The sequence below is a fragment of the Eschrichtius robustus genome, chromosome 1, assembly GCF_028021215.1.
Source record: "Eschrichtius robustus isolate mEscRob2 chromosome 1, mEscRob2.pri, whole genome shotgun sequence".
Lineage (NCBI taxonomy): Eukaryota > Metazoa > Chordata > Mammalia > Artiodactyla > Eschrichtiidae > Eschrichtius > Eschrichtius robustus.
Genome location: NC_090824.1, coordinates 135,438,378 through 135,654,449, shown reverse-complemented (window position 1 = coordinate 135,654,449; position 216,072 = coordinate 135,438,378). Strand labels below are relative to the sequence as shown.

Genomic DNA, 216,072 nt, shown 5'->3' with positions numbered 1-216,072 from the left:
GTTCACCATTGTCAATCTCCCATGTCACAATGTGCAGGTAAAGGAAAAAATGCGACTGGTTCTTGGGAGACTGCACTATTTAGCATCATACCTTGAGGAAGATGGGACTCCTGCCCTTACGGTCTTCCCATCTCTAGAGACAACCAGACACATATGGAAACTCTCACAAATCAGACACCTGCAGGTAGGTGGGTCAGGAGATATGGCCAGGTAGAAAAGCCTTCTTAGAGTGACTGAGCTCTTTGGTAGTTTTGAGATCTCACCACTCAACTCAAGCCAGGTCCTAGCTTTTGTAAAAGAAGGTGCTGTATTAGATGATCCTACTGCAGGCCCTTCAACTCTGAGGGTCTAGTTCTTTGCTGGATGATGCGAATGCCTATAGAGGAACCATCAGACCCTCCTCTGGTTGGGTCAGCTCCCACTTGAAATCCCCAGTTTTAGCTTGTTTTCAAAGTCTCCTCTTTCAAGGTGCAGCCACCTCCCTATTCCCTCAGTTCCCTTCCCACTTGGCCCCCAACTTGGTAAGCAGCAAGTCTCCCCTATTATCCCCAGGCTATCCCATAGGCCTTTAAGGTTTCTGTGCTGTTACATGTGGGGCAGACAGGATGACTCAGAGTGGAGGAATGAACTAATCAAGCTACCAGAGCTCCCAACTGAGGTCTTAGGTTTGTCTCCAGTCTTGGTTACTAGCAAGACTACTACCCCCAGACCATCATTAGCTAACCAAGGACAGGCGCTAAAAGCTCCACCAGTTTGGGAACTATATTTCCTCTTGGGAGATATTCACCCTATAGTTAACCATCACACAAACAGTTGTGAATATCAAGTGTTTTGGACTGCACTGCTCTTAACTGACCACAGAGAAGACTGGGTCTTTTCCACAAATAGAAATCTAGCACTCTCAGAAACCTGTTGCAGTGTTTAGCCTTCCTTCACCCCTCACCATAGCTTTCACAAAATCCTTCGTTTTGCTTAAGCTAAATCTGGCGTTCTGCAGTCTTAAATGCTCTCATTTTTTTCTGGCTAAGGCCGACATGGACATAACTAACTAAACCGGAAACCTAGAGTGTTGGATGGAGATGGGGAGCAGTGATCCCTTTTCAACAACTTAGGGTAATATGTTCCTGATACGGTTTTTAGGACTAAGATGAAGGTGAAAGTAGGAAAGCAAGACAGTGAGTTGTGTAGAGAAGGTAGTCAAAAAAGGCACAGCGCCCTCTTCCCCACTCTAGGCTCACTTCTTTCTACCCCCTCCCCCTGCATCAGCACCTGGTTACTTCTCTAAGCTAATATAGTTATCTTAGCCTCAAGACTGGCCAGATGCACAGCTGAGTCTAGGTCACCCACTTTATCCTGTGAAGTCTGTTTTGCCTCCTTGACCTTTAATGAATACCTATTCTGTGGCCAGCAGCCAGTGGACGTATGGAGTATGATGTTCAGAGCAGATGCTAGGCTGGAGATATCAGTTGGGGACTTAGTTTAGATAGAAGCTAGGAGCCTTGGAAGTGGGTGAGAACAAAGACGAATGAAGAGAGCAAGAAGAGAGGAGAGACCCTTGGGAGCCACCAATATTTAGGGGAGGATGGAGGAAGAAAAACCTGGGAAAGACTGATTAATAGGCAGAGGTAACCAAGGTCAAGACTAGGCTGTGTTCTCACAGACTGGTGAGAGGTGGGGAGTAGCTGGGATGAATGAACAGGATTAATAAATGGAGGTTCACTAGTGATGTTGGGGCAGGGGCTGACAAGGAGGAGGCATGAGTGGGAGGTGAAGGAATAGAGACTGCAGTGCTTGGGGTTCACTTCAACCAAAGCAAGGCCCACCTTTATCTCTTAACGTGTTAGACCTCTGAATAAGATTTCATTTGAACAAAGGAACCTGCTGCCTTAAAAAAAAATCATCAAACAACTGATATGCAGAAGAAAACACTTTGAAAGCATAAAGCTGGGTAAACTGGGAACATATTGTTACATTTGTTTTCTAGATTTGGGCTGAAGTGACCTAGAGGGGTAAATAATGCTAGGTGAGAGCAAAACATTTCAAGGCAGTGAATAGCAGTCTTAAAACCCAATGAAAACATTCCAAGCCTCCAGTCACCTAGAAATCAGAAATATGGCATATGTACAACATATAAACCAGTTGGTTGCCAGAGAAATGGAGTTTCTAATTTACACAGTGGAATTTTGGGGTTCTTTAAGCCTGTCCTGGTCTCCTCTCAAACTGGAACACCAGGGACTTTGCATTTGAAAGACCAGGAGAAGAGGGAGTGTCGACAAGATAAAGGAAGAAAGGGTCCTACAACATTTGAGTGCTAGGCATACTTTATTTTTAATCTCACAACAACCCACTGCAGTAGGTATTCTTTTTTTTTTTTTTTTGGTATTCTTATTCTTAGTTTACAGATAAGGGAATTGAAAAGATAAATGACTTGCCAAAGACATCCAGCTAGGAAGTGGCTAAACTGGGATTCTGACCAATAGCTTGAGCTTTTCCCCTTGAACGTATAAGGCACTTTGGGTTGGAAGTGGGAAGCAAGCCTCAGATGCCCCTCACCTGGATATTCCCAAACTGGCAATGGTCTCCTTTAGCTGGCAGAGTTTCTGTCATCAGGGCACTGGCACTGACATCTTTTTGGCAGAGCCACTGAAGTGCAGGCCCGAAATATCTCTCAATCACCACCTACCATAAGCACCCTAAAGAACTGTGAGGGTGTGTGTGTGTGATGCCTAGGAGGCAGGGTGTCAGAAGGTGTGATAGTTTTGAGTATATGTGGTTGTGAGTTGAGGATGCATGTATGTGACTGGGAGACAAATTGCTTCTTTGAGGATAATTTTTTTGGAAAGGGCAGAAATCATTTAAAACTATCTGGGGACAAACTGCTCTCGGAGTCAGGGAGGGAAGGCGTGTGGAGCAAGAGGGGAGGCTGTTTTTCTCCAGAAGTCCCAACTTGGATCATGGATCTTAATGTGTATAGAGACAGCATGTGGTGGAATGGACAAAGCTCAGGCAGACTCGCCTTGGCAACTTGGCTTGGGCAAGTCACTCTACTACTCTGAGCCTCAGTTTGCTCAACTGCAAATACGAAAATCCCTAACTCACACAAAAGAGGACTCCTGGGAATCAGAACCTGGCTTCCCCATGTGACTTCTCCAAGGAAGGCCTTCACCCAGATCTATTCACTCTTTTGTCCTCACTGATAGGGTAGGGGAGAGGTGGGGTGGATGCAACCTTCAGTGAAGCTGGAAGGCCAATGTCTCCAAATCAAATTCTTAATTTCCCAGAGTCTGGGAGTGGCTGTGCTACGCAGGCATCAATGTACTGAGTCAGAAGCAATCACTGGACGCCTTCTGAGGGGCTTTCTTGCCTGACCGCTGGGGGCACTGGGGACTCAGAGGTGAATTAGATGGAGTTGCTTCCCTCGAGGAGCTCAGCCTAGGGAGCATTCAAGAGGGGATTTCCATCAGCGTGGTGCACTTAGGAGGGTCAGAAGTGTCAGCGAAGTCTGGTTCTCTGAGCAGGAGTAACTGTTCTGGTTGTAAATGCTCCATAAGTAACTTCCTTCAGCGTATACCCCCTGCAGTCCAGGCTTACAGTCAGATGCTTGGGCCTTTGGCCTCCACAGAAGTTCAGAGCCTCACTAGGTGTATTAAAGCGCATTTTTATCATCACATGTGATCCTCATAACGGTAAGGACTGCCATGTTAACATGTACAGGACAGGAGGCTGAACCACAGGTAATAAGACTAAGTGCAAACCATAGGACTCAACTTCCAGACTAATGTTCTTTCTGCTCTACCCACTCTGCCTCATCTTACATTCACACAGTATCTGTTATGCCTTCATTTAGGGCAGAGCCTCTTGGGAAATAGAGCACAAATCTGAGATAGGGCTCCAGACATCAGAAGGCGTCTGTTCTGATAAGGAAAAACTTGGTCTTCCCTCTAGGGAGCCCCCAGTCTGAGAATGAACCTCAACTTCCATGGCCCTGCTAGGTGCTGGGCCTCCCACTGAACACACACTCTTCACCTCCTGGTCTTTCCCCCTTTACACCCTTCAGTGATTCCATCAACCAACCTGCCACCCAAATTCTAGTCCCTACTTCACCTGAGATGACCTACTTCCCTTCCCAAATCAGTATTTCTTCCCACCTGTCCTCTCTCCTTAGTAGCAAGCTTCCCTCCCCATCAGAGTCCCCCCCACCCCCGTGGACTCTGAGGGAGGGAAGGGTCCTTACAGCCTGTCTTTCTACCCCAGTTTTCACCCCTATTTCACAGGAGAGAAACAGGCCCATAGGGAGGAGGGGACTTGCCTAAGGATATAGTACTAAGTCACTGGCCACACTAAATCTGGAAGCCAGCTTACCAAACCACTAGCCTCAAGGCTCTTCTACCTCTTCATACACCAGGCCACTGACTCCTCCTTTCCCTCCATTACCCACACTGAATCAGTCACCCAGTCCTCTGGAGTCTTTCTCAAACACATCTCTCTGTTTTTATTCTTGCTTATCCATTGCCACTGCCCTAGTCAAGTCTTCATTACATCTCACCTGAACTGTTAGGACAGCCTAACTGGCAGCAGGCTCCCATTCTGCCCACAGGCCTTTAAGGCCCTTCACATTCTGCACACCCCACCTCATCCACACTAGCTTCCTTTACTGGATACCTCAATCAACAGATCTTTCCCACGCACTCGTCTTGTATTCTGGCCCCAGGCTCAGCTCTGTTGAGCACAGACATGTGGGGTAGCCTCCCCCACCCCTCCAAAACACTACAAATGATTCAGGGAAGCATCTGAGTCAGAGTTTTGACTTGAGGGCTGCTGAAGGTAGGGAGGGGTTTCTGGATTGGGGGGCTGGGAGAAAGAGAAGAAACCTCTTGGCTCCCTCCATCTACCCCTCCCACCAGAAGATGTACCTCTGTAGTCTCCAAACCCACTATTACAACAGCCATTCTGCCTCACCTTGCTGCCTGTAGGCACCCCTCATTCAACCCACCCTCAGAATCCATCCAGCTGCTGGGATGTTGAGCATCTTAAACCATAGTTCTGGGCCTGTGGTCCTGTGACCGGCCATGCTGCTTGCACATTCTGCAGTGCAAGTCTAAGAATGTTAACAAGGTAGTAAAGTCTTCTGCTCTTTGACTGCATCTTTCCAACCCTGAGTTTCATTACTACAGCCACACTTACAATGGTTCTTAATGTTTCTTTGCATTTACCTCTTTGTGTCCTTTGCTGAGAATAACTTGCCCCTCCATTTCTACCTGAGTGCCACCTTCTCCATGAAGACTTCACCCAGTTTTCCTCAGCTAGAAAGAATCTCCCTGCTCTGAGCTTCTGTGGATGTCTAATTACATATACATTTTCCACCTTGCCTTAGCTCTTTCTGTAGCATCTCCTCAGCTAGGTCTGATGCCCTTGGAGGGTACATAGTGAGCATCTCATTCAGTCTCTGTAATCCCACCCAAGCAGCAGGTGCGGTATGAATGTGTCTGCCTCACCCCAGTAGGTGCTTAGGCAAATGCCTGTTGCCCCAACACAGGACTTCCAGCTTATACCGCTCATTTTTAGGCAGGCACTTAACAGAATGGGTCGGACACAGGTTACACAGACAGGGGCGTCGGGACATTCCAGCCAGTCACTAGGGTATCCTTACCCGCCTCCCTCTGCCCAGCTCCAAATGGGGTGTGTGTATGAAGGAAGTGGGGGCCAGGTAGCCCCGCTAGCTCCTCCTCCGGGTCCACCCAGCGGATCTTTGAGTCCCAAGAGGTCTCCTAGTCCAAGGGCCTCAAGAAACTCGAAGCGGCGGTGCGGCAGAGATAGGAACCTCTGCCAGAGATGCGCCTCCCACTCACGACTAGTTTAATTAATTTGTTTATATTTTTTGGAGGGAGGGGGCGTTCAATGAAGGGGAAGAGGTGGAGCGAGGGGAGGAGGCGGGCCCAGTATGACTGACGCGAGCACCGGGGAGCCAATGGCCCGTGGGGGGCGTTCCCCCCCATTCAGTACTCCTCGCCTGGCTCGGAAGGTATGTTAAACAGCTGCTTTTAATTTGGTCTCCCCAATCTCGAGGGTTTGGGGGGCTTGTTTGCCGGCCGGTCGCTTTGGCCAGTCCGCCATGGTGTAGGCGCTGCGGGCCCTGGGACGGAACTAGGGGAGGCTCGGAGTCCGGCGGCCGAGGGAGCCGAGCGAGGGGCAGGCCAGGAAGGAGAGCTCTTGGCGCCGCCCGCTCACCAGTGTGCGTTTCCAAGCCGGGCCGGATCCGTGGGGAGGGGGTCGGCCCGGCCCGGGGTCGCCAGTGCGCTGGCCGTGCTGCCTAGTTTATTTCACCGAGCAGTCGGTTTCGGTAGGTTTGGGCGACGGACTGGGTAAGGGGCCGGCAGGAGGAGATCCCCCTCGCTCCTGCAATGCCTTAAAAAATTATTGTAGAGAAGAAAAAAGGGGAGATTCCATACACCAACTGGAACCGGGCCCGGGCTGCGGCGCGCGGGCTCGGCAGGGGGCGGCGGCCTGAGCCAAGCCGGCCCGGCTCACTGAGCCCGCGGCGCCGGGAGTTGGTCGAGAGCTGGAGTTAGCGACCGAGACCGGGCCCGCGGCTTTCCCCGCTAACCACGCCGGGCGAGGGCGGCAGCGGCCCGAGGGTTTTGTTTCTGTCCGCAAACTTGTCGGAGGGGGCGGTGGGCGCGCTCCGAAGAGGCGCGGGCGCCTAGGGCCCGCGGTTGTTATGGACTCTGGGGGCGGGGGCAACGCCGGACTTGCGGGAGGGGCGGCCGGGGGCGGGGGAGGCCACCGGAAAGAGCACCAGCGCCTCGGCACTAGACCCACGCGCCGGCCTGGGCTCTCCGAACTCCCGGGCCGTGGCAGTAGAGCCAGCATTCGGCGCTGGAACCCGGCCTGGGGGTGTGGAAAACCTCCACGAACTCGGCGGCCGCGACCCGCGGCCCCAGCTGATCCCCTTGCAAACATGGAGCTGCCTCCTTCCCCGCCCACCCCAAGGCAGCGACGGTGGCTCCCTTCCCCTCCCCCGGCCGTGCTGTTTGCCCGCGGATGGGGCGGGGGTGGGGGTACGGGCGTGTGAGCGCGCCCACGAGGGGGTGGCCTGAAAGGGGCAGTGAAGGTCGGAAACTGGGAAAACAGTCTCCACGCTCGGAATCGGGAAAAGGAAATGCATCAGCCGGCGGGAGGGGCGCGGGGGGCGCGCCTGTCAGCCGGGATGGCGACCGTGGGCTGGGAGGCGGGGCGCCGGCGCGAACCGCCGAGGCCGGGCGGGGCGACGCCGGGAGAAGAGGCGCAGGGGCCCGGGCTCATGGAGCGCCGGGATACCACTGCCTCCACTCCCTGGCCTAGCCTGTTTACTATCTACTCCAGCGACGGCTTGTGCAACCGGCCCGGAGAGGAGCTAAGGGGCGGGGCCTTTCCCTCTCTCTTCCACCCATCTCGGGCTCCTCCAGAGGGCCCGCCTTCTCTTGTCTTCCACTGGCTGGGCGAAGCTCCCTTTTTTCCTTCTCGGTTGTTGATTGGATGACATTCTCCCGAGCTCCGCCTATCGGAGGCCGGGCTGGAGTTTAAGTTGCTAAGATTTTTTTCCGTGAAGGGCGGAGGGAGGATTCCTGCGGCATACGTGAGGCGCAAGGGTCCCGCCCCTACTTCTGATTGGTGGGGTGGATAGTCCCGCCTCCTCCGGCGCAGAGAGCTTGGAGGGGGAAGTCCACCCCTGTTCCCCGCCCCCTCCCCTAGCGTGTGTGCGCGCTCAGCACATGTGTGAGGCCCGCCTAGCTCCTTCGAACAGTCCTCCCGCCCGGAAGTCCCGGGCTTGGAGCCCTTGGCAAGGGGGGCGGGGAGAGCCAAGAGGCACACAATGATTTCTCCAAGTCTCGAGATCTGGTAGCCTTTGCGATGAAGTTAGGGGTTGCCGGTGTACGGTGGCTTTGGGGGACTTAGCTCTCGGGGTTCTGCAAGGGTTGGGAGGAGGGTGTGGGGTCTATCCTTCCTCGCCAAGTACTAAAGTTCTGACCCCGCGGCCTGGCTTTTCCCGCGGCTCTCGACTTCCTGGAAATCGCCCTAGACTTAAGCTTGAGAACGCTGCGGACGTTGGCAGAGTGTTTTCTTCCCAGCACAAGGCAGCCGCTGTCCTTACTTGGCTTTATCAAAAACTCTGAGCAACTTAGGATTGGCCTGGATGCCTTAGGCAAGACCCAGGGCAGCTCATCCCCTGTTGACAGAAAAGTCGAGGGCGGCCCAATTATGCTTGGGTTCCAAGTGGTTCTTGATGTCCAGGTGGGAGCGCCGTGTGGCACCCAGTCCAGGGAGCGGAGGACGGCCCAGATTTAAAATAGCCCTCGGTCAGTTCTGCATAATTACCTCTTCTTCGTAACCTCCTAGAGGTTTGGCCTGGGGGTCTCGTTTGTTTCGTTGGTGTGACTTATTTTTTGAGCTCCGTCCTGGGGCAGGGCTTAGCTCCCGGCGAGGCTGCTCCCATCTGTCGGCTATTCATGGAGTTCACAGTTCGCTGCCTTGTCCTTGCGGCTTGGAGTCAGGCCCACCTGTTGCCAGCGCTCATTTCTTGTGGTCTCCGGCAGACTGCAGAGGGAGGACAAGGTAGGACCTAGGAGTGAGTTACCTGGGGCCTGCCTCTTGGATACTGACTCAGCTCTCTTGGGGGAGTAGCCTTTTTGCGGAAGAGAGCGGGAAAACTCTAGTCCCGCCCCCTCCCCTCCTGGCGCTCCGTGAGCGCCCCCCAAAGCAAGGCCAGCGTCAGTTCGCCCTATTTAGTGAATAAATAAAAGCCACCTAGGTATCGCAAGCACTTTGTCTCTCTGTTCAAGGCCATATTACCTACACAGAGAGGGCCTAGGGACTGTCATTAACACTCGTTGGCCAAGGAGGAGGGAACAGTTCTTATTATTGTCCCCAACTCTGGAATTTTTATCATTTCCCTTAAGTGTGGCGTAGGATTCATTTATGCCGTGGCCTGTTTGGTCTCCTTCCTCAGTTCTTCGAGTCTGATGCCTCCAGTTCTACTCTGGAGATCGCTAGTGCCTTACGCTTCACGCTCCGCCTTCCGGAGGCTTGCCAGGGCGTTGGCTCTTAGGGCCCTGCCCTCATTTTGGTTATCTCCGCCCTCTTAGGACTGCATATTCAGGTTTAGGGAGTGTCTGCGATAGAAGTATGCAGCCACCGCTAGCTGCGGGCTGAACAACCCCTGGGACTATTCCTCGACTTTGGTCTCCAGCCCTTAATTCTGTATTCTATACTTACTGAAAGGAGCTGTCGGCTGCTCCGTATATTTGTGTTTACAAGGAGGCAGTGTGCGGAAATGTAAATTGTAGAGAACTGTATGGGAATGATGAGGTTCTCTTTATCATTTTTCGTAAGGGGGTCCTGCAGGGTGGCAATGCTGCTGCCTCTCCCTTTCAAATCCCAGGGCATCGAATTCCCGCTGCTGAGCTCCGCACCACCTCCTGTTTCAGGCCCTGGAACTCTCTGCGCTTCAGTCTCTAGTGTAAACATTCCACAAAAGGACTGCTAAGGTTCAGCCTCCTCGCGCAGGGCGGAGTCAGCTTCTTCCTAGACGGGCATCCTAGCCAATAGAGGCTCCTACCGGCGTCGAGATACCCAATCCGATGGTTGGGGGCGGGGCCTGGCCCGGCAGTGCGGTAGGAGGAGACTATCTCACGGACATTTTTACCCCACATCGGTTACTTACCTTCCTGGGGCAGCCAGAGAGATAGGGGTAGCCTTCCAATGCAATGACCGGCGAGGGCGGGAGCGGAGTTATTGGGCCTGTAGCTGAGACGGCAAGGGGCGGGACATGTGGAGTCCTCCAATGAGACGTGAAGAGCTTCCCTGCTTCCTCCAATAGTGTTGCGGCTTGGGGGTGGGATTCAGCAATTCGTCTCCAATAGGCGGGGTTGAGTTAGGGAAGCTCCCCGCCAATAGGGGCGTGGAGAAGGTGAGCGGCTTTCCCCCCCCTCCTCCCCTCCCAGCCGGGGGGGAAGGGGCGGGCAGTCGGCAGCCAGGGCGCAGCGATTGGCTAAACCTTTGACAGGCGGATAGTACGGCCTGTGCGGAGCGAAGTTGAGTCTTCCCTCTGCGGGGCGGGCCGGGTGAGTGGGCGGGATTTCCCGGGTAACAGAGAAGCGGCCGCGGCGGTAGAGGCGGCGGAGACGGTTTCTCCATCTTCCCCCCCTCCCCTTCCCCCCTTGGAGTTTCCCTCCCTCCCTCCCTCCCTCCTTCCCAGTCTGGGCACTGGGGCCTGTGACCGCTTCGTTAGCGGAGAGGAGGCTGCCAGTCCGCTTTGGCGGGCCTGTGCCCCGCGCGTTTCTCGGGGCCTCCCTGCTGAGCCTGAGGCTCATGCTGAGAGGGACACGCAGTGAGAGCGGCCGAAGCAGCTTTGCGGTGAGAGCACGCCGGGCCGGGGTCGGGGCAGGGAGCCTGGTGGCGGGTAACGCCGGACTCGAGGGTGTGTATTTTTTTGGGGGACTGACCTCCTCGGCTTCCCGTAGAGCAGGCGGGCGGGAGGCGTGTGGATGTGTGAGGGGGGTGGGGGGCGGAGCGGGGTAGCTCTCGGTGCGGGAGGGGGAGGAGAGCGTAGTCCCGGTGCGCGCGGAGGGGGCGGGCTCTCGCGCCGCCGCTCAGGGGCGGGGCCGGCGCGCGCGTGCGATTGTGGAGAAAGGGGCGGGGCTGGGCTCTGTGCGAAGTGCTGTTTGCGGTCGACCACCTCTCCTGTCTTCCCGGGTTGGGCGGGGCCTCGGCTGGGCGGCCTTGCACTGGCCTGCTGGGGTGAGGGGACGGCCTGGGGGGTCTCCCGCTTGTGGCTTCGGGGCGCGGCAGGGAGGGGGCGTGAAGTCCGCCTTCCTCCGCTTTCCCGGGATCCGGTTGGCCGGAGGGGCAGTATGGAGCGGCTATGCCGCTCCCCCTGGCCGTCCTCCCCCTTCCGCGGGTTTCCGCCTCCTTGGCAAGTGAGGCGGGGCTCGGGAAAGCCCGCTGTCCGGTCTGGCTGGGAGTCGCGGCGCCTAGATCTGCCCCGCCCTACGTCTCTTTTGGGTGGGAGGGGCCCCCAGACTGCAAACTGTGGAGATGTCAGGGCTTTTCTCTTGTGGCTCAGCCATGCCTTTTGCCTGGGGCACGAGGGTCAGGTGTCAGAGCTGTTGTCTCTGCTTTGCTTGGTGCAGCATGGATGGCACCATGCAGCCTGGAGAGTGGGATCGTGGTCCCCGCCCCTCCGCTCTCGGTTGTAATTATTGGGGCGAGGTGCTCAAGGTCCTTTCGTTGCAGTCTGCGGTCGAGTGCTGCTCGTGCTGAGACCGTGCTTCCGCAGCGGTGATGGTGAGGGGAGGGGCAGAGACTCATCAGAGACTAGAAATGTGGCCGGGGACAACCTTTCCTGGAGTTCCCTTGATGTTGGGTTACCGTGGCTGTACGGGGCGGGGTTTCCTCTGAGCCAATGGGATGGTGGGTAGTTAGACTTCACCACTATTTCGGTGCCTTAGAACTTCAAACCCAGTTAGCCAAGAAAAGGATGTGGAAACTCCTCTTCCCAAGGCTGAAATTTAGAAAAGGAAGGGTTGAATTTACATTATATTTTAAAAAAAAAGATCTTTTATAAAAGACGGTGATTTTTTTAAAAAAACTCAGACTTTGAATGAAATACTCCAATTTCTTCAGCTTCTGCATTTTTGAATGCTTTAATTGTACTGGTGGTTCTGTTATTTAATTTCTCAAACAAATAAGTTGCAATTTAGGTAGCTTCAGGTGTTCTTGAAAAGTCTGGTTGTTTTATGTAATGCTGTTAGAACATCTAGACCACTTTCTATTTATATTCTATAAAACACAGTTCTTGCCCTATTTTTTTTTTACAGAGAGTAGGGTGAAATCGAGGACTAGTGTAGCCTTGTGTATGTGACTTACATAGTGTTGCCCTCCAACCTGTACTGGGAAATTGCCTTAGGACATTTCAAGTTTAATGAACCAGTTTAATTGAGGGTTTTGCTCTGAGTGGAGACATTATCTTTTCTTAAGAGACATTACTTGTGTTTTCGATATTTTTCATGAGAAATTAAGCAAGGAAAAAATATGTTTATTTATGCACTAATATCTGAGCAAGCCCTCTGGCTAATTAGCTGAACTGAAGTTAAAGTCTAGATTTGTGCTTTGCTCAGTTGGGACTGAGAGCTTGGTGCCGTGTGCTATACTCATGTGAAGAGATTAAGTCTCACCTTCTTAGCTAAAGAAGTAGCAATGGCAACAGTAGCTTTTTAGTTTGGTTAATGGCGACTGTGGTAGAACTGGTGTGGAGACAGAAAACCTGGGTGTTTTTCCTGATGCTATAAACTGACAAGGTTTGTGAAAATAGTGGAGAATTTACCGTTGAGGAAAGTTTGGTCAACACATAGTTGTTCCTACCATTTGCAATGCTGTGTGCTGGGAAACATAAAAGGTCTAATTCATACCCTTAAAGAATATGTTGGGACTTCCCTGGTGGTGCAGTGGTTAAGAATCTGCCTGCCAATGCAGGGAACACGGGTTTGATCCCTGGTCCGGGAAGACCCTACATGCTGTGGAGCAACTAAGCCCGTGCGCCACAACTACTGAAGCCCACGTGCCACAACTACTGAAACCCGCGAGCCACAACTACTGAGCCCGTGTGCCACAACTGCTGAAGCCTGCGTGTCTAGAGCCCGTGCTCCGCAACAAGAGAAGTCACCGCAATGAGAAGCCTGTGCACCACAACTAGAGAAAGCCTGCATGCAGCAACAAAGACCCAACGCAACCAAAAATAAATAAATAAATAAATTTATTTATTTAAAAAAAAAAAAAGAAGAATATGGTGTCTGTTGGCGAACCAGGGTCAGAAGTCCCACATAGGCTTTAAGAATTCAAGTAAGAGCCTGGATATGCTGTATTAGGAAAGTTTTCATAAATGCTCTTTCTCTCTCCAAATATCAGTATCATATACTATAGTTTTGTCAGAGTCAGAGACCCTAGAGAGATTTGCATTTTGTAATTAGGAAGGTTTCACCTAAAGAGTAAAAAAATTTTCTTTTTTAAGGAAGGTGGTGTGTAGTAATTTGATAAAATTCCTGGCAAAGCATAGTCCTGTTTACATCTTAAGTGCAAACAGACAAGATACTGGAGAGCTATGCGAGGCAGATGTTAATGGCTGTGAATTTTAGTTGGAATTAAAAGATTATGTCCATGGCATTCAGTAATCTAGTGCAGTGCTTTCAAAGGCTTTCTTACTCTTCTGGATAACTCCATCAACCAAAAGTTTGTTAAGCTTTATTTTCTGTAGATTCTTATATAGATGATGTTAAATGCTTTTTCAAACTACACCCTCTGTCTCCTTGAATGATAATAAGAGAACTTACATTTATGGAGCCCTTTACTACCCCCCAGGCACTGAGTTAAGTGTTATGCATTTATTAATCTGTTTAATCTTCACTACAACCCTGTGTAGTGGGTACTATGAAATCTGTGTTTTAAAGATGAGGAAACAGTGGGAAAGAGAAGTTAGACATATGCTAAGTGGCTAATCCAGAATTCGAACCCAGACATTCTGGTTCCAGAGTCCACGCTCTTAACGCTATACTTCAGCTGCCTCTTGTCTAAGGATAGTAAATGGAGAAGGAGCAGTGTGGGGTTTTTTTTTCTTTTTTCCACTTTTGGTAAAACATATATAACGTAAAATTTATGATTTTATCTATTTTTAAATGTACAATTCAGTGACATTAAGTACATACACATTGTTGTGCAGTCATCACCATCATCCACATTTTGTTTATCTATTCATGTGTCGATAGACGTTTGGGTCGTTTCCACTTCTTGGCTATTGTGAGTAATGCGGCTGTGAATATGGGTGTATAAAATATATCTTCAAGTACTTGCTTTGAATTCTTTTGGGTGTATACCCAGAAGTGGAATTGCTAGGTCATATGGTAATTTTATGTTTAATTTTTGGAGGAAGCAGCAATGTGCTTTTTTTTTTTTTTTTTTTAAATATTTATTTATTTGGTTGCATTGGGTCTTAGTTGTGGCACGCAGGATCTTTGTTGCCGCATGAGGGATCTTAAGTTGTGGCATGCAAACTCTTAGTTGCGGCATGTGGGATCTAGTTCCCTGACCAGGGATCAAACCCAGGCCCCCTGCATTGGGAGTGTGGAGTCTCAGCCACTGGACCACCAGGGAAGTCCCCAGCAATGTGCTTTTGAAAGCACATTGGGGAAGAAGATTGGGATTCAGATTCTAAAGGTAAATTGAGTCAACATGCATTCTTTTTTCTTTCTTTTTTTAAATTTATTTATTTGGCTGTGTTGGGTCTTAGTTGCAGCACATGGGATCTTTCATTGTGGTGCGCAGGTTTCTCTCTAGTTGTGGTGCGCAGGCTCCAGAGCACGTGGGCTCAGTAGTTGCAGCACATGGGCTTATTTGCCCAGCGACATGTGGGATCTTAGTTCCCTGACCAGGGATTGAATCCGCATCTCCTGCATTGAAAGGCAGATTCTTAACCACTTGACCACCAGTGAAGTCCCTCAGCATGCATTCTTTTTTTTTTAAATTTATTTAATTAATTTATTTATTTTTGGCTGCATTGGGTCTTCGTTGCTGTGCGCGGGCTTTCTCTAGTTGCGGCGAGCGGGGGCTACTCTTCGTTGCGGTGCGCGGGCTTCTCATTGCGGTGTCTTCTCTTTGTTGCGGAGCACAGGCTCTTGGCGCGTGGGCTTCAGTAGTTGTGGCTCGCGGGCTCTAGAGCACAGGCTCAGTAGTTGTGGCGCATGGACTTAGTTGTTCTACGGCATGTGGGATCTTCCCCAACCAGGGCTTGAACCCATGTCCCCTGCATTGACAGGCGGATTCCTAACCATTGCGCCACCAGGGAAGCCCTCAACATGCATTCTTGACCACCTTTTTTTTTTTAATTGAAGTATAGTTGATGTACAATATTATGTAAGTTTCAGGTGTACAACAGAGTGATTCACAATTTTAAAGGTTATTGAGCATCTAAAATAGCTCTGGACTGACACAGGAAGAGTCTCTGTTCCCAAGAAGTTTACATTCTTAGAAGGAAAGGTAAATACACATATAATATGATTTTACTACATATCAGTGTAGGTTGAATGCATAAGAGTCAAGTACAAAGAGCTGTAAGGAATTCAGAGGGGAGCCCACCTTTTGGTGGGAAGAGGAAGAGGGGGCACTGAATGAGAAACAGGAGGGAGGAGTCTGAAATCATAGATCTAGTTTAAGGGAGTTGTTAGATTCAAAATACCCCCAGAGAGTGCTTTGGAATGTTAGAAGGGGTGGCATTGTATTGAAAATGGCACATGAATTGTCTGTCTTCCAGAGTTTGTGCATCCTGTTCTCTTCAGTTTGCAGATGTGATTGCTTCTACTGCTTTGGAAGGTAGTTAAGAATTACAGTGAAGAAATTATGGACTTGGCATAACTTGTTGCTGTTACTCTGTCAAGCTGAAGATATATTATTAATATGGTCAACTATTGTTTCCTAATACTTCTTTTCTCTCACATGCCTTCCTGTTTCTGCTACTTTAATAAGTGAGTAGTAGAGGTAATATTTTAGCATTTTAATCTTTTTCTTGTTACAGTTTAAGTAATTAATTCTGGGTGTTTGTTTTTTGTTGAGGTTAAGGTCAAATAATGAAATTCATCTAGCAGCATACTTGGGTAGTCTGAATCAGGGTTCTGCCATTATTACATTATATTCTTTCCAAATATTTCAAGGAGTTTTGTTTTTCTGACAGGCATCTTTCTTTTTAAATATGAATTTTAATTGTTTTTATACAGTTATCTGTTCGATTGTCTTTTAACAACACATTTAAAAAAAAAAAAACCTTTGACTTTCTTTAGTTTTGTAACTTTCTTTTGGGGTCTGTTTCTTCAAAAGACATGCTCCCCCCAAAAAACAAAAACAAAAAATCACACGAAAGACATGCCCAGTGGGATTTGTTGTCAGTTATAACCAAATGCAGATTTTTTTTTTTTTGTCCTTGTGTATTTGCAGGTCAACAACCTGATACTGGTTTTCGTCAGGGAGAGCTATACAGTGGCTCACAGTTCATCTAGATTGGGACTTTACTTTCTTGATAGCCTCAGTGCCTAGGACAATGCTGGCACACAGGTGATAGATAAGTAGTTTACAGCCTGAATTCAAATGGCATTTTAAAGTTTGCTAACTAGAGGATACCTCTGTTTAGTTGGCAGTTGGCTTCAAAATTAGTTAGGCATTTATTGGTGGCAATTTCTAACTGATACATCTCTTTTTTGCCCCTGCCTTCTTTTGCTTTTGTACTCCTCACCCCCTTTTCTGTGTGTGTGCCTGCATGTTACTTGTATTTATCATCTTCGTGGCAATGGATGTTTCCTCAGTCCTGCTGGTATCCTCCAGGTGCCAGGCTTATTGACTTGCAGGCTGTTGAAGGATATACGGAGCCACAATCTCTTCTTATCTGCAACTCTGAAATGCAAGAATTTTTGTTTGTTTGTTTTTTGGTAAGTTTGGTTCCACAACTAATTTAGGGGGACAACCTGTTCTACGCTGACCCACTTGGTGCAGAAATGTGAATGTGCTTGATTATAGAGAGCTACACTATGCACCATATTAGCTTTCCAAAATCTAAACAATACTGATAACTCTCAAATTTCTGTCTCTCCCTGGGGACCTCTCCTTTGTACTGTTGATGAACAAATCCAGGGGCCCACTTCATATTTCCTCTTGGATATCTAACAGGCATCTTTGACTTCTCTCTTTTTCACACGTGGTCTATCAGCAAATAAATACTATTTGCTCTATATTCAAAATACTATCCAGAATTTGACCAACTTGATACCACCCCCTAGCCCCCAACTACAGCAGTGAGTGCCACTAACATCTCTAGCTTGGGTTATATCAGTAGCACCTTAACTGTTCTCTCTGCTTTGTTATTGCCCCTCTTCAGTCTGTTCTTAACATTGATAGCAACCCAAGTGATTCTCTGCTTAAAACCCTCCAACGGCTTCCCATTTCAGTCTGAGTTCTTATTATGACCTATGAGAACAAACACGGTATGCTCCCTACCTACCCCCAACTCCATTACCTCTCTGACTTCATTTCCTACTAGTCTCTCTTTCCTCCATTCTGCTCCAACTACATGGCCTGTTTGCTTTTCTCGGAAAATACCAAGCACATATGTATATCAGAGTCTTCGCGTTTGCTGTCCCCTCTGCCTATAATGGTTCTTCTACTGATTTCCACATGGGTAACTCCTTACTTCATTTACTCAGAAGTTACTTTATATTACTGAGGTACTCTTTGGTCACCCTTACCTAAAATTTCAAAAATTCTCTGCTTTTTCTTCTTAGCAGTTGTCACTGTCTGATATGCTGAACACTGTTTATTATCTTGTTGTCTATTTCTCCCACTAAAATGTAAACTTCCTGAGGGAAGAGAGTTTTGTTTTATTTACATCTATATCCCTAGCTCCCAGAACAATTCCTGGCACATAGTATGTGCTCAATAAATATTAGAGGATGCATGCATGTGTGAATGAAGGGTTTGGTTTCCATCACAGCAAAGCACTATGCTAAGCACGGTGGAGGATACAAAGATGGTTAAAGGTTTGTGTGCCCATGTCTGTGTAGGGGCAGAAATATAGCTAATAGGATAGAGGCAGTATGAGGTGAGTGACACATCTACCTATCATCTTAAGAACTACCTTGCGTTCTATTCTTTATAATGCTTTCTTTATAGCTTCAGCTAGTGTATCTTCTGTTACACTTAGTCTTGTTGTTTTATACCGTTCCTAGTTAGTTTATAGAAACCTTGTCACACAAACTAAATGTTAATGTCCTTGAGAATAGGTATACACAATGATTTCTTTCTTTTATATTCCCTTACTATTAATACTTAATTTTTTAAAAACTTCCAAAAAAATTTATTTATTTATTTATTTATTTGGCTGCGCCAGTTCTTAGTCGCAGCACATGAGATTTTTAGTTGTGGCATGCGGGATCTTTAGTTGTGGCATGCGGGATCTAGTTCCCTGACCAGGGATCGAACCCGGGCCCCCTGCATTGGGAGCGTGGAGTCTTAACCACTGGACCACCAGGGAAGTCCCTAAACTTTTCATTTTGAAATAATTTTAGGCTTAAAAAAAGTTGCAAAAAATAATACAAAGAATTGCCATAGTACAGTGATCAAATCAGAATGTGAACATTGATATAATTATTAATATCTTTTGAATTGAACCAAATATTTTCTTGTCCATATTCTACCTATAACATCAGTGTCAGTTAGACCCAATTTTAGTTTTTGAGTTTCTTTTTGAGCAGTATTAACTACTTGTAAAGATTTATATTTAATGACTTTATTCTTTATTAGAGGTCTTCAGAAGAACGAAGAGAAAATTTACTTATTTTCTTTTTAATGGAATAAACTCATTTTAGCTATTACCGCTTATACATCTGACCTGTATTGTAGGATATTGATGATCTTAGTTATCCTATATCTTGAAACGTTTTGGTCTTTTATCATCTTAGGAATTACTTTATCATTACTCATCAATTATTTCCAACTATGCTAAAAAAAAAACCCAAAAAACAAATAATAAGAAAATGGAAGAATGATGAGTTGCCTAGAAGGATGATGCAGTAGTAAAATAAGTCATCACTACTTCACTTTTCTTACTGCTTTGCCCAAAGCATTACAGCATCTTTCAAGAAAGTGTACAAGAAGTTGGGGGATGCCATCTTAAACATTATGTAAGATGTTACCATTTGAGGTGAAAAGGATATGACAGTTCTTTACACTACTATTTTTACAGTTTTTTTAAGTTTTCATTCAACATGTTTGATAACCCGTAATCTTTCGTTTTCCTCCAATAATGGCAAAGAGAAGAAAACTAACAGAGGAAGACGTTTCACAGTTATTAGAGGAACTAATAGATGAAAGCACTGCAACAGATAGCAACACTGTAGGCTGTAATGATGATGGTAGAATTGATTGTATAAGCCAAGCTGCAGACTTTGAGTCTTCAGGTGACAATATCCTAGATGAATTTTCTCAAACTGAAGAATTTATGAGTGGACAATATATTTCTGAGGGCGGGGTGTGGGCGGGGAGTATGATGTCCTCATCGAGGAATCATTCAACAGGAAGGACTTCAGAATGCAATACTTTCTTTCTTTCTTTCTTTCTTTGGCTGTGCCGGGTCTTAGTTGCAGCACGCGGGAATCTATGTTGTGGCATGCAGGATCTTCGTTGTGGCATGTGGGATCTAGTTCCCTGACCAGGGGTTGAACCTGGGCCCCTTGCATTGGGAGTGTGAAGTCTTAGCCACTGGACCACCAGGGAAGTCCCCAGAGTGCAATATTTTCAACAAGAATCCAAACCATTACAATTTGCTAAAAGCATGTACAATGGTGTTCTTTCATCTTTTATGATGTTTTTATACCAAAACTTACATGATGTGGTTTGTAAGTGGACAGATGCCAAAGACAGGTGTGTGTACGGAGGTGACTATAAGGAAACATGTAGAAATGAAAAAGAAAAATCATTGGATTGATAGTTTAATTGGTATTTATTAGTCTAAAACTGAGAATGCTTGCATTTGTGGAGCATAGAAGATGATCGTCCTCTCTTCAGCAAAATTAAGAAGTAAGTTTTCAAAGTTGTGTTTGATCATGTGAGGGGGAAAAAAAAAACAAAACCCAAAAATGACAATAAGCTAGAACTTTACTGGAGATTTACCTGAAATTTAGAATCAAAGTTTATAGAATGGCTATGTTCCAAGTTCATCCATGACAGTTGATGACTAGTCAGTTGCATTGTAAAGAATAGTGCCTGTTTTGGGTATTTATATCTTCAAAACGAGGAAAATACGGAATAAAAATTTGGATTTGCTGTTTAAATTCTTTTTTTAAATTAACTAATTAATTTATTTTTAAATTAATTTATTTATTTTTGGCTGTGTTGGGTCTTCATTGCTGTGCACAGGCTTTCTCTAGTTGTGGCGAGCGGGGGCTGCTCTTCTTAGCAGTGCGCCGGCTTCTCATTGCGTTGGCTTCTCTTGTTGCGGAGCACGGGCTCTAGGCGTGTGGGCTTCGGTAGTTGTGGCGCACGGGCTTAGTTGCTCCGTGGCACGTGGGATCTTCCCGGACCAGGGATCGAACCCGTGTCCCCTGCATTGGCAGGCGGATTCTTAAACACTGCGCCACCAGGCAAGTCCTAAATTCTTACTAAAATTTCTAATAAAGGTGTTTTTAGCCCAAATGATAAATGATAATGTAATGATAAGTTTTTGTGGTACACTGAGGGTTAAAGGTGAATCACATGTCGTAAAGAAAGCAGTGTTATCGTCTGCATATACAAAATAATTGTCCTGAGTCACCTTGTTAAAAATTGTTGTCACACTGTAGTATGACATAACTCCACCAAAGCTCACAAAAGGTATATGTCAAATGGGATTGTCATCATATTACATTGTTTCTCAACCTTGGCACTATTGATATTTTGGGCTGAATAATTCTTTGTTGTGGGGGGCTATCCTGTACACTGTAGGATGTTTGGCAACATCCCTGGCCTCTGTTCATGAGATGCCAGTAGCACCCCTCTCCTGGAATTGTGACAACCAAAAATGTCTTCCAACATTGCCAAATGCACCCTGGGGGCAAAATCTCCCCAGGTTGGGGGACCACCTCATCAGAAGAATGTGAAACTACTTTCAGGGGAGGCTTGGGTATCAGATATTATGGTGTTTTGAGAAGAAGGGGTTGTTAATTTTGTTGAGTGATTATTCTGAATAGTATGGGAAATATAAATAGATTGACTTTTTCATTCTGGAACACTTTTTTCATTTTCTAGCAGATTTAAATCCAGAAGTGGATCTTTGGACAGATTTTGAAGTAGACTATGGCAGGCAGTTTTACTGGGTTGAAGTAATTACATTCACTTAATGCTTTGATAAAAGTTTCTTTGCTTTTGAAGAGAAGCCTTCCATTTTTTCAAGAGTATTCATTGAAATAAACTGGCCAGGGCACAATTTTATGTGATTTCATGTGATGTTAAGCACCAGGAAGAGAATAATTTCAGATTTTTTTCTTTTATTATATAAATAAAAGAACTTTAAAGTGTGCCTAATTCAAGATAATATCAACACAAAATCAAGAGGCACTGAAGGGTCAACCATAAATTAAATGCATTTCAAAAAGAAAGTAGCGTGTAGACTTAAAACCCTCCATAATAAGGTGGTTTGTTCCATACACACTGTTACTTTGAGCTTATCTTGACTGAAATAATTCTGTTGTTTCCATTTAAGCCAATTTGTGAAATTTAATTTAAATGAAAAGATTCTTTAAAGTTGGATTTTCCATTTGGATTCTAATAATTATGGAGAGATGTCTGGATTTCTAGGAGGCCAACTCTTTATTGTGATTAAAGACATTTAGATTGTAAAACTAGAAAGTTGGTTTTTATTTTTCTTGTTCTGAAAGGATTAGCTTTTACCTCTGCCCTTCTAACATTTGTCCGAAACGTGTCACATTCGCTCGTCAGTTGTCTTGCCCTGCTCCAGAATACTCCCCTGCAATATCAGAATTATCCTGCTCTACTTACTTTATTTGGGAGTTATGATTTCTTTGCATGATGATTTGGAGCTATTCCCACTTTTTATTATAACACATGGCCAGATGACTATGTAGTGTTCTGTGCCGTTGTTTGTTCACATTAGTCTCTCTTTACTAGTTTCTATCCCTCAAAGTGCCTTTTTTTTGGCTTTTTAAATTCCGTCTTCTTAGACTAGTGTTTTGATAACAGGGTAAGCTTCAAATCTGAAACAGTTGGAGACCGTAGTGGCAGACGAAAATCATGTCAGCTGAAGCAGGGCTTGAAAGTAGTTTTCTGTCTGACTCTTGTGGCTCCATCATCTGGCATTCAAATACTTATATTTCTACTCCAGATTGATCATGTATTCCAAGGAGAAAGAGTCTATCTACCGTCTTGTTGCTTTAACCAGCTATGTGACCTTGAAAACGTCACTTAATTTCTTTGAATATTAGTTTGCCTCTAAATAGGAGGCTTCTGGGTGTGCTCATGTGACAGGACTGTTGTGAGGAGCACATCAACTAATAGCAGTTAGATATAGAAGACTTGGTTGCTGTGGATCAGGAAATGTCCTATTCAGTGCTGGAGCCCCAACACTAAGCACAGGGCCTGGCACTCGGGAATTCTTTGTGGGGTGAATGAATTGGCAAAGATTTTAAATAGCTGTTTATTGCCTGTAAGTCCAAAGTTACTGTAATATTTTAATTTCATCCTGTATCCCCCTATGCCCTAATCCATCCCTAATTTTCAAGATATAACTAAACATTTACCTTCTCCGTAGACTCTTTCTCACTGTACACACTTCTTCTCCCTTTCAAGTTTCTAGTGCTTATTAGTACCACTTGTGAACTAGTTTGTATTGTTAGCTTTTCCTCCCAAGATTTGATGTAATTTTATAGTTGTCACACATATATACACACTACCTGGATTTTACCATTACCATTTTTACAGTACTTCCTTTATCATATATCCATCTATCCATTCTTCCATATATTAATCCAAACTGATTTCTTGATGGTATTCTAAGTACATTTCAGACATTAGTACACTTTCTTTTTTTCAGGCCCTTGAAAGTGAAAGCGTGGTGTCCTGACCACTGGACCGCCAGGGAATTCCTTACACTTTCGTCTAAGTACCTGAGCATGCGTTTCCTTATCTAGAGTTCAATGCTTGTTTCTAGCCTTTTCCTTTTGATGCAGATTTACATACAATGAAACGCACAAATCTTAAGAGTACATTGTGTATGTGTTGAGATCACCCTGTATATATTCTGTAGCTTATTCTTTTCACTTCTTATGTCCAGGGCAGCTTTCCTTGTAGATGAACCTTAATCTTTCTAATTGCTACATAAGTTTTCCTAATATGGATGGATCAAGTTTATTTAGCTATTGATAGACATTTAAATTTTTTATACTTTGCTGCAGTAAATATACTTCGCAGATGTATAGGATAGAGACCTAGAAGTGGAGTTGCTAGGTGATTAAAGGGTATGCACATTTTCAATTTAATTTAAAAATTTACTAAAAGCCTGCAAGTTGCCAACCAAATAGTCTATAACAATTAAAACTTACACCAGTAGTGTCTCCCTGCATTCTCACCTACGCTAAATATCATCATTCTCTTAATTTTTGGCATTTCCTTTGGGAAATCATTTTACTTTATATTTCTTTGAATACTAGTGAGGCTGTATATGGTCTTTCCAACTAGTTTTTAAGCTTTTCTAGGGCAAGGGCTGAGATCATCTACCACCTTCATATCTGCTCCCTAAGTATTTGCTAACTGAATGAATGAGTGCTGCCAAAGCATTCCTGCTGTTGGGTTGAGGCTGAAGAAAGGATGAATGAGCTAAGTGTGTGAGACGTTAAAGCTGAAGTTGCTCAATGCATGTGTGTGTTAAATCAGTAAAGGAACTCTTCTTCCCTCCTTGTTTTCTCCTCTTCTGTGTGAGGCAGGACAGTGAGGTAGTTAAGAATCCAGGCTCTGAGGACTTCCCTGGTGGTCCAGTGGTTAAGACTCCACGCACCCAATGCAGGGGGCCTGGGTTCGATCCCTGATCGGGGAACTAAGATCCCACATACCGCAACTAAGCCCACAGGCGCTGCAGCTACTGAGCCTGTACCCTCTAGGGCCCTCGTACTGCAACTAGGGAAGCCCTCACGCCAAAACTAGAGAGCCCGAACACCACAACGAAGAGCCAGTGTAGCCAAAATAAATAAATCAATTAATTTTTTAAAAAGGATATACTTCTGTATTCAATTTAAAAAAAAAAAAAAGAATCCAGGCTCTGGAGACAGATTTTGTGGATTCATATCCCAGCTTTGCCTTTTAGCTGTGCAACCTTGGGCAATTTTAATCTTTGTGTTTCAGTTTTCTTATTTATAAAATAGAGAATAGTAGTACCTTGCTTATAAGGTTGTTGTAGGGATTAAATTATTATTGGTAAATTGTATAGAATGGTGCTTGGCATTCAATATATGCTGTTATTATGTTAACTATTAGTTATCTTTCCCTTCTGCATGTACAGTATTTGAGCATCTGTGATGAGTGTCTGGAATGTGGGAAATGCAGACAGAGTTGAAAAGGACTGTACCTTGAAGCTTATAGACTTGAGGCTTGTTTAGGGGAGTGGGAAGACACTTGACAGGCCTGGATGATAGGGTGGGGACTGAAAGGATGTAATTGGTAAGTTAAATTGTACCCGCAGTGAGTAAGGAAGAATTTTGAAGGCTAAGTTAAGGAATTTAGGTTGTTATTGTTGTTTTGTTTTGGGGAGTTTTTTGTTTGTTTTTGTTTTTTTGGGTTCTTTTGGCCACGCTGCGCGGCTTGTGAGATCTTAGTTCCCTGACCAGGGATTGAACCCAGACCTTCAGCAGTGAGAGTGCCGAACCCTAACCACTGGACCACCAGGGAATTCCTGGATTGTTTTCTTAAGTGATGGGAAGCCATCACTTAAGATGATGGATTTACAGCTGGATTGGATTTGCATTTGAGACCAACCTTTTTTTTTTTTTTATATTTATTTTTTATTTATTTATTTTGGCTGCACTGGGTCTTAGTTGCAGCTTGTGGGATCTTCACTGCGGCATGCAGGATCCTTAGTTGCAGCATGCAGACTTCTTAGTTGCAGCATGTGGACTCTTAGTTGCGGCACGCATGCGGGATCTGATTCCCCGACCAGGGATCAAACCCAGGCCCCCTGCATTGGGAACGCGGAGTCTTACCCCCTGGACTACCAGGGAAGTCCTGAGGCTGACCATTTTGAAAGCAGTGTAGAGGGTAGACTAGATGGGAGAGAGGCTGGAGGGTGTTGGTAACAATTGAGGTAAGGGATGATAAGGTCTCGAAATGAGGGCATGTCTGTATGGCTAGAGAAGAAGCAATTGATTTGAGAACCACTTAGGGAATAGAATTAAGAGTGGTTATTGTTAAAGAAGTAAAGTATAGTTCAGACAAAGTGCAGACCCTGGGTGGCCTCTATAGTGTCATAGAGATGGTCTGGAAGGCAAAGTCTGTAGAGGCAAATGAAGTTAAATACTTTATAGAATCACAGTCACTTTATAAAAGAAATGATATTTTAATAGCTAAAAGATAGGCCATGATCTCAGAATAAAGCATAATTCTTTAATACTTAACCTATGAAAAACTCACTGCAATCCCCTCTCCCTCTCTTTTTTATTTTCCTATAGACTTGTCCACAGACCAGCATTTGGCAATCACTAGAGTAGTCTAATTACATCCTTTTGCAAATAAGGAAGCAGGACCAAAGTTACACAGCTTCGATTCAGAGTTTGGACTAGAATTCAGGCCTTGACAGGTACTTTAGTTTTTTTCCGTAGTCCTATGCTGTGCTCTTCTGATCTAAATTTGGTTTTCCATTTATGAGGTATTGAGTGGCTTTTGGTTCCAGAGATTAATCTCAGATGTGTTTAAGCATCTAAGTTTCAAGCCAGTGGAACCCAAAAACAAACTGTGATCTAGATCATGGGTATACATAGAAGTAGCAGCCAAAAAGTCTTTAAGACTTTTCACTCTTGTCCATTTATTAGACTTATCCCCAAGTAGGTTGAGTTGAGTGTTCATAGAAATTTGGGAGACTTAGTCCTTTGATCTAAAGTTATAGTCAGTAGGGACTTCCCTGGTGGTCCAGTGGTTAAGACTTCGCGCTTCCAGTGCAGGGGATGCGGGTTCGATCCCTCGTAGGGGAACTAAGATCCCACATGCCGCACAGCGTGGCTAAATAAATAAATAAATAAATAAGTTATAGTCAACAGAAAGGATATTTTAGCTTGCGATTTACAGAAAGATAATATTGAAAATGGCTGGCTTGCAAATGAAACAGTTGTGCTCCTGTGTCAGAGTCTAACTTAGGTTTGTAAGGTGTGAGAAAAACCCAAGACACTATTTCAAGGCTGAGCATTCGAGTGGCAGGCAGGTTGAGGATGACGGCGAGGATGATGATGAGGACGGAGAAGGGGTGAAGCAGCCTTGAGGAGTCCTTGCGAGGACTGCTTCCCCACAGAGCATGCACGGTCCCAGGGAATGAAGAAAAAAGGTATGGGTGGATGTAGAAAGTAGGTAAAAGCCCCCCACCCCCAGTCTTAAGAAGAGCCTTACTTTAGGTGGAGAGGGAGTGGCTTGTGAGATGTTACTGTATTTTTAATCTTACCACAGCAGTGGTGTCTTTTTAAAGATTTTTTTGTGACCAAAAAAATGGTAGGCCTTGGCCCTATTTTGTCTTTGGATGACTGGAGCATTCTTTCTTATTGATATGCTTATATTAATGGTACCGATGTTGGAAAAGCTCTGAAAAGACCCATCTGGATTCCTGGCCATAGTGTTTATTAGACTTTTTGTGTGCTGCAGGAAAGGAAGTGTTCCCCTACAGGGGGATTATTAAACTAAGGGATTCTGGAATCACTTTAGGATTAAAGAATGTTAGAGTCAGGAGAAACCTTAGCAGTGGTCTATTTCAACCTTATTTTATTTTTGGAGAAACAAACTCACACGGAAGGAGGAACTTGTTGAGGTGTACATAGTTTCTTAAATTGCCAAGTCTAGAACCATTGTCCTCTTACTCCTGGCCTAGTGTTCTTAGCATGATACCATTTAATTGTTGAAACAATTCATATTTTAAAAAGTAGACGGGAATTATAGTACTAGCTTTTGAGAGGAGTTAGGAAGAAACACTTGAATGTTTTTTATAGCATGTGAATAATATAATTAACGTTAGGGATGATGACACTTGACAAAACTAGAGAACAAAGAAAGGTGTATCTTTGTGTTTTTAAATTGGAGGTTATTTTTCAACTCTGTAGTACCAGAGTAATTCAAACTATGTTATTATTTAAATTTTGTCTTTCAGTTATGATAATCTGTCCACTGTTGGGAGTGTGTGCACCAGCATGCACAAAACTACCCAGTGATTATCTCTAGGATGAAGTAGATAATCATCGATTCTGGGAGTTGAGCTTATACCAGTTTGGGTGACTGGTTGTACACATTGTATTGGAGTGCGAATTGGTTTGCATGTCATTGCTTTTCATTTCTGCAGGTTTTGTAGTGCATCCCTGAGCATGAGTGCAGAATGAAGCGACGTTTGGATGACCAGGAGTCACCGGTGTATGCGGCCCAGCAGCGTCGGATCCCTGGTAGCACAGAGGCTTTTCCTCACCAGCACCGGGTGCTTGCCCCTGCCCCTCCTGTGTATGAAGCGGTGTCTGAGACCATGCAGTCAGCCACAGGAATTCAGTACTCTGTGACACCCAGTTACCAGGTAAACTGGAGCCCATCAAGGGACTAGGGGTGAAAGAGGAACACTGGTGATTTTATCCAATTAAAAAATTTTTATTAAACATTCAGATATTAAAAAACTTACTTATGGGGATATATGTAAGGTATAAAAAATAATGTAAACAATGTACACTTGTGTATTTACCATGCACATTTTTTAAAAAAAAATGTTGTCATGACCTTTGGAGTTCACTGTCTCTCCCTGATCCCTTTTCCTTTTCCCTCCCTTTAGAGGTAGCCACTAATCTGAACTCTGGGTTTATTATTCCCTTGACTTTCTTTAGTTTTTTAAAATCATTTATTTATTTTTGATTGATTGGAGTATAGTTGATTTATAATGTGTTAGTTTCAGGTGTACAGCAAAGTGATACATATACATATATCCACTATATCCACTATATATATCCATATATCCAGTTATACATATACATATATCCACTCTTCTTTAGATTCTTTTCCCATCTAAGCCATTACAGAGTATTGAGTAGAACTCCCTGTGCTATATGAAATCATTTTGTTTATACCTCTAGACAATAAAGTTGTTTAGTTTGGGTATTTTTGAACTTGTATGTAAATGAAAACGTATATTTTCTTCTTTGACTCACGTTTTTTTTACACTCAGTGTGTGGTTCCTAAGACTTATCCATATTTAGTATGTGACCAATTGAGTCAGTCTCACTTAGTTATGAATTATATTAATATATCCAATTAATTTATCCATTCTTCTGTTGATGGACTATCAGGCTGTTTCCAGACTTTTCCTGTTAGACAGGAACTGTGGTGAACGTTCTTAGGTTCTCCTAGTGCAGTGGTACTCACAGTGGCAATTCACAGTGACAAGACAAGCTTGCGACAGAATGTAAGCCAATGCACTACGTTTTTTATCAAGAGGGTTTTGCTATAGGAATTTAAAAAGGCAGTGGAATTAAACAGTGTGCTTAGTTGTGAAGCACAACTGTGTGAAGTAGTTGGTTTACATCCTGGTGCAAGCTCTTTGTTTTTGCAGACCACTCAGCAGGTCTGAGGGCACAGCAGGAAGTTTCTTGAGTGTCTAGGAGAGGGATTACTGGGTCATAGGGTGTGCACATCTTCACCCTTAGCAGGTAATGTCAAATTGTTTTTCAAAGCTTTACCAGTTTTTTGTTTTCTTTTCTTTTTTTTTTTTTTTGGCTGCATTGAGTCTTTGTTGCTGCGCATGGGCTTTCTCTAGTTGTGGCGAGCAGGGGCTACTCTTCGCGGTGGTGTGCGGGCTTCTCATTGTGGTGGCTTCTCTTGTTGCGGAGCATGGGCTCTAGGTGCGCAGCCTTCAGTAGTTGTGGGACGTGGGCTCAGTAGTTGAGGCACGCGGGCGCTAGAGCATGTGGGCTTCAGTAGTTGTGGCACGTGGGCTCAGTAGCTGTGGCTCTCGGGCTCTAGAGCGCAGGCTCAGTAGTTGTGGTGCACGGGCTTAGTTCCTCCGTGGCATGTGGGATCTTCCTGGACCAGGGATTGAACCTGTGTCCCCCTGCACTGGCAGGCAGATTCTCAACCACTGTACCACCAGGGAAGTCCCAAAGCTGTACCAATTTATTTATATTTACATAGCAGTCTATATTCCTATCATTGCATATCCTGATCAACAACTGATCATCTCTTGTCTGTTCACTCTGTTCTGTAAAAATGGAAGAAATTTGTGTTTTGCCCTTTTTAATTATATGAAAGTAAATATCACCATTTAAAGAAAAATGATATAATGTGACTTCTGACACCTCAGACTTTATCCCACTGGTGCATTTCTCGGGTATCCAAAATTTTGTATGCATATACAAGCATATGTTCATTTACCTGCCTAATTTAGATACACTTCTCTCGTCACATAATTTGGACCATACAGTGTACACTGTTCTACTGTTTGTTCTTTTCACTTAATATATAGTGGACAACTTTCCACTTGAATATATGTATAGATCCAAGTAAGTTTTTAAAAAATCATTGCATTTATAATATTCCATTCCAGGTCAGTCTGAACCATAATTTATTTAACTAGTCTGGAGAGGCCTTCTTCTACCTAAGTTATTAGTGACTTTTAAAAAAGGTTTGGCTGGCACGGGAATTCCCTGGTGGCCTAGTTGTTAGGATTCCGGGCTTTCACTGCTGTGGCCTGGGTTCAGTCCCTGGTCAGGGAACTGAGATCCCACAAGCCATGTGGTGTGGCCAGAAAAAATAAAGTAAAAATTAAAAAAATAAAAATAAAAAGGTTTGGCTGGTACTGGGAACATAAATTGGCATAATCTTCCTTGAGAGCAATTTGACAGTTTGTGTCAGATTCTTTAGTTATTTTTTTACCTAGCAATTCCAGTTCTAGGAATTTATTATAAGAAAACAATCAAGGAAGAGGGAAACCCAGGTGAAATAGGAAATGGTAATTCCTTAGGTGTCACTCCTCCTTTGGAGTCCCCCTTGAAGCAGTCTAGTGCCTTCATATGGGGCTGGGTGCAGCAGTCGGAGGACTACCACAGATCACATCGTTAGGTAGGTTAGGACTTAGAGGAAAGAAAAGTTGCGTGTTTTCCTTGGGTGATTACTTTTTTTTTTTTTGTAAGATTTATTATTTATTTATTTGGCTGCGTTGTGGTACGCTGGATCTTTCATTGCGGTACATTGGCTCTTCGTTGCAGTGTGTGGGTTTTCTCTCTCTAGGTGAGGCGCAGGAGCTCAGTAGTTGTGGCGCATGGGCTTAGTTGCCCCGAGGCATGTGGGCTCTTAGTTCCCTGACCAGGGATCAAACCTGCGTCCCCTGCATTGTAAGGTGGATTCTTTACTGCTGGGCCACCAGGGAAGTCCCTGGGTGATTACTTTTATCTGAACTAGTTCAGGATTTTTTCCTACACTGGGGACAGTTACATTTATTCCTATACTAGAAACTATAATGTGCTCTTATAAAACCAGCCATCTCAAGTATTTATAAACTCCAATTAAGTCTTGTAAAAACCTGTCCAACACACGCATGTTGGAATATAGAAGCTCAGAATAATAACTCTTCTTGCGAGAGATATATTAGAGCTTTTAGAATTGTCTAAATAGTTTCTTTTTACTCCTAATGTTTATTGTTTCTGTGGATTTGTAAATAGTTGCTCTATTTCCCACCCTCCGCTCTGCCCAGGGTAATCCTTATAAATCTGTGGGGACTTGGGAAAAAAACATTCTCTCTTAAGTTGTAGTACACAGCTTACATTTTTTTAAGGTGTCATGTTATTTGGTCTCCTTATTTTGGAGATGTGGCAAATCAGGTATATTGTCCTTAGTTGTCTTCTGCAGTGATTAACAGTTCTGAAATAGGAAGATTTTAAAAGCTTTGGAAATTTTATACAGCATTTCTTGCAATAGAAATAGAAGGAAAGGGGCTTGTGCTTTTATTTTACTCCTAAACTTATAAGAGGACAAGAGAGAATAGAAAAGAAATATGTTTGAGGCCAAACCACCAACAATTTGGAAGAAATTTTAAAATTTTAATTTTAGAAGTAGCAAATAAAGGAGTTCCTTGGTGGTCCAGTGGTTAGGACTCAGTGCTTTCACTGCCAGGGCCCGGGTTCAGTCCCTGGTAGGGGTACTAAGATCCAGCAAGCCGTGCAGTGCGGCAAAAAAAAAAAAAAAAAAAAAAGTAGCAGGTAAGGATAAGCAGCATAAATAAAACAAAATAAAAATCTTCTCTAATCCTACTACCACAAGATAAAATGCTAACATTTTACTATATATTTGTTGTCTAGGATTTAAAATCTTAATTGTATTTTTTTTCTGAGTGTTGACTAAGAATTTTTTTATTCTAGTATAGTTGATTTACAGTGTTTTGTTAGTTTCAGGTGTACAGCAAAGTGATACAGAAAAAGAATATATATATATATATATATATATATATATATATATTCTTTTTAAAATTCTTTTCCATTACAGGTTATTAAAAGATACTGAGTATGGTTCCCTGTGCCGTACTGTAGGTCCTTGTTGGTTATCTATTTTATATATAGTATGTGTACATGTTAATTCCAAACTCCTAATTTATCCTTAGTGTATTATATATACTGCTTTGTAATGTGCTTTTTAAAAAATTAGTTAAAAGTTTAAATCCATATGCAACACATTCAATACATTCAATTTATGGATTGTGAACATTTTTAAATGTTAAATGATATATATGCATCTATATCAGTGCTATTCAAACTGTGGTCCACAGATGGCTGATGTGAATACTTTCATACTAGTCTGTAATGAGATAAGTACAGAAATGGAGTGTGTTTAGAAACTTTTATAGCAATTGGACATTATAATTTTATATTTGTAAAACCTAGTAATGAAAATTATGGGCTTATGTATTTTTTATCTCACTTTTCTAGTAATTCATTTTTATTGTATTTTATAAAAGTAGTGGTCTATGATGGATTGGAATTTAAGAAAAAAGAAAAACTTGTCCTTTACCACAGATCGTTTGAGATGTGCTGAGCTATATAATTTTTAATAGCTGCAGAATTCTGTTGTAATCTGGGTGGGCTATAATTTATTTCACCAGTTCCCTTTTGTGGGAAATTTGAGTTTCTGATTATCTTTGTGTATGCAAAGGTATGTGTGCATGTTCTTTAGAGGCATCTGGGGAAGAATGCATAAAGCTTGAAGCTTCTTACCTGTATTTTGTCCATTCCAGGTTTCAGCCGTTCCACAGAGCTCCAGCAGTCATGGGCCCACCATAGCAGCAGTTCATAGCAGCCATCATCACCCAACAGCTGTGCAGCCCCATGGAGGCCAGGTGGTCCAGAGTCATGCTCATCCAGCTCCACCAGTTGCACCAGTGCAGGGACAGCAGCAGTTTCAGAGGCTCAAGGTGGTATTCAACTCCTTCCATTTCTCTCTTAGCAAGAAACATTGGCTTCAGCCTATTGGTAGTGGTGTTACAACTTTTAACAGTAGACTGGGGGGTTGAATCACAAGAAGTTTTACTTTGTTTTTGTTTTGAAACCTACTTAGATTTGCTGTCTTAGCACCAGTGCCTGATCCAGAAAATACATTCAAGAAATGTTTTTGGAATGTATGAATGCATGGTATTCAAACGTTCCAGGACTGAGGGGCTATTTTCGTATGAAATAAAGTCCATTTTTTGGATGCCTCCTTTTGAACTCTTAGTTCTTAGCGTGGAGTAAGGTTTTATTAACATACACATAGTTGGCTACAGTCCTGTATAGTTAATGGGCCTGGTATTATGGTTTAATCTTTTTATTCTTGTTTATGACTAGCTAAATTGGCTGGGATCATCAAGTCCATCCTTAGTAAAACACATGCTCCTTTGGGGGAACCTTTATGAAGTTTGGGAAAGGCTGTTATTGTGAATGAAGTGTCAGTGTTTTCATCTGATCTGCTGAGTATATGCTGTAGGTTTTCACCACTTTGAAATTCATGAGGCATCTGTGGAGAAGTGAAGCTTGTACTCCCAGCTAACCTTTTCTCTCTGTTGAGTGTTACTTTTCAAAACGTGTAATTGTGGTAACAAGTTTTCCAGATTTCATTTTCTTCTAGTTTTACATTTGTATAAAATTTAGAATCAAGTGCAAGAAATATAAAATTAAAGAACTATAAAGAGATAAGATGTTGGATCTTTTTTGGTCATACCAGACTAATTATATCGAGTAGCTTGTAAGTAGGAATGAACAGTATATCCTTGAAGTATGTATTTGTGTAGCAAATATTTCGGCCCTCTCTTTTCCTTGATACTTAATCTAGTTCTCCCTGACTCCTGCCCTCATTGGTTTGGGTTCTCGGGAACTGTAATATTGGCCTAAGGAAATTAAATGTTACATAAATAAAAAGCACACCAAAGCTAAGCTATATAGAGGGATTTTGTAAAATTTACTCTGTCTATATTAGCTTAAGTAATTAAGAGTTGATTATACATAAGCATAGTTCTTAAAGAGAGTACAAATTATTTGGGCCTGTAACTTTACTCTGGGCTCTGTCTTTGGGAAAATATTTGTAAGCTATATTGATGTTTTCCTTAAAACATTTTTACTCTCTGCTTGTAGAGTGTGGCTGTGTACCAAAATGTATTATTGCTATGGACTTAGCACTTCACCAAGTCCTGAAAATATTTTTTTTAAAGTTGGTTTGGTGTGACTTAATTCCATAGTAATACTGTATTCAGCAGTTAATACCTTAATGTTGCAAAAGAGCTTATAAACTTACTGTTAAACTAACAAAAAAATATATTTATTTCTATATCCCTTTTCCAGTCAGTCCTATCAAAGGCATAGCACCTATTTTATTCTCTTACCTCACTTGCGTATAAGTATATAGAGTGTGCTTTGTATGTTTTACAGAAGCTGTCAAGGAAGCATGAAAGGGCTTTAGAGTTGGGGTTATAGAGTGAGTCACAGGTAGAGTTAGGTCTTCTTGCTCTGTTCTTTTAGTTACAAGCTCTTGAATGTGATTCCTGGGCATAACTTGTTGAATTTCCTTTCTAATGAGGAGAGGTAAAATGCTTTCTTGTGCCTCCATGTAATTTCATTCAGTATTCGCACATTGCTTGCCATTTTTGGATCAGTCTTAAAATGCTTTATAAGCATTTGAATCAACTTCAATAAATCATTTATATTCTATAATAAGGAAGTGTTCAGTGAGAACACTTAGGTTATTTCAAGCATCAACATTGTCTATACTTTCTTTTTTGTCTTTGGCAGATTGATGACAAGGAAGATTTGAATAATTTGAGGCATGTTTGGTGTGATTTAGTTATTTGTTGAATGCCAGTAGCATACATATTTGGCACATATTTAGCAAGTTCTCTTTACAGTTGTTTGTGTTTGTCTCCCCAACAAGATTGTGGACTTTAGGAGGTTAAGGACCTTACTAATAAATGCCTGTTGAAGTGAGCCAGGAAAATTCATCAGCAGAATCTAAGAGCCTCCCCAAGTGCCTCCTTAAACTTGCAGCTTTCAAATGACTAGTTCCAAGTTGTTTTTTTCTAAGCTGTGATTCCTAGAACTGTATATGTGCTTTTATAAAGAGTTGTACTACACTTCAGGTAACTAGAGGATTTCCTCACTATTCTTACATGCAGGTTTCTATTTATAATGTAGGTGTCGTGCTGGCTTTTTTAAGTGTAGTGTTATTTTATAACTAATATTTAAACAGTGGTTCATTATGACCTGTACCTTTTTCTTCCAAACACACACACATCACATATAATTTCCTTCCTTCAGGTTTCAGCACTTTTTCCCTCTGTGTATTAATTATGTTATACCATAGAGTGCTTGTTTTTGTTTTTAATTTTTTGTGTATTTGTTTATTTTTGATAACTCCTCTGTTGTGACTGTGAATGCTATTCTTAAATATCTTCCAGAGTCTTTGTTTCTTCTGCAAACTTAGTGAGTTTTAAGTTCCATCAATTTGGTCATTAGTGAACCATTTTAATATGGAAAATTCTGAATATGAATTAAATAGTCCATTGAATTCCAACAAAAATTGTCAAGTTATTTCTAAACTACCGAAAGACCAACCATCAGATGAGTGGGTATTGACCAAGTATACACTCTCTGCTCTAGCAACACTGAAATGCTCTGATTAACCATGGCCATAGTGGAAGTTTGGGCAACTCTTGGAATACTGTTTAATGGCTTATTTGAACATGAATGTTCTATTTCACAATATATCACAAGAGTAGTGCTTATTAAATCAGATGTTTACTTGTGAAACTTTCCTAAACTTGATGTTTTATATAATTAAAAATAATCCCAGAGTATGTAAGGTACACCTAGTAGGCAGTTCCCTTAGATGTCTCCTGAGTAACTAAAACTTAAGCTGTTCTAAATCACATTCATAACTTCCTAGCCTTTCAAACTTGTTCCTCTTTGTGAATGCCCAAATAATTTATAATTTAGTGAATGCTCCCTCTCCCTTATCTCCCATGTCCCATCAGTCAGTCCCCAAACCCTGTTACTTCTATCTCCTAAAAAGCTTTTGAATCTGTCCAGTTCTCTCTTTTCCTTTGGTCAGTACTATAATTTACGCCACTCGTGTTCACACATGAGTTAGCCTTATACAATGACTGGTTTTACCTCCTTTTAATCTCTTCTGCCTTGCACCAACTCGTTCTCAACACTGTAACCAAATTGAGTATACTAAAGTGCAGATGATAAAAATCTAAATTGCTTTTTAAAAAATTATTTATTTATTTATTTATTTTTGGCTGTGTTGGGTCTTCTTTGCTGTGCGCGGGCTTTTTCTAGTTGTGGCGAGCGGGGGCTACCCTTTGTTGCGCGGGCTTCTCATTGTGGTGGCTTCTCTTGTTGCAGAGTATGGGCTCTAGGCTCACGGGCTTCAGTAGTTGTGGCTCGCCGGCTCTAGAGCGCAGGCTCAGTAGTTGTGGCGCATGGACTTAGTTGCTCCGCAGCATGTGGGATCTTCCCGGACCAGGGTTCAAACCCGTGTCCCCTGCGTTGGCAGGCAGATTCTTAACCACTGCGCCACCAGGGAAGACCTAAATTGCTTTTTAACAAGATTTACAAGACCTTTCAGGGTCTAGGTCCTGCATCCTCTCCTGTGTTATCTCTTTTCTCTCTTCCTACCGCCATTTCTCCTTTTCACCACAGATCCTCTAGCCAAACTGAACTGTTTTTAGTTTTCCAAATGTACCAGATGGTGTCCGGTCTGGGATGCTGCTTCCTCTGACTTTCTTCATGGGTCTTCACTTTTGCCAACTAGTACTCATCCTTAGGACTCGGTTTAGACACCACTTCTGGGGGAAGCCCTCCCTTATGTCCCCATAAGGTTTTTTTTTTTTAGTGTGTGGAGGGGTGCCCTTCCCATGTGCTCTCTGGGCATTCGGTGATTTCCCACTTGCCCCACAGTGTTATGATTCCCAACTGGATGTGAAATGAATTTCTGTAGAGCAGGGACCGTGGCTTATTTGTCACTGACTCCTTAGTACCTCACATTGGGCCTGGCCTGGCATGTTGTTGCTGCTTAGTAGATATTTGTGAAATGAATAAATGAACGAATAAGTGAATGATGTATTAATGTGACTATTCTTCACTAATAATGCTATGCAAAATTATCCAAAGCAAGGCTTCAGATTTTATGAGTTGATTTTTATTTTAAGCTTCAGTTTTATTACTGGTACACATACTAATTTTTAATATTTTTATGTATGTTTACTATATATTTCTATTTCATTTACTATGCTGATTTTATTTAGGCATAAATCATTTTTAAAAAAATAATTCTTGACTTTCTTTTTTTTGTTTTGTTTTTTGTTTTTTGTTTTTTTTTTTGACTTTCTTTTTATAACCTTGAGATTTATCCCTGCCTCAGGTGGAGGATGCACTATCCTATCTTGACCAAGTGAAGCTGCAATTTGGTAGTCAGCCTCAGGTCTACAATGATTTCCTTGACATCATGAAGGAATTTAAATCTCAGAGGTAAAAGATATACGCGGTTGTACTCAAGCTTTGTGCTTGTTATGTTGATTTTGGAAGGAGGATATAGCTTATTCTTATCTGCTGAAGGATAAAGGATGCTCTTTTGGGGGGGGTTTATGCTTTTATTTTCATGGGTTGTGCTTTTATATACTGCTTTATGAAAATTGCAGGCCCTAGACCTTTGTTTTCTGCATACTGGTAAGTTTTTCTTAAGTAAAATTTTTCTTAGTACTTAATCAGGGAAGTAAACCGGTAATGATTAGGCTACTTGCTTTTTGGATTGATTTAAGATACACTAATATTCTGGCGTGGTTCACTATTATAAAAGAGTAACTCGTCTGAACAATGTAGATAGATACATTATGATTTATACTGGTGTATCAGAGGTTGGATCTTCCATGGGAATTGAAGTTTTAAACTTACAGCCTGAGTATCTGCTTGATAGGACTGTTACCATGCATGAATGTATATTCTATTTAAATTGTGACCAAGCCTCTTTGATAATGAAGCTAAATGGCTTTGGAATTTCAGAGTTCTTTGTGTGTCATTAATTTTGTACTATTCAGGTTGATTTTTATTTTCCTGTGTAGAGAACCTAGTGGAATGTGATTTTTTTTCTTGCTAGGGTGCTTGTTAAGCTTGCCACTTTAATATTTGTTTTTTTATCAGCATCGACACTCCAGGAGTGATTAGTCGTGTGTCCCAGCTGTTCAAAGGCCACCCTGACTTGATCATGGGCTTCAATACCTTCTTGCCCCCTGGCTACAAGATTGAGGTGCAAACCAATGACATGGTGAATGTGACAACTCCTGGCCAGGTTCATCAGATTCCAACCCATGGCATCCAGCCCCAGCCTCAACCACCACCCCAACATCCTTCCCAGCCTTCAGCCCAGTCAGCCCCAGCTCCTGCCCAGCCAGCTCCTCAGCCCCCACCTGCCAAAGTCAGCAAGGTGAGCACTTGGAAAACTCTGCACTGTGTGAAATCCATCCCTAGAAAGCACCCTCCTTTGACATTTTCCCTTAGTATAAGACTTAGATAGATAACACAAGTTAAAATTTCAGTGGAGGAGATGGAGTAGTTGCATCCCTATAAAGTGGCTCACATTTACATACCACATATTTATATATCTGTTTAAATCAACACATCAACAACCTACAAGGACTCTTTTGCCCCCAACTTCTGCTTTTTGAACCCATGAGCGTCCCAACAGATGGCAGCTTTGTGTAGTAGTACTTGGATAGCACAGGCAGAAATGGTCATCTTATGATCAGATTACACTGTTCTCCGCACGGTCATCATTTTACAAAAGTTACTCCATTTACCAGATTAGGTCATATCAAGCTAAGCAGAAGATCTTGTTGATGATGATGATGATGGGGTGTTCTTAGTCTAGAACTGTATTGATACAGTAGTCACTAGTCACATATGTCTATATTTAAATTTAAATTAATTAAAATAAATTTTGTTTTTCAGTTGCACCAGCTACATTTCAAGTGCTCAGTAGCCTCATGTGGCTAGTGGCTATTGTGCAGGATAGTGCAAATAAGGAACATTTCCATCACCTCAGAGTTTTCTATTGGGCAGAGCTGATTTAGAAGACTTTTTTTTTATGTGAAGTTAACTGCAACAATTGAATTGTCTTTTTTGCTATTAAAGATCTATGTAGAATGAAGGTATTTTTTCCTCTTCTCTTTGCACCTGTTCAGCAAGTGAGCTTAAAAATTGCGTATGAAAATTCTTCCTTGTAGTTGGAGACATAGCCCACTTTTAAGGTTGTGTTTAGAAAACTGGAGACTGGAAGTTTTGTATTAGAATGTGTGAACCTCTACACTTCCCTCCCCTGCCCAGTGTGATTTGAGTTGGGCTAATGTGGCCTGGCCAGAGTGAATAAAGTATATATGTTGATCAGACACCTTGTTTCTCTTTACTTTGACCTTTCTTTCATATGTTAAACCATCTGTGTTCCTGAGGAGAATAAAGACTTTTTCCTTTTTAGCCTTCCCAACTGCAAGCACATACTCCAGCCAGTCAGCAGACTCCCCCACTCCCACCATATGCGTCCCCACGTTCTCCACCTGTCCAGCCTCATACACCAGTGACAATCTCGTTGGGAACAGCCCCGCCCTTGCAGAACAATCAACCTGTGGAGTTTAACCATGCCATCAACTATGTCAATAAGATCAAGAACAGGTTCCAGGGCCAACCAGACATCTACAAAGCGTTCCTGGAGATTTTGCACACATATCAGGTAAGACAGTTGCCCTTTCAACCTGTCTTAACCAGGTTGCCCTCCGGGGACAGCTAGTCCAAGAAGACTTGAATAACCATTATTGTGTCCACTAATTCTTACTGGAAATTAACCAGTTAGAAATTGTGATGTGTGTTTATAAAGCCAGTGTGATTTACCTGACTTTAATTGCCTTGTAGCAGCCGGTCAGGATTTTTAAAGTCACTGCTCTGTGAAATGAATGCTTATTTATCTGGAAAGTTTAAAGAATGATTTGGGTAATATAGTTAATCTACAATAGAAGGAGGAATTTCTCTAATATTTTGTGTTTTATCAGTTGGTAGTAGTCCCCTGAGCATTCACATATACTGTCCTGGTTTTCAAAAGGAATTGTCAGCCACTGTCTTCCACTCCTTTCTCAACTTCAAAGTTTGAAGCCAAAACAGGTGCTGAGAACATAGACTTTCCTCTTAAGTGCAACCCAAATAGATAACATACAAAGCCCCTACCAGACATCTCAGAAAGTGTGCAAAAGTGAGTCACTCAAAACAGTGGCCTTCTAATATGATCTCTTCCCATTTGCAATTTCCTATCAGAAAGAGCAGCGGAATGCCAAGGAAGCTGGAGGAAACTACACTCCAGCGTTGACTGAGCAGGAGGTGTATGCCCAGGTGGCTCGTCTTTTTAAAAATCAGGAAGATCTGTTGTCAGAGTTTGGACAGTTCCTACCAGATGCCAACAGCTCTGTGGTAAGTTTTATTTAGAACTACACTGTTGAGAATGGTTATCTTATATAAGTTAGGAAGCTGGAATCAGAAGGAGACTTTTTTCTAAATGAAACTTACTTGTTTTAATAAGAGCATTCATCTCTTTCATGTGTCTTAATTAGCTTTTAAGCAAAACAACTGCTGAGAAGGTCGATTCTGTGAGAAATGACCACGGAGGCACTGTGAAGAAACCTCAACTGAACAACAAGCCACAGAGGCCCAGCCAGAATGGCTGCCAGATCCGCAGGCACTCTGGAACGGGAGCCACCCCTCCAGTGAAGGTAAGAAGAGCGCAGCTGCTCATTTTGACTTTCCGGAGCAATACTAGTGGACAGAGCTCACGGGTTGACAGTTGGATCCTGGGTATTGGGAGTTAGTTGGTGTATGTCACAGAAACTCAATGCAAAGCTTTTTATCTGGCTTGTGAAGGAATGTTAGAATAGTGCTAATTGCTCAGATTACTGTACTTTTGAGTTCTTACTGGTTTTCTTTATATTTTCTCTCTTCTTTGCTGGTAGCTCGAATCTGTTTTTTTTGTTTCCTGCCAAGGGTTTCTGAGAATTAATTTTTCCTGCCTTGTGCTAAGAAAGAAGATTTTTAAGTTTGATAATTGTTTCCTAAACAAGTCAGTGGTCTCTGAGGTCCTCTTGTGAGTAAAGCACATATGCTGTGTGGGATCTCTTTGGTCTAGAGGCCTATCCTGTCCATGGTTCTTTGTTGGGTTGCCAGATCTTATCTGTATCATCTTAATCTCCAAGGAAGGACCTTTGGGCTGCAGCAGAGGGCGGTTGGTCTTCAACTCCTGTTAGTGACCTGTCACGTGATGTTTCTTGTTAGAGTAAACACTGATGGTCTGCCTACAGAAAGCTGAGCCCACTCCCTTCCTCTTTGACGTGGGGCAGCTGTGCTAGGGAGCGGGCTAGGTGTATATATTGAATGTTGCTTCAGTGAATCCTAAAGCTGTATGTAACACTGAAGAGATAGACGTGTAGGCGGAATTTAGTTAAAGAATAACAAAAGCTAGAGGAATTTCTAATGGTAAGAAGTAACTGGTAAATAAGCAAATATAACCACAAAGACTGACCTGTTAGGTGTTGTTGACACTTTTGAAGTACTATTGAAGAACTATTTTTCAGTGTTTATAATGGTTTCTCCTTTTGAAAGCAAGTTGAACATAGTAATAGGTTATATTTCTTCACTTTAGGAAGGAGTGTTATAGGAGTAGCAGGAATCAGGTCAGCAGATACAGGCCAATGTTAGTCTCCTCCCACACTGGATTACCCCCAGGTGGAAACCCTATATTGGGAGATTAGGATTCCCTATCTACCTTCTCCTTAGGCAGTGTAAGCAGAGGCTATGGCTCCTAAGAGAGTGTACTCCAACGTGGCAAAGGTAAACGTGCTGCTTCTCCAAACATTTGTGCATTTCTTCACAGGTAGTTGAGAGGTGGCTTTTTTAAAGTAAGATTTTTGCCTGGTAGTTACGTATGGCCCATTCATTTGCTTTGAAAGAGCAATCTTAAGTTGGTTTGAGTGGATATTGCTCACAAGGTGGTTATTCCTTCTGTTAGGAAAATAAACTGTTTTTTTTTAATGAATTTTTAAATTGAACGATTAAAAGGTAAAGGTTAAAGATAGATTTCTGTGTATTCCAGATATTTTTACAGCCTTTTCTGCCTCCACAGCTAGGAAGACAATGCAATGGCGTTAGGTTCCAAATAAAGTTACTTTTGGCCCATGGAAAAAAGTGAGGATATTAATTCTAATGTCACAGTAATGCTGTGACCATTTATAGAGAGAGTATTTGGGAAGTAGAATGATCTGTGAACCTCTGGAAAAAAAACTGACAGGCAATCTACAATAGCTAATCTAAAATAGAGAAGAGGAGTGGAAATTTTTTAGGATGTAAGGCAAGTCAGTGACTTGAATTCTCTCATTTGTTGCGAATGAGTAATCAGTGGTGGTCAGTGATGGAACCTTAGAACAGAGACGAAAATAAAATTCAGAGAGGGAATTCCCTGGTGGTCCAGTGGTTAGGACTCGGCCCTCTCACTGCCGGGGGCCCTGGTTGGGGAACTAAGATCCCAAAAGCCGAGAGGCTCGGCCAAAAAAAAACAAAAAGAAGAAAATAAAACCCAGAGAAACCCATTCTTTGAATCTTACATGTTTGTGTGTTTCCTTTTTTGCAGAAGAAACCCAAACTGCTCAGCCTCAAGGATTCTTCTATGGCAGATGCCAGCAAACATGGTGTAGGAACGGAATCATTATTTTTTGATAAGGTGAGTAATGAATGAATTGGATTTAAAATTAGCTACTAATGTCCAAAGAAAATCACCCTGTCCCCAAGAAGATTTTGTTTTAGAGGCATCAAGGTGATTAGGACTTTCTACTTTTTAATATAGTTTTCAAATTGTAGGTCCTTTCAGTCTGTAAGAACTATTAGCACAGCTGGAGAAATGGTAGCATTGTTTGCTTCAGTTTTGTGAAGTAGTTGCAGCAAAATACAGCATTTGCTATGGTGGAAGAAAGCTTTAAAAGAAATGCATGATATTACTCTTAAAAGATATCTGGAACTCCCTGTTGTAGCTATCCAGATCTGTATAGTGGGGAGTGTCAGTGCACCAATTGTTGAGGACTTAAGAAGACTTTTAACCTGATTGCTTGTGATACTTATTTTTGGTATCGCATATTGGGTTCATGGGAATTCTGATTTAACTGTGTTTTCAGAGCTCCCCAGGTGATTCTAATGAGCAGCCAGAGTTGAGATTACTGGTCTAAACGGTGTTGTGTGGTATGTGCCTGACTTCCTCCTTGGAGTCAACTTGATTAGCAGGCTACTTTCATCATGGTAGCTGGCAAACGTCAGACTTCTCACTGGCAGGAACCAGCCTGGATTGATCTGGTGGTGACTTAACCTGTCTTCCACCTCTGGGTTTTTGCAAAAGGGCAAATGATTTAGCATCTCCGTGATTGGTGCCTCCCGATTGCTCTCTGCCTGTGTGAGCTGTGCTGCAAAACAGTTAAGCATCCCTGGCTCTGACTTGAACCATTTCTGAGGGCAACCTGGGCACTTGGTGCTTTTGAGGCAAATGTAGAAGTCCAGGTCACAACCAACAAATGGCAAGGAAAGGGTGAGGGACGGGGGACCGAGTAAGTTAATTTTTAAAAGAGTGGTGGTATTTTTTTGGTCATTTTTGAAGTACTTATTTCTTAGAGATACATACTGAAGTGTGTGTAGATGAAAAGTCTGGAGTTTGCTTTAAAATTCAGTGGTGGGGGAAATGGGCATAGATGAAACAAAATTTACTATGTATTGATCACTGCGACTGGGTGAGTACAAGAGGTTCATTAAGACTATTCTGCTTTTGTATATGTTTACAAGTTAATAAAAATTAAAAGTAAATATTCATCATTTGCTCTGAAGGTACACATTCGGTATAGTGTCTACTGATTGATCGTTACGAAAAGTATATGCGAGCCTGGAGAAGGGGTTTTTGATAAACTGCTTGGCTTGGTGTGAGGGTCTCCACCCCCCACAATACTAAGTACATATCTATATATGAAATTAAAAGTCCAGATTGCTCATCTAGCCAGGCTAGTATTACTTTGTGCCATTTTTTTTTAGCATTTTGGATATTAAAATTCTCAATATTATAAATGGAGAAAGGAAAAGAATCAGGTCAGAGGACAAAAGTACCTTATTTTAAAAGGTCATTTATTCAGGATTACCAGAGTTCGAAAAGAGTGTTGTCAAAGATTCTTGCTGTACATACCTGTTAGGAGAGGCAATAAAAGCTTGGGTAACTCTGATATGGTCCAGAGAATCAGGCATGTGAGACGGTGAATGTCTTCTTTACTCCAGGATCTGTTTTTCAGAATTTTTATTATGGAAAACTTTAAACATGTGAAATTAAAGTGAACAGTAAAATGACTCCTCATGCCACCGCCATCCAACCTCAGCGGTTCTCAACTCCTAGCCGGTGTACTTGTTTCATGTGTACTTTTACTCTTATTTGGGGACAAATCTCAGATAATGTATTATTTCATCCATAAGTATTTTACTAAGTTTCCTTTTTAAATGATACCTTTTTTCAAACATAGCATTAACACATCTAAGAAAACCAACATTGATTCCTTAATATTGTCAAATACAGTTCAAATTTCCCCAGTCTTTTAAAAGCAGTCCAGGATCTCTTGATTCCTTGCTTAATTATTTTTCTTTCGGCTGTCTCCATAAGGTCCGAAAGGCTCTGCGGAGTGCAGAGGCCTATGAAAATTTCCTGCGCTGTCTTGTTATCTTTAACCAGGAGGTGATCTCTCGGGCGGAGCTTGTGCAGTTAGTCTCTCCGTTCCTGGGGTAAGTGGAGTCAGGAGCTTAGCCCTGATGTGTGATATGGAGGTGAAATAAAACTTAGTTTGTGGGAGTATGTGATAGGCAAAATTATTTTGATTGTGGTGGGTCAGTTGACTCATAAAATGTCAGTGTCAAGAGACTCCTCTGGGAAGTCTTCTAGTTCAACTTTGGAGATGAAAAAATAGTCAGAGAGGGCATTGGCCAAGACTAGTGGTCTCCTGATCCCCTGACCAATGTTGGAGGTTTTATAGAGACCAGTCTCTTCCAGGGTTCTAGAATCTTGACTTTGACAACCTAAGAATTATCTGAACATTGAAGCAATATGCCTGATTAGAAAATGGCTCGTTATTGCCTAGTTTTGGTACAGTTCTTCCATTACCACCTTAACTGGTCTTAGAGCACTCTATAAGAAAAGGAGAAGCCAAGTATTCAGAAGCACTGCTTCTTAGGCAGGAAATAATAATTGTCATTGGAATTTGTCCAATGGTAGTAGAGTTCTGAGCCAACACCAGATAGTGGTAGTCACACCTCAGGATTACTGCATCATGCTTCTAATTGCTCACCAATTTTTGGTTTGATTCTTCAGGAAATTCCCAGAATTGTTTAATTGGTTTAAAAACTTTCTGGGCTATAAGGAGTCTGTACATCTGGAAACCTTTCCAAAGGAACGAGCCACAGAGGGCATTGCCATGGAGATAGATTATGCCTCTTGTAAACGGTTGGGCTCCAGCTATCGAGCCCTACCAAAGAGTTACCAGCAGCCCAAGTGTACAGGACGGACTCCTCTCTGTAAAGAGGTAAGGCCTTCCCGAGAAGGGATCAGCCCTGAATCCGCAGCTTCCTCCAGAAGGGAGTGGTACCTGGGATGGAGAATTTACATGAATGAGGAAATCAAAATGCTTTTCTGTCTTTTTTCAAAAGAAAATGTTTTATACCTTTATTGAGAACCTTTTTCTTACTATCTTTTTAAACTTGCTAAAGGTGAAACTTGTAATGTTAACTGTTTCTTCCCTCCCCTAAAGTTTTGTCTTTCTTATTGAGAACGCTGAATCACCAAAAAACTTTGTTACACTTTTGTTTCCATTTCTCTTCTTTTACCCAAAGGTTTTAAATGATACCTGGGTTTCCTTCCCCTCCTGGTCTGAGGACTCCACCTTTGTTAGTTCCAAGAAAACTCAGTATGAAGAACATATCTATCGTTGTGAAGATGAACGTTTTGAGGTACAAGCTCCTTTATCATTTGTAGTTTGGGGAAATGGGAGATTTGGAACGAAAAGATATCTTAAATACCTACCTGGGAGGGTTGGTTTTTTAAGACAAAGGAGCGAGAGGCTCACGTTCTTCTGTGGTAAATGCTTATTGTATTTACCATGTTTTACGACTTTGTCAAATGTATTAGTAATATTTTTATGACAAATGTGACTTACCCTTTGTAACTGAAATTATCCATTGATGGCTGAATAATACTCCTTTGAATTTTCAATAACATTTTAAAGGTTATTGTGTCTACATGGTATATAAAATCAGTATCTTTAGACCTAGTGGGCTTTCTTGCAGCTGTTTTAAATTATTTATCTTAAAGTGTGTATTATTTTTAGCAGGTATCTTAAAATGGTTAGCAAACCAGCTCTCCTGTGAGAACTGGAACTCCTCTTTCATATTTCTGATATTGATTTGGCTCCATTTGAAAGAAAGTAGAGTTAGGGACTTTATTTTAAAGTAGTTGGGAAGGGAAGAGCTGGAGTGAAGCAATGAGCTGGTAGAGATCCCCAATACCAGGAGTGGGAGTACTGAAAATGGACTCAATTCTCAGTGTGTTTAAATGTCTAGTTCACTGATACCAACAAAAATGGAATGTTAAATGTGTCTTGAGACGTAAAATTACGTGCATCCTATTTAATGTATTTATTATATAAAACCGACTGCCCCTGCTCATTCATATGGATGGGAGATATTTTGCTCCTTTTTAAATCCATACTGATTTAGCTCTCTGCCAATTATCCCCCTTCACACTTGCTTCATCTGTTTCTGGCATGTTTTGAATGAAGAGCCCCATGTTGCTTGGCCACTGGCAGGCGGTTGGCCATCTCTGCCCCAGTGTTTATGAGGAGCTTCAACCATTTGCAGAAAACTCAATCGTGACAGATGTTAACTTCTATAGAAAGTTTTATCAAGCTAAAGAAAGCATTTCTTTTTTACCTATGTTTAGTAAGTTTAGATGATGTGTGAGAAAGCAGAGACTGGCCTCTGTTTTTGACAGGATATTCCTATTCTCGACTAGTATGCCTGCAAATGAGAGGCAACAGCCTCATTTCCCACTTGTTATTACAGGAGTGAAGACGCAAGAAATGTGTGTGTGTGTGCATATGCACATGCTTAGGATTGGATGGGATGGACTAGTTTGAATCCTTTATACATCAGGATGGGTTAACATTCCTGCAATACAGACAACCCCCAAATCTCAGTGGCTTAAAAAAATAGATTTATTTCTTCATCATACTACATATGCATGATGTTTAGCAGGAGATTCTGCTCATCAGAATTACATGGGGACCTAGGCTGACAGAATGCCACCATCTTGAACAGTGCCAGTGACTAGAGGGAAAAAGAGCTCCGATGGATCTTGCACCCTTAAATGCTCTAGCCTAGAAGTAATAGACATTACTTTGACTCACCTGTGCAAAACTCATTTGCCAGAACTAGTTGCATGGCCCTATCTAATCACAAGGGAGCCAGGAAGTTCAATCCATCATTTATCCATAACTGGGGAGAAGGGGGACCAGAAATATTTGACAAAATGACTGCCATAGTCCTGAAACTACAAAAATTAGGAAGCACACAGACATTTGGTCATAGACCCTTGAGACTGCTCATTTACTTCATTTTCTGTTTCTCATCTGGAGAATTTTGTGTTAAGCCTTGGAAAAAAGTTAACTCAAAGGTTGCTAGTCATATCCTTAACCAGGTCAGGCTAAGCCCTTGCCAGAAAATAAAATGCGAGAAATGCAGTAAGAATTTAAATGGTTACCCACAGATACGACATTGAAGCCTGTAAGGAATGATAGCCACTGCTCTTATTATTACTAGATGTGGAACAAGGCTATTAAATATTTAAACATTTCAAGTTACCCTGAAAAACCTTACTCATGAGACTGATTGGTAATCTTGAATGGTCTTTTTGGGATTTCGTTGTAGTGGTTGTTACTGTTTGTAACATCTTAGTAATTCATGAAAGTTCAGGGGAAACTGTCTGTAAGGTTGCCTCCTATTAGGTCCCTCTGGTGTGGGGGCTGGGGGCCAGTAGTCCTAAGTAAAGCACACTGGTGGTGGTACAAGTATTAAGTACTGCTTAGCCATCATTTATTGGATGTTTGTTGCGTGTCTGGCATCGTGCTAAATCCTTTACGTGGATTGTACTGTTAAATCCAGAAAACAACCTTATGAGAGTAGGTGGTGTTATCCCTGTTTTACCTATAAGGACACAGAGTTTTATATGGCTATGGTATGGCAGAGCCAGGATTCAAATCCAAGGAGTTTGACTTCTTCTACCTTATACTCCTGACAGCTATTCTGTTCTGGTTGGGGTCCTGAGCATACTTTGTCTTTTTCTTTAGCTTGATGTAGTTTTAGAGACCAATCTGGCAACGATCCGGGTTCTGGAAGCAATACAGAAGAAGCTTTCCCGCTTGTCTGCTGAGGAACAAGCCAAATTTCGCTTGGACAACACCCTCGGGGGCACATCAGAAGTCATCCATCGAAAAGCCCTCCAAAGGATATATGCTGATAAAGCAGCTGACATCATTGATGGTCTGAGGAAGAACCCCTCCATTGCCGTCCCAATTGTCCTTAAAAGGTACCTGAGTGAATATGCCCTTCATGCTTCAGTGTGCTTCTTGACAGATGTAGTGTCCATTAAATAAGATTCTCCTTTTCGACTTGGTTATCCCATGAGACCTCCATTTCTCCCCAACCCTGGTTGTAGGAAATCAGGTGGAGTGTCGGGTAGTGGAGCTTCCCGATGGGGTTCTGTGTTACTAACAGTAGAGAACAAACCTTTAAAGTCCATAGTGGAATGCTCTGTGTGTTTGAGGTAATATTTTAAAATAGAGAAAAGAACAAAGAAGAAAACAGCCACCCATGTTCCTGCCACTCAGTACTAACCAATGTTCACATCTTTGTTTTTTAATAAGAAAAATCACTTTGTCTTTGTAAAATTGATATGTGTTATTTAAAAAGACTTATTAGCTTGCCATTTTTACCAAGAATGCCTTCTTTCTCCTAACAAAACTTCAGCCTGAGGTATAGAGGGGCTGTTGAACCCACCTAGGTATCAAGGCTAGGTATCAAGGAGGAGGCCAAGGCTGAGGCCCAGGCTCCTCCAAGCACATGGCACTGTGTACTACACTATGAATCCCAGCTAAGATTCATAGGGGCCTCCTTCTGTATCACCTGGTGAAACCTGCTGCACAGTGCACAAGTGCCCAGATTTTATTGTTCCTCCCTAGTGTTCTCCTCAAGAGCTGGCACAAGCTGTTCCTCTCCTTGCCAGTAGCATTTAACTTTTGTCTTTGAGATGGAGGATATTCTTCAGTTCTAGTGCTGGTTTTGATCTTACTCTCCTCTCTTCTAGAGTATCAGGATCAGTTGTTCTCATTAGAATTTCCAAACTGTGTCCAGAGGAACATTATTGTGCAAGTTCTCTGCTCTTAGACTTTTGCATTTACATTAGCATAATAAACGTTCTCAGAAGTCCTATAGCAAAGAAACTTGTTTCAGTTTGTTTTAGCTGGCCAAGGAAGAGAACCTCCTTTTCTAGGGTATTCTGTGGAATATTGTTTGAGAAATAATTATTCTTGGGAAGATTTCTGACTTTGGGACAAATTACTTCCCCAAAGTAAGTCCTGAATGAGTAATTTTCTCATATGTCAGAGTTGAAGACTGGTTTGAATAAAATTTACCCCAAAGTTGCCAACAGTTTTGACAGATCTGCTATATCTTTTGACCTTCGAAATAAAATAAACTTGACATATTTCTTACTTCTAAACCCGTATGAGATTAGGTGCTGTTATCCTTATTTTACTGATAAGGAAACAGTCTTATATGGCTAATATGGCAGAGCCAGGATTCCAGTGCAGGATTCCAATATGACTCCCTACCTTAAAATTCCCTCATCTGGATTCCCATGTCTTGTTGTTTCCACCTTCCACCCCACTAGGTTGAAGATGAAAGAGGAAGAATGGCGAGAAGCTCAGAGAGGCTTTAACAAGGTGTGGAGAGAGCAAAATGAGAAATACTACTTGAAATCTCTGGACCACCAAGGCATCAACTTTAAACAAAATGACACCAAGGTGCTAAGGTCTAAGAGCTTACTCAACGAGATTGAGAGTATCTATGATGAGGTGAGCTGGAGGTCTCTACATCTGTGAGAAGTCCCCAGCCTGTATGTTCAGCATAGCTTTTACTGCTGCACATTACCTTTGTTATATGAACGTGAGACCCTCCAAAACTTGTTGATTCTTGCTGCATAGCATAGACTTCTATTCCCGATTCTACCATTTTAAATCTAAGCCTCACTGAGCTGTTTTACTAGTTTCCCATCCTGGTTTCAGTTCATCCCCACTACCCCCATCTCCCACTTCTCTCCCTATCTGTTTCCTTCCAACAGTACCTTATATTCCTTCGTGTAGCCCATCTTAACTTCCCACAGCTTAAAATACTATCATTGATCCCCAGACTTTTTTTTTTTTTGGCCGCACTGTGTGGCTTGTGGGATTTTAGTTCCTCGAAGCTGGGCCCTCCACACTGAGAGTGCGGAGTCCTAACCACTGGACCGCCAGAGAACTCCCCCGAGACTCTTCCTAATCCTTGTTTATTCGGCATCCTTACCAGGATTATATAGAGTACTGGGAGCTAGGATACAGAGATGAATAAGAAATTAATCCTGCTTTCTTTGAGCTCACAGTCTTAGGGGATGGTTAGAAACAAATACAGTGTGATTGAGAATTCCTAGAAGTGGTGTGATCTTGAATTTGAAAAAACTTTGTATTATGAAACTATCAAACATACACAAAAGGGGAGAGAATAGTAAAATGAGCTCTTACATAAACTTAATCACCTCTATTTTGCCAATTTTGTTGTATCTGCCACCTTCCACACTCCCACCCCAGAAGGATTTTAAAGTAAATCCTAGACTTCATATCGTATCCTCCATGAACACTAATCCGGAATTTTAAAAGATGGTCCCAGTTCTGTCCCATTGTCTCTTATGAGTCTTCAGTGTCTGGAAGGCACCAATCATTTTGGTATCAAACCACAACTCGCACACTGTCTTTTTGTTTCTGGAAGTTTTGGATTGAAAAATAATGGCCACTGTGGTTAATAGAAAGTACTGCTGGTGTAGTCTCATAGGTCTGTTTGTTGTTTCTGTAGGTATGTTGCATAATACTTTGTCTCTCTCTCCTGTTAGAGGCAAGAGCAGGCTACGGAAGAAAATGCTGGTGTACCTGTTGGCCCACACCTCTCACTTGCCTATGAAGACAAACAGATTCTGGAAGATGCTGCTGCTCTGATTATCCACCATGTGAAGAGGCAGACAGGCATTCAGAAGGAGGACAAATATAAAATCAAGCAAATCATGCATCATTTTATTCCAGATCTGCTCTTTGCTCAGAGAGGTGATCTCTCAGATGTGGAGGAAGAGGAAGAAGAAGAGATGGATGTAGATGAAGCCACAGGGGCGGCTAAGAAGCACAATGGTGTTGGGGGCAGTCCCCCTAAGTCCAAGCTACTGTTTAGTAACACAGCAGCTCAGAAGTTAAGAGGGATGGATGAAGTATACAACCTCTTCTATGTTAATAATAACTGGTATATCTTTATGCGACTGCACCAGATACTCTGCTTGAGGCTGCTGCGGATTTGTTCCCAAGCTGAACGGCAAATTGAAGAAGAAAACCGAGAGAGAGAGTGGGAACGGGAAGTGTTGGGCATAAAGCGAGACAAGAGTGACAGCCCCGCCATCCAGCTACGTCTCAAAGAACCTAGTGAGTGCTTAGATTGTCGGTCTACAGAAGATGTGAGGGATTGGGGACCTCAGGGCCTAGTTAGACTCAGGACTGCTTTCTTTTATACATAGAGTACAGGCAGGCCTTAGAGGCTGGCTAGGTTCAAATCCTAGCACCGCAATTTACTGGTTGTGTGACCTTACTTAAACTCTGTGAACCTGTTTATCTGTAAAATGGAGGTACTACTTGTCTCTTGGGGTTGTTGGGACAATTGGAGGAATATACGCGAAGCACCCTGTGCACTGCTTGGATCATGGACACTCAGTAGCTGGTACTGTGGACACCAGGGAAGTGGGTGTCAGTTACTGTCAGTTTCCCAAATGGCAGATATCTGGGTTATTGCAAAGTGTTTGAAAGGACAGAGACGTGACTCAAACATCATAGTTGGTTTCACTCCATGACAGAACATAAATTCCTAGTTGTTCATGCCTGAGACAGATGCAGAAGAGGAGATGGGGACTCAAGAGATGGTTTGAGACAGCAGAACAGGCAGAACAGGAATGAAGATAGAAGACTCAGGAAAAGGAAAATAAATGAGGATTAAGGAAGCCACCATATCCTCTAAGTAATTCTATGCTGCTTGCTTCTAGATATCTCTTCAGGTCATAAGTTAGGTACTTAAGCTGTGAGCCAAAAGCTTTTTTGTGAAGACTTTCTTGTGTGCTCTTTAGGAAATAGCCAGTCTTTGGAGTGAATTATCCTTTCTTTTCTTTTCTTTTTTTTTAAAAAAACTGTTATTGGTGTAAGAAGCCCATTTGAAGCCCTGGCCTTCTATCTGTTGAAGAGCTAATGAACCTGGGAATTAATTCTAAAAGCCTTTATCTGGATTAATACTAGCTTGAGAGACTTCAGTATAGTGATTCCATCTGCTTGGGTAGAAATGAGACAGAAGATGGCCTAATCCTGGCTTGACCATTGACTTAACCTGGTTTGAGGCTTACAGTTTGTTCTTGAGTAATAATGTCAAGCCTCACACTGATCGTGGGTCATGTGGTTTGCTGCGCTAATAGCACTCAAAGCTTTATTCTGACATGAAAGCATTTTTTCACGGCAGTAGCACAGCCCGTTCTTATGCTGTGGATCTGAACAAGGTAATGTTCTGTAATGAAACTCAAGCCAGTTGCTTCTTTTAAACAGTAGTTGTCCTGTTTAACCTGTCTTGAATGAATCCATCACGCTTGAGATAATTGCAAATGGACTCAGCTTTTGCTCTCAGCCTTTTTTCCCCTATATTTTACAAAGAGGTAACTAAATGTCAAAGACAAAGAGTTCTTGTTGTAATTTTTTTTCATTTCAGTGAACTTTTTATTGAAGTGCAACACATATACAGAAAAGTATACACGTCCGAATTGTGTAGCTCAGCGAATTTTTACAAAGCAAACACACCTGATAAGCAGCACCCTGATCAAGAAACAGAACATAACCAGTAGCCCCGTCGTGCCACAGTCTTGATTGCCAGCGCTGGAGATCAGAGTTGCCTGTTTTTGAGCTTTATGTAAATGGGTCTTATTTTAGTAAACTAAAGGCGGAGTCCTTTCACCTTTCCTTGTGCACTCTGCTAGTTGCCAGACGTCTCTGTAACAACTGATAAGATTCCAGCTGGTGGTTGAAGTGATTCATATGCAGCAAGTACAGATCATTTAATGTAATTTGTGAAGTACAATATTGGGAATCCATTTTTAAACAAAAGGACTTTGACAAATGCAGATCACTTCATTATTCATAGAAGATTTAATTTGCACTCCTCTTTTTCTGTTCCCGAGGGGTTTCCCAGTGCTAGAGTATGGTTCCGTCTGCCTTTTCTCTTCAGCCCTTGATGCTCCGTTGAAAGAGCTGTATGAGCAGGCGATCCACGTGAGGGATGCCCTTTGCAGGCTGCGAGAGCAGGTTCCTCTCTTAGCAGGGGAGCCAAGAACTTTTTGAAGAAACTTCTTCCCTGGGATATTTTGCTCTCCTGTCACGCATAGTCAGGCCATACTGTAAATAAGTGTTTTTCAGGCACGGTCAGTCGGGGTGTTAGAAGCCGCTGTTAAAGTTGCATGGTCACTCTCCTTTAATAGACAGTGCTGGGGGTTGTAGCCACCTGTCAGATCCCATCTCTCTGCAGCAGACTAAACACCTAGGGTTTGTTCTGTTAAGTGCTCTTTAGGCCAGCTGTGGGATTTGCCCTGCCTTCTCTTCCGATCTTTTCTTAGCAGGGTAAGGCCTCATCTCTCCCATCTCTCCCACAGTGGATGTTGATGTAGAAGATTATTACCCAGCTTTCCTGGATATGGTGCGGAGCCTGCTGGATGGCAACATAGACTCTTCACAGTATGAAGATTCACTGAGAGAGATGTTTACCATTCATGCCTACATTGCCTTTACCATGGACAAACTCATCCAGAGCATTGTCAGACAGGTGAGGGCATGGCGGAGGCTAGGGTTGGTGAGGGAGAAAGTCTACAGATGGATTCAGGAAAGAGAAAAGGCAAGATTTCTGTTGGGAAAGGAAAGTCAGTTTCCTCATATAATGATGTTTATGAACTCATGGTTCTGTAGAGGGGAGGGAGAGGTTAATGTGATGTGATGTCGGATTTCTCCTGTTAACAGAGTGGGAGTACTTCAGCCATGTGGTTGACTCCTTTGCTTTGCTCAGTGGGCCCTGGGAGTATGAGCCTACCTGAGACCTGATGTTTTACCCCCAGCACTGGTCCTGACCCCCTGCCCTACCCTCCCAGCTCTTACGTCGGGTACCAGGCGTGAGCTCCGTTTCCTCTTCCGTAGGTGTTGGTAATTCTATGGACTTTCCTTATTTAACATTTTTTTTTACAGGAAGGGTTTCATACAACATCTTTTATAATACTCTGTCCACCTCACTATCTGAGATTCCCTCTGAGTTAGATTTGTAGTTGCTTTTGTGGTTTATTCTTGTGGCACCCTGGGAGTTTGTAAATATGTTGTTCTTTACAACAATAATTTTACAGCAAGTAACATGTAATAGGTTTCCATTCCTTTGTCTTTAGTTCTGAACTTTTGAAGGGATCAGAGTCTGTTGTTAGTGCACCACTTTCTTTAAAGTGAAAACTTTTAAAAAGAAAATTCTAACTCTAGAGTCCACACCACTACTGTGGAAAGAAAAGCTTGTTGCTCAGTGTTTTCCTCAGATAAAATATGGAATCCTTCACAAAGTACTCATGCTTTTGCCTTGAATTTAGAAGGATGCATGGCTCTGCACCCCTCTCACAGGGTCTACTCAGAGTCAAGGAATGTTGCGTCACATGACTGAATCTTGGCATCTTCACAAAAGTTGTCAGGCAGAGAGCTGAAAGTTGAAGAGGTTATTAGGCCTTCCCTTAAGGGGTCTTTATGGTGATGGACAGAAATCTTTACATGTATACAATCAGCTAGGGTCATAATTTTTGAGAGACTAATGCCTGTTAATGTCCCCTAGATTTACATAAAAGACTTCAGTTACCATGTGCTTATGTTTCTGTTTACAGGTTTGCTGTTGCTACAGCTAGAAGTAAAGTCTTTCATACTACCAGTACAACTTTAAAAATCTAATACAACCAGCTTATTTATTTTTTTTATAAGCCCAAGTTTGGTTTTCTAAACAATAGATGCAATTAATCCATTTACTAGAAGCACCTGGTTATGATTTTGAGTCAATAATATGTAAGGTCCAATCTTTTTTTTATGGAGACAGGTTTTATCCAGAAATCTGAATCCAGTGTTTTTAAAACATGTTTATGCTTCTCAGCTTAACTCCTGAATTGGAGGCATAACATTTCTTACTCTCCTTATCTCCTTTGCTGTTCTCCCAGAGTTCATTGCTGACTGGAGGTGGAACATATATTTCAAGGTCAAACCATATATTTATCTCACTTTTCTAGACTAGTTTAAGAGGGGTTTGTCTTAAGAATACAATAGGCAGTCTCACAGACATCTGGCGTGGGACTCAAAATATGGCCAGACCATCTGGGGTTAGACTGGGGAGGTTTTTTTCCCCTCTCCTGCATGCCTCCTTTCTGGACATCTCCCCCATCCTCATGCTTCTCTCTTCAGATGAACACTCAGCACGTACTCAAGGCTTCTCCAGCACCTGAGGCTTTCACTTGCCATGGCAGTGCCTCTGGCCCTGGCATTACCAACCTTTCCATCCAGGTGCTCCTCTGTAAAAAGTCTACCAGACACACTCATTGTGTCATTTCAGTTTAGCAGGAGAGAGAATCTGACCAGCCTAGCGTGGGGTTGAGAGTTGCCTAGTTGTCCCTGGATTTATAATGCTGCCCTTTCCAAAGACTAGAAGGGGCCAGATATCCAAGAAGAGGGTGTGGATAGGAAGTCGGTGACGTGGTCTCCTTTTACAGGAAGGTATAAAGAAGAGGTATCTACATGATAGAGACCATGCTTTGGACATGCATTGCTTTTTTTCTCTCTTAAACACTGTATTTTAAGCTTTCCCCCATATTATCAAGTTATCATAAGCATTATTTTAATGGTCACATTAAAAGCCGTTGTATAGACTAATTGTAATTTAACCATCTCCAGTTGCTGGCCTTTCTGCCACCATCAGGTCACTCACTCTTCTGACCTTGCACCTTGTCCATTTATCTACAAATACACATACTTGTCATTTAAGAGTTTTTTAAATGTTAAAAATAAGTAGTTGTCATAGTTACTAGCACTTCAAAAAGAGTGTATCTTCCTAAAAATAGAATGGCTTAGTGGTTATGAGAATTTTAAAGTAAAATAGACAAATTGATACTGCAATTAACATTTTGCTTTCTTGTATCTGTTTTTCACATTCTCTGGCATTTTAATGGGTAAAGTTTCATTTGAGAGAATTTTTATTTCACAGTAGATACATCGTCATGACCTATGAGAATAGAATCTCTGAAAGATTCAACTTTCTAGTCATCAGATAGTTTAATAAGATAGCTGCAGAAGTTACCAGTAGTCAGTCGTGATTGACCTGTGTTGAAAATGAGTTAATTTACCTACAATTTTAAATACTTTTATTATCAGATGTGGAAAAATAGGGGGTGTGTTAGAAAGAATATTAGTCCTAACTCACCTCCTTCAGCTGAGCACCCATGACAGATTAATTCAGTAACAACTTCCTCGATGCCTATTGAGTTTCAGACTTTGTACCAGGGCTGTGAATGTAGACATGAATCTTGCTTTCATGGTTCTTCAAAGTCCCTCTCCTCACCTTAGCACACAAGAGTTTTCTTATCTAACATGTAAATTTGTCTCATATATCAATATAATAGGGCACCCTTCTCCAGCCTGCTTCCCAGGGTAGTTGTGTGGATCAACTGAGAATACGTGTGAAAGGAAATTGTAAATGGTAAAGAAGTGCCATAAAATTAGGAAGCCATGGACATTTTCGTTCATGTAAAAAAAATTTTTTTAACTTCCTTAGAACTTTAAATAAGCAGCACATTAACCTGAGTTGCTTATGGTTTTGCTTTTAAATATATATGAACATTTTATTCATGGACCAGAGATATGGTTGAAAATTTTGGCTTGGTTATTCTCCAAGAAAATAAGATAGTGGTTTTGTATGATTAATGTTCTAGAATTATCAACCAGAAAAACCTTTTTGAGCTGAGTGATTGGAACCACCAAAGGAAGGCTGAGTGTATGACAGGGAGAACTATATTTTTGGTTCCCTGACGACTTGCCTTTGCTTGATTCCAGCTGCAGCACATCGTGAGTGATGAGATCTGTGTACAAGTGACTGACCTGTACCTGGCAGAAAACAATAATGGGGCCACTGGAGGCCAGCTGAACACGCAGACCTCAAGGAGCCTCCTGGAGTCAACATATCAGAGGAAGGCTGAGCAGCTCATGTCAGATGAGAATTGCTTTAAGGTGAGAGGTACTCAGGTAGTCAGGGACCATGCTGACGACAGTGTGAGCTGTTGGAGCTCTCTCCACCAGAAGTCAAAGCCATACCAGGGTACTTTGACCCAGTGATTCCACTCCTAGACCGCCTTGGAGAGCCTGTGAACTCACTGGAAGAATTGCAAAAAACATGGAAAAGTAAAGTCTCTTGTGGGTAGTCTGTTTCTTGCCTTTAGAAAAAATTAACTCTTACATATGATTTTTATAATTTTGTATTCTGCTGCTTCTTCTCTGAACATTTTTTTGGGTATTAAATGCTTTGTAAATATTATTATTTAAAAGTGTAATCCATGATCGTTGTAGAAAAGATAGGAAATGCAGAGAAAAGAAAACTAGTCACCTACAGTTCTTCCCAGAAATAATCATTGATGGCATTTCTAAACTTTTCTATACTTGTATATATTTTGAAAAAGATTATACTGGGCAAAATGTTCTGGAACTTATTTCGCTCAATTAGCAACACCTCTGGGTCTTCAGTATCTTCTTATGACTATTTGCTATTTAATTTTATAGAAAATTACGCCTGTCTAGTTGGACATTTAGGTTGTTTCCGGTTTTCCACCATTATAATAGCTAATTAGAAAAGCCAATAGCTGGAAACAGTCTAGGTGTCCCACCCTTTACGGGAATGGTTAATGGCAGCCTATTGTGTGAATGCTGGATGGCATATTTTGCAGCTCTTAAAAGTTACTTATAAATGATAAAAATACTGAAACAAATAAAGGACACAAAATTATGTGTGTTATGATTGCATCTATGTAATAAACGTGTATAGTTGAACAAAGCCTGTATGTATTAATGTAAGGACAGGTTTAGGTGGCCCAGAATAAGGTTTGTAGTTGGCCTAGCAGAGAGCTAAGCTAAATAAAAGTTTGACCTTGGTGGGCATGGTCCATGTACTTTAATGATCTGACCCTCAAATTGTTCACTTAGTTGTCTGCTTCTACTTTCAGCTGTTTCTTTAATTTCTGATCTATCACCTGTACTGTTGGCTTAATTTAGAATCAAAGACCTGGAAACGAGTTTTCTAGTTCAGTCACAGATCTAATGTTCTACTGTCCGAGGACTTTCCCACTACAGAAGAGATTTCCTAAGCCTTTCAGAGTTTTTTTGTTTGTTTGTTTTTGTTTTTGTTTTTGTTTTTAAATTTTTATTTATTTATTATTTTTAGCTGTGTTGGGTCTTCGTTTCTGCACGAGGGCTTTCTCTAGTTGCGGCGAATGGGGGCCACTCTTCATTACGGTGCGCGGGCCTCTCACTATCGTGGCCTCTCTTGTTGTGGAGCACAGGCTCCCGACGCGCAGGCTCAGTAGTTGTGGCTCACGGGCCAAGTTGCTCCGTGGCATGTGGGATCCTCCCAGACCAGGGCTCGAACCCATGTCCCCTGCATTGGCAGGCAGACTCTCAACCACTGCGCCACCAGGGAAGCCCCCCTTTCAGAGTTTTAAATCTATAAATGTTTATTATGAGTTTAGTGGGTGTTTACTTTCATGGTGGACGGAATTATCACCCCCACCTACAGTGAGTTAACAGTGTATTAAATTGTGTGGTGAGGGCCTATGAAGGAATGGGTAGACTCATCCTGTAGATAAGAAGAGTTGTCAGAATAGCAGAGGGAATAGCAGGAACAGAAGGCTTGGTAACCAGGAAAATTGTGTCATCACAGTGACCTTTTTCTTAAAAATGTTTACATAGAGAAAAAAAGTCCATAGTATTAGCATTAAGCTAAGGATAAGCAGGCCTTCATATCCCCTGCCCAGTCCCACCTCCCGCCTCCTCTCCCTTCATTTTTTTTCTGTGCATATTCTACAGTGTTTTTTAAAAATCAGGCATGTTTAGCTCTCTGTATATCCATTCAGACCCTTTTCTGTGCATTTGCATATATCGACACATATGTTTATGTAGAAATAAATGATTAGATTTAGATTGGATTAGATAGCGTATTTTACATCTTGCTTTTTTTTTTTTTTTTTTTTTTTTTACTTAATATGTCTTAGAATTTGCTCTGTTTTGGTTTATATAGATCCAGCTCATTTTTTCAACTGCTGTGTCATACATAATAGTATGAATGTACCATAGTTTTTTGGGGGTTTTTTTGTTTGTTTTTGGGGTTTTTTTTGGCCATGCCACATGGCCTGTGGGATATTAGTTCCCCCACCAGGGATGGAACCCAGCCCCCAGCAGTGAAAGCGCCAAGTCCTTAACCACTGGACTGCCGGGGAATTCCCTGTACCATAGTTTTTTAAAAAATCATTGCCTTATGGGTAAATGTTTTAAACTATTTCCATTTTTTACTATCTCAAATAGTGCTTCATTGAACTGCATTTTGTTGTATTTGTATGCTTGCGTGCATGTGGTAGTGTTTGTTTAGGGTAGAGGCAGAGAAATGAAATTACTGGGTTAAATGGTATGCATATTTTAAAATTTAAACTTTAATGGATATTCCCATTTCGCTCTCCAAAGTGACTGGCTATACCAGTGTGCACTTTTTTTTTTTTTTGGGTTTTTTTAAAAATAGACTTTATATTTTAGAACAGTTTTAGGTGCACCGCAAAATGGAGCAAGAGGTACAGAGATTTCTTATACACTCCCTGCCCCCACACACGCACAGCCTCTCCCACTGTCAACATCCAGCCCCAGAGTGGTACATTTGTAGAATCAATGAACCTACATTGACACATCATCATCACCCACAGTCTGTGGTTTACATTAGGGTTCACTCTTGGTGCTGTGCACTATGGGTTTTGACAAATGCATAATGACAGGTATCAACCATTATAGTGCTGTACCTAATAGTTGCACTAACCCCAAAATCCTCTGCCTATTCATCCCTCCCTCCCCCTAACCTCTGGCAACCACTGATCTTTTCTAGTTGTGGCGAGCGGGGGCTACTGTTCGTTGCAGTGTGTGGGCTTCTCATTGCAGGGGCTTCTCTTGTTGCAGAGCATGGGCTCCAGGTGTGCAGGCTTCAGTAGTTGTGTCACGTGGGCTGAATAGTTGTGGCTCGCGGGCTCTAGAGCGCAGGCTCAGTAGTTGTGGCGCACGGGCTCAGTTGCTCTGCGGCATGTGGGATCTTCCCAGACTGGGGATCGAACCTGTGTCCCCAGCATTGGCAGGTGGATTCTTTTTTTTTAATGAATCCTAGATATTTATTCACATCTGCATTAGTTTGCTAGGGCTACCATAACAAAATCACAGACAGGGTGGCTTAAACAACGGAAATTCATTTTTTCACAGTTCTGGAGGCTAGAAGTCCAAGATCATAGTGTTGACAGGTTTGGTTTCTCTTTTTCTTTTTTTTTTTTTTTTTTAGTTGTTTTGTTTGTTTCTTTTTTTTACACTGCAGGTTCTTATTAGGCATCAATTTTATACAGATCAGTGTATACATGTCAATCCCAATCGCCCAATTCAGCACAACACCATCCCCACCCCACCGCAGTTTTCCCCCCTTGGTGTCCATATGTCCATTCTCTACATCTGTGTCTCAACTTCTGCCCTGCACACCGGCTCATCTGTACCATTTTTCTAGGTTCCACATACATGCATTAATATACGATATTTGTTTTTCTCTTTCTGACTTACTTCACTCTGTATGACAGTCTCTAGATCCATCCACTTCTCAACAAATGACTCAATTTCGTTCCTTTTTATGGCTGAGTAATATTCCATTGTATATATGTACCACAACTTCTTTATCCATTCGTCTGTTGATGGGCATTTAGGTTGCTTCCATGACCTGGCTATTGTAAATAGTGCTGCAATGAACATTTGGGTGCATGTGTCTTTTTGAATTACGGTTTTCTCTGGGTATATGCCCAGTAGTGGGATTGCTGGGTCATATGGTAATTCTATTTTTAGTTTTTTAAGGAACCTCCGTATTGTTCTCCATAGTGGCTGTATCAATTTACATTCCCACCAACAGTGCAAGAGGGTTCCCTTTTCTCCACACCCTCTCCAGCATTTGTTGTTTGTAGATTTTCTGATGATGCCCATTCTAACTGGTGTGAGGTGATACCTCATTGTAGTTTTGATTTGCATTTCTCTAGTAATTAGTGATGTTAAGCATCTTTTCATGTGCTTTGTGGCCGTCTGTATGTCTTTGGAGAAATGTCTATTTAGGTCTTCTGCCCATTTTTGGATTGGGGTGTTTGTTTCTTTAATATTGAGCTGAATGAGCTGTTTATATATTTTGGAGATTAATCCTTTGTCCGTTGATTCGTTTGCAAATATTTTCTCCCATTCTGAGGGTTGTCTTTTCGTCTTGTTTATGGTTTCCTTTGCTGTGCAAAAGCTTTTAAGTTTCATTAGGTCCCATTTGTTTATTTTTGTTTTTATTTCCATTACTCTAGGAGGTGGATCAAAAAAGATCTTGCTGTGATTTATGTCAAAGAGTGTTCTTCCTATGTTTTCCTCTAAGAGTTTTATAGTGTCCAGTCTTACATTTAGGTCTCGAATCCATTTTGAGTTTATTTTTGTGTATGGTGTTAGGGAGTATTCCAATTTCATTCTTTTACATGTAGCTGTCCAGTTTTCCCAGCACCACTTATTGAAGAGACTGTCTTTTCTCCATTGTATATCTTTGCCTCCTTTGTCATAGATTAGTTGACCATAGGTGCGTGGGTTTATCTCTGGGCTTTCTATCTTGTTCCGTTGATCTATGTTTCTGTTTTTGTGCCAGTACCATATTGTCTTGATTACTGTAGCTTTGTAGTACAGTCTGAAGTCAGGGAGTCTGATTCCTCCAGCTCCGTTTTTTTCCCTCAAGACTGCTTTGGCTATTCGGGGTCTTTTGTGTCTCCATACAAATTTTAAGATGATTTGTTCTAGTTCCGTAAAAACCGCCATTGGTAATTTGATAGGGATTGCATTGAATCTGTAGATTGCTTTGGGTAGTATAGTCATTTTCACAATGTTGATTCTTCCAATCCAAGAACATGGTATATCTCTCCATCTGTTGGTATCATCTTTAATTTCTTTCATCAGTGTCTTATAGTTTTCTGCATACAGGTCTTTTGTCTCCCTAGGTAGGTTTATTCCTAGGTATTTTATTCTTTTTGTTGCAATGGTAAATGGGAGTGTTTCCATAATTTCTCTTTCAGATTCTTCATCATTAGTGTATAGGAATGCAAGAGATTTCTGTGCATTAATTTTGTATCCTGCAACTTTACCATATTCATTAATTAGCTCTAGCAGTTTTCTGGTGGCAGTTTTAGGATTCTCTATGTATAATATCATGTCATCGCAAACAGTGACAGTTTTACTTCTTCTTTTCCAATTTGTATTCCTTTTATTTCTTTTTCTTCTCTGATTGCCGTGGCTAGGACTTCCAGAACTATGTTGAATAATAGTGATGAGAGTGGACATCCTTGTCTCGTTCCTGATCTTAGAGGAAATGCTTTCAGTTTTTCACCATTGAGAATGATGTTTGCTGTGGGTTTGTCATATATGGCCTTTATTATGTTGAGGTAGGTTCCCTCTATGCCCACTTTCTGGAGAGTTTTTATCAGAAATGGGTGTTGAGTTTTGTCAAAAGCTTTTTCTGCATCAATTGAGATGATCATATGGTTTTTCTTCTTCAATTTGTTAATATGGTGTATCACATTGATTGATTTGCGTATATTGAAGAATCCTTGCATCCCTGGGATAAATCCCACTTGATCGTGGTGTATGATCCTTTTAATGTGTTGTTGGATTCTGTTTGCTAGTATTTTGTTGAGGATTTTTGCATCTATATTCATCAGTGATATTGGTCTGTAATTTTCTTTCTTTGTAGTGTCTTTGTCTGCTTTTGGTATCAGGGTGATGGTGGCCTCATAGAATGAGTTTGGGAGTGTTCCTTCCTCTGCAATTTTTTGGAAGAGTTTGAGAAGGATGGGTGTTAGCTCTTCTCTAAATGTTTGATAGAATTCACCTGTGAAGCCATCTGGTCCTGGACTTTTGTTTGTTGGAAGATTTTTAATCACAGTTTCAATTTCATTGCTTGTGATTGGTCTGTTCATATTTTCTGTTTCTTCCTGGTTCAGTCTTGGAAGGTTATACCTTTCTAAGAATTTGTCCATTTCTTCCAGGTTGTCCATTTTATTGGCATAAAGTTGCTTGTAGTAGTCTCTTAGGATGCTTTGTATTTCTGCGGTGTCTGTTGTAACTTCTCCTTTTTCATTTCTGATTTTATTGATTTGAGTCCTCTCCCTCTTTTTCTTGATGAGTCTGGCTAATGGCTTATCAATTTTGTTTATCTTCTCAAAGAACCAGCTTTTAGTTTTATTGATCTTTGCTGTTGTTTTCTTTGTCTCTATTTCATTTATTTCTGCTCTGATCTTTATGATTTCTTCCCTTCTGCTAACTTTGGGTTTTGTTTGTTCTTCTTTCTCTAGTTGCTTTAGGTGTAAGGTTAGATTGTTTACTTGAGATTCTTCTTGTTTCTTTAGGTAGGCTTGTATAGCTATAAACTTCCCTCTTAGAACTGCTTTTGCTGCATCCCATAGGTTTTGGGTCATCGTGTTTTCATTGTCATTTGTCTCTAGGTATTTTTTGATTTCCTCTTTGATTTCTTCAGTGATCTCTTGGTTATTTAGTAACGTATTGTTTAGCCTCCATGTGTTTGTGGTTTTTACGTTTCTTTCCCTGTAATTCATTTCTAATCTCATAGCATTGTGGTCAGAAAAGATGCTTGATATGATTTCAATTTTCTTAAATTTACTGAGGCTTGATTTGTGACCCAAGATGTGATCTATCCTGGAGAATGTTCTGTGCGCACTTGAGAAGAAAGTGTAATCTGCTGTTTTTGGATGGAATGTCCTGTAAATATCAATTAAATCTATCTGGTCTATTGTGTCATTTAAAGCTTCTGTTTCCTTATTTATTTTCATTTTGGATGATCTGTCCATTGGTGTAAGTGAGGTGTTAAAGTCCCCCACTATTATTGTGTTACTGTCAATTTCTTCTTTTATAGCTGTTAGCAGTTGCCTTATGTATTGAGGTGCTCCTATGTTGGGTGCATATATATTTATAATTGTTATATCTTCCTCTTGGATTGATCCCTTGATCATTATGTAGTGTCCTTCTTTGTCTCTTGTAACATTCTTTACTTTAAAGTCTGTTTTATCTGATATGAGTATAGCTACTCCAGCTTTCTTTTGATTTCCATTTGCATGGAATATCTTTTTCCATCCCCTCACTTTCAGTCTGTATGTGTCCCTAGGTCTAAAGTGGGTCTCTTGTAGACAGCATATATATGGGTCTTGTTTTTGTATCCATTCAGCAAGCCTGTGTCTTTTGGTTGGAGCATTTAAACCATTCACGTTTAAGGTAATTATCGATATGTATGTTCCTATGACCATTTTCTTAATTGTTTTGGGTTTGTTTTTGTAGGTCCTTTTCTTCTCTTGTGTTTCCCACTTAGAGAAGTTCCTTTAGCATTTGTTGTAGAGCTGGTTTGGTGGTGCTGAATTCTCTTAGCTTTTGCTTGTCTGTAAAGCTTTTGATTTCTCCATCAAATCTGAATGAGATCCTTGACGGGTAGAGTAATCTTGGTTGTAGGTTCTTCCCTTTCATCACTTTAAGTATATCATGCCACTCCCTTCTGGCTTGCAGAGTTTCTGCTGAGAAATCAGCTGTTAACCTTATGGGAGTTCCCTTGTATGTTATTTGTCGTTTTTCCCTTGCTGCTTTCAATAAATTTTCTTTGTCTTTAATTTTTGCCACTTTGATTACTATGTGTCTCGGCGTGTTTCTCCTTGGGTTTATTCTGTATGGGACTCTCTGCGCTTCCTGGACTTGGGTGGCTATTTCCTTTCCCATGTTAGGGAAGTTTTCGACTATAATCTCTTCAAATATTTTCTCTGGCCCTTTCTCTCTCTCTTCTCCTTCTGGGACCCCTATAATGCGAATGTTGTTGCGTTTAATGTTGTCCCAGAGGTCTCTTAGGCTGTCTTCATTTCTTCTCATTCTTTTTTCTTTAGTCTGTTCCGCAGCAGTGAATTCCACCATTCTGTCTTCCAGGTCACTTATCCGTTCTTCTGCCTCAGTTATTCTGCTATTGATTCCTTCTAGTGTAGTTTTCATTTCAGTTATTGTATTGTTCATCTCTGTTTCTTTGTTCTTTAATTCTTCTAGGTCTTTGTTAAACATTTCTTGCATCTTCTCGATCTTTGCCTCCATTCTTTTTCCGAGGTCCTGGATCATCTTCACTATGATTATTCTGAATTCTTTTTCTGGAAGATTGCCTATCTCCACTTCATTTAGTTGTTTTTCTGGGGTTTTTTCTTGTTCCTTCATCTGATATATAGCCCTCTGTCTTTTCATCTTGTCTGTCTTTCTGTAACTGTGGGTTTTGGTCCACAAGCTGCAGGATTGTAGTTTTTCTTGCTTCTGCTGTCTGTCCTCTGGTGGTTGAGGCTATCTAAGAGGCTTGATGGGAGGCTCTGGTGGTGGGTAGACCAGTGTGCACTTTGATAAGCGCATTTATTTCCCCATTCTTAGTCAACACTTAGTATTATCAAACTTATTTTTGGCAATTAGATGATTAGAAAAATATTTTAATTCACATTTCCCTGTTTGCTGCTGTCTCCTATTTTTCTCTTCTGTGTATGGCCTACTCGTATCCTTCACCTTTTGCGGGGGAGAGGGGTTGTAGTTCTTTTTATGTACTTTTTCCAATATGATTTTCTTTGTCATGATTTCTCTGAAATCAATTGGTCTTCCCCTATGTCCTGTCCTTCAGTGCTCAGCTGAGTGTCACTTCAGTGAAGTGAAATCTTTCTCATCTCACTGAGGGGGAATAACATATTGCGCATGTTTCTAGAATAGTACCTTTGTAGTTATTTTGTTGTAATGTAAATACAGCTATTTGTATCCCTTTTCCTTCACTAAATTGAGCTTCTCCAAGCTAGAAACCATGTTCTCTTCTGCGTGTGCCTCTGCCTAATAAATAGCAAACATTCAGTGACTATGTGTTAGTTGAATGAAGCCTAGGAGATTGGCAGAGGAGCCATGGAGAGGAGGTGGGGGTGTCCAAATGGTAGAGGATCTTCACAGCCATACTAAGGAAAAGGTATGAATTTTGTTGTGGTTGGCGAACAGCGAAGCATTTTTAAGAACTAAATATTCCACTGGATTTGAGCTTTCAGGAAGATTAGTAACGCTGAGTAAGGAGGAGGGGAGGAATCAGAGTCATGTTTACAACTGGAGGCAGTTACCAAATTTGGGTGATGGACGTGGGCAGTCTAATAATAAAGCTAGTCAAGACTTGGAGAGTGGTTGCAGAGGTCAGAGAGTTGGGGTGAACACATGGTAAAGGACCTAACAAGACAGGTGTCAGACAGGCGAGGAGCCTGCTGGGATGAAATTGAGCTCAGTTTTAGGCATGTAGAGGAGACTATCTTCTCAATATTACTTTGAAGAGTGGTTTCTTTACAGCAGTGGGACAAATCTCGACACTCTAGGTCATTCATCCTAAATCCAGGGGGTTTAGCAAACTCCTAGGAGCAGTTTTTTTCAAATCTGTTTTGGAAGTAACTATGTTTGTATGTGTGTGTGTTATGTTCTTGTTACTTTTTAAATTTTACTAGCAAATAGGAATTTTTAAAGCTTCTCCAGAAGAACTGTGAACCAGAACTGGTTTCTGGTCCTGTTTGCTTACTGACTAGCTGTGTGGCCTTGAGAAATCAGAACTTTCTGAATTTTAGGTTTTTCCCTATGTAAAATGAAGAATGTTGAAATAAATGATTCTCAAGCTTTCTTCTAATCGCTGATCTTCACCATGTGATTCCAATAGTGATCTGGTCTGCAGCGAGCCCTTAGGATAAGGGCATTGAGAATCCTGGGATTCCAAAAAGAGAGATCTGTGTGTCATCACCATTTGATACTTCTTTTGTGCAAAATGTGACTTGGTTTTGCCTCTCTCAGTGTACTGCTTTTAAATATGAATTTTTAAAAAAATCACACAAATAGTATTAGCAGAACTCAATTTCAAATATGATTGGTACCATTGCAACAGATCACTTCTTATGTTGATGCTTTGTGTTCCTTACCTCATGGTATGTGTGATTTCTTGGGTAGTCTTTATTGTGGTGGAAATGTGATTGCTGTTTTCTGTTTGATGTTTTCCATTTCACTTTGGTATGAGAAGTTTCCTTTTTTTTTTAAACACTGTAGACTTGTTTACATCTTTGTATCAAGTCCCATAAATGGGATTATCAAGTGAAATGGCATTGACATTTTATGGTTCTGACTTTTGAGCACTCTTTCTGATATTGATTACTGTTTTAGCTAATTCAAGAAGTAAGAAACATGAAATGGTGCTTCTTGCTCTAACATTTCGTTTTGCTGGTAGCAAGATGGGACCTTTGCCTTTTTATCACCTGCTAAGCTTTTGAGTTATCTTCCTCATCTCTTAAATTGGAGCAAAAGTTTTTTTATAACTTTATTGCCTCCCCACCTCTCAACCCTTGAGAATCTAGTTACAGCTTTGGAGATGATCTTTTGTTTACATTCAGGTTTCTTATTTGCAGCTTATGTTCATTCAGAGCCAAGGCCAGGTTCAGTTGACCATCGAGCTTTTGGACACGGAAGAGGAGAACTCGGATGACCCTGTAGAAGCAGAGGTACGGATGAGTATACTGGAGAAACTGGGGAGGGTATGTCTTGTTCTGAGAGTCTGCCCAGTGAGTGTCTTCTAGAAGCCCAGCCAGCGTTAGCCTGTTTAAGGGTCAGGACCTGATGCTTAAGTACAGGTCATTTCAGCCATGTCTTCAGCTGAAGAGAAGGACTGCCTGGTGGTAAGATATTTAGGATTGATGGCAGTCTCATCTAGCTTTCAGGAAATCCCTCTCCTCTGAGGAAATCTCATGGTTGGCAGCTTTCTTGTTTTTCTCCTAAAGCACAAGAAACAACAAATTAGGTGCCATCTGCCCAGTATCATCTTGACCCTTTGTGTCATGTTTACTTTTTATTGGGATAGATGGAGCCAGGAGTTCTCAACCCCACGGGGTAGACAGAGTGAGTTGGTTATCATAGCTGGGTCTAGCAGGTAATATTAATGAGAAATGCAAGCCACATGTATGTATGATGCTGAGGGCATATGGAGGGGTGGAGACTGTTGTTTTATGGGAATATTGGCTCATGGTTGCCAAATCTTAAATTTTTTTTAAAAGAGATGCCAGAAATTTAGATTTTGGTGTGAAAGATTCTGATTTTCAAACATTTGTCACTATACACTTTGTTCTTTAACAAAACCCTCTGTAGGGAAATAAAACTTGTCAGTGAGCCAGCTTCTAACCATTTATGACTTCTGGTAACTGTTAAGTATCTCAGAGAAACTTTAGGTTTTGTATTCTCACAGATTTTTTTAAGCTGTGTTTTTGTTTTTTGTTTTTTTTTTTTAATTTTATTTATTTATTTATGGCTGTGTTGGATCTTCGTTTCTGTGCAAGGGCTTTCTCCAGTTGCGGCAAGCGGGGGCCACTCTTCATCGCGGTATGCGGGCCTCTCACTATTGCAGCCTCTCCTGTTGCGGAGCACAGGCTCCAGACGGGCAGGCTCAGTAATTGTGGCTCATGGGCCCATTTGCTCCGCGGCATGTGGGATCTTCCCGGACCAGGGCTCGAACCCGTGTCCCCTGCACTGGCAGGCAGATTCCCAACCACTGCGCCACCAGGGAAGCCCTAAGCTGTGTTTTAATACCAAGTAACAAGCATGTCATTATGGAAAGAGATTTTTTTGATCTTGAATTTAAGTATTTCAGACATTTTAGTCATAGAATTTGCTAGACAACCTGATGAGGTTGGAGTTCAGTTTTTGTGCTCTCTCCCCCACCCCCATTTTGTGTTTACAATCCCAGCGCTGGTCAGACTATGTGGAGCGATACATGAATTCTGATACTACCTCTCCTGAGCTTCGTGAGCATCTGGCACGGAAACCAGTATTTCTCCCACGGTGAGTGAACCAAGTCCTGTATCGGCAGCATAACACTTACGCACAGTCCAGGAACGAGGAGTTAGATGACTTTCAGTTTCTTGGTTTTCACTTATTCTGTCGTTCTGTCTACTGAGGATGCTAATTCAGGGTTTGTATGGTTTTTACACCATGAGCTTACCTGGAGCATGTGCCAAAGCATCAGGGAGGTAAGAGTTTTAGGAGTCAGTAGTAACTTCCCTTTAGGAATGTGTGTCAGAGTCTCCAAGGTTTGATGATTCTCTTGGAGGACTCAAGGACTCAGCATGTAGGCATACCCACAGTGATGGTTTACTGTAGCGAAAGGATACAAAGCTACATCAGCAAAGGGAGAAGGTGCCTGTGACAAAATCAGAGGACGCCAGGCGCAAGCTTCTAAGGGTCTGTGACTTCCACTGGAGGCACAAGGACACTTTTCATTCCTCCAGCAGCAAACTATGACAATATGTTTGAGATGCTGCCTACCAGAGAAGCTCATTGGAGACTTGGTCCTGGGGGTTTTATTGGGTGCTAGTCCTGCAGGCACCCTCTGCCTAGCTTGTACCAAAATTCCAGACTTCCAGAAGGAAAGCAGGTTTTCAGCATAAACCATTTATTTTGTACAAGCAGTTTAGGTACAGTGAGGCACTCTTATCATTCAGGGAATGGGGGAAACTCTCCCAAAATCCAAGATCCCAGAACCCAGCCAAGGGACAACCTTGTAAGCAGGGTTTTCAAAGGATAGCAGTCTTAGGCCTGCTATGTTAACTCTCTTCAAGGAATTTTAAAAATTTCCTCCCCATATATGGGCAAATTGTATGCTGGACCTCTATCTGAGGATGAAAACAGAGTTTCAGAAGTAGAAAATAGGTTTTGCTGTAGTAGATTGGCTTTCTTCCTTCCCCAAATTTTGCAAATTGAAATCTCATGTCTTACATTCCCAGAAAGGTATTATCCCAGTATTATTAGACTTAGTCCTAACTGGAACATGGAAAGGGGTGTGAACAGAAGGGCCCTGCCAGCTTCTTCCATTCAGTGAGTCATTTAACAGACTTCAAGCAGCTGCTCTGTGCCAGGCCCCTTTCTCAACAAAACAGGTTTAGTCTCCATGCTTTTTTAAAAAAAAATTATTTTATTTATTTATTTTTGGCTGCGTTGGGTCTTTGTTGCTACGCACGGGCTTTCTCTAGTTGCGGCGAGCGGGGGGCTGCTCTTCGTTGTGGTGCGTGGGCTTCTCATTGCAGTGGCTTCTCTTGTTGTGGAGCACGGGCTCTAGGCACGTGGGCTTCAGTAGTTGTGGCACGCAGGCTCAGTAGTTGTGGCTTGCGGGCTCTGGAGCGCAGGCTCAGTAGTTGTGGCGCACGGGCTTAGCTGCTCTGCAGCATGTGGGATCTTCCCGGGCCAGGGCTCGAACCTGTGTCCCCTGCATTGGCAGGCGGATTCTTAACCACTGCGCCACCAGGGAAGTCCCTCCATGCTTATGGAACAGTACAAATAAACATAACATTGTATATTTCTCACCAGATTGGCAAAATTCTTAAAAAGATTTGTAATCTGTGTTATGGAGGGTGTGGGGAAGAGGGGAGGCACTTTGATATACTGTGGGGGGAAATATTGATACAATCATTCCAGGATCAGGGCAGTTAAAATGTATAGGACCTTTACCCTGCCTGGAACTTTCATTTTTAATAATTTGCTGTACAGCTATTACAGCTGAGGTTCTTTCTCAGTCTTTTTGTCTTTGAGACCCCTTACAGTCTTAGAGATTGAATACACCAAAAAACTTTTGTTTATGTGGATTATATCTAGTAATATTTACCACATTAGAAATTAAAACTGAAAAATGTTTACTATGTTTGTGAATTCATTAAAAACAATGCTAAATGCATTCTGTGTTATCATAAGTAATATTTTAATGAAAAGCTACTTCAAAACAACAAATTAGTGAAGAGTGGCATTGCTTTACATTTTTGTAAATCTGTTTCATGTCTGGCTTAATAGAAGAACAGCTGGATTCTCATATCTGCTTCTGTATTCATTCTGCTGCACTATTTTGTTTCGTCAAAATATGTGAAGAAAATCTGGCCTTACTGAAAAATGTAGCTGAGAAAAGTAGTATTTCCATATCCTTTCAAGATAATTGTGGATATTCTTTGATATGACAGCAGAACTGTCCAGTAGTAGTTTCTTAAAGGTTAGTTGCAGTATCAGTGAACTTTTCATGTGGTTATGTCAAAATCCATTGGTTTATCTTGTACTTTGAATTTTTTTCATGCATGGTTTTATAACTTCATGCAGTTGGTTATTTGGAAAATGTTAGTTCACTAAGTTACGCAGACCTACCAAATGTTGACACGTCTTCATTTTACGTATTCCCACCCCCCACCTAGCTCCCCCCAGAAAAACACCACATTTATTAATATTGCCGTTGACCTCATCAGTCACATCTTTAAGTAGTGGGAAGTTGTCACACCTCATGCTGGCCAATACCAGTTTACCAAAATTCAAAGTTTTACTTGAAAGCTTAAATTTTATCATTGGCAACAAATGTGCTCAGTTGTTTTCCTTGAAGTACCAGTCTCCCTTGTTCATTTTTGAGAAAATATTTGCCAAATACCCCAGATTGGCTAGTCAGCTATTCTTTCAGGTAAAAATGGTGAACCATTTGCAGCTCAAGCAGTGCTCAAGTGCTTTCCTTCATGAATCCCATTGTACTTTGGCACACAAAGGTACTTTATGTTTAGTTCCCATTTCATCACCCAGTATATTAAAAAGATGTGAACTAAGGGTCTGGGATTTATCAGTAATAAGAAATGTTACTGTTTCATTAAGGACATTCTTAAGTCAGACCAGCTTTCCTTTTTGAATTGCCAGTGTGTGGCCAGAGAAGAGTACAAAGATATCTAAGGACAGCTTGGTGCCATCACCAATTTGTTTTTTTTTTTAGTAGTCACTATTATTTTTGCACTGCCAATGCTAATGTTAATACTGTTTTGGTTTTTTTTTAAGAAAGAAAGAAAGACAAATAATGTTTTAGTATTATTATAATAGTAGTTTTGATCTTACAACTTCCTAAAAAGCATCGTGGGTGCCCCCAGTAGTCCTTGGACCAAAGAACTGCTGTCCTATGGAAATATATATACACAAAGATATTCAATGAAGCAATGTTTTTAATAGCAAAGTGTAGGAAACAGTAGAATTGTCTAGCTGACAACCTTTCTCTGCTTGTGTTGGAGGGAATTAAGCCTGCCAAGGCATCCACTGATGTGAATTACCTTCTTTCCTAGATGTGTAGAATAGCACTAGTTATGTACCATCTGTGGGAGAATTGAAAAAAATAGACATTTAAGTAATTTTCTGTGCTCTGTGGTTCAGATGAAGAACTTGATTAATTCCTGTTAAGGAATTGTTCAGTTAAGACACATTCCTCTGTAGCGGTTAAAGAGAATGACACAAATCTATGCGTAGTGAAATGAAAAAATCTTCATGACATTAAGTGAAAAATTGAGAGAGACCTAGAAGATTTTAAATGAAAACTGCTAACAGTGGTTACCTCTGCCAAGGCAAGTGGGATTTCCAGATTTGGGGTAGGGGATAGTTGGCAATTTCTACTTTTTATTCTTTGTATCTCTGCAGTTGAAAAAAATTTTTTTTAAACAATAAAACCATTGGACATTTAAAAAAATGTATGTAATTAAAATTGTGATAAGTGCTGTGAAGGCAAATAATAAGGAAAGCTTTTGGGGCAGCCATGGGAACCTGCACCTGGAGGAGCTCTCATCCTGCAGGGCTTTGCTGCTTTGTAGGAATCTGCGGCGGATCCGGAAGTGTCAGCGTGGTCGAGAACAGCAGGAAAAGGAAGGGAAGGAAGGGAACAGCAAGAAGACCATGGAGAATGCGGATAGCCTGGATAAGCTGGAGTGTAGATTCAAGCTGAATTCCTATAAGATGGTGTATGTGATCAAGTCAGAGGACTACATGTATCGGAGGACCGCCTTGCTCCGAGCTCATCAGGTGAGAACCAGTAACTGGAATTTCTCCACACTTCTCCCTCCTCAGCCAGGACCAGGCCTGCCCCAGAGGCTTCTGGTTGTTTCTCTCCCTTTGTGAAAATCTCTTGGATTTGAGAATTGTTGAGTAAGGATGCCGTAACAAAGTCCCACAGACTGCATGGCTCAAACAACAGAAATTTATTGTCCTACAGTTATAGAGGCTGGAAGTCCAAGGTTGAAGTGTTGGCAGAGTTGCTTTGAACCTTCTGAGGACTGTGAGGGAAAAACTATTCCTTGCCTTTCCTAGCCTCTGGTGGTTTGCTGGCAATCATTGGCATTGCTTGGCTTGCATATTTCTGCCTTCATTTTTACATGGCATTCTCCCTAAATGCGTGTCTGTGTCCAGATTTCCCCCTTTAAAGAATGCCAGCCATGTTGGATTACGGGTCCACCCTACAACAGACAGTATGAGCTCACCTTAACTAATTACATCTGCAACAACATTATTTCCAAATAACGTCACATTCTGGAGGGTGGAAGCTGGGATTTCAACATATGAATTTGTGGGGACACAATTCAGTTAATAACAGCTGGTGGCACCTTCCAGTGAAGCTACTCCTAGCATTTACATTTCAGGTAGTATTACTTGTATGAATCCTGCCTGTTTTCACATGCTACCTGAATTGTGAAAGTCCTAGTGCAGTTATGTACCAAGGTATTGTGCCAGGCCCTGGGACTACAACCATGAGGTAGAGCAGATAAGGTAGTGTGATGATGTGCACTGCCAAGGAAACTAGGTGAAGTGATCAAGGGTAACTGGCAGGCAGGGCCCTGCTTTTGTTGGGGAAGAGCTCTCTAAGGAGGTGATGCTTGAGGCCTGAACAGTGACAAGGATCCAACCTGGTGCAGAGTTGGGGGTTGGTACTTTTTAGGCAAAGGAAACAAGCAAGCACAAGGCTGGGAGGGAGGAAAGGACTTGGCATTTTCAAGAAACTAATAACATCAATGTGGCTTGCGCCATAGGGAAAGTGGGATGCATGAAGTTGGAAGGGTGGGCAGAGGCTACATTACTTAGTCTCATAGGCCACGGTTTGGATTTTGTTTGAGGTACATTGAGACATCGTTGACAAAGACATAGACTGATGAGAGTGAGTTGAGGGCCCCAAGTTGGAAGGGCAGAGGCCACTCGAAAGACTGCTTTCATTCATATGAGATGTGATGGCTACCCAGACTACCAGGGTTGTAGAGGAATTATAATTAGATTGGAGGGACTTCCCTGGTGGTCCAGGGGTTAAGATTCCACGCTTCCAATGCAAGAGGCTTGGGTTCGATCCCTGGTCGGGGAACTAGGATCCCACATGCTGCGTAGTGCAGCCAAAAAAAAAAAAAGATTGGACATATAACTGTCTGAATGTGGTAATGTTTGGATGTAGGGAGGTTAAGAGAAAGGGGAACATTAAGGATGATGCCTGGTGGTTTTTGTTTTCTGGTTTTGTTTCTTTGCTCATTTTGCTTGAGTCAATGGGAAGTTTAGGGGTACATCTGTTAATAGGAAGGAGTTACCAGGTTTGGAAGGCAGATGAAAAGACTACAGAACATTCAAGTGGGAACCATAGGGTGGGCGATTTTTAATGTACTTCTCTCATGGTGCTCTGTGTTGTATGCCTGCATGTTTCTGATTCAAATGATTTGGGGAGCTGGGCAACACCTAATTTATCTTTGTATCCCCTTCTCTGCCTTGCTTGTGGGCACTAATAAATATTTACCGGATGTATAGGTAGGAACAAAAACCTCCACTGAAGATCTGCTATGCCCAGCTCTCTGCTGGGCAGGGTGGGGTAATAGCGGGAAGGGAGAGCGGGCTTTAAGCCCTTTACCTTGTTTTACTTAGAAGTGGATTGCCATGCTGACAGAAGTGACTAATGGCCTCAACTCAGTGTCTCACTCCGGGTACGAATCAGCCAGGTTGCTGGTTTAAAACTGCAGATTGATCAAGTCGTTCTCTCCCCACCCCCTGCCCCGCCCCGCCCCACTACGTGGTAATGATGCAGGAGGCTAAAATCTGCCCAGACCCTGTGTTGGTATTTCTTTGGGAACTTTATGAATTCCAACTCCTTATGTGTTCTAGGTTCTTAATCTCTTTCAATTCTTTTCTTTAAACAGACTCCTAATTTTTTTTTTTTTTTTTTTTATCAGTGGTATCAGCACTGATAAGCCCACATCTTTCCTCTGGCACTTTAGGAGAAAATTGGGCTTTGTATTTGAAGGGTTTTTAGTCCTAGTTCATGGGGTTTTTTTTCTTCATTCTATTTTGCAGTCCCATGAGCGGGTAAGCAAGCGGCTACATCAGAGGTTCCAGGCCTGGGTAGATAAATGGACCAAGGAGCATGTGCCCCGTGAAATGGCAGCGGAGACCAGCAAGTGGCTCATGGGCGAGGGGCTGGAGGGCCTGGTGCCCTGCACCACCACCTGTGACACAGAGACCCTGCACTTTGTGAGCATTAACAAGTACCGTGTCAAATATGGCACAGTGTTCAAAGCCCCATAACTGCAGAGCCAGAGCAGATAACTTGAGGGGTGTGTGTGTGTTGGGGGGGCACGTGTACTCGCACACACCGAAGAAACAAGGAAGATGCCTTTCAAGCCTCACTGGGCCTCTCTGGGACATGGCCACCTGATCTGTGTGTGGCTGGTGCAACCTGGCACCAAGTGGGCTACATATAAGGAACGTGGATACCTTACAAAGCCGGAGCTGGAACTTTTCCCAGGGGTTTTGGGCATTACCCTGCCCTGGAGGGGAAGAAATCCATGCAAGCACAGGGACATGCAGTTTGCTTGCACACACCAGCAGAGCTAAGACTGGAGCCTCCTGGGGCCTGACCTTCAATGAGGGAACCGGATGCTGTTCACACCTTGATTGGAATGGGCGAGCATTGACTGACAGACTGGGGAAGGACTCAGTGCTTAGATGGATTGTAACTCTGATGGTCACTGCTCCTTTCCTCTTCCCCCCCAAAAGGAAAAAAAACTGGATTGGATTTTTTTTTCCTGGTCACTTGAGCACATCTAGATCACCCATTAGATTTTCTCTGGGACCTGCAGTTTGGCTTTGGGATTGATCATCTTGTGGATTTGATTCCTGACGAATCCCTTGCTGCCCACCCGTTATTCTCTCCTCTGGTTCTCAACCTCAACAAGTTCAAATCAGTCGTCCTTTTTAGCTCCCGTGGAACTGTTTTGTACCTGCTTCTTTACTAGTCTACCCTAGTGCCATCCACCAGCTTTACTCACACACACACACACACACACACACAGTTTTAACTTGGTTTTTCTTTTTTTTTTTTGTAAATAATGTACATACTGTCAATTTTTTATTAAAAGAAATATGCTTTGATGTGCTAGCATAACTGCTCTAGCTTCTTGTGTACCATAGTTCTATGTGGCTTCAGATTTAGTACTATGAACAGATGTACAAGACATTTATTACACTTTTTACCAAAGGGAGTTACCGTTGTAGTACTTTTGTGTAAAACTTGTCTTCCCCCTTGCCCCAACTTTTTTTTTTTTTTTTTTTTTTTTGTAAATAAATAAAGCTTGGTTCTTACTTAAGGAATAAACTCTCAACCCAAGTCCCTTGTCCTCACCAGAGAACTACTGTGAAGCAGGGATTTGGGCTTCAGTTCCTTATCTACGGTACAAACAGGATTTGACTTTAAATAGTTAGCAGTCAGTTGTATGTGTTCCAAATCAAAATATCTTAAATTTTTTAAATAGAATTATTCATTCTTTTAGTACGTATTTTCCCCCCTTATTTCAGCTGTTTGGAAATATTTTATATTTGGGTAAGTTGTGCAGCTATGTAGTTTGTACTTCTCTGTATTTTTTCTTATCCTTATTGGAAATGGGAGTGAACAGCTTAAATACCAAACCAGTGTTTGAAAGAAGTGTGTACAGAGTGTGTGGTATAAATGGGGGCTGGGAGGGAGATTCGATACATTTCATTAGCAACTGCAAATGGAATGTATACATATATATTTTTTTAAACTACATAAATTTAAACTGGCAGATATTTAAACATGAGTGATTAGGATTTTTATATGTGGTCAGCCTGGACTTTCTGAACAAAGACCAACTGAGCCCCTCCCAGTACTCTGGTGAATTTTTCTCCAGCAACCATTACCCTAGTCATAGCTGTAAAGTAACCAGCAGTGATTTGTGTGGTTTTTGCTTTTTAATTAAAAATTCCCAACATCACCACCACAAAACCACAAATTTTTTGGCTCTGGACTTTCATAACACATGGTAGACTTTTCCGATTTTAAGAGTTTTTTGTTGGGTGTGGTGGGGGGCAGTGAAGGGATGGGACAACTACAGGAGACTCAGAGCCCAAAAGTGTAGGGTGGCAAAAGAGCCTTGTGGGAGGAGAGTCTCTGGTGAAGCTGGGGCAATGCCTGACTTGGGAGATGGAGTGATACTGGGGGGGAAGATCTTCAGGTTTTCCCAGCAATAACTCACCTCTGCTTGCTTAAGACCATGTTGACTTGGAATTACGGCCGGGGGGTGGGGCGGTGGGCAGGTGGGCGGGGTACTGATGGGACCTGACCAGGGGCAGCCCCAGCTATTGCTGTCTCTGCATAGGGTTATGCCCAGAGCAGCTGCTTGCAGGTCAGGATAGGGTTTCAGGGCCAACAGAGGAGAAAACCCCATCCTACCAGTGCAACCAAAAGAAGGGGGAGCTTCACCGACAGCCAGGGTTTCACAAACAGCATTTATATCCCTCCTGCCATCTGAGCTCCAAGCTCAACTCAGCCTGTCTTATAGCAGGAAGTTATATTTTAAATCACATTTGGTATTCTGTACTTAATCACCTTTCCCTATGATTTGCATTTGAAATGTTGTAAACTTGGTCAGTATTTCCATTAAAATATCAGGGCTCATGTTGTGTATATACTTTTCTTCGTAATGATTTTATAGACAAGGACTTCATAGCATTCCCAGGAGGGGGGAACAAGCTGCCAACAGATTAGCAGAGTAACGTGAGGATGAAATTGGAGGTGTTTCTGGCATTATGGCTTCTCTGAACTCTTCAGTTCCGTGTAGGGAAATACATTATTCTGTTAGGATCGTGAATTCTATGTATGTGATCTGCAATCTCAAATCAAAATCTTCGGAGTTTCTGGCGATGGGCAGCGCTTACCCATATACATAAAACATGTAGTAGAGGAAGCTGAGGTTACTGGGGTGCAAAGCCCTCTCTATTTAACACATGTCTGCCGATTGGCTTGAAAGCACCGGTCCTGGCACCCCGGCTCTTGCCACGTTAAGCAGACACGGGTTTTCGAGATCGCCAGAGGGCGGGCTGGGACCAGAGGGCAAGGAGGTTCCCGCTTGCAGCTTCGGAGAATAGGTGACCTGCGTCGGCAGCAACCCAGGCTCCCACCCGTCGTGCCTAACGGCTTGTCTCTGTCCCAGGCCTTCTGCAGAATCAAAGCGTCAAACTTCCTATTTTATTTAGGGATTTGCCCTAAATGGCCACCAGCTCGGACGAGATAAGAAGAGAGCATCGGAAGCGCGGCTTTTAGCTTTCAGCTCCCTGCTCAAAGTTCAGAGCAGCGAGACTTAACAGAGCCGCCGGTGTTCCAAGAAAAGCTGCCCGGGCCTGGAAGGCGCCCTTCGGACGCCGGAACCTTTGGTTCCAGGCCGTGGACCGCGCCGGCAGCGTTTGGGGCCTTCCGGGGAAAGGAGAGAGCGCGCGGCGATGGCGGCGGCGCCGGCGCTGAAGCACTGGCGCACTACGCTGGAGCGGGTGGAGAAATTCGTGTCGCCGCTCTACTTTACTGACTGTAATCTCCGCGGCAGGTGTGGCCCCCCGGCCCATGGCGCCGGCCGGCCGCATCCACGCGTCTCTAGCCTTCCCTTCCGGGGGGAAACCCAAGCTTCGGCCACCTGGGCCGAGGGACAAAGTGCCCGCCGCGGGAAGGGCTGGGGTCCAGGAGGAGGGGGTGGGGGGAGACTGAGCTGTGAGGCAGCCCTCCCGGCGGTGGATCGAGGGAATGCGAGTCCCCACCCGCCGGTTGGCCCACGGGCGCGTGCCCACCTGCCCCTCCCGCCCAGGCTCTTCGGAGACAGCTGCCCAGTGGCCGAGCTCTCCAGCTTCTTGACACCCGAAAGGCTTCCCTACCAGGAGGCAGTCCAGCAGGATTTCCGCCCCGCGCAGGTCGGCGACAGCTTCGGACCCACGTGGGTAACGCTCTAGAGGGAGGGCGTGGCCAACAGGGCCCCGCTCCCGGCTTACTCGCCTCCCCTAAGGGCCACACCTCCATTGTCGGCCCTCTGCCCTAGACAGTCACTTGGGGCAGAGCAGCACCCTCTGCTGGGAGCAGATCCCTGATCCCTCAAGATTTCATGGGAGAATTTTCATTTCCCCCCTTCTCCCAGTCCCTGGACATCCCTTAGGCAGGACACTCTAGGACAAATCACAGACCCCTGATTCTCTGCCTCTTTCCCTCACCTTGCTGTACACCCCGTTGCTCCTTTCTTGTGGATCAAAGCTGAATACCTTGTGATGCTGCAGATACTTGGTGAAAGTCTCAAGCCCCTGCTGACCCTTAGTCCAAGGAAGTATGTCGAAAGGAAAGGGCTTCGATCCCTAGGCCCATCTTAGTGGTTCTGTTGCAGATGGTGGACCTGTTGGTTCCGGGTGGAGCTGACCATCCCAGAGGCATGGGTGGGTCAGGAAGTTCATCTTCGCTGGGAAAGTGATGGAGAAGGCCTGGTGTGGCGTGATGGGGAACCTGTCCAGGTAAGGAGCCCTGCCCTAGGTCAGGTATGGCCACATTTCAGCCCTGGTCTCTGGAGAAGCCACAGCTGAGTGGCTAAGCCTGCAGGGTGGTATCAGGATTTCAGGACTGGACAAGTTGTTGCTTGGGCCCCTGTGTAATTGTTCCTTCTCATGTTTGAAAGGATCGCTGAGGGTCTCAACATAATTAATACTAAACCAACCCTGCCACTGACTGGTCACCCTCCCATTCTGGGATGAAAATAGTTATTAATCAAATACAATAATATATACAGCAGATCCATTTATTAACCCTTTACTAGGTGCCAGACTAGTGACTTTGCAGACTATATCACTTTTTATTTTTAGTTTTAAATAAACTGGTTTTTATTATATGTAATATATGCTTATGGCAGTCGGGGAGGGGGACTTTGAAACAGTTCTGGATAGTATAAAGTTTAAAAAGTCCTCTTGACCTGAAATAATGGATATCTCCCTGCTACCTCACCCCCAGTTCCCCAGATATAGCCACTATTAAGTACCTTGTTTATGCATCCAACCTTAACAGGTTTAACCTTTATAATCCTATGTGGTAGGTCTTTATGGCCATTTACAGACTAAGAAACTGAGATATATAGAGGTTACACACTTGCTCAGGTTCACACAGCTTCCATTTCAGTTTGACTAACCCTCAGTCTCAGGTCAGGACTGTTGTTCTTCCTGTACAGAAAGATGGCAGACCCCTCCCTCCTTCCCTCCCTCCCTTCACTGGCTCAGCGGATGTCTCCTGAGTGCCCTCTCTGGCAGGTCCCTGTGCTAAGCACTGGGGATATAGTGGAGAATGAGGTAAACCTGTCCCTGACTTCATAGAGTTTCCCTTCAGATGCTTATTCAGGGGTACAGAGGCCACCAGAAGCCACCAAGGACCTGATACCTCCCCAAGACTCCACAAGACCAGTGGCTTTTCTGCTGGCAAATAGGTGCCATTTGGTGCTCATGGCACTGACTGCCATGGGGGTTGGGGCACCTGCTACCAGAGGTCCCTGATTTGTCAATCCTTGTCTGGGAGAGAGGAGCCAGTGCTAGGGACCCGGTAGAGGGGCCTGGCCTCCCTCAGCTTACACTTCATCTGAGCTGTTCACAAGCCTCAGGTCCTGTCTGTTTCACTGCACTCCCCACCAGGGTTTGACCAAAGAGGGGGAGAAGACCAGCTATGTCCTGACTGACAAGCTGGGGGAAGAAGACCCCCGGAGGTGAGTGAGTCCCTGTGCTGTGGTTGACCAGTGCTGTAGGGGAGGGAGCACCAGTGGGCAAGCAGGAGCTGAGGCCCAGAACGATCTGAGAAACACACCCACTTTCAGTACAACCATCTTCAACTCTCATAGTTTATTTTTGAAAAGCAGGATTTTTCTGACTATAAAGATAGTGTTTTCGTTCTTGGGTTAAATACAGAAAAGCACAAAGAAGTAAATAACTCCCATTATCCCACCACTTAGTGACGCCCATTATTAACATCTCAACATTGTTCTCAGGAATTCTTTCAAATGTAGTTTTTACTAGTTGAGGTTGTATTTCTTTGATATTTTAACCTGATTTTTTAAAAATCCATATTATAACGTGCATTTTATGACACCATCAAAAACTCTTCTTAGGTATTATATTTATTGAACATTGTGTATCTGATGTTTCCAGGCACTGGGACTGTGAGGGTGAATGATGTGATTCTTGACAGCAAGGGGGACTCACATATACTTATATAATTGCAAAACTGATGAGGGCTTTGAAAGAAAAACCTTTCAACATAAGAAATCTGTTCTAGACTAAGGAGAGGGATAAGAGGAGAGTCATGGAAGGCTTCCCGAAGGAAGTCATGTTTGCTCTCTGAAGACTGAGTAGAACAGCACCACAGCCCACCATGCTCTCCAAACAGTGGCCTGCCCATGTTGGCTGATGGATCTTTGTTCTGAAAGACCGGACCTGGGAGATCCAAACATGTTTTTAATGTGCAAAGAGGGTTCTGAGACCAAGGCAGTACTTTGTAAAGACAGCTTTGGAAATAAAAGTCTAAACAACAGCATAATTCACATGGTTCCAAACCTGGCTACTTATTCTCCCCAACCAAGGCAGAACACTCATCAGTAGAATTTGGTGTAGTCTGTTGTTTCTACCATGACCCTCTCTCACATGCACCTGACATAACTGTGAGCTCCTCTGGGTGGTAGATCCTGGGGGTGAATGGGGAGGGGTCTGCTGGATGCCTCTTTGGTCCTCCCTCCCCAAGCCCCAGAGTCCTCTGCCAGTCCCTTGGCCTGAGGCTGCCTCCCCACATTTGTAGCCTGACCCTCTATGTGGAAGTAGCCTGCAATGGGCTCCTGGGGGCCGGGAAGGGACACATGATCGCAGCCCCTGACCCAGAGAAGATGTTCCAGGTGAGCCGGGCTGAGCTGGCCGTGTTCCACCGGGATGTCCACAAGCTCCTGGTGGATCTGGAGCTGCTGCTGGGTATGGCCAAGGTACTCGACACCCCCACGCCACCTGGTCACCCTCTAGAGCCCTGTTCCAGGCAGGCTGTTTCTTGGGTCAGATAGTTGGGGCTCTGGGAATCCAGAATAGGGAGGGTGTTTCATGCCTGCCTGAGTGTTGAGAGGATTTCCCTGTGTAAAGGGGAGGAAGGAGACAGTGCTGAGCGGGGGACCAGCAGGAGCACAGGGTTGGAGGTAGGGAGCAACTCTGCTGAGAACCCGTGGGAGATCAGCTGGGGTCTAATTTTGGAGACTCTGCTTGCTTGAGATGGGGATTAAGGGACAGAACCCTGCTGCAGGGCCTCGGGGAGGACAACCAGCGCAGCTACCAGGCCCTGTACACAGCCAACCAGATGGTGAACGTATGTGACCCCGCCCAGCCGGAGACCTTCCCAGTGGCCCAGGCCCTGGCCTCCAAGTTCTTTGGCCAACGTGGGGGTGAAAGCCAGCATACCATCCATGCCCTGGGGCACTGCCACATTGATACAGGTAGGGCAGCAGCTGGCTGGGCTGGTTCGGGGAGGCAGCAGTGGCCTCGAAGACCTGGCTGTGCCCTGGAAGCACTGTGTGATCCACATTAAGTTCTTGCCCCTCTTGGACCTCAGTTTTCCCTGGGGAAAGGGGAATGGCCTGTAGGCTCTGCTAGATGTGGCTTCATTTACTCTTAACAAAATCTGATGCCCCGTGTGGCCCCATGCTAGATATTGTGGGGGTAGGATTATAGAGACTGATGATCACAAAATAGGCAGACACAGTTGCTGCCATGATGGAGGGAAGGATGGGGGGCTGGGGAGCCCAGAAGAGGCATTTAACCCAGCTGGGTCTGGGGGATTCAAGAAAGGTTTCTCAGAGGAGATGACCTTTGAACAGAGTGAGGATGAGTAAGAATTTGACAAGTGCCCAAGTCCTCAGATAGGAGTGATGTGGAAGTAGTTGAGATGGGGACTCAAGCCCAGGGGCAGGTTTCCTGGGGAGGATCAGGAGGTCGGTTTTGAACCTGGTATGTCTGCAGTGTCTGTGAGGCTTATGGGAAATTACATTTTTTTTTTTTTTTTTTTTGTGGGACCTTCCCAGACCAGGGATCGAACCCGTGTCCCCTGCACTGGCAGGCGGATTCTTAACCACTGCGCCACCAGGGAAGTCCCCGGGAAATTACATTTTTTAAAAACTCCCTAAGGTATTGATTCTGATGCAGCTAAAGTTTCTGAACCACAGAACAAGGGCTTTCTCTGCTGTGTCAAAGCATGGGATGTAGAGTTCTGGGCTGGTAAAGAAGGAACTGAGGCCTAGAGGTTGCAAGAGGCTGTAGTGCCTCACGCAGGACGGCTGGCCCAGGCAGGTCCATCTCAGGAAGCTGTGCCCTCTGTTCCAGGCTGTCCTTCAATGTGCGTGCAGGGGAAGGGCCAACCCCTGCTACCTCTTATAGGATCCTCTCGGGGGTGTCTAAACCTCAGAGTAAGGCTATTCCAGGGACTGGGGCCTCCATTTCCTGATGTAAAATTGATCCGAGAGCCCCAGCCAACCTCCTTTCCCCAGTCTCTACTCCTACCTTGCAAGAGTGATGTAAAGTGACAGCTCAGGAGAGGTGCCACAGGACTTTGCAGGGAAAGGGCCTGGGATGGACGGAAGGCTAGGATGACCCTCTGGAGGCCCAGGCTGGGCCTGGTTGGGTGCTGGGGGGCAGGGGTGTGGCTGGAGATCTGTGAGGAGCTGGGGACCTTGCTGCTCTCCTATCCTCCACCCTCCTCCCCGTCTAGCCTGGCTCTGGCCCTTCAAGGAGACCGTGCGGAAATGTGCCCGCAGCTGGGTGACAGTCGTTCAGCTCATGGAGCGGAATCCTGAGTTCATCTTTGTCTGCTCCCAGGTCAGAGGGACAGCTGTGCGGGTGGTACCTGGAGCCCAATGGGCGCTAGTGTGAGGTTCCGAGGGCTTCTGGGGCCTGAGGGGCAGGGCTCCTCACCCTCAGCCACCCACTGGGCCCCAGGTACTCAGCCCTGGGTGGGGTTCTTGTCGCCCCTGGCCCAGCTCCCGCCTCATCTGCCCCACAGGCGCAGCAGCTCGCATGGGTGAAGAGCCACTACCCTGGCCTGCATGCCCGGCTCCAGGAGTTCGCCTGCCGTGGGCAATTTGTGCCCGTGGGGGGCACCTGGGTGGAGATGGTAAGTGCAGTCTGCAGCCCCTCAGCCTCAGGCCATAGCATCATGGGCTTCTCTCCTCGGCTTTGCTGGTGACTCTCTGCAGGCCCTTCATGCCCCCTCCGCGGCAGCACTTATCAGTCCCTGGAATTCCAGGGCCTGGCACTCCAAGGGGGAGGAGGGTCTCAAGCACAGTGACAGACTGTCTGCATGACCTGGCCCCAGAAACCTCCCCTCTGGCAGACAGGTGGGCCTGAAGTGAGGAGATGGACACTCCCTGGGCACTGGCTATAACCCAGTGTCAGAGCCCTGGCTGCTCCTGTCGGGGTGGTTGGCCTGAGCTCCTGCCCATTCCACCTGGTGCTGACCCCGGCTGCCTCCCTGTTCCCTCACTGCCAGGATGGGAACCTTCCCAGTGGAGAGGCCATGGTGAGGCAGTTCCTGCAGGGACAGAGCTTCTTCCTGCAGGAGTTTGGGAAGATGTGCTCCGAGGTAGGCTGGGAGCGGCTGCGCCTGCAGGCGCGTGGGGCTGCAGCTTGCCCTTGAGTGATGAGGGGCTGAGGCTGTGGCCGCGCTGCCGAGAGCCCCGGTTCCTGTGCCCAGAGGCCCTTTCCCTGCAGTTCTGGCTGCCAGACACATTCGGCTACTCAGCGCAGCTCCCACAGATCATGCGCAGCTGTGGCATCAGGCGCTTCCTCACCCAAAAACTGAGCTGGAACTTGGTGAACTCCTTCCCGGTGAGCAGGCCCCAAGGAACCAGGCTCAGAGTGGGCCTGGGTCCCACCAGGCCCATACATCTCCGTCCAGGCTGATTGAGGGGCCCTGGACAAACCACCCAACCCCGACCCAGAGAAGGCATGCCTCCCCCAGGGTCACACAACAGGAGGGGCAGGTCTAGGAGGCCCGGCTCTGCCTCAGCCCTGACTCTGCCCTCTCTCTTCTACCTGTTTCCCTGCCTGCAGCACCATACCTTTTTCTGGGAGGGGCTGGATGGCTCCCGGGTGCTGGCCCACTTCCCGCCTGGTGACTCATATGGGATGCAGGGCAGTGTGGAGGAGGTGAGAGGGCACCTAGTGGCCAAGGTCGGGGATGGGAGGCAGGCTGGAGAGGGCTGGGTGTCCTGTCCTAAGCTGACCCTGAGCCCGCCTGTGCAGGTGCTGAAGACTGTGGCCAAAAACCGGGACAAGGGGCGTACCAACCACAGTGCCTTCCTCTTTGGCTTTGGGGATGGGGGTGGTGGCCCCACCCAGACCATGGTGGACCGCTTGAAGCGGCTGTGCAATACAGATGGGCTGCCCAGGTCAGGCCTGGGCTCACTCAGCCCTACCCTCTGCCCTTGCGCTTAGTCCTTCCTTCTGCTCAAACATTGGGCCCGACACCTCCCCTAAACCTTGTACCCCTCCAATCCCGGACCATGGACTCCTCCCAACTTCTACCCTGGTGGTAGGGTGGGGGGAAACCTAAAGGTGGGATGGGGCTTAAACCTACTAGAGAGAAAACTCTCCTGGAGTGTCCAGAACTGGCTTTGTGTGGACAGGGAGCTTTCTGGGGGTGGCTCCTTTCTGTCGGGACTGGATCTCTTGTCACCCTTGCATGGGAGAAGGGTGAATCACACGGCCAGGCTGGGAGACCCAGGCTTGCAGTCTCCCTCAGGGTGCAGCTCTCTTCTCCGGAGCGACTCTTCTCGGCGCTGGAGGGCCACTCGGGGCAGCTGTGCACGTGGGTCGGAGAGCTCTTCCTGGAGCTACATAATGGCACCTACACCACCCATGCCCAGGTCAGGAGCTGGTTGCTGAGCCAAATGGGGAGGGCGTGCCCTTGAGAGGCCCAGAGGGTCAGAGGAGGAAGCACAGGACAGAGCCCAGCCCAGACCTGGGGGAAGAGGCTTGTGTTCCACGGAGGAGCTGAGAGGAGAGAAGTGCAAGAGCCGGGTGGTCAGCAGCCTGGAGGAGGCAGGACTGAGCATCCCTGAGGGAGGAAGGGCTTGGGCTGAGGGGAGAGGAGGGAGGCATCTGGGGCAGGTAACTCACAAGAGGCCCTGGGGAGCCACCAGGGGTTCTGAGCAAGGGAAGGCTTTGGAAGGTGTCCTGGGATGCTTCAACAGACTCTAGACCAATTCTCCCTACCCTGGGCTCAGATCAAGAAGGGGAACCGGGAGTGTGAGCGGATCCTTCACGACGTGGAGCTGCTCAGCAGCCTGGCCCTGGCCCGCAGTGCCCAGTTCCTCTACCCGGCCGCCCAGCTGCAGGACCTCTGGAGGTCAGCCTGTCTTCTGCCCCCTGCCACCCATTAACCTCACCCCAGACACCTCTGTGGCTGCCCCTCCCTCCCAGCCTTCCGCAGCCCTGCCCTTGGCCCCGGCAGGCTCCTGCTCCTGAACCAGTTCCATGATGTGGTGACTGGAAGCTGCATCCAGCTGGTGGCAGAGGAAGCCATGTGCCACTACGAAGGTGAGGCTGACAACATTTCCGCTGCTCTCCAGCACCCAGGGCAGAGTGTCTCCTGTGGGCCATTCAGGGGTCATCCAGACCCACTGCCCACCCATGACCAGCCAGTCTCTCCCCAGACATCCGTTCCCGTGGCAACACACTGCTCAGCGCTGCAGCCGCAGCCCTTTGTGCTGGGGAGCCAGGTCCTGAGGGCCTCCTCATTGTCAACACACTGCCCTGGAAGCGCACTGAAGTGTTGGCCCTGCCCAGGCCTGGTGGGGCCCACTGCCTAGGTATGAGCTGGGGAGAAGGGTGGCTACTGTAGCAGGAGGGATCAAGGCCAAATCGAGAGTTGGGGACATTCCCCTGGGGATCTCTGCCCCGGGTTGCCCCAGGCTAGGAGTACTAGTAATACGCACCCCCTCCACCCCCCCACCCCTCCCCGAGTATGGTTCCTGGAAGGTGAGGGAGGCTGTGCTGATGCCCAGGCCTCATCCCCAGCTCTGGTGACAGTGCCCGGCACGGGCTACGCTCCTGCTCCCACCCCCACCTCACTGCAGCCCCTGCTGCCCCAGCAGCCTGTGTTTGTAGTGCAGGAGGTGAGTGCTGGCACATCGCGGTGGGCAGGGGCTGGCTGTCCTGGGCTGTCCCTGACAACGTGGGGGTTCTGAGCTCCCCAACCTGGAGCAGGTGGCAAGGCAGGGCTGGGGCTGGGGTTGGGCGGGCTATTGGTGGCGGGAAGCCTCTGCAGACTTAGCCTCAAGGCGCCCTCCCACCAAGACTGACGGTTCTGTGACTCTGGACAACGGCATCATCCGGGTGAGGCTGGACCCAACTGGCTGCCTGACGTCTCTGGTGCTGGTGGCCTCTGGCAGGTGCTAACCCCTCGCTGCCCTCTCCCAGTGCCTGGCAGGGGACCCCAGACCTCTCATTCCCTCTGTCCTCTGGCCACAGCTGACCACAGTAGCCCACAGGTGGCTCAGGACTGGGACCCACACACGGAACGGGGCTGGCTGGGTTAGGAGCCTCCTGTCCTCTGGGCCTACTCACCCTACCTCCCACCCCACCCACCTCAAACAGCTGGAGAGACCACGGTCGTACAGTTGTAAAGCGCCAGTCTCTGTGTCCTTCCAGGGAGGCCATTGCTGAGGGTGCTGTGGGGAACCAGTTTGTGCTGTTTGATGATGTCCCCCTGTACTGGGACGCGTGGGACGTCATGGACTACCACCTAGAAACACGGTGCGGGGTGGGCAGGACTCGGGGGCGGCGTGGGATACAAGAGTATTGGGCCCCCTCCGCCAGGCTGTCCTGGCTCAGCGCCTCCCTCCGCTGTTCCACAGGAAGCCAGTGCTGGGCCAGGCAGGGACCTTGGCCGTGGGCACTGAGGGTGGCATGCGGGGCAGCGCCTGGTTTCTGCTGCAGATCAGCCCCAACAGTCGGCTCAGCCAAGAGGTTGTGCTGGACGTCGGCTGCCCCTATGTCCGCTTCCACACCGAGGTAGCAGGGGGCAGGGTGGTGGGTATCCTCCCTGGGTGTGGCTGGTGAGGAGGGGTCCCTCCCCTTGCACCCCTGCCTCCACCCCCCACAGGTGCACTGGCACGAGGCCCACAAGTTCCTGAAGGTGGAGTTCCCTGCCCGTGTGCGGAGCCCCCAGGCCACCTTTGAGGTCCAGTTCGGACATCTGCAGCGGCCCACCCACTACAACACCTCTTGGGACTGGGCCCGATTTGAGGTCTGATGTGGGGTGGTGTGGGGTGGGGTGTGGTGGAGGGTTTGGATCCTCCCTGGCTGGGGAGAGACTAGCTGTGTGGTATGGGGTGAGGAGGAGATGATGATCAGTATTTGCTTGTTCCTGACGTGTATGCCAGGCATGGTGCTAAACGCTTTCTGTTTAGTCTGATATTCATGCCCATTAGGTGGGGTAAGTACTCTTATCCCCCTTTCCCAGATGAGGAGCTGGGGCTTAGACAGGTGTGTGGTGTGCCCAGGGCCTCCTGTAGTGAGAGCTGGCATTCAATCGTGTGGTCCCAGAGAGTCCCTCAGTCTACTGACAGGAGCTCTGGAGCACGAGGAGGAGGCGGGGCCGCCAAGTGGGTCTCCGATCTACCCTCCAGGTGTGGGCCCACCGCTGGATGGATCTGTCAGAGCACGGCTTTGGGCTGGCTCTGCTCAATGACTGCAAGTATGGCGCGTCAGTACGAGGCAGCGTCCTCAGCCTCTCCCTGTGAGTGGGGTGCCTCCCGGGGACTGGTATGGGAGCGCGGTCTTCCCAGGACAGAACTTCAGCGGCTCCAGCCTGGCCCTTACCCACCCTCCCCACCCCAGCTTGCGGGCGCCCAAGTCCCCTGACTCCACGGTTGACGTGGGGCGCCACGAGTTCACCTACGCGCTGATGCCGCATGAGGGTGAGTGCTGCGGCCCCGATACCTCTCTGCCCCTCTCAGCCTCGGTTGCCCCAACGGTAAGTGGGGAGCACTCCAGCAGTCCCACGCCCCTACCCTCATTTAACACCACGCGTCCCTTTCCGGTCTGGGCCCAGGGTCCTTCCAGGATGCTGGCGTTATCCCCGCTGCCTACAGCCTCAACTTCCCCCTGCTGGCGCTGCCCGCCCCGGGCCCGGCACCCGCCGCCGCCTGGAGCGCCTTTTCAGTGTCCTCGCCCGCAGTCGTGTTGGAGACCATCAAGCAGGCAAGGGCCGGTGGGGTGCGGGGAGCAGGCTGGGGTCCCGAGCTGGGCCCGCCCTCGGCCCTGCCCACCACCCACCACCCACCTCCCTCCTTAGGCGGAGACCAGCCTCCAGGGCCGCAAGCTGGTCCTGAGGCTGTATGAGGCCCACGGCAGCCACGTGGACTGCTGGCTGCACACGTCGCTGCCCGTTCAGGAGGCCGTCCTGTGAGTGGGGGCGCGGGGTGGGAGTGGGAGTCCTGCTCTCGCGGGGCGCTCATGGTCCGTCCTGTTCTCCAGCTGTGACCTCCTGGAGCGCCGTGACCCTGCTGGCCCCCTGCCCCTTCGGGACAGCCGCCTGAAGCTCACCTTTTCTCCCTTCCAAGTGCAGTCCCTGTTGCTCGTGCTGCAGCCTGCACCGAGCTGAGTCCCTGAGCGTGGGGTTTTGTTTGTGGAAGGCTTTGGGGGCTCCTCATTTCTGCCTCCCAAGCCTGAAGCAAGGATCAGTTACCTCTTGAACAATAAACGCTTGGCTTAGGAACCCTGCTGGTAGCCCCTGCTCAGTCCCCTCAGGGCCCAAACTCAGGCATTGAGGGGGTAAGTTTTTACCCCAGGCATCTGGGGACAGGGGCAAGATCTAAGGTTATCTGTGCGCACCAGGTCTGGATTGCAGGCCCCATGACAGAGACGGGGGATATCGGTGACCATAAGCTGACTGTAAGACCACGATATAAGAAGCTCTTCTGGGACTTTCCTGGCGGTCCAGTGGTTAAGACTCCGAGCTTCCAATGCAGGGGACATGGGTCGGGAAACTAAGATCCTGCATGCCATGTGGTGCGGCCGGAAAAAAAAAAAAGAAGCAGTTCTTCCCCCGTGTCCACAGGCAGAGGGCCTGGGGCTGGGGAGGCCGCCTGGTAGGTGGGTTCTGGCTGGCCCCTACTAGGAGGGGAGCATTGACTAGTCTGGACTAGGCTAGGGGAGCAGCCACATGAGGAATTCTGGACTGGAGGAGCTGTAGAGCCTGGGCTGCCCCGGGGGACGGGGTGGGTCTCTGCACCACCTCTGAAGGGCTGTCCCTGCAGAGGCAGACTGTCCTGAGAGCCAGGGCCTTGAGGCCTGGGATGGGGCTCAGTCTGCCATGCTGAGGCAGTGGCCCTCCTGTCCCCAGGGCTGGGCACCAGGCCCTCCACATTAGGCTTTCCCAGACCTGCAGCCAGCCCAAGAAGTTCAAGGTTTATCAGTTTACTAAAAATTACAGCATTTTTCACGTGGGCTTAAAAAATGGGGACAATGGGTACAATTAAAAACATCATAGTTGTATAGGGAATGGCCACAGGGCCAGGGGCAGCCAGTCCCCTGCAACTTCCAGGAAGCCGCACAGGCCCAGATCCAGGGCAGCAGGAAGGGGTGGATGCAAGCAAGGAGACCCTCCTGCTAAGAGGCTGAGGCCTCCTCAGGCTCCAAGGATGGGGTGTCAGCCTTGATCTTTTGGGGTCTGCGGCGGCCTGTGGGGAGGACAGGTAAGGTGGCAGCTCGGACCCCAGGCTGAGGACTCTGCCCCAACAGCCTCCCTACCACCTTTGTCGACGTGTACCTCCCACCCGCACTGCCGTCCCTTCCTCTCCTGGAGAGCCCGTTTTGGTGGTGCCCCTTCCCTCCCTAGAGGAAGATTCTGAGGAAGGCCCACCTGAGGTCGCTGGTTGCCTCCTCCTCTTCCCTTTCTCAGGGACACGGGGGGCTTCTGGGTCCCATTGGAGGCTGGTCCCCTCGGGCTGCTGGGCCGCAGTCTGCTCAGGAAGGCCTCTCCGTGCCCTTCGTGTCCTTGAAGGGGCCTTGTTTGGAGGTGGAGGGTTCTGGGTGGAGAAGACACGGGTCCCTGAGGAGCTCAGCAGGTCACAGGTTGGTTAGGACCCACCATTGCCCTCCATTGTCAAGGGAAGGAGCTGCCCAAGAGCCTGGCCTGGGAGGTGCAGCCAGGACAGGAGAGGGTGTAGGGAGGGGGTAGGAGCAGGGAGACATACCTCCACTTGGTCCTCAGGACCCCGCTGTGCTCCCTTGGATTTCTTCTTGCGGGACTTGCCCCCTGCAGGATACTGTTGCTGATGGGGTTGGAGGGTCTTGTGGCCGCGGCCCCCTTTCTCTAGACTCCCATGCTCCCACTCTGGAGTGCCGCCGAGGGTTGGAGTGGGGACTGGGATGGAGAAGGGTGCTGTAGCCCTTGCAAGCAACTAGTCCTTTTTCCTCTCATTACATTAGGTGTAGCTTACCTTTGGGCGCCAAGGGTCCAGGATCCCCCTAAAATGGAATCAGGAGAATTCAGCAGTCAATCTGGCAGGGGTAGTTTTCCTTGGAGAGGCAGAACTCACACCTGTCATTCCAGATCAGTGAAGCCCCTCCCCTAGGAAGCCTCTCTGACCGTCCCCTCCCCCCCAGGTCAGAGCCAACAGCAAGGTAACCCTGCCCTGGGCTGCTTCACTAGCTGGGACCCTGGGACTCAGAGGAGGGGACGGGCGTAGCTTAGGGGAAAGCTTAGATCCTCAGGAACAGTGCGACCCCAGGTCTTTGCATCCCACCAGCTTCCTTAGGGCTCCGTTTGCCTGTGTGAGCATTAGAGCCCAAACCTGGAACCAGATGGTGCGGCCCTGCCGGTCCCGCAGGGAGCTCATGCCCGGCGTGCCATAACACCGCAGCCAGGCTTGGAAGGCAGCAAAGTCCTCCTCCGTGCTCTCCGGCCCATAGCCTTTGCCCCCTGTGGGACAGAGGAGCCAGGTGGAGGTCAGAGGGCTGACTTAGGCTGGGGGGCGGTGGTGGGGAGCCCAGTTAGACCTGGCTCAGACCTCAGCTTTACAAGCTGATGGACTGAGTCAGGGGGCCAAGGCTCTCCCTCCTCCAGCTGTGTGACCTCAGGCTGGTGTCTTCCCCACTCTGGGCCATGGCTTTCCCATCCTGGAGTTAAGAATCCTTGCCCTGCCTTCCTCATGGGCAGCTCAGGGGACATAGACACCCGACACGTGAAGCTCAGGGAAGGAGGCTTAGTCCATTTAGGAATGACTAGGTCGACAAACTTCCATTCCCCAGGCAGGGAACCAGGCCCAGAGAGGGGCAGGAACTGTCCCAGGTTACACGATATGCCAAAGCAGACCTAGCTGGCCATCTTTGCCTCCCAGGCCTCACCCAGCTGGACCACTTCCTTGGGCACTGAGTGGCACAGCTCCAGCAGGTCTGGGTTCTGCAGCTTGGCCCTGATCTTCTGGCTCAGGGTCAGCTCCGGGCTCTGGAGAAGAGGCAGGGGTAGGACCTGGATGTCAGCATGAGGCAGGGCCACTCAGAAGGCAGCTGACCCCTCAGGGAACAGACCCCTTGCATGGCAGGACTCAGACAGTTCATCTGCCCCCCATCACCTCCCACACGCACGCAGAGATGGGGAAACAGGCTGGAAGAGATGGGGAAACAGGCTGGAAGCCGAGAAGGGACCTGCTTGAGTTAAGCTGGAGACACCTGACCCAGCCCAGACCCTTGTCGGCCTGCACTGATAGGTGCGTGTGTCCCTCCCTGCAGCCTCACCGGCCTGCGCTGCTGCAGTGCCTCCAGAACCGTGCGGGCCTTCTCGAAGGGGGGTATCCTCAGCCTGCCGTGAGGTGGAGAGAGGGCGCCATGCTAAGCAGTGGGGAATGTGGGCACACCCAGCCACCCCAGCCCTCGTGCCCAGGGCCTGCCTGCTGACCGGTATAGGATCTCTGCCCGCAGATAGTTGCCAATGCCATTGAAGAACCTCTGGTCCAAGAGGGCCTCACAAATGGGCCGGTCAAAGGCCTTGTCTGCTAGGTTTCGTAACACATTCTCCCTGGAGGGACACAGTCTGGGCACATGAGACCCATTCTGCCCACCCCACCCCTCCCTGCCTCCCAATGGGTTAGGGGAGAGGAGCTGGGGGAACCCGTTCCTGGGTGCAAGGGAAGGAAATGGGGAGTCCCAGTTCCCCTCTTCCCAGCCTCGGTGTTTTGGCAGCGGGAACCTCAGTTTTCTGTTAAATGGGAACAACAGTGTGGGATTTTAATGCATTACAAAAGGTAAAAAAATACCAGTCAAAAGCAGCATGTTCAAGAAAACACATGAGTCTAGGTATGTGGTGTGTATATCACCAAAGTGCCTCAGACTCAAGACATTTTTGAGAACAAGGTGATCACAGGACCTCAGGTGTGTCCGCAGTCTGGAACTCCCTGTCTAGGACTTCTAGTTGGTTAGATATGAAGATTTGATATTGGTGGGGTCAGGTCTTTTCAAGAAGCTGAAGATCTTCCAGGAAGCTGGTACTGGCTCTGTTTATTTAGCAGGAGTGAGGGGGCAAGCCCTGGCTGGTGAGTGCCCCAGCAGCTCCCACCCCACCTCCAAGGGTCATGGGTCTCTCTTCACCACCATGAAGGGTACATGTATCTCGTTTCTTTGTGGAAAAGGATCATGGCAAGACTGACTCAGTGATGGGCATGAGAAGCAAATGAAATAGGGGATGAAATAGAAGCAGATGAAATAGAAGCAAATGAAATAGAAGACAGAGTTTTTGGGGTAAAGGTAAGAGTGGAAGGTTGGCCTGGGTGTTCAGATCCCTGAGGGGGGCAGATCCCCACAGGCTCCGTAGCTGGGGGACAAAACAAGCCAAAATGCTCATCTTGTGAGAGAAGCTTCGGCTGGCAAAGAGTTAACTTGTGGCATGACTCCCCAGAAAAGGTGAAGTGGGAGAAATCCAGGACAACACAGACACTTCCCTAGGGGTGCACTTGGGGTCATACCTGGGAAGGCCAGGAGTCTGCTGCCTTCTGTGGCACCAGAGACGCCCTGACCCACCCCAGGGGGCAGCCGAAGGCGTGCCTTCCCCAAGAAAGGATTTGCCAAGTCCACTCCAGGCCTTTGTGTTTGTGATTGTCCGATTGCTTTTAATTTAGAGCTATGCACAGCTGGCTCCTTCTCATCAGGCAGGCCTCAGCTCACACGTCACCTGGGGTGGCCTTTCCTAATGCACCCTCCTCCTCCCCCCACCTCCACAGCTCAAAGTCATTTTCTACCTCTTGGATTTTTCTTCAGGCATGTGTCTATTTGAATTAATCTAGTCCCCTTTTTCCCCCTGCCCTACCTGAACTAGCTCTGTGGGAGCAGGGACCACATCCCTCTTGATCACTGCTGAACCCCCAACACTTAGAGCTGGCCTGGCACGAAGCAGAGACTCATACATGTTTTATCTTTAGAGGAAGGGAAGTGGCTGACACTGTGCCATCTTATGTGACCTGGATCACATCCCAGGTGAGGCCGTTACCCCTCCCTCAGACAGAAGACAGGCACAGAGACCACGGGACACAGACCAGTGGGGATAGGCAGAATGTGGGAGACCACAGTCTGATTCAGAAACCACATTAGGCAGTCCTCTCCCCACTCCCTTGAAGCAGTTCCTTCCTGCTCAGCCTCTTTCTTAGGTTGTTAAAGCCTCTCCACGTTTCATCTTAGCCTCTGGAGGGTGCCAAAAGACAGAGTGGGATGCTGACCTGAGACCCAGCTCTCACACTAACTGGCCATGTCCTCATCCACCTCTTGCTCCCACCTTCTCCCACGTCAGTTTTGGGTTCCCACATCCATTAGCTCAGGGAGTTGTCCCCAGGAAAGGACACTGTCTTGGTCTACAGATGAAGGGACTGAAGCTCAAAGGGGGCTGGAACTCGCTTCTTCTTGGCCACCGAGGCACTAACGGCCAGGCCTGGAGCCCAGGACTGTATTCATCACACCTGGTGCTGGCCCTACCTGAACTGCTCGTACTCCAGCAAGACACACGGCCCGCGGCCTGGCTGCCACTTGCCCCCGAGGTCCCAGTGGCCAAAGCGGCGGACGTCCACGAAGCAGAGAGCAAGTCGGGGGCCAGGGGGAGCCGTGTAAAAGCGCAGATGGGCATGGGGTGGCAGCGCATCGCTGGGCACCAGCTGGAAGGAGCCGGTCATGCCAAAGCGGAAGACAAGGGCCAGTGGCCCCCGTGGGGGCTGGGCCCCAGGCAGGGGGCTCAGTGTCAGGCGCAGCTCCTTGCCTCGGGCTAAAGCTGCGATGTGGTAGGCGCTGCTCTCAAAGGGCACCTCAGGGTTGCGGCTGACAGGGGACTTCTCCACACACCCGCCAAACACCAGCTCCCTGCATGCCTCGTTCACAAAGTGGCTGGCCAGATGCAGCTCAGGGCCCTCAGGCATTCTGTGGGAGGGGTGGCCAGGCCCTGTGGGGGAGGATGACAGCAGGTTGGGCCACGTGTGCACCCAGTGAGGTAGCAATTATCACTCCCAGTTTTCAGAGGGTCAGAGGGGGCCATGGTCAACTGATAATTGGCAGGAAATCAGCTGGCTTGGCCACAGCCCCTGCTCCACAACCCTCCCCCCCAGCCCCCCGAAAATGGTGAGAAAGCTCAGACTAGGGAAATGTGACTGCCTTGCTCATTAACACTTTCCATGGGCTTCCATGAACCCTTCCTGATTTTAGAATAACGTCCAGATCCTTCCCGGGCCCACACTGTCATCTCATTTCCTCCCATGCTCCCTCTGACCCACTTGCTTCAAGCACACTGCTCTTCTTTCCCCCATGCCTTCGCCCCTGCTGTCCCCCCTCAGTCTAGGAACATCTGAGAGAGGACCTCCCTGACCACCCTATCCAAGGCAGCATCGTACCCCCCGACCCCCTACACGTTTTCCTTTCTTCGTGGCACTCCCAGAACCTGAAATTATTTTATCATCTCTTCTCTGCCTCTACCTCCACTCCCACCCCAGAGTGGAAGCTCTGCTTGCTCATCGCCCCACCGCTTGGAATCAGGCCTGCACAGGTTGTCACAATGACTGAGGGAATGAGCCTGGAAGAGAAGAGCTGGGAAAACGGTTGCTCAGAGGCTCAGCCGGCAGTGTGGAGGCCTGCCACCACCCACTGGTCAGGATCATAGCGAGGACAAGGAAGAGGGAATGCACGTGTCTCCAGGTACATCAGCGCTGGAGTCAGGTACACACGACTTCGAGGAAGGAGATAGGAGCGTCAGAAGGGCTCCCCAAGCTCCAGCCCAAGGTCCAGGGGGGAATAGGAAGCGCCCCGGTCAGCGCCTCGGGCCGAGAGAGGCGTACTCCCCTTCCTCACCGTCGCTGGCGGAGAGACGAGAGTTTGCCACTTTCCTCTTCGCCAGATCGAAGGCGAAGGTATGTGTTGGGCAGAGGGGGACGTTTAGCCAGGGCAGACTTCTTTGCTTTCACCCCGCCCCCGCCGCAACCTCAGCGCCGCCCCGGACCTGGCACCCGAAAGTGTTCGTTTTGCGGGAAAAGGTGAACTTCCAGGTTCTTAATTTCGAGAGGGGCGGACGCTCTATGGCTCGCCTCCCACCCACCCCCCTCCTCCACCCCCGCTGCCTGTCCTCGGTTAACCCTGGCTCCCTGCCTCCCCAAGGCCCCCAATCCCGTCCTCTCCTCAGCTCTGCTGCACACACAACCCGACCCCGGGCCCACCCCCAGGCTACCTGGGCCCCGCGCCGCTCCCGCCAGCCTGCAGCCACTATGGGGTTAAGGCCGGGGGCGGAGCGGATCCTGAGAGCACACTGGGAGCTGCGGTCGCTGCTCCAGCGCCTGATGGGAAGTGTAGTTCCTCAGGTAGGTGGCAAAGACTGTTCCGGGTGGGGTCCCAGAGCTGGGGGGCCTGGGGTGTGGGAAAGGCTTTGGGGCAGTCACCTGGCTGGGGGGTGGCGGAAGAACCTGGCTTCCCGCTGCCCGGCGACGGCGGGATCCGGCGTCAGGTCTGAGGTGCCGGGTTGCAGCCGTCTCTGTGGCTGTGAGAAGCCACCCGGCTAGTCCGGGACCGGGTCGGCACTCCCAGCAGGAAACAGAGCACCGTCCCGAAGCAGAGGCGCCTGCAGCTGTGCGCAGGGCGCGAACAGGTGCGCGATAAATGCAGGCTCTGGGGACCCGGTGGTGGCTCTAAGTTTCAACGCTAGTCAGACATAACAAGTAAACATCATCACCACGGGTGATGAAGTGTAGCCAAGCAGCCAAAGGCAGGAGCCGAGAGCAGAACCTACTTCCGATGTGGAGGAGGGTCTCTCTGCAATGACATTTAGGCTGAAACCTCAGAAGGAGCCATCCGGAAAAGAGAGGGGACGAGTCGTTACGGCAGGCGGAAAGAACTGCCAATGCAAAGGCTTGGAGGCTGGAAAGCGAGCGATTGGCCCACTCAAAGAAGGTGGCTGGGGGGAGTGCTGAGAGGTGAGGACAGACACCCAAGCAAGGTCAGGTCTGGTCCGGTCCGACCTCTGGAGGCCTCTGTAAGGAGCTGGCCTTTCATCCTAAGTGTAGCAGGCATTGGTGCCTGACCCACAGCCAGGATCCATACTACTTCTCCTTCCTCTCCCCTTAATCTATTTATTCATTTATTTTGACAGAAGTATTTTAAATGAGACAATGCCTTTATCGAGCTAGTAAAGTTAACAACTTTTTTTTTTAATATTTATTTATTTATTATTTATTTATTTTGGCTGTACCGGGTCCTAGTTGCAGCATGCTGGATTTATTTCCCTGACCAGGGATCGACTCCAGCTCGGGGTCTTACCCACTGCACCACCAGAGAAGTCCCAACAATAACTTCTTTTTTTTTTTTTTTTTAATAACTTCTCAATATTACCTAATACATAGCCCACATTCAGATTTCCCTAATTGTCCGCAAAATGTCTTTGATAGCTAGTTTGTTCAAGGCAGAGACCAAATAAGGATTCTATGTCTCTTCAGTCACCTTAATCTAGATGGAACCACCCTCCCCACCTCTTACCCACCTCACCTCCTTTTTTTTTGGTCTTCATGATACTGACCTTTCTGAAGATTCCAAGTCAATTGTCCTTTGAGATGCCCCATCACATTCTGGATTTGTCTGATGTTTCCTTGGGTGTTGTTAACTTGTTCCTCTATCTCTAGTTTTCCCTGCACACCAGAAATTAGATCTAAAGCTTGGAAATACATATGTCTCCTAGGTGCTGCTCTGTACTCCAAACTGCATCACATTAGGAGGCGCCCAACATCTGGTTGTCTCACTTTAGTGAGGCTGAAATTGATCACTGGTGAGGCTGTGACAGCCAGACTTCTGTGTTGTAAAGGTATGTTTCACACCTTGTGACCACTAAGTAATCTATGGGGTGATTTCTTTGTTTTGTCGGTCTATTTTTGTTTGTTTAAATTAAGTTAAAATGTACATACAGTAAAATTCATCCTTTTTAGAGTGTGAGTTTTTTGGTTTGTTTGTTTTCGGTAGTTTTTTTTTTTTTTTTTTGGTGGTGCCTTACGGCATGCAGGATCTTAGTTCCCCAGCCGGGATTGAACCCGTGCCCCCCTGCATTGGAAGCATGGAGTCTTAACCACTGGACCGCCAGGGAAGTCCCTAGAGTATGAGTTTTGACAAATTCATACACTCATAATCATCACCCCAATCAAGAGATAATACATTTCTATCACCCCCCCCCAAAATCTGCCCATGCACCTTTTTAGTCAACACTAACACCGTACCCGCTGGCAACCACTGATCTGTTTTCTGCCCCTATAGTTTTTGCCAATATCATACACAGGCATATCTCATTTATTGCGCTCCACTTTATTGCACTTAACAGATATTGCATTTTCTTTTACAAATTGAAGGTTTGTGGCAATTCTCCATTGTCAGATGATGGTTAGCATTTTTTAGCAATAAAGTTTTGGTTTTTTTTTTTCACACACACACACTGTATTTTATTTTTGCAAGAGATAAATAGACTGACACCAAGCATTGTACATGGATGACCACAACAAAAGCAACAATGATTGCAATTACCAAACAAGAAACACACTCATACTATGTCATAATACTGACATTCAGTCCAGTAATCCTCCACTGTAACAGCTCCTTTACTTTGCAGTGAAAATTGATTTGTATATTCTTTGCCTCTGAGTCCTTGTGGGACTTTTTTTTTTTAAATTCAGACAGAAAGTCACAAAAATTATACTCATCCTCATCAGTTCACTCAGTCCCATGTAATTAATTTTTTTTTTTCATCTTGATCTTTTGTTAGCACTTTTATGAGTTCATCAGTTTTTCATTAGAGTTCTGAAAATGCTTATTCATTCAGTTCAGCAGTACAGTCAGTTACCAGAAACCTGTACTTGTCAGAGTCTTTTCCATGAATTTCTTGAAGATGAAACCCTTTTATAGGAACATATTTGCAAAATCATCAGAGTACACCCAGAACTGTCTGTAAATGACAAAAGACTTAAAAATGACCACGGTTAGAGATTTGATGAAAGTTCATAATAATGCAGTTGACAAGAAACTTAGTTATTTCTGAGATATACATTTTAAAGTAATAACTAGGATTATTACTTATAACATTATACCAGAACATATAAGATTTTTAGAAATTTCATGTAATGTCTGAAACATTTATATTAACATATTTCCATACATATTTCCATACAAATACAAATATAAGATTTTTAGAAATTTCATGTAATGTCTGAAACATTTATATTAACATATTTCCATACATATTTCCATACAAATACAAATATAAGATTTTTAGAAATTTCATGTAATGTCTGAAACATTTATATTAACATATTTCCATACAAATAACCCAATGAAAGTTTAGTATTAGTTGTTTTGTTTGTTTTTTTATACTGCAGGTTCTTATTAGGCATCAATTTTATACACATCAGTGTATACATGTCAATCCCAATCGCCCAATTCAGCACACCACCATCCCCACCTCACCGCAGTTTTCCCCCCTTGGTGTCCATATGTCCATTCTCTACATCTGTGTCTCAACTTCTGCCCTGCAAACTGGCTCATCTGTACCATTTTTCTAGGTTCCACATACATGCATTAATATACGATATTTGTTTTTCTCTTTCTGACTTACTTCACTCTGTATGACAGTCTCTAGATCCATCCACGTCTCAACAAATGACTCAATTTCGTTCCTTTTTATGGCTGAGTAATATTCCATTGTATATATGTACCACAACTTCTTTATCCATTCGTCTGCTGATGGGCATTTAGGTTGCTTCCATGACCTGGCTATTGTAAATAGTGCTGCAATGAACATTCGGGTGCATGTGTCTTTTTGAATTACGGTTTTCTCTGGGTATATGCCCAGTAGTGGGATTGCTGGGTCATATGGTAATTCTATTTTTAGTTTTTTAAGGAACCTCCGTATTGTTCTCCATAGTGGCTGTATCAGTTTACATTCCCACCAACAGTGCAAGAGGGTTCCCTTTTCTCCACACCCTCTCCAGCATTTGTTGTTTGTAGATTTTCTGATGATGCCCATTCTAACAGGAGTGAGGTGATACCTCATTGTAGTTTTGATTTGCATTTCTCTAATAATTAGTGATGTTGAGCATCTTTTCATGTGCTTCGTGGCCATCTGTATGTCTTCTTTGGAGAAATGTCTATTTAGGTCTTCTGCCCATTTTTGGATTGGGGTGTTTGTTTCTTTGATATTGAGCTGAATGAGCTGTTTATATATTTTGGAGATTAATCCTTTGTCCGTTGATTCATTTGCAAATATTTTCTCCCATTCTGAGGGTTGTCTTTTCGTCTTGTTTATGGTTTCCTTTGCTGTGCAAAAGCTTTGAAGTTTCATTAGGTCCCACTTGTTTATTTTTGTTTTTATTTCCATTACTCTAGGAGGTGGATCAAAAAAGATCTTGCTGTGATTTATGTCAAAGAGTGTTCTTCCTATGTTTTCCTCTAAGAGTTTTATAGTGTCCAGTCTTATATTTAGGTCTCGAATCCATTTTGAGTTTATTTTTGTGTATGGTGTTAGGGAGTGTTCTAATTTCATTCTTTTACATGTAGCTGTCCAGTTTTCCCAGCACCACGTATTGAAGAGACTGTCTTTTCTCCATTGTATATCTTTGCCTCCTTTGTCATAGATTAGTTGACCATAGGTGCGTGGGTTAATCTCTGGGCTTTCTATCTTGTTCCATTGATCTATGTTTCTGTTTTTGTGCCAGTACCACATTGTCTTGATTACTGTAGCTTTGTAGTATAGTCTGAAGTCAGGGAGTCTGATTCCTCCAGCTCCATTTTTTTGCCTCAAGACTGCTTTGGCTATTCGGGGTCTTTTGTGTCTCCATACAAATTTTAAGATGATTTGTTCTAGCTCCGTAAAAAATGCCATTGGTAATTTGATAGGGATTGCATTGAATCTGTAGATTGCTTTGGGTAGTATAGTCATTTTCACAATGTTGATTCTTCCAATCCAAGAACATGGTATATCTCTCCATCTGTTGGTATCATCTTTAATTTCTTTCATCAGTGTCTTATAGTTTTCTGCATACAGGTCTTTTGTCTCCCTAGGTAGGTTTATTCCTAGGTATTTTATTCTTTTTGTTGCAATGGTAAATGGGAGTGTTTCCATAATTTCTCTTTCAGATTTTTCATCATTAGTGTATAGGAATGCAAGAGATTTCTGTGCATTAATTTTGTATCCTGCAACTTTACCATATTCATTAATTAGCTCTAGCAGTTTTCTGGTGGCAGTTTTAGGATTCTCTATGTATAGTATCATGTCATCCGCAAACAGTGACAGTTTTACTTCTTCTTTTCCAATTTGTATTCCTTGTATTTCTTTTTCTTCTCTGATTGCCGTGGCTAGGACTTCCAGAACTATGTTGAATAATAGTGGTGAGAGTGGACATCCTTGTCTCATTCCTGATCTTAGAGGAAATGCTTTCAGTTTTTCACCATTGAGAATGATGTTTGCTGTGGGTTTGTCATATATGGCCTTTATTATGTTGAGGTAGGTTCCCTCTATGCCCACTTTCTGGAGAGTTTTTATCAGAAATGGGTGTTGAGTTTTGTCAAAAGCTTTTTCTGCATCAATTGAGATGATCATATGGTTTTTCTTCTTCAATTTGTTAATATGGTGTATCACATTGATTGATTTGCGTATATTGAAGAATCCTTGCATCCCTGGGATAAATCCCACTTGATCGTGGTGTATGATCCTTTTAATGTGTTGTTGGATTCTGTTTGCTAGTATTTTGTTGAGGATTTTTGCATCTATATTCATCAGTGATATTGGTCTGTAATTTTCTTTTTTTGTAGTGTCTTTGTCTGGTTTTGGTATCAGGGTGATGGTGGCCTCATAGAATGAGTTTGGGAGTGTTCCTTCCTCTCTGCAATTTTTTGGAAGAGTTTGAGAAGGATGGGTGTTAGCTCTTCTCTAAATGTTTGATAGAATTCACCTGTGAAGCCATCTGGTCCTGGACTTTTGTTTGTTGGAAGATTTTTAATCACAGTTTCAATTTCATTCCTTGTGATTGGTCTGTTCATATTTTCTATTTCTTCCTGATTCAGTCTTGGAAGGTTATACCTTTCTAAGAATTTGTCCATTTCTTCCAGGTTGTCCATTTTATTGGCATAAAGTTGCTTGTAGTAGTCTCTTAGGATGCTTTGTATTTCTGCGGTGTCTGTTGTAACTTCTCCTTTTTCATTTCTGATTTTATTGATTTGAGTCCTCTCCCTCTTTTTCTTGATGAGTCTGGCTAATGGCTTATCAATTTTGTTTATCTTCTCAAAGAACCAACTTTTAGTTTTATTGATCTTTGCTATTGTTTTCTTTGTTTCTATTTCATTTATTTCTGCTCTGATCTTTATGATTTCTTCCCTTCTGCTAACTTTGGGTTTTGTTTGTTCTTCTTTCTCTAGTTGCTTTAGGTGTAAGGTTAGATTGTTTACTTGAGATTTTTCTTGTTTCTTTAGGTAGGCTTGTATAGCTATAAACTTCCCTCTTAGAACCGCTTTTGCTGCATCCCATAGGTTTTGGGTCGTCGTGTTTTCATTGTCATTTGTCTCTAGGTATTTTTTTATTTCCTCTTTGATTTCTTCAGTGATCTCTTGGTTATTTAGTAACGTATTGTTTAGCCTCCATGTGTTTGTCTTTTTTACGTTTTTTTCCCTGTAATTCATTTCTAATCTCATAGCGTTGTGGTCAGAAAAGATGCTTGATATGATTTCAATTTTCTTTAATTTACTGAGGCTTGATTTGTGACCCAAGATGTGATCTATCCTGGAGAATGTTCCATGCGCACTTGAGAAGAACGTGTAATCTGCTGTTTTTGGATGGAATGTCCTATATATATCAATTAAATCTATCTGGTCTATTGTGTCATTTAAAGCTTCTGTTTCCTTATTTATTTTCATTTTGGATGATCTGTCCGTTGGTGTAAGTGAAGTGTTAAAGTCCCCCACTATTATTGTGTTACTGTCGATTTCCTCTTTTATAGCTGTTAGCAGTTGCCTTATGTATTGCGGTGCTCCTATGTTGGGTGCATATATATTTATAATTGTTATATCTTCTTCTTGGATTGATCCCTGGATCATTATGTAGTGTCCTTCCTTGTCTCTTGTAACATTCTTTATTTTAAAGTCTATTTTATCTGATATGAGTATAGCTACTCCAGCTTTCTTTTGATTTCCATTTGCATGGAATATCTTTTTCCATCCCCTCACTTTCAGTCTGTATGTGTCCCTAGGTCTGAAGTGGGTCTCTTGTAGACAGCATATATATGGGTCTTGTTTTTGTATCCATTCAGCCAGTCTATGTCTTTTGGTTGGGGCATTTAAACCATTCACGTTTAAGGTAATTATCGATATGTATGTTCCTATGACCATTTTCTTAATTGTTTTGGGTTTGTTTTTGTAGGTCCTTTTCTTCTCTTGTGTTTCCCACTTAGAGAAGTTCCTTTAGCATTTGTTGTAGAGCTGGTTTGGTGGTGCTGAATTCTCTTAGCTTTTGCTTGTCTGTAAAGCTTTTGATTTCTCCATCAAATCTGAATGAGATCCTTGACGGGTAGAGTAATCTTGGTTGTAGGTTCTTCCCTTTCATCACTTTAAGTATATCATGCCACTCCCTTCTGGCTTGCAGAGTTTCTGCTGAGAAATCAGCTGTTAACCTTATGGGAGTTCCCTTGTATGTTATTTGTCGTTTTTCCCTTGCTGCTTTCAATAAATTTTCTTTGTCTTTAATTTTTGCCACTTTGATTACTATGTGTCTCGGCGTGTTTCTCCTTGGGTTTATTCTGTATGGGACTCTCTGCGCTTCCTGGACTTGGGTGGCTATTTCCTTTCCCATGTTAGGGAAGTTTTCGACTATAATCTCTTCAAATATTTTCTCTGGTCCTTTCTCTCTCTCTTCTCCTTCTGGGACCCCTATAATGCGAATGTTGTTGCGTTTAATGTTGTCCCAGAGGTCTCTTAGGCTGTCTTCATTTCTTTTCATTCTTTTTTCTTTAGTCTGTTCCGCAGCAGTGAATTCCACCATTCTGTCTTCCAGGTCACTTATCCGTTCTTCTGCCTCAGTTATTCTGCTATTGATTCCTTCTAGTGTAGTTTTCATTTCAGTTATTGTAGTGGTCATCTCTGTTTGTTTGTTCTTTAATTCTTCTAGGTCTTTGTTAATCATTTCTTGCATCTTCTCAATCTTTGCCTCCATTCTTATTCCGAGGTCCTGGATCATCTTCACTATCATTATTCTGAATTCTTTTTCTGGAAGGTTGCCTATCTCCACTTCATTTAGTTGTTTTTCTGGGGTTTTATCTTCTTCCTTCATCTGGTACATAGCCCTCTGCCTTTTCATCTTCTCTATCTTTCTGTAACTGTGGTTTTTGGTCCACAGGCTGCAGGATTGTAGTTTTTCTTGCTTCTGTTGTCTGCCCTCTGGTGGTTGAGGCTATCTAAGAGGCTTGATGGGAGGCTCTCAGCAATAAAGTATTTTTTAAGTTTATTTTATTGAAGTATAGTTGATTTACAATGTTGTATTAGTTTCTGCTGTACAGCAAAGTGATTCAGTTATACATTTATATATATATTCTTTTTCATATTCTTTTCCATTATGGTTTATTACAAGATATTGAATATAATTCCTTGTGCTATACAGTAGAACCTTGTTGTTTATCCATTCTATATATAATGGTTTGCATCCGCCAATCCGAAACTCTCAATCCATCCCTCACCCACACCCCCAGCAATAAAAAGTATTTTTTAATTAGTACATTGTTTTTTTAGACACAATGCTATTGCACACTTAATAGACTACAGTATAGTGTAAACAAAACTTTTCTATGCACTGGGAAACCAAAAAGTTCATGTGACTCACCTTATTGCCATACCTGCTTTACTGCAGTGTTCTGGAACCAAACCTGCAGTTAACTCCGAGGTATGCCTGTACATGGAATCTTCAGCACGTAGCCTTGTGTGTCTGCTTTCTTCCTCATAGCATAATGCATTTGAGAACCATCCACGTTGTTATGCTTATCAATCAGTTCATTCCTTTTTATTGCTGAGTAGTATTCCACTGTGTAGACATACCAGCATGTTTATCCACTTACCAGCAGAGGGACATTGGGTTGTTTACATGTGGTGATTCTTTAGCACCACGCAAATACCCAGTTTCACATCACATCAACCTTTCACCTAATGGCTTTATCATCACTGGTGATCCTTGCCTCAATCAAGTATTTAATTGGGAGTTACAAAATGGTGATTTTCTAATTCTGTCATTCCTTCTACATTAGCAGGAATTCTTCTGTAAAGTAGAGATTTACTTCATTGACTAGGGTTATTTGGGTATTCTGAAATACTAAAAAGGATAAATTCTGAAACCCTTCTCTTTAATTATCAATTTTTAGACTAAGAATTTGGTGCAATAATATCCAATGGTGACAAATTAGAATTGATTTGGGAGGGTTATCTTTAATGGACTCATAGATTTTTTTCCACGTTTGATATCTTTAAATTTGTTGCAATCTTTATCTTTTACCCCCACTTACTGAAAGAGTACTATATTAGTCTTTGTGGCTACACAAACAGGGGTATACAATTCCCATCCTTAAGAAAGGCTGGTAAAAGGCAGGTAGTAAATACAAAATTAATGCAGTGCTACGGTAGCAATGAGAGGAGATTCTATGGGATTCTGTGACAACACAGAAGAGGGAATGCTACCTAGGAAACCAAGTTCATATTATACATTTGATGAGACTTGGAAATTTCTTTGTGACTTTTTTTTTTTTTTAAAGTTTGCTGCTAGTCATAAGGAATAGACATCTTACTATTTTGTTTTAAATTTATTTATTTATGGCTGTGTTGGGTCTTCGTTTCTGTGCGAGGGCTTTCTCTAGTTGTGGCAAGCGGGGGCCACTCTTCATCGCGGTGCGCGGGCCTCTCACTGTCGCGGCCTCTCTTGTTGCGGAGCACAGGCTCCAGACGCGCAGGTTCAGAAATTGTGGCTCACGGGCCCAGTTGCTCCGCGGCACGTGGGATCTTCCCAGACCAGGGCTCGAACCTGTGTCCCCTGCATTGGCAGGCAGATTCTCAACCACTGCGCCACCAGGGAAGCCCATCTTTGTGACTTTTTTTGTCTGCCACTTTATTTGTGCTTTGTTTGTTCCCTGTTTTTCGTTTTGTCTTCTTTTTCTTGCCCTCCTGTGGGCTACTTGAACATCTTTTAGAATTCCAGTTTGACTTACCTATATTGTTTTTGAGTGTGTTATATTGCATACCCTTTGAAGTGGTTGCTGTAGGTATTACACTATACACATGTATGTACTTGTCACAGTTCACTGGTGTCGACATTTTATCAATTTGAGTAAAGTATAGAGAAACCTTACTTCCCTTTACCCTCCCTTGTTTATAATAACCTTAAATATCTACTCTACATACATTGAGAACCACATCTAACAGTATTTTGTCTTGCTTCAACTGTCGAACATATTTCAAAATACTCAAGAGAAGGAAAGTCTACTGCATCCATGTTTTTAGTCTTTCCATTGTTCTTCCTTCCTGATGTTTCAAGATTTCTTCTTCTGTCATTTCCTTCCTGTTTGGAGATCCTCCTTTAGACTTTTTAAAAAAAATTTTTTTATTTTATATTGGAGTATAGTTGATTTACAATGTTGTGTTAGCTTCAGGTGTACAGCAAAGTGATTCAGTTATACATATACATATATCTATTCTTTTTCAGATTCCTTTCCCATATAGGTTATTACAGAGTATTGAGTAGACTTCCCTGTGCTATACAGTAGGTCCCTGTTGATTATCTATTTTATAAATAGTAGTGTGTATATGTTAATCCTGACCTCCCAGTTTATCCCTCCCCCCCACCTTTCCCCTTTGGTAACCATAAGTTTGTTTTCTATGTCTGTGAGTCTGTTTCTGTTTTGTAAATAAGTTCATTTGTATCATATTTTAGATTCCACATGTAAGTAATATCATATGACACTTGTCTTTCTTTGTCTGACTTACTTCACTTAGTATGATAATCTCTAGGTTGATACATGTTGCTACAAATGGCATTATTTCATTCTTTTTTTTATGGGTGAGTAGTATTCCACTGTATATAGGTATTGCATCTTCTTTATCCGTTGATGGACATTTAGGTTGTTTCCATGACATGGCTATTGTAAATAGTGCCGCAATGAACACTGAGGTGCATGTATCTTTTTGAATCATGGTTTTCTCTGGATATGTGCCCAGGAATGGGATTGCTGGATCATATGATAGCTCTGTTTTTAATTTTTTAAGGAACCTCCATACTGTTCTCCATAGTGGCTGTACCAATTTACATTCCCGCCAACAGTGTAGGAAGGTTCCCTTTTCTCCATACCCTCTCCAGCCTTTATTGTTTGTAGACTTTTTGATGATGGCCATTCTAACTGGTGTGAGGTGATACCTCACTGTACTTTTGATTCGCATTTCTCTAATAATTAGCGATGTTGAGCATCGCTTTTCATATGCTTTTTGGCCATCTGTGTGTCTTCTTTGGAAAAATGTCTATTTAGATCTTCTGCCCATTTTTTCATCGGGTTGTTTGTTGTTTGTTTTTTTTAACAATTTATTTTTTAACATATTTATTTATTTTATTATTTTATTTTATTTTATTTTTTTGGCTGCGTTGGGTCTTCGTTGCTGCGCACAGGCTTTCTCTAGTTGCAGCGAGTGGGGGCTACTCTTCACTGCGGTGCGCCGGCTCCTTGTTGCAGTGGCCTCTCCCGTTGCGGAGCACGGGCTCCAGGTGCGCAGGCTTCAGTAGTTGTGGCATGCAGGCTCAGTAGTTGTGGCTCACAGGCTCTAGAGCACAGGCTCAGTAGTTGTGGCGCATGGGCCCCGTTGCTCCGCGGCATGTGGGATCTTCCCGGACCAGGGCTCGAACCCGTGTCCCCTGCATTGGCAGGCAGACTCCCAACCACTGTGCCACCAGGGAAGTCCTGTTTGTTTTTTTGATATTGAGCTGCATGTGTTGTTTGTATATTTTGGAGATTAATCCCTTGTCGGTCACATCATTTGCAAATATTTTCTCCCATGCTGTGGGTTGTCTTTTTGTTTTGTTTATGGTTTCCTTTTAGCCTTTTTATTTTTAGATTAGGTCTGCTGGTGACAAATTATATTAGTTATCCTTCATCTGTGAATGTCTTGATTTCCCCCTTTACTCTTTTTTAAAATGCCTTACAATTTTGTCATTTTTCAAATTGAAGTATAGTTGATTTACAATACTACAGTAGTTTCAGGTGTACAACATAGTGATCCAATATTTTTATAATTATACTCCATTTAAAGTTATTATCAAACATTGGCTATATACCCTGTGCTGTACATATGTCCTTGAAGCTTATTTATTTTACACATAGTAGTTTGTACCTCTTAATCCCCTACTCCTATCTTGCCCCTCCCCCTTCTGTCTCCCCACTGGTAACCACTAGTTTGTTCTCTATATCTGTGAGTCTGTTTGTTCTGTTATATTCATTCATTTCATTTCTTGGATTTCACATATAAGTGATATCATACACTATTTGTCTTTCTCTAACTTATTTCACTAAGTATAATACCCTCCAGGTCCATCCATATTTTTGTAAATAGCAAAATTTCATTATTTCTTATGGCTGAGTGATATCATACATACACACACACACACACACACACACACACTATGAACATTGGGGTGCATGTATGTTTTTGAATTAGTGCCTTTGTTTTCTTCAGATAAATACCCAGAAGTAGGAATGCTGGATTACATTGTAGTTCTATTGCTAGTTTTTTGAGGAACCTCCATACTGCTTTCACAGTGGCTACACCAATTTACATTCAAACCAACAATGTACAAGGGTTCCCCTTTCTCCACATCCTTGCCAACATTTGTTATTTGTGGTCTTTTTGATGATAGCCATTCTGACAGGTGTGGGGTGATATCTCACTGTGGTTGTGATTTGCATTTCTCTAATAACTGGCGATGCTGGGCATCTTTTCATCTGCCTGTTGGCCATCTCTGTGTCTTCTTTGGAAAAATGTCTATGCAGGTCTTCTGCCCATTTTTTAATCGGGTTGCTTGTTTTTTTGATATTGAATTGTATGAGCTATTTATATATTTTGAATATTAACCCCTTATGGGTCATATCATTTGCAAATATTTTCTCCCATTCTGTAGATTGTCTTTTCGTTTTGTCAGTGGTTTCCTTTGCTGTGCCAAAGCTTTCAAGTTTAATTAGGTGCAATTTGTTTAATTTTGTTTTTGTTTCCTTTGCCTTAGGAGACAGATCCAAAAAAATATTGCTACAATTTATGTCAGAGTGTTCTGCCTACATTTTCTTCGAGTTTTATGGTATCCAGTCTTACCATTTAGGTCTTTAATCCATTTTGAGTTTTTGTATATGGTGTGAGAAAAATGTTCTAATTTCATTCTTTTACTCCCCCTTTACTCTTGAGGTGATTTTCGCTGAATATAAAATTCTGGGTTGACGCTTTTCTTTCAGGGCCCGAAATGTGTTGCGCTTTTTGTTTCTGGCCTTTGTGGTTTCTGATGAGATATTCAGTCATTCAAATTGTTTTCCTCCTATATGTAAGGTGTCATCACTCTCTTGCTGCTTTCAATTTTTTTTTTTCTTTAGTTCTCAGAAGTTTGATCATGATGTATCTTGACATAGATTTCTTTGGGTTCAACCTGTGTGGAGTTCATTCAGTTTCTTGACTCTGTAGGTTTGTGTCTTTTGCCATATTTTGGAAAACTTTAGCCATTATTTCTTTGAATACTTTTTCTATCCTACCTTCTTTCTCCTCACCTTCTGGGACTCTGACAACACAAATACTAGATCTTTTGTTATAGTCCTACAGGTCCCTGAGACTCTATTTTATTGTTTTTGTTGTTGTTGTTGTTGTTTGTTTGTTTTCCAAGCTATTTTCTCTCTGTTGTTCAGGCTGGGTAATTTCTATTGATTTATCTTCAAATCCACTGATTCTTTCTTCTGTTGTTAGGTCTACCCACTGAGATTTTTACTTGGGTTATTGTAGTTTTCAGTTCTAAAATTTTTATCTGGTTCTTTGTATCTTCTATTTCTCTGCTGAGACTTGAGGCATTTTTATGATAGCTGTTTTAAAATCCTTAGCATAGAATTCCAACAGCTGAGTCATTTTCGTGTTGGCATTTGTTGTCTTTTTTCATTCAAGTTGAGATTTTCTTGGTTCTTGGTACAATGATTTTTTAAATTGAATCCTAGACATTTTGGGTATTATGAGACTCTGCATCTTATTTAAATCTTCTCTTTTAGCTGGCCTCCTCTGACACAGTACCAGTGGGGAAAGGGGTATGCCACCTCCTTATTGCTGGATGGGGTGGGAGTCTAGGCTTCCACTCAGCCTTTGCAGTCAGGGGTCGAAGAGGGGCTGCAGTTCTGCAGGGTGTGGCTGGAGTACAGCCGTTACTGTCTGTAACTTTTTCTGTCCCGCTGGACTGTCCTTTTCCCGGTCCTTTGCCTAGAGAGAGTAGGCTTTTGTTGGGCCTTCCTTTGTCTGTGTGTTGTTTCTAGGTGGATGGCTTCTCCAGCACCCAGCTTGGGATACATGAAGCAAAAAGAAAATCTAAGGAATTCTCTGCTGTGTTGTTCTTCAGGTCTTGAGGTCTAGCCAGTCTGCCTTCTTCTTGTCATCTTTCATAGTCTTATGTTTGTTTTATATATAATGTCTAAGGTTTTTAGCTGAACTTAGTGGAAGGAATAGAGAAAAGCCCATCTGCTCCAATTCTCCAGGAGCAGAAGCCAGGAGGGGAGTGAGTCCTTATATCTTTGATGCTTAAATTGTCCCATCTTTAGCCAGTGGGATGAGCTGGCTCCTGTTGACATTACTTATTATTCTTTGATAGCTTCCTTGGACCCCGAGATGTTCTGGGCTTACCTTGTATTCTCCCTGCCCCACACCTGGAATCAGTCTGTTCTACAAGGGACCCTAGTTGGCCTAAGCCAGTCCTGGGAGGCCACTTGTCTTAGTCTGTTCAGGCTGCTATAACAAAATACCATGGACTGGGTGGCTTAAAAAACAGACATTTAGGGACTTCCCTGGTGGTGCAGTGGTTAAGAATCCGCCTGCCAATGCAGGGGACATGGGTTTGAGCCCTGGTCCAGGAAGATCCCACGTGCCACGGAGCAACAAAGCCCGTCTGCTACAACTACTGAGCCTGCGCTCTAGAATCCGCGAACCACAACTACTGAGCCCGCGTGCCCTGGAGCCTGTTCTCCGAAACAAGAGAAGCCACTAAAATGAGAAACCTGTGCACCGCAACAAAGAGTAGCCCCCACTCGCCACAACTAGAGAAAGCCTGCGCACAGCAACGAAGACCCAACGCAGCCAATAAATAAATAAATAAATAAATTTATTTATTTAAAAAAAAAAACCCCAAAAACCAGACATTTATTTCTCATAGTTCCAGAGGCTGGGAAGTACAAGTTCGAGTCAGAATCAGTTCTTGGTGAGGGCTCTCTCCTGCCTTGTTAGACAGCTGTCTTCTCACTATGTTCTCATATGGCCTTTCCACGGTACATGCTTTCCATGGTACAGAGAGTCTGTCTTCCTTTTCTTATAAGAGCGCTAATCATCACAAGGGTCCCACTCTCATGACTTCATCTGAACCTAATTATTCCCCAAAGCCCCACCTCCTAAAACCATCTCAGGGGGAGTTGGGGCTTAGACATATGAATTTGGCAGGGGGTGGGGAATGGGTGCATCACAAACATTCAGCCCATTATCCCATTCCACTTGCCAGTGAGTGGTTCAGGCATGGGCCTTCTCTCTTCCTAAAGATGACAGAGAGGCAAGGGCTCTCTCCTTTCTCTACCTGGGGTATCTGGTGTTGGGGCCACCCACTTGCTGCCAGCCTAAGGACAGGGCCAGCACAGAGAGGGCAGAGCCAAGAGCATCATAGGACTGGGAGCTAGAACCCTGATTTTCCTGTCTACAGACAAGCTGTTTCATTTTGGCTCTCGTTCTGCCTCAACCCTGACCTGCCTCAATCAGCAGCTGAGAAAAGAAAAAAGAAAACGTGCGATAGGTCAGGGAGGTCACTATGTCACTTGGTCTCTCTCATGAAAACCTCTGATTTGAACCCAAAAGAAATCCATGCACACACTTCTTTACACTTCTTACACTTCTGTTTATTCTTCCTTCTCATGAAAACCACTGACATGTGCCTTTCATGGGGGAGGGAAGACAATGCTGCAAGAGTGTTCAGGATCCCTAGGCTGAATCCTCAGGTGGTAACCTAGGAAGCCAGACATCCAGGAGGCCAGGCCCCTAGGGTCCTGGAGCTGGGGCACCCCCTGAAGAGAAGTTCGGAGGGCAGCTCCACATGGGCCCCATGAGCTCTTCTTCTCAGCCCAGGGAGCTCATCAGGGTCTGGGCCTGCTTCAGTTCTGCAGGGGGAAGAGGTAGGTAGGCAGGCGGCAGTTAGGCAGGATCTGGGAGGGCCCCTTACCCTCCAGGTACAGCTGAGCCTCACCTGCCAGGAGGACCTGGAACTTGTCTGCTGAGAGGGACATGGTAACAGGCTGGGCCGGGGCACCCGAGGCAGCTGCCACCTCCAGCCGCAGGTGCACCATGGGCTCTTCCACGGACCGCAGCAGGCTAGAACTCAGGGTGTAGTCCACCCGCCAGCCCACGCCTGCCAGCCTATTCACTGCAAGACCGAAAGGGGCTCAGGGTCACAGGCAGGGGAGCCAGGCAGCCCTAGCCCACACCCTGGTTCAGCCCTGAACCCTTCAGGGCTATGTGGCCTCTGAGCTCTCATCCCTCTGATCCAGGAGCTCAGATTACCCACAGCAGATCTCAGAGGAAAGAAACTGGGGCTGGTGTCAGGAATCCCAGCTCTGTGACTGCTCGACATGTGATGTGGTTAAGTCTCCTTTCTGAAGACCAACACCTCCCAAGCCACATGCACCTTCTAGAATGGAGCCCAGCCCCCACCCTGGCACCCCACACTCACCTCGCAAGCTGCAGGCCCGCAGGTGCTCCTGCAGGGAGCTTTGCTTCTCCTCATAACAGCGACACAGGCTGGCTGCATGCTCTGGGGGCCGAAGGGAGGTCCCCTGAGCTAGCAGGTGGGTGCTGGGGCTTAGGCCACTCAAAGGGCAGGTCTCAGGCTCCTGGCCCAGAGAGGGCAAGGTGCATCTCAGGGTCACACAGCCTGACCTTTGCCTGGCACCCCTTGGCCCACAGGTTACCCACCTGCCTGCCCTCGTCCCCATACCTTTGGGCAGCCCCAGCTGCTGCAGTTCACTGGACAAGGACTCGCCATCCACACTATGCTTGGCCGCACTGGAGAGGATGAAACTCAGCACTGCCACTGTGGCCTTCACATCACCCGACTCTGGGGGGAGCCGTGGGTGGAGTGGGGGGTGTCACTGTGGCCCCAGCCACCTCCTTGTGACCCCACTATCTTCAGCTCAGAGCCCCCAGGCCTCCTTGAGCCATGAGCGCCGCTACTGCCCCACTGGGAGCGGGCAGAGGACCCTAGGGCTGGCAGTGTTTTTCTTCCCTCATGCTCCTCTGCTGAGGCAGGTGGGTCAGAGTGGGCTGTTGGGAGGAGGGGCCTCTGTGCCAGGCCCCAGGCTGAGTACCCGGGTTTGCCCAAAGGTCTGTGGACCCAGTGGGGTACTCACCAAACCTGGCATCAGCGGTGAGCTTCAGGATCTTCTCATACTGTGGAGAAAGGAGGCCCTCAAGGGGTGCCGGGCCCCTGCTCACCAGCCCCCAACCCCTGGCGTGGATCCTGCGGTAAGGACACGAGGTATCCAGGGGGGGTGGGAGCTGATCACCCGTCTCCCTGGGTCTGGTGCACTTTCAGGGTAGTGGGGGTCACAGGGTCATGGGACAGTGGGGTGCGGGGCCCTGCACTCACATCAATCCCCTGTCCCAGAAGGTCCTTCAGCACCTGGCTACACAGCAGCCTCAGCTTCACGGAGGACTGGAGGGGAAGGCCTTACATCAGCCAGACTGACCCACCTCACCCCTCCATGCTGGTGGGCTGGCTCAGAGAGGGCTGGCCACATACATGATCAATCACACAGCATGTTCGGATAGCCCGAGAGCGCGGAGGCCCCAACTCAAGAGTGACCTCACCACCCTCCACCCTCAGAGCCCCCAGCCGCAGTCCCTCTCTGCCCCCACCCCCAAGACCCCATGCACTCAACAATTTTGGCCAGCGTGCTGATCTCTGCCAGAACCCAGTCAGGACAGTCCAGGTCACCACAGAACCGGAACCTCTGCAAGGGAGTGAGGTAGGTGGTCAGGCTGGAGGGCTGGCTGACATATGGCCAGGCGTCTCCCACGCTACTGCTCCTCAGGGTTCCTGCTCCCTGTCCAAGATGCATGCCCTCTGGCCCACCTGTTCTCCCCTACTACCAGGCTGTTTGGAGAACCCTCTCCCTGACCCACCCTGCCACCAAACCTTGTTCTCACGGCTGTCCCAGGCATTCATGTGCTCAGCAGACATGACTGGGCACCCTCTCCGTGGGAGAGCCCACTCTAAGCGCTGGGGGTACAGCATGGAACGCAACAAAGCACCTGGCCTCAGGGTGCCGGTGACCATCTCACCTTCTCCTCCTTTCCCTCCCCAGCTCCAGCCGTACTGGCCTCCCTGCTGCTCCTGCTGCAAATTAAACGTGGCTTGCTCTCTCACTTCACTCAGGTCTCTGCTCAAATGACACCTCTTCTGATGGACTTTTTCTGACTATGCTTTCTTAAATAGCTCCTCACACAAGGAAATTTTGGGGGGTCAGTGGATGTATTCATTATCTTGATCATGGTAATGTTTTCATGAGCATATACGCACCAAAACTTATTGAACCATATATTTACACACACATGGTTTGTTTTATGTCGATTTTATCTCAAGGAAGCTGTTAAAAAAAATAAAACAGCTCTTCACCATCATGCTTTAGCTGTTTATCTTTCCTTCTTGATCTCCATGGCATGTATCACAGCATATATCACATTTTATTACTTATTCAAGGTCCATCTCCTCTGTTAGGATGCAAACCCACCTGGTCAACCACATCTTGACAATATCCTCCACCCCCCGATCAACTGTCCTTTGTCCTGCTTCTGTGGCAAAGCTCTAATGCACAGCAATATACATGTTCACCTTCCCACCCCTCTATCTGGGCTGCTTACAGATGATGGGAACAAAACCCTCAAACTGGGTACACGGTCAGTCCACGTTCTCCTGATTCTGCTGGGCCCTCAGTGCAGCCCCATAATCCCATGTCCTCTACTTGGCCCCATCGTTCACCTTATCAGTCACTTCAGACCTGCTCCATGACCCTTCAACCTCCAATCCTCCTTTTCACCTGTCATCCCCCTGATCACACCTGACCCCACTGCACTGGGGCTTCTACGTGGGCCTCCAATGAAGTTCTCTAGCCATGGTCACAAATGACTTTCTTCACTAAATCTAGTCTTCCTCTTCCTCAACTCCTCAGCAGCATCTGACACAAACCCATCCTTCTTCTTGAAGCCACATACTCTTCTGGATTTCTCCCTATGGCCTGGCCTCTGCCTCATTTTCTGGCTCACCCTCCTTTCCCCAGCCCCCAAATGGTGATCCCTGCAGGCTGCCTACTGTCATTATTCTGGGGCCGGGACTGGGACTGCTGGTGAGGTGGTGGGAGTGTTAAGGACAGCCTTGTACTTCTTCTCCTATTTCAGGAGTTTTTACCCATTTTGTGGCATGGACTCATCAAGCATCTGGTGAAGTCTATAGGCTTTTCCCAAAATGATGTTTTTAGGTGTATAAAATACACAGGAGGGACTTCCCTGGTGGTCCAGTGGTAAAGAATCTGCCTTCCAATGCAGGGGATGCGGGTTCGATCCCTGGTCAGGGAACTAAGATCCCACATGCCGCGGGGCAACTAAGCCCACGTGCCACAACTAAAGAGCCCGTGTGTCACAAACTACAGAGCCCACGCGCTCTGGAGGCCACGCCACAACTAGAGAAGAGAAAACCCGCACGCCACAACTAGAGAGAAGCCCGCGCACTGCAAGAAGCGCCGCAACAAAAGATCCCACGTGAGGCAACGAGGACCCGACTCAGCCAAATAAATAAATAAATATTTTTTAAAATACATAGGAAAAACTCCATAGTAAAATAAACTAATTAAAAGTTGTCAAAATAGGGAGTTCCCTGGTGGCCTAGTGGTTAGGATTCTGGGCTTTCACTGCCATGGCCCTGGGTTCAATCCCTGGTCAGGGAACGTAGATCCTGCAAGCCGCGTCGTGTGGCCAAAAAAAAAAAAAAAAGTTACCAAAGTATTCAAAACAAATTGGTGATGTGACATATGTTTCAAGTCAAATAATGACAGTAATTTAGAAATAAGCATAAACAATATGTAAACAATGCCAACAGCTGTAATGTGACATGAAAATATCTGATTTCTATTAGTGACAAAGTCAGAGGTGCTGCTAATCATACTGGGGTTTGTTGCCAACACTCATAATTGAAGAAAATACTAAATTTCAGTTTGAAGTTAGCCAAAATTGAGAGGTAATATTTTTCCTAACTTCATGGGTCCCTGACTTCTACCCATAGAAGTCTTCTACCATCTCTGCATTTTTTCTGACTTCTACCATCTCTATATTATTTACTTTTTTACCATAAGCACGTGTTCCTTGTGCAATTTCTTAAAATGCTGGCTTTTCTCTAGGTTCTGTCCTAGGTCCTCTCTTCCCAACTCATATTCTGGCTGAGACAGGTTACACGTTTCAGGGTTCAATGATCATCTTTGTGCTGATGACTCCCAAATTTATAACTGCCATTGTAGATTCTCTTCTGAGCTCCAGACACTTAAATCTAGACTGTCTCCTAGCCAGCTGCACCTGGCAGCTCAGACGCCTCACCCAGCGCGTATCAAAGTAGCTGGTTCTCTTCCAGCTGAAACCTGCCCCCCTCCCCAGTGAGCACCACCACCTGGGAACCAAGCCCAGACCCCTCCCTCTCCTTTTTCCCTCATGCATTTAGTCCCTGAGCCCTGCTGATTTCCCCCACTTCTATCTCCACTCTCTCCACCCTATCTCAAGTCACTACCATGTCCTGGGGGGCCTGCTGCCCCAAGCTGGGCTCTCTGTTCCCCTCTTGCTCCCTCCACAAGTCAGCTGAAAGGCTCTTCCTAGCTTCCCAGCACCCTCTTCTTAAAGTCCAAACTCCTCTATGTGGCTCTCAAGACCCAGCAAGCTTTGGTCTATGCTTACCTGTCGAGCTTCATCTTTCACTAGCCTGCAGTTTCTACTCTTCCAGGTGATGAAATGCATTCATTCCTAGGGAGCCATGCTCTCTCTCACCTGAAGTCTTTGAATGCTGTTTCCTGTCTGAAGATACAGCCTCCCACCAGCCCCGCTCCATGCCTCCTAACCCCTGGTACGCAAACTGCGCTGCACCCAGCTAGCTTTCTTCCCTGCTCCCAGGCCCTCATATGATGTCATCCTTGGGTCGCCTCCCTGACACTATGCACAAGGTGAGTTTGGACCCTTCCCCTCAAGTCTTAACTATGACTGCCCATTCAAGCTTCCAACTTGGCCCTTTCCTCCTGCAGCCAAAGTCTCAGTGCCTGGCACAGTGCATGGTATACAGCAGGCACTCACAATCTGTTGAAGGAATGAATGGATGGATGAGTTGGGAAATCCCAACCCCAAATCTACTCCTTTCTGGTTCTGGGAAGAGCGAAGGGCCTTCCTAACAGTGCAGAAGACTGAGCTTAATTGTAAGCAAGTTTTTCTCCAGGTCCCACAGGAGCGCTGGGAAGTGGGCACCTTTGGGAGAGGCAGAGGAAGGCCTGGAGGGACAAGCCCCAGCTCGTGGCCTGGGGGTGCGGGGGCCCTTCCTTCCCGTCAAGGCACTCCTAGCCTGCCGGCCCGCCCTGCCCTACCCATCCTGCAGGGAGGAGGGTGAAGGGAGGCTTTTTTCTACCAGAGCCTCGGCCCTCACGACTGCACCCAAGTGTCTGCTGAGGGGCCCTGCAGACTTCCCATCTCCCCGCACCCGGCGCCCCACCCTTCCCGCAACCGCGGCGGTGAGATTTGGGGTCTCCTACTCTGCCCGCCCCCAGCACCCCCTGCCTAGCATCACCCCTCATCCCTCACCATCACGCCAGGAAGCCCGCGCCCAAGACTTTCACCTTCCTGTCGCGCCGGGTCAGGTGATGTGGCGGTCACGTGACGCTGGGGCGGGGACCTCCTCGGATCGGGGCGGGAGCAAGTCGCCCAGCTCTGAGCTGCTGGGGCGGAATACCGGGTCCCTTTCTCAGTCCCCGGAACCCTTCCCTGGAAAGGACCAGCGCCAACCCCCGGGTTAACTGAGAACAGAACCAAAGCAGTAGGAAGAGGGAGTGGAAGCCGTTTAATTTGTTCGCCTTAAGGGAGCGGGAGCCTTCTGTTCTGCCGGGGTATTCAGGTCGTCTCCATGTTTGTAAGCAATGCCATTACATACAGCTGTGGGCTGTGGCAAAAGACATATTTTAAAAATTTATTGGAATAGAATGCACATACAGGAAATTGTACGTAGTGTAAACACAGAGCTTAATGAATTTTCTTTTTTTTAAATTAATTAATTAATTTATTTATTTATTGGCTGCGTTGTGTCTTCCGTTGCTGTGCGTGGGCTTTCTCTTGTTGCAGCGAGTGGGGGCTACTCTTTGTTGTGGTGCGCGGGCTTCTCATTGCAGTGGCTTCTCTTGTTGCGGAGCACAGGCTCTAGGCACGCGGGCTTCAGTAGTTGTGCCTCGTGGTCTCAGTAGTTGCGGCTCGCGGGCTCTAGAGCTCAGGCTCAGTAGTTGTGGCGCACGGGCTTAGTTGCTCTGTGGCATGTGGGATCTTCCCTGACCAGGGCTGGAACCCGTGTCCCCTGCATTGGCAGGCAGATTCTTAACCACTGCACCACCAAGGAAGCCCCTTAATGAATTTTCATAAACCATACACCCCATGTAACCAGCACCCAAATAAGGAAACATTACCAGTACCCCAGATATCTCCTTCAAGTGCCTAGGTATTTTATTTCATTTTGATGAATCCCTTAAGGTGCCTAGCAAAAAGGCCTGTAACATTTGACACGCTCAGAACTGTTTTGCAGCTTCACCAACATCAGATGTTTATCTTAATTTTTCCCAACCTAATGGGAGAAAAATAGGTTGCTTTAAATTGCATTAGTCTGCTTACTTGTGAGTTTGAGCTAATGGCTAGTCTAGGAAAACTTAAGTTTCCCATGTTCACTTGAATAGGGAAAAACAAAAAAAACCAAAATAGCAACAACAAAAATACACTAGAGAATAGACCAATAACCAAAGAAGAAATTGAACAGTTTGAGATCTGTCTTCAATTCCATGGCCCTCACCCATACACTAGGCCCCGCTTGTTTTATTGTTGCAGGCTTTCAAGCTTTCAAAGTACAGATAGAGCCTATGGCAATTAAACTGCTCCCTAAGTAGAAAGAGATGGAAAGCTAATTCCTGCTAAAATTGATCTCACTTATAAAGAGCTTTTTAAAAATCATAAACATCAGCATGTTGAAGTCAAGAGTGTGTTACAATACGCCATATCAATAAAAATTTTTATTTTAAGAGTATAAGGATAGTTCCATTTGTATTTCATCATCTCAGTAGGTTAAAGAAGAAAAGAACTGATAAATTTGGGAAACCATTTTTTTTATTAAAAAGAAAAAAGACAAAATTAGTAATAGATGAAAACTGCCTTAAGTTGATAGAGTATTTGAAAAACAAAACAGCAAACATCAAAAAGACAAATTATTTAAATTTGGAAATAAGGCAAAAAGGTGGGTGACATGTCCTTTTAATGTCATACTGGAGCATTGTCTCACAGATTTGTTTCACAAATAAAGATTATTTGCCTATTTAGAGCAGTGGTTCTCAGACTTTACAGTGTATCAGGATCATCTGCTGGGCTTGTTAAAACAGTGTTGGGCCCCACCCCCAGAGTTTTTCATTAAATAGGTCTCAGATGGGACTTGAAAATTTGCATTTCCAACAAGTTCCCAGGTGTGCTGAGATTTCCAGTTTGGGGACTACACTTTGAAAACCACTCATGTAGGAAAATGTACCTGAGAAATTATATGTTAACTCACAGATTTCTGTCCAATAGAAAAGTTAACCCCAAAGATTACAGTTTTATTGCCCCATGGGAAATTATCAGGTTTTGTCTCTAACTTAGCACACACTTCAAAATGCCTTTGCCAGTGCACTAGAAATACTTCTCAGAATGTCCTTCAAGTTAGCTTTACCATCTTACTGTTCCCTCATTAATTGAATAAAATATTTGACATGCATTCCTTCACTTGTATGAAAGTCATGTTTTTCATTTTTGCAAGTTAAACTTTGATAGAGTATACTTGTGTACTAGCCCTGGACAGGAGTATACAGATACTAGTGTATATATATATTTTTAAATATTTTATTTATTTAGCTGCGCCAGGTCTTAGTTGCAGCACAATGGGATCTTCCTTGCCACGTGCAGGATCTTTAGTTGCAGCATGTGGGATCTAGTTCCCTGACCGGGGACCGAACCCGGGCCCCCTGCATTAGGAAGTCTTAGCCACTGGACCACCAGGGAAGTCCCACTAGTGTATATTTTAATACTAGACGTATTCCCGTTAAAGTCAGAATCAGTAACGCACTCTCATTATTGTGACCCAACATTGTCCTAGAGGTGTTAAGGCCAGGGGTTCTCAACTGGGGGTGATTTTGTCTTCCGGGGGGATATTTGGCAATGTCTGGAGATACTCTTAGTTATCACAACTAGGGAGTGCTGCTGACATCCAGAAGGCAGAGAGCAGAAGCCAGGGATACTGCTAAACATCCTACAAGGTGTAGGACGGTCCCCAGTAGCAAAGAATTAAAAGGTGGTCGGTGGCTAGTGGAGTGTGCTGGAGCATTGTATGTAGACCAGGCTCTCCAGGCCCACCTGGTGCAGAGGAGTCAGAGGTCCACAGGTGAGTGCCCGCTTGTCCCAGCCCCACACACCTCACAGGTGGAGAGAGGAAGGCTTCGTAAGGAGGTGGAGGCAAGCAGAGGAGCTCAGGCCTCATCTGTCTGACCTCCTGCCTGCCTGAGAGAAAGCCCCAGGTCAGCGCTGGGAGGGGCAGCCCAAGTTACTGAGCGCATAAGGCGAGAGCCCTGACCAGAGCCCTGGGACCCTGGGGTAGTTGAAGACCCTATCCTTTTGCCCCACAGATCATCATGGGAGTCCGGTCCAGCCTCTGGCCACGATGTGACTTTTTGGCTTCTGATGCCCAGGCCCTCGCCTTTCTCTCTTGCCTGCCAAACTTGTGCAGCCCCACATCAGAGGTGAGTGTCTCCTTGAGGGGGTCTGAGGGGCTGGGGGCGCAGGCCCACGGTCCAGGGTCAGTTCCTCGGGCTGGACCGGGGGGCCAGTCCCAGACAAGTCCCTGTGCATCTTCACCCTCAGCCAGGCCTTCCCACACCGCACAGTACAGCCACAGCTGCGGGCAAGGGGGGACCCAAGGACTGACCTCTGTGAGACTGGCAACCTCCTAGCGGCCCCGCAGCAGCTCTGCCTCCCCAGACCCCACCTCAAGCTCCGTGTCCATCCAGCCTGCCTCTCCAGGCTTCAGAAAACAGTGGGCTTTGGGGACTTCCCTGGTGGCGAAGTGGTTAAGAATCCGCCTGCCAGTGCAGGGAACACAGGTTCGAGCCCTGGTCCGGGAAGATCCCACATGCCGTGGAGCAGCTAAGCCCATGTGCCATAACTACTGAGCCTGCGCTCTAGAGCCCGCGAGCCACAACTACTGAGCCCACGGGCCACAGCTACTGAAGCCCACACGCCTGGAGCCCATGCTCTGCAACAAGAGAAGCCACCCAATGAGAAGCCCGTGCACCGCAATGAAGAGTAGCCACCGCTCACTGCAACTAGAGAAAGCCCGCATGCAGCAAGGAAGATCCAACACAGCCAAAAATAAATAAATAATTTTAAAAAACCCAGCAAACATTGGGCTCTGTACCTGCTACTCCTCACACTAGGTTCCCTGTCCAGGAGGCTGCTGAAAGGGGAACTGGTCGCACCTGTTGGAGAAAGGTCTTAGGAAATCACCTTCTTTGGGATTAGTTCCACCTTCATTCACTCATTTACCAAATACTCACTGTCTCTTTCTCTATGTCAGGCTCTGGGGTGATAGGTCAAGCAGGGTGCCCACACTGAGGAGTTTCCCCATCTCTGTTGGTTGTTTTTTGTTTTTTGTTTTTAATATTTATTTATTTGACTGTGCCGGGTCTTAGTTGTGGCACACGGAATTTTTTGTTGCAACATGTGGGATCTGGTCCCCTGACCAGGGATTGAACCCAGACCCCCTCCATTGGGAGCGCGGAGACTTAACCACTGGACCACCAGGGAAGTCCCTTCCCTCTCTGTTTAGAGACAGACAGACAGGCAGACTCAGATGTCTTCTGATTGTATGGGCACCCAGGGTTGAGAAGGGGAAGGCCTCACTCACAGGAGGTGATGGCCTCACTCACAGGAGGTGATGGTGTGAATGTGGAGGGGGTGTGGGCGACCACGGGGCAAGGGTGTCCAGGCAGAGCCCAGCTTGTGAAACTGGTGTGGCGGCAGGCCCTGCTCTATCTGGAAGGCTTCCTGACCCTGCCAACTGCAGGCCCTGGCTGGATCACAGGTAATGGCTTCATGTTGATTTTTCAAAATGATAGTTGGTACATATGAATTATATAACTAAAGATTATTGCAATAAAAATCACAAAATACAGAGAAGTTAAAGAAACAAACAAAAATCAGTAAAGCCCTTCTCTCCCCAAATAACTAACAGCCCTTTCTGACTTTTTTCCCATGCATACGCAACTCTGACCCAATAAGAAATGTACATTTGGTCTTCACCGTGGGTTCCTGACACAGAGCTCCTAAATCCCTTGGAGCTTCCTGGGCAATAGGAGCCTCTTTTGTTCTAATGAGGTGACTCTGGGTGGGCTCCTGGGTAGCTTCAGGATGGGGGTTAGTCGCCAGGAAGACCAAGCCATGATTAGAAGCGTGGAGAGGGGCTGCAGAGTGAATTAACTGTTGATTCTGCCTACATGATGAAGCCTCTATAATGATCTGTGAACCACACCCCAACTCCACGGGGACAGAAGCTCCTGTGCTCGGGACCCCCCCAGACTTTGCCCTATGTGTCTCTTCATCTGGCTGTTTATCTGTATCCTTTATTATATCCTTTAATGAGCCATTCGCAGTTTCACTGTACCGGCCGTGCGTACTTAGACATACATGGCTTAACCTTTGAGACAAGCATATGCTACTGGCAGGATTAGAGCTGGAATTACCGCGGCTGCTGGCACCAGACTTGCCCTCCAATGGATCCTCGTGAAAGGATTTACATATCCTTTATTATATAGTAAATTGGTGAGCGTAAGTGTTTGCCTAGCTTCTGTGAGCTATTGTAGCAATTATCTAACCCGAGGAAGGGGTTGTGAGGACCCTGATTTGCAGTCAAGTTGGACCGACCGGGCGACCGACTACTTGGTGATTGGTGTCTGGAGTAAGGGGCAGTCTTGTGGGACTGAGCCTTATCCTGTGTGGTCTGATGCTATCTTCGGGTAGACAGTGTCAGAACTGAATTGAATTGTAGGACACTCAGCTGCAGAATTGGTTGGTGTGGGGAGAAACCCACACGTTTGATGTCAGAGTATTCAGTGTGGAGGAATAGCGTTTTTCCTTTTAGCAAATGTGAAAATAAGCTTTATAAAATAATATCCTACCCTATATTCTGTTTTGGAACCTAATTTTTCACTCAGCGGTGACTAGTGGCAGGCTTTGAATAGGCTAGGAATTGTGCGGGCCCTGCCCTGGGTTCCAGCAGCGGTGAGAGCACTGGAAGAGGAGACTAACCAGGCTGCTGGGTGACCTTGGGTAAGTCTCTGCCCTCCTCAGAGCCTCGATTTTCTTGGTCAAATTAAGGGTGTGGGTAGTACTGGATCAGTGTCTGAAAGTCAGAACTGCCACATAAAGCTGGGCAGGCTGTGCACTGCACAACTCCAGGGGGAGGAGGAAGGGTATTCTTGTCATAATCTGTGTGAATGGAGTGCCCAGAGCTGAGTAATGAATGGGCCCTGCCCGAAATGTGGTGTGTGAACCTGTTGGTACACAAGATGATTTTAGGTGGTATACAAATGCATTCATTCTTATAGTTACCTTCTATTTGTAGTAAATGATACCGATTTTCCACTTGAAGAGCTTATTAAACCACACTTATTGTTTGTTTGTTTGTTTTGGCCGTGCTGTGTGGCTTGCGGGATCTTAGTTTCCCAACCAGGGATCAAACCCGGGCCCTCGGTAGTGAAAGCGCTGAGTCCTAACCACTGGACTGCCAGGGAATTCCCTCCCCCAGGGTTTCTGATTCAGTAGATCTGAGGTGGAGCCTGATAATTTACATTTCTAACAAGTTCCCAGGTGATGTTGTTGCTGCTGGTTCAGGGACCACACTTTGAGAATCACTTACCAAATTGCCTTTTTAAATACATTTGTTTAGGTTTAAAAAGGAGTAGATGTTCAACATCACTAACCATTAGGGAAATGCAAATTCAGACCATGGTAAGAGAACTACGTACTTATTAGAACAGCTGAACTAAAAGGTAGTGAACTAAAAAGTAGTGACAATATCAATACAGATGAAACTGGATCTCTCATATGTTGCTGATAGGAATATAAAATGGTACAAACACTCTGGAAAATAGTTTGGCAGTTTCTCTTAAAAACTAAACATATACCTAATATGACCTAGCAATTGCACTCCTGGGCATTTATCAGAGAAAGATAAAAACTTATGCCTGCACAAAACCCTATATATGATTGCTCATGGCAGATTTATTTGTAAGAGCCCCAAACTGGAAACAGCCAAATATCCCTCGAATGATGGTGAAGCAAACTGTTTTATATCCATACCACAAACTACTATTGTTGACCTTAGAAATAAAGTTATTTTACTAGCAAAAATGGGTTTATTTGGAAATGGCAGAGGAATTGCAATTCTGGATAAGCAAGCTACAGCGAAAGTCATAAGCAAGTCCAACAAACAAAGGAGAGGAACATTATTTTATAGAGTAAAAGGGGGAAGGAAGTTAAGAGGGTTTGTTCTGAATGAAAGTCCGTTGGAGAAAAGTGAGAGTTCAGGGTGATGGTGGTTTCTGTTTGGCTGAGTTGGGGAGGTTAGTCAATGTCTTGTAGAAGATACAATGTACATCTTTTCCTGTTGGGGTCTGTAATTGACAATTCTTCCTGTAATTGACATGGAGTGGTACTGCGCAAGAGCTCCCCCTTCTGGCCTTCTGACTCCATTTTAGTGAGATTTCCCTTTATTTTCACACTATTCAGCAATAAATAGGGACAAGCTATTGATACAAGCAACAACTTGGATGGGTCTCAAGGGTATTGTGCTGAATAGAAAAAAAAAGCCAATCTCAAAAGGTCAATAGCATATGATTCTGTTTATATAGCAGTCTTGAAATGACAAAATTATAGAGATGGAAAGCAGATCAGTGGTTGCCAGGGGATAGGGATGGTGGGAGGGCGGAAGGTAAGGTGTGACTACAAACCAGTAGCAGAGGGAGCTCTTTGTAGTGATGGAATAGTTCTGAATCTTGATCATAGGTGGTTACACAAATCTACATGTGATAAAATGACATAGAACTATACATTTGGTATTGTTTTGATATTGTACTATACTTACATGTAACCATTGGAGGAAACAAAGTGAAGGGTACATAGAACCTCGCTGCAATATCTTTGAAATCCCTGAATCTATAATGATTTCAAATAAGTTAAAAAATGAAAAATGAAAAAGAATTGATTTAAATTAAAATATTAAGTAAAAAAATCAACAGTACACAGGTCTGGCAAAAATTGACATAGTAAATGACTGAGCATCTCAAATCCATCCAATGTACAATTGCTCCCCACCAGGCCACCTGCAGGAGGCTGGGGCTTTGGACTCTTCTCCTGCTTGGCATTGGGGTAGGGTTGCTAGGTAAAATACAGAATGCACAGTGAAATTTAGAATTCTAATAAACAAGGAATATTTTTTTTAGTATAACTGTGTCCCATGCATTATTTGGGACATACTTAAGCTAAAAGATATTATTCCTCTAAACTCTTCAATGTATTTAATGTGATTATTTTTTTATGCCCTTGTCTCCTAATTCTAATATCTCAGCCATTTATGAGTCTGCTTGTGTTGACTGGTTTTTCTCTTAATTTTAGGATACATTTTCTTGCTGCTTCACATGTCTAGTAAATTTTATTTATTTATTTATTTGTTTGTTTTATATTGGTTGAGCCAGGTCTTAGTTACAGCACTTGGGCTCCTTAGTTGCAGCATGTGGGCTCCTTAGTTGTGGCTCGCCAGCTCCTTAGTTGTAGCATGTGAACTCTTAGTTGCAGCATGCATGTGGGATCTAGTTCCCTGACCAGGGATTGAACCTGGGCCCCCTGCATTGGGAGCATGGAGTCTTAACCACTGTGCCACCAAGGAAGTCCCATAAATATTTTTTTATATGCTGGACATTGAACATACATTGTAGAGATTTGGATTGTGTTATTGTACTCTAAATAGTGCTGAGTTTTGTTCTGGCCAGCAATTAAATTACTAATGGATTAACTTGACCATGTATGTCAAGGCTTGGTTCGGTTTTGTTAGGGTGTGTCTTTTCCCATTTTTTCCTTATGCCTAGGGAATCTTCCTTACTCCCAAAGCATAGCCTTTGACGCCCTCATGTCAGTTTCTGGGAATGTCCTTCCTTGATTCTTTGGGAAAGTAGTTATATGATCTCCGCCTAATTTACTGCAGCAAACGTCAGGTCCAGGCTTCAAGGAGCCATTCCAGCAGCATGTTAGAGCTCCAGGTGTTGTTGACAGGGCATTAAATTCTTAGTCACAGGAGAGTGCTCGCAGGTCAATAAATTCTCATGTATACAACCTTTTATTCTACTCTTGGCCCAACACCCTTGTCTTCTCTTATACCTCCTCTCCCAAATTCTTCCGGTATATATTAGCTCCTGAAACTCTTTTGGTGAATAAACTGTTTCGCCCAGAGCAGGACTGTACTTGTGATCTTGGGCCGTGATGATGACTGACCGTAGTTATTGGTCTGGTGGCAATGTGGGGCAGCAATGAGAAGGGCACACTTTATCATTCTGTAAGGTACCCACCTCAGGGAAGTTCTTCACCTAGTCTCCAGGCAGCAAGAGGCTGTTCTGCTTATTAGGGTTTGGGGTGGGGGGCTGCTTCTAGCCTAGCACGTTCAGGGAAAACTGGAGGTTCAAGGTTCTCGAGTGTATCCATTCAAATTTTCCCATACCAGGTATCTGGATCCCATTACTTTTCTATCAGGGACCCTGCATTTAGGATAGGAGATCAATTACGGTTGATCATGCAGTCTCCTTTGCAGTTCTGCCATCCTTATGATTCAATTCTGTGTCTGATTTTCTGCCTATTCTACTTTCCAGGGGCAGGAGAAAAGGGTTTCTTTAAATCCTGTCTTTGAGGAGCCTCTCGCTGAACAAAATATAATATTTCAAGCATCAAAAAGAACTGCAATGAATTGAAACATATCAACTATGTTAAGCTATGAGAGCTCTGAGTTGATAGTTATCTAGGTCAAGCCTGTCGTTCTATTTATTTAGAAGAAATAAGTTGATCACCTTTGGAGGATGTTAGTGATTCAACTTTTATTCTAAACCTGGTAAGGGAAAGAATCAAGTATATTTTTTTTTTGCCTTTTTTTAAAAAAAAATAATTAATTAATTAATTTTTGGCTGCATTGAGTCTCCGTTGCTGCATGAGGCTTTCTCTAGTTGCGGCGAGCGGGGGCTACTCTTCGTTACGGTGCGCGGGCTTCTCATTGTGGTGGCTTCTCTTGTTGCAGAGCACATGCTCTAGGCACGCGGGCTTTAATAGTTGCGGCATGCGGGCTTCAGTAGTTGTGGCTCATGGGCTCTAGAGCGCAGGCTCAGTAGTTGTGGCGCACGGGCTTAGGTGCTCCACGGCACGTGGGATCTTCCTGGACCAGGGCTTGAACCTGTGTTGCCTTCATTGGCAGATGGATTCTTAACCACTGCACCGCCAGGGAAGTCCTTTTTCTGCCTTTCTTAAACAAACTATAGGGTTACCAAATATAAGAGTTGAGAAGGGAAAATTCTTTTTCATTGTGGTAAAATACAGTAACATAAAATTTACCATTTACCCATTTTTAAAGTATATAATTCTGTGGTATTAAATACCGTCACGTTGTTGTGCACCCATCAGCAGCATCCATCCCCATGACCCTGTTCATCTTACAAAACAAACTCTCTACCCATTAAACAAAATCTCCCCATTCTCCCCTTCCCCTGGCCCGTATCAACCAACATTCTACTTTCTGTCTTTATAATTTTTACTACCCTAAGGGTTACTGACTCCAAGCTTGTGCTGCTTGCTGCACGACAGGTCAGTAAATCAAGAGACAAGTTGTTGGGGCAGGGAATAGTGACTTTATTTGGAAAGCCAGCAGACTGAGAAGATGGCGGACTACTGTCCCAAAGAACCATCTTACCCGGATTTGGACGTTAGTTTCTTTCACAGAATGAAGAGGGAGAGGTGAGGAGGTAAAGTAAAAGGGCGATGAGTTGTTGCAAATATTTCCTGATTCTGGCCAGGTGCCTGAGGGGAGGTGTTAATTTCTTCTTTACTGCAGCCATTCACAGGTGGGCCTGATCAGAATGTTTTCTGTGAGCTAAACAAAGGTATTTTAGCTCAATGCTCATTGCATGGGAGGCAGGGTTCCCCATGATGGGCTATTATGTATACTATAAGCTATAGGCAACATCCCTTTAGTGATTAACTTGTAGCAAAAGCAATAGAATACAAAGTAAAAGAAACTTTTACAAAGTAAAAGAAACGGATCCAATATGGAGTCAGATTTGTTCTTCCCTATTACGTAAGTATCTCATGTAAGTGGAATCATACAGTATTTGCCTTTTTGTGACTGGCTTATTTCACTTAGCATAATGTCCTCAAGTTTCACCCACATTGTAGCATACTGCAGAATTTCCTTCCTTTTTTTTTTAAACATCTTTATTGGAGTATAATTGCTTTACAATGGTGTGTTAGTTTCTGCTTTATAACAAAGTGAATCAGCTATACACATACATATATCCCCATATCTCTTCCCTCTTGCGTCTCCCTCCCTCCCACCTTCCATCCCACCCCTCTAGGTGGTCACAAAGCACCGAGCTGATCTCTCTGTGCTATGCAGCTGCTTCCCTCTAGCTATTGGTTTTATATTTGGTAGTGTATATATGTACATGCCACTCTCTCACTTTGTCCCAGCTTACCCTTCCCGCTCCCCGTGTTCTCAAGTGCATTCTCTTGAAGTAGGTCTGCATCTTTATTCCCGTCCTGCCCCTAGATTCTTCATGACCATTTTTTTTTTTTTAGATTACATATATATGTGTTAGCATACGGTATTTGGTTTCCTCTTTCTGACTTACTTCACTCTGTATGACAGACTCTAGGTCCATCCACCTCACTACAAATAACTCAATTTCGTTTCTTTTTATGGCTGAGTAATATTCCATTGTGTATATGTGCCACATCTTCTTTATCCATTCATCTCTCGATGGACACTTAGGTTGCATCCATGTCCTGGCTATTGTAAATAGAGCTGCAATGAAAATTATGGTACATGACTCTTTTTGAATTATCATTTTCTCAGGGTATATACCCAGTAGTGGAATTGCTGGGTCGTATGGTAGTTCTATTTTTAGTTTTTTAAGGAACCTCCATAATGTTCTCCATAGTGGCTGTATCAATTTACATTCCCACCAACAGTGCAAGAGTGTTCCCTTTCCTCCACACCCTCTCCAGCATTTACTGTTTCTAGATTTTTTGATGATGGCCATTCTGACCGGTGTGAGATGATATCTCATTGTCGTTTTGATTTGCATTTCTCTAATGATTAATGATGTTGAGCATTCTTTCATGTGTTTGTTGGCAATCTGTATGTCTTTGGGGAAATGTCTATTTAGGTCTTCTGCCCATTTTTGGATTGGGGTGTTTGTTTTTTTGATATTGAGCTGCATGAGCTCTTTGTAAATTTTGGAGATTAATCCATTGTCAGTTGCTTCCTTTGCAAATATTTTCTTCCATTCTGAGGGTTGTCTTGTTTATGGTTTTCCTTTGCTGTGCAAAAGCTTTTAAGTTTCATTAGGTCCCATTTGTTTATTTTTGTTTTTATTTCCATTTCTCTAGGAGGTGGGTCAAAAAGGATTTTGCTGTGATTTATGTAATAGAGTGTTCTGCCTATGTTTTCCTCTAAGAGTTTTATAGTGTCTGGCCTTATATTTAGGTCTTTAATCCATTTTGAGTTTATTTTTGTGTATGGTGTTAGCAGGTGTTCTAATTTCATTCTTTTACATGTAGCTGTCCAGTTTTCCCAGCACCACTTACTGAAGAAGGTGTCTTTTCTTCATTGTATATTCTTGCCTCCTTTATCAAAAATAAGGTGACCATATGTGCGTGGGTTTATCTCTGGGCTTTCTATCCTGTTCCATTGATCTATATTTCTGTTTTTGTGCCAGTACCATACTATCTTGATTACTGTAGCTTTGTAGTATAGTCTGAAGTCAGGGAGCCTGATTCCTCCAACTCCGTTTTTCTTTCTCAAGATTGCTTTGGCTATTCGGAATCTTTTGTTTTTCCATACAAATTGTGAAATTTTTTGTTCTAGTTCTGTGAAAAATGCCATTGGTAGTTTGATAGGGATTGCATTGAATCTGTAGATTGCTTTGGGTAGTATAGTCATTTTCACAATATTGATTCTTCCAATCCAAGAACATGGTATATCTCTCCATCTGTTTGTATCATCTTTAATTTCTTTCATCAGTGTCTTATAGTTTTCTGTATACAGGTCTTTTGTCTCCTTAGGTAGGTTTATTCCTAGGTATTTTATTCTTTTTGTTGCAATGGTAAATGGGAGTGTTTCCTTAATTTCTCTTTCAGATTTTTCATCATTAGTGTATAGGAATGCAAGAGATTTCTGTCCATTAATTTTGTATCCTGCTACTTTACCGAATTCATTGATTAGCTCTAGTAGTTTTCTGGTAGCATGTTTAGGATTCTCTATGTATAGTATCATGTCATCTGCAAATAGTGACAGCTTTACTTCTTCTTTTCCGATTTGGATTCCTTTTATTTCTTTTTCTTCTCTGATTGCTGTGGCTAAAACTTCCAAAACTATGTTGAATAATAATGGTGAGAGTGGGCAACCTTGTCCTGTTCCTGATCTTAGAGGAAATGGTTTCAGTTTTTCACCATTGAGGATGATGTTGGTTGAGGGTTTGTCATATATGGCCTTTATTATGTTGAGGTAAGTTCCCTCTATGCCTATTTTCTGGAGGGTTTTTATCATAAATGGGTGTTGAATTTTGTCGAAAGCTTTTTCTGCATCTATTGAGATGATCATATGGTTTTTATTCTTCAGTTTGTTAATATGGTGTATCGCATTGACTGATTTGCGTATGTTGAAGAATCCTTGCATTCTTGGGATAAACCCCACTTGATCATGGTGTATGATCCTTTTAATGTGCTGTTGGATTCTGTTTGCTAGTATTTTGTTGAGGATTTTTGCATCTATGTTCATCAGTGATATTGGCCTGTAGTTTTCTTTCTTTGTGACATCTTTGTTTGGTTTTGGTATCAGGGTGATGGTGGTCTCGTAGAATGAGTTTGGGAGTGTTCCTCCCTCTGCTATATTTTGGAAGAGTTTGAGAAGAGTTTGAGTTTGGAAGAGTTTGAGAGTTGAGAAGAGTTGAGTTTTAGCTCTTTTCTAAATGTTTGATAGAATTCGCCTGTGAAGCCATCTGGTCCTGGGGTTTTGTTTGTTGGAAGGTTTTTAATCACAGTTTCAATTTCAGTGCTTGTGATTGGTCTGTTTATATTTTCTACTTCTTCCTGTTTCAGTCTCGGAAGGTTGTGCTTTTCTAAGAATTTGTCCATTTCTTCCAGGTTGTCCATTTTATTGGCATATAGTTGCTTGTAGTAATCTCTCATGATCCTTTGTATTTCTGCAGTGTCAGTTGTTACTTCTCCCTTTTCATTTCTAATTTTATTGATTTGAGTCTTCTCCCTTTTTTTCCTCGGTGAGTCTGGCTAATGGTTTATCAATTTTGTTTATCTTCTCAAAGAACCAGCTTTTAGTTTTATTGATCTTTGCTATTGTTTCCTTCATTTCTTTTTCATTTATTTCTGATCTGATCTTTATGATTTCTTTCCTTCTGCTAACTTCGGGTTTTTTTGGTTCTTCTTTCTCTAATTGCTTTAGGTGTAAGGTTAGGTTGTTTATTTGAGATGTTTCTTGTTTCTTAAGGTAGCATTGTATTGCTATAAACTTCCCTGTTATAACTGCTTTTGCTGCATCCCATAGGTTTTGGGTCGTCGTGTTTTCATTGCCATTTGTTTCTAGGTATTTTTTGATTCCCTCTTTGATTTCTTCAGTGATCTCTTGGTTATTAAGTAATGTATTGTTTAGCCTCCATATGTTTGTATTTTTTACAGATTTTTTCCTGTAATTGATATCTGGTCTCATAGCATTGTGGTCGGAAAAGATACTTGATACGATTTCAATTTTCTTAAATTTACCAAGGCTTGATTTGTGGCCCAAGATATGATCTATCCTGGAGAATGTTCCATGAGCACTTGAGAAGAAAGTGTATTCTGATATTTTTGGATGTAATGTCCTATAAATATCAATTAAGTCCATCTTGTTTAATGTATCATTTAAAGCTTGTGTTTCCTTATTTATTTTCATTTTGGATGATCTGTCCATTGGTGAAAGTGGGATGTTAAAGTCCCCTACTATGATTGTGTTACTGTCGATTTCCCCTTTTAACATTTGCCTTATGTATTGAGGTGCTCCTATGTTGGGTGCATAAATATTTACAATTGTTATATCTTCTTCTTGGATTGATCCCTTGATCATTATGTAGTGTCCTTCTTTGTCTCTTGTAATAGTCTTTATTTTAAACTCTATTTTGTCTGATATGAGAATTGTTACTCCAGCTTTCTTTTGATTTCCATTTGCATGGAATATCTTTTTCCATCCCCTCACTTTCAGTCTGTATGTGTCCCTAGGTCTGAAGTGGGTCTCTTGTAGACAGCATATATATGGGTCTTGTTTTTGTATCCATTCAGTCAGTCTATGTCTTTTGGTGGGAGCATTTATCCATTTACATTTAAGTTAATTATCGATATGTATGTTCCTATTACCATTTTCTTAATTGTTTTGGGTTTGTTATTGTAGGTCTTTTCCTTCTCTAGTGTTTCCTGCCTAGAGAAGTTCCTTTAGCATTTGTTGTAAAGCTGGTTTGGTGGTGCTGAATTCTCTTAGCTTTTGCTTGTCTGTAAAGGTTTTAATTTCTCCGTCGAATCTGAATGAGATCCTTGCTGGGTAGAGTAATATGGGTTGTAGGTTTTTCCCTTTCATCACTTTAAATATGTCCTGCTACTCCCGTCTGGCTTGCAGAGTTTCTGCTGAAAGATCAGCGGTTAACCTTATGGGGATTCCCTTGTATGTTATTTGTTGTTTTTCCCTTGCTGCTTTTAATATTTTTTTCTTTGTATTTAATTTTTGATAGTTTGATTAATATGTGTCTTGGCATGTTTCTCCTTGGATTTATCCTGTATGGGCCTCTCTGCGCTTCCTGGACTTGATTAACTATTTCCTTTCCCATATTAGGGAAGTTTTCAATGGTAATCTCTTCAAATATTTTCTCAGTCCGTTTCTTTTTCTCTTCTTCTTCTGGGACCCCTATAATTCTAAAGTTGGTGCGTTTAATGTTGTCCCAGAGGTCTCTGAGACTGTCCTCAATTCTTTTCATTCTTTTTTCTTTATTCTGCTCTGCAGTAGTTATTTCCACTGTTTCATCTTCCAGGTCACTTATCCATTCTTCTGCCTCAGTTATTCTGCTATTGATTCCTTCTAGAGAATTTTAAATTTCATTTATTGTGTTGTTCATCATGGTTTTTTTACTCTTTAGTTCTTCTAGGTCCTTGTTAAATGTTTCTTGTATTTTCTCCATTCTATTTCCAAGATTTTGGATCATCTTTACTATCATTATTCTGAATTCTTTTTCAGGTAGACTGCCTATTTCCTCTTCATTTATTTGGTCTGGTGGGTTTTTACTTTGCTCCTTCATCTGCTGTGTGTTTCTCTGTCTTCTCATTTTGCTTACCTTACTGTGTTTGGGGTCTCCTTTTTGCAGGCTGCAGGTTCGTTGTTCCCATCGTTTTTGATGACCCCAGGGGCTAAGGTTGTTTCAGTTGGTTGTGTAGGCTTCCTGGTCGGGGGCACTAGTGCCTGTGTTCTGGTGGATGAGGCTGTATCTTGTCTTTCTGCTGGGCAGGTCCGTGTCTGGTGGTGTGTTTTGGGGTGTCTGTGACCTTATTATGATTTTAGGGAGCCTCTCTGCTAATGGGTGGGGTTGTGTTCCTGTCTTGCTAGTTGTTTGGCATAGGGTGTCCAGCATTTTAGTTTGCTGGTCGTTGAGTGGAACAGGGTCTTGGCCTTGAGATGGAGATCTCTGGGAGTTTTTTGCCATTTTATATTACGTGGAGCTGGGAGGTCTCTGGTGGACCAGTGTCCTGAACTCGGCTCTCCCACCTCAGAGGCACAGGCCAGACACCCGGCCAGAGCACCAAGACCCTGTCATCCACACAGAAAAAGAGAAAAAGGAAAAATATATATATATCATTGCTCCCAAAGTCCACCAGCTCAATTTGGGATGATTCCTTGTCTATTCAGGTATTCCACAGATGCAGGGTACATCAAGTTGATTGTGGAGATTTAATTCGCTGCTCCTGAGGCTGCTGGGAGAGATTGCCCTTTCTCTTCATTTTTTTTTTTTTTTAGAATCAATGATTTTATTGAGGGAGATAAGTTACTCAAATGTCAACGGGCCGCAGGCAAAGGGAACAAACACGTTAGAAGTCTCAGGTGCGCTGGAAGAGGAGAGAGAGTTCTAACAGCTCTGCCCAACCAACATTCCGGATCCAGGGCTTCCATACTTCTCCAAGGCTCGATTTCTCATGGGTCACTTTCCATTCAAAGGATTCTGGAGACCAAATGCAACGGGATTCCTTCAGCTACCACCCAAGAGTCTTTGGGTCTTCTCTCAGCCAAGGCATCCAGTGAAAATATGATCTATTTTTCAGATTCCTCTGGAGGATTAAAAAGTCTCTTTCGCATTGCGTTGCCACGCTCCCTGCTCTTGTTCCTCTTTTCCATGTACTCATTCTTCAAGCATTTTCTCATCTCCCGATCAAGATCATTGCAATGACCAAAAAATTTCAGAATGCTGTGATTTTTGTGACATTCCTTAAGCAAGTTAATCAAGACGTTGCATTTTTCAGTATGCAAGTGTGGAGATAAGTCAGGATGCATCTTTAGGAGAAGGAGATGGAGCACAGCAGAGCAACCCGACTGGCGGCCACACCCGGAGAGCGGAAGCGGTATTCACCGGCGAAGACGCTGCACCCAAAAGCCGGCGGCCAGGGCGCCGGAGCCCGGACAGCTCCGGGTGGCGAAGGTTCCGCGCCCTCCACGCCTGACCCCACTCGGCCAGCCCCCCCTTTCTCTTCTTTGTTCGCACAGCTCCTGGGGTTCAGCTTTGGATTCGGCCCCGCCTCTGTGTGGATGTCGCCTGAGGGCATCTGTTCCCACTCAGACAGGACGGGGTTAAAGTAGCAGCTGACTGGGGGGCTCTGGCTCACTCAGGCCAGGGGGAGGGAGGGGTACGGAGGCGGGGCGAGCCTGCGGCGGCAGAGGCTGGCATGACGTTGCGCCGTGTGTTCTCCCAGGGAAGTTGTCCCTGGATCACGGGACCCTGGCAGTGGCGGGCTGCACAGGCTCCCGGGAGGGGAGGTGTGGACAGTGACCTGTGCTTGCTCACAGGCTTCTTGGTGACGGCAGCAGCAGCCTTAGCGTCTCATGCCCGTCTCTGGGGTCCGTGCTGATAGCTGCGGCTCGCACCTGTCTCTGGAGCTCGTTTAGGCGGCGCTCTGAATGCCTTCTTCTCACGCACCAGGAAACAAAGAGGGAAGAAAAAGTCTCTTGCCTCTTCGGCTGTTTCAGACCTTTTCCCGGACACACTCCCGGCTAGCTGTGGTGCACTAGGTGCCTTCAGGCTGTGTTCACGCAGCCAACCCCGGTCCTCTCCCTGGGGTCCGACCTCCGAAGCCGGAGCCTCAGCTCCCAGCCCCCACCCATCCCGGAGAGTGAGCAGACAAGCCTCTCGGGCTGGTGAGTGCTGCTCGGCACCGATCCTCTGTGCGGTAATCTCTGCTTTGCCCTCCGCACCCCTGTGGCTGCGCTCTCCTCCGTGGCTCCGAAGCTCCCCACCTCCACCACCCGCAGTCTCCGTCCTCGAAGGGGCTTCCTAGTGTGTGGAAACCTTTCCTGCTTCACATCTCCCTCCCAGTGGTGCAGGTCCCATCCCTATTTTTTTGTCTCTGTTTTTTCTTTTTTCTTTTCCCTACTCAGGTACGTGGGGAGTTTCTTGCCTTTTGGGAGGTTTGAGGTCTTCTGCCAGCGTTCAGTAGGTGTTCTGTAGGAGTTGTTCCTCATGTAGATGTACTTCTGATGTATTTGTGGGGAGGAAGGTGATCTCCACTTCTTACTCTTCTGCCAACTTTCTTTCCTTTCTTTTTAAGGCTGAATAATATTCCATTGTATGCATATACCAATTTTTCTTATTTATTCATCCGTCAATGGACACTTAGGTTGCTTTCATATTTTAGCTATTGTTTAATAGCAGCATTATTCACATGGGTGTACAAATATCTCTCTGAGAACCTGCTTTAAATTCTTTTGTGTATATACCCAGAAGTAGAATTGCTGAGTCATATGGTAATTCTATTTTTAATATTTTGAGGAACCACCATACTATTTTCCACAGTGAATGTACCATTTTACATTCCCACCAACAGTGCACAAGGGCTGCAAATTCTTCACATCCTAAAAGGGAACTCTCCTACATTGTTGATGAGAATGTAAATTGGTGTAGCCACTATGGAAAACAGTATGGAGGTTCCTTAAAAAACTAAAAAAAGAGTTGCCATATGATCCATCAATCCCACTCCTGGCCATATATCCAGAGAAAACTCTAATTCAAAAATATACATGCACCCCAGTGTTCATAGCAGCACTATTTACAATAGCCAAGACATGGAAGCAACCTAAATGTCCATCGACAGATGAACGGATAAAGAAGATGCAGTATATATATACTATGGAATACTACTCAGCCATAAAAAGGAATGAAATAATGCCATTTGCAGCAACATGGATGGCCCTAGAGATTATCATACTAAGTGAAGTAAGTCAGAAAGAGAAAGACAAATGTCATATGATAATCACTTATATGTGGAATATAAAATATGATACAAATGAACTTATTTAATAAAACAGAAACAGACTCACAGACATAGAAAACAAACTTATGATTACCATAGGGGACAAAGGGGGGTAGGGATAAATTAGGAGTTTGGTGTTAGCAGATACAAACTACTATATATAAAATAGATAAACAACACTGTATAGCACTACTATACTGTTCCCTACTGTAGGGAATGATATTCAATATCCTGTAATAAACCATAATGGAAAAGAATATGGAAAAGAATATATATGCATGTATAACTGAATCACTTTGCTGTACAGCAGAAACTAACACGACTTTGGGACTTCCCTGGTGGTGCAGTGGTTAAGAATCCACCTGTCAATGCAGGGATTTGAGCCCTGGTCGGGAAGATCCCACATGCTGTGGAGCAACTAAGCCCATGTGCCACAACTACTGAGCCTGAGCTCTAGAGCCCACGAGCGACAACTACTGAGCCCACACACCTAGAGCCTGTGCTCTGCAGCAAGAGAAGCCACAACAATGAGAAGCCACTTGCCGCAACTAGAGAAAGCCCATGCACAGCAATGAAGACCCAATGCGGCCAGAAATAAATAAATAAATAAATTTATAAAAAAAGAAACTAACATAACTTTATAAATCAACTGTACTTCAATAAAAAATATTCTCCACATCCTTGCCAACATGTGTTGTATTTTTTTTTTAATAGTAGCCATCCTAATGGGTGTGAGGTATCTCATTATAGTTTTGATTTGTGTTTCACTAATGATTAGTGAGGTTGAGCATCTTTCATATGCTTGTTGGCCAGTTGTATATGTTCTTTGGAGAAATGTCTATTCAATTCCTTTGCCCATTTCCAAATCTGGTTGTTTTTGTTGTTGTTGTTGAGTTTTGGGACTTTTCTATATATTCTGTATGATAATCCCTTATCACATGTATGATTTGCTAATATTTTCTCCCATTCTGTGGTTTGCCTTTTTAGTCTGTGGATAGTGTCCTCTGACACTTTTAATTTTCATGAAGTTCAGCTTGTCTATTTTTTCTTGTACCTTTGGTGTCATATCTAAGAAATCATTGCCAAATCCAATGTTGTGAAACTTCTATGTTGTCTTCTAAGAGTTTATTGCTTTAGGTCTTACATTTATGTCCTTGATCCATTTTTAGCTAACTTCATTTTTTGCATATGGATATCTAATTTTCCCAGCACCATTTGTTGAAAAGACTGTCTTTTCCTCATTGAATAGTCTTGGCTCCCGTGTTAAAAATCATTTTACCATATATGAAAGGATTTATTTCTGGGTTTTCTATTCTATTCCAGTAGTCTATATGTCTGTCTTTATGCCAATACTACCCTGTTTTGATTACTGTAGCTTTATAGTAGGTTTTGAAATCAGAGTGTGAATCCTCCAACTTTGTTCTTCTTTTTCAAGATTGTCTTGCTTATTTGGGGTTCCTTGAGATTCCATATGAATTTTAGGATGGGTTTTTCTATCTCTGAAAAAAAAGTCATTGAAATTTTTTAGGATTGCATTGAATCTGTAGATCACTTTGGGTAATATTGACATTTTAACAATACGAAGTCTTCCAATCCATGAATATGGGATGTGTTTTTATTTATTTATATCTCTTAAATTTCTTTCAGCAGTGTTTTGTATGTTTCACTGTGCAAGTCTTTCACCTCCTTGGTTAAATCAGTTTCTAAGCATTTTATTCTCTTTGATCCTACTGTAAATGGAATTGCTTTTATGATTTTCTTTTCAGATTGCACATTGCGTATAGAAATGCAACTGATTTTCTGCATTGACTTAGTATCCTGCTACTTTGCTGAATTCGTTTATTAGTTCTAACAGGGTTTTTTGGTGGGAGCTTTAGGATTTTCAACTTATAAGATTATTTGCAAAGAGAGATAATGGTACTTCTTCCTTTCCAACTTAGATGCCTTTTATTTTTTTTCTTGCCAAATTGCTCTGCCTAGAACTTCTAGTACTATGTTGAGTAGACGTGGTGAAAGTGGGCATCCTTGCCTTACTCTTACAGGAAAAGCTCTTAGTCTCTTACCATTGAGTATTATGTTTGCTGTGGGTTTTTCATATATGGCTTTTGTTATGTGTAAATACTTCCCTTCTATTCCCATTTTCTTAAGTGTTTCTATTATGAAAGCATGTTTGAACTTTGTCTAATGCTTTTATGTTTTTTGTTTATTTTTGCATCAATTAAGATGATAGTGTGGTTTTTCTCCCTTCATTCTGTTGATGTGGCTTATTGATTGATTTTGTATGTTGAGTGATCCTTGCATTGCGTGAGTAAATCCTTTGTGGTCTTAGTGTATAATTCTTTCAGTATGCTGCTGAATTCTGTTTGCTAGTGTTTTGCTGAGGATTTTTGCATCAGTGTTCATAAGCAATTCCACTTCCAGGTCTGTGGTTTTTTTATAGTGTCTTTTTTTGTCTTTTGTATCAGGGTAATGCTGGCCTCAGAATGAGTTAGGAAGTATCCCTCCTGTTCAATGTTTTGGAAAAGTTTGAGAAAGATTGGTATTAGTTCTTCTTTATATGTTTGGGAGCATTCACCAGTGAATCCATCAGGTCCAAGGCTTTTCTTTGTTGGTAGATTTTTGATTCCTGATTCAATCCCCTTACTAGTTGTAGGTCTGTTCAGATTTTCTATTTCTTAATGATGTAATCTTGGTAGGTTTTGTGTTTCTAGGCAATTTTCCATTTCATCTAGGTTATCCAATTTTTTGGCATACAATTTTTCATAATACCTTTATAATCTTTTTTATTTCTGCAGAATTAGTAATGTCACCACTTTCATTTCCAGTTTTAGTAATTTGAGTCTTTTTTTCTTAGTCCACTAGCTAAAAGTTAGTCAATTTTGTTGATTATTTTGAGGAATCAACTTTTTGGTTTCATCGATTTTTCTCTATTGTTTTTCTAATCTGTATTTCAGTTATTTTAACAGCAAGGAAGGGTCAGGGGAAGGGATAGTTAGGGAGTTTAGGATTGACATGTACACACTGCTATATTTAAAATGGATAACCAACAAAGACGTACTGTATAGCACAGGGAGCTCTGCTCAGTATTATGTAGCAACCTACATGGGAAAAGAATTTGAAAAAGAATAGACACATGTATATGTATAACTGAATCACTTTGCTGTACACCTGAAACTATCAAAACATTGTTAATCAACTATACTCCAATATAAAATAAAAAGTTAAAAAAATATATTTTTCCCTAGAAAAAAATCTAGTTGAAATTAGATTCTGGTCCTAATTATATCACCTGCTGAATTCTGTGATCTTGGGCAAAACTCCAGACCTGGGACTAGTGTATTTCAGTTATTTCTGTTCCATCTTTATTTGTCTTTCCTTTCCTTTTCTTTTCCTTCCTTTCCCTCCTTCTATTTAGTTTGTTCTTTTTCTAGTTTCTTACATTGTAAAGTTAGGTTATTGATTTGAGATCTTTCTTGTTTGTTTGTTTTTGTTTTTTTGTTTTTTGTTTCTGGCTGCATGGCATGTGGGATCTTAGTTCCAGTGGAAGCTTGGAGTCTTAACCACTGGACTGCCAGGGAAGTCCATTTTTCTTGTTTTTTATTTTTTAAAATATTTATTTATTTATTTTTGGCTGCGTCGGGTCTTCGTTGTGGCACGTGGGCTCTTCATTGTGGTGCATAGGCATCTCTCTAGCTGTGGCACGCAGGCTCTAGAGCACGCAGGCTCAGTAGTTGCGGCTCATGGGCTCTCTAGTTGCAGTGCATGGACTTAGTTGCCCCACAGCATGTGGGATCTTAGTTCCCCGACCAGGGATCGAACCTGTGTCTCTTGCATTGGAAGGCAGATTCTTAACCCCTGGACCACAAGGGAAGTCCCTCCTTGTTTTTTTAATGTAAGCATTTATAGCTATAAATTTCCCCCTTTGTACCATTTTTGGGGAGTCCCATAAGTGTTGGTTATTGTGTTTTCATTTTCATTTGGCTGTAAGTATTTTCTAATTTGCCTTCTGATTTCTTCTTTGATTCATTGATTGCTTAAAAGTATGTTGTTTAATTTCTACAATTTTGTGAATTTTCCAGTTTTCTTTATGTTATTGATTTCTAACTTCATCCCATTTTGGTCAGAGAAGATACATTGTATGATATCTTTTAAATCTATTGAGACTTAATTAGTGGCCTAACATATGGTCCATCCTGGAAAATTTCCCATGTGCACTTGAAAAGAATGCATATGCTGTTGTTGTTGGGTGGAGTGTTCTATTAGATCTGGTTAGTTTATTGTGTTTAAATCCTTGATTTCCTTACTTACCCTCTATCTGGTTGTTCTATTATTGTGAGAGGGGTATTGAAGTCTCCAACTATTATTATAGAACTGTCTATTTTGTCCTTCAATTCTGTCAGTTTTGCTTCATATATTTGATCTGTCATTAGGTGCATAAATTTTTTAAAAATTATTTATTTAATTATTTGCGTCTGCTGGATCTTTGTTGCAGCATGCGGGATCTTTGTTGCAATGTGCAGGATCTTCATTGAAACGTGTGAGATCTTTAGTTGCGGCATGTGAGATCTTTAGTTGCAGCATGTGGGTAGTTGCGGCATGCAAGATCTAGTTCCCTGACCAGGGATTGAACCCGGGCCCCCTGCACTGGTAGCACAGAGTCTTAACCACTGGACCACCAGGGAAGTCCCATAAATTTTTATAATTGTTATATCTTTTCGCTGTATTGAACATTTTATTAACATATAATGTCCTTCTTTGCTTCTTGTAAACTTGTTTTATTTAAAGTCTATTTTGTCTGATATTTGTATAGCCAGTCCTGCTCTCTTTTGTTTACTATTTGCACGGAATATCTTTTTCCATCTTTTCACTTTCAACCTGTTTGTGTCTTTGAATTTCAAGTGAGTCCCTTGTATAATTGGGCCATGTGTTTTTTTTCCAATCTTCCAATCTGTCTTTTCATTGGAGAATTTAATCTACTTACATTTAAAGTAATTACTGATAAGGAGGGACTTACTTCTGTCATTGTGTTAGTTGTTTTCTATATGCCCTAAGCCTTTTTGTCCCTCATTTCCTGAATTCCTGTCTTTTGTTCTTTAGTCAACTTTTGGTAGCGAAATGTTTAAATTCCTTTCTCATTTCCTTCTGTGTATATACTTTAGCTAGTTTCTTTGTGACTACCATGGGGATTATATTTAACATCATAAAGTTATAACACTCTAACTTGAATTTGTACAAGTTTAACCTCAATAACATGCAAAATCTCTGTTTTTTTTAAAAATTAATTTATTTTTTATTTTATTTATTTTTGGCTGTGTTGGGTCTTCGTTGCTGCACGTGGGCTTTCTCTAGTTGTGGCGAGTGGAAGTTACTCTTCTTTGCGGTGTGCAGGCTTCTCACGGCGGTGGCTTCTCTTGTTGCTGAGCACGGGCTCTAGAGTGCAGGCTCAGTAGTCATGGTGCATGGGCTTTGTTGCTCTGCAGCATGTGGAATCTTCCCAGACCAGGGCTCGAACCCGTGTCCCCTGCATTGGCAGGTGGATTCTTAACCACTGCGCCACCAGGGAAGTCCAAAATCTCTTTTCTTTTACAGCTCTGTCCCTACCTCTTTTGGTTGTTGTCACAAAATGACATCTGTGTACATTGTGTGCCTGAAACAAAAAGCTAATAATTCTTTTAAATGCATTAGTCTCTTAAATCTTGTAGAAAACAAGAAGTGCAGTTGCAAACCACTGTTACAATAATACTGGGTTTTATAATTGCCTATATATTTACTTATATTGTGATCTTTATTTATCCATATGGCTTTGAGTTACTGTCTAGTGTCTTTTCATTTCACTTTGCAGGACTCTCTTGAGCATTTCTTGAGCAGGCCAGGTCTAGTGGTCACAAACTTCCTCAGCTTTTGTTTATCTGGGAATGTCATGATTTGTCCCTCCCTTTTTTTTGTTTTCTCTTTTTTTTGCTGTACTGCACAGCTTCCAGGATCTCAGTTCCCCGACCAGGGATTGAACCTGGGCCATGGTAGTGAAAGCCCAGAATCCTAACCACTAGGCCACCAAGGAACTCCCTCTCCCTCCCTTTTGAAGGACCATTTTTGTGGCTATAGGATTCTTCACTGACAGTTTTTTTTTTCTTTCTTTCTTTTAGCACTTTGAGTATATTGGCCCACTGTCTTCTTTGGCTCCAATTCTTCTTCTTTTTTTTTAATTTATTTTATTTTTATTTTTTATTTTATTTTTTAATTTTTGGCTGCTTGGGTCTTTGTTGCTGCATGCGGGCTTTCTCTAGTTGCGGCAAGCAGGGGCTACTCTTTGTTGCAATGCTCAGGCTTCTCATTGTGGTGGCTTCTCTTGTTGCGGAGCACAGGCTCTAGGCGCATAGGCTTCATTAGTTGCAGCACACGGGCTCAGTAATTGTGGCTCATGGGCTCTAGAGCACAGGCTCAGTAGTTGTGGTGCACGGGGCTCAGTTGCTCCGTGGCATGTGGGATCTTCCCAGACCAGGGCTCGAACCCGTGTCCCCTGCATTGGCAGGTGGATTCTTAGCCACTGTGCCACCAGGGAAGCCCGCTGGCTTTTCTGATGAGAAATATGCAGATAATCTTTTTGAGAATCCCATGTATTTATTTGCATCTCTTTTGCAGTTTTCAGGATTCACTTTGTCTTTTGAAAGTTTGTTATAATGTGTCTCCGTGTGGGTCTTCTTTGAGTTCATCTTACTTGGAGTTCATTGAGCTTCGTGGACACTTATATTCATGTCTTTCATCAAATTTGTGAAGCTTTCAGTCATTATTTCTCCAAATATTCTCCTGGCTGTTTTGTCTCCCTCTTCTCCTTCTGGGACTCCCACAGTATATATGATATCCACTTGATGGTATCTCACAGGTCCCTTGGGCTATGTTCACTTTTCTTCATACTTTTTTCTTTTTGTTTCTCAGCCTTGATAATTTCCTTTGTCCTATCTTCAAGTTCACAAGTTTTTTTTCTGCCTTTTCAAATCTGCCTTTGAATTGCTCTAGTGAATTTTTCATTTTGGTTATTTTACTTACAGCTCCAGAATTTCTTCTTGGTTCCTTTTTAGGTTTTCTATCTCTCTATTGATATTTCCATTTTATTCACACATCATTTTCTCGACTTTCTCCCATCTTCCTTTAGTTCTTTGAGCATCTTTAAGACAGTTGTTTTAAAGTCTTTGTCTAGTATATTTGCCATTATGTCTTTCTTAGAGATAGTTTCTGTTGAGTTCTTTTTTCTTCTTTGAATGGGTCATACTTTCCAGTTTCTTTTTATGCATTGCAATTTTTTTGTTGTTGAACACTGGACATTTGAATCTAATAATGTGGTAACTCTGGAAATCAGATTCTCTCCCTTCCTCAGGGCTGTTTTTTGTTTTTGATTTTCTTTATTGTGTGTATGGTTTTTTTTAAAAATTGATGTAGCCTGTCTCTGTGCTGAGGATCAGCCTGAGGTATACATTTAATGTCTTCTTAGGTCTTTTCTGAGCCTTTCCTTGGGCATGCATAGTAACTTTCTAACTTTCCCCATATATGCAGTTGTTTTTGAGCATCCTAGTTTTCTAGTTGTTTTTGAATGTCTGGCTCCTAAAAGGGGAAAAATGAAGGGAGTGAAAGTGGTGCTAACCTTCTGTATCTCTTGGAAGTCACTTCATCAGATGGGGTGGGGTTGCAACAATGGGGGGAGGTGCAACAAAAATGGCTGCCCACTTCTCTTTCTGCACCTCTGTGGTCAGAAGCAGCAATCAGCAATCATAAAAGATCTCCAGGAATTCCCTGGTGGTCCAGTGGTTAGGACTCTGTGCTTTCACTGCCAAGGGCCCAGGTTAAATCCCTGGTCAGGGAAGTAAGCTGCATGGCGTGGCCAAAAGAAAAAAAAAACAAAAAAGAAAAAAAAATGATCTCTAACATTCAGAGGACAGGGTCCTTTTACCCACCCTAGCTCCCACTAGGTCCATTATACTATTTTTTTCCTTTTGTTCATATTTGAAAATTTTAAAACAAAAAGAGTTTTTTTAAATTTTTAAATTAATTTTTGAAAAACAGACACAAGAAACACATTAGTCAAATATAAAAAAAGGGTATTTTAAGAATCTTCATTTGAACATCCATCTGAAAAAAAAAAGACAAAAATTGGACTTTGAATGATGGACTGACTGGACATTTGATGATTTTAAGGAATTATTATTCATTTTACTTTTTAGGTCTCATAATAGTCCTGGGCTTTTGTTAAAAAAAAAATCCTTATCTTGAAGATATACAAACTGAATTATCTATAGGTGATGTTATATGAAGTTTGGGGTTTGAGTAAAATAATCCAGTGTAAGCAGAGTGTGGAGAGTATAGAGGAAGCAAGAGTGTCTATATGTCAATAATTATTGAAGATGAATAATGGGATTATTATATTTTCTTCTATATAGATAGAAAATTTTCATTAAAATGGGGTAGAAATATTCATTTAGATGTACGTGTGTGTGAATTTATAAATAAATCTATCTATCTATCTATCTATCTCTTTATTTCCTATTGCATACCTGACCTTCCAACTTGGATAGATTTCCTTCTGTCTGAAAGTACCTCTTAGGTCTGCTAGTGATAGATTCTCTCAGTTTTTATATGTCTGCAAGTATCTTCATCTTGCCTCCTTTTCTGACATATATTTTTGCTGTGTCTTGAATTTGAAGCTGCAGTCATTTTCTTTTAGCCCATTGAAGGTGTCATTCTATGGTCTTCTTGTTCCTGCTGTTTCTGTTGAGAAGTCAGCTTTCAACCTCATTCTTGCTCCTTTGAAGGCAAGCTGACTTTTTTCCTCAAATTCTTCTAAGATTTAAAAATACTTGTCTTTGCTTTTCTGATGTTTTACCATAATGTAGCTAGGTGTATAATTAATTTTATTTATCCTGCTTGGAATTTATAAGACTTCATTATTTGAAAAACATTCTCAGTCATTATTTTTAAAATATTGCTTCAACCTCATTACCTCTTTCCCCTCTTTGACTCCAACTGAAGGCATATTTGATCTACTCAGTGTATCCTCTGTCTCTCCTACTCTCCCTTCTGCATATTTTATTATTTTGTCTCTTCATGTTTAATTCAAATATTTTCTTCTGACCTATCTACCGGCTCACTAATTCTCTCTTCATTTTTGTCTAATTGACTATGAAAACCATCCATGGGGTTATTAATTATTGTACTTTTCTATTTCAATTTTTTTTCCAATCTGCTGTGCCATTTTTTTTTTTTTTGTAGTTTTGTAGTTTTTGAAGTTTTCTCAGTCTTTTATCTCCTTGAACATAGTAAGCATGGTTATTTTTTAGTCTGTGTCTGTTGATTCCAATATCTGGAATCTCTGGGGGTGTTTCTTTTTTCTTTTCTCTCTTTTTTTTGTAACCATGCCTGACTGGCTTGTTTTATTAGAGAAGAGTATGTGGAGTTAACAACGTGAAGACAGTTGGTACTGATCTCGGAGAGACAGCAGTGAGTGGTGCTGAAGAGAGATCTTAATTCCCTGCCCAGGGATTGAACCTGGGTAGCCTGGATGAAAACCAGGAATCCTAAACAGTAGCCCACCAGAGGCTAGAGGCTAGAAGCAAAGTTCCCCTGGCTCTTACCCCATTGAAAGCAAGAATGTTTCAGGGAGGCACAAACTGTAAGAACAGGTACAAAGTTTGTTATTAGAGACACAGCACAACAAGTGGGAGAGCACACAGAGAAACAGTTTGTTTATTTAAGACAGAAGCAGGCAGAAATACACACCCAGAGAGAAAGGGTATGGGCGTCCTTCCTAACGAGGAGGAGTGCAGGAAAGAGGTGATTCAAATCACTTATATAGGGCAGTTCTTCCGGGTCTTTGTTTACCTTTGGCCAATTATCTTGTTTCTTTTTTCACACTTGACTGGTCCTAGGACCCTTCCCAACTTGCGTGCACAAATTTTTGCTAAGATGGATTCCATTGCAGAGGCCTGTGGCTGTATGTCCACACTTATTATGGGGTGGCACCCTCTCCCTTTTTGACCCCCAAGGAACCTTTCTGCGCATGTGCAGACAGGGAAGTTTTTCTTGACTTCAGGAGTGGTCATCTTATCTCTTTACTTCAGCAGAGCTCAGCTTCTGCACTAGCTTTGTCCTTGGAGCGTCTGGGTGAGAACAAAGCTTCAATTTTACTCCACTTGACAAACACCAGCTGTCCAGCCCAGGGGCCCATCTATCTCCTACCTCAGTATCTGAGGTTGGGAAAAACATCCTCCCCTCCCCATACATGCCCACTGCTACAAATAAAAAATAACCAACTATGAGGGAGCAGCCTAGACAGTGACTGGGGTTCAGGGGAAGGAGAAATGGAAGTGAAGGGCAGCAGAAGAGACCATGCATAGGCTGGGAAGGCCCAGAGGCAGCAGCTGCATGAATAACATGAGTACAAGTCTCTGTATCTTCCATATAGGTCTGTATAAGTACAGAGAGATAAGTTGTCACTTTCCCCCACCTTCTCTCCCTCCTGCTTCATGCTGCTTGCTGCAATCCCAGCTCCTTTTTCCACATGAGGGTGAAAGGAAGGGGAATGATGAGTACGTCATCACTAAATTGCAATCAGTCTCATATCCATGATCTGGATCTTCCATGCTATTACAAGATTCTTCAATGTTCACTGAGTGCCTAGGGGTAATTCTTTTTTAAAAAAATTTTATTGAAGCATAGTTGATTTAAAATGTTGTGTTAATTTCTTATGTACAGCAAAGTGACTCAGTTATACATATGTTACCGACCAGGGTTCTTGGCCTCCTTAATCAATAGAAATTGATTAGAGGACAGACAAGAAATTCAGGTAAGGCTTTATTGGGGCCCCTGCTGCAGCAGTGGGGAGCGAGAACAAGTAACAGTTTCCCTTGCTAGCTCCCTCCCTCAAGGTGGTGTGAGCTGATTCCTTATATGGAGTGAAGGTAGGGGTATGTCCAGGGTTCGGGCTGGAGGGGTGGCTTAGGAGGTTTGCCCACCCCTTAGGTGGTGTTGTGTGCTGGGGGCATGCACAGTACCCTGCTTTTTTTTTTTTTTTTAAACATCTTTATTGAAGTATAATTGCTTCACAATGGTGTGTTAGTTTCTGCTTTATAACAAAGTGAATCAGCTATACATATACATATATCCCCATATCTCCTCCTGCTTTTGCTCCGGGCTCTTTAGAAGTGGCAGTTGGGCTTTTTGGTCCCTTTGTATCTTGTTGTCCAGAATTTGCCCCAACTGCGCATGCACACAGTTATTTTTAGTCCCTTATAGTTTCTTTGTATTTTGTTGCTCAAGGTGATGTTTGACCAGGTGCAAGCACTGCAACACTGTGGCGCTGCAGCAAAGGGTCCCAGGTCCCAGCCTGTCTCGTTTCCCCCAAGAGACTCTACACCTTTATTCTTAAGGGGTAAGGGGCTGAAGGTCTCTTCTTCTGAAACTCTTCCTCCTGGATGGGCTGCAGACCCTAGCCTACGCTAGAGGTGTAGAAGTCCCTTGCTGACTGTTTCAAGGACTTGTAGGGACCTGGGCCACTCTCCGCTGGAATGGGTTGAATGCCTTGAGCCATCATGAGCCTTACTTAAGATTGTTGGAGCCTAGAAGACACAACCTTAACCAGAAGGTTAAACAAACAAGGGCTAAAAAGGGGAAGAACAACAATAACCATTAAAGGGCCTAGAAAGGGAAAGAACCAGGTTCACTTTGGGAGGGCTTCCTTAACTGTTGACCAGATAGCTGAGGCGGTATCACCCCTGCCAAAATTGTGAAGACACTTTGCTCAGGCATATATTTCCTTAATATTAACTTCTACCTGTCCTGTCGCATTGATCCAGGTGCAGCAGAAAGTATTAGTTATCACACAGACTATCTGTCAATGGTGCCTGTCTTTTGAATAGATATCTCAGATCTTCCACTGGCTCACAGGTGTATTGTTCTTCTGTTGTGACCTGGGGGACTTCTGGAGGTAAAAGCTTTAGTGTGGACAAATGTACCCAACTAGATATCCTTTGAGTTTGACAGCAGTGGGAGTGGCTAAAATTACTTTATAGGGGACCTTCCATTTTGGCAATAGTTGGTCTTCAGGGATCCAACTTTCCAGGTTTTAAGAACTTGGTCCCTGGGGTTTATTTGTGAAGGAACTGCTCCTTCCTCTGTATTTTTAGTGGGAGCTGGCAGTGCTTTGCGGGCATAGTCCTGGATTGCCTTCTGAACTTGTCCTAGATTAATAATATATCTCAGGGCCTGGTTTACTTCCTCATCCAGTACAATGTCAGTAGTAAGAAAAGGCCTCCCATAGGTCATTTCAAATGGCTTAAGCCTCAGACCACTCCTGGGGGCTATACGGACCCTGAGGGGTGCAGTAGGAAGCAAGCTGGTCCAGGGTTCTTGAGTGTCTTGGCAGAGCTTTGCTAAGGTTTTCTTTAAAGTATGGTTCATTTTCTCTACCTTCCCTGAAGACTGGGGGTGCCAAGAGGTGTGTAGCTTGTAATCTATCCCTAGGGCCATTGTGAACCCCTGTGTGATTATGGTTATAAAGGGCCTGTTATCACTCTGCAGGGACTTTGGAAGTCCAAACCAAGGAATTATTTCTTTTAAAAGGGACATACAGACTTCCATAGTCTTTTCAGATCGGGTAGGGTAAGGCTTCAACCCATCCTGTGAAAGTATCAACAAACACCAGAAGATATTTATATCCTCATCATGGGGGCATTGGGTGAAATCTAACTGCCAGTCTTCCCCCGGGTATGTCCCTCGGGATTGAATTGGCCTGAGTAACGAAGCGGGGATTGGATGCGTCTGTGGGTTATTACAGGCACATAAATCACAGGCAAGTGTTACTTGTTTTACTGTTCTTTTAAGCCCCTTCCCTGAAAAAGCCTTTTGCATCAAGTCCCATAGTGCATCCTCCCATAGTGGGTGGCATCATGTAAGCTCTTAGTGAGTTTCCACTGTTGGGCCTCAGGGATTAGAACCTTATCCTCCTTTTTATACCTTTTGCCTCCTTTTTATACCTTTTGCTTCCTTTCTCATAGTCCCATTTCTCAGCATTTTCTTGTTCCTGTGGGGAATACTGGGGAAGGCTAGGGAGTTCAGGGGGCCATAATTTGTTCAGGTTCCTGAAATCAAGCTGCCTGTTTTGCAATTTGATCAGCTTTGCTGTTCCCTTGGCTCACAAAATATCCACCCCTCTGATGGACCCTACAGTGGGCTACTGCTACCTGGGTCGGGAGCTGCACTGCTTCTAAAAGAGCCAGAATCAAATCTTTATGTTTTATGGGGGAATTTCTAGGGGTTAACATTCCCCTTTCTTTCCAAATGGCAGCATGAACCTGTAGCACATGGAACCCATAATTAGAGTCAGTAAAAATATTTAATTTCTTATCCTTCCCTAATTGCAAAGCTCTCATTAATGCAATTAGTTCAGCCTTCTGGGCTGACGTCTGGGGTGGCAGGGCCTTGGCTTCTATAATTTCATCTAGACTAACTATGGCATACCCCGCCTTTCGGGTTCCCATTTCTACAAAACTGCTCCCATCAGTAAACCATTCGACCTCAGGGCTGTCAAGAGGCTCATCTAGAAGATCAGACCTGCTGGAGTAAGTTTGTTCTATGATCTCAATACATGGATGCACTGAGTCTCCACTCTCGACCGCTGGAAACAGAGTTGACGGGTTCAGGGTTTGGCATACCTTTAAGGGAATGTCAGGGGTATCCATTAGGAGGGCCTGATATCTTGTTAACCTTCTGCCAGTCAACCAATGATGTCCCTTGACTTCCAGCACAGATTGTACCTCATGAGGGGTTAACACATCTAAGTGTTGTCCCAGGATGAGTTTGGAAGCCTCATTAACCCACAGGGCTGTGGCTGCTACTGCCCACAGGCAGCTTGGCCATCCCAGGGCCACTGAATCCAGTTGTTGTGAAAAGTAAGCCACTGGTCTTTGATCCAGTCCCAGCTTTTGGGTCAGGACTCCTAGTGCTGTCCCTGACCTCTTGTGAACGTATAGGGTGAAGGGCTTGTCCAGATTTGGAAACCCCAATGCTGGTGCTCTGCTCAACTCAGGCTTTTGAGTCTCAAAGGCCTGCTGGTAGTCCTTATTCCATTGAAGGGGTTCCCTTTCTTCTCCTTTTAGAGCCTCATATAGGGGTTTGGCTATAAGGCCATAATTTGGAATCCAGATACGACAGAACCCAGCCATCCTGAGAAAGCCTCGGAGTTGCCTCTGTGGTTGGAGATGGTAATGCACTAATTGCTGTTTTTCTATCTATGGCCAGAGCTCATGCCCCTGGGCTCAAAAGAAATCCTAAATATTGAATCTGTTGCTGTGAGATCTGGGCCCTGGTTGAAGAGACTTTACATCCCCTTTTTGCCAGAAAATTTGGGACCCTAACGGTATTTTGATCTGAATCTTGTTTGGTCTCACTACTTATCAATAAATCACGTCAACATATTGTAGCAGAGTTCCCTTCTCAAGGCCCAGTTTCCTCAGTTCCCTTGCTAACATGTTTCCCAAAAGATGGGGGCTGTCCTGAAAACCCTGAGGAAGCACTGTCCAGGTATACTGGGTAGCCTCCAGGATGTCAGCATCCATCCAATTCAAAGGCAAAAAGGATGTAGGGGAATACAGAAAAACACGTCTGTGAGGTCCAAAACAGAAATACTGAGCGCTCCCCGGCACATGGGTGAGGGTGTATGGGTTTGGCACCAGTGGGTGAATAGGGATGGCTGCCTCATTCACTGCTCGTAAGTCTTGCACAAACGGATATTCCCCGTTAGGCTTCTGAATGGGGAGGATGGGGGTATTGCAAGGGGATTGGCAGGGCCTAATGAGTCAGTGTTTTAGGAATTTGCTGAGCAGCAGTTGGATTCCCCTCAGGGCTTCAGGCTTTAAAGGATATTATCTTTTCCAGGAGTATTTTTCCCAGGCCTTAAACTTTTTTTTTATTGGGGGAACACGTTTTGCCCTCCCTGGCACCGATGTATTCCAAACTTCAGGATCTACTCATTCTCTAACACCTTGGGGGATGTTTTGGGGAGAATTATAATGACCAGCAGGTGGGTCATCTGGGGCTACTAATAGATGGCATTCTCTGAATTCTCTACCTCGTTGGACTTCACCCTGTCCTAAGAATATACTAGCTCCTAACTTATTTAGCACATCTCTCCCGAGGAGAGGGACAGGGCATTCTGGCATATACAAAAAGGAGTAAGTAATAATAATGGACCCGATTCTGCAGGCAAGGGGAGATGTAAATCGCCTTACTTTTGGCTGTCCATCAACTCCCAGCCCAGTACGCTCGGTTGGAGAGGGGGACAGCTGGCCAAGTCAGAACAGAGCAGGCGGCTCCAGTGTCTACAAGAAATTTAGTTCTTCTACCTTCCACATCAAGGGTCACCTGAGGCTCCGCTGGAGTAATGAGGATCGATCAAGTGGGATCTGGAGCCGGGCAGGTGCTCGGGCCCCGTCAGTCGGTGTGTGGGAATCTCTCATCAGAGAGATTCATAAGGAACTGGGGCCAGTCAGAGTTGCCGCTCAGGCATCCCACTAGAGGGCGCTCAGGACATTCCCCCCCCAGTGCCCCCCTTTCCGGCAAAAGGCACACTGGTTCAGGCCCAGGCAGCTTCTTGGTGGTCTGTCCAGCCTTCTCGGCCCTCCAGGGCCCCCTCGAGGTGGTGGGTGGATCAGAGGAACCAAAAGCTGCATTTTCTTTATTAGCCTCTTATCCTTATTGGCCTCCTCCGTTAAGTGTTAACTCTCGGTTGTTCTAGACCTTGAAGGCCTCCTCTACCAAGGTTGACAACGGGGTTTGGGGCCCAGCCTCAAGCTTTTGAAATTTTCTCTGGATATCAGGAGTACCCTGGGTGATAAAACGCATGGCCAAGGGTGTCCTTCCTTCTGAGGACTCAGGGTCTGTATTGGTGTTCTTCCTGAACATGTCTGTCACCCAGCTCAGGAAGACTGCCAGGTTTTCATCTTTTTCCTGTGTAACCTCTCGGACCTTATCATAATTTACAGGCTTCACCCTACACCTTTTCATTCCTTCTGATAAGCAAGTGATATAATGTCTCATCCTACCCTGGCCTAGACGATCTTCGTAGTCCCAGTGGGGATCATGTTCTGGGATTGTGTTCTCACCTGCCTGATAAATATGGTGGTGTAGACTGGTTGCCAGTAGGCCATCTCCATGTTCCCTGGCCTTCCTCAGTATACGCTCCTTTTCATCTGGGGTGTGACAGTGGGCCAGAATAACCGTGATGTCCTGCCAGGTGAGAGAGAATGTCAACCCCAACCTGATAAATTCATCCCTAAAATTGTCAGGGTTCTCTGAGAACCTGCCAAACAACTCCTTACAGATTCCTAAGTCTCCCATTGAGAAGGGGACATGCACTCTAGTCATCCCTCCGTCCTGAAGGGGGTAAAGGCCTTGTGGGGCAGAGCTGGGGGCTAACTTTGAACCTGATTCAGAGTGACAGGAAGTTCCACTACAGGTTACCCTGGAGGGACTAGTCTCTCCCTCCTGGGGCAATGGAAGATATAAAGGGACGTAGCGAGGTGGAGTTTGGGATTGGTCAGAGGGACCCAGAGAAGTAGGTGGCTCCGGGGAAGTAGGTGGGGCTTGATTTCCCCCCTGAGAGTTGGGGAAGGTTAGAATGGGGTCATCTAAAACATCAGGAGTGTTTTCTGATTCCCCAGGCTTTTGATTACAGGAGCTGCATAGAGCTGGTTTTTGGTAAAGGATCATGAACGCTTGAATGTAGGGAACCCCAGTCCATCTTCCCATCTTGTGACAGTAAAGATCCAATTGCAAGATGGTATTATAATTTAGAGACCCATTTTCAGGCCATTTTTCTCCATTCCCCAGCTTATATAAGGGCCAGGTAATGTTACAGTAGAGTTTGTTTTTCCCTTTTCATCCTGTCAATTTTGAAAATTTTCCAATTTTTTTTTGGTGTATTATTTTAATTTAATTTTATTTATTTTTTTATACAGCAGGTCCTTATTAGTTATCCATTTTATACATATTAGTGTATACATGTCAATCCCAATCTCCCAGTTCATCCCACCGCACCCCCCCGCCACTTGCCCCCCGTGGTGTCAATACGTTAGTCCTCTACATCTGTGTCTCAATTTCTGCCCTGCAAACTGGTTCATCTGTACCATTTTTCTAGGTTCCACATATACATGTTAATATATGTTTGTTTTTCTCTTTCTGACTTACTTCACTCTGTATGACAGTCTCTAGATCCATCCATGTCTCTGCAAATGACCCAATTTTGTTCCTTTTTATGGCTGAGTAATATTCCATCTTATATATGTACCACTTCTTCTTTATCCATTCATCTGTCGATGGGCATTTAGGTTGCTTCCATGTCCTGGCTATTGTAAATAGTGCTGCAATGAACATTGGGGTGCATGTATCTTTTTGAATTATGGTTTTCTCTGGGTATATGCCCAGTAGTGGGATTGCTGAGTCATATGGTAATTCTATTTTTAGTTTTTTAAGGAACCTCCATACTGTTCTCCATAGTGGCTCTATCAATTTACATTCCCACCAACAGTGCAAGAGGGTTCCCTTTTCCCCACACCCTCTCCAGCATTTGTTGTTTGTAGATTTTCTGATGATGCCCATTCTACCTGGTGTGAGGTGATACCTCATTGTAGTTTTAATTTGCATTTCTCTAATAATTAGTGATGTTGAGCATCTTTTCATGTGCTTCGTGGCCATCTGTATGTCTTCTTTGGAGAAATGTCTATTTAGGTCTTCTGCCCATTTTTGGATTGGGGTGTTTGTTTCTTTGATATCGAGCTGCATGAGCTGTTTATATATTTTGGAGATTAATCCTTTGTCCATTGATTCGTTTGCAAATATTTTCTCCCATTCTGAGGGTTGTCTTTTTGTCTTGTTTGTAGTTTCCTTTGCTGTGCAAAAGCTTTTAAGTTTCATTAGGTCCCATTTGTTTGTTTTTATTTCCATTACTCTAGGAGATGGATGAAAAAAGATCTTGCTGTGATTTATGTCAAAGTGTGTTCTTCCTATGTTTTCCTCTAAGAGTTTTATAGTGTCTGGTCTTACATTTAGGTCTCTAATCCATTTGAGTTTGTTTTTGTGTATGGTGTTAGGGAGTGTTCTAATTTCATTCTTTTACATGTAGCTGTCCAGTTTTCCCAGCACCGCTTATTGAAGAGACTGTCTTTTCTCCACTGTATATCCTTGCCTCCTTTGTCATAGATCAGTTGACCATAGGTGCGTGGGTTTATCTCTGGGCTTTCTGTGCTGTTCCATTGATCTATATTTCTGCTTTTGTGCCAGTACCATATTGTCTTGATTACTGTAGCTTTGTAGTATAGTCTGAAGTCAGGGAGTCTGATTCCTCCAGCTCTGTTTTTATCCCTCAAGACCACTTTGGCTATTCGGGGTCTTTTGTGTCTCCATACAAATTTTAAGTTTTTTTGTTCTAGCTCTGTAAAAAATGCCATTGGTAATTTGATAGGGGTTGCATTGAATCTGTAGATTGCTTTGGGTAGTGTAGTCATTTTCACAATATTGATTCTTCCAATCCAAGAACATGGTATATCTCTCCATCTGTTTGTATCATCTTTAATTTCTTTCATCAGTGTCTTATAGTTTTCTGCATACAGGTCTTTTGTCTCCCTAGGTAGGTTTATTCCTAGGTATTTTATTCTTTTTGTTGCAATGGTAAATGAGAGTGTTTCCTTAATTCCTCTTTCAGATTTTTCATCATTAGTGTATAGGAATGCGAGAGATTTCTGTGCATTAATTTTGTATCCTGCAACTTTACCAAATTTATTCATTAGCTGTAGTAGTTTTCTGGTGGCATCTTTAGGATTCTCTTTGTATAGTATCATGTCATCTGCAAACAGTGACAGTTTTACTTCTTCTCTTCCAATTTGTATTCCTTGTATTTCTTTTTCTTCTCTGATTGCCGTGGCTAGGACTTCCAAAACTATGTTGAATAATAGTGGTGAGAGTGGGCATCCTTGTCTTGTTCCTGATCTTAGAGGAAATGCTTTCAGTTTTTCACCATTGAGAATGGTGTTTGCTGTGGGTTTGTCGTATATGGCCTTTATTATGTTGAGGTAGGTTCCCTCTATGCCCACTTTCTGGAGAGTTTTTATCATAAATGGTGTTGAATTTTGTCAAAAGCTTTTTCTGCATCTATTGAGATGATCATATGGTTTTTATTCTTCAATTTGTTAATATGGTGTATCACATTGATTGGCGTATATTGAAGAATCCTTGCATCCCTGGGATAAATCCCACTTGATCATGGTGTATGATCCTTTTAATGTATTGTTGGATTCTGTTTGCTAGTATTTTGTTGAGGAGTTTTGCATCTATATTCATCAGTGATATTGGTCTGTAGTTTTCTTTTTTTGTAGTATCTTTGTCTGGTTTTGGTATCAGGGTGATGGTGGCCTCATAGAATGACTTTGGGAGTGTTCCTTCCTCTGCAGTTTTTTGGAAGAGTTTGAGAAGGATGGGTGTTAGCTCTTATCTAAATGTTTGATAGAATTCACCTGTGAAGCCATCTGGTTCTGGACTTTTGTTTGTTGGAAGATTTTTAATCACAGTTTCAATTTCATTCCTTGTGATTGGTCTGTTCATATTTTATATTTCTTCCTGGTTCAGTCTTGGAAGGTTATACCTTTCTAAGAATTTGTCCATTTCTTCCAGGTTGTCCATTTTATTGGCATAGAGTTGCTTGTAGTAGTCTCTTAGGATGCTTTGTATTTCTGCGGTGTCTGTTGTAACTTCTCCTTTTTCATTTCTAATTTTATTGATTTGAGTCCTCTCCCTCTTTTTCTTGATGAGTCTGGCTAATGGTTTATCAATTTTGTTTATCTTCTCAAAGAACCAGCTTTTAGTTTTATTGATCTTTGCTGTTGTTTTCTTTGTCTCTATTTCATTTATTTCTGCTCTGATCTTTATGATTTACTTCCTTCCACTAACTTTGGGTTTTGTTTGTTCTTCTTTCTCTAGTTCCTTTAGGTGTAAGGTTAGATTGTTTATTTGAGATGTTTCTTGTTTCTTGAGGTAGGATAGTATTGCTATAAACTTCCCTCTTACAACTGCTTTTGCTTCATCCCATAGGTTTTGGATTGTCGTGTTTTCATTGTCATTTGTCTCTAGGTATTTTTTGATTTCCTCTTTGGTTTATTCAGTGATCTCTTGGTTATTTAGTAACGTATTGCTTAGCCTCCATGTGTTTGTGTTTTTTACGTTTTTTTCCCTGTAACTGATATCTAGTCTCATAGCGTTGTGGTCAGAAAAGATGCCTGATATGATTTCAATTTTCTTAAATTTACTGAGGCTTGATTTGTGACCCAAGATGTGATCTATCCTGGAGAATGTTCCATGCACACTTGAGAAGAAAGTGTAATCTGCTGTTTTTGGATGGAATGTCCTATAAATATCAATTAAATCTATCTGGTCTATTGTGTCATTTAAAGCTTCTGTTTCCTTATTAATTTTCTGTCTGGATGATCTGTCCATTGGTGTAAGTGAGGTGTTAAAGTCCCCCACTATTATTGTGTTACTGTCGATTTCCTCTTTTAGAGCTGTTAGCAGTTGCCTTATGTATTGAGGTGCTCCTATATTGGGTGCATATATATTCATAATTGTTATATCTTCTTCTTGGATTGATCCCTTGATCATTATGTAGTGTCCTTCCTGTCTCTTGTAACATTCTTTATTTTAAAATCTATTTTATCTGATATGAGTATTGCTACTCCAGCTTTCTTTTGATTTCCATTTGCATGGAATATCTTTTTCCATCCCCTCACTTTCAGTCTGTATGTGTCCCTAGGCCTGAAGTGGGTCTCTTGTAGACAGCATATATATGGGTCTTGTTTTTGTATGCATTCAGCGAGCCTGTGTCTTTTGGGTGGAGCATTTAATCCATTCACGTTTAAGGTAATTATCAATATATATGTTCCTATTACCATTTTCTTAATTGTTTTGGGTTTGTTTTTGTAGGCCCTTTTCTTCTCTTGTGTTTCCCACTTAGAGAAGTTCCTTTAGCATTTGTTGTAGAGCTGGTTTGGTGGTGCTGAATTCTCTTAGCTTTGCTTGTCTGTAAAGCTTTTGATTTCTCCATCGAATCTGAAAAAGATCCTTGCCGGGTAGAGTAATCTTGGTTGTACGTTCTTCCCTTTCATCACTTTAAATATGTCATGCCACTCCCTTCTGGCTTGTAGAGTTTCTGCTGAGAAATCATCTGTTAACCTTATGGGAGTTCCCTGGTATGTTATTTGTCGTTTTTCCCTTGCTGCTTTCAATAATTTTTCTTTGTCTTTAATTTTTGCCACTTTGATTACTATGTGTCTCAGTGTCTTTCTCCTTGGGTTTATCCTGTATGGGACTCTCTGCGCTTCCTGGACGTGGGTGGCTATTTCCTTTCCCATGTTAAGGAAGTTTTCGACTGTAATCGCTTCAAATATTTTCTTGGGTCCTTTCTCTCTCTCTTCTCCTTCTGGGACCCCTATAATGCGAATGTTGTTACATTTAATTTTGTCCCAGAGGTCTCTTAGGCTGTCTTCATTTCTTTTCATTCTTTTTTCTTTATTCTGTTCCACGGCAGTGAATTCCACCATTCTGTCTTCCAGGTCACTTATCCGTTCTTCTGCCTCAGTTATTCTGCTATTGATTCCTTCTAGTGTATTTTTCATTTCAGTTATTGTATTGTTCATCTCTGTTTGTTTGTTCTTTAATTCTTCTAGGTCTTTGTTAAACATTTCTTGAATATTCTCGATCTTTGCCTCCATTCTTTTTCCGAGGTCCTGGATCATCTCCACTATCAATATTCTGAATTCTTTTTCTGAAGGTTGCCTATCTCCACTTCATTTAGTTGTTTTTCTGGGGTTTTATCTTCTTCCTTCATCTGGTACATAGCCCTCTGCCTTTTCATCTTGTCTATCTTTCTGTGAATGTGGTTTTTGTTCCACAGGCTGCAGGACTGTAATTCTTCTTGCTTATGCTGTCTGCCCTCTGGTGGATGAAGCTATCCAAGAGGTTTGTGCAAGTTTCCTGATGGGAGGGACTGGTGGTGGGTAGAGCTGGCTGTTGCTCTGGTGGGCAGAGCTCAGTAAAACTTTACTCCACTTGTCTCCTGATGGGTGGAGCTGGGTTCCCTCTCTGTTGGTTGTTTGGCCTGAGGTGACCCAACACTGGAGCCTACCTGGGCTCTTTAGTGGGGCTAATGGCAGACTCTGGGAGGGCTCACGCCAAGGAGTACTTCCCAGAACTTCTGCTGCCAGTGTCCTTGTCCTCACGGTGAGACACAGCCACCCCCCACCTCTGCAGGAGACCCTCCAACACCAGCAGGTAGGTCTGGTTCAGTCCTATGGGGTCACTGCTCCTTCCCCTGGGTCCCGACGTGCACACTACTTTGTGTGTGCCCTCCAAGAGTGGAGTCTCTGTTTCCACCAGTCCTGTCGAAGTCCTGCAATCAAATCCCACTGGACTTCAAAGTCTGATTCTCTAGGAATTCCTCCTCCCGTTGCTGGACCCCCAGGTTGGGAAGCCTGACATGGGGCTCAGAACCTTCATTCCAGTGGGTGGACTTCTGTGGTATAAGTGTTCTCCAGTTTGTGACTCACCCACCCAGCAGTTATGGGATTTGATTCTATTGTTATTGCGCCCCTCCTACCATCTCACTGTGGCTCTCCTTTGTCTCTGGATGTGGGGTATCCTCCTTGGTGAGTTCCAGTGTCTTCCTGTCAATGACCACTCAGCAGTTAGTTGTGATTCCGGTGCTCTCGCAAGAGGGAGTGAGAGCACGTCTTTCTACTCCGCCATCTTGAACCAATCGAAAATTTTCCAATTTTTAAGGATACACTCCAGAGATGTTTCTTCTGGCTTAGAAGAGGATCGTCCCATGTTGAGTAAGCTGCAACCAAGAGCACTTCTAGAAATGAAGTCCAACATCGCGGAGACATTTTACCAGGAAGCTTTTGTCAGAAGGGGGTCAAAGTGTCCTCCGAAATTCCTCTTGCCTAATGGGATTTTGAGTGTCCTCTACTCTCCCATCACCTAACCAGATGTCGCTGGTCAACCCAGTCCCTTGAGCGAGGGGTCCCCAATAAGGGACATTTGAACCAGTGCCAGTGAATTGCCAGGGCTCTCCCTTGAGGGGGATCTGTTGTCTATAAAGCTTATGTCCTATAACAAGGTTCCCTATGTTGGGGTATATTCCTCCAAATTGAGCATCTATAAAGACTAGGATGTGGGCTTCTTGGAGTTGGCCAGCCCAATAGGTAGTCTGTAACAAGGTATGGGCTGCCAAGACCTGGAGTGAAGGGGGTCCTAGAGGTGCAAAAAGGAACTCCTGGAAGAATTGGAGTTGGGCACAGTGGAAGATGCCATGGGGGTCAGGACCTGAGGGCCTAGAGGTGGGAGTATTCCCACAGGGGATTTTTTGGACATAGAGTAAGGTGAGAGACTAGACAGCAGACGAACCCCAAACCCTTTCGCCTATCTGTTTGGTGGCTACGATAAAATTGAGGAGAGCCTGATGATTCTATCTGACACAGGCAGCAGCAAGTTTGGACAGTGTTTCCCATGTAATTTAACATACCAAATGAACCCAATTAGTTTAGGATCTCTCTTTGGGGTGCTCCAGGGGCCGTTTGAAGCATCCAAAAGTTAGCTGGAGGTCAAAAGAACTTTAATTAGAATTTCATATTTGGGAAGTCTGTCAAAAATTTCGAGAAGTTTTAAAACACCTTGTCAGATAGAATTGTAGGTCGCTGTGAAACAATTATTCCTTGAGCTAAGGTGAAAAAAAGATTTCAAAAGTAAAAACAGGGACTTCCCTGGTGGCGCAGTGGTTAAGAATCCACCTGACAGTGCAGGGGACACGGGTTCGAGCCCTGGTCCGGGAAGATCCCGCATGCTGTGGAGCAACTAAGCCCATTCGTCACAACTACTGACCCTGCACTCTAGAACCTGCGAGCCACAACTACTGAGCCCAAGTGCCACAACTACTGAAGCCCGTGCACCTAGAGCCTGTGCTCTGCAACAAGAGAAGCCACCCAATGAGAAGCCCGTGAACCGCAATGAAGAGTAGCCCCCACTCGCCACAACTAGAGAAAAGCCCACACACAGCAACAAAGACCCAAGGCAGCCAAAAATAAAAATAAATAAATAAATTTTTAGAAAATTATTTTAAAAAAAATAAATAAATAAAAACAGATCACTTAAAGGCACAGAAACTCACACAATCTGTTATCAAAAGCAGCATTCCAGGAAAACTTTGTTCTCTTATGAGAAAGAGAAACCAAATCCAGTCTTGGATCAGCCTACTCTTAAGAAAATCCATTTACCTAATTAAATTTAACCCAACTTTAGAAAATCCTGACCATGTATAAAATTCTTTTCTCAATGTTCCTTTCCCACAAACCTTCTGCAACTTTCTGTAGCCATATTATCCTGTCCCTTATTCTTTCCATTCAAAAATAACCAGCTCTAGGACAAAAATCACCCTTTTTCCTTTAACGAAATATATTTCCATTCTTCATAACCTTCTTTTCTGAAAACAAACATCCTACTTTCCTTAAGGAACCATGAACTGTCTTTTACATTAGCATTCTGTAGATTGGTAGAGAACATCTCAAGGCGGCACCAAACAGCTTTAGTTTCTCTCTCACAAGAAGACAAAAGTAGGTAAATTTAGACCTGTTTAGCAATTAATATTCCAATATTTCATCTTATTTGAAATGGCCCGGATACTCAATGAGTTCCTATCATTTAACTTAATTTAGTTTCATGCTACCAAAATTTGGAGAGACTATTTAGATGGACATTTCCAAAACATAATTATTCCTATAGAGTTTACCAAAAAGCTATTCTCTCAGTTACCTTTACTTAAAAACTTAATCATATGAGATTATTTTCCCTGTTGACAAATTTCATAACAGAAACAATATGCACTTATTAACTTTCAGTAACCCTACATACTGGGACTCCTGGGACTTCCCTGGTGGCCCAGTGGTTAAGAATCCACCTGCCAATGCAGGGGACACGGGTTCGAGCCCTGGTCAGGAAGATCCCACATGCCGTGGAGCAACTAAGCCCATGCACCACAACTACTAAGCCTGTGCTCTAGAGCCCATGAGCCAAAACTACTGAAGCCCGCGCACCTAGAGCCCGTGGTCCACAACAAGAGAAGCCACTGCAATGAGAAACCCGTGCACTGCAATGACGAACAGCCCCCGCTCGCCGCAACTAGAGAAAGCCCGCAGGCAACAACGAAGACCCAATGCAGCCAAAAATAAATAAATAAATAAATAATGTTGATGACTCTAAAGACAGGTCTGTATTAATTAAACCCATAAGCTTAAGCTAGCTCTAATATCAGATATTAATTCAATATTGAATATTTCCCAGATGACATGAACCTGAAATATATTCTGGTGAGTTTTCTTTTTTTTTTTAATTTTAGCAATTTCATGTATATTTATTTATTTATTTTATTTATTTATGGCTGTGTTGGGTCTTCGTTTCTGTGCGAGGGCTTTCTCTAGTTGTGGCAAGTGGGGGCCACTCTTCATCGCAGTGCACGGGCCTCTCATTATCGCGGCCTCTCTTGTTGCGGAGCACAGGCTCCAGACGCACAGGCTCAGTAATTGTGGCTCACGGGCCTAGTTGCTCTGCGGCATGTGGGATCTTCCCAGACCAGGGCTGGAACCCGTGTCCCCTGCATTGGCAGGCAGATTCTCAACCACTGCGCCACCAGGGAAGCCCCAAGTTTTCTTTTAAATTTCTGAGAATGTATATAAGTACTCAATTTTCTTTAAGTTAATTAAATACAGCTTATTTACAAGTTAGTTTTTACATAAAGACAGAACCAGAGATCTCAGAGTTTTCCCGCTTGAATTTAAAAACCCTCTTTTTTTTTTTCCCCTCAGTCTGGGGGACTACAGATGAATCAGGTGGTTCCTGAGAGCCCAGGCAGAGTTACGTTACAAAGGCAGAGGAGAGAGAGGCAAGCTCCTCTCTTCTTTTTTTGCTGTTTAAAATCTCACTAAGTAACCCAAGGCTGGAGTCTCAGTTTATGTGGGCTGCATTTTCATTTCAAGGCATAAATGCTCCACCATGCTCACAATGTTGGCAGAGACTTGCACGAGCAGTTAGACAGACAAAACTACATAAAACAAAGGTCCTTTCAAAAACATGTACTGGGGGCTTCCCTGGTGGTGCAGTGGTTGGGAATCCGCCTGCCAATGCAGGGGACATGGGTTTGAGTCCTGGTCCGGGAGGATCCCACATGCCACGGGGCAACTAAGCCCGTGCGCCACAACTACTGAGCCTGCGCTCTAGAGCCCGCCAGCCACAACTACTGAGCTCGTGAGCCACAACTACTGAAGCCTGCGCGCCTGGAGCCTGAGCTCTGCAACAAGAGAAGCCACCGCAATGAGAAGCCCATGCACTGCAACGAAGAGTATCCCCCACTTGCCGCAACTAGAGAAAGCCCGCACACAGCAACAAAGACCCAATGCAGCCAAAAAACAAAAACAAAAAACAAAAAAAAACCATGTACCAATGACAGAAACTTAAAGATACAAACAAGGAGTCTTCAGGATGAAGGGAGATGGAAATATAAGTGTGAGGACCAAAGGAGAGGTAAAGGGAGGCGGGACAGAAAAGACTGAAAAAGAGAAAGAGAAAGAGATTGCTATTTCAACCTGCCCCCTGTCAGTGTCTATTCAGGCAACAATCTGTGCACTTCCAGAAAGGGCCAGTGAAGGAGGGAGCACCCTGTCCACTGCCCACCAGGTGATCAAGCCCAGAAACCAGCCAGTTGTACGTCATCTGTGGGTCCCCAATCCACAGGTGGGACTCTCACCCACGTGTACACCAGTATATAGAAATCTGCTGCTTCAGCCCATTCCCAACAGGACTTCTCTTGGAGGCAGGAAAATAAAGTCAAGAATATTGGGACGATCAGACTTCCAGACGCTACAAGATATGAGGTTTGAACCTCTATCACTCACAAATCTCCAGTCGGGAAGAGCCCACTGGACCAAGGTGTGAGGTGAGCCTCTCCCACCTCTGCTTGTCACCTGTCAAGGTGAGCCATTGCCAGCCAGAGGGAGCAGGTCTCACAAGCTGAGAGGAGTGATGCTGTAGCTGCCTGATATCCACTCTCTTGGAAGGATAGGACAGAAGTAAGAGAGGACAGAGAGAGAAGTAGAGAGATTTCAGGAGAGGGAAAGGGACAAAGGGGAAAGAGAAAGTGGTGAGGGAAAAGGAACAAGGAGAGGGGGAAAACGTTGCCTGAATGAGGGCACTGAGGCCCTCAGGGGCCAAGAAGGCAGACTTACCAAACGTGGTGACGCTGAAACAAGAGGTTCAGGTGGCCGCTTGTCACCACAGGGTAGCTGCGTTCAGTGGTCCCAGAGGTGCCCAGATCCTCTCCTGGGAAGGGGCCAATAGTCTCTTCGTGGTGTCACCACAATGTATGTTACTGATCAGGGTTCTTGGCCCACAAAGTATGTTACCGATCAGGGTTCTTGGCCTCCTTAATCAATAGAAATTGATCAGAGGCCAGACAAGAAATTCAGGCAAGGCTTTATTGGGGCTCCTGCCGCAGCACGGGGGAGCGAGAACAAACAACAGGTTCCCTTGCTTGCTCACTCTCTGAGGTGGGGCGAGCTGGTTCCTAATATGGGGTGAGGGTAGGGGTGTGACCAGGGGTTGGGCCAGAGGGGTGGCTTTGGAGGTTTGCCCATCCCTTTGGTGGTGGTGTGTGCAGGGGGCATGCGCAGTACCCTGCTTTTGCTTTCAGCTCTTCAGAAGTGGCAGTTGGGCTTTTTGGTCTCTTTGTATCTCGTCCAGAATTTGCCCCAACTGTGCATGCGTGCAGTTATTTTTAGTCCCTTATATTGATACTTCCTTTGTATTTTGTTGCTCGAGGAGATGTGTGTCCAGGTGCAAGCACTGCAGCACTGCAGCACTGCAGCAAAGGGGCCCAGGTCCCATATATATATGTGTGTGTGGTGTGTGTGTGTATATTCTTTTCCATTATGGTTTGTCACAGGATATTTCTTTTCCATTATGGTTTTTTCATATTCTTTTCCATTATGGTTTGTCACAGGATATTGAATATAGTTCCCTGTACTATACAGTAGGACCTTGTTGTTTATCCATCCTGTATATAATAGTTTGCCTCTGCTAATCCCAAACTCCCAATCCTTCCTTCTCCTACCCACCCCACTTCGGCAACCACAAGTCTGTTCTTTATATCTGTGAGTTTGTTCTTGTTTTGTAGATATGTTGATTTGTATCGTATTTTAGATTCCACATATAAGTGATATCGTATGGTATTTGTCTTTCTCTTTCTGACTTACTTCGCTTAGTATGATAATCTCTAGATCCATCCATGTTGCTGCAAATGGCATTCTTTTTCTCTTTTTTGATGGCTGAGTAATATTCCATTGTGTATATGTACCACATCTTCCTTATCCATTCATCTGTTGATGGACATTTAGGTTGCTTCCATGTCTTGGCTATTGTAAATAGTTCTTCTATGAACATAGGGGTGCATGTTTTTCAAATTAGAGTTTTGTCTGGATGTATGCCCAGGAGTGGGATTGCTGGATCATATGGCAACTCTTTTTTTTGTTTTTTGAGGACCCTCCATACTGTTTTCCATAGTGGCTGCACCAATTTACATTCCTAGGGGTACTTCTGCACCTGTTCCATGATGAGCTGCATGGCCGGGTCACTCATTATCTGCTGCACCTCAAGACAGCCACAGCCCATCACTTCACCTCTTCAGGCTGTCGTGTTGGTTGTACTGGGCCATGAGGTAGCATTGGTAACCGTCTGCTGCTTCCTTTACAGTTGGAGTCCAGGTCTGGTGTCTTCTGGTAGACATTTGTGGCCTTTGGGTAGTCTTTCATCACTTCTAGGGCAGCTGCTTTCCATGTATAACCCTTGATGAACGTTGGCTGTAGCCTGATACATTCCTCACAGTCCTTGAGTGCCATCTGAAACTCCAGGAGGTTGCTATAGCAGGAAGCTTGATTGCTGTACAATTTAGCATCTTTTGAGTTCTGTTTGGTGGCTTCCGTTTAATGCTTCCTGGCCTGGGGATAGTCCCTTTTCTGAAAACATGCATTGCCTTTGTTCTTTTCCTCTAAAGCCCACTCAGGGTTTATGTAGGCCAGTCACTCTTGCTCCTGCAGGATTTTCTCTTCCAGTTGGCATTTCTTGAGCACGTCCGGGGTTCAGTGCTCTGCCAGAGACTTGTTGTAGAAATGGATGGCATCCTTGTACTTTTCTTCTTTGAAATAGGCGTTGCCAATTTGAGCATAAGCTCTGGTAGTCTGTCGGTAGTCTTCTTCGCCAACTTCAATGGCCTTCTCAAAAAGCTCCCGGAATTCACTGTAGTTGCCCTTTTCAATGTACACGGCTGCTTGGTTGGTCACGAAGGTCATGTTGGTGGGGTCCAGGCCTGTGGCTCTGTCATAGAGCTTCAAGGTTGCATCAGAATCTTTCTTCTTAAAAGCATCATTCCCCAATTCTTTTCCTTTCAGTGCCTGCTTCTTACTCTCCTGAAGATCTTTTTCCACTGGCTCTGGCTTGGTCTCCTTTTTGGGAGGAGGTGGTGGTGGAGGTATTGTCCTGGGATCACGCTCCAACTTCTGGTACAGATTGGACATGTTGAAAGGATTCATGAATTTCCTTTCTGCCAGCCAGGCCTCCATACTCTGTAAACCCTCTGTGAGCTGAGGATTGTTTGCTTTGTGTTTTAAACCCTCCTCATATGTTCGCTTGGCTTCTTCAAATGGGTTTAAGAACTCAAGAGCTTCTGCTTTTCATGAATAGCCCTTGCCCCAGTCAGGCTTGAAGGCAAGAGTTTTGCAACCATCCTCTGAGAGTGCTTCTATTGTCTGTTGTTTCTGCTAGCTCTTGGTTCAATTGTCTGGTCTCCTCCTGTGCCTGGCTGCCTTAGTTGTGTGCCGAATATTAAAAAAAAAAAAAAATTAGTTTGTAACATGTTTTGAGGATTAACATAATGTTATCTTCCTGCAGAGACAATTTTGTTTTCCTGTCCCGGTGCCTGAACTCACTAGAAATTAAAGATCATTTTTAAATTTATTTATTTATTTTTGGCTGTGTTGGGTCTTCGTTTCTGTGCGAGGGCTTTCTCCAGTTGCGGCAAGCGGGGGCCTCTCCTCATCGCGGTGCGCGGGCCTCTCACTATCACGGCCTCTCTTGTTGCGGAGCACAGGCTCCAGACACGCAGGCTCAGCAGTTGTGGCTCACGGGCCCAGTTGCTCCGCAGCATGTGAGTTCCTCCCAGACCAGGGCTCGAACCCGTGTCCCCTGCGTTAGCAGGGAGACTCTCAACCACTGCGCCACCAGGGAAGCCCCAAAGATCATTTTAATCCAATTTTAGGGATTGAGACTCAAAGCTGGGCTGCAGTCTATGTGAGGTCTGGCTTCCAGATCACACTTACTCCCAAGGTACAGCCTTCCAGGGTCTCAAACCAGTGGTCTGTGGATTTATAAGAGCCATTCACACACCCTGCCCCAAATTTTGGCAGGCCCTGGGCTCCTACTTTTGTCTCTGTAGTAATCTCGAAGCTGTTCAAAGTACTGCTCAGCTTCCCAGCTGCCTTTTTAGGATTGGCAACACACCCCCGCCCCCGCTGCCTGCCCTGGGAAAACAGCTCTAAATGCTGAGCCTCCCTCTCTGAATTTTTGCCTCCTCCTGTATCTTGCTCTAGGAATTCTTCACTATTGTGCTGACTCTCTGACAGCTTCAAGCAGATTTCTGTTTCTCTGCAGCCAGAGTTTTTATTAAAGGTAAAAATTGCACTGCTTTTCCAATTTCTTCCTTGGTTAATGGGCAGTTCATACTGCCGACTCCTTCTTGAGACAGGAGCAAAAGCATGGAGTTGGAAATGAACCTGGAAAGGATGAGGGTTCCCACTTAGCCCGAGTGGAGGGTGCTTGTTGGGGAGACATGGAGAAGGGTGAAGAGAGGAAAATCATGAAGGGCTAAGAGCGCCTAGAAGACTGGGCTGCCTGAAAGGGATGCATGCCCCAAAGACCGTCCACTGCCCCCACTGAGGGAGCCCCGCTCATGTTGGCGGAGTTGGGGGCTGCTGAGTCAGAGAAGGGAGGCCATGCAAAGTTTCTACCCAACACAGGTGTAAAGTCAGGGCTAGGGCAGTAAAAAAAAAAAAAAACAGAAAACCCCAAATAACAGTGGTTTGAATAAGACAGACATTTATTTCTCTCTCACACCAAACAAGTTTGGAGGTGGGTAGTCCACGGTCGGTCAGGTGACTTTACAGGGATGTCTAGGACCTTCCTTTTTTGCTCCACCATCTTCCACTCACAGCCTCTACTTCATGGTCCAAGAGCTTGAGTTTCACAGTTCAGTCGGCAAGAAGGAGAAGGACAAAGAGTAACACCTTTTCCTTTTGGGGACGCTTACCCTACATCCCTCACGGCACTCATCCTATTGGCCAGAACGGGGTCACGTGGTCACACCCACTACAAGGGAGGCTAGGAAATATAGTCTTTATTCTGGACCACCCCATGCCCAGCTAAGAATAAGGGATAGTGGGGACTTCCCTGGTGGTCCACTGGTTGAGACTCCACGCTCCCAATGCAGGGGGCACGGGTTCGATCCCTGGTCGGGGAACTGAGGAACTAAGATCCCACATGCTGCACGGCACGGCCAAAAAATAAATCAAAAAAAATAAGGGATAGTATTAGTAATGAAGAACGGGAGGAGGAATATTCAGGGGCAACCAGTGGTCTCTGCTAGTGCCCTCCCCTTTCCTATCCTGTCCTCCCCCTCTCCTCCAGTAAGCCTTCCCTGACATCTCCAGTACCTACTAAGTCCCATTTCCTCTGCTTCACAGCTCAGAGAGTCTGATCACTGTAAGGAAATTTTGAATTAAAAAAAAAAAATTACTGGATGTTTCCAATGGAAAACTATGCATTGTTTTGATTAGAACACATTCTTCTGATGCTCTCTCTCTATATTTTTAAACAAACATCTCTTTTTTTACAACCTGTACCTTGTGGATGACTGATAGCAGTGCAAAATAATTGTTTATAATCATGCAAATAGATTGTTCGCTGGAGATTTAGACCCTCCCCCCACCAATAGAAAAAGCCAGTTTTACATGTATTTCTAAATTTATTTAAACATTCCTTTATTCCATATAAATTAAGGCTTCTTTGAATTCTCCTTTGAACTGGTTGTAACATCTGCCTGATTCCCTCATTAATACTGAGTTAAACACAATCTTTAACATGTGTTCATTTTTTATCTGTATGAGAGCCATGATTTTCCTTTTTTTATCATTCAACACCATACACAGCCTGACTTGGTAAGGGGGGAAATCCAGCCAGAGGTTCCAGCAGGACAGATGCCAGTCTGGGCAGAAAAACCCAGGAAAAATGGCTATAGGTGTCAGACCCCTGACCTTAGAGGACGCACCTTTGGAGATAAAGGGCAGGTCTGGGGCCAGGTTTCCTACTTGGGCACCATTATTCCCGGGGAGGAAGGACAGACAGCAGGTGAGGCAAAGGTGGGCAGAGGAGAGGCAGGGAAGAAGTCAGTTTGCCTGATTCAGCAGGGACATCTATCTGTCCTTGCCCCAGACAGGGCCTCACAGAGTGATTCTCACCCTGTCGATGTGCTTGAAAGAGGTGGGTTGACATCGTGGATACCTGGGTGATGCAGCAGTGGGCAAGGCTGTAACTGGAGAACCGGAGACCCTTCCCCGACCCTGGGGGAGCCTTGACTGGGTCCCTGAGCTAGGGAACTGGGGGCTCTGGAATGCGGCTCCCTCCTGTGCATGAGCTGACTCACCTGTAGAGCTTTGCTAAGGCTATTCTCTTGGCCCAGAACACCCTTCCTGGAAGCACAACGAGGCAGGAAGGTGCTGTTTCCTCTCTCATACCGCCTCTCCTGTCCCTCCTCAGCCAGCACATGGCCACCTCAGCAGTCGTGGCAGGGGTGGGTCGAGGGGAGAGGGCTGGAGCTGGGCTGGGGAGTGGGCCAGGACTAAGGTCAGCCAGGCAGGCTGGCCAGAGGCCTCCAATGGCTGTGGAGAATTGAGAATTCAGCAGAGGATGCAGAGGGTCCCGGGCTCCCCCATAGTCTTCTCCCTGTTCCTCCTGTGAGCCCCCTATTCTGTCCTGGTCAAGTGGCTGGAGCCCTTGGGCCATCATAGCAACACTCCTCTGAGGGGCAAGGTAACAGACGGGGATTAAGGTCTGGATCCGGCAGGCACCTGCCAAGGGGCACATGAGGAGTGTAAGCTGATCCCCCACCCCACCCCCACTCCTCCACCAGAGGGCTGGGAGCCCGGAAGAGAGAGCCAGGAAGGGGAGGCCCACCTTCAAAGCTGGAGAGGCCTTACCTCCGGAAGGTACATAGGCAAAGATGAGCATGTGCCAGCCCCACTGCCGGTGTGTCTAGGCAAATGTCTGCCTGGTCAGCCCTGGGACCACCTGTCTTGTTCCTCCCTTTGGGGTCTCACCTTGCCCACTGCTGTCATGTTCTCCAGGACTCTTTGGGTCTCCACACACCCTCTCTTCTGGTGCTGGACTAGGGTCACAGGATGACCCCCAGTGCAGACCCTCCTCCCGCCCCAGGAAGCCGCTGCCCCCGATGATCACAGAGAGAGAGGGTTCCCCTCTGTACCCTGCTGTGTTAGGAATGGGGCGTGGGGGCGGTGCAGAGCTCTTACACAGAACAGTCAGACTATAATCGCGCTAGACTGTGGTCCTCTCAGGGCTGTGGAGCTCAGGAGGAGGAGGGAGGCACTGGCACCGGCTGCAGTGCCAGGCAAGGGCCTGGTTGAGGGGCTTGAGCTGCTCCACAAGAGGAGGAATACTACCCAACCCTTGGTGCCAGATCCCCATCCTGCCCTAGAGGCTGTGAATCTTCTAAAAGTTCTTCTATTGAAATCCTTGATCTAAGCTAGAATTCCCACTCAATTTATTTCAGGTACGAGGAACAGTTCATTTCAGGTGTTGGGATGGCCATCCTGTTGGAGCTCAGGGGAAGAGCAGCGAGACCCCAGGTCTAGCCCAGCTCAAGCGCAAATTCCAGAACCAGCCCTGTCGTAGACTGAGCCCCATCCTTGTGCATAACCTAAGCCCTGATCCTAGACGCAGGCTGAGCCCTGATCTCTAGCTCTTGATTGAGCTTTCTTTGTAAAATTGTTCTTGATCAGCAGGGGCTTGATGGGGAGAGTGAGCATGTGCTCCTCTCCCACCACTGGACCCTGAGCCCAGAGCCCTTGCCCGGTGGTGTACAGTGGTCTTCAGGCATGCTTCTGTCCCTCATCCCTCTCCTGCCCCTGGGAGCTCCTGCTTTGACCATCGCTGCTAAGCCGGCCTCAGAGCTGAGAGAATCTTTAGCCCTGCCCCCAGCTTTGGCCCCAGCCTCGCCTAGACTGGCCTGGCCTGGCCTGGCCAGGAGGGGCGCTGAAGGGGCCGGGAGATGAGGACCCAGTGTCCTAGGGTGTGAGTGGCCTTTGCTCTTGGACTGGAGCCATCAGAAATCAAATCTTCCTGGCCCTGAGGGTGCTGGGAAGGGGGCGGCCCTGCCAGCCTGGGCAGAGGTTGGGGTTTCTGCAGTCACTCCCTCCTTTGCGGGACACTGACATCTCCGGAGACAGAGGCTTCCTGGCGTCACCAGGTAAGACCTGGGCATCCTGGGATCACAGGCAAGGGAGATGGAATGGGGGTGCCAGAGTGGGTTGGCTGGCCTGGGAGATGGGGTCACAGGCCAGAGTCGGGGGGGCGGCGCTTATGGAAGGGTAGGTGGGAGAATGGGGGCAATGGAACTAGGACTGGAGGTATAAGTTGTCAAAGACCAAAGCCTGCCCTTAGGAGGGCATCCACCCCACAACCTGGCCAGGCCGGGACTCTTAACCTCTTCACCCCGAAGGGGCTGGGGTGCAGAAGGCAGCCGCTGGGTGTGCAGACAGAGGAGTGCAGGTTTACAAAGCAGTTGAGCTGTGATTGAACAGAGGGAAAGGGCTGGGCTGTGGGGTTTGCCTGATCCTGGGATGATATATGTGTTAGGGCTGGGTCGGACCGTGGAGGAATTTTCCCTTAGAGGAAGGAGTGCCTCCAGGTAGGAGTTGCTGGGTGGTGGCAAGAGGCAGGCGAGGAGGGCGGGAGTTTCCAGCCTGATTTCCTGCTGTGAAGGGTTCTAGGGATTATCTCCCCTTAAGGGGTTTCTGCGGTCTGCCTGTCCTGAGTGACCTGGGACAGACAGGTCACTGACCCTCTCGGAGGTCACACACAGGCCAGGAGCCTGGTGGGAGAGGCTTTGAAAGAGCTGAAAACTTCCTACGGCTGCCGGGGGTGGGGTTGGCGGGGGAGGGATGCGGAGCATGGTCTGAGCCCCAAGCCGAGCTGGCTCCCGTGAAGGCACCAGACCCCTGGCCCTTCCTGCCCTCAGCAGCTCAGAGCTTCTTAGGGCCGCCTCGGTCCTTCTCCTCCTGTGTCTGCAGGGGCAGGGGGAGGAAGGGGGCTGGTGAGCGGAAAGCAGGAATGACTGCAGCAAGGACCAGGAGGAGGCTCTGGTTGAGACTGCACACCGCTCTGGATCTGCCCAGAATGCCAGGTCTGCCGGGGTACCCGGGAAGGACCCCTCAACCCAAAGCCCACCCATCTCCACACCCAACATCCCCAGTCCAGGTCTCTGGCCAGGATTCCACAGGGGACCAGTGGGGGTGGGCAAGATGGGGACTGTTCTCTGATCTGCCCTCCTCCAGACTCCCCTCCTAGCCTAATGTGGTGGGAGCGGGGACCAAAGTGCCTCAGGAGCTGGGGCAGGGGATGGGGCGTGGCTGTCAGTGTCACTGCCCTCCACCAAGTCCCATCCTACCTGGACACCAGCAGAGCTCCCACAACGTTAGCACCTCTGCCATCATCACAGCTCTACTGTGACTGCCACTGTCGCCACAGCCACCCCACCCCACCGTCAGCACCACTCACGCCCCCACCCACGCCCGGACCATCTGCACCACTGAGACCCTCACCACATCCACGAAGAGCACCCACCTCGCATTTGAAGACTGGACAGAACTTTTCATTCTTGTTCAATAGGTTTTCAGGCCTATAATTGGACAGAACTTTCCATTCTTCGCATTTGAAGACTGGACAGAACTTTTCATTCTTCTTCAATAGGTTTTCAGGCCTATAACCTCTCGGGCTGTGGGGCTGGCACATTCAACAGAGTCTGTAGCCCAAAGGGAGAAGGGCTTTGCTGGAGGGTCAGGCAGCAGGGGCTTGCAGCTGAGCTGCAGGGCAGAACTGTGGAAGGGGCCGGGCAGACGCAGCTCAGGGAGTGGCTGGAGGCTTCAGCTAACCAGAGCTCACAGCCGGGCAACCTTCCTTTCCTGAAGGGGGATCCGAGCGGAGTCTTCCTTCTGCCCCCTTCCACCTGGTCCTGGAGGCTTGGCAGCCTGAGCGGGAGCCTTCGGCATGAGCGGGCAGTGGCTTCCAGCCGCTGGGCTTCTCCTGGCTGGTAAGTGGAGGTGCGGCCCCTGGGGGGGCCTGTCCTAGACCCCGCCCACTCACCTGGGGGACTTCCATGGCTCCCACGTCAGGGCTGGCCTTCCTTGTCTTCATGTCAGCCTGGCTTTGGTCAGCTCGGAGGATCCTGAGACGGGGCCAGGATCCCCTCCTCAGTCCCCCATGCTTGGGGCTCCATGAGGGCACTCAGCGTCACCCACTTGGGGGAACCTGGCATGGGGCTGGCCCCCAAGGGGCTCAGCGCACCCTTGTAGCCAGGTGTGGTATTACAGCTTTCAGAGATGGGTCCCCTCCCCATCCCCCCACCCCCCTTCAGCCCTCAAGAAGCATCCTGTGTTCTGGGAATGGAATAAGGTAATTGCCTTGTTTCCTTGCTGGAGGTTGAACAGCACTTCCCAGCATCCTCAAGCAGCCTGGGTCTCACCAGAAAAGACTCCTTTGGGGAGGGGTCCTGCCATGGGGTGGAGCTGGGATGGGAGAGAAGAGAGGGACCCTTGAGGTATGCCCCTTTACCCTCGCTGTCCCCCTTTCTGGCGGCAGGGAAGAGTTCCCCTGTCTCTGGTGGGCTAGGGCCAGAGAAAGGAAGTTTCTCCAGAGGTAGCCCAGTGGTTTGGGGCAGAGCCGGGGCCAGGGTTTGGGTCTCCTCAGGTGCCCTAAAGGAGGGAGGAGGCAGGGAGGGCAGGCATCTAAGAGGCTGTGGGCCAATCCCACCCCACCGAGCGGCTGGCAAAACAGGCCTCTCCTGTTTTGCAGCTGTCCTGGTGGTCTCGGCTTCCACCCTGCCCCTTCTTCCTCCTCACAAAGACCTGGGTCCGTCTCCCTTGGCTTCTGGCACATCTGCTTTGCAAGGGGACAGCAAGAAGATACTCCTCCCATCATTAAGCTCCTTGGTGACAGTCCTCGCTGGAGTCTTTCCCTCAGCCAAGAGGCCAGGGGAGCCTCCTGGCAGGAAGGCAGGAGCCCTTTTTCCAGAGGCACCTGGGGACCAGCAGGCTCTTCTAGGCTCGCTCCTGGACTTGCCTCTCCACTTGGACCAGCCTGCCCCTTTGGGAACCACTGGGGTCTCAGGCAGGGCCACACCCAGACCAGCTCCATCAGCAGTGGCTGAGCCTGCAGCCCACAGGGCCCCTGAGTCCTAGCCAGTGTCCTACGTGGCTGGACCTGGAGAGGAGATCTTGGTCACTGGGTCTCCAGAGAGCTGCCATGTCACCATCGCAGGCTTCTCCACAACCTCTGGCCTGGCCTGTGGGCAGGCACACCTTCAGCCCCAATGCTTGGGTGCCATGTGCATCAGGGGCCAGCAACTTCAGGCCAGGGACCGCCCCACTTCTGACATTGGCTCCAAAGGCCCCAGAGAAGGCCGTGTCCTCAGCACCCCAGGGCCCACTTGCGTTTACATCGATCAGTAACACGTTGGCTGCCACAGAGCCTCTTCTCCCTGTAGCAAGTGTGGTCAGGGCTGGACACGGCCTCCACAGCCCTCACAGTGGGCTCAGGCTCACACAGAAGTGGTCTGGCGTCCAGTCTGGGCCCAGCGCCCGCCCAGTGGTCCTTCAATGTTGCCATTGCCCTCGGCGGTACCCTCTTCACAGTCGTCATCAGCATCACTGCCACTGTCGTCCCCACCCTCATCCCCGTCACCTGCACTAACATCACCATCACCAGTCCTGGCCTCAGTTTCCCCCTTCACCACCGGAGCCAGAACCTCTCCGGATGCTTCTGCATCTGAGTTCCCACCTACAACCTCAGGCCTTCCCTTCAATGTTTCCAGCGTCCCACCTGCCCTGCCTCTGGTGGCTACAGGGATGGCTGCTGTTCAGTGGACAGTCCAGCCTGGGCCGGTGGTCCCTGCCAACCCAGCCCCCTTGACCACCCTCTCCCTCGGATGTGCCTCTGGCCTTCCTGAGCGTCCCTGGAGGTGCCGCCTCCTCCCAGTCATCTTTCCTGCCTCACCCCGGCCAGGCTGTCTCATTGCAGGACTCAGGCTCTCCCTCCCCAGGACCCAGTCGCGTGACTCGCTCTGTGACCTTCAGGATCACCAATGAAGCCTTCTCAGCGGCGCTCGGGAACCCTGCCTCCCTGGAGTACCAGCTGCTGAGTGAAAACATCCGACATCAGGTGCGGGCTTCTTCCTCCGTCTGCTCAGGCGTGCTGACCCCAGCCCACCCCCTACCCCACTTACCTCTGAGCACCCAGGCCCGTCCCACCTCTGTGCTTTGGCATGGGCTGTTCCTCCACCCTGGGCCACCTCGCGCCCTCCGCTGCCCTTGCTGCCTGGCGAAGGCTGCCTCCTTGGAGAGGCCTCCCCTGGTGACTCAGACCCCCTGCCCCAGAGAATCGGCATCCCTCCCTCTGTGAGCTGCCTTTCCCACACCATCCCACCCCAACCTGTGGCTCTCTGCAGACCTCAGCTCCCTGAGGACAGCTGGGCACAGGCCTGGGTGCCCACAGGGACTCTGGAAGTGTGGAGTCAATGAAACTCACCCTGTGCCTCTCCTTGGTGTGGGGAGGAGCATGTGGGGTGCAAGGTGGGAGCCCAAAAGGTAGAAAACTGACCCTGTCCCGTGAGTGGCTCCAGCAGGAAGGGGGAGCCAGGCAGAGACCCTTGCAGAGAGTGGGTGTGGAGAGAGCGCTCTCCCAGGAGGGCGGGGGGCTGTTACAGGATAAACAGAAGACTGATTTAGATTGCCAGGGTTAAGGGGTTGCCCAGAGAACACCTTTCTTTTTTTTTTTTTTTTTTAGTATAAACTTATTTATTTATTTATTTATTTTTTGGCTGCATTGGGTCTTCGTTGCTGCGCACAGGCTTTCTCTAGTTGCGGCGAGCGGGGGCTGCTCTTCGTTGCGGTGCGCGGGCTTCTCATTGCAGTGGCTTCTCTTTGTTGCAGAGCACGGGCTCTAGGCGCACGGGCTTCAGTAGTTGTGGCACGCAGGCTCAGTAGTTGTGGCTTGTGGGCTCTAGAGCGCAGGCTCAGTAGTTGCGGTGCACGGGCTTAGTTGCTCCGTGGCATGTGGGATCTTCCTGGACCAGGGCTCAAACCCGTGTTCCCTGCATTGGCAGGCGGATTCTTAACCACTGCGCCACCAGGGAAGTCCGAGAACACCTTTCTGAGAAAGGAGAATTTTAACTGGGATGGAGAGAAGGCAGCCAGATAAAATGGGGAGGGGCTTTCTAGACAGAGGGAACAGCGTGTGTGAGGACCCTGAGGTGAAGAGGTGGGTAGAGGCTGAGGCCACGGGAGAGAGGGGCTGAATGGAGAAGACATGAAACCCAGGGTGGGAGGGGGAGAATGAGGAGGAGGGGTTGTCGTCCAGGTGTGATGGCAGGGTGGCGGCTGTAGGGATACAGGACAATTGGATTGGAGAGTGATTTTCTTTTTTTTTTAGAAATTCACGTTCTTTTATTTATTTATTTATTTATTTATGACTGTGTTGAGTCTTCGTTTCTGTGCGAGGGCTTTCTCCAGTTGCGGCAAGTGGGGACCACTCTTCATCGCGGTGCGCGGGCCTCTCACCATCGCGGCCTCTCTTGTTGCGGAGCACAGGCTCCAGACGCGCAGGCTCAGTAATTGTGGCTCACGGGCCCAGTTGCTCCGTGGCATGTGGGATCTTCCCAGACCAGGGCTTGAACCCGTGTCCCCTGCATTGGCAGGCAGATTCTCAACCACTGCGCCACCAGGGAAGCCCCAGAGTGATTTTCAATAAAACTACAGAGAAGGAAAGGCCTGGGAAGGCTGTGTGTTTGCTGGACAGCTGGAGGCGCCCTGCGGCTCTCAGTAGAGGGTGATCGGCAGGTGGTCCCTGGCGGCCATGCGGGGAAGTCTTGGGTGGCCCCCGGTAGTCCAGGTGGCCAGTGGGGCCATTGCAGGGGCCAGACCAGAGATAATGAGAGTGGACGAGGGTGGGCTAATGCTGTGGAGAAGTGGGGGGCCACGATGACCCTCAGATGCCTCTGTCTGTCCTCAGCTGCAGTCCATCTATCACGAGGCCTTCTCCAGCTTTCAGGGTGTCGGTGACCTGCTCTTTAGGTAAGTGAGCGAGTCTTTCAGGGTCCACCACCTGCCTGCCAGCCGGTCTGTGTCTTCTCAGGCCGCAAGAGCACTCGCCCAGGCTGCCCCGCCGTGCCCAGCCCCACCACGGCCAGAAGCACCTTCGGGGCCAGGAAAAGCCCTCAGCAGGCGGGCAGGAGGCCCACATCTGGTTCTGCCCCTGGCTGCGTGACCTCAGGTGACCTCCTGCCTGCTCTGAGCCTCAATTCCAGCTGTAGAATTTGGGCAGGGGTGCCAGGCATTGCCTGAACATGGTGGGAAAGGCAGAGGACTTCCCTGGGGCCAGGAGCCCATAAATGACATGTAAACAGATGCAAATCCCCTTTCTGGTTCTGAGCCCCTGGGGATGCTGGGGGGACCTAAAGCCAGATTTGCCAGCAGATGCCAGCCCTGCAATCTCATAAAAAAGGTTGAGAAGGTCCAAATCATCACATGTGAATTGTGAGCTCGGTGTAGACCTTGATAGAGGCTTGATTATACCTAGTGATGGGAAGTTCACCACCACTATATTTCCAGGCCTTGAGCCAAGTTGGTTAGAAAGTTTCCCCTTTTAATGAACTGAAATCTCTCTCTGAATTCCCTGCCCTGGGTCTGAACAGAAGCTTTGTCTCCCCAGCCCCAGGATGGCACAGCAGAAAACGGGTACTCAGGGGAAGGATGAAGGAAATCTGGATCCCGAGGCTGCTTGTTTTCAGATCTCTCCCCACAAACTCCTTCAACCCCATGCTCAGGCCAGGCTGCCTCCTCAGGACATGGCCAGTTGGTCCACCTCCTACAGGCTGTCAGAGATTCCTCAGGCCTGTCACCTCCCTCTCTCCTGACCCCCTGCTCCTGTGATGCCACCAAAGATGTTTTTCTCAGTCTGGCTCAGGTTGACTTCCTGATTGCTCACAGCGGCCGTCTCCTTGGGCGGGATTCCCAGTGTTCCCATTAGAGCCAGTTTGTTGGGGTGTCCGAGGGAACCTGCTTTCCCGAGCACCTGCTTTGTGCTCTGCTGGCTGCACCATTAGTCATCACACAACCCTACAGCAAAGGAATCATTATCCGCATTTTAGTGAGGAGGCAGCTGAGACCCAAAGGGGTGCTGTCACACAAGGACTCAGTCCACGGCTCCCCCGGTGGATTCCCCTTCCTCGGGACACTGGCCTACTTGCGCACCAGCCAGGTCCTCATCCAGCCCCCAGGGCCCTCCCTGCCCCCACTGGACCCCTGGTAAGGATGTGTCTCTGTCCCCAGGCCTGACTCTGCAGCTGTGAATGCCTCCCTTGTGTTTGGGGGCCCCGCCCCGGGCCCCTCTGCCTGTGAAGTCCTCTGGACTCTGTACCGCAAAGTGAAGGCCGCAGAGAAGATGTTGGGGAACCTGTCCCTGGATGAGAGCAGCCTCGCCTCTGATGGTGAGTCTCCACCCGCCCCGCACCCCCCAACCCCCTACCTCAGTGCCTCCTCGCCTGCCCACAGACGGCTGGGGGTGCTCCCTAGAGGGGTCCAACTCCTGCCCTGGCCATGAGGCAGGGTGTGGTGGATCAGGAGGCTCCTGGGGCCTCCTGAACTCCCAGCCATGGCCCTGCAGGGTCCAACCTGACCGACCTGGCCCTGGAGACCATCAGCATCCGTCTCATGGCCATGAGGCCCTTCCAGCCCCTGCTCCTCCTGCCTGGCTCTGCCCCCTTTGTCCTGCTGGAAAAGACGATCCTCCGACAGGTGAGGTGGCCTCTTGCCCTCCCTCTGAAGCCTGGGACACCCACTTTGCCTTCCTTGACTGCAGGCCTCTGTGGCTTGGGGGTGAGGCGTGGGGCGGCACCCAGCCACGGCCCTGTGGGGGGAGGCAGGCATGGAGGGCACACAGCCCTGTCCGATGGGCCCCCGTTTGAGGGGTGACGCCCCGCCCGGGGGTGGGGAGGTTGCCTGAGGGAGGTGACAGCTCTGTCCCAGGGGGCACATGGTCAGGCTCTGTAACCAGACACCCCTATCCAGGGCCAGCACTAGGGTAAGGAAGTGAGACACCCAGGATGCAATGTTTAAGGAGACGCTCAGTTGCCTCACCCCAGTCCTGCCCCCACCCCATCCCACGCTGGGTCTCAGGAGCGACAGTCCCCAGGTCTGCCCTGACCTCCAGGACTCCCCACAGGTCACGCCCGTGGTGTCAGGATTCTATACAGCGCATCCCCAGGAAGACCCCCTGCTCCTCTTCAGGTGGGTTGGGCTCTTCTCCTGCTGCCCAGCCGGCCCTGCTCCTCTCCTGGGGGCCACCCTGGGGCAGAGGGGGGCGTGACTCCGAGCCAGGCCATGGGAGCCATGGGCTGGGGGCCACCAAGGGAGGGCTTTGTCCCAGGTAGCTCCAGCTGGCCCTATAAAGCTCTGCCCTAGGAGGTGGGGAGCCCTAGTGCCTGAGGGTGTGCTGGGATGGGAGGCTGGATACCTGCTTCTAGAAACATGTGCTGGCGGAGCCTGTAACCCCTGCACTCCCCCCTTGTACTCGCCCTAGTAATGCGGACCAGTGGGTGGGCGTTTACATAGAATACAAGTTCCAGACCCCCATCGGTACCCACCTCCCAGGCTTGGCCAGTCACCTGGCCTGGAACATAATGGATCCTGCTGTCCAGAAATCCAGCATCATGGCCAATGGTGAGTCAGGGCTGGGATCGCTGTGTGTCTTTGGCCAGCAGCCTCTTAATGTCTCTGGGTCTCAATGTTCCTCCTCTGGAGAATGGACAGAATTTCATGTTGACCACGAATACTCTTGTGCTGGGGCCACCGAGAAGAATCAGATACGGAGCCTCAGATGGGGAGCTGAATAGATAAGCTCTGTGGGCCATCGTATCTGTCACAGCTACTCGACTGCTCCCTCATAGCTAGAAGGCAGCCCCAGACAATATGTAGACAGATGGGCATGGCTGTGTGCCAGTACAACTTGATGGATACGGAAACATGTATATCACATAACTTTGATGTGCCACAAAATACTATCCTTTTGATGTTTTTCAACTATTTAAAAATGTAAAAACTATTCTTAGCTCATGGGCCATACGTAAACAGGCAGCGGGGCTGGATTGAGCCTCAGACTGGATGTGGCTGACTGCTGGCTGAGAGCGTAGAGGTTGGGGTGAGCAGCCCTGGGGCAGGGCTTGGTCCTCTCCCAGGGCTCCCGGGAGAGGGGGCTTAGGCTGATGCCCACCTCCCCGCCCCTCTAGCGGAGAAAGCAGAGATGGTGCAGTACGAAGTGTGGCTGCAGATCCTGGACCAACCCTTCACCAAGGCCTTGCGGGACAAAAGCGGCCCTAAGTCCCAGCAACTTCGGGGGATGCTGACGAGATGGGTGGAGTGGGGGCGGGGGGAGAGGAGGGAGGAGCAGGAGGCTGGAGGCTTCATGTGTGGGGACCCAACAAGGCTGCAGTACAGCTGTGACCCTCTTCATCCTCTCTGCTCCCCAGCTGACCACCGTCCTCAGGCCTCTGCAGAACTTCGGCCAAGGGGTGGTGGAGAAGTTCCAGTAAGGCCGTGGTGGCTCTGGGTGACCTGGGGCCCAGGGCTGAGCTCTAGGGGTGGGGCCAGTGGCTTGGAGAAACAGCCTTCCTGAGACCCCCAGGCTGTCTAGCCTCCTGACGCGTGCTGATCCTCCTGCCAGGCCCGAGCCTCTGACTGCCAGGGTGGGTGCCACCTTCTTCAGGGCCGCGCCGGCCCGAGCCCTCGTGCAGGACTGCGTGCTCCGGGGTCTGCATGCCCTGCAGGAAGCTGAGGGCCTCTCCGTAGAGATGGTCAGCCCAGACCTCGGTCAGCGCCTCTCTCCCGGCTTCCCTCTATCTATATCTGTGTCATCCGGCCATTTGCATCCTCCCTCAGGCTCGCTGCCTGCTGCCTTGCTGCCCTTGCTGGCCCTGATTCTGAGGCCTGCTCCCCCCTCCTGCCCTCCCCTCCTCCTGGACTAGCCCCCAGCTGGCTGCTCTTTAGGGCCCAGGCCTGGCTCCTCCTCTTCCCGGGAGCCCTCCAAGGTGGCCCCAGCTCTAGAGCTCTATTCCTGTAGCACCTTCTGGACCAGAACCCCTCTCCTGGGACTTCTCTGCAGGCCTGGCTTTGCCTTCTCAGGGGTCTGTGGTCTGGAAGAATGGGGACCCACCCAGACGTCATCTCCCCACTTTGTTCTGAAGCGTCAGGTCAGCGTCACACCTCCATCCCCAGCTGTGCTGTGGCGCTCACCATCCTGGGGCTCCTGCTTATTGCATCGCCCTTGTCCTGGTGAGCGTCTGACTGGGCCAGGGTCTCCTTCCCGGGAGACAGGCTGGGCCCTTGACCCTCTGAGTCAAGCTGAGGGGTCACTCGCCACCCCAGGAACTGAGGGGCTTCCAGCCAGGGAGCTTGGCCTGACCCCACCCTTCCCGTCCCAGGTGCTGACGCGGAAGGCCTGCTTCGGAGTGTCCAGGTACAGAGGTCAGTTCTTCCTGCTCCCCCGGGACGTTTACTCTGGATGGGGGCTGCCTCCCAGCCACCAAGGCCTCGTGCAAACATTTCCCCGTGGGTGTTGACAGAGCCTGGGCGGTACAGTCACTGTGCCCCAAAAGCTCACGCCCTCTGTCACGGGGGGTGAACCCGGGGTGGTCAAGCAGAACCCTCTAAATGCGCTCCACTTAGCCCCAGAAATGCTGCAGAGGGTGGGTGCACAGAGGCAGAACTTAGGGCCCCATGTGGCCAGGAGAGCTGGAGCAGGGAAGGAGATCTGGGGAGGGGAGCTTGCCTCTACCACCAGAGGACCAGGCAGCAACCCCTCCACGCCCCAGAAGAAGTGGGGACACATGCCCCAACTCAGTGCCCCCTTTGACCCCAAAGCCAGGAGGACGTGGGGGAGGGCAGGTAGCACCATTCTGGGTAAACTGTTGTTCCTGACTCCTGGCTTTTGTCCTTTCCCCACCCCCCAGGTGCCCCTTCCCGCGGCTGCTCCCCCACTGAAACCACCCTCCAAACCTCTCCTCCTCCCGCCCCGCCCCCAGCCTTCCACAGTCAGCGCCTCAACCCTGACAACGAGAGCCAGAGCAGGAAGGCACCACCTGAGGTCACACAGCAAGGGGGGCTTCTTCCCTCCTAGCTCATCCAAGGACTAGACTCCCAGGGCCGCGACAGAGGCAGGGTGGGGGGGGACAGCGCCTCACCTCCCACACCAGGGACACCAGGCACACCAGGCGTGCTCTAACCACGGCACCCACCTCCCCCCGGAAGATCTGGGAAACTACTCGATACCATCGTCATACTCAGGTCAGGCCCTGGGGAGCGGAACAGGGCGAGATGAAGGCCTGCAGAAGATGCGGGCAGGGGAACAGAGCTGGCGCCCTCACACCAGCCTGACACGGTGGTGGGGCTGGAGGTATCATTGGTCTCAAGCCAAACTCCGGTCCTTTTGGGGTATGGAAAATTACATGACACGGCGCAATCAGAAGCTGGTACAAAAGACTGCTTTTGTTTCTAGGCAGTCATCCAGCATGAGGACACGGGAGAGGTTCAGAGCGGAGCCCACAGGAGGAGGAGGTGGGGGCAGAAGACTGACAGGGTCAAGGGTGGGAATGGGGACTCTTGGGGGCAAGGCCTGGTCCCAGCCCCACCTCCGCCTTAGGGCCCGTCACCCTCAGACCAAAGGCCTTGGGGTGCTGGTGGCCGAGGTGAGGCCTGGCTGTGTGCCAGGGAAGGTTGGCGCCGCGGGGCAAGCCAGGCTCAGAGAACAGACCGCCTGGCTGGGGAAGGTCTAGGACGGAAGCTGAACTGACAGCCTCTCAGGGTCGGAGGGTGGGGCTTTAGAGGGGGAGGCAGCTTTCCTGGACGACAGCCAGGGAGGTGAAGCCCTTGGCCCACAAAGCTCCAGCGACTCCTGGGCCCGCCGGGACGTGAGAGATTTGGTAGCACGGGGCGATGGTCTTTGAAACCGTGACCTAGAAGGGAAGGAGACTCAAGTGTAGTCTTACCCCAAAGGCTCCCTCGACCTACAGAAGAGCCGGCAGACCCGGCGAGGGGACCCAGGAGTCCAGGGCCCAGACCATGGGCTTACCTGGCCAAAGATAGCAGCCAGCACCAAGATGCCAGAGAGGGTCAACAGGAAGGTCACCATGTAGAGGTTGACTGTAGCTGGCTGCCGATTCCTCTGCACTTCTGGAATATTTAAGCTTTCATTCATACCCCTGAAGGGGCCCTGCCCCCCAAGCCTCTACCCCTTGGTACCCGGAAACTAGCCTGTTACCTGCACCTATCTTGGGTCAGCCCCCTCTCTCCACGACTTCTGACTCAAGGGCCAGGGCAGGCCAGGGACTAGGAGGTGGCCCCGCAAGATGCTCCCCCAACCGTCAGGATGCCTAAAACATCCCTGCTAGTGTTTTTCTTAGGGAGGGAGGGTTTATGCCAGCCTTGTTCTCCCAAGCTGCCCCCCTTACCATGGGAGTCCCTGTAGGTGATACAGGAGAGAAGGGGGTGGGATAAGCAGGAAAGAGCCTGAGGGCCAAGGCTGGCCAGTGAACGCGGAGCCCCTCTGCTCTTCAGGCTTTGGTCGCCTGGCCCTCCACAAGCCAGGCTGTCGAGCATCACGTGAGGCCTTGCATGAAGGTACAGTTCAGACACACCCAGTGACCTCTGTGGGTTTGAAGGAGAAGGTACAGGGAAGGGAACCCACACGTGGGGACCTAGCATGGTCTCTCTGGAGGTGAAAGTACCTGCAACACGTAAGGAGAAAGGGTCTACCTGGCAAGGTGAGCCAGCCATGCGGACACCAGGCTGGACAGACATCACCAGGGTCTACAGGATGGCGGAGGGGCCTGGCAAACCAGCACCCTCACGCAGACGAGTCTTTCCTAAGCAAGTCTTCTCCATGGGCCAGATGGGGCCTGCAGGACACTTCCCACGGCCCACTGTTACACGGACTTTAATTCTCAGCAGCTCTGGAACTGCGCAGTCCCATTCTCCAGCTGAATAAACAGAGGCTCAGAGGTGAACATGCAGTGCTACCTTGATCACTCCGCCTGCCGCCTCCTCCAGAACTCAGTTCATTCTAAAAACCTAACACTCATCAAGCACCTGTGAATAGGTGCTATTACCCCCATCTCGCAGCCGAGGAAAGGGAGGCAGAGGAGTTAAGTGACTTGCCCAAGGTCACAGTCACAGGGCTCCAGAGCCTGCATTCTTGACCACCACACGCCCACAGCAGGGCGGTGCTAGCATCTGCACCTGAAAGGTGGGAACTCTGCTGCTTTCTTACGCCCACCCAAAGGACAGGGCTTGCAGCCCCAGGTTTTGGGAGGTGGCAGTGCAGGAAACAAGCCAGCCCACTGGGCCAGTGGTTCTCCAGGGTCTGAAGGGCAGGGAGAGTGCTGTGAGCCACTCCCCCACCCAGCCCAGCGACACTCACTGGGAACCTTGAATCAGCACCTGCCAGAGGGCAGGGAAGGGGCTCAGCCCTGCTGCACCAGGAGTGGGAGGTGGGCAGGGATGGGCACTCTGCCTCCAAGCAGCCTCAGGTGGGTGAGAGAGGACCAGATCTCTTGCCTCACCCTCTCCCCCCACCCCAAGGTGCCCTGCAGGGGAGAAGGGGCAGCTGCCCACCAGGCCATTGCTCCCTGCAGGGGAGAAGGGGCAGCTGCCCACCAGGCCATTGCTCAGATAGAGAAGAGCCTATGGGAACTATGGGGGCTGTAACCTAGAAGGACAGCATGACCTCCTGGTCACTCCAAGGCCAGGCCCAGGCCTACCAAGGTGGCCACATCTCCAATGAGGGCCTGGTAGATAAGAGACGCAATGTCCCTGAGCTTCCTGTTAAGGACAGATGAGGAAATGGGCAAGACAGTCATGTTCAGTGAGAGCCTGGCAGGTAAAGGAGGGGCCAGAAGCAGACAAAGGTCAGCTGGGCCCAGGCCTGGCCCCTGAAGGGACGGCAGGCTGGGGGAGGGGTGTCACTCACCAGCCGCAGTGAGGGAGCTCAGGTCCATGAGCAGCTGGGCAAGGCCATCAGCACCTGGGGACCGTCTGCCAGACCTGGCTCTGCACTCGGGCTTCTGCCTGGAACCACAGGTGCCTGACACTGGCCTGAGGTAGGGAGGGTGGCAGGAGAGGCACCTGTGGCCAAATGCAGGCACCTCAGTACAGGGGTGGGGGGATGCGGTGCCCAAAAGAGACTACCGGGGCCACGAGCTTAAGCAAGTGTCATCCTGGGCCATCTTGTCCACATAAGTCAGACTTTATCCCCACCCTCAGCTCACAGTCTGGTTGGGGCTTGACAGACAGATGTCAGTGCTGTGGAGAGGGGGCCTAGCCAGCCTGGGACATCCAGCAAAGATGTGTTTTGAGTCTGCCAAGAAGATTCATCCACAACAGAAGGACCTTCAGGTCCAAGTCCAGGGCCCAAGAGCTATGGGCTAGGTGTTCACCCAGGGGCTGGAAGGTGGCAGGGCGACGGCCCAAGGCTCCAGGAGGAAACTGCAGCGGCCAGAGCCTGTCTTGGTGGGGCAGCCCTGGGGATGGCTGTGCCTGGCATCCCCCAGGGCCGGGATAGGGGACTGCCCAGGGGAGGGGTCTGAGGCCCTCTAGGGAGACAGACTCAAGGTATCCTGGGCACTTGGATCAGGAAGCACGTGAGGGCACCCTGCCCAAGGCCAGGTAAGAACCTAGGGAACACCTTTCTAGTCTGAGCCACTCATGCTGCAGCCAGACGCCATCTCTCCTCAAATAGGAGATGAGTTGGCAGGGAAGGCACCCTATTCCCTCCCTCCCCCCCTCCCCCCTCCCCCCCAACCAGATGTGAAGGGAGGTGAGAGGCTGTTGCAGGACCCAGCCTGCCTGGGTTCTGTAGCACCTGGAGGGGGTGGGGAGAGAAAGTGCAGCTGAGTGAGAAGAGCCAAGGTCCCACTGCCCCCTCTCTGCAGGGTGACCTTGGACAAGCTGCTTGCTATCTCTGGGGCCAGGAGACTCACAGGGGAAGGGCCAGGTTTGGAGGTCCTGATCCTGGAGGCCAGAGCTACCCCTAGAGAGGACAGCCTATGGACCCTTGTCCTCCCGATTCTGCCCCCGGCCCCTGGCAACAGCGTCCTCCCAGCTCAGAGGCCCTGGAGGTGGAGGGGCTGCACCTGCTTTCAGAGTGCTCTGTAGGTGTGAGCTGGCCTTCGTCCTGAGCAGGGGGCTGATCCCGCGATCACCCAGGTGATGGGCAGCTTCTCAGGCTACAGGTGCTCCGAGGTATACCCTGCAGGGCACAACACCGGAAAGGGTGTTAAGACATTGAACAGGGCCCCAGGCCACTCTGGGCCAAGACCTGAGCTCTGTTTGGCCATGGAGACTCTGACCTGCGGCAACCCCTACTGGGCCTCAGTCTTCCCCGCTATCTTATGAGGATGTCAGTATTGGCTTGGAAGGCAAACAAGGGCAATCTTACCTCCCAGCAGGCCCAAGACCAAAGGAAGCAGGGTTCTGGGTTGTTCTAGGTGAGGCTGGGGCAGATGAGGGCTTGGCCCCGAGGGAATCACAGCCATCTGGCTCCTAGTCTAGACCCTCATAGGCCATCCCATAAAACCCAACCCTAATATGAACCCCTACGGAAAGCGTTAAAGTGCGGGGGCAGGAGGGTGGGGGATGACCCTTCAGGAAAAGGTTCTTAGGCCTAGGGGAAGGTTTGAGCTGGGCCACAGGGCAGTCAGAAGGGTAGGTGACAGGCATCCTCACAAGATCAGCCAGGGAACCCCGGAGGGACAAAGGTGTGGTGGTGGGCATGTCCCAGAAGAGAGCGGGCATCCCCCCACTCACCGCTGGGGCTGAGTGAGGCCAGGCCCGTGCACCAGGGGCAGCAGGTACCCTTGCGCTGGCGCGCCTTGGCTACCACGGTGCTCGGGAAGTCTGAGTTGGAGAGCAGAATCTGCCTCCAGCCTCCACCTGGCTCTGCACCCACACTGACCTCTGGCTGCAGGGAGCCGGTGCGGTGAGGACTCAGCTGGCGCGCTAGCCAGCACTGGAGGCCGGGGCCCCTCCGCAGCCTGGAAGGGGCCTGAGAGGCGGGCAGGGCCCCTAGGCTTAGCCCCCCACGCGACACCATGGAGCCGAGAAGACTTACTAGAAACAGACTGGATTTTAGGAAGCAGGCATGGAGGACAGCCAGCACCTGAACCGAGGAGAGGGAAGCCTCTAAGCGTGGACTCCATCGGGCATGACCACCCGGCAAGGGCTGGGCTCGACTCCACCGTTAAGGGCTGGGGCCGTGGGGGAACCGTCCACCTCGCTGCCTCAGTTGGCCCCCTTTGCTGAGGAAAGGAGGGATAATTGCCTCTCACGTGGATCCTAGGACAAAACAAAGCATCAGTCCCACATGGGTACATTCTAGGGAGGGAGAGGCCAGGGGCAGCACCGTGTGTGCTTGGGGCAGGGTAGGAGATATGGAGAAAACTGCCTTCTTTGAGGGCCTAGGAGAAAGGAAGATAAGCAGAGAGGAACTCCCAGACATGCTGCCTCAGGCCCTTTTCCAGCCACCCTCTAAGCAGGCTCAGCCGTAACTTGGGTGGCACTATTCTTACTGCCAGTACGATTTCCAGGCTGAGCCGGGGGGGTAAGGGAGGGGCAGTGCATAGGTGTGCATGAGACAGAAGTGGAGAGGAGCATGGGAGCCTTGGAGGCCAGGCCTGGGGCTTCCAACATGGTACCTGCCTTGGGCACGGGCAGGCCGTGCTGGAACAACCTGCCAGCTGTGGCCTCCAACTCAAAGGTGTCCAAGTGCCAGGCCAGGACTGGAGCCAGCCTCCCCTCAGGGGCAAGAGACAGAGTGGGATGGGACATAGGCCACCCAGCCATTATTGGGGTTTGGGGCCTGCTGGCCAGCTGGAAAGACAGAGGGGCTCTGCTTGAGGGAAGGACTGGGCCTGGACCACTCAGACCTACCTCTGTGACAGGGGCAGTCCCATCCTCCGGTCAGACTCGTAAGCTGACCAGAGGGGACCTGTAGTCCCCCCAAAGTCCCCACCCCTCCCGCCCAAGTGGGCACCATAAAAAGGGGTGCAGAAACACCAGGCACTCCTCCAAGCTGGCTGTGGCTTGCTGTGGTGGTCTCCAGGCCCCTGAGTGAGTCGAGTTGGGGGTCCCAGCAGCCAAGTTGGGAGGAGAGCTGGGTCCCCCTGATGGATACTGGATGAGAACACAGCAGAAGCTGTGAGAGCTGGTTCCTCAGGACTGAGCACCTCCGCCCAGATGTCCTCAGAGACACTCCCGCTGCCTAGTTCAGCCCAGAGAGCCAGGGCCTGGTGCCAAGTAGGCTCTCTGCTTGAGAGGAACGTCCTGGGGGTCATTACACCTCTCTGCCCAGAGGCTCAGGTGTCCAGGCTCTGGGTGGGCCAGCAGTCAAAAAGAAGGAGGCCGTGGGTCTGGGGCCCTGGTGTGGGTCCCCCAGCAGTCAGAGGCCTTGGTGGCCACAGAGCCAATGGGTAAGGGAGAAGGGGCACTGGGCTCTGCCCCACTGAAGTCGGTGGCACCAGGCTCCAGAAGGGTCCCTGGGAGGAAGACCAGCACGAGAGGAAGTACTGCAGAAACCTCAGGCACCTCCTCTGCAGGGTGGGCCCAGCTGGAGGTTTAGGGCCCATATCAGGGAGGTGGGCCTTGGGGCCACAAGAGAAAGGGGCTACCTGCTGGTGCCGCATGGAAAGCAAGCCTGGTGTACAGAACGTGGCATCAGCCGAGCAGGGCGAGGTCTCCCTGAGACAGGCTTGCACCTGGACACAAGCCTCCTCCAGCAAGAAAATACAAAGAAAGTATCAATATAAGGGACTAAAAATAACTGCGTGCATGCGCAGTTGGGGCAAATTCTGGACAACGAGATACAAAGAGACCAAAAAGCCCAACTGCCACTGCTGAAGAGCCAGGAGCAAAAGCAGGGGGTGGGGAGCAAAAGCAGGGTACTCGGCATGCCCCCTGCACACACCACCACCTAAGGGGTGGGCAAAACACCTAAGCCACCCCTCCGGCCCGACCCCTGGACATACCCCTACCCACACCCCACATAAGGAACTGGCTCACCCCACCTCAGCTAGCGAGCAAGCAGTGGAACCTGTTACTTGTCACTTGTTCTCGCTCCCCCCTGCTGCAGCAGGGGCCCGAATAAAGCCTTGCCTGAATTTCTTTTCTGGCCTCTGATCAAGTTTTACTGATTAGGGAGGCCAAGGACCCGGTCGGCAACATTCCCACCAGTCCTGAGGAACGCTGGGAGAGCCCGGGATGCCAGGGGCTGGGGCCAGAGGTGCCCACGACCAGGAGAGGGGTCTGAGCTACCTCCAGATGGAGCAACACCAGGTCCGGAGAGGCTCCAAGCTGGACAACTGGCAAGGGCTGTGGTACCAGAAGCTGGGGGCCTGGGATGCACACCGGGCTGGAAGGCAGTGTTGGGGAAGCACCAGGCAGATCTGGTGGGGACCTGGTTTAGTGGCTGGGACTCGTGCCACCTGCCAGGCTTGGCTTCACCAGGGTGGTGGTGCACAGGGCTGGGGAAGAGGCCCCTGGAAGCTGGCATCCGTGTGTCCTCAGGACCAACAGGTGGCAAGCTGAGGGGTGGCAGGGAAGGCTGGTCAGGGCTACCCTGGCTCTCCCACACGGAGGAGGCGCCAAGCTTTGCGGAAAGGCAGGCAGGGCCCAGGACTGCCGGGGCACCCAGGCCTCCCCGAGCAGGGTCTCTGGCCCGCTCACAGTGGATGGGAGCCCAGGCCTCACTGAGGACACTTCAGAAGGAAGGGCCAAGGCCTCAGCAGGCAAGAGGCTGGCGGAAGCCCCTAGCTTCTCTGCCGTGAGGCCCCCAAGCCAAAGCCCCAGCCCCTCTGACAGCGGGGCTTGGGGAAGGGAGGTTGGTAGGACCTGAGGACAAACAGCCGCCATGGTTGGAATCGCAGGCTGTGAACTATGGAGAGGAGAGAAGACTGCCCCGGGCTCACCACCCCCACCCGAGAAGGAGAGGGGCTTGTAGATGATTTTATCTGGTGGCTGGTGGAGAAAGGAGCAAGGGACCCCCCCTGCCAGGCCTAGTAATCACTGGAGAGGCCTCTTGAGGTCCTTCCAAGGAGCACAGGGGTTCAGCACATCATTCCCAGGAGCCCAGGTTCTCGCTGCCCTGAGAAGGCACAGGGGCCTGGGGGTGGGGTCCCTAGAGGACAGAGGCAGCGGTGCAGGAGGCAGAGTGACCAGTTCAGGCTGAGGCTGGGGAGGGGTGGAGGGGGTGTCAGATGGCGTGGATGGCTCCATCAACGGACGTACGAGCCTCTGGGTAGGCAGCAGCTAGGACGCCCAGAGTTGGGGTCCCCACGGAGGCAGCAGTGTACCCAAGGAGTCCCCCCATCTGCCTGCCAACCTCAGTCCAGCCAGGGGAGCGAGAGGAGGGGCTCTGCAGCACCTCCCCTGACCTGGGGCCTGGAAGGGCTGCATTAGACTGGTCTGCGGCACCCCCTGGGCCGGGGGCTGGGGGAGCTGCCCGAGAAGAGGTCCTGAGAGCACAGAGGACAACAGCCAGAGCAGAGCCCAGCGCTCACCGGCCCGAGCGCCCCTGCGGCCTTCCTCACACCCACGCCCTCCCCAGGCTTCCTCAGCTGGGGCCGGGCCTAAGGGGCAGCAGGCAGGGCTGGAGGCACCACTCCCACTTCCAGAGGGGCCTGGGGGGTCAGAAGAGGCACACGCAGTCAGGCGGGATTTGGGCCCCACTCCATTTCCCCTGCAAGGGGCTGAGGGAGAGCAGCCCGGTCACTCCAACCCCCTCAGTGACGACAAGCCAGGGAGGAAGCCGTGGAGGTTACCGAGGGGAGGGGGGGATCCTCGTACCCCTCAACCCCTGCATGGCCTCGCTCTCCTCCTCCCCACGACACCCGCTCGAGACAGAGCTTCGCTCTCACTCACCTCCTTGCAAGCTTAACTCCTGGCAGCAAAACTAGCCGGTTGGGCCCCTCAGCCTTTTGTACTGGGCTGGGGAGCCAGGTGGGGCAGCCAGGGGGCAGGGCCTCACTCACGCTGGAGGCTCACCTGAGCGCCCTCCTCCTCCTTTTATTAACTTAGGGCAAGAGGTGCACGTGATGTCTAGCAAGCCCACCTGGGTGGGGAGAGAAGCCCAGCCAGGGCAGGTCTGGGCCAGGCCAACAGGGGGCGGAGCGGAGCCAGGTACAAAGGTTCCTGGCCTCCCCGCTGGCCCAGAACCCTCAGGACTGGCTCTAGGTGTCGACACAGGCCCTGACTTGATGTGACCATCAGCAAGTTCCTGTACCAGTTTCCCCATCTGTAACCTAGAGGGAGTAGGAGTCCGTGTTACTGGAACACCTGACTCAGCATCACCTTCAATTAAAGCCCAGGTTCCTGGGCTCTGCCCAAGACCCTTCTCAGTGGGGCCCGGGAAACCATTTCCCAGGTGATTGTTTGAAAAGCCCTGCCTGGGAGCCTTAGCCGGTTACAGGGAACGGTGGGGTCAGAAGAGCCACAGGTAACCGAAGCAGAGTGGGCCCCACTCCAGTTTCCTTGAGGGCTGGGGGGCACCCAGCACACTCAGCTCCACACCCCATCCCCCCTTCCTTGCCCTCAGCTCCTAGCCATCAATATCCCCAGCAAAGAATGGAACAGGCTTTGTGAAAAACTGTGAGGGGTGGTAGCACTGCCTCCCTGACAAGAGTCCTGGGGCAGAGTTCTGTTCCCGTCCCCACCACCTTAGGCTGGGCTCCTTAGGATGCTGTCATATCTCCTCCCTTAACAGACCCCTCAGGCCAGGGCCAGCTCTCTCCCCTTAGACTGGTCTCCCAGGACACAGTTATCCCAAGGGAGGCAGCCGCCTCCCCCCACCAGGTCCAGCTCTGCACTGCTCTCACCCAGCCTCTGCACCATTACGGTCCTCTAGGGCCCCAGGCGGACTCGGATGCGGAGTCCTATCTCGAGGCCTCAGATCCTGCCAGGTAACTGTGCGCAAGATGCATGCCTGGCACGTGACAGGGACACAGTAGGTGTACAAGGAAGGCAGGAAAGGAGGGAAGAGGGCAGAGGAAAGAAGGAAGGAAGGAAAAGAAAATAAAAAGTAAAGAAGGAAAGAATCAGAGCCAAATCCAGCAAGGCCCTGGTAGCCAGGTGGGTGAGGCTGGCAGGCTGCAGAAGCCCAGGGCCTGGGGGTTCAGAGTGACCCCACCTACGTTGCAATCCTGTCTCTCCCTGCCTACGCTAGTAGCCCGGAGTGATTCAAACTCTCCAACACTTCAGCTTTCTGTAAACATGAACCACACCCCAGCTCTTCAGGTTGCAAGACAGACTGAGTTGACGTGCTAGGAGCAGGCTGGATTTGAGCTTTGTTTCCGGGCCCCGCCTCCTCCCATCTCGTTCCTGCACTCCAGCCACACTTATTTCCCAAATACTACACCTCTGGGACCCTGCACGTGCTGTTCACCTGACTCAGGAAGCACTTGTCACTCATTTACCCACGTCTTCCTACTTGGCTCCAAGGCCCACTTCAGGCAGCACCTCTTCTGGGACCCAAGGACACCTCCTCACACCCCGGGTTAGGCCAGGTCCCTCCTGAGCTTCCATGGCACCCTCCCCCCAGGTTCTGCACTGCAGTCACCACATGTGCTGGAGTTACCTATCTCCTGACCTGTCCCCTTCCCAGGCCAGGGGACTCCTCGGGCCTGTGTGGATAGAGTACTGGGGGCAATGGGTCTACACAAATAGTGTAGCTGAGCTCAGTGAAGACCCACAAATATTAGGATAGATGCTGGTAGGTGTGACCAGCCCTCACAGACTGGCTCTGCCCAGATGGAGTGGGAAACCACGGCCAGGAAGCAACCTCAGCAGCCCTGAGAACAAACCTATGTGGGAATACATGCCAGCAGAGGCAGGGTGTCTGGAGGGAACCGAAGCCCAGCTAAGGCGTAGGAGGGGCCGTCCCTCAGTGGAGAGATGGGGACAGCTGTTTTACCTAGCCCTTGGCAGGCACATCCTTGGTCCTGGCAGAGGGGCACACAATAGGGTCTGGTGACCAGCATTTCTCACTGGGCAGTGGGCTACAGACCAGCAACCACCAGGACCCACACGGGTCTCAGGAGGGAGAGGCTTTGCCTGAGCAGGGAAACGGCTGCCCCGTGGGCATGTGGTGAGGGCCCATATGGCTGCAGCTAGTGGGCACAGCGTGCTTCTCGGCCTAGCATCTTCTGGGCTGGGAGCAGGGAGAGCTGCAGCCTCTGAGTGAGGGGCTAGCGATGACACATGAAATCTATGACCTCCCCCCAAGACACAGTCAGGCCCCAGGTCCAAACACAACCCAAATTCTTTTATGTTTAATGGCCTGCCTCCAGGGCCCACAGCCTTATTACAGACCTTAACTAGGCCAAGGGCCCGGCTTGCCAGCCGCTGGCTCAGTTCAGCACTCTGCAAGAAGGTAACCCACAGCAGGCCTGGCTGATGGGGCTCTGGCTTGGGGAGGGCCAAGGTCCTTAGTCGACATCTTCGGAGACCTCCCAGGACTGAGCTGTCACTCAGCCTGTCCCTTTTTTTAGTCCCTGAGTCCCTGCAGCTGCTTGGCTTCCGGCAAACACACAACTTTCCTGGGAAAGTGCACCAGGTTGGGGTGGCGCCTCAGGGAAGTCACTGGTGTCAATTCAGCACAGGCCGGGGCCTCCCAGGGGTGAAAGCAGCAGGCCCAGGACAAGGATGCCAGCCCCAGGCTGTATCCCTACACCCCCTGTAGCAGGGGATGGGAGTGGAAGGCTCCCTCATGGAGCTCCAGACTCAGGGGTTAAGGCCCAACCCCAAATGCTGGGGCTGTATGTAGCCCTAGGCTTTTCTGGGAAATGATTCTAGAAAGTGTGTGAGCCATATACACTGGACAACGTACCACTCTAAGATGACCAAGTCCTATGACGCATCAAGACTTTCTAGAGGAAGGTTCTGCGGGCCTCAGCCTCCTATTCCAGGCCCTGGCTGAGACCTAGGCTCCTGTCCTGGGCAGGAAGCAGAGAGCAAACCGTGATGGGTGTGTGTCAGGTATCACCGCACAACAACCCTGTGAGGTAGGCTGTGTTGTCCTATTTTACAAATGGGAAACTGAGGGCGCAAGAGAGGAAGTGGCCCGCCCGTTTACACAGCAAGGAACAGGAGCCAGGATTCAAACCCAAGTCTGTCGGGCTCCAAAGCCCACACGTTTTCTCTAAGGAAGAAATATAGGAAGTAGTCCTTTCTGATAAAGGCCCTCAAGTTAAAAGTTCAGGGTCTCTCACCCCAGCCTGGGGTGGGGGGTGGGGGCAGGGTAAGAGCTGGAGGAACCCCAAGGCCATGTCCACTCCTGGCCCTCAGCAGCTGGACCGGCAGAAGCAGGGCATAGAGAGTGATCCCCAGATCTCCAAACAGCAGAGGCGACCAAGGCTACAGCTGATGGCTCTGGCTGCCCAACAGCTGCGGGCGGGGCGCGGTCCGGTCGGGTCCTGAGGCCTTATGGCCCCAAGTGGGCAGAGCCAGGCCATTGAGCCAGGCGGATTCGAGCAGGCTGCGGAAGCGCGCCCTCATCGCGGGGCCGGGCGAGCTGGCACCAGCAGCAGGGGTGGGTGAGGCACCTCGGGACCCTCCTCCAGCAGTCGCCTCTGCTTTCTCCAGGCCAGGGGCTGGTGGCTTCCTCCCCGGCTTTTTGGCTTTGGGGGCAGACAACTTCCAAGCCAGGTCTAGGCTCTCTGGCTCCTCTCTGGCCACGGTGGGCTCTGAGGAGGGCACAGATCCAGCCTCAGTGTCAAAGTCACCTGGAAAATGAACATACCGTCAGGCTGCAGACCCCCAACACCCTCAAGTCCCATCTCCAGGCCTCCAAAGCCATCTAGACCAGTGGCTCTACTGTCCCAGGTCAGGGCGGCCCTGGCAGGGTCACAGACATCATGACCCTTCCCAGCACGTGCACACTGGCCAGACTGTCATGCCCGTCAAGCTGAAAGGGTGTGCTTCTCCCCAGGTGATACCAGCACTCTATCTAATGAGGGCACCACCCCCCCCAGGAACCCTTTGGGTGCAAGGACAAGAGGAAAGGGGCTCAACAGGCCAGAAACCATTGGTCTGATCCAAAGGCTCACTGAACAGGTGGGGAAACTGAGGCACAGAGAGAGAGGACCCTGCCACGTATAAGGGTGCCATCATTCTTCTGCCACATCACCCCCAGAACCGGAACAAGAGCCAGGCAGGGACTGCCCTGAGAGCAGTGCCCGGAGGGAGGGAGTGGAGGAAGGGGCGGAGGGAATGGGAGGGGGCTCCTGACCAAGAGCACACCTACTTGGAAGGGAGGCTGTCAGGGGAGCACTGTCTAAGGACACCACTGAGGAGTGGCCCCATAAGGATACGGGAGGGAATGGGGACGGGGGCACCAAAATGCAGCCAGTGGTAGGAAGCTGGGCCCCAGACTCTCATAGACTTGGTCAGAGCAGGAGGGGTCTGTGACGTGCCTGGGACCCACTGTCCAGCGGACCTGTCCCTCTCTGGGCCCCAGAGAGCCCAAATGTATAGAGACAAGACTGGCTGGGGAGCTTGTGAGTGAGGCATGACACCCACTTTCACTCTTTCTCACCCAGGAATAGAATTCTTGTACTTGCATTTTCTTTGCACCCCATTAGGGCAAATGCCCCAACTTTGTAAGTGCTCAGTAATGCTCATCACCCACACCCCAAACTCCACATCAGCACCTCGCTGCCTCAGGCCCCCCTCTCCACCCCGATATGGAGTCTGGACCAGGTAAATGCCCAGGGCAAGGCTGCCAGGATGGGGAGGGGACAAGAAAGAGTTTCTGTGGAGACACAATCAGAGGCCTGGCGGACGTAAGGCAGGGGGACTACAGAGCGGGCCTCTGGCCTCAGTGCCAGATGTCCTGAAGTAGGACAGGCAACGACAGACACCACTTGACACCATCACCAAAGCCGCGGCTGAAGAAGTGTGATCCTGATGGTACACGCCGTGAGGCACTACAGCCACTCCCGAGAGCAAGGTCCAGCTACTTGAACCGATGCAGAAGATGCTCTCGGACACAAAAACAGCACATTGGAGAACACCGTGCGCAGATTATTTGGTAGGGAAAAGCAAACCACAAAATGACGCTCCGACTTACAGGCAATTTCTGTGTGTGTAAATATCTGGGAGGACTGGGGAATTTCACACATTTAAAAGTGTTCAGGGAGGGAGGGTGGGACCCCTCCCAGGTTTGGGGTATGAGGTGCTGGATGAGTGCAGTGCTGCTGAGACAGGAAAGACTGGGGTGGGAAGTGAGCTCAGGGCAAAGGTCAGGAGTGTGGTTTGGGAGGAGTGAAGGGTTGAAGAGACCCCAGGTGCAGAAGCCCAGCATGCAGTCAGGTATCTGGGGCTGGAGCTCAGAAGAGGGGAGGCGGGGCGGGACAGACACAGGGGGAAATGACCTCAGACAGGCACAACGGAGGATGAGGGGGGAACCTGGGAGGGTGCTGCGCCAGGGAAGGCCAAGTTTTCCTGGGGACAGAGCAGTTGGCACGTTCAGAGACTTACAAAGGAGGCTGTGCAGGCGCTCATTGATGCTGGGGGTGAAGAGGGATGGGGGGCGTCCACAGAGCCTACCCTGGAAGGCCAGCCCCCTCCCCAGGCACGAGCTCTTTCCAGAAGCCCGGGAATCCCTCAGACCCTGGCTGTGACCACTCACACAGCCCACACACCTGTCACTCGCTCACACAGCTCCGGTGGCTACTGGGGCTGCCCCATGCTCACCCAGCTGGCGGCGTACACAGTCTCGCCATTGCAGGCCCAGCAGGTCAGGGTAGATGTCGGGCAGCTGGCGCAGCGCCAGCAGCTTCAGCATGCGCGACGTGCAGCCGTGCAGGGCGCGCTCCCGCAGGGCCCGCTCCTCCGACAGCGTGGTGGGCCTCAGCTCCACGCGATGCTCCTGCAGCACGTGGTCCACGGAAGCGGGTGGCAGCCGTGGGAAGAGCCGCTCCTTCACCAGGTGGATGGGCACGAAGATGGCCCCGGCCCGCACCACGTGGGGGAAGGGGCACTGCTGCGTGCACACGAAGCTCTGCAGCTGGGACAGCAGCTTGCCCAGCAGGCCCTGCACACCCTGGCAGTCCTGCCACGCCGCCCGGCCCCAAGGCCCAGACGTCTCAAGCCACTCGCGCAGCTTTTCCGGCGGGGAGTGGGCCACTGAGCCTGAGATGGCGTCACACAGGGACGCGTGCAGTCCTGCAAAGTGTTGCTCTGGGGAGTCTGCTGTGGCGGGAGTAGAAGCTGGAGCGGGGCCTGCAACTGGAGCCGGAGCCGGAACCAGAGCCGGAGCCGGAGCTGGTGCAGGCGATGGAGCCGGAGCAGGGGCCGAGGCGGGGGAGGTCATGGCTACAGCTGGAGGGCTGGGCAGCGCCAGGTTGAAGCAGGCCACGGGCAAGGGCTGGGTGAGAATCTGTAGTCCAGCGGGCACAGGTGTGGGGGTGGGTGCAGGCTGGGCAGGGGCTGAGGTGGGCACAGCTGGGACCACGGCTGGAACCACAGTTGCAGGCAAGGGTGCTGGCCGGAGGATCTTGAATTTTCGGAACATGAAGGCCACAGAGCTGTGGAAGTTGGTCCTTGGGGTGGCCTCTGCGGTCACTGGCACCCCAGGCAGGTCTGGTGCCTCTGTGACTACCTTTTTCAGGACTTGTCGATCTGAGACCGTGTCCCCCACACCTGGCATGTCGGAGACTGTGTTTCCCACGCCTGGCACATCCACAGCTGCGGTGGGCTTGGCATGCCCTGCGGGATGAGGGACCTTGGTAGGGGGGGCCTCTGCCGCGGTCTTCTTCACACTCAAGTCCAGTGCCACCTCCTCCTTAAGTGAGGCGTGCACACTCGAGGGGGCGTCCCGGCCAGGCAGAGATCCCCTGCAGTCTTTGTCGTGGCTCTCATCGGGGGCTGGGGCCGGGTCTGGCTCATCTGTGGCCTCAGGTGCCTGCACGTCCAGGTAGTCACGGTACGGGGCCAGGCTGAAGACGTTGTCGATAATAGGCATGGGTGGGGAGCTGGGTGGCAGTGTGCCACTGTTCTGCAGAAGAGACTGGCGCTCCTGGGCACAGGGCGGGAGTGCCGGTGGGGTGCGTGGAACCGGACTATCTCCAATGATGATGGGTGCCCCAGGGTGCTCATCGCGCTGGGGCTGGCGCTGCTCTCGCCTGCAGCTGGGCAGCCACATCTTCTCCTCGGCTTCCTGCACTGGCTTCTCTGCAGGCCTTGCAGGCTCTAAGCATGGCTGGCTGGCAGGCAGAGGCTGGCCCGCCCGCTGGAAGGCACCGGGCTGTGGCACAGCCTGCACACCGTTCTGGGAAGGTGGCGTCCCTCCGAGCCCTGGGGATGCTCCATGGAGAGAGAGGTCATCCCGGGCGTAAGGAAAGCCCAGCGTCTGGGGGGCAAAGTCCACCGGGCAGCGTGGGGCAAGAGGTGGCTCCAGCTTGAGGCCTGGCGAGGGTGCTGGGAGGGGGGCAGAGGGGTAGGAATAAGTATCCAACCCCACTGGGGGCATATAGGGTGTCTGAGCTGCCTGCTGCCGCAGGTAGGGGCTGCTTAGCCCACCAGCTGCGTACCCGGCCCCCTTGTGGGCTCCCAGAGGCTGCGGTGGAAGCATTGAGCCATAGCTGCCCTGCTTCTCTGGGTGGCGACAGGCTGGAGGGCAAGGGAAGGCCTGTGCGGGATGGGGCAGCGGATAGTGGGTGGGCACTGCATCCTGGCAGGCTGGTCCCAGAGGTTGGGCCAGCTGGGTCCAAGGACTGGGGGGTCCCTCGGACAATGCCTGCTTGGGGTCCCCAGAGTAAGGACCTGCATACTTGGAGGCCAGGAAGCCCGTGCTGTGGATGGTCCGATACTTCTCCAAGAATGCCTGGCACGGGGAGAAGCTCACCGAGGAGTCTTTGCCAGATGTCCCAGCTGGCACCCCACGCAAGAAGGTGCCATCCAGGGACTGGCCCTTGCCAGGAGCTGGGGGCAGAGAACAAGATGGGTCGGCGGGGGGTAACAGGGATCCAGTCACCAGCGTCCAATCAACATCCAGAGGCCTCTTTGCTGCCCCTTCCCCCAGGCAGGTTGAGAGCCCATAACACAGAGGGTTGCGGTAGACAGGTTTGGGTGCCGCCAGTGGTGGGCCTGGGTAGGAGTGAGCCTGGGGACCGAAGGGCAGGAGCTCAACGGGGCCAGAGTCCTGTACTTTCTCAGAGCTTTCTGTGGGTGGGCGGTAGAGCAGGCAGCTGGTCAGAAGGTTGTCTGCCCGAAGTGGGGGTCCTGCCATGCTGGTGGGGTACAAGGGTGGGTATGGGGTCCAGGATGCCAACCGCTCAGACCCTGTCTTCGGAGGACCCCCCATGGGGCAGGAGAAGTAGGCACCCTTGTAGCTGCAGGGGTCCTGGTTACCAGCAGAGGGGGGCAGGCTGTGCCCGGGCCCAGAGTCTGCCTCTAGGCGGGGCAGCTTGCCATACATCACAGGCCCCAGGGTCCCCAGTGGCCGCTTCTCCGCCATCACTGTGAAGGCTTCAAGCCCTCCAGGGCCCCAGCTACTCAACTGCTGACCTGGGAGAGAGAGGGAGAGGCAGGGGCTGTCAGAAAAACAGGTTACAGGCAAGCAACAGAAGGCTGTTGCTCCTACTGGCTCATTGCCATGCCCAAGAACTTGGCACTTAGTAGATGCTCAATAAAGACCGTATGGATGAATGAATGAAGGCATGAGCCAACTTTATTTTGTAAGCTGCAGAATCCTTTGTTTAATGAATTCTTGTACAGCAGCCCTAACATACCCCCGCTCCCACTCCAGGAGCCCCTTCTGTTCAGCTTTCCTCCACATGACTCCCAAGACCCCTTCCACAATTTCAGACTTTGTAGAACACAGTCTGAGGATCGCTTCACTTGGCTACTCCTCCTGCCCACACCTCCACCCATTTACAGATGAGGAGACCCATTCATCCCAAAGTCACTGATGAAAGAGATGGGAGGAGAGGCAGGCTTCCTACCTCTCACTACAAGCTCTTATTCCAAGATGCCATAGTGATCTCTAGATGCCTACAGCAGCCAAGATGTGGAATCAGGCACTGTCTACAAATTCAGATTTCCTGTGATACTCTAGATCTCACTTTCTGACCTGCCAGTCTCATGGAAAATAGCAGAGCCAGGCCTGGAACCCAGGTCCCTAGGCCCAGGAGGACAGATACTGGGCTTGGTTTTAGAGGGCAGTGCCCCAGCGCAACCCTTTGTATAAGCCCCACCCCGCACCCTAGACCCACCCCAGACCCACCCCCAGGAGGAGAGCAAAGGCTGTCCAGCAGATGGTGCTGTGGCGCCAACAGGAAGCTCCCAAAAGTGTAGGGGAGGAGAACCTGTGCCCATCCCAGCCCCTAAACTGCAGCTATTCCAAGAACGTGGGGGCAGCACAGGACCATGGAGCAGGTGGGGAGGCGAGAGGATGTGAATATGCAGGGAAGGAGCTTCCAGGGGTCACAAAGTGCTAGTTGGCAACGACTCCCATTGTATTGATGGAAAAACTGAGTACCAGAGAAAGACTAAGGTCCTCAAGAAAGGCCAAGCAAGGATTGGGACCTAGGCTCAGAGAGGTCAACTGTGGCTTTCCTCAAGGCAGCAGGCACCCAATGGCCCAGGAGGGGGTCATCTGAGGCCAGTCTACTAGGACCACACTGACCTGCTTCTACCTCCCCCAGTGCCCTGTTCCCTGAAACCCTCAGGTGGCTTAGAAAGGATGAATCAGCTCAATCTTGCTATCATTAGGCCATGGGACAGGTGTCACAAGTTTCTATCACCAAGCCAAGACCAGCCCCCCTCTCTCAGTCTTCTCCCTTCCGGCTGGTGGCCAACGACACCCACACGCTCAGAGTTAGACCAGCACATTTTGGGGACAGAAAAAGCCAAGGGTAATATGGGGGCCAGTGCCTACTCTCATCCCAGCCTAAGTGCACCAAGGAAGCCAGACAAGACTCAGAAAGAAAGCTGTCTCATCTCCGGGCCAGAATCCAACACCTCAGGCCAGCCTGGAGAAGTGGATGCTCCGAGAAGACAGGAAGGAGCACCAGAGCAACAATACCGATAGCCGTGCCCTATGACAGGGCCCTGCACCCCAGGCGGAAAGCCCCCACCCTGCTGCACAGCAACTTTGCAGGAAGGGGTTGTATGGTTTGGGGAGTGCTGAGCCTCCCTGTCCCTGGGGAGCTCTGGGTTAATAAGTGCTGGCTCTAGTCTCACCTTCCCCACACACTCCTTGGGGCCTTCTCCATACCCACCCCCGGCCCCAAGAGCCCTTCTCTCCTAGGCTCTGCCCATTGCGTGCCCTTGACCCTGGAGACTTCCTGAGACACCCCCCCCCCGGACTTAGCCCAATAAAGGTGAGGCCACTTGGGACCCACAAGAGTCTTTGGGGGAGAGATGGGGGCTCCAGGGAGGCAGCAGAGGACTATGAAGGGTATGGGGGTAACATTACCTCCGGCTCTTAGGAGATGGGGAGAGCCCAGTGTTTTACACACTCCCTCAAGCGAGGCCCCTCTCCACTCTAAACGGTAGCCAAAATGTAGGTGCCTCCTTCCCTCACACACACGCAGCAAGAGGCAAGCAATTGTTCGGAGAAGGGCGGGACCCCAGGGGGCAGGGTCACATCACCCTCTGGGCCACCGAGCTGCTTGCTGGCTGAGGCTGCGGCTGGGCTGGGAGGACCAACCTCAAGCAGCGCCCAGGAGAAGAGCCCACCACCGCTGTGCCATCCCTGCCCTAAGCAGCAGGGGGAGCAAACAGCTCCGTGGCTCAATTCCCTCTTCCAACGCCTAAGGGGTCTCCGGATGGACGCTGGGCAAGACCAGGAAGAAGAGAGCGATCCTGCCCAGCTGTGGCCAGCGCTTGGACTCTCTTAGAGGGCTGAATCGGCTCCCCTTCCCGTGTTCTCACACCTCCCCCAGCTGAGGCTCTGGGCCCTGCCCACGCTACAACCGCATCTAGGGGCAGCCCAGGCTCTCGTGGTGGGGGAAGGGTCGCGGGATCCGCTCCACCCCCTTTCCCCTACCTGCCTGGCCCATAACTCCGGTGCCTGGGGCCCTCAGCCGGCCTAGCTTTGGGGCTGCCGCCACACCCGACCCCGGCGGCTTCCGGGTGTCCCCATGCCCTGCCCTGAGGCGCTGGGGCGCACGTGCACCCCAGCAGGCCGATACACAGGCCGCCGCCACCCATGCAAACCCGTGCCTGCAAGTACGTGCCTGGCCCATATCTGCACCCACGCCCCTCCAGAACTGCGTTCTCCCCTCGTTCGGGCCCCCGCGCACCCAGCCCCACGGACCGACACCCAAAGACTGGCGGAGGGCGGGGGCAGGGGGCGGCCCGGCAGCAGAGTCCGGACAGCCACCGCCTCGGGGCGATCCCGCCAGCCTGGGCTGCGGCCAGAGGGTGAGTCAAGCCGTAGCGAGGAAACCGCAGGGCCGTCCCGTCCCAGTAGGGCGCGTCCAGGGCCCCGCGGCGCCTCAGTGCCAGACGCCCCCCAGGCCAACCCCCGCCACCCCCTCATCTCCGCCCGGGCAGTCCACGTGAGCCGGGCCCAGCGGGAGGCCCGAGGGCTCGGCCTGAGCTCCTCTTCGCCAGCCCCACGCCGGATCGGGCGCCGGGGCCCCGCCGGGGCTCCAGAGAGCTACCAGGCCCCGGGGGCCTCGAAGTCCGGGGAAAGTTGGGGCAGCGGCGAGACCCTTGCCCCGCAGCCCGCCAGCCGGGGGTCCGCGGCAGCCAGGAGCCACGCCACCTCAGCCCAGGCCCAGCGCGCTCCATCCCCGGGCCGGCCGGCAGGGGCGCCCTGGGGCAGCGCCACCCGCCCCTTCCCCACGCGCCGCCCGCAAACTCGGCCCAAGTTTTCGCGTCCGCCGAGTGGGCGAGCTCCTACCTGCAGGGCACCGGGGTTCCCGCTGCTGCTGCCCGGGGCCGCGGCCGCATCCTCCAGCGCCGCCGAGGCCGCGGGTCCTTGTCCGGCCGGGCCCTGCACGGGAAGTCGCGGTGAGCACCGAGCCCGGAGCCACCCTCCTCGCTGCCTTTCGCGCCGCCGCCGGGCGCCGTCTGCGGTCCCAGGCGGGGCGGGCTGGGGGCGGAGCGGGGGCGGGGCGGCCCGCGCGGTTGGGGCAGAGCCCGGCCGCGCCTCTGGGAGCTTGCGCTCCCCTGAGCCCCGGGGTGCGAAGGGCCTGCCTCTGCCAGCCCTCTGGGGACCGGGCCGCGGGCGCTGTGCACAGTCTGTACCCACCGCACTCTGAGAACCATCGCCTGGCGCGCCCATCCCACGCCTTCATTCAGTCACTCCGTTAGATCACTCATTCATTGTCACTTTCTAGCTATGCGGCCTTGCGCCCGCCACTTGACCTCATGAGCTTTAGTTTCCTTATTTTAGTAAAACTGGGATTATATCATAGCGGTTGTGTCGTAAGGCTTAGAAGAGTTTGTATTAAAATATCTGGCTCTCAAAAAAATAAATAAAATAAAATATCTGGCTCTCTTGGGCTAGTACAGTTGCATTAGGAGGCTGGAGAAGGGCTCCTTAGTCTGTCCCCTCATCTCGGTGCAGCCAGTGAGGGCAAATTCCAAACAAATGTATCTCAACTCCTGTTAGGGCACCATACCTGTCTGAGGAAGGGGTGATTTCCCCATCTCTGGAGTGAGCCAGGAATGAGGATGCTGGGAGGTTTGTTAAGTGGCCTCTGAACCTTTAGGACAAATCTCCCTCAGTAAGACAAGCCTGAGCACGTGTAGCCTGGGAGGTGAGATGGGGTGGAGTATCCCCAGCCAGGAATGGTCTGTTACCAAGAGAGGGGCTGGAGTGGTGGAAGGGCTTTCTCTATTTGCCCTCTCTGGGCCATCTGATGTTGGATGAGAAGCCCCTTGGTGCTGCTACCTTCTCTGAAAAACCTGGTCCCTCACATTTCCTGGGCTGCCCAAGGACTGGGGACAGGTGTGTGCAGTGGAGGGAGGGAACAGGTGAACATGCCAAAGGTCAGAGCAAGTTCATGGGGCAAAACCACCCAGGCCACTTGCTCAGATCCCAAAGGTCAGGCCTGCCCGAGTCAAAGGGTAGAGCAAACGTAAGGCCACAGGTTCCAAGAGTAAGGAAGCAGCTAGAGCAGCTGGAGCTGAGCAGCAGGGGCTGGGCACTGCAGGGAGGAAGAGGAAGTGAAGGCCACCCGGGGGCAGCAGAGAGGGTGTCACTTAACTGAGAGCTGGAGGGTCCTTAGAAATAGAGTTCGGAGAGAGCTGGCAAGCAGAGACTCAGAGAAGGTTGGGGCTTTCCCAAAGTCACACAGCAGGCTGAGATCAGGAAAGTGCATCTGTGTGCTGACAACTAGGAGTCATGGCCAAGCCTCAGCTCACAGGCTGTTCTTCCCCACTCTTGCTCTTCACCAACCTGGCCTCCCCTCCACGACACCCATTCCCCCGCCTCTGCCCTGTAATTAGGGGCTGGGTGGAGGGCAGTGTTCTCAGCTCTTAGGGTCTAGTCTCAGAACTCTCGGGTTGTATGCTCAGCGGGCTGGGTGTTCCCTTCAATCTCTCTGAGCCTGAGCGGAGCCCACCCAGGCCAGGATGAGCCTGGCGAGACCCCAAGGGGGCCAATTAAGAATCTTCAGCCCAGGACTTCCTTGGTGGCACAGTGGTTAAGAATCCGCCTGCCAATGCAGGGGACACGGGTTCGAGCCCTGGGCCCAGAAGATCCCACATGTCGCGGAGCAACTAAGCCCATGTGCCACAACTACTGAGCCTGTGCTGTAGAGCCCGCGAGCCACGACTACCGAGCCCACGTGCCACAACTCCTGAAGACTGCATGCCTAGAGCCTGTGCTCTGCAACAAGAGAAGCCACTGCAAGGAGATGCCCATGCACTGCAATGAAGAGTAGCCCCCACTCGCTGCAACTAGAGAAAGCCGTGCACAGCAATGAAGACCCAAGGCAGTCAAATAAATAAATAAATAAATAAATAAATTTTTTTTAAAAAAAAAGATTCTGTGGTCCCATTGAGTCTTGTCTTAATTCAGAGACCACTTCACAAAGTATCTTCACTTAATCATTGTCTTCTCCATTCCTTTTAGGCATCACTTAGACACCTTGGACTACAAAAGAGATATCACAGGGCAGGGGACCTGGGAGCCACTTTGTAACTTTCTGAGCCTCAGTTTCCTTACCGGCAAAACAGGAACCATGAAACCTGCCTCACAGACTGCGGTGAGTGTTGAATGAACAAAATCAGTGTGGGAAATTGCTTGTAAACTATAACAAGTTTGTAGAGTATCAGCTGACTATGAGCTCCTGAAGGCGTGACCTTGCCCTCTTCTTCTCTATCCCAAGGTCATGTGCAGAGCCTGTGGGGAGAGGTGCCTATCAAGCCTTTGTTGGATAAAAGAAGGTAATCAGTACAAGGTGGCTGCCTTGGGAACCCTCTCCCCCCCCCCCCCCCCCCCGCACCGTGTGTTTATTAGGCTGTGGTCTTGGAGAGAAGGAATGGTATTGTGGCTGGAAGGAACAGTGTGAGCAAAAACAGAGAAGGGAATAGTCTGCCCTTATATGGGCTTCCTGGCTGGTGTTAACAAAGAACAGTGGCGTAGAGAAGCCTGGAAAGGAGGTTTCACACTCACCACCCCCCCCCCTCCAACACACACACCAGGGCTCCACAGGCTCCACAGGCAGATTCTCCCCCTCCACCCCGCACCAGACACTGATTACTCCTCCTGGCTCCCTGGGAAGGCGAGGTAAAAGGTCAGCTTCCTGAACCTCTGCTTGTTACCTACACATGGCTATTAATAACAATGCCATTCTCTCTAATGAGGCCACCCCTGCTATTTACAAATTTCCTTCCTCAGAGGAGCTCCTTCTCACCCCAGGGGAGGGAGATGTGGTGCTGGTAGCCACCCTACAGGCAGAGAAACAGAGAAGTGTGGTGCCTTTTCCCAAGACACACAGCAATGCTCTCCCCAATCCTTTCAGACCCGGCTATAGACATTGCCTCCTTCAGGGAGGCCCCCAGATTGCTGTTATGGCCCTCTCTGTCCTCTCTATTTCCTCATCCCTTCCCTCCTCCTGCTCAGCAGAGGAACATCTCAGTGCTGGTAGGTGGGCAAGGCAAGAAGGTAAGGAGCTCCGCCTTGAACGTGGCCCTGCCGTCCATTGCTTGACAGACATGATCTCATTTAATTCTTACAACAAACATATGAGGCAGGGGTGTGAAAAACAAGTGAACTGAGGTGTGACCTACTGAGCTGAGTCACCTTAGGCAAACCCCTTAACCTCCCAGTTTGCTCATCAGTGAAATGGGCATGATTAGAAAATGTCACAGGGCTCATGCAGATCCAAGGAGTTCACAGCTTGTTTTTTATAGTAAGTCCTCAACCAGTGGTAGCTCTAGAGGGGGAAGCGGCTTGCCCACATAGCCAAGAAATGGAGGCGCTGGGACTCTCCCCCACGCCCAGGACCATGTGACCCCAAACCCTTCTGAGAGAAGGCTCAGGCACAGCTGGTGGTCGGGAAGCCTCTGCCACTCAAGCATGCATACCCTGAGCGGTCCCCTGTACCAGGGGCTGTCAGCCTGGGCTCAGGGCATATCAGGGGGTCTGAACTGGATAGGACCTGGGGTGGGGCAGGTTCATAGGATCTGATCAGCATGTGGTGAGCCACTTCCCAAAGCTGTGCTGGAAAACCAGGGTTTCCTTCTGCAGGGAGGGCCAGGTTAGGGGCAGGGGGAAACTGCTACTCTTCCTGAGTGAGCAGGGAGTGGGGACCTCCCCAACTCTGGAGGAGCCCGACCCCACCTCCAGAGGAAATCAGTCTCTCAGAGGGGGATCCCAAAGACCAAGAAAGGGAGAAGACTTTTCACTAGGCCACTCTGAAGACCATGCCTGCCTTCTGGCTAGAAAAAAAGCCCGCACACAATAATTTGGGGACCTTACTGCAGGAGAGGGAGGACTTTCTGATTAATTAACAGCCAGAGTGGATTGACTGTCCTTCCCTTCCTTCCTTCCACCAACTACTGAGGACCCACAGGCTTTATGCTGGCAGTGAGTGGGACCCTGGTACTGTTTCCCTGGCCAGTGAGAGAGGTGGATATAAAATAGACCATGACACTCCAGTGTGATGTTTGCTTGTGTGGGGATGGGGCTGCTGTGGACTGAGAGAGGCCTGAGGGATAGGGTACTGGGCCTTGAGTCAGGGGAGGGTCCCGCATTCTGGCTGTGCCAGAACCCAGCCACTGGCGGGTGGGGTGGGGTAGGGGGTCTGGCTAGGTGCTGACTCCAGAGAGGTTTTTCTAATGCCCACATCTGACCCTGTCACTCTCCCTGCCCCCAGCTTGGAGTCTCCCATGGCTCCCCAGTTCCCTCAGGATCCAATTTCCCACTCTGGCTTCTGCCTGCCTCCTGACTGACCCTCCCCAACCGGCCTGCCACTGCAGCCACCAGAGCCAAAGTTTTTTGCCGGGTCACACCTCCATGCTTTGGAATATGCTCTCCCTGAGCTTTGGCTGCCTGGCCAGCTCTTTCTTTGCTAACTCCTGTTGGTCTTCAAGGCTCCGCTCAGGCCCCTTCCTCCAAGAAGCCTTCCAGAGCTCCAGGCTCAGTCTGGTCACCTCTTCTGAGGCCTCATAGCATTCTGAACTTATCTCCATGCTAGCCATGAACTTATCTCCATTACCTAGTTGCAAGCCTGGCTCCCATACTAGCCTGGGTCTGCCTGAGCGCTGGGACTCCAGCGCCCAGCACAAGCCTAAGTCAGGCCGTGGTTGTGGAGTGAAGGGTTCATGGCAAAGGGGAACTGTGCACATCTGAAAGGGAAGAAGGGCAGAAAAACCTCCCCGGGCCCAGAGGTGAGAGCCTAAGAGGAGCCTCTGCTGCCAAAATCTCCCCTGAAGCCCCTGCATTTCCCCTCTCAGCCTCTCAGGACCCGAGACCGCAAACCCGAGGCCAGCGGCAGCCTGCTGGTCAACATAGGGAAACTGAGGCCCAGAGAGGGGCAGCCACATGCCCAGGGTCTGGGGCAGGCGGGCCTGGAACCCAGGTCTCCTGAAGGCCTGTCCAGTCTGAACACTGGCTTCCTTCTTGTTCCGATGTTGCCTCCGCATCCCACCCCCAGGAGGGAGAAACACCTAGCTGAGCTCCACCTGCACGCCTGCAGCCCCCTCCTCGGAGGCCCCCAGCCTGGGACTGGGAGTGAGGTGAAGACGAGGGGGAGCCCCTGAGAGAAGGGGAGAGGCTGATGCATTTTCCCCTCGGTGTCGCAGGAGGCTGCTCCCCCCATCCTGAGCCTGGACTCCTGCCAGCCTCCCTAATCACCTCCCCTCCTTCCCTATCCAGGGCCATTCTCTGGGGATCCCCTCCCCCGGGCCTCTGTGCCCTGGGCAGAGCAGCCCAGCTGTTACAAGGATGGTGGTTTGGGCCTGGGCAAGCTGTACCCACAACCCTGACTCCTGCCCAGTGCCCGCCTCGCTTCGGTCAGGCTTTGGCCTCCATAGGGAATTACCTTCCCCCAGCTCCCCAGTTCAAAGGTCTTGGGAGGCTGCCAACCCAGGTCCTCCTGGCCCTGCCTGGGCCCCCTCCCCCAGTGCCGGAGTACCCTCCTGTCCTATCGTGGGCAGGTCGGGTAGACTGCCTATTGAAGCCTTCCTAAGGCCGGCTGGGGCAGTGGGGTTCGGGCCAGGTGGTTAGCGCTGCCCCCTCGTTAGTGGCCCGCTGGGGTTTCCATCACTTAGGGCTGGTTACCAGGCAACTGCATCCAAGGGCTCGGCTCTGGCTTTGGGCTGGCACAGCCGCTGCTGCTGAGCGGGGAGGCTTGCAGTCAGGCCAGCTCAGGTCATGGTCAGGAGGCCTCATGTGCCTGGGAGGGATGGGGGTGGTGCCTCAGATCTGTAACCTCAGAAACTCCTTATCATTTTCTCAGCTTAGACCCATAGCCCTGCCCCACGAAAGGGGTCTCCAGGGTCTTCCACACAAACACCCATACTCAGAGCCTTCAGGTTTCTGGGAGGTTGAGGGGAGGCTGAGTGGGAGCAGAGAGGGGCACTTTTCCCTCTTTAGGGACTGGGGGTGCAGCCCTGTGGCCTTACTGACCACCACTCTGTGGCCTGAGGTGGGGTCCACGAGGAGAATGATTTCCCAGGTTACAGGGCTTGGGCTTTGGGTCTAAATCCTGCTCTGCCTCTCAGTGGTTGTGTGACCTTGGACATGCTGATTGCCTGTCTGAGCCTCCGTTGCCTCGTCTGTAGAATGGGATGATAACCCCTGTCTCATTAGGCAGTGTTTAGCCTGTAAAATGCTAACTAAAACTTTGGCTCCCCTGGTCCGGGTAGATCCCACATGCCACAGAGCAACTAAGCCCATGTGCCACAACTACTGAGCCTGTGCTCTAGAGCCCGCGAGCCACAACTACTGAGCCTGCGTACCACAACTACTGAAGCCCCCGTGCCTAGAGCCTGTGCTCCGCAACAAGAGAAGCCACCACACAATGAGAAGCCCGCGCACCGCAACGAAGACCCAATGCAGCCAAAAATAAATGAATAAAATAAATAAATTAAAAAAAAAATTTGGCTCAGGGAGGCCCCCTTGGGGCAGGGATTGCCTCAGTCAGCTCCTTTGGGGAGGTCCCCTAATTGGACCCCTGAGCCCTAGTAATGATGCAAACTCACCAGGCAGAGGATAACAGGCAGGGAGGGAGGGAGGGGAAAGGGGGAAGGAAACAGGTTGGCAAAAAAATAATAACAACCCCCCTCCCATTGTGAGGGGAGGGACTCGAGAGTCCCCAGATTGTCACTTAGTTGCTGTGTAACTTTGGATGGGTTGCTTGACCTCTCTGAGCCTCCAATTCCTCATTGACAAGTGGAGATAATAGAAACTCCAGCCCCAGAGTGTTGCTGTGAGAAGATATTCAAGGAAAGTACCTAGCACAATGCCTGGCTCAGAAGTAGGGACTCAGAGAATTGGAACAATTATCATCATGCTATTAAACCTGTATTACTACCGATGACTGTTCATACCCATCATCACATTGAGTTCTGAGAGCACCCTGAGAGGAAGGAGAGTGGGGGCAGGCATTCACCTAGGGGAGGTGTTTAGCCTCCCAGCTTTGTCTCCTGATTACCTGGTCTGGGGGTCCTGGGCCCCCTGAGGGGTGTGGAGGAGCTGGGGCTGCAGGTCAAGCAGAAGGTCACAGAGCAGTCTGGGATGCAGATGGAACCAGAGCCTTCAGAGTGGGGAGGGATTTAACTAGGCAGAAAGGAGCAGAGAGGGTAGGCTTGGTTGGGGGAACAGCCTTGACAAAGGCCTGGAGACCAGAGAGAGTGCAGAGTGTGGTCAGGGGCCACGGGAGCCAATGGGGCTAGATGCGGGGTGGGCTGAGACACCTAGGCCGATGTGAGTGATAGTCACATACTGCCCTGCTGAGGCCTGGGGTCTGACCCTAGGCAACCAAAGACCCCCTTACTCCAGGGTGCTGAGAATGTGCCAGAAATGTGGGCTGTGAAGAGGGGAGTCCTTTCTGGTTGCATCAAGGTGGCCACACTAACTCGCCTGCCCTCTGTCTGGAGGTCAATCTCATCCCCCATCTGTGAGCCTCCATCATCACAGAGCACAAATCCATCTCCCTGGGCTCTCCAGCCCCCTCGGGAGGCCACACAGGCCTGTTCTTGAGGGACAGAGCCCAAGCCGAGGTCCAGAAAGAGCCAGGGCTGGCATGGCATGAGCCCAGACCCTGCCAGGATGACCCAGCTCAGTGCTGTCACCGCTGTTCTCACAGGCAGCCTCAAGGGCCCCCAGCCCCACATCTGCCACCCCAGACTGGGGTGTCCTCCCTCCTCCTCCAGTCTCCCCCGGAGCACAGCACTCTGCCCCCCAGTGCTCAGTGAACCCTTCCAACAAGTGTGGCCTCAGAACACAAGTCTTCTGGTGGCAAGAAAGCCAGGACCAGGGCTGAGCTGTGGAGGAGACCAGGATGTTGCAGGACAGCTGGCCAGTGCTAGTAAATCAACAATTCCTGAGCAAACACAGCCCGCTCTGAACCCGAGCCTCCTTCCTCACCCTCTGCGGGCAGCCCCCTCCCCTCATGCAGTCCCTACAACCAGGCCATCTGTAGCTCACTCGCCTCCAATTAGCTCAGTAATTAGCACCTCATCGGCCTGTCTGCCTTTGAATGGCTCCCCTGGGAAGGGGTTGGAGGAGGTCTCTATGACCTCAGGGCCCAGGGCTGGGGCAAGTTCATGCAGGCCCAGGGGCCAGGCTGCAAGCCCCCTGTCAGTCTCCCTGCACCCACAGGTGGCCCCGGCATTCACTGACGTGGCATTCCCAGCACAGGGCAGCGGAGCCAACTGAAGAACCCCTCTGGGATTGGAGTAGGGGGCTGGGAGGCAGAGGAGCCCCTCCCAGGACAAGGCTTCTTGCAGCAATCGCTGGGACCCTTCTCAGCACCCCCACACACCTCCTCACCAGCTCTGCTTATTCAGGGACCCCTGGCTGGCTGGGATATCAGGGTGATGGGCAGGGGAAGTGTGCGAGGACAGCCAGGTCCCCAAGGGAAGGAGGCAAAACCGGTTGGGGTCAGATCAGGGAGCTGAGGGGGGGTGGGATGGTCTCTGGCTGGTGGGGTCGGAGAGGGCCTCCTGCAGGAGACAAAAGGAAGTGGAGAGATGTGAGGGGTTGTCAGAGTGTGTGAGGCCACAGCACAGCGCAGGGGCTCTGGCGTGAGGGGCAGGCCAAGATGTCCCCTGACTGAGCTCAATTTCCTCATCTTTTTTTTTTTGGCTGTGTTGGGTCTTCGTTGCTGCGCGCAGGCTTTCCTCTAGTTGCGGCGAGCGGGATCTACTCTTCATTGTGGTGCGCGGGCTTCTCGTTGCGGTGGCTTCTCTTGTTGTGGAGCTCGGGCTCTAGGCGCGCGGGCTTCAGTAGTTGCAGCACGCAGGCTCTAGGGCGCGTGGGCTTCAGTAGTTGTGGCACGTGGGCTTCAGTAGTTGTGGCTCACGGGCTTCGGTAGTTGTGGCACACAGGCTCAGTAGTTGTGGCTCGCGGGCTCTAGAGCGCAGGCTCAGTAGTTGTGGCGCACGGGCTTCGTTGCTCTGAGGCATGTGGGATCTTCCCGGACCAGGGCTCGAACCCGAGTCCCCTGCATTGGCAGGCGGATTCTTAACCTCTGCACCACCAGGGAAGCCCTCCACATCTTTAACAGAGGAACAGTCACAGTAACAGCCGCCAGGTTCCGGGGAGAATTACAAGATGTGGGGTGTGAGGCGGAGCAGCAGTGCTACGGAGGTGGGAGGCAGGTGGCAGCGGCACCCAGGCTGTGGGGCAGGAGGTGAGCGTCACAGGAAGCCAGCTTTTGTCTCCCTCCCCAGAGTCAGAGAAACACTGGCTGAGGGAGAGAGGCCTTGACAGGGCTGGGGGTGCCCCTAAGGTACTGCTCAGGCCTGGGGGAGGGTGTGAGGGAGGGCATGTCAGGCCCAGGTAAGCAACCAGTCTGAACGGCGCAGGGGACCCAGACAGGCAGGAAGTCAGCCTCACCCCAAGCCAAAACCCACAGATCGGGGCAACCTGGGGCTGACATCGGTCTGTGGTCAGCCACGAGACTGGAGCCCTAGCAGCAGGAAGGGCAAATAGAGTGCAGCTGGGAAGACACTTGGCCAGGGCAGGGTCTGCCCCTGCAATGAGTCTCCTCCGGTTCAGTCTAGAAAAGTCCCATTGCTGCCTCACTGTTCTGGTGCCAGAAGTCCCTGTAAGTGTCTCCTTCCCTGGGATAAGCATTGCCTTCTTAAAGATGGTCTGGTGAAAAAATGCCACCAGCCACTTAGCCCAGTCCCAAATCCCAACTTGCCACTCATGGCTGTGGGACCTCAGGCAGGGCCCTTCACCTCTCTGAGCTACAGGGTCCTTGACTGTGGGATGATGATCCTGCCCCAAGTTCATGGTGAGGCTCAAGTGCCCAGTGTTTGCTGGCACTTGATTGGGCCTGGCAGGCAGTAAGCACTCCGGGAGCCTGTGTTCCCCCTCCTTTCTCAGGGACCCTGAGAAAGTCGAGGTCCGCTTTCCCTTCTCTAGAAACGAGAAGTTCTGTGAGTCACGGCGGAAAGGCCAGAAAGCCAAAACCAGCTCCCCAGTCCCTCCTCCCTCCAGAGGCTCCGAGCTGGAGGGGAGCGGGCAGGCAAGTCCTTCCGGTAACATCTCCTGCTTTCAAGCCTCCAGCTCCCAGCCCATCTTCATCCCAATCCTGGCTCCCAGTTCCAGTTCTATCCCCATTCCTATCCCAGTTCTGAGGCAACAACAAGGAAACACAGCAGGACGATCCTAATAGGGCGAAAGGCCTTGAGGTGGGTTTGTTCAATTAAGGGGAAGGGACTCGGAAACCATGGCTCCTTGCCTCCAGGCCGCTGCCTCTGGCCTGGTCCTCCTTGCCCACAGTGATCTTCTGAGTGTCAAACTCAAGTCTACGGGGTCTTCCTGTGACCCACACCACGGGCGCTGACGGTGGGGGGGCGGAAGTATCAGGCTCTGGTCAGCCTGAGCCCTGCCTGTGACCATGGTCCCTGTTTGTCCCCAGAAGGGGCAGCATAAAGCCTTAAGGGCAAAGCATTTGTGAAGTCATTTGGAGGCAACTGTGGAGACTGTACTTCTCAGCTGGGAAGGGGGTGCTGAGGGAAGCAGCAGGGGAAGCTGGTGAACCCAGGAAGTGGATCTGGCTTGGACGTGAAAGGCCTGGGCCTCTCCCTGGGGCCCAGGTGACCACAGACATGATCAGTCTTCTTTATTTCTCAGTCAGGGTCTGCCCAGAACCGGGGCCACCTCTCATCCACTCCTGCAACCCTTTCGGTCCCAAGCACCCCTGTGGACTTTGAGGGGCTCCCTGATTGGCTGACTCCGTGACTCCAGGTCAGTGCGGGTAGAGTGCTAACCACCCCCCAGGGCTGTGGCTGGGAGCCAGTCCCTGGGGAGCCAGGACTGTCACCGTGACCTGATAGGCTTCTACCAGGATGGTGGCCTCCCCACCCCGTGACAAGTCGAGACAGGCCTCACAGAGCAGAATGAGGGCCCTCCCCGAGCTTGAGAATGTGCTTCCGGGGCCACGGGACTGGAGGGCAGGGGCCCACACTCTGGGTTGGAGAGGCCGGGGGAGATGGGTGCCCTGT

General features: G+C 47.4%; 6 protein-coding genes, 3 long non-coding RNA genes, 1 other non-coding gene and 2 pseudogenes across 23 annotated transcripts; 5 read left to right on the top strand and 7 right to left on the bottom strand.

The window, feature by feature from the left end:
- The first annotated feature begins 5,995 nt into the window (after positions 1–5,995).
- Positions 5,996–77,377, top strand: SIN3A (SIN3 transcription regulator family member A). 5 transcript variants are annotated; one of them, XM_068556034.1, is made up of 21 exons: positions 5,996–6,022; positions 27,140–27,361; positions 32,054–32,230; positions 36,709–36,815; positions 37,485–37,767; positions 38,815–39,066; positions 39,642–39,794; positions 39,935–40,093; positions 42,001–42,090; positions 44,050–44,168; positions 44,752–44,962; positions 45,270–45,386; positions 47,780–48,018; positions 49,381–49,564; positions 50,632–51,205; positions 53,458–53,627; positions 56,915–57,088; positions 67,633–67,725; positions 68,961–69,055; positions 72,859–73,066; positions 75,362–77,377. In XM_068556034.1, exons 2-21 carry the CDS (start codon positions 27,173–27,175, stop codon positions 75,590–75,592), a joined length of 3,825 nt encoding a protein of 1,274 aa, XP_068412135.1. In that variant the 5' UTR covers positions 5,996–6,022; positions 27,140–27,172; the 3' UTR covers positions 75,593–77,377. The 5 variants fall into 5 exon arrangements, with proteins under 5 accessions (XP_068412135.1, XP_068412142.1, XP_068412119.1 ...); XM_068556041.1 differs by lacking the exon at positions 5,996–6,022 and adding an exon at positions 6,292–6,340; XM_068556018.1 differs by lacking the exon at positions 5,996–6,022 and adding an exon at positions 10,142–10,392.
- Positions 6,415–7,302, bottom strand: LOC137763587 (basic proline-rich protein-like). The gene is made up of 2 exons (XM_068542070.1): positions 7,196–7,302; positions 6,415–7,093 (listed from the first exon to the last, which is right to left on the bottom strand). Exons 1-2 carry the CDS (start codon positions 7,300–7,302, stop codon positions 6,415–6,417), a joined length of 786 nt encoding a protein of 261 aa, XP_068398171.1.
- A 1,374-nt stretch (positions 77,378–78,751) lies between the features above and the next one.
- Positions 78,752–90,113, top strand: MAN2C1 (mannosidase alpha class 2C member 1). Of its 2 annotated transcripts, none has more exons than XM_068555943.1 (26): positions 78,752–78,903; positions 79,159–79,284; positions 79,723–79,846; positions 81,005–81,075; positions 82,158–82,335; positions 82,644–82,833; positions 84,102–84,208; positions 84,393–84,503; positions 84,879–84,971; positions 85,100–85,216; positions 85,442–85,537; positions 85,634–85,779; positions 86,133–86,256; positions 86,617–86,738; positions 86,844–86,929; positions 87,046–87,201; positions 87,410–87,507; positions 87,689–87,783; positions 88,043–88,147; positions 88,249–88,405; positions 88,497–88,640; positions 89,023–89,132; positions 89,234–89,313; positions 89,448–89,596; positions 89,691–89,800; positions 89,873–90,113. In XM_068555943.1, exons 1-26 carry the CDS (start codon positions 78,803–78,805, stop codon positions 89,997–89,999), a joined length of 3,123 nt encoding a protein of 1,040 aa, XP_068412044.1. In that variant the 5' UTR covers positions 78,752–78,802; the 3' UTR covers positions 90,000–90,113. The 2 variants fall into 2 exon arrangements, with proteins under 2 accessions (XP_068412044.1, XP_068412053.1); XM_068555952.1 differs by having other exon boundaries at positions 87,397–87,507; positions 87,651–87,783.
- Positions 90,114–90,814: 701 nt separating this feature from the next.
- Positions 90,815–97,481, bottom strand: NEIL1 (nei like DNA glycosylase 1). 5 transcript variants are annotated; one of them, XM_068555968.1, is made up of 10 exons: positions 97,297–97,481; positions 95,360–95,816; positions 93,297–93,416; positions 93,137–93,200; positions 92,747–92,846; positions 92,194–92,321; positions 91,840–91,867; positions 91,594–91,763; positions 91,260–91,425; positions 90,815–91,077 (listed from the first exon to the last, which is right to left on the bottom strand). In XM_068555968.1, the coding sequence occupies exons 2-10, from the start codon at positions 95,791–95,793 to the stop codon at positions 91,007–91,009; spliced, it is 1,281 nt and encodes a 426-aa protein (XP_068412069.1). In that variant the 5' UTR covers positions 95,794–95,816; positions 97,297–97,481; the 3' UTR covers positions 90,815–91,006. The 5 variants fall into 5 exon arrangements, with proteins under 5 accessions (XP_068412069.1, XP_068412062.1, XP_068412078.1 ...); XM_068555961.1 differs by lacking the exon at positions 97,297–97,481 and adding an exon at positions 97,089–97,124; XM_068555977.1 differs by lacking the exon at positions 97,297–97,481 and adding an exon at positions 97,089–97,124 and having other exon boundaries at positions 91,594–91,655.
- Positions 97,183–112,252, top strand: LOC137772102 (uncharacterized). 3 transcript variants are annotated; one of them, XR_011075461.1, is made up of 3 exons: positions 97,183–97,218; positions 98,586–98,708; positions 112,006–112,252. It is a non-coding gene; the product is annotated as an uncharacterized lncRNA (long non-coding RNA). The 3 variants fall into 3 exon arrangements; XR_011075460.1 differs by lacking the exon at positions 97,183–97,218 and adding an exon at positions 97,424–97,502; XR_011075462.1 differs by lacking the exon at positions 97,183–97,218 and adding an exon at positions 97,685–97,827.
- Positions 112,253–112,897: 645 nt separating this feature from the next.
- COMMD4 (COMM domain containing 4) lies at positions 112,898–119,098 on the bottom strand. 2 transcript variants are annotated; one of them, XM_068555917.1, is made up of 9 exons: positions 119,036–119,067; positions 118,148–118,213; positions 115,093–115,164; positions 114,801–114,866; positions 114,562–114,601; positions 114,150–114,269; positions 113,886–113,966; positions 113,403–113,579; positions 112,898–113,316 (listed from the first exon to the last, which is right to left on the bottom strand). In XM_068555917.1, exons 2-9 carry the CDS (start codon positions 118,205–118,207, stop codon positions 113,276–113,278), a joined length of 657 nt encoding a protein of 218 aa, XP_068412018.1. In that variant the 5' UTR covers positions 118,208–118,213; positions 119,036–119,067; the 3' UTR covers positions 112,898–113,275. The 2 variants fall into 2 exon arrangements, with proteins under 2 accessions (XP_068412018.1, XP_068412024.1); XM_068555923.1 differs by lacking the exon at positions 118,148–118,213 and having other exon boundaries at positions 112,901–113,316; positions 119,036–119,098.
- A 52-nt stretch (positions 119,099–119,150) lies between these two features.
- Positions 119,151–122,892, top strand: LOC137772061 (uncharacterized). The gene is made up of 3 exons (XR_011075454.1): positions 119,151–119,360; positions 122,134–122,247; positions 122,369–122,892. It is a non-coding gene; the product is annotated as an uncharacterized lncRNA (long non-coding RNA).
- Positions 122,893–135,912: 13,020 nt separating this feature from the next.
- Positions 135,913–136,540, bottom strand: LOC137760137 (COX assembly mitochondrial protein 2 homolog pseudogene; annotated as a pseudogene).
- Positions 136,541–142,970: 6,430 nt separating this feature from the next.
- Positions 142,971–143,043, bottom strand: TRNAG-ACC (transfer RNA glycine (anticodon ACC)). The gene has a single exon. It is a non-coding gene; the product is annotated as a tRNA-Gly (tRNA).
- Positions 143,044–167,074: 24,031 nt separating this feature from the next.
- Positions 167,075–171,933, bottom strand: LOC137763492 (stress-induced-phosphoprotein 1 pseudogene; annotated as a pseudogene).
- A 23,305-nt stretch (positions 171,934–195,238) lies between these two features.
- C1H15orf39 (chromosome 1 C15orf39 homolog) lies at positions 195,239–204,991 on the bottom strand. Of its 2 annotated transcripts, none has more exons than XM_068555895.1 (3): positions 204,836–204,991; positions 198,676–201,489; positions 195,239–196,703 (listed from the first exon to the last, which is right to left on the bottom strand). In XM_068555895.1, exons 2-3 carry the CDS (start codon positions 201,437–201,439, stop codon positions 196,336–196,338), a joined length of 3,132 nt encoding a protein of 1,043 aa, XP_068411996.1. In that variant the 5' UTR covers positions 201,440–201,489; positions 204,836–204,991; the 3' UTR covers positions 195,239–196,335. The 2 variants fall into 2 exon arrangements, with proteins under 2 accessions (XP_068411996.1, XP_068412000.1); XM_068555899.1 differs by having other exon boundaries at positions 196,617–196,703; positions 198,624–201,489.
- A 2,055-nt stretch (positions 204,992–207,046) lies between these two features.
- Positions 207,047–215,771, top strand: LOC137772039 (uncharacterized). The gene is made up of 3 exons (XR_011075450.1): positions 207,047–207,149; positions 207,273–207,330; positions 215,702–215,771. It is a non-coding gene; the product is annotated as an uncharacterized lncRNA (long non-coding RNA).
- Positions 215,772–216,072: the final 301 nt, after the last annotated feature.

Excerpts from the sequence above, each read along its gene's own strand:
- NEIL1 (XM_068555968.1), bottom strand. The coding sequence starts at position 95,793 with ATGCCTGAGGGCCCTGAGCTGCATCTGGCCAGCCACTTTGTGAACGAG. Across the intron at positions 91,764-91,839 it reads TGGACCCTTGGCGCCCAAAG|TCCCCACTCCAACCCTCGGC; the intron begins GTAAGCTACACC and ends TCTCCATCCCAG. Across the intron at positions 91,078-91,259 it reads GAGGCAACCAGCGACCTCAG|GCCGCCGCAGACCCCAAAAG; the intron begins GTGGGCCTTCCT and ends TCCTCCCCACAG.
- COMMD4 (XM_068555917.1), bottom strand. The coding sequence starts at position 118,207 with ATGCATTTCATCACCTGGAAGAGTAGAAACTGCAGGCTAGTGAAAGAT. Across the intron at positions 115,165-118,147 it reads TGAAAGATGAAGCTCGACAG|AGGTTCCGGTTCTGTGGTGA; the intron begins GTAAGCATAGAC and ends ACTCCCTTGCAG. Across the intron at positions 113,967-114,149 it reads GCAGCTGGGGCTGCCCAAAG|AGCATGCAGCCAGCCTGTGT; the intron begins GTATGGGGACGA and ends TTCGGCCCCCAG.
- LOC137763587 (XM_068542070.1), bottom strand. The coding sequence starts at position 7,302 with ATGAGCCCGGGCCCCTGCGCCTCTTCTCCCGGCGTCGCCCCGCCCGGC. Across the intron at positions 7,094-7,195 it reads GTCGCCATCCCGGCTGACAG|GCCACCCCCTCGTGGGCGCG; the intron begins GCGCGCCCCCCG and ends TGCCCCTTTCAG.
- C1H15orf39 (XM_068555895.1), bottom strand. The coding sequence starts at position 201,439 with ATGGCGGAGAAGCGGCCACTGGGGACCCTGGGGCCTGTGATGTATGGC. Across the intron at positions 196,704-198,675 it reads CTGTGTACGCCGCCAGCTGG|GTGACTTTGACACTGAGGCT; the intron begins GTGAGCATGGGG and ends TTCATTTTCCAG.
- MAN2C1 (XM_068555952.1), top strand. The coding sequence starts at position 78,803 with ATGGCGGCGGCGCCGGCGCTGAAGCACTGGCGCACTACGCTGGAGCGG. Across the intron at positions 86,257-86,616 it reads CCTACACCACCCATGCCCAG|ATCAAGAAGGGGAACCGGGA; the intron begins GTCAGGAGCTGG and ends CCCTGGGCTCAG. Across the intron at positions 86,930-87,045 it reads AGCCATGTGCCACTACGAAG|ACATCCGTTCCCGTGGCAAC; the intron begins GTGAGGCTGACA and ends GTCTCTCCCCAG.
- SIN3A (XM_068556034.1), top strand. The coding sequence starts at position 27,173 with ATGAAGCGACGTTTGGATGACCAGGAGTCACCGGTGTATGCGGCCCAG. Across the intron at positions 32,231-36,708 it reads AGCAGTTTCAGAGGCTCAAG|GTGGAGGATGCACTATCCTA; the intron begins GTGGTATTCAAC and ends TCCCTGCCTCAG. Across the intron at positions 44,963-45,269 it reads GGACTCCTCTCTGTAAAGAG|GTTTTAAATGATACCTGGGT; the intron begins GTAAGGCCTTCC and ends TTTTACCCAAAG.